Below are 288,358 nucleotides of genomic sequence, written 5' to 3' on the forward strand. Positions count from 1 at the left end.
CATCTTTAATTCCATTTCACTCAGCTAGTGCTATCCAGGTCAGTATTAATTTGGTGTGTGAAATTTCATGGGATATCGTATCTCTTGATGTAAGTAAATGGCAAGGCAGTAAAACTAAGGGAAAGAAGCAGACTGCAACTCAGAAGAGATTTCAGATACTTGACACTGAATAGTTAGTGCCTTCCAAAACAAGCACATCGTATATCACGACCAAATGCTATAGTAAGAACCCCTCTTTGCCAAGATAAGCTGCAAGTTTTTGTCCCAACTTATGTAATTTGTACATTAATAAAGCTTTTGCATACATCAGAAATGATTATGCACCATCTATTCTACCACAACACCTGAGTCACACAGTAAAAATAAATGACGGGAGTTAAATTTTAGCAACAAAATAAAGAGTGGGTTTCCTTTTACTACATCATTTTCTCCTAGTCGCGCAGGCATTTTTCCTAAGCTGAAAATGTTGAATATGTCATTGCATAGCAATCCATAGAAATTACGAGGCATCTAATATTCCTGTTCACTACAGTGAACGCTGATTGTGTAACCATCAGTTTGTCATGAAGTCCTGTGCTTTATTGTTCAAAGTATGATTTAGTTCTCTCAATGATATTTTCTTTATTACTTGATTATTCTTAGTTTTTATTGCTTTAAACATCTATTACATATCCACCTAATACGTCTAAACACATGTAAGAAAATATGATTTTTTAAAGAAATTTCTTCATTACCAACAATAAATAAGGGGTTGTTTGTGGCTTTTGAAAAAGAAATTCTAGGCCAAATTCATATGTATGAACATGATCGAGTTATATGTGCAAACAGATGTAAAGGAATGTGTTGATGTAATTTACTCCATAGGGCTCTGAAGAACATACAGATGAGCACACTGGTTTACTTTATTTCATGTTCTCCTTAACCCTTCCTTTTGTATATTTTCATTCCAGAGGATTCATTCCTGAGTGTTGTGTCATTATAGGCCCCAAGGAGCTTCCTGTAAAACTGTGGTGAAAAGTTGTGGTCACATATCAGCTGAGATAATTTAGCCTACATTTACCTACATTTACCTTGACATTTCCATTGGGAGAGAATTCATTGCATGTTGTTCAAAGCTGTCATAAATAGCGAAATACTTAGTGTTGTATGACAGTGCAATTGCTGATTCTGATACCCAGAATTGACTCTGAGAGTTTGGGGGACAAGTCATTGAGTTGTCACTCTTCTGAGTGACGGGTGACAGGAAAATCTATTTCAGAAAGTATGTAAAATTCAGGCCTCTATTCTGAAAAGCACCTTGGAAAAAATACTATTAATGTAATAGTAATGAAAATTTATTAAAGCAATGGAAAAAATTTGTTATGCTATCATTTTTATGTCTGGGCTCGTATGTATTTGCTCTATGTTTTTATACATCTGGAACGCTTATTTGTCACAAATTGGGATAGTAAATCATTATTTGCCTTTTCATGTCAATGTAATATATCAAATACAAAATAATTTTGTAAAGCTGTTGAACAGCTACTACAGTATCTTACGTATGGGGAAGAAACCAAGTTTCACTTAGAGTATAACTATATATCTCTGTTACATAGTGTCTGAAAAGTAGAACTGAATGAATACCTTCTTTGTAATTTTACTTACCGAGTTTTGCAGACATAATGGTTCACACTTTAAGGAACAGAGCATGATTTGACTATTTGAAAGGTATTTATAATATCCAGGTAAGACTTAGTTACCTGATAAAGCAGGAATTTTTTCAAATGTATTATATTATACGTCACTGGTATAGTAAGTCCTGAGTATCTTGAAAATAATGGGATGTTCTCCTGTGTGTGGAAATGTCACTTACCTTTATCATTCTCCTTTTAAATGACTACAAACAATTTTGTGCTTGCTTGATCCAGTTGATGTCATTGGAGAATATACACTTTTCCCATTTTATCTAGACATTTGGGGGGGGAATTGTCTCAGCTAACCAATTTTAAATCACTGTGTATACTAGGTCATGGTAATTCATTCCTCTTGGTTACTTGTTCTTTTAATCAACTGGAAGCAAATGTTGAGGTCAGCCTTTCTGTGGAAGAGATGTGACTACACATACCCCCCAGTCATATGAGAAAGGTGGTGGAACAAGTGTTCATGATCCCTTTCTTCAGGAATCTCAGGCTAATACCCTCCCAGGTCTTCCACAAAGTGGCAGTAAGGATAATTTCATGACAACTCTACACAAAGCATGAGTAGAGCCTCTGATGTCACTTGCACACCTTTCCCAGGAAGAGCATTTGCACTCACTTTAAGTAAACAGAGCATGTAATTTCTGTATGTAGCAGAAACATCTTGTTACAACATACACAATTGCTGTCCAACACACAATTTTGCAGCTCCACACACACTGATTTGGAAGCTCTGAGGAAAGGATTTTTACTGCTGTACTGAAGGGTAACCAAGGGACCACTTCTTTTAGTGGGAAATTTCAGCAGGAGGCAGGTAACTGCAGATCATTTACCTTTTAGGCAGGTGAGGATTTTATCGTTATGGTTTAATGCCTTAGTCTCTTTGTGCTAAATGCTGCATAAACACAAGAAAAGGATCCATGCCAGGAACAATTTAGTCTAAGCATAAGATTAGATCACTAGAGCCAGCCGAAAGGAGAAGTACAAGGACTAGTAAATGCACTGCCTGTTGTTATAGGCAGCATTCTTGGTACACTGTTAGCACATTTGTTGCTGAGATTTTGGGAGAAAAATAGCAAAAGAAGGTTTTAGAGGAACTTTTGAAAGAAACAGTTTGGTGTGTCTGTAGAGGTCATTGAGGAGTTCTTGCCTGTAGTCAGGGACAGCGTGGAAAAATATGAAGGATGATTGAAAAAAAAGCATGGCAGAAGCTATCTCACAGTCAGGCTGGAGAAAATCAAAAGCAGAAAAAAAAAAAAAGAAAAGCTGGAATGAAGGGACTCAATTAAATCGAAGAAATAGCACTATTTAGGCAGGAGGCAAAAGCAAGTGGGTTGTGGAAGAATTCAGCCTCGTTGGCAGACTGATGGTAATGAGGTGAAGAACAGAGGAAGCCAGCATGAGTAAGCAAGGGCTCAGGATGGCTGGGGAATTGGAGAAGATAGTATGAGGATCCTAACAGCGAGGAACAGAGGAAGGAGTTACTGGGAAGTGATGTTGGAGAGAGAGTGGAGAAGACAAAGTTGGGAGTGACAGAGCATGAGAGTCATGGCTGTTGGGTAAGGCTGGAAAACCAGGTGGTTGGTGAAAAGGTGGAAATCACCCATAGAGATCCTGGGGGTAAGAGTGGGACTCTGAAATAGGAAGAAAAGAGACGAACACACAGGGGGCAGATTGAGGAGGCTGGTAGGCAATAATGTGGGAGAGGAAGAGGAGAGCTGGGTAGGGTCAGTTCAATACATGCCATGAAGCAAGAGGATTAGATCAAGGGTAATGCTGAAAAAGAAAGCATTTTGAATGTGGAAATGGTGATAGTCCAAATCAGCACTAAAATCACACAGGGAAGAAAAGATAGGCAGCTTTTCTCCTTAAGCCTATTTTCAGCTGGTTCCTTTGCTCCAGAGACTAGCTCCAGTTTCACTAGCTGGGATTAAAATGGAAGAGCCAGTATTTGGCTTGTTGACCAAAGGTTTAAAGATATGCAGATACACTCAGTTAATTAAAAGCTCCAGAAGTACTTTATATAATACAGATACAACAGACATAAACTAAGCTCCAGATCTGATGCAAAGCATAGTGAAAATAGTATTTTAAAACTCTCTTCATACAGATAAAATTTTCATATTGAGACACACACTCACTTCATGGGAATATGACTGTCAGAGCTGAGCCCTGATTTTTAAAGTTAGTAGAGATTACTCTCATTTTCCCTATTCTGAACACTATGTAATGAGAATTTCACAGACCCTGTGATTGGTGTGGTATCCTTAAGAAGAGTATTGTCCTACATCTCACAAATGGCCAAAGCATGAAACTGTCTCGACATTCTTGGGAGATAGCTTAAATTAGTACTTTAAATGTTCCAAAGACATTGGCATGTCATAACACAGATTTCATAATGTTCTCCAAATGTGAGTCAAGAGAGACAGCCTGATGACTGAGCTCTTGCAAGTAAAGGGTTCAGCAGACACTAGGCTATGATTACTCTAAGTTTCAGAAAGCCCTTGGTAACTGGGAAAATTACTTTAGAATTAAAAAGACACAGTAGGATAAAATTTCCTTTTCTTCTTATTCAACGTGAACTGAGCATAAATGCAAATCACTTTTTGCTTATTCTGTCAAGATACTTTCACATATTGGCATAAAAATAGGAAAAATGTGTAAAATATTAGAGCATTCTCATTTCTTGGGAAAAAGTAAGCCCCACAGATTGGAAGAAAGATACAGAGAGCGCAGCGGGTGCCATCTGGAATAAGTAAGTAACCCTGGGAAGAATTTGTGATGTTTACAAGGCTCGATACTGATACAGAGAATTCTATCCATCTGGCATAAAGCCTGCAAATAATTTGCCACAGGGGTGCATAATTCAATAGAAACAGGTTTGATAAACTAGAAGTAACATTCCCCATAGTCACCTTGAAAGAGACATTTAATGTATTATGCAGCTGAGCAGCTTTCAGAAGTACAGCACCTTACTTTGTAGGTAGGCAGACCCATATACCATAAAAATAAATTTTATGGGAAATGGAATCCACTGTTCTCTTAAGAGAAATCAAATGTTGCAGGGTACCCACATCATCTCTAGATCATGTGAAATTTCTGAGACAATGCCTTTTCATGAGAACATTGCATTTGTATTTGATACAGATGCAATATACTGAAAACCATTTTAATGAATCCATTCAGATGCAGCTGGGACTCTACAAACGCCTGGAGAAAATGTGTGTAACAGTAGAAGAAAAAGATCTTAGAAGGCTGTAGGCAGAGGAGCCCTGATGACAGTGATGTGAGCCAATGTTATCACCCCACACATGCAAGCAAAAAGATACCAAACAATAGTGTTGCCTAACAAGAGTAAAGAAATTAAGCTTAACATCAGCCACTCTTTGCTTTGGGAATTTCTGCTCAAGTGAGAAGTGGATAGCAGGTATCTGTAACTGCTGACCCACTGTTGCTAATGCACATTCCTCCTGGTTCACATTTATGTTGTTCAGATTCTCAGCTGATAACCTTTGTAGGTGCTTGGGAGCTATGAAATATACATTTCTGAGGAGGAAAAAAAAAAAAAAAAAAGAGGGAAAGAACAAAGGAGAAAAAATAGCCCAGAGAAACATAATAAAAATTTTAAAAACTCAAACCAATATCCAACTACAATTATATTCAACATCATACAGAAAATTTGTAATTTCATCTTTTGTAGTAGAATGTTTCCCAAGGTAGAAGTACATTAATTGCACTTCATATTAATGCATATATTTTTTAAACGGAATACAAAAATAGCATTTATTGTACTTGTCACAAAGCCCCTACTGAATAAAGTAGTATAAAGTGAATAAACACCTGAATCCATATAAAAATGCACTTGGCCTTTTTTAGTGCAGAAATTAGTTGTGACTTATTTCATGATTAGGTTCCTTTTGACTGCACAGTAAGAATGTAAAAGAAAAATAATTTTACCATTTAAAAAAATAAAGTTTGTGTTCACCCATGTGTGTTACTGTTATGTTTGTTTGTCTTCTTGGGTCAGTTGTATTGTTTTGAGTATTCACATAACCTTTTGGTTAAATACTAGTGGTAACGAGTGGAGCTGAAAGGTATATTTATTCCACTTCGACGTCCTATTTTCTTCTATGAATAATAAAGTTATATTTATAATATTTGAGAATTTTGAGTAAGATTATTTCTTGTTTCAGTGGTGCTTTTTTTACCAAAGAAAGAGGCAACATGAAAATACTTATCTTGTTTATTTATACTGTTTCTATCTTTTGCTGTGCTATATAATGGCTTTGGGGAAATAATTCTAAATCTTTTAACATGTGTAGATACACAGATCAGGTATAGCTATTGCATAGTAGTTTTGTCAGATAATACAAAAGGCTTATTAGGTAATGCCTTAGAGTCTTCTGCAGAAAGAGCAACAAAGATCTGGAATTAAGACATCCTATAGGCACATGAGCCTGCAGTATAGGTGAAGTAAGGATATGAAACCTACAGTGTACGACTGGGTGAGAAACATTTTCCCAAGTTTAAGATTGTAAAAAAAAATATCCATCATCAATTGTGCTCAGTGCAGAAATCTCTAAAAACATTATTCTCCAGAACTCTGGGGAAGAAATGGATTAGGGAAATTGTATTGTGCAACCATTTAAACAGCCTGGAAAATTCAGGCATTTTTGGTTTCGTTTTGCAAAAGTCAAAGGGCCTTAAACATTTGAAAATTCTTCCAAAAAGTCTGAGGTTAAACATATGTCAAATATTATCTTTTCCTCAAAATGTTTACTGCTAATTGAACTTTTTTTTTTTTTTTTAATGAACCACACCATTAGAAAAATCACTGCCAGTTCCAGCATAAAGAACTCAAGACACCGTGGTTCTCCCCCAAAATGAAAGTCACTGGTCTTACAGATGTTATAGCATTTCCTTGCACCTTAGTTTCAATGCAGTGGGAATAAATACATGAATTTATTTGTAAAGCACTTTGAGCTATGTCAGTGAGAATTCACTGGAAGAGTTTCAGGTGACAGGTTGTCCCATCCTGTGGAAGGAAAATACATCCCGTGTACTTCTCCGTGGCATCTACAGTGTTCTCACTTCTGGTAACATTTAACTTGTATCCCAAAGCATCAGCTTTTTGAGGTTTTTGACAGAAAGCTTTCTATTATATATGTGTATTATATACACGTTCTTAATATGGATTGTGGTTATCTTTATTAACTGTTCACATATATATTTCTCTTGTAAATGTTACTTCCATTGGATTAAAGGAACATTCTAGGTTGTTATAGTTGTTATCACTTACTGATGTAATTACTATGGATGATTAAGCTTGTTCAGCCTATAAAACTGAATTCTTTTCTTCTGGAGGGTATGTCTTTATGTTTCTGTGTTATTCATCTGCCATGCAAGTTGACAAGCTGTGCAACTGAAAGAAAGGAAAAGGAGACGTCTAGAGTATAGGACACTTTCTTGGCAGACACAGGATGAATTGAAATTGTTTTGATAAAGCATTTTGTTACGTGTTTCTCAGGTAGCATCAAAAGAAGGCAGCCAGCTTGGCTGCACAGCGTTTGGGGTCTGTGCAGGAGGGGAGAATAACTCCAAGTTATTCCTCTCAATCCCTCCGATAGCCATGTACCAATCTCTTTTTCAGAAAAGCTTTTAAAATGCTCTAAATGACATTAATGAATGGCTTGTGGAATTAGTAATGGGATACAGGGGTTTATGCCCTCAGGTCACTCGTTCTTATTCAGTAAAAGACAGTAATTAGAACAAATCCTGCTCTAAGTTATAAAACTTCCACTAGAGTAAATGATTGCTCATTTATCTCTGAATTGTTATCTGGTACCTGTCAGTAAGCAGTGTAAATCAGTCACTGCAGCTTGTCTGTTTTCAGTATGTTTGGTAACACATTCAGCTATGGAAGGGGGAAATAAGAGGAAAGAGGTCAGCATGCCCCATACATCTGTTGAGTCATGCTCCCTCCCATTTACAGCCATTTTCCTCTGGTGTAAAGCTCAAGAAAAAGGGAGAAACTCCACGCTGGGGCATCCTCCAAGTGAGAACAGGCTTAGGCTGGTGTAGGTAACATCTCATTGTCCCTATTCCAGCCCATCTATGGTACTAGTGACAGTACTTAAATGATCACAAGATAGCACTTCTAAAAGCAAAATGTGCTAAGCATTTTCCTGCTGATTTTTGCTCCTCTCTCTGTAGGTAGGAACGAAATGAATCCTACATGATTAATCCTACCTACATGCTTGCAGGAGCTTTAGGCAACCATCACAGTTGGACTAATTTTATCATGTTGCAATTGCCTGTTCATCTATGGCTGCAAGAATACTTTATAAGTGTGATAAATGATTGACTCACATTTTGGTATGTCACATATATATACAGATAGTTATATGTAAAGATGGTGGGTTTATTATTCTATGCCACTCTGTGATTTTTTTCATCAAAATTGCCTTCTTCCATAACAGTTAAAAGATATTAATTGCCTAAAATTAAAGCCATCAGATATGACTGAAATTGAGTTATTACATAAAAATGGATATGAAATATAAATGAAATGTATATAATTTATATAAAAAGTATTGTTCTAATTTCATTTCACACCATATTTATGCTGTTCTTTCTTGAATTATTGCTCTTGCTTGAATTCATCTGTGAGCTGTACATTGTCAGCCTTACTGGGATGTACTGTATAAATTATATAAGTCTATTAACATATATGCATCAGAATAGCTGTTAAAATTAGAAGTACTAGCATAACTGAGGAACAGACCAAAAAAGAAGTTAGGTAAAGGAGTCTGGTAGGCAAGGATGAAACAAAATTAGGTAGTAACAGCATGCTGGTTTCATTCGGACTTCGTAGCAATAGTCACTGCTGTTGTTCTCTTTGTTATTTCCTTCCCAGATACAGCAAAACACTTAATAAAGCAAATATTCAGGAAAGATAATAAAATCTCAAAGTGCCCATTTATTCTGCTACCTCTAAAACATCCTTCTCTGAGCTAATCTTCCTAATTAATCAAACAAAAATACAGCTATGCACAGATTTCCTGCAGTGCTCATCTACCCAGAAAAACTGAGCAGAAATATGAATCTATTTGCATTAGAAACAAGAGTTTATTCCCCACACACATTTTTCATTATAATCAATTATACTGAAAGTTTTGACTAAACGCAGTTTGTGGTAAACACAATCATATACTCAAAATAAAAAAAATTTTTAAAAAATTAAGCCAGTGGAGATGTAATGTCATAATGCAGCAAAGCATGTCACATATGGGTAGAAGAGTTACAACTGCTTCCTGCCTCCCCCAAATTAATCAGTTGGTATACAGTAGCATTTAGGCACATGTCCACAAACCATGTGTACAAACTTGATCTTCCTCTATCTTGAGAGCTTTTTTTTAAAAAAGAAGACCATAAAACTCAAAGGGCCTGGAAAACAAAATCCTCTTTTTGATACAGCTTATTTGTAGGGTTGGATAGAAAAGCCAGACTGTAGTCATACTTGGGGTGGAAGGCAGTGCTGTTTCTTCATCTGTGTCTGAGGAGGTTACGTAGCTGGCAAAGGCACTCACTGCAAGTGGAAGCTCTGCCACCCCTCTTTTACAAAAACAACATCTTCAGCGGCATCTCCTTCAGTTCTGCACGCTACAAACTTGCACGAATTTCTGCAAGTGTGACCCTGCCGTGGCTGATGCTGCTTGGCCATAAATACTCTGTATGCGAAGCCCCAAACAGATCTATTTACCGACCTTGCAGAAAGGGTTGGCTGATGCTGTGTCCGTTCTGAACGGTATTTGCCGAGCCCCCTCAATGAGGACTTGCTATTGCTGTGGCGCTCGCAGGCTGAGTGCATGTTAACGATGTGATGCTGTCTGTGACTAACTGCTAGTCCTGACTTAAAGCATTCAGTTTTCAGTGCTCTCCTTGTCCTCCTCTCTTTGCTATCTTTCAAAAAAACATAAAATTCATTAGCAAAAATAGAGCCTATGGCTCTCACCTCAACCTCTCTGCTTCAAATTCCTGAAGGGGGGTGAAGCTTGTGTTGAAAAGACCCAGGTAGCTGTTAGTTCAGAAGACAGTTTTACCATTTAGGTAATGTTGTAAGAGACAGAAAAGATACACATCATCAAATTCATGTCTTACAAGCATGAACACCCTCTAATCTTTTTGTCCTTAAGCAGTTCCAAAATTTTTTTCATATTGTCACCAAAAAAAAGAAAAAAATCACTTATATTCTCTAGCCTTTGAGGAAGGGTTTTTCAGAAAACCAGTCTTCCCTGATTACTGAAATCATAGTGCTTATAATAATAATTGCATAAACACAGAGATACTAGTAATGATGTAGGAATATATTATTCATTCGTATGCGTATAAAAACCCACATGTACACACTAACTAGGATACCATTAACTCATAGAGCTTGTATGGGCTTAAAAAGATAATCCCCTCCCTTCCCTAGGCAGACTCAGCAAAGCCAGCATCATCCCTAACTGATGTTTATCTCTCCAGCTTCAGAGATCTCCAAGACTTTGGATTTTTTCCCAGATGCTCCACAGCATCTATTCAAGTGTTTAGCTAACCTTACCTTTAGGAGTTTTCCCTTAATGTATAACCTGAATCTTCTTTCCTGCAGTGTTAAGTCTCTGTCCCTCTATACCCCCATGGGACATGGAGAACAGGCTGGTCCTTGCTGCCTTTTACCTTTCAGAAGACTGTTGCAGTGTCTTCCTCTCTCCAGGTTAAACCACTTCACAGTCTTCCCTTGGCCCTCTTTCCAGATAACTCATCGTTGCCACGTCCCTTCCCTGGTCTCACTCCAGTAGGTCCATGTCTCTGTTGATATGCTGCCCACAGCTGGACAAGGCGTTCGCTCTGAGTCCTCACCGGCTCTGAGGAGAGCAGGAGGGTGACGTCACCTGTCTTGCAGGATACACTCCTGCTTCATCTAACGTCTGCCTTTTTCACAACAGCATGGTACTGTTGACTCATATTCAGTTTATGATTGATGACTAGCTCTGGATCTTTTTTCTGCAAACTGCCACCTAAACCAGATTATAGGATAAACTGTTGCTGTAACATTAGAAGAAAAAAAAAAAACTTCCAAACTGTTCAGTTTTAGGAACATGTCCCCAAAATTCAGACAACTATTTGGCCATTGCAAGGGAGGGAACAGGCACAGAGGAGAGTAGGACCAGTTTTCTCAGCAGCACAGATATGTTTCTGGCAAAACGTGCTTGCAGAACTGGAGCCTGAGGTCACCTGGGTTTGCAGACCACTTAAGATGCAATAGTTCATTCAACATAACTTGATACTGCACTGTTTTTTAAAAGACTGGTTTTGCCTTCATTTTAACCCATTTCCTTTTCCCTACCCCAGCTACACATTTTTAATAATTGCTTTATTCAGGTAATAGCAGTCCCATGGTTGTAGGGTAAGTTGGTCCACTTTGCTCATCTCCCTGAAAATTAAACAAGCAATAAAATTACTAGTAGTTCCTGCCTTGCAGTCACTCAGTTGCTAGCCCTGATGCAAAAAAGAGGTAGTCCAGGGCTTGGGGTGGGAGAATGACACCACCTTCTATCAGCAGGAGTCTTAGAGTATTTTAAGCCAACTATGAAACTGCGCCTTTTCTGAAGTGGGACCAGTAGGTTTCTGGAGGGGACACAATTGCATTTAATGAAATGAAACTCTTATCTGCATAAACCACCAATAAAACCTCACTGCCAAATCTAAATTTTAAAAACATTGGAAGACTCAGCACTGTCTGGCTGCAGACCATGTACAGGGCTGAGTGACTTCTCCTGCAGTTCCAGAGCTGACCTTACTGTCTCTCTTCCTTCTTGTCTTAGTGGTGTTTAAACATGATTAGCTCCACCGCCTTAATCTTCAAACATAAGCTTTTGTTCAGAAACCTCAGCAAATTCAGCTCACAAGACACAGACAGGTTGGACGGGGCTTTGAGCAACCTGGTCTAGTGGAAGGTGTCCCTGCCCATGGCAGGGGGGTTGGAACTGGATGGTCTTTAAGGTCCCTTCCAACCTAAACCATTCTGTGATTCTATGATTCTAAGATATGATTAATAATAACTCTTTTCCAGAAGAAAGTTGGTGTAAGTTTCTATTAGTTTTAGTTCTTAATTCCCATGTAGGTCTGAGAGCATGAAGCAAGACAAATTACAGCTGGAATGAGAGTGTTTACATATGACCTTCCTTTGCCAGTAACTTTAAAGGTGACTTTGAACAGCAAGAATAATCTGTATATAGGTGGTTTAGATAATAACTATTGCTTAAGGAACTATATTTATTAACTGATTAAATGCCTTCCTGGAACTACAGGGCAATGGCTAATCAACTAACGCTATATAAAAGTCTGCAGAATCTTTGGTAAATAACTGCAGAAGAAAACATAGCACATATTAATGTTTGTTCCTTGCAGCCCCGCAGCAGTGCCAACACGCTCCTGACACTCCTGTCAGCTGGAAACCTGATGGCAAGAGGGGACAGGCAGAAGCAGCCACCTTCTCCAACAGCTTCTCTTCGTCTTCCTCGTTCCTTGTGGGAAATTCCCTAAACACACCAGCAGGTTTTAAATAACTAATCTAGAAAACTAAACAGTCCCATGTGGCTGGACTCTCTCATATGACTGTAGAGTCATATGCCTCCAACTGACCATCTGACACTTCTGCCTATCGGATGTACATTAGAAATTGTGTTTTATCCAGTCGGTGCAAAACTGTCTGCTTTCTGTTACTCTTGCCGTACTGGCTTAGCCATGTGAGGAGAAAGGAAAATCTGATTACTGATATTCTTTATTCATGAAATAAGAAAAGACTTGTGCTACTGTGCTACTTGGTTTTATATCGGCAAATGCAGAGGAGAGGTCTGCAGAGTCTAGAGTTACTGTCAGCCAGAGTGTCCAGAAAGTGATGCAGCCAGAGAGCACAGTGTTGCTGGTTTATGCTTTATGCTCTTAGTCAAAACAGTCTGATCAAAAGATGTTTTGCATTGTGCAGCTGACACTTATTTCCATGGCTGTTTCTCTGTTGAGGCCCACCCACAAAAAGGGACCACAGTCCTTCATGCTGTTGAAGTGAGCCTAATAGGTGCTCCATCAGGGCTTCGGTGGTCATAGTCCCCCTCTTAGGAGCTCTGCAGCTACGAGACAGCATAGAGATGATTTTGTGTAACCCATGCTATAACTCCTGTGCAGACACCTTGTCTGAAGAACAACAAAGTACCGTGGGTAGCATCACTAAAAACAATGACTGATTTCCTGCAAGACTGGCTCAGGACAAAAGCAAGCAGGGAACATTTGTGGGCTTGGTCTGCTGAGGGCAATTTCACACCCTTTGAGACCCCAGGGAAATGAGCCAGAACTGAATCTCCCATTGCTTCAAGAGCTCAGGGTACACTTTGTCCCCAGGCCACAATCTGCAATTTTAGTTTGGGAAAATCTAAGGGAGGAAGTGTGGTTTGTACAACTTATCTGAACCTATTTCCCGACAATAACTATTGTTCACTCTTGCAACTTGACATAATATAGTTTATTCTGTGAAAAATAAATTTAATTTGCAACCAATAATGTAGTGAGATATACTGTGGTTTTACTAGCAAGAGTAGATGGATTTTTTCATTGTTTCTGAAAGAAATCAACATGAATCTATTTGCAGAATACATTAAAAACTCATCTTGAAACCCTTGAGATGGTATCGCATCAGTTGATTTCAGTTCTTAACAACTTTTACTGACTTAAAAGATGCTGTGGCTTTCATATGCTGAAATAACGTTAATATCCCTTTATTTGTGAGTGAAAACTCCCCCCCATGATTTAGTAATATCAAGAAATCTTGATGTGCCCTGCTTACACTTTGCTAACTGAGGTGGCAAGATTTTGCTTGGAAACCACGAAAAACAGAGTAATTTTTTTCATTTGCGACCTTTACAATGAATCTCTTTATTGTGTCTTTTGTTGAAATAATCCATCTGCAGATCTTCTGAGCAAGTTAAACAAGTCGATTTGTTAATTGGGGGAATGTGGTTTTGGTGTCTGACAATCTGAGAACTAAAGCTGTGCAGAAGGAAAAATCCAGAAAAGTGAAAACCCAAAAATGTCAGCATATATACTTGCAGCAGAGCTTACACTGTATTGTGAAAGTTTATTTTCATCTTTCAATTGCTACAGAAATTTTCTTCCATAAGTGCTGTGGACTATTTAGACTAAACTTAATCTCACCTACTTTTATCCATATGTAGCTTCCAGACCGCCCCTTCTTTATTCATTGTACTTTTCCTTTATTACTGATTTTATCTGTATTTTGAATCACAATTACAGTTCTGCAGAAAAAGCAATGTGCTTTTTTAAAATGTCACAATCCAGAACACTACCTTCAATCAATTTCTCTCTCTTCCACAAAAGCATCCATTCACATGTAAAAAATACCCAGCAGTAGAGAATCCCCCAGGACTTTTAACAACTCCTGTTGCTTCTCATCCTCATTGTTTGGGAAGATGCAGGTGGTATCAGCCCAAATTGCTTAACTTCCAGTGACTGCTTTTACCTTTGTCTCTTATCCAAGCCCAGGCACGGATCGGTGATTTCTGGTCTGCAGCTGGCATTTATAAGCACAATATAAGCAGTACAAGCCTTGAAGAAGACAGCACTGAACAGGGAAGTCAAAACTCCTGAACCTATCAGCAAAGACAATACCTGCTCCTCTAAATGCATGAGAAGAGGAGACAGAGGCATGAAGAAAAGAAATATTGCAAGCTTCCTTTTCAAGCCCTGCTTTGATAAACACAGTTTAGCATTAGTGCTGGGAAGAAGGGGACTGTTCTACCTAGCTCATCCCAGACAAATCCTTCCCATTGTACTCCTTAGTGGTTGTCCTGAGCCTTAAAGAAAGCTGATTGTCCTCTCATGAATGCCGTTTCTTTCCTTGGAAGTTTTGTCACATAGGACTTCCTGAAACAGCTTGTTTAGAAATGGTGTTTTTCACCACAGGCTCAGGCTGGCTCAGCCTGCAGTCATTTCCTCTTCATGATAGCAGCTGTCTGTTTCCTGATTTACACGGCACTTACAACAATTCATGATTGAGAGGTGGGTGTTATTATTAGCTATTGCCTTGAAAAGCTGCTGCTTTATGTCCTGACCACTCCACAAATCCAAAGAAGAATCCATTCCCAAGATGCAAAAATGACGTATTTTTTTAAGGCATGAGAGCAGAGACAGCCTTTTTTTCATTCATACATATAACAGCATAAACAAGAGCAAGGCTCTCAAGATTACTAAGAGAAAAACACATCATACCCCTAATTATGCAAATTAGAAACCTAACAAAGCATCCCTTATTCTTATCTGCAAATAACGTGACTTTTTTTCTCATATAAAGCAATGAGATAATGAGTTTAACTTCTCTCCAGCAGTAGAGAGCTGCTGTACAGCAAACATGGATGTCAGCAGGACCCTTTAAGTAGTACACTGAATTCCTTGTTTCACCATCACGCCATGATTTGAGGCTGCCCTGATCCACCTGCCAGAGCAACCAGGACTTTGCCTTGAGTCCTTCTTAAGCACCAGCTCTCCAGATGTGACAGAAGCAAAGCACTCGCTATGCCACTTAGGTGGTCTTGGATATGAATGATGATGAAATCTGGACTTTCATTGCAAGTAAATAAGCCAGAACAGGCTTAGCAGGAGAGGAAACAAGCTATGCTCAGGTGGACAACATACCAGGTGATACCAGGGATGATGTTTCAGCAGGAATGGTGAGATCAACCAGTCCCACATCATCTTCTCAGTGGGACCAAACCAAGCCCGTGACTGTGTTACAATGGGAGAATTGGTTTCAAGTCTCACTCAGTCCACGTTTTCCTCCTACATTCCTTTGTCTATGTTCACACGTTTCTACCGGCACAAAAATTACTCAGCACAAAATATTACTTGCTGCATAATACCAATTCTTGTCAAAAGCACTGCACCATGGGGAGAATCCTGACCCATCGGCAGAACCAGCCTGAAGGAAGAATCTGGGACTTGTCTGTGCCAGTCATGGCTAGCCACACCCACAAGTGCTCCCCTCCTTTATAGTCCTTGGTGTTCACTTGAAAAAAGTTCAAAAAGAGACAGAAAAGCTAGAACTTAAAGACAGGGGATATGAAGTTTCTTCTAACATGTCACATGTTACATACCTTGCTCCCAAACTGCAACTGGTTTTGGAGAAGAACAATCTTTTGGAGAAAATTATTGGTCCTCTTGGCTGTTAGACTGGGCAGAGCACACTGTGTTGTTGCACTTGCTGGTAGAGAAAAAAAGTTACACTGGAGAAGATAACTTACATGCAGGAAAGAGCAAACCCCAAAGAAGAACGTTTGGACATTTTTTTCTCCCTCATCCTAGATGCAAAGGTGGCCTCTTTGGCCTAAATCCATGCTTTGGAATGGGAATCTTGTCACAGCTTTTTATCATTCAGTACATGAAAAGTGATGTGGAAAAATTAGACAAGAGATAAAGATGCAAAGTATTCTTCAGTATAAGAGGTATATATATGCTTTTATGTAAGCTAGCTCTCAGCTGAAAATAATTACCTGATTAACCTCTATCCATGCACACTGTCTTTAGAAGCTGCTTCTTTCCACTTCACAAGGCATGTCACAAGAAAGCATGTACTAAATATTCATTGCATTGCCACTGTGAATTAGACCTGCACTGTCTCCCTTTTTGTAGATGGAGAAAGTGAAACCAAGATGAATGAGCAGTGAGGAGCAATCCTGAGAAAAGAGTCTTTTCTGATGGCAAACTCCATTTCTGGGCTCTAAACGGTCAGTAATGCTGTTTCTTACATGAATGTTTAAAATACTCATTCTGTGCACCTAGGAGAGGGTTTACCCTGACAAGTTTGCACAAATATGAAACTGCTGCCAATGCTATCCAAACAATATCAACTCTTAAAGTAGATGACTGACAGACTGTTACCTACTATTTATGTGTGAGGTGAAGGCTTCTGCCAACAGTTAACTGCTGCAGTACATAAACAATCCTCAGCTGAAAGTTAGATACATTAGTTTTGTATTTTCTGTGAAGGTCATAATAAAGTGCCCTCTTAAAAGCTTTCAGTTTGAACATAGCAACAGACTGCTTACCATTCAGAATAAAAAAAAAATCCTTGAACTATGTTTTGTTTATAGTGCAATATGAGTTACTGGTGAATGGGGGGGGAGCAGCTTTGGTGACAATCAAAATAGACAAGCCATCTCTGAGTGGGAATTATTGTTGGTCCTGTTCAGGAAGCAGTAGGGATCTTGGGCCTCCAAAGCCAAGGAGTGGATATTGTCCATGACACAGCTTAAAGCAGGCAGCAGTGCTCAAAAATGTTACACGCCAGTGTGCTACGCACTGAAGCTACTTAGCAGCTTAGAGAGGCAAGGACAAACTTAATGCGATAGAAAGTTTGCATATACGGAGGTCTGTTGAGAGTAAAAGGACCCTTCAGCCTTGCGCTCTTCCTGGAATGGACTTGTGAAGCACAGATGACTAAATCATTGCCACCACTGTCTTCTGTGACATGTCACAACACTGAAACAAGACTTGCAGGTCTTGAGGACTGAGTATGAATTTTACTGCATAAATCAATCCATCAGTGCAGTATAGTTCAACGCTTTTTCACGCAAATGATTACTTTTGGAAACACAAGTGAACCATGGTAGTGAAGGTACTAGAAGTTAATCTCAAAAAAACTTTTTTGTGAGCAGTCCTTTGCATGTGAATGGCTGTGATCCAATGTACCAATATTCTGGTTCAGTCCTCTGAGGTGTGTTAGAGATAAACAGTCAAGGGTGAATAAAAGGAGAGTCGGCACATCAACGCTGCAGCAAGGTGCCTATGCAAAGAGTGATCAGCTGCTCAATGAAACAAGCTGCAGGCACAACCCAGGAATGCTTGGGCAGTCTCATATCAGGCAGGAAATTTGCTGCTATCTCTTTGGTCTTGACTTGCCCAAACATGCGCAACCATAGCATTTGCCAACCCCAGGACAAGACCCACACCAGAGTAGCTGGGTCCTCCCTGTGCATTTTGTCACATTTGCCAGCCTCATAAGGATGTCTCAGCTATCCCAGGGCACTTCAAACGGCATTCGTTTTCTGTGGTCAGGTGGCTGACTCACACCCTTTACATCTCCCAATACTGTGGCATGACATTTGTTATTAAAAAAATTAGGACTGGACTCACACAGTAGTGGCAAAACTGGGAAATCCAATGGGCATTTTAAAATGGTTGCCTGTGGAAAGAATATAGCTTAATTAGAACAAAGTATTTTCAAAATAATTGCTTCTAACAGGTGAGAACATGGCTTTTAGAATATATACATGTATGTGTGTGTATGAACAACACACTGAGTTGGCTTACAGAAAATTTTGTTATCTGACAATGTAGTTGTGCATCAAGGAAAGATTTCTAATGTCACCCCATCAACAATGGAAAGATTAGAGCCTTCCTTCCTCCAGCCTTCTGACCCTCTTCCCAAATACCCTTCCCATGGCAGCCAGCTCCCTCTTGCCTGGTGGAGGCATCTGCATGCACACGTAGCCTGGCTGTACATGAGCAACTCCCACACATGCTGGTGAGCTCACTTACTGCGACCTTGCAAGAGGAGAAGGGTTCAATGCCTGCCTGCTCTTCCCCAGCAGGTCATTTGGACTCATTTGAGTCTTCTCTCCTCAACTACCAAGCTTCCTTGTACACTGTTGAGGAGCGTGTGTTTGAGATACAGATTGAAACTGTCCAATAAGTTCAAAAAATACTCAAGGCTTGAAAGAGCAAGGTGTAGGGGAGACATGAGAGGTGATACGACTGTCTCTTGTCCATAGTACATCCAGAGTAAAAGTAGGCTCACACATACTTCTGTAGTGGTGGTCTCCCACCGTTACAGAGGCCATAACTTACAGTAGCTTGTCTACAATGCATGTATGAGTGTCAGAACACTGACCTGGGCTGAAATTGCCCAGCCTCATCTGTAAGGTAAAGACTTACAGAGTCTAACAGAGATGCAACACAAACATTCTGTTTTCATGGCTTTTTGCTGGCACTTGTTGAAAATGTTGTGTCTTCCTTAAAGGCAATGCTATTCTCAGTTCATTTATAATCCCACTTATTTCAGGAGAATCACTTCCAGTCACAGAACTGTAAACTCCAAAGCAGTATGAACTCTTACCCAAGTAATCAGTTTCTTCATAAGTGTAACATGGGCCAAAGTTGAAGTCAGTTACAGTGCTTATCTTGGGACAGTCAAAAAAAGGCACGTACAAAATGCATAGCCCTCAGTTTCTAAGATTCAGGCACCAAAAAGTGCAATTTTCCATGCAGTTTGTCAGTAACTTTCTTCGCAATAGCTTGTAAACCTCTAAGGCAAGTACTCACCAGCACATACACTATTTAGCTCATAACCTGTGACAAGACCACTTTGACACTAGTGCAGGACCAGGATTTGTTCTTGCAAATAATTCATCTCCTCTCCCTGTTTGGAACATTATAAACTATTCTGACACTTCTGCCTCATGTTGCCAGCAAAGAAAAGGTTGCATTGCCTTGGGTCCTTAATAAGCAATCATTTCCTCACTTGCAAACCCAGTCCAAATAAAATGCATAAATCTTTTGTCAGGATACGTGGTCTTAACTGGGGAAAACGTATCTTCTACATGCAATGAATTACACATAAAGCCACTGAAAATCTCCTAAAAGAAAGATGGGGTTTCAGCAACCTCACAAATTACTATTACACGTCGCTATGACAGCCACTTTCTCCTCTCCTCCAAGACCGTGGCTGTGTCCAAGCCTAGTGAAGTGCCCACCTGCTCAGTGCTAAACAGAGAGCTCTGTAGGAGCAGCATTCCCTGTTCGCTAATGCACAACATTGTTGTGCTCAGTCAACTTCAGTTTCTTTGCTCCTTTTTCACTGCAACACTGTGCTTTCCATTGTCTAACCAATTCCTTCTGTAACACCGAGCAGCTACATTTGTATGTTAATAAAGAGCTTCACTGTGAAGTCTGTTATAGGAAGCTAGTGAGGTTTTAAACACAACAACCATTTAAAAAAAAAAATCTATTTTCAGTAAGTGCTTAACGGGAGAGGAAATGAAAGGGAAATTTTTTAAATGCTTAATAGCGATCACAGAGATCCGACAAGCAAGCTAAGGGAAACTGATGTATGGCACTGGGCCACTTGCTATAAACTTGCCTCAAAACTTAGTGGATCTAAAACTGAGAAACCGAGTGAGGTTGAGACTTGAACAATATTTTCAGATATTCCTTTATTCCAATACCATACTTTGCTTAGCATGCAAAGTATTAAAGAATTACTGTATAAAGGTGTCAAGAGAGTCAAAATGCCTCTCCCTATCATTCTCTTACCTACATTTCAAAAATACAGAAGGAAGAAATTATTAAATGTGTAAGTTAAAAACAGTGCTATACAGACAACACCAGCCGAGATTTTGTGAAACACAGGGGAAGTAACGAACCAATTTCTAACCTAGAATCAAACCCGACTCTCGCTGAAGTCCCTGGGAACCTTTTTAAGGGGCCCTAAAGATTAAGCTTTTAGAATTGAGGATCTGCTAAGAAACTGCAGATAGCAGTAAACTCAGCCTGACAAGAGGGAAACACACGCTTGGCCCAGTGTTTCCCAATCTGCAGGGAAGCGATCCTTGCAGCCGAACCGCTTGTTTACTGTGTGACTGGTCTCATCAATCCTACATCTGATTATGAGGCATGTGGACAGGTCTTTACAGAAATTGGAGGAGAGGAGAGAGGCTGCAGAGCATGCTGGCCTAAAGAACAGCACAACAAAGGAAAGTACTGAAACATTTTTACATTAAAGCACTGGCAACATAAAATCCAGAGCACTGTTGTAGCCTCCATGAAAATGCCAACAGTCAGTCACTGGAGGGAGAATGAACTACTTGCAGAGTGCTGCTGCATAGAGGAAAGTTTCAATTTATCATCAAGGCCTTTATTTTTTTGTTGAATACCCTGCACTTTTATGAGGAGAAAACAAAATTATAAGCAATGATAGATGATATGGTTGTAGCACATACTAGCTGAGAAACAAACGGTGGATATGAGGAATAGACTACAAAGCCTGTTAGAACTATTGAAAAGGGGAGTAAAGCTGTGTCCTAAGGACATCACACAGCGATGGGAGAGAGGATGTTATGATGCAAAGGTGCCTTGGAGAGATCCAGAGGAATTAAGACACTCCTGTATGAAACTCTGTGGGAATGGATAAAATCTGAGTGCCATGCACATAGCTGCACACATGCTGTCTGCATACTACACATCACTTGGGAAACAGGTGGAGATTTTTTTCTACTGCTGGGGACAGAGGGGGAAGGAAAGCTACAGCTTCTCAACCTGCTGGCTTGTCAGATGTCACATCACGTCAGACTAGATGTATCACTGGCCAGGGACTTGAGCTTACTTTTGCTTACTTTTAATGGCTTCTCAAAAAAATAAGTGTCAAAGGCTCACACAGCTTTAGTTTGCAAATTTAATTAAAGGATTAGCAGTTTTCCTGTGTGAAAGCTAAGAATAGGAACTTGCATAGAAGATCAGCTCTTTTAATATAGCTACTTATTGCATTAATACAGTCCTTGCTTAAGTAAAGCACTGCAAATAGAGCACAGTATTTCACTTTATACAGAGTATAAATACTTTCACAGTGAGCCACAATGAAATGAAATTAACTCAAAGTGTGCATAAAACATAACCAAGGAGAGTACAAACACCACAGATACCAACCAGCTGGGAAGAGGGCAGTCTCACTGGACACCATGCTGCTTGCAACGTTAACAGTCTAATAGCTAATATTCTTGAACTGCACAGAAAAGCTGGCTCAGTGTATCTTGGTGTTGTGTACTTAGCATTATTAAAACTTACTTACTTTGAGATCAGTTTTGAAAAAAATCCAAATTACAAGTCTTATCACTCCCTGGTGATGCACTTTTTGGGTAGGCTGACTTTAACAAAGACAAACATGCAGTTTCAAGGCCCTCTCCTTAAGTGTCCCCCCACTCCCCTCTGATTGTTCTCACTGAAGCACTTGTTTTTCCAGCAGCTGAGAGTGAGATGTTTCAGGCACACAGGGGGGCTGACAAGCTGCCTAAGTTAGCACATCTAAGTAGAGATCTAAGGAATGATCTTTAGCCTTCTCACTGCAAAACAAATATTTGCCCTCTGTATCCCATCTGCGGTTTTGTCCCCTGTGGTGGATCAACTCGGTCTAACCAGAGAACAGACCTTCCCTCTCTCCCTTCCTCTCCAGCAGTGGGAATCTCAGCTGGCTAAACAACCCAACCCTCTGAGGGCGCATGCCTGGTCCCTCTGCCCCACTGGATCCTGCAGGCTCACCATGCCAAAGTCCAGGGAGGAACAGCATTCCCCCCCTGGCTCTCCTCCTATGAGGGACATGGTCCAGCCAGAGGACCAGGGCCTGGGGGAGGCTGAGGGATGGTCCTGCACAGCCATGTAAAAGCAACCACCAGTCCACCACCCTGACAAACCTTCCAGCCAAAGGAGGTCCCGCTTGGTAAGCTCAGTCATACTTGCCTCTAGTGACTGGCATAACCGTGCTGTGATTTTTGCCTCCCCCCCCGCCGTGAGAACTGTATGTGCTCACATAATACATGAGATATTCTGAAATGATCTAAGATGATAGGCAATTTCTAATGCTTTATGCAGAGAGGGATATGCAAAGAGAAATATTTCAATATGTAGGCAGAAGGAAAAGCTCAGTACTTGACTGAAACTTTTATTTTGCGTTACATAAGAGTGAGATAATTATATCTAGTAATCTTCCTGTATTCAGGACACTCTGAGTTTTAAGTCACCCTAGATATTTGGATTATTGTAAGTAAAAAGCAACATTGATTTCTACTTCCTTATTGCTGAATGGTATTCAACATTTGCTGTGTACTGTGTTTCCTGATCCCTCCTTTCCCAGGAATCACCCTTTTTCTTATAAGCATATTGTAAAGTCATAAACCACTTAAAAGAAGAAAAAATTTAAAAAATTTCATTAAAATCTATTTCATGATTATTACTAGATGCAGCTATCGGTATTTTAAATAAGATCACCTTATAACACCCGAAAAAAATACTTTTACTTACAAGCAACCGTTTGGAAGGAGGGAAGTCAAAACGTTATTACAGATTGCTTGGAAGTTCAAAAGAACATAAATATTTGAATACTGTGTCTCTTAATGAAAACTGTTTTGCAGAAATGCATTTAAAATACTGGCTAACTTCTGTATTTCAGGGCTAAACTTTGTCCTCTGCTGACCCTGTGCAGGTCTGAGGATGGGCCGAGTTCCTTCTCCTTCCCAAGCGATGAAAACACCAGTCCTGCATGTGACCCACAAAGAGGAGAGGGGCCATCAAACTTACCTCCCTGCCCTCCCTCACAGCACAGTGAGCAAGTTAGGTGACAAACTGGAGTCATGTGCTGGCCAGTACGTACCAAGTGATGAAAGGCCACTGTTTGAAATAAGCAGCAGTGTCTCCTGCCCCAGGCTTAGTTCATCCTTCACAAGCTATGGGTGCAACGACATGAATCCCATGAGCGGGCAGGCACCACCTCCATCTCCCTGTGACTTCTTTGGGCAAGATGCTCTTTATACTGTGTGTAGACAGAGTGCTGGACATCCAGGGCAAAAGCGCAAGGGCTCACTGCAGAATCCAGCCTCAGGCAAACTCATATTAATCTTACATGCTGTACCTGCTGGCTAGCAAGACTGTAGCCAAAATATCAATCAAGCTGGTGCCTGCTCGCTCCTTAACAAATCCTGACACCATGTAGGAGGAAACCATCCTGTTTCCTAATGCCATTATTCTTAGAACAGCTAATTATTCTTAGATTTCTATATCTGGCTTTATCTTATTCTCCCTTTATTTCCCCTGAATAGTATCTTAGGCACTGTCATCCTTTTCTCTACAGCTCACTTATGACTTAAACCAGTTTAGTCTCAAGACACCATTTCACAGCATCATGGCCTGCAAGGACTCGCATCTTGCAAAACAAGATGATTGCTTCAGAAATTGTTTTCTAAGATTTTTAAGAAGGCTAGGCAAGAAGAAAAATCTATAATGTAATTAAGGAGGTCATCGAGTTTGTGCATCTGTAGCTGAGGAAGAAGAAACTGATCTACCATTTCAAGCAAAGGGAAGATTTCCACACCAAATGTGCTCAGCCATGTACAATGACAATGGTAGCATCATTAAGGTAAGCAGAGTTCTATAATTCTGGCAAGAGTATTTTTAGTACAGGACTCTACCAAGCTGGGTGAATCCTTGGCTTCCCCTGTACAGAGCTACAAAACAAGAACAGTCAACAGTGCTGGACCGATGCAGGTCAAAGACCCAAACAAGTGGTCTCAGAACTGAATCCCATGTTTACCTACCAGCTGGATTTTCAACCCTGAATTTATCCTTGTTCAGCTGTAAATATCTTCTTGAGCTCTGGCTGTATGCTTTTTTAAAACTTCTGATTCAGATCAGCAGACTGCAAATTTGTCCCCCAGAACTGAATTTGGATTTAACAAATGTTTGATCTGGATTTGATTGCCAGATTTTGCAGTGAAATGGAGGAAAGCTTTGAAAACAGATGGGAAAATTATGCTGAGACGGTAAATTTCAGCTTGCTATGGACTTCATGTTTAGGAACAATTAAAAGGTAATGAGAGCCATCCTCTCCGTTCAGGGGGAAAAGAGACAGGCAGTTCACACTGACCTGCTGTCCAAGACTTGCAGTACTGGTGCCAGGAATTTGGAGGAGATTGCAATGGCCACCCTGGGGTGAGAATGGGGGAGGAAGCCCTCCAACAGGCATTCTGAAGTGGGAACCAGATTCTGGAAGAGTCCTACTTCTCTCAGTGCAACACAATCTACCAAACCTTTATTTCCCTATGAAACAGGCATTTATATCAGAATAAGAAGTTAAAATAAGTGAATTAAATTCTCACTAAATTTTACATGTAGTAGAAATATTTGGATAATTTACTTTCCAGTAGGTTTCAATAAATAAACATTACTTTCATTGCAGTGAACAGACTTACTGCAACACCTGACTCAGCTGACATTTCAGTGATCTTTAAATTCATTTATACATGTTGCAAACTTATGCGGCAGGTAAATTCATGTCATTTCTATAAATACTTCTGGAAAACTTTGCAATACAAAAAAAAAATCCTCTTGAGAATTACTTCAGTGAAAGATGTTGTATGCCAGTAAGAAAGGTAATTGCTACTGGTAATGTATTTTACTGTGCATATTCTATAATAACATTCTTACATAACCAAATACAAAAAGGCAGTGACAGTGTATCCAGCCCTCTTTCTCCTCCTCTTCCATCAAAATGGCCTACCAGTTCTTGCTGCTAACCTGTGGCACTAATTTCTAAAGGCAATTCAAGAGAAGATGCACAAAGGCATAAAAATTTTTATGCTAAGAGCAGGAAAGGGAGAACAATGAGAAAAACTTACAGAAGTGATAAATACCATCTTTTAAAAAATGGATAAAACCCATAAAGCACAAAAGTCTTTCAAGGAGACTGTACCTATGTGTATAGCAAAAAAGTGTATTGTTCACATCAATATTAAATTTTAACAATGTCAATAACATGCTGGCACAGTCAATAGGAGCCAATACTCTGTGCAGGTTTCCAAAACTATTAGTATTTAGACAAAGAGATTTAGACATTCTTTTCCTGAAGGCAAACTAAAGACTAGCATGAATTCCCACTATGACCAAGGACCATCTAAGTATGGGTCATTCTTTAACCTTACAGCTGTCAGTACGCAGGATCCAACTTGCTGACTCAGCACAAAGAAAAAATTTTGTTACTCTGGTTTAAAAAACAGGGCACATCTCCAAGATCATACCACTACCAAAACTGTACTTCAAATTGCCTTTAATATGAAGCTTAGTGTGCAAGAAAAGAACAGCACAGGACAGGACAGAACAGCACGGGACAGAACCACAAGAGCAGCTTCTCATCTTTCTGTCTCCTTGAAGGACTCCTGCTCTGACAGACACAGAAGTCCCAACTTACCACAGCAAAAGAAATGAAAAAAAATACTGCAAAATTAATGCCTTTCCTTGTTTTCCAGCAACACTTTGTTTCTTTATATCCCCCTTGCACTCTGTGCTACCAAAGGCCAAGGAATGTCTGTCTGGTTGCCTGTCTAGACTACGCCTAATCTCATGCTCCACAAACGCACCCAAGTGAGCTCTGAACTCCTCACATCCCAGAGCGATCGCCCTCACATGGTGCTCGCTCTGCTAACAAGCACAGCTGCTCCACATCAGCAGCACAAGGTCTAGATACATCTGCACTGTACTATGTGGTTCGTTACAAGTGCACCCTAAAAACAGCAGTAAACGCATCTAATGACAGTATGCATCTCCTTACAGTGCATTCTCAAATGGTTGTGACTTTTTACATATCTGCTAGGAATTATAATGATCAGCAGCGGATAAAACAGTAGCTTTAATAATTAGGTTGTATATCTAGAAGAAACCTTATTGGGATAGCAAGTTAACCTCCACTGTTGAACTGAGCAGGGCTAAAATCAAAAAGTTATTTCCAACGTGATCACAGACATTAAGAGAAAAGTCTGCTGTAACTGCTTTGAACTTGATCGTATGTGCAGGCCAGTGTCCATTTCCCCATTCTTAATCGTATTTCTACTTTTTTTTTCCCCAGACTGCATCCAGGTGTTTTTTTCTTGTCTGACCATAGTCTGAATCCTCCCTTAAGGGCAAAGGCAGTCTTACTTTTAGTGCTTATGTTTAGCATATATGTGAATTTAGTAATGGCTCATTTATTCTTTTTGAAGACTATGGTCAGAGGTCTTTAGATCTAACGCACTGCATCTGTGTGCGTTAATAATGGAGCATTACACTCATTATGCTTGACAATGTGTGGCATAGATAAACACAGGTGTAACCACACCTTGAAAGACTAGTTTTCTTCTTCAGCTCTTCCAGTTTAGATAAATATACTGCACACTCTGGAAGAAGGTGGTCTCATTGATTGCTGCTATGTGAGCAGCAGGCAAACTATTTGTTTAAATGATGCTTTGTCATCTGAAGAACCTGGAAAAAAAGTCTTAGGTGAAGGTTAGCAATTGTTTATCACAGGTAAAAAAAAAACAACACCCTTTTCTGCGTAAAGTTCTCTATGTTGGAAAGGCTAATTGAATCACCTGCAATGACATTATTTCATATTCATCTGACATGCATTATTTTGAAAAAAATCCCTCATTTACTGAAAAAATTAGAAAGGTTGAGCTGTCTCAGATTGCAAAACCTCATTTTATTCTTTTCTTTATAGAAAAATCAAGATTATATTTATTTCACTTCTTTCCACTTAATATTTATTTTTAAATCCAACAAACTATTTGCCAATGTTTAAGTATGTGAACATCAATGTCCATTTTCATAGCAAGATATTTCACCTGGTTATGGTTATAAAGGAAAATCAGTTTGGATATCACATTCCCATTTGAAATCTGGACTTGAAAACTGCCAATAAAAAACTGAAAAACATCTGTTTTTCTCAACTTTGCTCTGCATCTGACAGAGCACTGGGGATGCCAGTTGCATAGTCTGAATCACCTCTTTCACCTCATCTTACGATACTTCAACATTACTTAGAGGAAGTCTTTCTCCTGTCCATACCAGAGGGCCAAGATCAGGAGAAAAGCTGAAGCTGAAAATGAAGCAGGCATGCATGAGAATGAAGAAGAGGGAAAACAGAACACAGTCAATGAATGTTTTCTGCTGCTGCCTTGAAAAATACCAGTTGCACCAGCATCAATCCCATCAGTAGAAACAAAACTCTCCTGTCCAACCACATAACACACACTTTCTTAAATTCATTGTGCACATAAAATATAGTGGGTGCTCTACAGAACCAGTGAATTTTAAATTCATTACTACTAGAACAACAAAAAAAAAATTTCTCTGTATGGTATTCATTCTTACCAACTGCACAACAGTAAAGCATAGTCAAGACTGAGCTACATTTTCCCAACGCAGAGGAACGTTTTAGAAACTGAAGTACAATAAAGTTAAAAGACATTATTTTATTTATAAAAGATTCACCTAATAATTTACCAACACAATTTTTCATGTTTTCTAAACATATTAGAAATGAAATCCAATGCCAGCAGACATTTTGCAATTAAGGGTGGGAAACACTTCAGGGAAGGAATGTGGAATAAGAACATTACGTGCAATCAGGAAGTGGATGTGGGACATCGTATCACAATGCAGCATCTCTTATCTCTCAAAAGGCAGAGAAGTCAGCTTAATGCACCTAGAACTACACCCTGATAGAAACTATTAGTCTCCAGATGTATGTTTTGTATCTCAAATATTTTCCATCTTTAAGCATGATTTGAGGATTAAAAACTGTCCTTTCTTTCATCTTCAGGTTCATGCATACTTTTCCATTTTTGTAGCTCCTGAGAATCATTTATCTTCCATACTTCAGCAAAGGACTTTAGTTTTTTTCTGTGGAAAAAAAAATTCAATCAAAATAAAGACACATTTTTAAATTAAGTACATCAAACCCTGAAAGCCCTACAGTCATCTACAAAATTTTATACACATTCAAAAATAGCAGTTTGCATAGCTCAAAATGTTATGTGGTCTTTAAACAATCAGTTAACATTTTCAAATGTATGTATTCCAGCTCTAGGACAGTCAACAATTTAATTTTGTAACTAACTTACAGTACCACAAGCACTGACAAGATGAAATAAAACACTGAGCAAGAGTAAATCATTAAAGGAAATGAACAGTATTGTAGTTTGCACCATTTAATTTTCAGCATTCAGTTCCTACAAATTTGCACTTGTAGAATCACAAAGAGGTAATGCATTTTTGAAATAAATTAATATATACATCCTTTCTACTTTCTTTTTACTATTTTTTTATTTAAGAAGGTCTCATAAGAGCCATGAGAAATAACAAGACGACATTTAAAATGGGTTAAACACACATTCCTGATGACAAAGATGTCAAGACTGGATGGAATTACCCAGTGGATTTTCTTAAATAATACAAAAGTGATTTAAAAAAATAAGACAAGGCAGCTGGCCGGTGGGTATTGTGACAGCACAAGTATACTGCTATGAACAGCTCTGAGTTTGATTCCCAAGATCATCGTAATCTTTTACTTCCTACTGCAGATATACCATACCTATTTTTAAACTTGTTACTGTCTCTTTTGGGGAGAAGGTATAGAATAATACATTGACACCTAGATCACATCATGGCAATAGTGAAATAAACAGGAATATACAAAAGAAAATACTTCTGTAATGACCTGCATAGGAGAACTGGAAAAATTAAGGATTACATAGTACAATACTTTATGCACTGTAAAATCATCAGACACATTTGATATTTTTTTCATTTTTGGTGACTTGAGCTCCAGGTTTATATAGATGCATGAAGTTCCCTCCAAACTGCACAATGAGGTCCATAATGAAGGGATAACCTGGTATGGGTCAAACCCGATGAATTAGTAACTGCTGTGTGGTGGGTGTCCCTTGTCCCTGGCCCCCTACATAGCATTGTCTCAGTAAAGGGGGAGGCAAAAGTCTCAAATTTCAGATGGGGTAGGCTGGTCTGGCAGGCAGGGCTGCAGTCCCGAGGTTACCTTTACTCTACCAACTGCTGCCAGAATCAAGGGCTTCCTCCTCTTCTCGCTCCCACCCTTTCCTTCTTCAGGTAGTAATGCCTGTTCACATGTAACATCAGGAAACTGAACTTGCATGATATCAACCGGAGAAAGAATGTCTTTTCAGCTGGCTCAGACCCCTGTTCTGTCGTCATGCCAAAACCAGCCCTGACACCACGGAGAAAGGGCAGGGGAGAAAAGGCTTGGGGAGCCTGCTCCAGCTGGTGTAGCTCAGGGGGCAGCAGTCTGCAGTGAAGTGTGGGGTGCAGGGGCTTTCAGCCTTAGTCATAAGTCAGGATAAAGGACTCATCACAGCTTTAGATTAAGTATTCATTCTTTTTCACTTTAAGAATACAAGCAAATTAAATACTGAGAGATAAAATACAGATGGTAGCTTACCTACTCAAAAGCTGATAAATGGAATACAATTAAATCCCATAATTAAAATTGCCCAGTCAGCCCTCACTCTACCCCTCTATGGGCGCTGTTAATCAGTCTTCTAATGACATCATCGTATACTATTTTTACTACTCATAGGTTTTCTATGCAATTAACTCTCTTTTTAGCGATGGAGACATGCTGGAGCTCTATTTGTGTCCAAGTAATATGCTAGCATGATTTTCATAGAACAAAGGAAGATAAAGCAAAGGGACACAGTATATTATTTCACATCTTAATTTTATTACACAGTAACTCTGCCCTTCCAGCTCATACTCTCACCTTTCTGAACAGTTTTCTCTTGATTTTAGAACCCTACGTATCCTATAACAACAGAGTTAAGATACTGATAGTAATTTGTTGTTTTACTTTTGTCATTGATGGACTATTATTTCCAATTAACATAAGACACCACATTATTTTTGCCATAAACTGCATGTATCTTCAATAGAATATTTTTATTTCACTTTCTTAAAAGGAGATAAAAACCGGTGTTAAGCGCTAAGCACCGTTAAGTTCAAAATAGCTGCTTGCACCTACAAATAATTAGTGCTTAAAATTTTCTCATATCTAATTATTCTGTCAGGAATAGTTATGGCCATCAGACAAGAGTCTTGATTTATTATATTCCTAAAGGGCTATTTGAATTTTGCTGATAGGACTGCCACTGAAAATAATACCAAAAAATTCAGTGAAAATGAATACTATGACATATTTGTATCTAAACTGTATACATAATGTTACAGGTTTTATAAAGATGATGGTATTTGATACACATGGGAATTTTCACAACTACTTTAATACATAAGGTACATATACCCCTAAGTGAAAATTGGTTATCAGAAAAATATTAAAATCCTAAGACTTTCATTAAAATTTTGTGTTTGGGGGGGCAATCAAATGATACTATAAATATTTACTTTAAAGTTAAACCAGAAGAATAATATCAGCAATCCCTTCTACACTACAGTATGCAAATGCAGTTTCAAGTTCCAAAGTGAATAATATACTTTCTAAATCACATCTATTAAAATTTTCACTATTACCGGTGAGAAGAGAAGTAGGTATTAGAAGATAGTTATATTTCAAATTTGTCTTCCTGAAAACAGTGAAAATAAATTTGCTAGTATTTGCCATAATAAAAAATAGTTTATTTCTGATGTTAGCTCAATAAGCATTTATTTTTTTCCATGTTTCAGCGGGCAGCAATTAACCTCTGACATAATAGGTAACTATAAAAGCTAAAGCTTTAATTGAAATGGATAGCACAATTTCCTGAAGACTTTTTTCAAAGTTTTGTTTCACCGTCTCTTCCCTGGAGGGTAGGAGGATATCTGAAGTAGCTTTTACTGTTCTTTTCAATGCACACTGTCTGAAATGCTCTTCGATTCATAGCTGAAGTTTCATTAGGGGGAAAAAAAAAAAATCAAAAAAAGAAAATCACAATTGTTCTTACCTTTTCATATTCACTATTCTCTCCAACTCCTTTGATTTATGAGCTGCCTTCTTCAAGATTTCTTCAGGAATATCTGCCAGTTTGGCAACATTTAGCCCGTAACTCCTTGCAGAGACTCCTTTAGTTATTTGATAAAGAAAAGTGATAAATTCAGGATTCTCTTCATCTTCAGATCCTACAAAAAATAAAACCAAAATCAAAAAATCCTCTGTTATGTTAATAATAATGTAGTAGACCAAAGACCAAAATGGCAAAGACTGTGGTCTCATTCATTCATGCTTCCTGTGTGATTTATTCCATTGCAGAAATAGGAAAGAAAAATGTTTCCTTGAGACTATGCATTTTACTTACCACAATTAATTCCCACAATTAAGAAGTCCATAACTACAGCACAACAAAAAGTTAGCTGCCTGCCAGGAAACTAAGAGCCATAGAAAATGCTTATGAAAAACCAAAGGTTAGGATGGTGGATCTTCTGGTAGGGATTCTTTCTATTCCATGACACTAAGATGAAAACATAATAGCCATCATTATAAGTCTGATTACTCCTTCCTCTTCAGACATCCTTGTTGCATCTCTGCACAACCCAGACCTTGTGTAAAGACCAGAAAAACTATGGGGTCATTCATTGCCATTCATTCATCTGTCTTAAAAATGCATGTTTTTGGAAACAATGAAGATTTCCATATATGCTGATGACTCAAGCTGATTTGATCTGAGTGATCCAAGCCAAAGATTGGAAAAAAATATGCCATAAATCTCACTTTAAATAAAACAATTAAAATGTTAAGACAGAAGGTGCTAAAGATACAGGCAGAGTAAGAAACATAGATGTGTCATTGCTCGCAAGCTGTGGTACTACACCTATCATGCTTTCTGTAGCAAAATAGTAAAGATTACATTGGCCTGAAGGTTCAGGTCAACTAACACTGAAAGTAGAAATGCTGAAGCAGCACACTGAAACACAAAGTATAGTGTTTCATGTACACAATGTTTAAGGAATAGTAAATACTGAATGTTGGCAACATCTCAACTGCCTGAAAGTATCAGAGATCAACAGTTCAGTTAATGAACTCTGTGAGAAAAGGACATGCTGATGCTCAGAGGAGTGATGCTCTTAACTGGGAACATCAGCGTGGCCAGATAGTGCTGACATAAATACAACATTACTTTGACTACCTGTGCTCAAAGTTAACACATTTCAGGGATCCCCGCTTCTAGTACTAGACAGAATACAAAAGCCGAAATCTCCCTCTAGCCAAACCCTAAATTTTTAAAATGACTCTCCAAAAAACATTTTATAAGTGGTAAGATTATATATTTAAACATATTATTTAGTGACAAATGCTAAAGTGCCCTGTCCCAATTAGTTTACAACGTAAGCATAATAATACAATATTAAGAATGAATTAGAGGGAAGGTTAATGGCAAATACCATGCCAATTCTTAAAAAAATTCTAGGAATGATTCAGGGAACAGGCCATTATTAGGCAAAGCAGGAAAACCAGAATAAAAGCGGAATTGTCAAGCACCTGATTAAACCTGATACATCAAGAAAAAAAAAAGCAAAGCAGTTTGTATGAAGGGAAATCCTGTATCACAAATCTGTTGTAAATTTGGAAGACATGTGAGTAAGAGATGCAGTGGATAAACTGCATGCAGATTTTCAAAAGAGTTTTGACAAGAGTCCTGCATTAAATGCTCTTCTGAAAAGCAGCCATAACCTAAAAGGAAGACCTTTGCATTTGTAAATAATTGGTTAAAAGATAAGAAACAGACGTTAACAGTCCGTTCTCACCATGAAGGGTGATCATCACTAGGTTAGACAGAGTTACTCAACATACCCATTGTCATACAAGAAAAAGAGCTAAGCAGTAAGATGACAAACTTTACCGAATCTACTAACTAATTCAGAGCAACCGTGGGAAGAAGGAAAAATGCTGTTGTTCTTCTGCTTGGTAAAACCAGAACTGAATGGGATTATGATAAACAATCTACAAAATTAAGCATGGCACAGAAAGGATGAACAGAGATTATTCTTTTGCCTCTTCTAATTCAAGAACTGGGAGCATCAAGTGAAGCTACATGTTGTTTCAAAAGAGTTTCAAAATAAACAAGAGGAGGTGGTTCTTCACACAATGCAGTGTTAAATTTTGGAGCTCCTTGACACAGTAGGATGAAGATGCTAAAAGTACAGAAGGATACTCAGGGAAACTAGACAACCTTGTTGAAATGAAATCCATTGAAGATACTAAAAAACAGAAAACACATGTAGCTCTTGAAGCCCCCTAAATAGCAAATGTTTGCAGACAGTGAGATCCTTTAGAGAAAGAGTTGCCATATGTTTGATCCTAATCCTTTGAATTAGGCTACTGTGAAAAGTTGGATATTGGGCTGGATGAATATTTTATCTGATCTAGCTCAGTCATCCTTATATTAATAAGATTACAGAGAAATGGTTCTTCAGTTTTCAAGCCCCCCAAAATGTGTGTATAGACTGATACTCTAGTGAGTTTGGATATATCACTTTCATGTGGAGGTTTAAATTACTGTAACAATTTTACAACTTCTGCCTCTACCTATAGTGCCAGAATCTCAGGTGGATTTATACTGTACCTTTTTGTTCAGCACTCTCCTCCTCATTCACCAAGAAAGCCATGTGGTAATTACCAACTTTTTCTGGATACACCTTCTCTAGCTCACAAACTGAGGGATAGTGAGTGACAAACAGAGTCAGTGACTCCACCTACAACAATGAAATAGACACATAAGAAGGTTTGACTTTAATTTTTTTTTTAAACACAGCAATATAGGACTGGTATCCTTTATCCATATCCCTTTGCTCTGAGTTTAAGCATCCACATTTTTACAAGGAAATACTCACCATGTTGAAGTTAGCCTACCATAGTACAGGCTGAAAAAACATTCGCAAGCATGTGTCAGACTGAACACTTACATCTCTAATAAAATGTTCAAGTGTAGCATAAGCGATAGCAATTCCATCGTGTGTGCTAGTTCCTCTTCCCAATTCATCCAAAATTACTAGTGATCTTGAAGTTGCTTTTCTTATTATCTCAGCAGTATCTGTCAGTTCTTCCATAAAGGTACTTCGGCCTTTGTAAATGTTGTCTGCCGCTCCCATTCTGCATTGGGATACAAACTAGATCAATTTATTAAGTTCAAATAAATGCCATATAACGCTGGAAAAAAAATCATGATAATGAAACCATTTTGTTAGAAATCTCTTGCTGCTGCTCTAAGCAGAGCAGAAAAACCCAGGCAGAACATTCACCTCCCAGAAGAAGCTACTGCTTAAGAAAAAAAGCAACAGCACATGGTGGAGATTGAGGGTAGTCTAAAAGACTGAAAGGTCCAGAGGGAACCACTCACATACCATAAAACAAGGGCTTGCATGTATTCCCCAAGACAACATGGTATACTGACCCTATAGGCATCTGGGGGAGGTGAGGCTGTAGGAACAGCAGATAATTTTTCTGGGCCATCAGTAACTAGTCCCAGAGTAAATCCACAGACAGAAATCTCAGCATCCCATTGTCAGCTACAGGAACCAGGGAAAAAAGAGAAGGTAGACAAGGGGGTATTTCTTAGCATGCAATTCTTCCACCTTGACAAACAGTGCAAGGCAGTCTGCTCTTCCCTTAAGAAGAACCCTGGGAATTCAAAACAGTCAGCTCACAAGAAGGTTTCCAGCAAAGGTAGCAATGAAAATGAATTTTACTTTTTTTGTTTAGTTCAACAATCTAATCTGTATGGTTTTTTAAATGCTAACACCTCAAAGTATCAAATATTAGCATTTCTATGTAGAGATAGAATGGACACTCATGTGACCAGGTATTTGTACATCCAGATACAGCATTTAGTTCCTTCAGGCAGTAACAAAATAACAATTATTTCCTATAAATACACCAGTACACAAATCTTACTAGCATGCTTAAACATGATTTTAAGAGAAAGATTTCTCTCCTCATCCTTTTACACAACTGTCCTTGAACTTACTGGCCTCCATGCAGGTGAGCTTCCTCTCTGCTCCGCATGCGAACACATACACACACACATACACAAATTCCTTCATGTTTCATACAAGTCTTGAGGAGTGTTTCACATTCATGCAACCTTCAATCCTCAAATTCTAGCTCAAATTGTGAAATTGCAGTTTTAATCTCAGAAACCTGTGGGCAATTCACCCTGTTTTTCTCTTCTTTTACAGCTTTCCTTACCTATTCAATTAAAATGCTTTCTACTTGGAAGAAAGAACATTTCCTTTTTCCATATATGCTTTTCAATTACATTAATCGCATTACAATATCACTTTTGAGATAGCTTATCACTAGTAAGCCACTGAGTAGCGCTGTAAAAATGGATTTGCTCACTCTCTTCAACCAATAATATAGTTACATAGAAGCCATACTGATTTAAGGAAAACTGACTCATGGGCTTAGCATATTACATTTTCAAATATAACAGCTGGCCACAACAGTATTTAAAGTCACTCAAAACCTTTAAAGAGAATCCCAATATAGCTTTTTTTTTTCTCTCAGTCTTTTGCTGCATCTCTTCTGTTTTGCTGCATACTTCTGTTGCCTTCAGAAGCACTAGCAAGATATTCATCATTTTATAACAATCTTAGGATTGTCAAGAGTTAATTGACTACCAATACAAAAAACCAGCAGGTTGGACCCAGTACAACTATGATTTCTATATATTCTCTAGTTCCTGTCCTGGAAATTTGGTATCGTGACATGCATAACTTCACAATACACAAATCTTCAATTATAGATGAATGAATTTTGGTTGGAGATGGGCATTATGATACAAGGAACAAATTGAGTGTTTTTATTTAATTGAGTACGTGCTTACATACACACACAGGAAGTATATTCCCATATACTCTGGAAGAAGGATGATTTTGCACATAAGCTAATTAAACTTTACATGAATTTCACTGAATTAAACATATAATTCACAATATTGAGGCATTCTGAAATTAACATTTTATTAAGCCACTTACTACTATAATCCTTTTAAATGATGGGTTAAGAACTATGAACATACTACTGAATTTCTCACAGTGCCCACAACATCCCCCAGCCCCTTTTCTAGTTTGGTTCAGCCATCATGTACTACTGTAAAATCAAACAATCCCCCTTTATTGCAGTATTACACAGATCTACAGAGAACAATATAACTTAGATCTATTTTTAACACAATTAACTACAAATAAGTTCACCAGAACAACACATACTTTTTACATCTGAACAATTTCTGGCTCCATAAATGGGCAACTTTAACCTTAGTTTCTGACCCTAGATTATTAGTATTGTTATTTTATAATTTTTATTTGGCTTTTCATTACAGAGACAGCATCTAACAGGCTGTGTGTTCTGCACCTATGATGATTACACTGAGAGTTCTCAGTTCTATTTTTCTCTTGGATTGCATCATTTCCATAGAGCCTTCAAAATCATTTAGTCATTTCGTATCTAATTTGCATTCACGAAAATAATTTTCAGAACTTCCTCACTAAATGATCAAGATACAAACAGAAATTAGAATTATCTTTCTCTTGTTAACAACAGCTGCAAAAGAAGCCTTTCTTTTCAGCATTTTAAAACATTCAAATCTAACTCAGGCTTATCTATAGAGTAAAAAAAAAAGTGTATTTTTAAATGACATAAAAACTCTTAAATGTCATCCTTTGAAAATGGATGAAATTGTTCTTTCTGCCTCTGTCCTTGAGACTAGAAGGATCACACTTGTCTTTTAAACCTATGAGGTAAGCAATATTATCCCAGAAACAAGAATAACTATTTTAATGTGGATGATTGCATTTATAAAACTAACAGTTAATATGCAGCAAGGCACTGCTCCCTAACTGTATGCTGTATTATTCCTGATACAACAAAGTTTGAGTCAAAACACCTATTGCTTAAACAATTCTTTTTTTTCAAGTTTAAAACAGCTGTAATAAATCCCACTGAACTTCTACAAGATTCAGTTGCTTTGAATTTACATTTTAATGTAGCTTGCCTCCTAAATGTTTTTATACATCAAAACATTAAACTTTTTCCTATAATATTCTGCCCACAAGGAGCGTGCAGACATCCAATGTGAAGAGTGCCTCTTTAGTGCTGGCAAGAGATCCATCACTCCTCAGCAAATGCAATTTGGCTGGAAACCACTTGTTATAATGTCTCTTTGACAGCCAACCAAATTTCATAAAATTAAAAGCTCTTCATCTTATAATGTTCAACACATTTATTATGTAAAGAAAAAAAAAAAAGAGGAGGCATTATCTCTTCTCAGTGCTAGGTTTCAAGTGGTAAAGATTCCTGTCTATAGCCTCAGAAAAAACAACAGGGAGGCAATGCTTTCATAAATTAATTTTTGGAATTAGATGATATGCAGCAGTAGCTAGCTTTATGTAAAGCAGACAGCACTATATGCTTGACCTGTATGTGACCCCCCAGAGAAAAAGATACAGATTTTCCTTATTCTGCAGTAGATACAAGCTATGATACCACTCAGAAATTACTTGAATTAAATAGCATAACTTTTTTCCTCACATCTCAAGAATTTTTAGGTAGTCCGCATCCATTTAAACTTGCTCTCAACAGGCACAAACTAATATTGCTAAACTATGTGGCCCTGAAAGTTACTTCGAAGTCTGGTGCTTTTAAGCTTTTGATCAGACATGTCTGACAGCCATCCATGAAAAATTTGTATGGAAGAAGGAAATTTGAGACCACCAAGCTCTTCTTGGAGCTCCTTCTCTCAGCATCCTGTTATTACTGCTCTCAAAAAAAACAGTCTCCTGGAGAAGGGGATAGACTTGCAGACTTGATGACTAACAGTGGCATAAGAACAACAGAATAACCCAAGACATTGTTTTGGAGCAGAGCAGAGAGGCCCCCAGAGAACTGCAGCTGCTCTATGCTAGCAGTCAAGGGGTGAAAGTGACAACATGTAGGTTAAAACAGTAATTGTTCCAGTATGGCAGAAGGCAGTGAAAAAAATTAATTTCTCAAGCAGAAAAATGAATCTGAAGTCCCGAAGCTTCTATTTAAGGTTTTTTCCATTCTACCTTTCAAAAGAACTTTCCCAACATGCTGTTAGTTGGTTTGGTTATAAAATTAAGAGCACTGTGTCGACATCAGGTATTTTATTATTCTTTTATGTTAGTGTGAATCTCTCCCACAGTTTGTGAAAGTGACCAAGCAGCCCAAGAGATTCCAGTGGTAACAAAAAGCAACTATGTAACGCTGAACAAATCCTAGAAAACAAGGCTTCAAAATCATTCTCTAAAGCCTTATTTTCATACAGTTGTCAACATTCTGATGCTATTTATTAGACCCTAGTTTATAAAATACTTCGTGCTGAAAAAAAAACTTAAATGAAATTTAAAATTTTTCAACTTAAGTTTTAGAAACATGCACTTGACTTTAAAAGTTCATCTAAAATACTTACTGGATAAATGAAACCTAGTGCCTGTTACAGAAGAATAAACCTAACCAGTATAGAGTCTCTATACACGGCCTTTGCAGTTTTCAAGAGAAGGCATTCAGCTTCCCAGATATGTTTTGTCTTCCCAGGGATAGAATTGAAGCCAGACTTGATTTCAGAACGTACTCACAGTCAAATTATTTATTCATCAAGAACAATTAACATTAAAAGAAAATGACTCTTTTCTCTGAGAATATCTTAAATGCAAGATGTAGAATACCACACCAACAAAGACATTCCTTCTGTGATTCAAAGAGAACACTGAGAAAAACACAAATAAAATAAATTCATAATGTGACTTTACAATTTCACTCACTCCCTCTCACACAAAACCCTTCAAAATGTCATTTCAAAGATCACTGTATCTGAATAGGAGTTATTTAAATTAAAATAACTAGTTTACAGAAAGAAAGGATTAGATGGGCTCTTGTCTTACAGTTTATCCCTTTTCTTGCATAGGAGCATTCTCTACAACACATTTTCAATAACACTGTATAGTTAATAAAGATGTCATAACAACTGTTTTGTATCCTTTTATTTTTTGCAGAAAACACTCTTCTCAGATGAAGTTTTATGTGGTCTCTGCAGCAAACAAATGGTCACAAAAGTGTGAGTATCAGCCAAAGATGATTACGACAACAGAAAAACTCGATATTGATCCTGACATGAATGGGAGAACACAAGCACAATTTCACTTCCACACTTAGAGAAATCTTCTCCCATTGAACTGGGTTATTGACTGTCTATTAGGCACCTAGCAAACAACACTTACTGAGACTTCACAGTAGTTTGCAAACTGGTCTGCCAAGAAAATGAAAACAGGCATCCTAAATGGAGGATTGGCAAGCTGACTACTGCTTGTCCTCTCCTACTGCGGTCCCAAGAATCCCACCATCTTTAACCAGAACAATCGCTCAGTTTTGCCCACAAAAGCGATTTGAAACCCTGTGTATTTTAGAAACACTCAAGCTGCTAATAAGAATTTCACAGTGGTTCGTATAAAAGTAGCCCAGCTTGTAACTTCTGGCTATTCTCCTCATACAACAAAAATTTACCAAGTAATTCTTTAGAAGATAGCATCTGCAAATTTATAACAGTTCACTGGCAAGAAACTAATGCTTCACACTCCCCCACAGAGTACTGGTAAATCATTGACTTCATTTCCATCAAGCTCTTACTGATTCAAACCAAAACCTGACAATAAGAAAAATAATTTACAGAAACTGCAATTACAGAATTTAAAAAAACAACTCTTATCATAAGTATGATGGAAAGCATTGTTATCAGTATAGTTCTTATTTCTGCATTATTCACGGGCAACTTCCAAGAAGTAAATGTGTGCAAAGTTACGTGGATGACGATGATGGGAAATCAGAAGATGCTCATGATACTAACCTATTTACAGTCAGCATGCACACACATGCTCAACCATTTCTGCAACTGCTTATTTGCAAATTTTAAATGAAGAAATATCAATGGTATGTTATCCAATTTAGAAGAACAGTTGTTGAAAAGCCTGACGGAATGCATTACACAGTTAATGTAAAATACATTTTTATTTTGTACATTATTGTAGACATATGATATTCTCAGTCACTGAGAAATTAATGAAACTAGTAAAACCTAAGACCACTAGGGATACATACTTTGCATTCTCCTGGAAAGAAAAGAAAGTCCAAAGCTATTTACAGTTTCATGGTGTTTTTTACTTTTTTTTCCTCTCCCTTTTCCATATCACTAGGTAATTGAAATAGCCAAAACAAGTATTCACTTAAATCCTCATTACCTTGTAGACCTGGCCAACAGAGGCATGCTGCACACACAAGCACCCCAGTATATTAAAAGAAACATTTCTAACAGGATTAGCTTTCAAGATGTGACTGCATTGATTTTTTGCTGAAAGCTAAAGAAAAACATCCAGAGATTGCAGTGAACATTCAATATTTGAAAAGCTTCACCTTGAGTGGCAGAACAGGTATGACTTAGTGGAGATGAAATAGTGGTTTAGTCAATACAGTCACTGAGTGACAAGAAGTTACCAAACCAATATCCTCTCATTCCTAATGCTTTATAAGGCAACAGAAATTCAGTTGTTCTTCCAAAAGCTTATGTTACTTTACCTGGTGAAGAACACCTGAGAAAGTTCTTTCTGAAATTCAGCAATGATACCCTCAATAACATGAGAACACCTTAAAAATATGTGTTACATCACCTAGGGCAAACACATCACTCACTGTTAAAATAATCCAGCAGATTTCTAGTTAATTCTAAAATTTTCCATTGCATTTTAAAACTGGACTTGCTCGAGTCTTTTCTCCATCACACATTATGCACAGCCCTACAGCAGCTGGCCATCAGGACGCAAGGGCTGAGCTCTCTGAGAAGCAGAGTGGGGTGTCTGTTAGCAGAACAAGGACACAATAGCAATAGCTTAAATTCCACATTCAAACACGCAAAGGATTTTATACATAATGTATCAATGGATTGCTTTCCACAGGTCCATCAGCTTTTACATTTATACACACAGAACTAAGCATTTCTTTTTCTTGCCCTCAATGAGAAAGCTATGATTTGTTCTTGTACATAGGTACCAAACTGAGGTCTTTATTGCAGCTTCTCTCCTTCTGAGAGATCTGGCAGCGCAGGCAGTGCATACCAGCAGGTCAGTACTAGATGGAGTAGTTTTATGAAGGCTCCATTAAGCAACTGAAGCTCCAAATGCATGCTTGGTATTACCCTGATTTCTCCGCAGGAAACCACTAATGCTGTATAAACGTTACTGATGGTCAAGAGAAAGAACAGATTAAGCGTACAATCATTTTGCTGAAGGATAAATTTTAAGCATAGATATTCAAATCAGGGTGTTTATTTGTGAACCATCAATATTAGCTTGAAGAAGCTGAAAAAATGAAGACAAAGAAAAACCCAACCCTAAAATATGCACACTTACTACTCGCAGATTCCAGCGAGGGAACTCAAGGTAATTAAGTTAATGTGCATATGTAGCTGAAGGATTGAGGCCAAGGGGGATTAAAAAGCAGAAACTATAGCAACAGACTAGGGACAACAGCTGAAGCATTCAGCGCAAGTGAACTTTTCCCCTTTAAACCTGTGGACGCTACAGAAAATCCAATTCAAGTTGTGACTAGGTTAAATCATAGCACGGAAGAGTTTTATAATGGCAAATATCACCATTCAATGTAAGAACTTCAACTTTACTGTAAAATAGCTGGTCAGCTTCACAGGCAAATTTTCTTCCCCCCACCACCCCCCCCGGCCATATACCATTATGGGGAAAGCCTTACAATCCCTTTCAGGAATACGCAATATGCAGCAGAAATTGTTTTATGAATCTCACTGTATATATATATGTCTTTTATTCTTTTATTCACTTCAATGAATTTTCAAGCCTGATTTAAACCCCTGCAAACAAAACAGTTGCTTGTATTTACAGATTTTATCAAATGTCATGTATGTAAACCAGGCTGTTTTGTGAAATGTTATTACATGTATATGAGATATAATCCTAATACTGCAGATGCATGTTACTGTGAAAGACATGAAACTAAATTAGCTACAAATACATGCATAGCATCGCTTAATTTATTTCTACAGAGCTATAGAACACTGTCAGAAATAGTTACAGTTCACATGTACTGTGATATGCCCAAGACATAACTTTTCTAGAACAACAGAACAAAATAATTTTCAACTTAACAACACTAACTACAACTTTTATTTATTTTCTTCTTTTTCAAAAAGAATATCTCCACGTGATAAAAAAGTAGGTGCAATGAATTTAATACACCATATTTTTTCCCCTGAAAGCTGGGAATCATTTACCCCAGAGGTGTAATTATATGACTGTAAGCATAAATGAAAGGCTTAAGTATTTTTTGTTATTCTGGCAATAAACACAAATACAATTAAGCAAGAACAAAGTGAAACAAATTACTGTGCCATAAAAAAGTAACATTTCTGAAAACCACTTTTGGGTTCTTGACAACTAACAAATTCCGTTTGTCTGACTGTCATTGCTTTCCGGAGCAATGCAAACAATACCTGTTTAGCATATCAGTATATAAAATTCTCAAGTGGACTTGCCAGTCACTTGGGATTGCTTTGTAAGAACAGTTCCCTACTTTTCTGCACAGTACATAAATTAATGTGTATGGCAAAACCAGTAAACATTACTACGTATGTATTAAATAAACAAAGATGTGAAAAAGTACCTTTGCTTTTAAATTTTCTGACCCTTATCTTTCAGAGTCTGACTGCACAGGCAAATTGAGACAATCTAGGTTTTTTTCAAAGGAAAATCTGAATGACTGAAATGTAAACATTTATTTTCAGGTGTAAATAACAAAAAAAAAAAAACCAAAAAACCACCAAAAACTAAGCATCAATCAAAGTTCTGGCCAAAACCAGCTAATGTACAGACAAGGTGCTCTGCTGAGATAAACTCCTCCACAGTTTCTATTCAGCACTCAATCTCCTGGTGATTTCTGTATTACATAGGACGCCTGCACACTGCCCTGCCAAACACTGCTGTCACCTCAAGACTAGAATTTCATAACCTAGATTTTTATGATAAAGGTATGAAGAAGGTGACTAGATGAATCTTCACACCAGGTTTTGTGATTTAACTGATATTTCTAGGACACTCAGGAAGACTAATCTTCATAATCCTACCCTGTAAGTCTCAAAGAAACCAATAAAGCTTAATAAAGCAATAAATGGAAACAAGGAATTTTTTAGTTTGGTACCTGGTGATACTGCATGTGATACAAAAATGAGAGACTATATGTTATTCTGGCAAAATACTGAAGTTTGTTATAAAGGACAACAACTTATTATTGCTAAGTATGTGAATACACAAAACCTATGTCAGTCCAGACCAATGATCTGACTAATTCTGGAGATTGTGGCCAGTACCAGAATTCCGAAAAAGGCACAGAAACCCTGAAATGGTAATGATGCAGCAATTTCAGGGAAAGATTTTTCAGTAGATTTAAAAACAAAAAAAAAAAGTCATGATTATGTAATCTCTCATGTATAACTCCAAGAATAGTATATTTTGTTTAAGGTTTATTACAAAACAAAATCACTGTAGACCCCCTCAAAGGGTGAAAAGCAACACCATCATGCTCCACTCATAGAATAAAGGACTGACAATAAGATGGGACAGGTCCATTTAAGACATAAAAGCTTTGCAAGTCTTTCCCGCACACTAGTAACCATTTTAAAATATCATCAGCATGCTGTTCCCTCAGCACACAAGGTTAAATACACAAGAGTAGCTTTGGATGGAGGATGTTCATTTCTTTATCATGTTTAGTGAAATCTCTATGTAGGAAGAAACTTCTAATGAATAACACTTCTAAACCATTTTCAAGCAAGCGAGTTCCTGGGCAGTCTCTTTGCAACTACAGCTTATCTGTGAATCAAGCAACGTATAAGTAGCAAAAAATACAACAAGCTGCATTCTGGGCATGAACTGCTCTTTTTCAATGTTTGTTTGTCCATTGCTGTGCAAATAGCACTATTTCTGCAGCAAAGCTCTAAAATAACAGAGCTCATTTATTATTTTAAATACAAAAACTTCTCTACTCTGTCCTGTTCCTGTGCAGCTCCCTTCTACTGATCAACTAGTAAAACTGGAATGAAATTAAGTGCAACATTATTTGCCTAGTTACAAAAAGCTGGGAAGTTAGATCAATGGAACATTCACTTCCATTAATATTTATGAGGACTATTTTGTTTTTACTCTTAAGTGATTTACCTCAGATTTCAATTTATTGTGAAAAGCACTTGGAAAACATCTTCCATTCAATTTCCATTTTGATAGAAACATTCTCTTTTTCCTGCTTCACATACCACTCCATCCTGTGCTTTCTGATTTTCTCAAGACTTCTTATAAAATGTACTGTTAAAAAGCCTTGGAACATTTTAACCTGTTAAAGTAAATCATGTAAGTTTAATTATCTTCCAAATTTCAATGATGATGACATTCCAATGAAGTAAAGAAAAAATAAATACCAATATTCAAAATTGATTGCTCAAATGTTTATAGGTGTTAACATAATATTTGCTTTCCATCATGATTTTTAATTGTACTAAAATTTGTAATGATGACATAAATATGTGCATTTTATCCAGTTAAAAAAAAAGTTTGTCTAGAGAGAAAATAGTGAGGTTTGTCTACTAGTTTCTTTCAGCTCCACACACTCTTGACCAAACAGTAATACGGGTTTGTCAAGTTGTCAGAATTAAATAGCTGTTAAAATATTTAGGGAGGTAACATCCATAATATATCTACTTTAAGACCCCACCTTTTTGAAAGTCAATTCCACCATGTAGAGACAAAGAAACATTTTGAATAAAACATACAGAAGAAAGCATTATGGCATGTTTGATGCACAGCCTTTAAAGAAATGTGGATTAATAAGGGCTGAGTTTTCTTGGGTTTTTTAGTTTACTTTGAAGAAATCCTTCTTCCCTAAACTGTCCTCTAAACTTTAGCAGCATTTCTTTCCAGATTATCATCTCTTATCTTCTAGACCCTGCCAAAACAAGTTAAGCTTTAGGGACCTTAAAACAACTGCAGGTGTTCCTAAAGGTCCCTTGTATCAAATGCAAGAATTTGCTACACCTAGTCACAGTTCTGCCTTTGTAATATACACTTGTAGGTGGAATAAATTTGTACCTCTCCTAAATGGCAGAGCAATATGCCAGCTTTTCCACCGCAGCACAGGAATAGCCATGCTCTGCTGTGCACAGTAAGAGAACTTAACAGAAATACCGTATTATGTACACTCTCCTGAGTCCTCTGCATCTCTACTTTGCGCTCTCAGCTAGTGTTCATGCCATTGACAACACGAGAGCTTCCTGGCATAAGGTAAAAAAAACCAAAACACAACAAAAAAGTTGAACAGATCTCTCACACACACCTTGCAGAAACAGATACCTACAGTCCTTGCAGGTGTTAAGGGAAACAGGCCACGGGCTACATGCATCCTGCATTCTTGCAAGCCTGTACAAACGTTCCCCTATTTTCTGGCCCATAAACTCTCTTTTAGGTGACTACAATCAAGGAAGAGAAATAATATGGGTGAAAGGATCCATGATGGCTGTAGAAACTCATACAAGAAATGTCACTTTGGGATATGCAAATGCCCTTTTCTCTTCCATCTGTGTGTATCCAATTGCAGGTGACTGACGTGGGCTTTTCTGCTCACAAGATGATGGAAATGAGGAGTGTCAGTCACATCAGTCAAGCAGGCATTCAAATACTGCTTTTTTTTGATATAACATCAAGCTCTCTCTCATGTGCGCGTGCAACGTTCACAAATTTAAGTGGAATGCACCACATCTCAGCTTTGGAGATTTCAGGATCAGTTGAAAATACTACCTGAGCAGTAGCAGAGCAAGCATTGACAGTCAACAAGGGAAGTACAGCCACCAGCTGGCAGAACAGCTCGATGCATTGAGTTACCCACTTAGAGGGACTCTGTCATGAAATGTCTTGGCCTTTAAAGCAGCTTCCTACTGACAAAAAGAGACTTAATCTCATCAGTGTCACCATGTTAAGCTACATGCACATATAAATAATGCCATTTCTTCTTTATATTGGAATGCATAATATAAGTTGACTGGCAAATAATAAGTTGTGCAAAGCGTTGAAAACATGCATGGTCACTTTGTCCAAAGAACCGAGAAGACAGGAGCTTGCTTTCCTTGCACTTAATACTGTTTCTTAGAAGAGAAAGAAGGATTATCTGGTGGGCACTACTGAGGTGCCTCTAAGACAGAGTGCCACTCTGTCACTAGAAAGCAGGCCCAACCGGGATAAAAAGCCAGGCTGGAGTGATGTGCTGGTCTGGGACTGATTGGCAGTACCTTGTTCACTGACGCTCCTATAGCAAACTGAGTAATATCTGCATCTGGAATGTCTTTTCAAGGGTTGACACAGCTTGTTCATAGATGTTTTGATAGACTCTAGGAAGACTGGGCAGGTGAGGGGGTGAGTAGAGAGTCCTCTGAACTGTGTTACCACATGTACACATGGGTAGGTCTGCAAATGCAATTTTCAATAGCAGAAGGTGATCTTCAACTGGCAAGTCTCTCAGTAACACTGTTGTCCCTTGCAGCAATCAAAATTCCTTCTCTTTACTGAACCCATTGATCAACTCAGAACTGCCACTCCTTGGCAATGTATGTGGCTGGAACTGGATCTTCGCTGCTGGATTTGAAATAAAATGACCCAACTAAGGCCAGTGACGAGGCGGATGAAACTACCTCATTATTTCAGTGTTGGATGAGGCTGGCAGTTCTCGACCAATGTAGAAAACATCCTTTCCTTTCCTTTGTCTCCTCCCTCTCCTTACAGATCCAAAGATCACAAAAGCTGAAAGCAGTTTCCTATGTATGAAAGGGAATGAAGTAGGTCCCTGCACTGGGGTCTGAAGACTGTCTTCAAAGACACCTTCAAGAAGCATGGCCTGAACCTGATGCTTTCTTTCAGTTTCCACATCTGGGAATGCAGGCAGACCAGACGCATGCCAGGAACACATGCAAGTACCTCAGCAGGACACAGCTTCTGCTGAATCAGAAGCATTAGGTCACTCTATGATGGCAACAACCTAAAGTCAGAGGGCCTAATTTGTATGGCTCTGCAGCTTTGCCATGTCAAACAGACATGTAAGGATCAGCTTCCTGAAGATTTTTGCACTCCAGTTTTAGTTGAATGAGCAACTATTACACATGTTCAAGATCATTATACAAGGAAGAAAGACAAGAAAATACCAAACCAGCTATATAACTTGAACCCTGGAACAGACAGATTCAGTATTCCACTTGTGGCCATGTCTGTCTGAAAGACCCCATATACAGACATGTAATACAAGCTAGAAGAACAAAATTGTCCCTCCCTAGCCAAGGTGAGCAACCACCGTCTGTTTTCACTTTTTCATATATACAGTGGAATTTGAGCTAAGTGAGTATCTCCGAACTATAGACTCTGCAATGAGGAGTGCCCTCCATGTTAAAAATACATTTAAATCATCTGTTACAAGGATAAAATGTAGGACAAATTTCTGTACACCTAAATACAGATCATGTGATGTGCAGAGACTATACCAACTGCCTTGAAGTGCAGGCAACTGCATATCTTATATAAAGCAAAAGTATTAAACTGCTGCTTACCTAGGCAACCTACCACTATCGCCTGTTAACCTGAATTACCAACCTCCTCCATCCCTGTTTTCTTAATATACCTTCTTAGACAATTCAAACTCTATTTCTTTGCCATCATAAGGATTAAAGACATGTTGAGAATCTGTAAACAGTGTAACAACTCTTTTGAGAGAGACGAAGTGCATGAGAGGACAATCTACATGCATCTTACTGATGCTTCTATTTATTCCTTTAACCTTTAAGCATGTGGCACATAACTTGCAAGAGGCAGTTTTCAAATGCAATTGAAGCACAGTGCATCGAATTAGTTCAGACAACTGAAGCTGCACCTTTAATAGTATGCCAAATCTAGCTGATGGTATAAAACTTCACTGGAAGATATATGTCACTATACTGTGACTGTGCATACCTGCATTTTATCTCCAAAATAAATGAAACAGCTTTTATTTCAATACAAGAAGAGAAAGCCAGGCAGGTAAGTGCAATAGGAAGGAAATTCTTCTTTCTCCCTTTACCAGGGTTGGTAGAAGTTGGGTCTCCTTCACAGTATTCTTTCTAATGGCAGCTTGTGATTTCAATAAATTGATTCTCAAAATCCTGAATACAAAGCACTTGGTAGATTTAACTATTAATTAGCTTCTTTATTTGAACATATTTTACCATCAAATTGTTGTAACATTCTCTCTCTCTCTCTCTCAATTTTTAAAATTGACCCTGATGAAGAGCTACTGGTGACCTACAGGAAGTAGGCCGAAGTCTACAGCTGTAAGAAATTATATCAGTAATTGATTGTAAGTGGGACCTATTTAAAGGTCAGCTTTCTTCTTCAGCTAAACCACCTCTTCTGAACACATGATTAGGTCTACAAAATTTCTTTCATTAGTTCCTTGTATGTGCGTGTCCACACTTGCTTTGTCTTTCTACACAGAGAAACATTATATTAATTTCAACGTCTGAATAACTACATTAGAAGAACTAACACAAATTGAAGGTTAATTTAAAGCAAAAATTGGACCCATTTCCTGCAAGGAGAAACTCAGATGGGAATTTTCAAACATCAGAGAATTAAATGCTCAAATCCCATTAAAAGTCAATATAGATTGGGTGCTGACCTTTCCAAAACTCTTTTAAAATTCTTAAATATAATGGCACTGATTAATTTAAATTCTTTAAGCAAAGGTTGCATGATAACATTATCCATTATTAGAGAAGGAAAAAAAAAAAAAGGACTAAGAGATCAACCAGCAAAACATCCTCAAAATATTGTGTACTTCCTCCATATTACATAGATATACCTTAAATAATGGGCATAGCATAAGGGCTGAAAAGCAGTAACTTTTTTGTATGAACATGGTTTACACAGACATTGACTTATGAAAAAAACCCAATATAAGTATGGAATCTCAAGTGAGAAATTTATATAAATGCTTTACTAATAAAATACAGAAATCTGGAGAATGATTTAGTGTCTTTTTAGTCTGATGTTAGGAAGCTGAAGCCACCTAACAATAAAGCAAACTTTTTACTTATTTCACAACCCCTGGCACCCTCTTCCCAGGATTAGACACAAAGCATAGCAATGGGAATAGCAAGGTTGCTTTTACCAATAAGAAATGGTAAGATTTCGGAGAGTCCATAAGAGTACTCAGAGACTTCCTTGAGAAGTCGATAACACAAATAGCATACTGTAGGATATTACTATTCCCACCCACCGCTCCAAGTTTTCAATTTACAGACTTGTAACAGCATATCATCTGGGCTTAGGGGCATTATGCAGTGGAAGATTCTCTCCCTTTCCCCCTCTTTAGGATGACATAAACAGTACTCTGAAATACCTGGACTAGCCTTAGTACTGCATTGTGTCTGTACACTCGGTAATGAAGATAAATCATTCCTATTTTCATGGTACCTGTAAGCAATACAAGTCCTTTTGCATCTTTAAAAATGTTTAATATAATGCAGAACTTAAAGTCAATTTAGAGAAGCTATAATACATAAATACTAAATATATCCAAAGCAATAACCATAGTAGCAACCTTTCAATTTCCATGGAAACCCTACTTAGAACATAAGATACAAATACTAGACGAATGTTAATCTCTTAAACCTATATAAATTCACACTTCAAAGATGCACTCTACAAACAAAAAAGAGACTGCAGTATAAAGCACCAATGTTCAAAAAAACGTAGCAAGCAGCAGAACAGTTGGTGCTTCTGATGCACAGAACTCCTCATAGAGTCAGCCTGTAAAGCATCCCTCAGAGCAGGGGTGCTATGCTAACAGCAGCATCTAGAAAACAACACACCATGGCAGTGATGAAAATAACTTGGAAACTGACATCTTCCCATAGAATGTTTTAAGAAGATTAAAAATATACCAAAGTTATCAGCAAAGAAATCCCATTTTCCAGCAAGACACTTGTAGCCTGGGGTGGCAGTGCAGAAGGGAGGTCTGCATAGCTGTTATACCATGAAAAAAACCCAAACAAAAACAACCCCCAAAACAGAACACAGAAGAAAACTAAACAAAAAAGCAAAACTGGGGGCGAGTGAAGAGAAAATCTCTTCAAACCCATTCCCTACCAGAGGAGAGTTCTTGGCAAAAGCTGAGGCTTTAGAAATCTATGTTCAGCCAGACAGAGCATTAAAGAAACTATGTAGAACATATCATGTGGCAGCTGAATTTACTGTTTCTCTCCTCCAACCAGGCATTAAAAACTATTTACAAGGATAACTTCCCAGGGTTAAGAAATACCCTGAATATAACACCACATTAACCTGACCCAATAGACTTACATACTTTAAGACCTTTCACAGAACCCTAAAAAAAAAAACCAAACCACAACCCAAAACCCACAGATAAACCAAAACAGAGGTGCCTACTTCCTGGACAGTCTCTGTACACCTTGAGCTTCTGAGTTGCAGAATCTGGTGAGTTACTCATTTTCTCGTTGGAGAGGGTGAAGTTCATAATTTGGAGAAGGTGAAAATGGAGTAGGGGTTAGGCAAAGACCAGACTGGGCAGTAAAGACCACTTTGTGCCTACTGACAATCAAATCAGCAGGACAGAAAAGAGCACTGACAACTTACCTACTTGTGGAACATGGATGTCTTTACTTGGGTATGTAGAGCAAGGAAAGCCCCCATACTCTTCAGGCTGAAGCAAAATCATGATGCAAGTATTCTCCTAAACATTTGTATTGAAAAGAAAGCTACAACTGGGTCAAGATCTAGGAACCTGTAAGGACACTGCAGATGGCTAATGCATGCCCCAGCAGTACAATCTATTCCCTCAGATTACACTACACAAAAGACAGAAGTTTAAATAGATGCACAGATGAGCAGTTCCACTGACAATCATTTATACACTGAAGTGACCATCCTGGATTTCTGAAGGAATGCAATAAACTCAGATTTTTTTGCTTCCTGTTAACCATTAAACTAATTCATTCATAATATGTTTTCAATTTCTTCTTGGTTAATATTGAGCCAATTAGTTTACTCGCAATTGCCAGTGCAATGACAATAATTTAAGTAATTCTTTAGTATATTCATCTGGTATTTGACACATTTCACATTAAATGAAGAATGGCATATCCAGCTGAGTTTCCAAAGCTAATTTAGACAAGGGGGGGAAAAAAGTCAATCCTCTGTGTTAGAATCTGTCTGGGCTCCAAATGAAATGGTCTGAAACCTCATGGCCAGTAAGTAACACACTCTAGGTATGCTGGGCCTGAAATCTGAAAGTGTAAGTTTTACCTTCAACCACACTACCTTATCAGAACAGATGTGAAAAATACCTGTAACATAGAGAAAAGCTAAGTGGAATCAGAGAAATACAGTGGGGATCAGCTGGAACTCAGATATATTCATTTCTAGGTTTTCACACTGTAGAGGACAAACCCCAGTTTGTTCACTTTCTAGTGGACCAAAACCAAAATGGCAGTCCCAGTGACTGTGTCACATTTCTTAATTTTTCTGCAGAAATAATCCTGCTGCAATGACAGTCAAATAAAACTAGAGCAAGGTGGATACTAAGCTTAAGAGTAACAGACTTATGCACGTATGATCAGAAATTAAGTCAGTGTGAACACAAGTACTCTAAGCTCATCTACAAAACACAGAGGAAGACAAAAATAATTTTCAAATTGTTAGTAACATTGTAATGTTTTTTCTGTGAAGTAAATCAGATCTTGTGTATCTCCATGTCCCCTTGAGAAATGTTCATCCTATCAACCAGTCAATTACTTTCAACACAGGGTAGGGGAAAAAAGTTAACCATTTTGAATTTTCAGCTCCAATTAATTTTGGAAAGATAATATAAATTGTTTTCTAATTTGTTCAACTGCTTAGCATTGAAGTGCATCAAAGCGTAATTTCATTCATTTTTGTCATGACACAGTGAGGCATAAGAACACATCTTTATATAATAAAGCAATCCCAGATGAGTGGTATTTCAGATTCTCTGTTAAAAGTTAACTCTGAAATGCACACTGCCATCACAGAACTAGAATTTCAGGAAAGATAACACATATACATGACTGTTGTGAAACTTACAACCATAAATAATTATACGTCTCAAATACCATCAATAACACAGAACTTTTGCTGATTAAAAAATAGATTAAAGAAAAAGGGTAAAAAACAGCTGGAAAATACTTGGTAGTATTAGATTATGAAATACAAAAGTTTTGACTGTAGTGATAATCTTTGAAAATTACTCAGCACTATCTTAAAATTGAGACTTAGTGATATGAACTGCTATTATTCATTCTTTAAAAGACATCAAGTAAAATGTGTTCAAGACTGATAGTACAGGAAGGATAGTAAGCAGAGAATATATACAGTCCCAAATTCTCAGTCTCAAATATTGTGAGCATATACAACTGCTCTGCACAGCAGAAACTGTGACATAATTTTTAGAGGTGACAGCATTCATTTTAGGGGAAACATCATTTGGCTATCACCCAACAGAATAAATTTGGCTGAGATGTCCAGTCAGGCAGATAAAGTTAGATATCTGGATCTTAATCAAGACAGACACATTAACATTCTTATACTTTAAAGATTCAAAGATTCCAAAACAAGTACTATAGCTTACCAGAAAACCAGAATCAAAACCTACCAACCAATGCATGTATTTAAAGTGAAAAAGCAAACTTCAAGTATAAATTCTAAAGTTCTGAATGAAAAATGAAATATACTTTGATATACACATACACCCTGCCACAATAACATTTTCATAAACATACAGCAAGTTTTGAAAGGTTACCTGGTAAAAATACCATCCACAATACCAACTGTTGACTCCTCTGCAGGAACGTAAGAACCAATCTGTGCCATGACTGTGATCAATGCAACTTGCTTTATATAGGAGCTCTTTCCTCCCATGTTGGGTCCAGTTATTATCATGACCCTTTCACCATCTCCCTGGAAACATAAAACAGTGGTCAAATATATCGTCCTGCACATGGTGCTCCTGTAAGATAGTCTGGTGTGTGTATGTGCTTAGAGGGACATAGGACAAGTCCTCAGGATTAAACATTCTGCTTCTAGATGAACTGTTTCCTTCATTCTTGAAGTTCACTGTGTTTGCTTGTCAAGATATTGTGAAGTCTCAATGGATAAATCTTCCTAAGATCTCTCCAGTCTGGTGAGAGAGAAGCATCACAATCAACTTTCATTACTCTTGAGCAAAATGGACAGAGTGAGGGGGAGCCTTCCCTTTCTCCATCAAAGAGCCAAGGAAGCACTCCAAGAACTTTCTATGCAATTTTATCTGGAGAAAGGGAGAAACTCATTAGCTTTCAGCATAGCCAGTGCTGTCCTAATTTGGTTTTGATCTGGATTCCTCTCCAGTTAACAGTTTTCATTGCCAAATGGGGAGAAGATCTGGCAGACAAAGACCTCACCTAGATTTTACACCCATTCGTAATTGCTGCCTTGGTACAACATACGCACATTCAAACAGACCGGCTACAACAGGAAATCAAGACATTGCCAAGTTTGGAAATATTTGACTGCAACACAGATATTGTGAGTAGACTGTATCCAATCTCTGATCAATAAGTGTATCTCAACACTGAAATACTATGGAAAATGAAATCAGATGCAAGAGCTTATCTCAGCTGTGAGACTATGGTACTGCTACATGTCTATGGCTGCAGAATTAAACTGTCTTCCTCTAGTGCAAGACAATTGCTGATACAAAATTAAAACTCATCAATGGGTCTATAAAGCTTTCTCATAACCTGAATCAAGACTAGGAAATTAAGTTATGCAAGGATTTCAGACAACTAGACTTCTTCTTTCTACTGGATACATAAAATGAAATCCAACAACTGATGAACTAATCAAAAGCCAGCATATTCCACTGCCCTATGGGAGGGGCATGGAAGAAAGGACAAGCTGTTTATAATGAACATTAGCCATGCTACTTAGGAAAGTTGGAACTGATCAGGTACTTTCACAACAACAACAACAATCTCCACAGAATAAAATTCACAATCTTCACAGATTCATTTTTCAATCAGGCTTTCATTCTGTTAATAGGGAAGCAAATAAAATTCAGGTAGGACTGTCACTTATGTCATAATCCAGATCATAAAGATACGTGCAATCAGTATTACATGTAAAAAGCTGTTTAGCTTTTGTGAAGAAAACCCCATCCATAAGGAAGTCACAATAAAGTCGGAACCCAGAAAATGCCATTATCAGGAATAAAGGATGGATGTAATAAAATGCATATGATTATAAAAGAACAAAATTTGTTACATTCTAGTCTCCAAGGTATAGTTTCAATACTGCTACTAAAACTTTGTCAGGGCCACCATTTGGCTCAACACAACAGAATTTATAGATACTTAAAACCAGAATGAGTTCATCTGGTAAAACCCACAAATTTCTTGCATGTGTTTGGTAGCCCTCCAGGGTCCCTCCAACCATGTTGTGAGACCGGTGGCTGGTTTGCAGAGCCAGCTTTCAGAAAGAACATATGCTGTAACATCAGACGAGAGAACCCATCTGCCCTTACAATTGCATGCAACCGTAAGTTAACATCTTACTGGAATTTATGGCTGAAGTTAAAAGTACTAAAAGAATCCATGAATGTTTGAGGAAGAGAGGGGGAATAGAAGAATAAGACAGGCACTGCAAGAAAGCTTTCCTAAAGTTAGCTATTCGACAACACTTCAGCTGAAAACGTGACAGGAGATGCATTTTCCTGCTGGTTCAAACATCAGTTTAGAACTAGACACACTTTAATAAACTGGGTTCCCACCCACCTCTCTCAAAAAAGAGAGAGCTCAAACCAACAGTAGAGGCAGGAGTGATTCTACCATGATCACTTGATTTTGCAATATTCAGTATTTAGAAAGCCAACATAAGAATGGGACTAATGGGGGAAAGTGCATGATAATTACTGAATGAAATGCTGCATTTTTTGTAAATGCCATCTGTCACTTGTTTGTAGTTGACAAATAACTTTGAAAACATTCCCTGAAGTATTGCACAATATCTGTATCATTTTTCAGTATAGAACAGTATTTAAAAATATTTCCCAAGAAATACATACAAATTTGAATGGTGTTTATGACAGCAATGCTCCACACTGACATCTGTTTCATACCTTTTCTATATTTACTATGAAAAGGCAGTTATGTATTCAGAGTTGAGTTGAAAGCACATCTTTTACATTAAGAACAGACATGTATTTAAAAAAATATACAGACAGTTAAGTATTAACCACAAAATGTCAAAAGGGCATGTAATTTAAAAGACAGATTTTAGTTTTTCAGGAAAAAAAGAAGGAAAAAAACTAAAATGTGCTTATCAGAAACAGATATGTGAAATAAAATACAGTAATGTTTCCTACCTATGGTAATTACAAATTTATAGCAATTTTAGACAATTTAGGTCATATTTATAACAATTTTAGACAAATTTGGTCATAAATTTAGGTAACATTGCATAGAAAATGTTAAGAAGTAGCCCCCTGACTTTCTTTGACCTATTGACAACAATACCAAGCAAGTAGTAGTCTTACTACTTCTCAACACCATTCTCTATTGCACAAAACAACAGCCAGAGGGAGACTTATGAGTAACATAGCCCGCAACCTACACCTCGCAAGGGCGGATCTTTATTATATGTTAATATGAAAGGCTTCTTACAACTAATGTGCAGTATACAGAGTGTGTACTTGACACTATGTAGTGAAGAGTCAGAACTCCAAGTCTGCTTTGTCATGTTAAGAAAGGCTGTATGAAATTAATACTAATACCTAAAAAAACCAAAAAAATCTGAGCTATTTTAGAATTCATTCGGAAAACTAAGCCTATAACATGCTACACAGAAACTTAAGTTGTTGCTATTTTGTATATTAAAAAAATCCAAAAATTTGAGATAAAATTATGACAAAATGCAGACTCCTTCTGATGATGCTGTTAAAAAAACTGTAATTATTAATTTTTCAAAAGTAACCATTTAAAACTTTCATTTTCCTAATTTTGAGATCACCTTTCTTTTCTTTGTGCCACTAAGACTGAACAAGGTTGTAAAGAGAGCATCTGGCTGCAACATACCAGAAAAAGGACAAACAGATGTAGTCACATCTAGCAGTATCATTCTGAAATGCAACCAAGCAGACAGTTGTATGATTATTTATTTTAACTTCCTGGACAAGAAGCAAATCCCAGATTCCTTCTCTTGAATGATTTTGAAGCTCAAACACTATCTCAGTACTTACTGAAAGGTTAGTGGTATTTGGAACATACTGATCCTGTTCTCCCAGAAGTACATCAATCACAGGATGCCTCCCATTTTTTATAATTATTTCTCGACAATTATCTTGCACAGTTGGTCTGCAAAAAGTAAAAGACATTAATTTCGATGTTTATTGTAACCAATTGTTTAGACCTACTGTAACTAAAGCCTGCAGAAGGGTCATCGATGACACTGATTTTTGTGAAAAAATACAAGTTACAAAAATGAATTATTGCTATCAAATATTTCTCAGTAATTCCTTGGTTTCATTCAATTATAAAATAATATTAGCAGATTGGATAAAGAAATTTTAGCGTACTTTCTTCATTTTTTCATTACCTAGGGAATGATTTCTGTTATTTATGTGTATTCTAAAAAATATTAAGAACTATGAATTGAACAAGCAATAGCAAAATCTCCAAACTGGAGGACAGTCTTCTTTCTTCCCAGCACTGCAACACCTTCTGCAATATGCCACTTTTGCAGATACATTTCTTATTCTCAGAATGATCTTGCTGATGAACTGGTTCAGCCCATAACTGCATTCAGTCCTAACTGGAGCATGGGGAGTAAAGGAAATTGTTCAGCTATGTATAGTATGACTGGTAACACATTAAATGATACAATCATAGCATCATAGAATGGTTTGGATTGGAAGGGACCTTAAAGATCAGCTATTTCCAACCCCCTGCCATGGGCAGGGACACCTTCCACTAGACCAGGTGGAAAGTGTCAAATCAAAGACTACAGTATGACAGAGCTGTAACTCTCCTATAAACATTAGCAGCTCTCATAATCTGACAGCAGCTCCCAAACATGTATAAGAGTCATCCAACAATAACTGTCTATAGAAAGAGCTTACTATCCAAGTTGAAACACTGAAATTACAGTACCTTTTTAGAAATGAATATGCAAACCAGATCAATGCTACTAATTTTTCTCTCATCTCCAAACCATGTAAAAAGAAGTTTTGTCTCAAATGCTTCCATCTTAGCTACAAATTTGTCTACATGTCTACTAATATAACATATAATTCTACGTTATGTATCTCCATGTCTGAAAAGCTCCATCTCCAAGAGCTGTGTGCTCTTCACAGAACAAAAAAATGCAAAAGCAGCATGTTCCACTGAATTATGACTACAATTTCTTTTTGTTTTCTGCAACCTAGGTTTACTTTTTCATTGTAAACCGTGCAGCATTCAATGGAGAGGTAAATGTGGTTTCATGTCTCAGCAACATTTTCCTACACTAGAAATACAGTAACTCTGAAATAAGAGTAGTAACTTAAGAAAAGTGGCAGCAGCTGAGAAAAATGGAATACCAGAACAAAGCCTCAAAAATCTCTGACTGGAAATTAACTGACACTTTGGGTAGACTTTAGAGGGAAGACAGTGTGTGGGGAGTGTGATTTTTCTTGGGTTGAAGAATGATGATGCTATTTGAAAGGAAAATGGTGATAAAATAAATGGCAGTTTAGGAGGACAAAGCAGTGGGGAAGGAGATGCAAGCCGATAGTGATGTTGGTTTGTTAGCATTAAGGTATTTCCAGCAGTTGTACAGCTGAGATGAAACCAATACAGACAGAGTCTTAGGCCCTGGGGACAAAGAAAGGAAATTTCACCTTTCACTTCCTGGATGGGTACGTTGTTTGGAGCTGTAATGTGATGGTCTGAAAAGGGAGAAGCATGTACCTAGAAGCACTTCCTCCTGTAACCCTCCACTTTACATTCCAGAGAGCAAGACGACAGCTGAATGATCCATCTGCTATTTTATAATTCTGCCCTTGTCTTCCGAACTAATACCCTTCTTCTAACTGCTCAAGCCTCCTTCCACATAATTGTGAGACAGGATGTGGTTTCAGGATGTCATGAGCCTTGCTGACTGCCTGTTCTGGTTTCAGACAATGGGGCCTGCAGAAGTAGGGTCTCAGCCACTGTCATTCAAAAGGTCTTCCCTGACCTCTGTTCCCACAATCAGACAATTATGTGTCATGCAGTAAGAAAATTAAAAAAAAAAAAATTTGGAATGCAAAACATGTCCTTTAGTCATGTACCACCTTTTCAACAGCATTCCTTAAAGTTAAACAAAGTCAGTCTGCAGAGCAGATACTCAAACATCAGATGATGATATCTGGACTACCTACATCATCATCTTTAGGTATCTAACTTTGTTGCCTGAGAGCCCTGATGCTATACATCATCTGTGTAAAGGATGAGTCTCCCAAAACAGGGGTCTTCAGATGCCTCAAAACTGTAAGAAGTGCTTACTCTCTCCAACAACTGTGCAGAGCAACAGTGCTCCTCCTGACTTCAACTCATTTACATGTTTCAGGCAGGGTGATATGAAACAACCCTCACTTAATCAAAAAACATTCCTCTGAAATGTTTGAATTAGTTAATACAAAAGTCCCATCTTTCCCTCAGTAGCCCTCCAAAATTAATTATTGACACCTTCCCTACAGCTGAAGTTTCACTGAGAAGCCTTCTTCCTGCCAGTTTATAAGCTCTAAGCCACTGTTTAAAATTCAGTGATTTAAACTCTGCGCAGGGAATTAATCAGATTTCAGTTTGTTTTCTCATCTGAGTATACAGAAGTAAGTGCACCATTACTTTCAACGAGGTTTTGATAGAGGCACACAAGATCCCAAGAGTCCAGAAGCGATCAATATTATCTTTAATGCTGTATAAGAGCAGAAACATATGTAAGTTGATTTCCCTTCATCCACATACATTTAATACATGATTTGCTGTATTTGCACAGCTCTCAAATATTACTATTTCATATGGTTATTCCTAAGCATTTGCAGTGCAGCCAATGACAATACTTAAAAAGTTACTCTCTTTTGAAAAGTGCTGTGTGTACGTGGACTGTCTGGCAGAGGGAATGGCTGGGGACTGGAAACAGACAGCCCTTACAGCTGTGTCTACAGTAAACCTCAGAAACAGTTCAGTGTGGGCCTCTAAGACAGCACTCAGCAAGCTGAAGCAGTGACTCAGTGACTGTCCAGTGCCTCTGGCAACAGACACCTCACAGTATGGAAGGCAGCACCCCAGTGAGACTGACTGTCTCTATGTGGGTGCAAGAGATGTAGGCTCAGGAGGTGCAGGAAGACCCGAGTTACAGGGTGTACAGGCTCAGGGGCCAACTCGGGACCAACCTCTGGTGAAGCAGGACTTGAGGGTTCATGTTTCCCCATCACAGAGAGCAGGGAGGACAGCCTTGGCACCACCAGAGTCTCAGGCTGTAGTGCTGAGGTGCACGTGTGGGTCTTGGGCAGAGGGATGTGCACAGCTCATCAGACCTAACACATGATCCTAGGTGAGCCATCATCACTGCTTTGGAAGCTGGCACTAATATTTAACCATTATCTACCTGAAATATATCTTTGAAACACACCTCATACACCTAAGAATCTTAGGTATTAGAAGACATTATAAATTCAGACCTTGCTGAGAAAAAAAAAACACGACAAAAAAATTTCCATGCAAAGTCCAACATATATTTATTTATATGTGAGATATTACCTACTAAACTCAGGTCAAACAACAGACAGACAAGCATAAGATGTCAAATTTGAACTGCAATGTTTACAGATTTGCATTAAACCCAGATGTGTTGCTTTGCAAAAATCAGATTAAGCTGAAACTACTGTAAACAATTTTAATAATGCATTTTATCGTAGTACACATATTAAAATCAAATTTATTTTAAATGCTCTCTTATAGTTCTCTATAAAATCCTAAATAAAAATTAAAAATTGATTACCTGCAGTAGTCTCCTTGTTTAGCCACCTGGGCCAATGAGAAGAGACAGTCAACAGTTGCTAGGTGACCAATCGCTTTAGACACAGGGTGATAATGTTCACTAAAATGGCTATGCCAAAACAGGGAACAGGAGGAAGAAAAGAGAAAAAAATAATTTCATACAGATACAAATGTAGTGTCAAAATATATCCTATGTATACTTCTCACAGGGCTCCTATGGTCTTTCAATTACCCTGAATTCAAATCTCCCAGTAGTGTATTAAGTTACAATAGGAGGACACAATCTTAATCAAGACGGACTTCATGCTCCATTGTAACAGTGAATTATTTTTAAGCACAAAAAAGCAGGCAAAATGAAATTCATTAGATAGCATATAAAGGGTCTGCAGTTGATCCCTGCTGCCTAAATGAGGTCTATAAAAATGCCACTGTTTATCAAAGTGACAACTGAATCCCAACTGCCAATTCACTTCAAACGTAAGTTACAGTCAAAAAAAATAAACTAAAAGTGCCTGAACCCAGGAGTTGTCTACAATTTCAATGAAATATGGTACCTACAACAGAAAATTCAAAAATTCATTTTCCATTCATGGAATTGCCTTCCCCAGTACAATAATGACGTTACCAGGAGAACACAGTTTTCAGTAGAGTCCTCAAGAATTTTGTTTTTTCCTCTCCTAGTCTCAAAGATACAACATGAAATATAAAACCAGTAGAGGAGAAAAATCAATCAATAAATAATGGAGGCGTGGGAAAGAAGAGCACTTTCCTACACACGTCTCTTTCCTTGTTGTATACTGCTATCATACAACACTATTGAAAACAGCAAAGCGGACATGAAAAGTAGCAGATCTAAGGGAAGGAAGGTTAAAATAGGTCTACTCAGACTTACACGGCTAATATAGTGACAACACATCATCTAACGGAATTATTTTTATAGTATTGCAAAGGCAACAAACCTGGAGAAGAATGAATTGGAATGTTGTTCTAGTTTCTACCAAATTTACAGAATTGCTGGGTTCCTACTTGAAGGCAAACCTTGGCATCAGTTATGTCCAGGGAGACAACTTCAGAAGGAACTTGTTAAGTTTTTGCAATGGGGAAAAATGCACAAGTGAAAGCAAGCCAATTATCATTATATGACATGAGGGACAATTTCAGTGAGTCTGTAATTCATGGAAGTAAAAAAGTAGTTGATAGCCAGACATCTGAAAAATCAAAGGTATTCAGAATTTTGAGAAATATTTTTTAAACTCCCATTTTAAAGATCCTTTGGCTAAATAGTCAAATAACTCCATTCAAAACCCTGATCTGAGACAAACAGATCTTCCATGCCAGTTGTGAGGAAGATCTGTTTCTCCCATTACTTTCTAGCAAACAGACTCACATTCAGGCACAGGGTTAGCATACAAAATATAGGGCTATGGAGAATCGCACTCACTCAAAAGACTGCCCTAAACATTCCTAACTCAAAAACTGTAATACTGCAATTGTACTTAATTTATTATTACTTTTTTTTTAGTAATGGCACACTTAACAGCAAAGGTATTGTCTATTTCAATTAATATTAAAAGTGAATTTGGTTAGCTTGTATTATAAATTCTTTTTTCATTTCACTTACATTGCCCTTCAATAATAACAAAACTCCTAGATTCAGTTTCACTCATTTACAGGCAGTCACACTTTCAAGTTCTTAATGTTGTGATACTAGTTATCAAATTTTGAAAGCCAGTTTATGTATTTAATACTGTATTTTCATCAGGATTTTAAAATCTAGAGACATCACTGCTGGTCTCAGGACACAGTCTGCAAAGGTCTTGCTTTCAAATGCTTTAAACTGAAGAACAATATTTTAATTGACTATACTTAAAAGTCGTGGGTAACATAATTGAATTACCAACTCTTTTTTTTAATAAGATAAGCATCCTTCTTTTTCTGTTCTTGTAACAAAAATAAATAAAAGAAAGTAGAATTATAGAAACTGACTCTATTTTGTAAACTCACTCTAAAAAATTTAGCCATTCAGCACTGCAGTCAAGGACTAGCTGCTCCCGGAGCTGATTCAGATGTCTGTAATTTTCTATAATAAAAGGAGAGTGAAAACGGCTGACAGCTTTTGTGCTGGAAGAGAGAAAAAAGCCAAATAGGAAATCAAGGTTACTAAGCAATCAGTTACACCATCTCCATGCAAAATTGGACTAGTGTTCTTACTCACTGTGAGCCTTGAAAATTGATGTTAAAAAAAAAAATAAAATCTTCTTTTATTGTGGTACCAAACTCTATTGATTCCAATGATCTTTATTGTGAATAAAGTGGTTGGTTACTGCACCACTGCCCATTCAGAAGGCTTTTGAAATATTTTTCACAATGTAGCATCTATCACTGAAATTTACATATTTCACAAAATTCTGTTGCACAATACACTGCACAAATGGATGACTTTTCTCTGACTGTATATACAATGAACTCCAAGAAAAAATTTCACTTTAAAGAGGAAAAATTCCTGATAAGCCTGAAATAAACTCAGTAAATATAGACTGTCTTGATAGTTTCCATTTGGGGCACTTGCTATTTATTTATGTATTTTCATTAAGGAGTTACTTTGGCATTCCCAGGCATTCTTTTACAAAATCCAGAGAAACTGTAATATGTTGTTCATCATCCTAATTCTATCTGATCTTTGCACTTTTAATACTGATTTCTAGCATAAGTGATTAAAACATCACTTCAGAGTTCACCTTGATTATGCCTATCTCACGATGTTTGTGCTCACACATACAGCAGGCCTTGTAGACAATTCAGCATTTACATGGATTCTATACCATAAAGCATTAAGGTATTCAACCCATTTAAATAATAAAAGGAATGGCTGAAAATAAAAACAGCCAGCTACATAATTCAGTCCATCTCTGTTTCACCTACTGGAAAAAGTATCCAAAACTATCTAAAATCATGCTTACATAACACTAAGTACTAAAGCAAGCAAAGCTTGTCTGTTTGAGTAAGTAAAATGACATTTTAAATACACCATGTTTATTGAGATGCACAAACTGATATTTGCACAGCTACCATTACCTTTCTGAATACAATAAGAACAATCAAAATTTTATGAAAGATTTGCATCTACAAACTACAGGCACTACTGAATCAAGACCAAATTTTGACACCATACCTTTACTTTAGAAGATTAAGCAAGTAGTATAGTACACTAAGGATCTACCATATAAAAACATGTTTTAAGAAATCCATTTTTCAGTTTGGTTTTGTTTGCTTTTAAGCAAAACTTATTATGGCAATAAATTAACATAACTATTTTGGTTGGTTTTCAGTTTAGAAAAACCAAACACAAACACATGGAGCAATGAGAATGTGTACATAATTAATTGTAATACCAAAATACCACTTTTTTTCTTATACATTTAAATAGAATAAACTTCAAAGACATTTTTCATACCTACTAATCATAACCCAGTCAGATGGCACAGATGATTTATGGGAATTCTTGACTTCTATCATAAACTAAAATAAACAGAAATGTAAGATTACACATCATGGGAAGTGAGAAAGACTACAGAACCATAATCATCATATATCAAGAAATCTGCACAAATCAGAGAAAAAACATATTCAGCCTGAAGACACTGAGCAGACCAGAAGCCAACGTTCTTTTTTCCCCCAGAGTGAGGGTTATGACATACAGATTTTCTGCCAAAAGAGCAACTCCTATACTGAGCTGGCTTTGTGCCCTACCATGTTGCTGCCCCATCTCTGCCCTTCTATTCCTCCACCCACTAACACACCCTTCTCACCTCCCTCTTATCAAGCCAAAACCAGACTAAAGCTAGTAAGTATTGCTTACCCGATCCTGACCAGGCCTTGTAGAGAATTCAGCATTTACATGGACTCTACACTATAATATCACCTGTTCTGAGGTTGCTCCTTATCAGTGAGATGTGCCTTCCTGTCTAGGGATCAGGGATTCATACTGAGCCATAGCTACCTACAACATTTCACAGACAAGATTTCAAAATCTCAGATCACTGCATCTACAGTACCTTGCTTCAAGTTTGGATCAACTCAGAGTCAGAAAGGGAAGGAATAGGGGAAGCCAGCAGTAATGGCAAGAGGCTCAGTGCAATGAAATTTACATTATGTGTTTATTGCAGTATTTTATATGATTCACATCGGTTATCATCGTAACACTAGCCTGAGGTCCTAGGCATCAAAGAATTGAGGCATTCTCAAATAAAAGAATTCAGCTGGAAAATTAATTTCTAGCAGAGATTAGATTAACCCAGAATCTGATCACCTTTACAGAAAACCACGAGACTCTCATCTGACAAAGCTTTTTCATTACATTCAGCATAATTCAGATAAAAAACTTCCACAGCTCACCAGAATAGCCAGCAATCATCTTCAAGTACAAACAAGAATAATAATCCTAACATGAGCACAAGACTCCAGCAAGGACATAGTACACTAGCTCTTAATTCACCTAAGACACTTTAAAAATATTTGGTACTGTAGAAACTTAATACACATGCTTAATATGCATGAGATAACAAGACTGAAAATGGGTAGAAGCAGAAACCTACAAAGATTTGAAAGTAAGCCAACTGCTGCCGCCACTAGTGGTGTTGCTGATGTGCTGGTATTACAGTTTTTTCTGAAATTCATCTCAAAACAATTAAACATGCTGTGTTTACAAAAGGAAGACAGAAAATAGTACCACATTTGTGTCTATGTTGGAGGCCTAACTGAACTCCGAACAGTCTAAATTAACACAGTCAGTTCAATTGCCTGGCTTGTTTGTGTGGCTAGTGAGAAAGAAGCACAGAGGTTGCAATCTTCTTCAAAACAAAAGCATTTATTTTTATCCTTTAATTCTTAGCCCTATTAGATAAATAATTGAAGTATTAAATAAACTGAGATCAAAGCACTACTTATGCAATGAAAGAAGCAAATATTTGCCAAATGTAGCAATTTCTCTCTAAATCCTGCCTGAAACAAATAGCAGTGCTATCACTATCCAGACAGCTTTCTGTCCTGTTTAGTGCATACTAAAAATTACATTAGAGGTCTGGAAACAAAAGACAAGATAGATACGGGTGTAACCTCATATTCTGGAAAAGGTATGTGTCAACTGGATCTTCATCAGAACAGGAACTTAACAAATGTAAGTTAAACTGTGGGCTGACTCTGAAAATCTAACCATGTATTCTTAATCATGGGTTTGGGGGATCACATGAAGGAGTAGATAGTTTGATTTTTTTTTTTCCACCCCTTCAAGAATGTCTGCTCCCTGAACAGATGTTCAGAGTAGGAAGATACATAAAAAAAGTTTCCTGGCAGTCTCTCTTCCAGAACTAGCAAACCATAAACCTGCTTCTGCTCAGGTCTGTTGTGAAGAAGTGTCTGAATACTACATCTATCAGAGTGCTGCAAGAACATAAGAACAATACCCCATACAGATCTGAGGAAGAAAGAGCTCAACTCAAAGAGACTCTTGTTATGCCTATGCTCTGCTCCTCCCATACAATTTCCTTTCCATTACTTCCATTCTTTTAGTATCTTTCCTCTCCTCACTGACCATATTCTTCAACACTTCCTCTACTGCCTCTTTTGATTTCTCTGAAACACCCATACCAGATGTAATTAAATAACAGCTATCCCTAACCTCTGCAGCTCCTTCCGTGAATAAACAAGAGAGATCTCTGTCTGTAATGGTTTCTGAGTCCTCCCCTGCTACAAAGGCCTCCTCTCTTAAACATGTGCATAGTGACTGGCAGTTTCTGAAACTCTCCTGTCCAGTTCACATCTGATTACTTCCTCAGATGCTCTCATTTCTTTGATCAATTCTTCTCTTCTCTGCTCCCTCACACACGTGTCATCATCCACCTCTTAATCCAGCCTCTCTGAGAGTAATCTCTCAACTCCTGGCTCTTTCTTTCCTCAACAACACTCAAAATGCACTCTTCACGTTTCCTCCTGGACTTCACCATCCATGCTGACAGCCTACCCAACTCTTTAGCCATATGTTTCCTCTTCTCAGCTTCACCATCGAAAGAAACATCTACCCAAAATCTTCATCAAATGCTTCTATGTCTAATTCATCCCTTCTCACATGCTCTCTTTACTTCAGCATTGCCTGTCTGCTCCCTGTTGTGTATCTTGGGTCTTTCTCAGCTTCCTAGGTTCTCAATGTGACAGGGGACTGCTTCCAGTTCCTTTCCTCCCTGTCCTCACTGATTCATCTCTTTTACTCCTAACTCTCATTCAGTTTCCTAACTCCTTTCTTTTCCCAATTTTCTGTGGAGTTTTCCCCAACCTTCCTACTCTCAGTTCCCAAAGAACGATGTTGAACAGTGCTACCTCACTGCTCCTTCCAGTTCCCCCACAAGTCTGGCAGGAACTGTCATCTTTTTTTTTTTTTTTGCATGGAACTTCTCAGCTCGCTAGAGCGTGACCTGCCCACACTTGCACAGCATCTAGCAAACAAAGCTCCAGTCCACAACTACCGTTTCTAAGAATTAAAAGTATTAAAGAATGATAAATGTTATTTTACTGTTCCTCTTCTCTCCCATCTTTCAAATTACAGTCTTAATCAGTACTTACAAATCATTTTACCATTCTTCAAATTAACCTAATGCTATGCTTCCTTGTTCTCTGAGAATATTTCAGCACTTAATAGCCATGTAATTAACCCTGGAAGTATGCAAGTGTTTCTACATATACAGAAAAGCAAAGCATTACTGCACCATATTCAACTGCACTAATGTGTCTTTACTATTTAAATCACTAAGTAATTGGCTTAACAAATAAAAAAGTAACATTGTCATAAAACTGTTCTTTAAAGTTGTACAAAAGATTATAGTCAAATGACCTCATCAAATATCATACTAAGTGCAAAGAGTTCTAGTTAAGCCTAACTTTCAAGCTATTTTCTAGACAAGCAAAGATACAGTCATACGTAATAGACACCATATTACCTCTTGACCAGAAACTGTAACATACTCTGCAGAAGGATTCTTAATCTGTTTACGAATGTCTGTCAGATGCAATTGGATTTTAGAAAGCACATCCAGGATCTCCTCCTTTTTCTTTCTGATGACAGGGAAGTCTGCAAGGTCCTTGAACAATTGGGTTTTGTCTCCAGTCCTATCCATAAGAAGCATAATATAAAATAACAGTAAAACCAAGTATACATTCCCTAATTCTACTAGTTGTATCCATATTTTTGTTATTCTCATTTGTTTTAACACTAGCTTTATTCCCCTCTAAATACAGCTTTGCTGTTAGCTGGTCATAGTACATCACATCTACCAAAAGCTGCCATACACACTACATAAATAGAAAAGCCACTGTCTATAGGAACTCTAAGAGGCTACACCAAGATACAGCCCCCCCGTCTATTCAAAATCAACCTATTTCTGTTCGTTTCTACTCTATCATACTATGCTCGTTGTTCTATACCAAATCCTGCTGACTTGGGTTTTTTGTTGTCTCTGAACATGCATCCTGCAGCTTTCTGTTTGTTCTCCCTCAGTCGAGCAGAGCAAGAAACGGAGGCACAAGAAAGATCATTCCCTTATGTCTCAATTCATAATTCTGGAATGCAATTGCTGTCTCAACCTGGAGCATCCGAAGTACTGTTATCATCTTTATCATGATTAAATGTGAAGGTCTAGATAATTTCTGCGTAACATGAACACATGATGTCTCTACGATTTTTCACATATTTAGAATTTGGCCAAATCTGGGTAGATTTAAATGAGGATTGCAAAGAAAAATCGCTCCCACAAGGCCTTCAACAAAGCAGGATGTCATCTGGAGTTTCTTAAGAGTAGCTTCCTTTTCTCAAGAAAAGATCAACCAGAGCATTTTTTAATACATGCAAAACAATGCTCTTTTCTAGTCTCAATGTCAGAAAATGACAGAATTGTTTTGGCTGCACTATCTCACCTCAGGATTGAAACCTGAAACAGACAATGCCATTCAAATGTTTAAAACTGGGAAGCTGAACAAGCTATTAAAGATATGGTTGTCATAAAAAAATAACAAAAATGTAACTTATCCTAATTAGTATCAGGCAAACAATAAAAAGTAGTGCAATCAGCCCTAAGTTAATTGGAATACACATTTGTATTTTAGAGCAAATACAAAACTACCAGTTAATTACATAATTACCCTGAAATCTAATATTTGGAGAGCAAGTAATTAGCAAACTGAAAGCAATAAAACATGAAAGTAATAAAAAGTCTAATATACCACCTACTCCGATACCCCTTTGCTTGAGAATGAAACTACAACTGGAGTCAGTGACCAGACAGGTAACACAAAGCTCTGCTTTGAATTTGCATCACATGGACATAGTTATTATATAAGTGATGGTAAAGATGCCATTTTAAAATACAATTCTAATTTTTAGAAACGATTTTGTGCTAATTAGACCTGTTTCCATGGGAATGCAAGGAAAAAAAGATCACTAGTAGCCAGCAGCTGACTGTGAAGACTGTCACTGCTATATGATGCCTACCAAAAATTTAAAAGTTGACAGTTAAAAAAAAAAACCACAAAACCTGAAATCTCGAACTCTCCTGGAGCAGAGGAATACTTTTGAAAACCCTACAGGATTTCATCCACACCACATAATAAAATTAACACGTGATGCAGTATACATATGTGTGCACAAGTGTGTGTGTGCATGTATGTATAAGTAGTCATCATGATTTCAATGAAAAAAACGTTTTTGAGTACAAATAATATTGCCACACAAGCTTGAGATATGTAAAGGCCAAAAAGTAAGCTATTTTAGTTATCTTGAATAAATGCAAATAAAATCTATGCATTCTGCAGATCAGTAATGATATCTTCTACTTATACTATTGTATCTTCTTTTTGTATACCATTGTAGCCATCATCACAGTGACAGGAAAAAATCCGTATTTTAAACCTATCTACAGTAAATCTGGTATAATTAAGATACAGTCTGTTTTGTCATAACGTGCCACAACTATAATTGGATACCAGGCATTGGTAGAAATCTCATAATCCACCTGTCCAACGGCATAGCAATTATTTCTACCCTTCTCAACTTCTAAATTTATACACCTTGCATCTGTCCCTAATTCAGAAGCAAATAAAGTAAGTGCTAAGTTTTAATTCTTAAATTTCTTTAATTGTAAATCTCAGCTGGAGAAAGACAAAAGACATTTTATAAATTAATTTGATGTTTATTTTTAGTCTGTTTTGAAAATAAAAGATCAAGACTATGTTGCCCCAATATAACTACAAATTAAACTACATACCACATCTTTCATCAAAGGATCTCTAGGTATGTAATATCTCATAATATTATATGAGGAAATGTTCAAAGTTAAATGAAACTTGCTCATAGAGAGGATGTTTAGGATGATCTGGACATAAAGCCGGATGATACTAATTTTGCGTTCAGAATGTCCTTTACTACGCTGAAAGATCAAACACCTGTGAAGTGCTCAGAAAGGTTGGCTGTGTAAGCCAGACAGGCTGCATCTGTGCCTAGCACCACTACAGAAACTTTTTTTAGAAGATTTTATACTCCTTGTTTTCAGAAGGGCAGTGACTTCTACTGGCCACAAGGTATTCCTCCTAAATCCTGTACCCTGAGAGGTATTTACACATCCGTCCCTTTCTGAACTCATGTTCTTTTTTTACTGTTCTGCATCTTAAGCCTCCTGCTTTCTTCTTTCTGTGGTTAAAACTAGGATCTGGGGTAACAAGGGAGGTGGCAGTTCTTCAGAAGAAATAGTCTATAACAAATTATTTAAAGACATTCTCCTTTACAATGAACATTTATTCCAATTCAGCATCCTCTTCGTCTACATTTTTCTTCTTGGACCAACAAGGGCTAGAATTAAGACAAAAAAGGGCAGACAGCTTCCATACTTTCAGCTCACCTTTCCAAGACTACAGGAAGGCAACTTCAGGGAAAAGCCTGATCACACCCAGACACTGAGGTAGGTGCTCCTTTAGTCATTCTCTAGAGGGAGTCCATGAACAGGGCAATAACCCCAGAAATGCTCTAAGGGGGTGCAAATCACACAGGCTACATGGAATCTTCAGAGCTGTTAAACTTCATATTCACTGTCATTAGCGAGCGTGTAAAGATTTAAAAAAAAAAAACAAACAAAAACGGGAGGCACTCAAAGCTTTGATGAATTTTCACAAAAATCCTAAAAGGCATATTCCTGACAACAGAGCAGCCACTCTGCTAAAGGTCAAGTCTCTCTTCAAAAGGAATAGCTTCTCTATTTTAAAAAAATAATTAAAAAGTTGTTAAACAAATTAACATGAGCAAATCATGTTTGCTCTAAACTCATTTCCAAAACCAGCTGAAAAACTTTCAAAAAATTATTCATTCAGCCTGAGGTAGATACCCACTAGGCAAAATACTTGCTCACCTAGTTTAACTTTAAAAAAGAATGTAAGCTGCAGGAAACAACCACCTCTGCTTTTAACTATAAGCAACCTATACATACATAAATACAAAACAAAAAACTAAGGTGCATTAAAACAAGATGCATAATTAGCATAACTGAATACATTTAGTCAGAAAGCCTGCGAGGCACAGAAGATTCATCTATTTACTTACTTGGCTGCTTCTTCATTAAGGATCTCTAAATAATGTTTTACAGGGGAGAGAAGTTCTGGGATTTCCAACAGTGCATTTTGTAATAGGGGAGTTTTCACATGAGAATGGATGACTGGAACAAGAACTTGAATTTCCAAGTCCAGACGAGATAGGGTGCTGACTATCAAGAAGAACTCTTGGGTTGAACACTGAGAAGGGAAGCAATGTCTAAATCATTACAATGTATTATATTGTCATTAAATTCTACAGGGTTTTTTTTTGGTTTTTGAAAAGGAGACAAAATACAATTAAAATGTATGGACTGTAACACAACTGCATAATCTTATCACATTTGCAAGGTTAATAAGGCATACTAATTGTTCTAACCCCTGTTGTTAGGAATCAGTTGGGAGCTGATCTCCATTATTCCTGTTGTTGGACGGAGATGTGCAACACACATGCAGCAGACAAAGAGCAGAAAAATGGGCTAATAATGTGCAAACAGCAAAAAAACAGGTTGAGTAATTTTATGACCACCACAATTTGTCCATACAGGCTTGTGCATATGTGTGCTGTTATGTAAATCTCCAGGTTGCTGTTTTGGCAAAAGTGGATTTGGAAAGACAAGGTCAGGCACAGAGAGGGAGAGTCTTGGAACAAGAACACAGAAAAGAAAAGGGGAAAAAAAAAAACAACCCAGAAAGAGAAAACCAGCAGTCATTGCTTAAAGTGCTTGTAGCTATTGTCAGCTTCAGCCTCTGGCTGGTTACTCTCAGGTCAATGTGATGAGAAGACTAAGGAGAACACACTAACCCTGTCTTTGTCTTTCATTCTCTCCTCACTACAGAGTTATGAAAGAGATTTTTCTATCTCTTTCAGGCAGTTAGCCAGGGCATCATCAGAAGGGAATCTCCCAGATTGGAGCCAACAGCACACAGCACTTTCAGAGTTTGCTTCATGATATCCACAGAGTAGGAGCATATTGGTTCCCTTAAAGCAGCTTCTCACCACAAGCAGTGACTTGTGAAAGAGAAACTCTTCTTTCTTTTTTAACCATTAATATTACTTCTGACGCGGCTCAAATATTTTGCTGTTAGATTCTACACACTCTTCAGCATCAGCACAGTTTGTTACCTTTAGCTCATTTTCAAGAATTAGCAGTCAGGGTCAGGATTTTGCAAGCAGTTAACAACCTAACAAAACAATCCAACTCCTGCCACACTCCTAGTCCCCCCCACTCCTTTGACCCATTCAGCTCTCAGTTACCGTACTCATGCCCACCTATAAATTAGGTAATTCCAGTTCTCTCTGAAATGATCTTAACAGAAGTTTGCATTTGTGCTAAACTGTATTTGCATACCAAATGGAAACCCAGTCTTATGAGACACTTAGTGCCTTCAAACACTGCTGAATCCAGTGGCACTCCAGGACATTTCCATTTCAGAAGGTGTGGTGGCTGGACACCAGGTGCCCACCAAAGCCACTCTACCTCTCCCCTCCTAGCTGGACAGAGGCAGGAAAATATAATAAAAGGCTCATGTGTCAAGATAAGGACAGGAAGAGATCATTCACCAATTACTGTCACTGGCAAAACAGATTCAACTTGGGGAAATTAGCTTAATTTATTACCAATCAAATCAGAGTAGGGTAATGAGAAATAAAAACTAAATCTTAAAACATCTTCCCCCACCCCTTCCTTCTTCCTGGGCTCAACTTCACTCCCAATTTTCTCTACCTCCTCCACACCAGTAGGACAGGGGGATGGCTCCTCACTCTCTTCCCCTGATCCAGCATGGGGTCCCTCCCACAGCAGACAGCCCTCCATGAACTTCTCCAACGTGGGTCCATCCCATGGGCTGCAGCTCTTCATGACCTGCTCCAGCGTGGGTCCCTCCCACGGGGTGCAGTCCTTCAGGCACAGACTGCTCCAGCGTGGGTCCCCCACAGGGTCACAAGTCCTGCCAGCAAACCTGCTCCAGCGTGGGCTCCTCTCTCCACGGGGCCACAGGTCCTACCAGGAGCCTGCTCCAGCATGGGCTTCCCACGGGGTCACAGACCCCTTGGGCATCCCCCTGCTCTGGTGTGGGGTCCTTCCCGGGCTGCAGGTGGGCATCTGCTCCACTGTGGACTACTGTGGGCTGCAGGGCACAGCTGCCTCACCATGGGCTGCACCACAGGTTGCAGGGGAATCTCTGCTCCGGTGCCTGGAGCATCTCCTCATCCTCCTTCTTCACTGATCTGGGTGTCTGCAGAGTTTCTCTCACATGCTCTCACTCCTCTCTACCAGCTGCAACTACTGCTGCGCAGCAACTTTTTCTCCTTATTAAATATGTTATCCAAAGGTGCTACCACTGTCACCAATGGGTTCAGCCTTGGCCAGCAGCAGGTCCATCTTGGAGCTGGTTGGTATTGGCTCTGTTGGATGTAGGGGAAACTTCTACCAGCTTCTCACAGAAGCCATCCCACACCTCCCCGCTACCAAAACCTTGCCATGCAAACGCAATACAGAAGATTTGAAAACAGTTGTCTATAAATAATTAATGTTGGTATTTTTTCATATTTACTGATCTGTAGAAACATTCCTTCTTCAGTCTTCTGAACTTCTCCAAATTGGTCAACTGACAACACTGGAAAAGCCAGTTAATTTTCCTCACACGAGGATTGCAAGGAAGGGGATAGTATATACTGAATGCTTCTACTAGAATATTCATTGTATGCCACTCTTCTCTTCCTATATTTTTTCCATCTGCAGCCCAGGCAATACAGTCTAGAATTTAATTTCTGGTCAGTATTTTGTGGTGATCAGTACAACAATTACAGAACATGTAGGCTTCAGTGAATTACTATTTCATAAAACACATCTACATTTTCAGTTTCTTCCCAGAATCAAAGTTTTGTTTCTCTTTCCTTCCCATACTCTTATGCAAGAACTAAGACAATTCTCTCATCTATTACACTGTAGTTTTTTCTCCCAAACAACTTCTGTACCCAAACATGGAAACTAGTATTAACGAAAATGCTGGGCTGGAAAGGAATATTTTTCTCTCCCTCCCCACATATGTAAACCCTAAAATGTTTGCTCTATAATGCCTATTAGCCCTTCAGAACATGAAGGCCATCTAAATGCAACCTTCTGAAAACAATAAAAAATAAATTAAGGTACACTCCAGATACAGCCTTAGCCCTCTTCACATTAAATACATGTCACTACAGTGACCAGTGATAGAAGAGTGGCCTCCATGTTGTATAAACACAGAATAAAGATACATCTAAACCTGCAGCCTTGGCAATCCAGTATGGAGACTGGAAGTTCTAAGTGACTGACAATAGTAAGGCTAGAAAGAAAATAATTTATAAGGTTAATTGCTGTGTTCACCGATTTTCTCTATCATAAAGGCTATATTAAACAAAAATTTTAAAAAAATCATTCCTGGCCATTTAAAATGCATTCCATCACTGAAGTAAATGTTACTGAACTTATCATAAAGCCAGTATCTATCAGATACTCTCCAACTAACTTGAAGCATGGCTGTGTGCTGGAGAACTGAACTTGTCATACTGAACAGGCAAGGTTGGTAGATATTTGACTGGTATTTCATGACATTCAGGAAGGCCAGGGACATTACATTCTGAATGTTTCTGGAAAACCTAAATTCATCTCTGTTTCAGATCCATGGAAGCTAGGGACAGAAGAGAACCATTAGGTGGTCTTCCTGCAACTGCTCAACTTTTCTGCATGGGTTTTCTTTTTGTCTGGTCTTGGGCCCTTATATTCCAAGAAACTATGTGCTTAACGCTTCCTTTATGAAACTAATCCATAAAGCAATACGTACCATCATGTAAAAGTTTTATCAGATAGGCTAAATTTCCCTTGCATTAAATTAATCCAAATATCTCTAGTTTTACCCTTTTGCATTACACTAACTCAACTCCTTTGCTGTTAACACCCTTCAAATATCTCTAAACCTTCTGTTCTCCTTTAATCATTGATTTAACCAAACTATAATCTTTTAATCTTTCTTCATAAACAATCCATTATTCAGCCTCATGAAAACTTTGGTTCTCCCTGCACTTGCTGCAATTGATCCAATATCTTTCTGATAATCTGGAACTTACTTATTCTATCTGACAACAAAAAACCCCCAAAAATAAAGCAGTAAATCTGTCAATGGCATTTGAAGTCAAAGCACAACGGAAAGGTCTGAAAGACTAAACAAATGATAAATCCTGGACTCAAAGTCAAAGTAAAATACAGTATGACTGGCTGCATCATCATCATCAACCTTGATCCAGATAAAGGACAAAATTCTGCAAGGCTTCCCTTAAATACAAAATGTACTCAAGGAGGCAAAGGCTGAAGTCCTGACACATGAAATTGCAAAGTAAGTCCCTGACAGACAGCAACAAGTGATTCATAGGAGAATAATGTCCAGAAAGGAAGAATGAGCAAATATCGACAGTAAGAAATACAGAAATTGAACAGGTGGTGTTTCTTTAGGTGGTTTTTTAATTGTTCTTTAAAAAAAGGAACTAAATGGGACTTAATTAGTACACTATATGAGGGTGGGAAAAGATTTTAAGAATACATAAGAACACCTGTCTGAGGTGTTCTTCAATAAGGGTGGTGAGGCTGGTGAAGGTGAGGCTTCAGTAAGGGGAGGAAGCTAGATTTCAAGGCACTGTCACCTATAAAGGAATCAGGGGGAAGAAAACCACAAAAAAACCTTTGTCATGTACAAAAGACACCATAAACAACCCTGAAAGTTATCATGAGATTTCTCAAAGGATCTTTAATGAACATCCTGAAGCTTCTCACAGCAACTCTGATAGCCTACATACCATAACAGTCATCTAATGAGTTAAAACCTATTGGATTCTACTGCAAGCTACAGTCACCAGTACCTTTGGAGAACGGGAAATTCAGCATGCTTTACTGCAAACAACTTCGTTAAACATAGCGTTCCCAAGAAAGACAATGAACGTACCCATTTTGTGCTTATTCAGGGTATTACTGTTTCCCCTGGCTTGATTTTAGTAACACTGCAGGACTTTGTATCTAAAATTTAATGGCTCCGCTGCAGAAATTATTTACTAAGCAAAGAGATAACTTGGAACAGATGCGTAAAAATAACTCTGAAAAGCTGGACTCTGTTAAAGTGGGACTGATTCCATTTAAATCCTAAGTAACCTTACAAAAGATATATAACTGTTATAAATTAGAAGCTTTTAAAATACAGTAAAAGTGGTTTACATAAAGCAGGATTAATAGCCTTACATTCACGGAAGATTCTCACAAGCTTATTCAATGCTATTTTTGAAGTCTAATTTTAAAATGCCATCAATGACAGCTACAGCTTCTCTGGCACTAGAAAAATAACCTCAGACTTGACAGTGATGCCAAACAATAGTTTCAGCCAGCAGTTTATCAAACCGTACTGAAAATGGTATGGCTGCCACTGAGAAGAACGCACGAAAGATCCACAGCAGTATGCCAGATCTAACACCCTTTCAAGAACACTGAAAGCAATTTAGCCCTGTTTACATGAGTGAAATTATTTCCAACAGATCTAAAAGGGAGCCACAGAGACCCACAACTGACAGCCATTGACCACTCCTAGTTAAAAGCATTTCAAATAAAAGTGGGAGTTGAAATGCAGCATACATTTATCACTCCTTTCAACATGTAATAGCTACCTTTATGTTTTTAGTATAGTGAGCATACTATTTTTGGTTTAGGAAAAATGAGATATTTAATTTTAAGATTACTATGTCCCCTTGTTGTGACATTATTTGTATTAATCAGCTTAACAGGGAACAATTTGTTCAAATCAGCACTTAGTACTGCAAATCTAAAAATCTCTGTGATGCAAATTCTTTAAAAGATTAAAAGTGTAGTATATGGAAGATGTGCATACTGGTATCATAGAAGAAAAAAGTAAAATAATATGATATGCATTTGCTGTAGTCAATAATATATTATGCTGTGGAGAGAATTTATTTTAAACATTGTATACAAACAGTAACTAAATTCCTAGACATATATAACAGATATTGATTTAATAAGAGAAAAAAATCAGAATTACAACTTTTTTCTCTGAATCTTCTGAGAATCACGCCACCTTCAATGAAGTATCAAATGTACCTTCCAGAATAGGGCATGTTTTCAGTGTCATTCTGTGAAAGACTTTAAGCACTTAGCACCCATCTGAGCAGCACTCCTCTGCAGAGTCTGAGCATGACAGTGAAGTACTGAAGTATTCACTGAAAAACTGAAAGGCAAATCCCACAAGGTGGCTGTAGGCAACCAAGCAGCAAATACTCCCCTTGTAGTAACTGCCTGCTTTATTTTGCACAGGTGAGCAGCCTGTTAAGCGGGCAGCAAAGTTTTGGTGACTGATTCAGAACTGAACCTGTTTTCCCAACTGCAGCAGCTTGTGAGGAACTCTGAACAAGGGCGAGCCTATGGTTGAAGTTAGAACAAACTGAAATGACATTTTACCACATGCCATGGTAAGTTTTGATTATTGACCTCACTCCTTGTGTAGGAGTTCAGTGAGACAGCTTCACTTTAATCTGTTCTGTAAATTCAATGACCATTTGTTATGATGATTCCTGTCCACTTTGGTGACTGAGCTTTAGTCAAAAAATGATGTTTATTGAGCAAAGGGTACAAATAAGATAAACAGTTATGGATCGAGCCTGTATAAATATTTATCTTCTGAAACACACTGCATGAAACCAGGCATGAAAACAGCAAGCAACATCAGGATGGCCCTGTAGGACACATTTCTAAAAGTACTGATGGCATGTTTACTCTGTACTAGTTTTCAGACCTATTAAAGCATAGGTCTCCAACCACTCTCTTCCATTCTGCACACTCCAAGACAAGGCTAAGCAGTCATCACTTTAACTGAAACAAGAATGTAGGGTTCTGTCATTCCTATTTCCCACTGTCCTGAGATGCAGATCCCAAAAGGAAAAGCATGTGGCCTAAATTTTGTTTTATTTGGTGTCTGGTGTCTCTCCCCAGGGGCCAGAGGACATGGCTGAACTGGTTACAGAAACCATTGAGCCACTGTGTCTTCCAGCAAGATCTAATTCTGCATCAGCTCCAGGCACTATTTAGACAAAACTCTTGACAATTCCTTGTCTCAGTTTCCTTTTGAAGTCAACTTCTGAACACTACCAAGAAGCCTTCAAACAGTTCATCTCTAGCCATCCTTCTCTTGCCATAGAATGCTGTTGACAGCGTTTCTGCCTGGTCAGGTGCTGGAGCTGCAGGAACTGAGAAGAACAACCAGTCCTTGTATTAATTCCACTCTCTATTGCAACAGTGACGTTGCTCTTGTCTCCTTAACCATTCCCATAGTTCTTTCTCAGGCTGAGGCAAACTCAGAGCTGGTAATATGACCTCCAATGTAACACCTAAATCGTACTACAAGAATGCTGTTCTCATTCCAGATAGTTCGTACCTGGGGGTAGATCAGCAGTGGTTTTAGGTGGTTTGGGGTGATGGGAATTTGTGGAGGGTCAGAGTAACAATTGTCAACTTGAATGATGCTACCAGATAAGCAACATTAGCAGACTTATTAAAAAATAAAATAAAATTACAGTCAGACCAGGAAAATATACGACGATGTTATTTACCAGAAGAGTTCCCATAAGGACACTTTGCTTTGTAACATAAGTTCCAAAACAGAGCATAATTTTTTTCTGTCTCCTCTAGAGGTTACTGGTACAAAGTGTATTGTACAATAAAAGTTCTGCAGTGGCTAATCTGAATTAAAGATGTTTGCAATGACTGAGAAAATCCAGCCATCTCTGTACACTTCAGAGGTCTCCCTTCATGAAATATACCTCCTCAGATACTAACATCACTGAACTCTAAAGGGCCTGAAGGATGAAATACTTGTCACATTCACCTATTTTTCCTTCAGTTGACTCTGAATTAACAGGTACGTTCCTTTAGTTAAGCCATCAGTGTGCTCCACTCGGAGTTCTGGACTCCTTAATGGGAATGAAATTGCAGGGAACCTCATTTTGAGCATGTGGGAGATGGTCATTTGGAGTTAACACAACCGAAAAGGCTCGGGAAACCGAAAAGCGGGAACTGCAATGGCAGCATTCACTGGATATTCCGAAATAAAATATTAATGAAAGCCAGTTGCTCCATGTTCTTGAATATGTATCAGCTTTGGAGGGACCTTTCTTCAGGCTCCATATTCACTGTCTGTCTAGACAGCAGAATCTGTTTCCCAGAGCCTGCTTTTGATTCTTTATTCAAAACAGAGCCTGTCTTTCAGGAACACTGGCATTTCCTCAAAGACCCAAAGATCTTCAGGGATTACTCAGTGCTTTGGGTACTCTCCACAGACTTCTGCAATGGAAGACAAACTAGATTTTTACCGAAGGAAGGTAATTCATCAAAGGAAAAGTGTACGCTTGGAGCCTTCCCCCCCTCATTTATACTTCTTAAGGATTCTGTTGGAGCATTTCTCCTCTCCTGCAACTTCTTTCCAACATCTGATTCACAAAATACATATCTTTACACTACAGTGGCTGTTGTTACGACAAACTACATTGTCTCCTCATTCCAAAAATCACATGAAAGTTCATGGTCTCTGAATGGTTCCACCTCAATGCCAGCTTTAAAGCTGAGAAGGGTAAGCAGTCCTACAATAGGAAAGGACACCTGAAGAAACAAGATACAGACTAGTACAAAAAAACCCAAAACAAACAAAGAAAAAACACCCCACAACACCAAAGCAGAAGCACTGGATAGCAGTGGAGGATTGCCAGCATGCTGTGAAATACAGATGTATCCCTACAAACTTTATTACATAGCACTCAACCTGAAATGAGTTAAACCATTAAAAAGTGAATTATCTAATTCCTGGACAGTTGTTTTGAAAAAACAATTGTGTTATGTGGATATGGTACATTTTAGAGAATGGGGAGGTTGGTGCACACTCCCTCTTTTCATAAACTTAATTATGGCTGGACCTCTGTATCCATTCATTGAAACATAAAAGTCTTCCTATGTGCCTAACACTGCAACACATTAGGGCTTTAAAAATCATACAAGAACTGAATTTCAGATTTTCAGAGGGAGGCAACCTTTGTGCTGTACCATCCAAAGAAATTACAACTTTGCTCCCCTTTTACCCACTTATTCCTTTATCTAAAACAAACTGTCAAAACCTCTAAATATAACAGTGAAATAAAAGAACATGAAGTACTGCACAGGTGCCATTAGCACATTAATCTGCTTCAACTAAGAATTGTCGGTGCCTCATTACAAGTAATTCTTATTAAAATGTGCAAGTGAGATCCAAATTACAGAATTTATAAACAACATTTGAAAACAGCTAACTACAGCCAAGTGGTTTCACTTGCAAGTGAGTTTTTAGGTAAGCATACAGAATGCAATGCTTTGTTTTAAAGGGAAATAATTCATGGCACAAGGACCTATTGCACCATCCCATCTCACTGAATCCAGCCACTAAATCATGAGTACCATTGATGCTTTTCCTGTTTGCATTAGCAATACAATGTATGTATTCCAGAATCCTACTCAGACATTTCTTCTATCAGCATATCACTGATAAGAAATAAGATTCTACCATAAGGCAAAAAAAAAAAATTATAAACTTGCATTCCTTTATTATTTCAGCCTCAGTCTTGCTAAGAATAATATATTTTTAAACAAACATGCAAAAACTATTAAGATAGAGTGATGTACATTAATGTAGAGTACATTAAGATAGAATGATGCCATTTAGAAAATAATAAATTAGGGTAATTATGGGTATACCTTTTTGTGAAAAACACTGCAGAGGCCTCTCTCTATATCTGGCAGCTTACAAAGAAGATTTCGAATCTGACCAAACACACTGGATTCTGACAGTAGAATTTCAGACACAGCATCAAGTCGGGCATTTATTTCACTGTAAAAGAATAATCATAAGATCAATAAATAAAACTTTTCTGAGTGGAAGGCATATACCTAGTGAACTTTTTCCTTTGGTTTGTTTTGGTTTTGTTGGGTTTTTTTTAAACCTTGACTAAGGCCACACATTGTCATGAGTAAGTAAGTAGAACAATTAAGAAATGCAGAAAATCTTGGGGCTTTCATTCAAGATGCAAGCAAGATCCTGGATATAAGCTCATTATCCTCTCTCTATGCTCAAACCAGCTAAATATACACTTCAGTGCCCATGTATGCATGCTTTTTCAGAGGTACATAACATGAGCAACACTGAATCCTGAATATCCAACCCTAAATTTGCAGACAGGTACCTGGGGAAGGGGCAGGGGGAGTTTACATTTGAACTCTGTAGCATGCTTTATACCAGGGTATAGATATGGGTTACTGTTTTGCCCCTCTACTTTTGATCCAGACCAGCAACTGGTAATTACATGAATCAGAACCAAGTTGAGTTTTTGGCTTCTTTTTTATTTTTCAAAAATGTAACATTAATTTCCATATTGCAGGACTGAAGTCAATCAATAAGGAAACACTTTTTATGTGAAGAAACAATTCTGTAGTTATTTGCACCTTCCTTACAATCATATTCTTATGCCCACTGTCAGAAAAGAGCTTTAAAATGGACAACCGACTGTCAAGGTTCACCTCAGTCTACACTGCTGCTAATGGCACAGCTACAATTTCCAATACATCCATGAACTGGCTGTAGATTGCAGAGCTAAGGCAAACTCCAGTTCTGCTTTTTGTGCAGCCAAATTGCTGCTTTCTAGGAAAAGACTGAGATTAGGGGTACATGGGTATATCCAAAACATACAGGTTAGGACTTCTATCTTCGGGAGCTAGTGAACCAAAGCACCATCAGTGCATGCAGCCTGAAGGAAATGAGTGAAAGGTAGCTAGCTCACTGTAAGACAGCAGTGGAAGAGATGTGTCAAAGCTGAATAGCACAATTCATCTGAATGTAGCTTTTCCATGTTCAGGCTTTATCTCTGAGGTAACTGTGTGCACTACAAAATAGCGTCAACAAGATGAAAGCTGTGCTAAGATTTGCAGAGGTTTCACAACAAAAAACATCTGTTCCAGATCATATGTTTCCTCAGAGTCCCCCAGCACTGTGCCGCTGGGCATGCTCTGCAGGTACCAGCACACTGGAAGGCTTTAGCCAGCATTCGGAAAGTTTCCGGCAAGTAAGACTGAATCTGAAACACGATGTTCCAAGAAACTAAAAATCCTCAAGACATCCCAGCGCTTATTTTAAAATCCTTGTGTTTTCTCCCAGAATGACAACTAAGCCTTATCACAACATTCTCCTCCTGAGTCAAGAAAGTTCAAAAATCCCCATGCTGCTATATATGTGTCCATCCACCCTTGCAGGTTAAGAAGAAAGCGGTCTTTTGATACCGACACTTCATACACTAGCCAAGCGTGTGCAAGGCAAGCACAGCCCAGCCCACATCTGTTCTCATGGACCAGCAAGATGCTTACAGCTCAGCCAGCACAGAGGGATGACAAGTAAGGATGCAATCAAAATGTAAGATTTCAGGGAAGACTGTCTGTCTTGCCCATGGCTTTTATTGCAGAACTGCTGTGCCACTTGTCACTGTAGCTTCTAACAAATACTATCCATGAGGAAATGAACAAAATTAGGCGGCTCCACAGGTTAAAGACATTACAACAGACTGGCAGAGGCCTCTGGCCCTGAAGATAGCTAAATCTAAGAGTCCTTGAAATTTTATTATACTGTATGTGAAAGGGAGAACTTCATGACTGGATGCGCACTCAAATACACATCAATCTAGTGGCATTTAAGCACCCGGAATTTTTCAGTGACATACAGCTTTATACTAAAACAGCAAAACCATCCCCTCATCTGCCACAAACGACATATATTCATTCCCAAATCCTGTTGTACAACACCAGGATTTGCACTGCCCCACCTGCCACCATCTACCTGGTGTGCAGGTAGATGCACTCCTCCACAGCCACTGTACAAACTGGGGACAGAGTTTCTGCTGTCTTGACCCCGGGCACCTTGGGAAATCACTCTTATCTCTGAACTGGACAGCAGACCCTCCAATCACAACCACAGCACACAAAATAGTCCGCTGTCCTGAAAGATTGCTTCTTCCCAGCTCAAGGAAAACAGAAGTGTCAGACTTTGCAGGCTCTGCTTAGCAGCCCTGTTGCAGGTTGCAAGAGTACCTTCTTCTTCCCCACCACTGTTCTACTCCTCCAGCAATGCCAAATGCACAAAATTAAACATTTCTCCCATTCCTCTGGGCAGCCAGGCAACCCGCAAGCAGCAGACAGCAGCTACCATCAGTGCAACTGCTCAGACCTATAGGGGCTGTTTTCAGCACAGAACACATCTGAGCTTTAAATCCGATCCTTAAAAGCCACAATCACATATCTGGTGTAGACTGGCAGGGTTACTAAAAGTTACGCAACCAAATAACCAGAGAGCAAGCTGTTGGCATCCACACAGTATATTCAAGATAGCAGAGATTTAAGCTTTGTACATCAATTAGTGAGGCACTCTGAACTACAGCTGGATAATGGAGAGGAAATTGAGAAGTGTTAATATCAGTGACAAAGTAATAAAATACCCTGAGTACACACCTTTGAAGCTAGCAAACAGTTACACTGAAATTCTGAAAGGTCAGTATCATTAGCCACAATTACATTTTCATGGAGAATTATTAAAATTTGCTGTACTTGAGACCCTGGAACAGTCCTCTGCATGAAGGAGTACTGAACCATTAAATTATAAACAAATGTACCTTAAAGAATAAAATAATCTGCATTTTTACTATAAAAAGCACGTCTAAGCAGCAGAATTCTGTTCCAGAACACTGTCACTTAATTTAAACAGCATGATTGTATCTATGTGGCCAACTGAAAACATACAGTAATATGTAAAATAGAGGCAGATATTCAAAAAACTCCTCCTTTCAAAGATTAATCTGCACTTTAATCATCCTCACATATGGCTATGTTACTGCAGCTCCAGTAATCTAAAACTAAGCATCCATACAGTTTTTCTGCTTTAATCTTACAAATAAGAAAGGGTCAGGAAAATGGCATCGAGTATCAAATGACCCATTTTTCCACCTGTAAACAAAACATAGTAGGATTCCTATTTCAAAAGCCATAAAGTACAGTGAAGAATTATGTAAAACTCCACATCTGTGAGGAACAAAGGACTGGGAAGAGAGATGACAAAACCAGCCAGATGATGAATTTCGAAGTATGCTTTTAAACTTTAAATATTTACACTTAAACTAATAAACATTTTGTTGAGCACCAATACATTATACTGATCAGTTGTTAAACCACCTCAAAAGATTATTTGTTCTGCACTGCTCAGTTATTCAGTATATCAGATGTACAGTTTGAGGTTTCTAATCTCTCCATGATCCCCAAAAAAATTCCACCACTAGAAAATTTGAATCTAATATTACACAAAGAAGCTTATGCTAAGAAACTGTCTCACATTTTATAAACTGGCTACTACTTCATTCTCTATTTAGGTGCAATATTAGCCTATTCTTTCCAATCTGTATGAACCATGTCAGCAATCTGAGCTCTATCCAATTTTCCAAACAATCTTCTATGAAATAATGTAACATAAGTCAGTAGACTAAAAGCAATACACTTATTTCTGCCGTACTCTCCATCTAATAATAGCATCATTAATACAATACTAAAATCACTTTGCAATGTATTTAAACATAACAAATCTAACTGCAGAATTTTTTATTCTAGTCATTTATAAGAACTACTTGAAATTAAATCATAAGATACTCCCCTGTATTATTCTGCTGCCAGATATGTGAACAATACAGAAAATTACCAAATATTAAAATATTTGAATCCTGAACTAAAAATTATTTTGACAAAGCAGAAGGCTGCAGATATGAATGCACTGCACTAACATCTGAACATCTTAACAATCTAAGTAGGATTGTTGGTTGCTAGTGTGCTAACAGATCTGCTTCTCTCTCAAACAGTAAAGCAAACCTAACATTTTTAGATATGATAATAGATCATTATATTTAAAGCAGAGCAAAATTGATAATGTAACTGCTATATAAGAACCACAGAAAATTTTCAGTCATATAGGGTTTTATTTTTATAAGAGATAAATAAATACAAATTTATCAGAAATCTCTTAACTATCTCTTAACTTATGATAAATGCACAAAGTATGAGTTCATTCATCATGGTGAAGACATAGCTCAACTACAATGAATATATAAAATTGAAATTCATTGTATTAAATCTGTTTAGAGACTAGAGTGATATGTAAAAACTAACGGTCACAAGAATTCAACAACTAAAAAAATATAATGAAGGGTATGAAATAACAAAAGTTGCTTTACATGAGCTATATTACCTAGATCAAAGCCTAGCAGCCTCCTGCCTAACTACAGCATTCCAAAGAAAGAAAATGTATTACTTAAACATTGAGAAAACGCAAGATGCATATGGGGATCAGTTGTGCCTCAGGAAATCCCTGAACTGCAAATTGCTGGAAGCTGGGAGAGTGCTCTGGGGAGGTAACATCACCCAGTTGCCCTGTTCTCATACCCTCCTCTGATCCTGGCTACTTTCAAAACACGGGCAAGGTGAAAGTTATTCTGACTTCTGTTGATTTATATTTTGTCTCACACATTTTGCTTTTTTCTTGATCATCCTTTAGAACACTGCTTACAAACAAAGATTTTATATGAGTTGATTAAGGCCATGTTAAACAGTAGAGTGTTTTCTGCTTTAGACCGCTCTCTTTCATAACAATTAACGCCATCAAAACCGAAAGCTGTGGTACAATTAGCACTATGCAATCAATAAACCTTATATGTCTTTTCAAAGAACAAGCAACAAAAAACCATTCTATCTCCGCATTTTTTATTTAAGTGGCTAAGCTAGAATCTGGCTAACTTTATGGGATAAATCCTGAATTGCTAAATTGTGCTGTGACCACTGTAATTTTATGCATTAGCAACAATGGAAAAGTACAAACAAGGGTAATTATAATAACTACGGTGAAATTTAAGTTAAACCTGAAAAAATTAGACATCTTCTGGATCTGTTCACCTGTTTTTCCATATGCAGGAGAAACAGAGTAACTTACTCCCAAAACTCCTAATGTCTCATACCTTTCCAGAGACATCCAATGTTCCCCTAAATAAACACACAGCCATGCAAAGACAATATTCCTGAATGGATCTCAAATACTTCACAGCAGTATACAAGTACTATAAACTTTGCCTTCACATCTGTTAAAAGAATGTATAAAATATGCAAATGGTAATCAAACACTTTTGTTTATGTTCAACACAATATATTTCAGCTATTTGTGACAAAAAAGAGAACCATTAGCTACTTTGGCCAACATGAATGAATGCCTGATTACTACATTTACAAGGAGTTAGACACAGCATTCACTGGTACCAAAACACAGCTATCAAAAATGAATGAATACATGTGATGATGCTGCAATCTTTTTCTTTACTGCAACAATTTTGAGATCTCAGGCATATGCTGTAACCTGTATTTGTGAATTTTATATTGGCACTGATGCTATAAAATCTTTATTCTTAGGAGGAAAATTTAGCCCATGAAATTCTGCTGTAGGATGTATGGATTTTATTCCTAAATCACTGTTGCAAAATAACATTCTAATCCTGCTCTGGATGATGGTGGTATCAAATGGCAACCAGTTTAACTCTGAATTAAGATGGGTTTCTTTAAAGACCTTTAAGTAGTTTGTGTTACTGCCCAGATATCTTAATTATGGAAACAAGGACAAAGTCAAACTTGAAAGTTTCCTTTAGGACTGTACTTTGTGTACAAAAGGATAAGTAAAACAGCACTCAATGTATTCAAAGTGAGAGGATTTAGAACAAGCTGGTTTTATATTAAGACAGACATGTCATTGCCAACATCACTACAGAGGGACCCTCTTCTTTCCAGTTCTACATTACATATCCTCCAAATGAAAGTCATGTTTCATTAGCAACACCAATTTACACTCTTTCTCTTCTTCAGAGGTAGATAAGGAAGAGTCTGCAGTTCTGAATCGCAAAGTTCTGAATTTGCTAAAGCTACAGTCATTCTATGCTCTTGCAGGCAAAACACATTCAGACTAACAGTAATTATTAATACTATTCTACAAGGCTTCGATTCAGCCTCAATAAAAGCATCATCTCATCCAGAACTGGAAGAAATGGGGCACAAAGGCTATTATACTTACAGGAAGAAAAATGGAAAACCTATTTTTGAGGGGTAATTAAAAATTTGGTTTCTCTAGCCTGCAAACCAAAGGTTAAAATGTTTTTGACAACTCTCTAAATACATACCATTTTTCTCCTTCCTTGAGATTTAAACATCAGTTTTAACTAGAAAAAGATCAAATGAGTATAAATTGACTTCAAATAAATGCAGGCAAGAAACGACACATAGTTCCAACTTTTGAAGGCCCATATTCACTTCTGGCAAACAGTGTGCCTCGGAGACAAGAACATGAACCACTTCATAGTAAAGCTGAAATACACTGACAGGTTGGGGTGAATCTGGGGCCAAAAAGGTGAGGTCATCCTAACAAGGCTTTAAGTGTTTGATTTGCTGATACCCTTTTCGGCACCCAGAAAGAAGCTTTGTCACCATGTACTTGATGTGGTCTGGAATACTTTTAAACTAATTAATTCCATGCTTCTGAACTTCTACTAATGGTCTGGAAGAATTAAGACAGAATCCTCTGTCCCCTGCCTTTTTGTACCAGCCTGGCAGCAGAGATACCAGCAGGGTGCTGGTCATGGCAGTGCACTGGGAGGGAGCACTGACAAAACACTGAGCCTTGTGGTGGCTACACCTTGCCACTGGCTCATGGTCCACACAGAAAGCAGAAAGAGGGACCTTGGGAAGTTCTCTGTTATGGCAGAGGTCCAAGACATTGATGAAACCTCTGATCACCACCACTCTCTTCCTGTAGCACACGATGTTGTGTTAGATGCTTTAAATTTTTTGCTTTACATTTACACCAGTACACTAAGCATATTCTGAGGCTTGCAGTACACCAGAACCGACACACGTATCCCCAAAACACCGACATGAGGTTGTGTGCGCGGGTGTTTCCTATTTCAACACAGCCTGACAAGTGCAAAGCCTATTCACCCCAAAGTCTTGAGCAAGCTTTCCATGCTGGAAGTTGCATGACTTCTGAACTCTATGTTTAGGGCATTCTGCTCTCCCTAATCTTATCATTAACCTCATTACATTAGCTTCTGCACATCATACGTAACATACTAAAAAACTAAGGGAGTTAACAGAATACTAAAGACATACAGTTTAGGTACTTGTGTATCACTCAATCCATTTAAGCTACTCAATCATGAACACCCTCAAAACCCAGTAGATATCACCCCAAAGACAGAGCATTGTACAAACTAATATGTTCATGTCACACACACACCCCAAACATTTTATCACTTTCAGTTATTTGCTCCCCACACGTAAGCTTTTAAAATTTTGCACTAGATGCTCTTCTAGCTCATAAACTAAGCACTTCTGCAAAGGCAAACACCAGCATTATCCAGGTTATCTTCCACTTAGATAGGAAAGTCTCTACCTTCTCCCTGGCTACAGTACTAGAAATGACACTTCATGATGTCCACCCACTGATATTAAAAAGATATTCTATCTCTCCAGGAATAGTCTGGGGGGTGAAAAAATAATCTCTCTTATGCAATACTTTCTATACATACGGACCACAGAGTTCTCTGCACAGCAATGGAATTCTACACGTTCCCCTACAGTGGCTATAAATTGCTCAGTATGATACATCCATCATTTATCTCAAGTTCTACTTTAAGCACCTAGTTACAGCTTTATTAGCTTTACAGTCTGATCTAATATGGAAATAATAAACCTCCATACAATTGTGCTACTCATCTGCCTTTTTCAGTTTTGAACTCTTTGTTCAATTCCAGCCAAACTTGACAAGGTCAAGGAAAGTGTTTGATCTCAAGGAAACAAATTTCCTTAAAATTGTGCAAGAATCAACAGCTGAGCAAGGTACAGAGACAGATAATACTTGGTGAGGAAAAGGATGCAATATTTGTTCCACAGTTGTCTATTCTGTTTGGATTCCAGACTGGACAAGCAGCATTGCTGTAGCTTGGAGCCAGTCATAACACTTAGGGAACAGGAAAGGCAGATGCAAAGATGAGGGTGGGAGGGAGTAACCATGGATATAACAGAGACACAAGGAAAGACACATTTTGCAGAGAGGAGGCTTCATATGGTACATGTGCAGGGCAACAACTTCCTTGCACTTTCTTTTATACCACCACCATAGGCCAACACATCCATAATATACAAGAACAAAATAAGAAAGATGCAAATCAGATCCAGGTTTACTTAACCAGGCCTATGTTAAGCTTATCTTTCTCCTCTTCCTGTAGCTATTGAAAAAGCAGTGACTGCTTCATATCAACTGCAGAGGTTCGAAGATTTATTTTGCATTAGGAAAGAAATTATTTTTAAATGTTGCACACATACAAAGACACCAAGATCACATTCTGTTACAACACTGTGTCCCAGGACCAGTCCTTAGCCCTTTTGCTGTTGAGTATGGTAATACACAGCTCTACTCTTTCTGCTGCGGAAACTCCATTGCTTGACATGGAAACAGCACGTTTTCATTCAGTCAAAAATGTTCCAACTGCCTCAGCTTTCTATTTCCTTTTTTTTCCACTCCCCTTACAAAAGTTAGGCAAGAAAGGCACTGGATGGAACTTACATTTCAAAGGCAAGATAGGCAAGGCAAGATAACAGTTCTGTAAGCCATAAAGACGTAACTCCTACAAAAAACAATGACTTTCCTGATTCCTCCTAAAAAGCTCAGTCCTCAATGACTCATACATTCTTATCCCATCAGGTTTGTACACCTAGGTGAATAAGTGAGGACATTACACCTTCCTTGGTTAAGCTGCTTTTTTTTTTTTTCCAAAAATCACACATGTCTAATGCTTAAAACTTTCTTGTAAGTCTCTAAATGTATTACATCACTTATGATCTAATGGGTACCTTCAAGTTTGCCCAAATGAGCTGTCTGTACACATTCTGCCTTTATTCAACCCAGTGTATGGTTTCTCCCCTGGAAATTTAGTCATCATCCCAAGTGATTTTCAACTATAAGGCATAAAGCAGTAATTACACCCTCTCACTTTTTGATACACCAAGGGAAATGCACCTACCCACTGATTGGAAAAGACGCAGTACAGAAATCTTATTTCCTTTGAAAACGTCAACCCAGGAGGCACAGGTGAATTACAGTTACAGAATGTTCTCTAAGTGCATTTGTGTGCATTACTGGAAACAATACTGCCGAATGTCTGATGCACTAAGTATGTGAAATTACAACTTAAGAGTCAGAAAGGGAGAAATACACATAAACAAAATAGCTTGTTTAGCTTCAGCTGTGGGGTACTGTCATCTCCAACCATGGAACTTTCTTCCATACTGAGAAATAAGGCTGAAAAAGGTAAGTAGCAATCTCTAGAAGTAGCAAAGAGCTGAGGAGAAAGAGAAGAAACCAAAATTGCAAATTTGTAAAGCTGGTTCTGCACTGAGACAAGAGAGAACTAAAACTAAGTTTACTGGTTAAGAAAGATGGCCTGCAGTCCCCAAGCAAGCAGTTTTCTATCCTCTCTATTCAGGTAAGAACTCTGTCTATTGTATTGTTGAATGGTATTTCACCTGCTGCATCACACGTGTGACCATTTGGGAGCAAAATGGTTAGAGGCACTCCTTTTCAGGTCCCCATCCTCAGTGCTGCCACCACACCAGACCAGAGCCTGTGCTCTGGCTCCCCCCTCTGACAACTTTACAAGCAATTCCCAAAAGGTACTTGTAAGGTGCCTCAAGGGCCAGAAAAGAAATAAACTAATTTATTTCAACTTATTCCTGTAAAGTGGCCCAGAAATTCTATCTATATGCTTTTAAGGTGAACACTAGGCACATAGTCAACTTCCATAAAGTCTAATACTATTTAGGATGGTTACATCAAAAGCCTTTTTGAAGTGGGTAAGATATATAAAAGCTATTATCAAAAGAATTTTTTTTAAGAAAAAAAAGACATACTGCAATCAACCTCTTAAATCCCTGCCAGAAACTGTGGCATGAAACAGTCTAACCAGTATGGCTCCTACAAATGAAAAATGTCTCAAATATTCTAAATTAACAAAACAGGAAGGAAAAAAGTTATGTGCTTTTCTTACACTACTGAGAAAAGATCCTTACAAAAAGGCTAATAAGAAAACTAAGCAATGATGCTTCAGAAGTATAGTGCTTTAACATATTAAAAATTGGTCGAGGAAAAAAAATGCTTCTGTAGAAACATTTGTAAATTACCAAGAACAGCAAGACACTAAAGCATTGGTATACCTCACTATTTAAAACTGTTAAAAATGAATAAAAATTAAAACTGTTTAACATACTTACAAAAGTAACAGAGGAAATAAACAACCAAACCAAAAGGATTTTCTGTATGCTATAGCTGAAGTGAACAAAGTGACAGTTGAGTAAACTCTACATTGAAAATGCTCAGGGAATGCACATTCAAAGGCACAGATCCAAAACCTTAAGAGGTAGGCAACAAACATTCCATGGACTCAATACTGTTATTTACTACATACTCAAGTACAACACTCCAATAAAGCCTGTGAAGAGAAATCAGAAAAGATGGAGTCCCTTTCAAGACAGAGACAAGTAAAACCAAGCATGACAAATATACAAAATAAAGCATTTCTAAAGCATTAATAAATAAAGTATAGCTCAAAACACAAGTGACCAAACAATCACCACATTTCAGGACTAAAAAAGAAATACTTTCATATGCAATACATTGCACACAGGAATAACAGAAACATCCACAGCTACTTTAGAACAAATTAAATACATTAAGGATACAAATATTTGTGAAGTGAGAAAGACATCAAACACTAATTGGCAAGTTTAAAAATAAATAATCCTCCAATAGCAGGTATTCCTCATCCATTGTTTGAAAAAGGATACTAATTTAGAATGGTACCCAATCTGATTTCTGCATAGGAATTTCTAACTTGCTCCAAATCGGCTACTCCAATTACTTAGATATTCTGTGCTCAAACCACTCTGTGCCCAAAGAGCAGTTTAGCACTTCCAAACCTATATATAATGTCCACATCTTCTACCATATCGTTTCCTATCTAAACTCTACTGTGGCTCTCAGGTCTCCAGGAAAAATGAAGACCTTGGGCATACTCAGCATCATAATTTTATGATACAAATTTAGCCCAAGATAAAGAACTCTCTCACCTGGATTTCATGAGGGGCTGGGTTACCCATTTCTTCAATCTCCGACGTCCAAAGGAAGTTTTAGTATGATCCAAGACCCAGAGTAGGCTTCCTCTTGTTTTCATATCAGTCTAAAATAATAAAAATAGTGTCACTATTTTTAACTGAAACATCAACAATGTAGTGAAAGGATCTTCACCACACTACTTAAACATTCTGTTTAGGCTTTAAGATATGGCAACTACATGTTTGTTTACCTATCTTTTTTGCCTACAATGCCTTACATAAAGTACTTCCAATAGTCATAAGCTACTTAAGTATGTTCTTCCTTTAGCCAGAAAGTATCACTTGCCTGCAGTTGCTCAAGAACTCAAACTTTAGCAAAGTTCTTTGCTAGTCAAAGCGCAATAAGGTTCCTAACTCATACTAAAAACCAGCACAGATTAACTTTCATTTATGCCTCTGAAAATGTAATCCTCCTTCAGCTGATCCCATCTAAAATAATTCAAACCTTCTGAGTGAGATTTGCAAACTTAACTTCATTGGGAACAGTATGTCAAACAGTTGTGAAAATCTCAGCATTTATTAAAAAAAAAAATTACATTTGTCCTTACCTGATTCTGTAAAATTTCGAGATTTTTCATTGTTGTCCCATTAATTGTCATGTATTCAGTTTCATTTGACAACCGTTTGAAATTGCTGGGGAGAGGAATTTCATATGTTATATTTTAAATTTGGGCATGGATGTAATGTGAAACACTGTCAAGTTTCTCATATTACAGAATTCATTAGTTATTCAAAATAAAAAAAAAATCAAGTAAGGAATTAAAAATCTATTCAAATAAATAAAAGAACTGAACACTAATAACTTATTTTATTATATTGCTTGGAAAAACAAGATTTATGACTCGCTTCCCAGTTTTCTACAATGACTCTGACAAAGCTCAGAATAAAATCCAGCTCTCTTGTTATCTAATCCTGATCCACTAAATGGTTAAGGAAGTACCCCTTCTTCAGTCTATGATGAAATTGAAAAAGTATGTGCTTTAGTTAGTGTTTTGTTATGATCACTGTAGGATTAGGGTCAGGGACAGGACTAAGAATTAATAAGAGTGGAACGGACTTTTAACACAACTGATCATCAAACAGCATATCAAAATACATATTCTTATTTTTTACTACTACTACAAATTTAAACAGGCTGTTAGTACAATTATTTAGGAAAATAAAAATAGAGCATAGTTAAACTAAGTTATTTCATTTTTAATATGAAATAACCGTGATCAAAATTACTTGACTTTTTGACACTCCCTAAAAGAACTGGATGAGACCAACCCGAAGGTTGTGTTGGTTTAGAATCAATAAAAAAATTGTATTAGATGTGTAATCATATTAGATATGAAAATTATTTCAGTCTCAGACATACACATCTGGTAGTTGGGACTGTGAAGTTCAAGATCCTCACTAAATGCTTCTGACAAATCAAGTCATGATTGTCTAGGTTAATCATACTGCTGACTGCCCTTTGCACAAAATCTAGGACACTCTTTATTGTCTTAGACAAAACAGAATGACTTGCTGGATAGGACTTACAACTGCTTTCTTGACTTTTCACAAATTTTTTTCAGTGCATTCAATTTTAAGCTTCTGGAGGAGCACTCAAATGCTCAAACTTTTCTGTTAGGCACACACAGCCGCATTATTGCTATATTAAAAACAAAAACAGCACTAAAACTTTCAGAAACATGAAATATTCAGAGACTAATGTTATATATTTATGTTGTATGCAGGTGTTTGGGCCTCCTAGCAAATTTGTTCCTACACAGTAGGTCAAATTAGAAGTATTTTCCACAGAATTTTATTTTTTTTTTTTTAAAAAGTAGATTCAACTAAGTGCCCTCAAGAAGTTCAGGGATAGTTTGGAAGTACAGCTGACTCAGAACTGCACCCACAGTCATAATTATTCTGCTCTGCTGTGCTATCCCAGCAACCAACAAAGTTGACCAGCAAAACAAACCTTGGAGGCAAAAGCAGCAGCACTTTCCAAAGTACACAGTATTATAAGCAACAAAACAATACTTCCTTTATTATCTTCAGTCGCAACTGCTGATGCTGGTCAAAATTAAATAGGAATGATTTCTGCTTGGCTCCTAACACCTATGATCAACAACAAATCCTACCCACTCTTCTGAAAACACCTGTTCTGCATCTAGGGCTTACCTAAACTGCAATTTCCCTATTTGCTGCATCTTAGTTTGCCACTACTCAAGACTGTGATGTCTTAAACCCAGCTGGGTAAGAACCATGCCTTCACACCTCTTCCTGAAAACAGAAAAGGATGTTTTTGGCAGTTTCTATAAACCCTCAGTCACCCATACATGAGTTTCAAGATTGTTGATTTACTAGTTCCAGTGCTTCCCCACTTCACCTGGCTTCAGAGCACTTAACACAGAGCATATTCTGTTCACAGCAAGCTTGATCTCTGGTAGTATTTAAAGACAACTAACTGGTCCACTGCACAGTATATTTACTATTCTTTCAGAATCAGATATGCTAAAGTTGTTTTTACAGCATAAATTATGTGTGTTTTATACTATCCAGGTGTTTGCTTTATCTGAGTTACTCCACCCTGCTATTAACCCTAGTAATTGAGAGCTTAGAGTATATGAATAATAGCCAAGATCAACTGCAGTATATGCCCAACCAACAATTCCAGATGTCACAGCACAGAATATGTTTTGCTTCCACCCCCTCATCTTCCTTCACAGCTTGGGATAAGAACTTGGTAAAAATGTGAACAAAGACAGACTATTTGCAAGGAATTTAGGGACCAAGTGGCATAAGGTGGTTATAAACAAATATTGTTAGTGCTGGTTTTGCAGCAAGGGTGTCAACACATTCCTTGTGAGAAATTCTAACCTGCTGCTATCAGCCACCTCCTGCATCAGTAAAAATGGCTCTTCAAAATCACTTTAAGTGGATCACAATGTCATAATTCCTTCTGTAAGAGACAGTGTGACCTAAGTTTCAAATAACAGATTTGCAACTGTCCCACGTACTCGAACAGCACAAAACACAAGTGACAGAAATAGCTGGCAAGTTCGTTGCTGAGGAGCAAGGCAAGGTAGGATCATCTGGGATCATCAGCCATCTGTGCTGAGAAAAGTGGAAAGAGGGAACAAAAAGAAACACAAGCTTCTAGTAAGCTTTAGGAAACTTTTGGACAATACTCAAGAGAAAGAGGTTCCTACTCATGAAATAACTTTTCAGAGTAGAACCACACCTGATGGTTATTTAAGGTTTACTATGATTGCTTTAGGACAGTAAACTACATCCTCAGATTTCAGTTATGTGCTACCTGTGAAACTGGACCTTCTTGGTCATTCTGTCTCCTTAGAAGCTTGCAGCGAAGGGCATTTTTTATGCTTTATTCATTAGTCTCTCCACGGGAGATATTATATATAATTTCGTACTCAGTAACCAAGCCTAAGTGAATGCATGTTATTCAGATCAGTAGTTTTCAACTACTTTAATTTTGCAAATCTGTAAAACATTTGAGCAAAGCTGCAAGGCACTGTAATGAAAGCCTACCAAGCAGCAGATTTTCTTTGCTCAATTACCTTTTACAGACCTCTAGAGTCCATGTCTTTGAGATTTCTAAGGGTGAATAAACCACAGAACAAACCTGTATATTTAGACAAGAGTTGAAGGAATCCCTGTTCAGCTTTAAGGAATAAAAACAAGTCTCTCCATTTCTCAGAAGCATTAGCCTTCTTTAGGTATGAAAGACGTATACCACACTCTAAGTAGTTAACGACATCAAGCCTAGACTATGTTTTGTATTTAATTAACCAGTTTTAAATCCATTAGCAAATATTGCTACAGGGCTAGAACTTCTGATCTGTATCCCTGATGTGATAGGAGTCCAGAAACTTCCAGTTAAACCAGTAACAAAATAAAACACACACACCCCCCCGCACAGTACAAAACAAAGAACAAGAACAGAAATGAGAGGACCTCGGAACGAATAAGAAAAACAAAAATAACATCCATCATTTTTATCCTGAATTAGTCTTCTTTTTCTCCACTGAACTCACCCCAAGGAGTGGGCCTGCAACCATGTTCTACCTAGATGTCTACACTCTCTTAGTCCGCTTCCCTTTCACACAGTGTCAGCACTGCTACAAGCTCCAAATGTCCAGAGTGCAAGAGGTCCCACCTGCTGTTCTTCTTCTGTGGTCTCAAAAGAGACAGCAAATCCTTTGCTAAGCACCTCTTCTTAGTGTCTGAAAACCATGCCATTCCTTTTTCAGTCCCTCATGCTCCTGAGCTGACTTTGAAATCTCCCAAAATCATTTCAGCACTCCCTTCCTCATAAAGAGTGTGTAAATAAATCTAAGAATTGTCTTGTATACATGATGTTTCTGACATCATCAGCACCCAAGAGATATGAAAGCCTTATGAACACCATTCCCTCAATTTCTATGCCATTTCCCCTGAAAATTCAAGGATGTTCACCATTTTAAGCTGAAGAATTTAATTTGACTTCTCTCAATTTCATCTTGCCAACTCCCTTCCACGCCTACTATAAGGTACAATCAAACATTTATCCTCCTTTTGAATTCTTTATCTCTTTCCCCTCCTCCCTCAAAGTCATTTTAACCCTTCCTTCTCCTCTTACACTTCTGCCTCTGTCTTCTCTCTTCACTGCTGGTAGTTCTCCAATCCCAAAGCTAGTCCTCTCCTTCAGAAAGATACCTGGCTCTTCTATTCTCTGCATTTCCTGAAGTTCATCTATCGCTCTTCAAAATCTAAAAACTACAGTCTCTCTCTTCCATTTCCAATATGCTGCAAAACCTGTAGGTAAAATTAAAATACACTGAGACATTTCCCCAGCAACTGCTATGCAAATGATGATTTTTCAAGCAAAACCGTATTTGAAAACCTGTCCTAGAAGTGTACCAACTTCTTGTCAAAAGCCAATAAAGGTCTCTCAGTATGTAAAGGTATTGGAATACACTGATTAAAAAAAGCTTGTCTCATTCATTGTTAAATCTATTTTTACTTGCTGCTAGAGCTCCAATGAAGCCTAGCCATATCCCAAGGTCCTGCTGTGGGGCAAGAACCTTTTCTTCTTTTCAGTATTTTGCTTTCTTTAGGATCTTAAAAGCAGATTTAAAAGCTTCATCTAAATATTAAAACAAAACTTGTTTTCCCTCAACTAATAAGAATCCCTTACCACTTATGTGATGTTTCATGATTATTATTATTATATTGAGCTGGAATTTTTTTTCAGCTGGGCCCAAAACTCTGTACCAAAGAAGGTACAAAGGTGTAAGGAATTTTTTTGTCATTCTTCCTATCAAATAGGTCTTTTTCATCCAGATCTGTGTCACTTACATTAATAAATTGAAAACTATCTCACAACTCTTATCTTCATGCTCTCTGACTCATCAGTATATGCTCACTGACCTGAATTCTCCTAGGAATTTAAAGTTGCTTGACAGTGCAAGGGAAGTATTTCTTCTCTGTTTCCTGCAGAATCATAGAAGATCCATGACCCTGACACCCTTTGCTTAAAAGGCTTTCCCTTTTCAGTATTTAGATAGTATTTCGCTGGCATTAGGAAAAATACTGAAGTTGAGTTTGTCTCAGTATTTAGCTCACTATTTCAATATATGTGACCTGCTAAAAACAGCGAGTAGAATTCAGTAGCAGGTAGTCAAAGTAGTAAAGGCTTTAGAAATAAATACAGCAGAATCTAAGCTCCTAAACACAGGAGCAAAGTTATCTCAAGTAATATATTTTATTTCTTCATAGTGTATCACCAAGATATCAAATAGTTCATTGCCTTTCCATTCAGATGGTCATACATTCACATAAAGTCCACTAGAGCAACCTTCACAGACAAATGTCAACACTAGGATTTAGTGCTTTTCCTTCCCAGTCTGTAATTACTTGATTTTAAGATGCAGCTATTACAAATGTGACTGGCTGCTACTAGATAAGCCTGAATTACTTCTACATAAAAGATGGATTTTGTACTTCTTCCATCTGAAAGAGCATTTACCTTATGTGCTTGAACATAGGGCACAGTCACAATAGTGATCTACGAGTGTGACCATGAAATGGCATTTCCTTGGAGTTCACTTTCTTCAGAAACTCTTACAACAAGGTATCTCCAACCACCCAAGCAACTAAAAAGCCAACTGAAGTGGATGAGTGGGAACATCATTGTGCCAGAACACCACAGATCAGAACGCTTCTTGATGGACGAGGCAGGGGAGATGGCTTAGAAGATGTCACAGAAATTCTTTCCACATTAGGCCTATAAGCCCAGCAAACTTTTTGTTAACATTTTAATAGTACTCAACGAGGGAAAGGGTAACTTAAGGAAGAAAATCCATTCCAAAAATCTAGAAAACCAAGGTACATATAATTTCCAGATATTTTAATAGATACTGAAAAATGTTTAAAGCTGACATCTGCAGTCAGGTTTTTAAATGCAGCTGCATTTAAAAAAACCTGGTAATGTAGGGAGCCCTTCAAAGTAAGAGTTGAAACTTTAAGATCCTCATACATGTGAATGATCTACAACTGGCATGATGTATTTCTAAGTTTCCAGTCAGACTTACTTTGTTAAATCCTGCCTACTTAGAGGATAGAGGACAACCAAGAGAACATTCTGCACAGGATCCATGGCAGATAAACCTATTTTAATAAAGCATTTAATAAACCTCAGTGATATTTTCAAACGTAAGCCAGGTAGCATAGCAATCTTTTATACTTGTGCAAGACAGGACAAAAATATGCTTGAGTGGCAATATCTTTCCATTTTCATTTGATTCCACCTGCATAATCCTGTTACAAATTTTGAGTACTCATCTGAGCATATCTAATAAACCTAAGTGTTGGGACTACTTAAGGGAAGGCAAGATTATTTCCATGTCTGTGTGTTTTTGTAGTAACATTGTACAAATGGTGATGGTCTATCAACAACTTTTTGCAGGACTGTTCCCCCACTCCCAGTTACTACTGAGCCAACTTGAGGGATTTTTCAGAAAGCTGGGATGTGTTAAACGCCTGTTTTCTTTATAATTGATAACTAGATTCACCAGCTCAAACAGACCTTCTGAGTACTGTCTAAACATTACAACACATTAGTATTTATACCTGCTTCCAGAGCTATAGAAAGAGAAAATTGTTTACACACCTCTCGCAAAAATAAAACAACATCTACAAAGCATTAATTTTTTTTTAAAAGCTCCCAAAAAACCTCCAAATTTTGTTCACAAAATAAAACTGAGGTTGAGGCATGATGGCTGATAGTGATTAACAAACTTCAGAATTTCCACTCTATAATATCTACTAGTTTTTGCACCTTGTTTGTTTTCAGTAACACTTGGCAGCAGTTCATGTTCATTTACATTACTGATAGTAATGTCTAGACAAACATACTTCATAAAGATTTTCATGAAACACCACAAAAAGAAGTCACTTGATTCTTTCAGTTCTGATTAGGAGCTTAAATGTAAGGTATAATTTTTACAAAGACTACGTTTATCAGTCTAGCAGGTGGGTTCATTACATTGAAGTGAATGCCTGCTAAAACTTACAAGATAACAGTGGTACATGTATTGGTGGTTTGAATTGGAAGTTTATATATGGCAACTTACCTTGGATTGTAAAGGATCCTTTCCAAATTAAATTCTTTGAGGTATGCAATTACTGCTGCCAGAGAACAAATAACAGGCTTATCCAAGCTTACTATTACAGATAGTTTTTGAGGATCTAAAAAAAAGTTTTTCTTGTTAAAACACTGTTTACTACTTATGTATTTTAGAAAAAGCATATTTTGTTTTTCAATTTAATAAAATAGAAATCTGTAATATATGTACAGTGTTCTGTGATATCTACAAATCAACATAAAGTGAGGCTCCAAAATAACACTTATGGTTCCAAAGCATGTAGAACATTATAATAATGTAAACATATTATGAAACATAAAGCATTTGACTCCACAGGCTTTTCTTCATAACAATTACTAACTTCTGACATAAGAAATTTCTAAATATCCAAACTAACAACTGAATTCGGAAATCTCCATCGCTGCAGGCAACATCTGTGCAAGTTAAAAGGAATGAACAGGCTTTGGCGCATGTGCTGATGATTTATCTGCCTCAGCCAGTCTGAAGAACATGGTTCCATCTTTGTGAGACAGCTATTCGTATTTGATAATGTTTTTAAACAGTGCACTTCCACAGTCCCTCTTCAAGTTGCAACAATAGGAAAATTCACTCCATGATATCTCAACATAAAATAGCATTTTTTTAAAACCCTATTAAGTTTTTTTAGAGATGTTTTTTAAAGCTGTTCTTCTGGTCTTAGAGTGTTAACACACACAAGGACTTGAAGAAACATTTCAGATGTTGAGTGATTTCCCTCAGTTGCTATATATGTGTGAATTTACATCTGTCTAAACACACATCTTCAAGCTATGAAGAAAAGGGATGCTGTATCCATTCCTATTTAAACAATGTTCACTTTCAAGGTTCGCTTCCTCTAACGTGCAGAAAATTAAGCAAAGGTGGCAGAAGGCCTGCATGGATCAACAAGATGCTCCTGATGAACTCAGACATTAAAAAGGAGCAATATGAGAGGTGGAAGCAGGGACAGGTGACCCAGGAAGAATATAGAGACATTGTTAGAGCTTGCAGGGATGGGGTTAGGAAAACAAAAGCCCACCTGGAGTTGAGACTGGCAAGGTCTGGAAGGACAACAAGAGCTTCTACAAGTACATGAGCAAGACAAGGGAAAATGTGGGCCCACTGCTGAATGGGGCAGCAGATCCTGTGACAAAGGACATGGAAGAGCCTGTGGAACTCAATGCCTTCTTTGTCTTGGTTTTTACTGGTAAATATGCCTTGAGGAATCCAAGGCCTCTCAGACCAGTGGGAAATTCTGGAGCAATGAAGACTTCTCGTTAACAGAGGAGGGTCAAGTTAGGAAACACTTAAACAAAGTGGAAGTAGGCAAGTCCATGAGACCTCATGGGATGCACCCACATGTATTCCTTATCTATCTAAAAGCTAACAGGATGCATGCTTCAAAGACATTCTGAATGAAAGACCTGTAATGTCAGGCACTTCTTTCACATAAAAATCTAAATGACATACCTGTAGTATCAGGCACTTCTTTTGCATAAAAATTTGTGATCAGCTGGAAAGCATGGCTGTATTCAAAATGGAGGTTTTCCATCCTTTCTATCCTAATTCTGTCATCCCGTAACCTGCAAAGAAAAAATAATTGACTTTCAGTATTTATGCTCCTTTCATGAACAACACTTACGCAGGTTATAAAGGTGTACTTTCTTTTGTCTTTCCTTTGTGAAGAATTGAACGGGTAAAGAATGAAAAGATGAGCTACTTGGGTGGGTTGAGAACATTTCTAAGAGGTGGGGATTTTTTCAGACATTTCTTCTTTCCATTGTAAAAGTGCAAACAAATAAAAGACAAACAGCAACAGCAAGCAAGACCAAAAGAGACTTCAAGAGGCTGTCCAGTATACCTGCAAGGTAGATATGTTTTAATCAATCATAATAAGTATTTGCCCTATCAGTTCTTAAAGACTTAAACAATGAAGCAGTTCTCCTATGCTATTACCATATTTAATCATCCTTTATCTTTAAAGGCTTTGTTCTATGCTGTATATCTTGTTGCAACATTAACCTACTGCCTCTTTTACTATATGCAGCTGAAATAAAGTATTCCTGTCCTTTATTTCATAACTATTTGAAGACTTTTCCTTGTGCTAAAGGACTTGATTTCTTTCAGTCTTTTTGCAATCCAGGTTGTCAAGGATGTTATTAATGATAATCCAGTCTTCCCAACATGCCAGCACTTCCTTCCAGTTTAACAGTACCAGCAAACATGGCAAACTTACTCTATTCCACCATTAAGCCAAATGAGATCTCTTCCATGAATCCTTCCCTACTGTCGACAAGTAATTGAGAATTACAGCAGTACAGGATTTCAGCCAGTTTTTCAACCCATGAAAAATTAATCTAGCCTATTTTCTGTGACCCCTGCTTCCACAGCCCACTTACATGAGACAGTGGCAAAAAACCTTTATTCATCACAATGTGCATGAGATCAAAGCTGCTTGGTACCTGGGCTTGAGTGTCAAGCAGTACACCCAAGATGCCAAAATCTGACTCAGAGAAGAGTATGTGTGTGGTGTTTACAAGATACAGCCTTTCTACACTGGTTGCTTTTCCTTAATGCTCACTGAAATTAAAACTGAATGCTGCATTATCAATTCAATTTGTACAGCTGTTAATACAGCATTAAACTGATGTGCTGGTTAAAAAACAAAACAAAACAAAACAATTACACACACTGCCCCTTCAACCTCTGAGCATAATTACACAGCTACAGAACAAGCACTGAAGAAGTGGCCAGTAGAAAGCTGCCAGTAAAAGACATATATCAAACCAACTTGGCTTCAGCATATCCAGTCTCATACTACCATGGGACATGAATTCACCAAATACTTCTAGCACATTGAAATTATGCCAATGAGAGGGATTGTGTAGGTATTATAGGAAGGAAATTAATCGATACCCTTTTTGCAGGGCTTTTTGACTTCACAGGAAAAACCAGACAGGTTTTCTGCACTACATTGTACATATTCCCATCTGAAAGAATCAATATGTCTCTGAGGATCACCTCTTAAAAATGAGAGTTATTTTCCTATAATACGTGTCAAACTAACTAAGTCTTAGAGGTCTGACTTTTCTCAGCACATCCTAGATGATCCCTTGCTTACTTCGACTGCCTTAGTTTTAACTGACTGATCCAATTAAGTTTTCAGTCTTCATACCCTCTGGGATTCCCCTCTGCCCCAACCCTACTCAGAATGAGCAAACATTTTTAAAGTAAATGGATTTCCGTAAAAGACAATTAGTCTGTGTTCCTCAACCTCCGATAGCAATCAGCTATTTTCTTCCTTGTGTTTTTCACTTGCTCCAACCTTCACTAATAATCTGCTCTAACACATCCATCCATTTTGCCAAATTAACATGTATACTCACCACGGTCTTTTGCAAGAATACCACTTCAGCATTAAACTTTTTAAAATGTGTTGTATGATATCTGGAGGTTAGCAGAGTACAAACCTTTGAATCAGTCCTGCAAGACAGCAGGGCTTTTGGGTTGACCATGTGTGAGTAGGGACTTAAGAGAAACCTTTTTAAAACAGGATTTTATTTTTCATTTCTACTTCTTGTGTTTTCATAACACTGACTTCAGAAAAGCAAGGCTTAGCGAGGTCCGCAGAGCTAATTTTTAGAACCAAAGTCAAAACAGAAGGCTTGGGGGGGGGTGTCATTCATTGGATGATTCATGCCATACCTGCCTGTTTTTAAAGTAATGGTTAAAAATTAATTGTGTCACTCTCTTTAATGCATTTAGGATTTTCTTTCATTTCATAACCAAATTTATACAACTCCTTAGAATAAACTTTGGCAAATGACAGTTACAATCAGTATAACTTGAGGGACTTCTTATAGCAGTACATTTGTCCATCAACTACATCGATAGAAAATAGTTCAAATTAGAATTCGACAACTCCGTGATTTGTAAAGATCTTCACATATTTTAATATTTATATTCTAGCTATGGCATCATCAAACAAATATCTGACACTTTATCTGAAAGTATGCATCTGATACTCTAGATAAAGTAAACTGAAAGGTTATAGATATCTATTCAACATATGAAAAAACATGAATTTTTATCAAAATGTATGAAAACAAAATTTGCTACAGAAGGTTTTCACATCTGTCCTTTGTTTAGTCAGATGATCACCCATAGGCCATTTTTCTGATTATAGCCAGAATGATATGTTGATGTTTATGTTGATGATTTATCTCTCCAGCTACCAATGCCTATTTAAATCAGAAGTCAATTTCCCATCAACTTTTGTAAACATCATTCTTGTCAGAACATCTACAATGAACTGCTGCACAACTCACCCAGTACTGATACCCCTTCAGTACCTCTGAAAACAAGCAATCCTCATAGTCCCATGACACTGATAGCGCTAGTCAATGATGAAACTCAACTTTTTAAAGCTTTTTTTACCTTCCTTGTAGAAGTTCTTCTGCTACCACCCTTAACTAGATACTGAGCAGAGATGTTTCAAGGTTTCAAACTGTCAACTGATGGTACAAATGAACCTATAGCACCAGGATTTGATGCAGAACTGTTTTTCCCCCACAAGATGAGTTACAGAAGATGCTTGAAGAGATGAACATCAGCCACAGTTATAGATATGAAATCAGTGTGTCCATAAATAGACACATAAATGATGGGATCTTAAAAATCACATGTTTACACAGACATACACACGCTTTTGTGTATATAATATAATATATTAAGTCCATTCCAATCTATGTTGTTCTATGATTCTACTACTACAGCGACTAATTTATTGTCACCCTACTGGGAAAATGAAAAAAGGTCGTAATTGCTGGGTTTTATCCCTCTATTTATCCAGCAATTCGAAGCATCCACTTAAAGATTCTTTGCTTACCAAGTGCTGCAGAAAAACATTTTAAAGAGATCACTAAATGAGGGGGGCGGGGTGGGGGTGGGGGGGAAGATCTCTTAATAAAAACACTAAAAAAACCTAGAAGCTAGAAGAATGTAAAACAATGTAAAACTAATTTACAGAAATCTTTTATTGTAAGAATGAGCTTGCATATAAGCACAAGAGCTCACTGCAGTGTGCTGAATAAAACAGGAGTCAACTCATTACTGCTCTATAATTCACAATTAAACAGGCATAAAGTGCATAAAGACTTCCTGAAAAATAAACCCATCCAAACTAAGTTTTCTTAAAGCTCAGGACGCCTTCCTAAGGAAAGTAAATAACTCCAGAATTTTACCTTCCAACTACTATCCTGCTCTGCCCATTCTGCTTTAAAATCTTCAAATGCAGGGGTGCAGGCACCAATACTGTACTGTACACCCACATATCACAAGTTCATCCCATATATCAAAGTTCATAAACAAAACAGAATTTGGGAAGGGAGATCTCTGCTCCTAAAATTTAGTAAGACGTTTTTATTTCTGATGCTAAGCACAGATTTATAAAGCACAAATAACTGTTATTTAATTTTTTGTATACACTTTATTCAAGCTGCTATTTTCTCTGCACTCCTCAGAGTGTGCTCTGCTAGGATGACCAGCCTGACACTGTAGAGGAAAAATGCCTACGCTGCCCAGTAGAGCAAGGTAACCTGAATGCATTAATCCTTTCAGAAGTCCAAGTATACCACGTCATCCTCCCTTACCAACATGCTTAGCAGAAACTGCGTTTCCTTTGTCATAATTGTGTTACCTTTGTTACACAATTGCTTCTAGCTCAGGGGCTCTAGGTTTGAACTTGTCTGTGAGAACTGGAGAACAATCGTTCTTCCTTCTTGGTAAATCTTGGCATGGTGCTCAAGTAGCTTCTCTGGCAAAGCCTCAATGACATTTCCAAGCAACTGTTCTTTTGGCACTCACATTTTTATAAGCACAGCTTTTTCTCCTGCCGGAGTAAAGTACTTTCCCACAGTTGCTCTGAACAACGTTCAGATACCAGAGATGGAGACAATGTTGTTGCAAGGAAAATGGCAGCACAGCCACCTTCTCTGACTAGCTGCCACTCTCAGAATAATATAAATCACTGCTGCCTGTAATAACCAAACAATAAACACCACATGTATGCTATCAATATACTACTATAAGAGACTGTGTTGGACTGTGTTTGTCTCAACATTGCTGCTGCACCACTACCACTTCCTGGCCTCAACATCCTGTCGCCGTGGAGGAGTACACTCTGAAGGAGACTAATGTCCCTGAAGAATCCACCGTATCCGCCTGAAACTAGAACAACATCCTTTGTAGCACCTACCAAGCTGCACTTGTGCGCAAGGCTGGGTGGAGAGGAAATCAGAGTGAGGAAGATGAGCGGAGGCTGAAGATGCCACAGGTCAACACCCCCTGGCACAACCACTGTCAACACCTGGGCATGCGTGAATGGAGGAACATGGGGTGGCGTGTATGACAATGAGCTCCGTGGAAATGGGCAGGCTCTTTGAAGAATTCGTGGGGACTGTGACAATAAAAGGACTGCGTACTCCTCTCTCAGGGAATTGGACATTATTTCTCTGCAGAGCTTGGAGCTCGGAGCTTGGAGCAAAGAACTGCGAACTCTTTTCACACACCCCATCACCTGCACTGAGACTGAGCCAACAGGACGTCGCTGGATTCGTGGTGGTGGTAACTAATCTTGCTGCATCTCTTCTGTTCGCTTGCTTAGGTATTCTGACTTTTCCCTTCTTCTTCTCTCTGTCCTATCACTATTATGCCCTGTTACGGGAATAAAGCTTAAAAGGTTGTATGGCATCTGACCTCATTTGTGTCCTAATCTCGCTCTTGCGATCGTATCAAAACCTCCCCCGACATTGGATCGGGACAACTACATACAACACATTACCCCACAAGACCTCCAGCTTTTCAAACATCCCATCCCAAAACCCTCATATATGCTAGAAGCTTCTGAAAAGCCTAGAAGCAACTTTGACACACTTTAATTTATATACATACACACATATTTTTTACATATATATATGTATATACACACACAGAGAAAAAACTTACAGAAAACTCCTTGCTTGCCTTTTACTATCCAAACTATCAACCTTTCTCAACAAGTACATCCTGGTTTCCTTCCAGTCACCTTAGCAAAGCTACAGCTGAAAAGAACTCCAACCATATCTACAAGCCAAGAGTCTGGATTCAGGAAATTAGAAGAAAACATTCTTTTAGCTTTAGGAACTCAAGAGACAGCAGCTGTCAAGGAAGCAGAGCAAAGACACTATCAGAAAAGCAAAGGCCAGAGGGCTGTGTAGGCACTCTCATCTGAAGAATAGGATGAGACACACTACACTTGTTTCACGGAAACCTAGTAGAAAAGATCAAGAACTGTTAGGAAACTATTTCTAAGCCCCTAGAAGAAAGCAAGATGATTAATAGTCAGCATGGATTTGTCAAGAAAAAGAAAATCCCATCAAATCAATTTAGTTTCCTTCAATAGCACAGGAACAGATTCTGTGGACAGAGAGGAAGCAGATGATTTCCTACATGCTTGATTTCAGTGAGGTTATTTTATATCGTTTCACATGTTCTCATAACTGATCTATGGAAGCATGATTTACATGAAAGTACTTATTACAGAATGGGTACAAAACTGGCTGAAGAACAATACTCGGAATGGTATCAGGGGTTCACTGTCAAAATGAAAGAATGTGTTTTTCAAAGTTCCATAAAGCTTAATACTGCATCTGGTAACACTCAATACTTCAGTTATCACTTGGACAATAAAACAGAGGACAATTCCAGTCAACATGCAAAGGGTATGAGGTTGAAGTGACTGCAAAGAATGTTAGAAAACCAGGCTTGAACTGAAAACATGGTGGAGAAATTACCTAAAAAATAGAAGTTCTCTCCATCATGTATGGCTGTGAGTGAACAACACATGCACGAGCAGAACAGGGGATAAATGAGTAGAAGCTCTAACTTCTAATGTAGTAGCTCTGTCCATTAAACATCCAAAACACATATACTTTACTTGCAAAATGACAAAAAGCAATTCATATCCAATGAACAGTACTATTTAAAGTGATCTTCACTGCCTCGTGCAGTTGTGTATCAGCTCATACAACTGCTCTTCAGAGTCAGCACAGTATCTTCTCCATGCTTCCAGCAGTATTTCCCTCTGTGTTTTACAGGTGTTATATAGAACATGACACTGGGAGGATGCAGCTCACCCTGATTTGGTGTCATCAGAAGACTGAGAGCACACTGGACTAATCTGCTATGTGCTTGTTTTACTGCTACCCTCCACCTGCACCCCCGACAGTGATGTGCTAGAGACAGCTTCATAAACCAGCTGTGCAAGTCTGTCCCCAGAATCACCACTGGCACCACAATTCCTCCATTCAAGATTATATCAACCAGCAAAAATCTCTCTTCTTGCATGTCTTCAAACAAGCAAATAAACAAACAAAAAAAACCAAACCAAAGCAACAACACCACCACAAAACAAAATATAGGAACACCTGCCCAATATCTGCCATACTACATTAACAATGTAATAATTGAGTAACAATGAAATAATGCTCCCTCAGTTACATCCCACCATGGAAAATACCTCTTTCAGAATCAAACCGTGAGTGAGGAGAAAGTGAAGCCATAGACCCAATCATTTGCTCGTGATAGGTTGTGATCACACCTGTGGCTTGCCTCTCTTTTCTGCACACCATCAAGTCCCCCACAGCTGGGTGTATTTTGTGGCCTTGTTAAAATGGTCTGTGGCTATTTCTGCCCTGAATTTTCTGACATTAGTTACACAAATTTAAGGTTGGAAGTTTCCAGCAGAATTAGCACATACTTTTCTTTTTTTTTTTTTAGACAGAAGATTTCCCTGTGGTGCCTTTCTGTCAGAGAACAGTTCAACAAATTCCAGATGCACGCTATTCTGCACTCCTTGAAACACTCTGGGTTCAGGCACACAGCAGTATGCCAAAGAGTTTACCAACTAATTGTCACCAGAAGTTTCTCCAAAAGGACACCACTAACATGGCCCTAACATGACCTATAAAGCTTGTAACATCTTCTTCTTACGATACAGAAGAATGTGATGAACTGCTGCATCCTGCCAGAGCAACCCAATGTGCCAGCATTTTAAGGATTCTGAAGGTAGAGTGCTTTGATGCTACTTAGCTTCAAGCCAATGTTAAATCTAGTTGGGGAAGAAAGACAGGCAATGTAACAGGAAATGCAAGTATTTCTAAAACGCCAAACAGACAATACAGTTATGAAGATGAAAAATGCACAGGCAACAGAAATGAATAAAACTCCACATTTATGTCATATGTTCTAAAATCAGATATGGAAGACTCCTTTCCATGTCTCTTCCTCTGCACCTAGCTGAGAGGCCATGAAACACCTAAGCACCACATTGTGCTTTTGGGATCATTTTCAAACTCTGAACTCCTCTCTCCCCCTTTTTTCCTCAAGAATGGATCGCTTCCTCTCCCTGTATTGCCCAAGTTTTTGCTGAGTACTAACTAAAATGTTAATTATCTGTGTTCTTTCCCATCAGACAGGGTGATTTTCTATATTTTCTTCTCACGTCGGGTCTTAAATGTCATACAATAACATATAGCTGGAGAAGCATACTTTATATGAAAGGGATAACTATTCATTTACCTCAACACTAGCTCTTATTATTGTGTCTGGTCTCAGTTACTTCGCAGCTGCAGTTCTGTGCATGTCTACATCAACGTAGCTACTGACTCATAATACCACTCTTCCCACCTCATCCCTGGCTGCTTATTCCCACTGCTTTGTCTTCAATAGCTGTAGAACTTTTCTGAGTCTGCACCAAGCACTTTGAGCAAGCTATGACAGGAAGAATTCATTGTGGAGGGAAGGAAAGAAGAGCTTTTTGCTGGTTTATCATGGTTAAATGGCTCAGCGAAAGTGAAAAGATGGTGATGGTGACAGGACCAGAACAACCAGCTCTGACTGCTGTTTCTAAGGGAGACTTTGGCAAAAGCTTGCCACCAAAAAGCTTTAGGAGCACTGGCTATTGTCTCAGGCTTGTATCACAGTCCTCTTCCAATCCTTCCTAGGGCCAGAAGCTTTACTTCTCTATTTGCAGTTGGTCAGCAGGACGATTCACCCCTTAGAGACTTTCACTGCCTGACCCTTCTGCCTGCCCTCCCCCTCCAAGTTTTCCTATTTTCATTGCTTAACAACTTGATTTTGAATGAAAGCAATTATCACAGTGAGCAGAGTAGAGCCACACAGAGCTGCCTCTAAAACTGCAGGTATCACTGAGGGAGCTCTGGAGTCATGTTGTCCGGCCCTCCACCTGAAGCAGGACCATCACCAACATCAGCTGGATCATTTCACTAAACTGCATAAGTGTCTGTCACTGGTATAACAGAGGAGCTGACAGAAATGTGAAGCAGGTTGTAAGAGCAAGTCTAAGGTCAGACCAAAGTGAATTTTAAAATGCAGCACAAAAGAAAAGACTATGGGATAGAGCAGCCACAGCTGCAGGAGCTACACCCTGAACTCCCACAGAGAACAGCACAGGACAATGGCACATCTATCTGCTAATATGGCCACACACTAAAAGGAAATACTGCAGATGAAAAGCAAAACAGTTGTAACTGCTCCTTACTGAAACCATGACAAGGAACTGAGTGCCAAAATTTTCCAGTACGTGACAAACACTAGAAACACGTAGAGAACTGCTGTTCTCTGGAAAGTACAACACAACTGATGTTTAGGGAAAAGAGATTTAACTTAGACAAGGATTGTCAGGGTCTGAATGAAGAGTCCCAACTATACAACTATTTGGAAAAGAAAGCAGAAATGTAATCCAGGAATTATATCATCATTTTAATCTGCTTTTGATATACTTCCCCCAGAAGCCAGCTACAGTTCATCCTGAAATATTTATTTTTACAAAGATGATGCCCTACTGCAAAACATTGCTGAATCTGCTCATATAAAGAAATACTTTAGATAGTTTCATACTTGACCATAAGACCTACAGCAACCACTTAATACTATTTTAAATCGTCCTCTAACACAGTGATAATTGACTCTCAAAACTCCCCCTAAATTACCATGAGTTTTTACCAAACAGAACTTGTAAAAGAACATCTACACCACCAGACAATAGGGTGGCAGAGAGAAAAATTGAGCTCTGTATTACATATTATATAACTCGAAATATTACAAACTTACCTTGCATCATTAAAAAAAAAAACTTCAAGTGCTTCATAAACATTAGCAACAAAATAACAGGACTACAGCTATAACACACGGAAAAAGTCTGGACAGGAAGAGTGAAGGAAAAGATGATAGAACCTTGAAGTAAAATGAATTTTGAAACTAATACAAATGTGTATGGTGAATTTTGGACTATCACCTTGTTCTAAATGGCAGCTTTTCTGCTACGCCTCTCACAACCCCACACCTCCTTCACTGTTTTATACATTTTTCCAAAATGAGTGTACTGGCTCTTTGCTTCACAGGGTCACGTGTTGTCTGATCATACCTGTCTTGATTGACAGGAACATGAAACTTTCCCATTTTGAATAGCAAAAACTTTCGAGCACAAAGCACTTTTCTTTGTTTCTCTTCTAATCTTTTTGGAAAGGCTTCCCACCTACCAGATCGTGCAGTGAAGTCGCAACCATTGTGCTTCTGTCAAATCACTGCCTACTGTCATTAAAACTCACCATTACAACCCCATTCTAGAATCAAGCTGATGGAGAAAAATTCAGTAGAGTACATTTTATTGAAAGACACATCTTCCCTAGCAGCAGAAGTAACGGCCCAAATTCAGTTTGAACAAAGTCAAGCTCAATGCATAACAATGCTTCCCACCCATTTTAATTATCTCCCTTTCCCCTATGCTGTGCCTGAGCAAAAATCTCAGGCATTCTGACTTCAATATATTTGAAATACCACTGGGCCTCAAAACATTCAGAGTTATCTGGATCCTACACATACATATGCAAAGCATTTAGTGCTCTGTCCAAGAAAGGAAAGTGTTTCCTAGGTGAGGCTGTTTAAGTAAAAATTAGAAGCAAATGGCTACAATACAACGTACTTCTGGAAAGAATCTTGAATTCAAGTTAGTGACTTATTCCACAACTAAAGAGAACCCCAAATCAAAGCTGAATGCTGCAGAACCTATCAGCCACAGAAAATCCACAGTGGCTCTGAGGGGAGCTGCTGAAGCATGAACCAAGCTTTTGCCCAGGTAATGGATAAAAGGATATTTTACTAGCACAAATAGATAGCATAAGTAGGAAGTTGAATGGAAGTCATCATTGGCTTATGAAACATAATTTCCAATGATTATATAAGAAATAATGGAGATGATGACAGAGAGAGTCCATCCATGTATCTATTATAAATCAATTTGAACTAACCTCCCACACTACTACCACAACTCTACCTGCCAAGAACTGTCAAAAACATAAATCCTGTTCTTTAATCAGCACAAGAATTGCTGTGGAAATTTACTAGGAGTGCTGAACATCCAATACAGACCACACTAAGGAAGTATATTGCTTCTGCAAGCAGGAAGGCCATACCTGGATTTTCCACTCACCACTGCACTGAAACCGTTTAAGTTAACAGCTCTGAAGAAGGGATGTAGCTCCTGTTCAGGCTCTTACACACCCTCCTGTGCTCTGTAAAGACGCAGTATGCCCACTGCTTGGTTTTCAACTTCGTGTAAGGGAAGCTCAGAGACTTTTACAATAAACAAACACTTACACATACACTAACAATACAGCAAAAGGAAACTCGTATGAGAAGACAGTCTAGCTGTTTTGTTGGGCTGGACTGCTGTACTAGAGGAAGAGAGAAAATCCAGAGGGCCCCCGGGGACAGCTTGAAGGAGGGAGAAGGCCAGGGAGCAGATGGTTGTACTTTCCACACAGATGTCATGAGGGAATGGAAGAGCTGAAAGGCCTCCAGGAAGAATCTATCTATGCCTTGTCTACATTACAGAAAGTAATATTATGACCCCTGTCTGGAAACTGATCAGCAGTCAAAATTAGCTACATGTAACTAATTCTGCCCTCTGATCCATAGATTTGTGTTCACAGCTGGAGAACACCTGACACACCAAATAAACTAATGGAAACTGGAAATTTTCTTCTTTCAGTTTACTAGGAGTGCAGATCACAGTTCAATGCAGAGACAATGGCATAACCCTTCTCCCATGCATTCTTCAGCCAAATCCTGTCAGAAGAAACTCTCTGGTTCTCAAGTGACAGATGTCAACTAGCAACACATATCTGAAAAAAATCTCCCATAAAAAAAAATAGAAACGCTGAATCCTCTTGATAAATAATTTGCATGACTCTGTAGGATTACAGACTAACTTTAAAAAATTAAGCAGAAAAAAAAATGAAATCAAACTTCAGCCCATAACATCTCACTTTCATTTAAATTTGAAAGGAAAGTATACACATTACTGTGTTTTCAAACTATGCTGACAGGTCATTACACCCAGCACTTAGGCAGAAAACCTGCAATCACTCTTGACTGCTTAAAACACCACATTATTCTAACAAATTATAACAAAAAGGAGAAAAGTTACAAAATATGTCTTCAGGATTTGTATCATTTTATCCAGATATTTTTGCACAAGACTTGATATTCTTAATTTTTTCATTATTCACTATCTGCAAAATAAGTATCTGATCTATATCCAGACCAAAACTTTCAGGCAGACACCCCTCCGAGTATTACCCATCATTAAAAAAAAGGTGGGAAATACATTCATCCAAGCTGCAGAGGAAAAGAAAACCAACAAGCATGGTGTTTATATACCACACAAGGCTCCACTCAGTTACTCAGATAGGTCTACAGGACCCATCTGGAGGAACAATACATTGTATTAGTACATTAGTTACAAAACTAACTGTAATTCAGCTAGCAGAGGTAAAATATAAGCAGGCAGTATAAAGAGGCTGGGGACTCCCCTTCCTTGAGGATTTTCCAAACTGGGCAAAACTGCATGAAACCTAATCTAACATTGAAGACAGCCTGCTGCTTTGAGCAAGAGGTTAAACAAAATAACCTCCAGAAATCCCATCCAAGCCAAACTTTTCCAAGATTCTGAGAAACAAATTATTCTAAGAAACTGTGAAAGTTATTAAATACAATATAAACCAGCTGTAGCTTAATTGCACCAATAAGAACACGAACATACAGACCAGCTGCATAGCCCTTCTTGCCTTACAGCACTGTTCTACCAAGCAGTTTCTTCTGTGCTGTAAAGAGATGAGCATGTAACATTTAATTTACTGTTTACAATGATCTACTAATGAGATCAGAAAAGGATATGACACAGGAATAATTATAGTTCCAGAGTTGGTTTGTGACCACATCATGGTCTCATGTGATCTGCTTCCACAGTGTCTCTCACACATCTTGAACTCAAGATCTGTGGCAGATGCTCTTTGGAAATCCAAGGAATTTTCCATGCAGGAATTCTCTTAATATGTCTTCACACAGACAACGTCAACCATCCAGTAGTTAGATGAAGAGATATGCTCTTCCCTTTCCTATGGGCAAACTTCATATGCAACAGGAAGGACCGGATATACTATTTAAGCTGATTATCTAACCATATTTTTCAGCTGAGACTGTGGCACAAAGTCTCTTATTTTTTTATTTCTGGCATGTATAACTTGCTGTTCACATTTCATTCTCTTCTCACACCACTGACAACATCGCTTGAAATTACTCCAACTGAAAGGATATGATAGATTATGCAACTACTCAGTTAACTAGGGTTTTTCCCATTTTTCCCTCCGTTTGGAAGATCAATGTTTGGGACACCTAACACATTCAAGTCCCCTCTACACTACAGAAATAAAAATATTAAGCCACAACACAATCTTGCAGCTGTCAGCATTTGTACCCACAGATGTAATTAAGAGACCATTAAAAAGCCCAACTATTAAGCATCTCCATCCCCAAAAACAAACATACTCTGTTTTGAAATAGTTTCAGTAATCGAACTGAGTTTGCCATTGTACATGGCCTATACCTTACAAGCCTTTTTATCCTTTTTCAGGAAGATCTAGCTGTGTGTTGCTACACTGCATTTTTCATAATGATTCTACAACGTAATATGGCTGGAAATCTCCCTGATTTTCTTCCAGAAATGACTCCATCTGAGCTCTCCAGCTATGACTAAAATAAAAGAGATTCCAATTCTAAACTCACAAAGATATCCAGCAAGACACTACCTTCAAGTCTAAACACAATAGGCGAAGTTCTGCTCTATCCCCACTCCTTTTTATTTTGCTGTTACTGGAGTTATTCTCCTTTGTTGCTGTCAAGCCATCACAGCACCCTGGTTTCTGCTGCATTCTACCTCTCTCCAGTGTGACTGACATTTGTCCAGCACTCCAGAACAAAATTTTCTAACTTGATCTTTCAGACACCCCATGAAAACAGGATGATATTTAAGATGGCGGGAGGGAGCTGAATATAACAACAAATCCAAGTACAGAGTGAGCAAGAAGTCCCTGAGGAAGTAATCTGAATTAAAGCAAAAAAGGAGCAGGAACTTTTATTGTTACAGGTCTTAATCTGAGAATGAGTATCACATTCATTCTCCACAACAAAAGCAAAAGAGGCTTCAGGCTTTTGGTCATGTGCGCTAATGGCAAATGGGATTTTTATTTTTAACAATTCTAACTCGAACAGAATTTAGCTCTTGTACATTAAAAAAGCCCTGCAAATGGTAGACAGATGCTCAAAGAAGTCTTCAGACCCTGAAAATTCTGTGTTAATCCCCAAGAAGGCCAAACTATGGTTTCTGGAAAGAGAAAGACAGCTGCTGAGTTTGGTCATGATTTGTCTTGCGCTGGCCCAATGGAAAGTGTAGTATCAACACAGGAGGTCAGCTACATCCCCACTGTTAACTGGGCACATCCAAAAGAGCAACAGAGACTCTCCATGATCAAGGGGACCTTTGTACTTCCCAACCATCTCAGAAAAGGAAAACTAAAATATGGAATGGTTCCCTGACAGACACCTTCTACCTGGGGAGAATAATTTCCAAGCTTGGGAATGAACGCTGTAAATCTATGGACAAAACATATTCTACCCATGCAGAAAAGATTTGTATATTTTACGTTGTTCAAGTATGCCAATTCAGCAAGGTAGAGGTCATCTTCAGTATGTGCCCATTTACTGCCCTCAATATATGAGCCTAGCCTGAGAACTGCACTGCTATCAAAGGATTTCTTGTGTGCAGTGAGGAAAATGCAACCACATGTTCAGCTTTAGTCATGCAGTGCTCCCCTCTGGGAACAAAGCATTCTGGCATGCTGGCCATCTATGTCATGTTTTAAAGGGGGTTTCTCTGCCAATTGGTGACATAGCCTGCCTCCATACGAAGTAGTACATGCCTACTTATACTGGTCACCCAACATGCATTGAACTAAGAAACTACCATTTAAATCTCACTGCTTAAGCAGAATTTGTCAGAGGGAACTTCTCATCTCCCTCTGATAAAGAGCTTTACATGATTTGTAATGTTTTTAATAGAGGCTGCTGGACAGAAAACAGGAAACAGCTGGCTAGTCAATTACACTTTTAATTAACACTTCCTTTGATAAGCTGATACAGATTTAAGAACCCATTAATTGTGATGAAATGACCTTGTTCCTTTTTCAACAAGGTATTCCAGGCTTGCCTGTGAGATGGACAAAGATGCTTAAACACAGTGACATTTCTAATATAATAAATACAAAGAGCATTAATAATTATGCCCTCTATATACAAAACTTTCTTTTCACTGCCATGTTCTTGTAACTAAGAGTGGCATATTTTAACCATAAATGGATTTCATATTCTATGAAAAATTAATACAAGTGAAAAAGCAGGGAAGTTATCTTTCCCACGGCTTAATTTAGTACGTAACATAGAGATACTGTACACTATGCGTTTTTCATACTGCTGCTTTGCTAGGATTTATGATCAATGAGCCAACAGCAAAACGCTAGTTAAATTATTTTACAAATGGAAAATACATTTGAAGGAAACAGATGAAGGCAGCGTAGGCTTAATGGTATGTTTTTTAAGAAAAAAATGAAAAAGCAGATCAGGAGTTAAAATTGAAACTCAATTTATCTCTTGTTTACACTTTAGAGGCCGTGATTTGAGTGAATGTTCTCTCTGGCAATGGTCCAGCCCAAAATATGATTTTCAATACCACAAGGCTGCACACCAGCTCTGCAGAACTGAACTGAAAACAGAAGTGACAGAGTTTTGTTTTGTTTTTAAAGTAGACAAAAATTGAAGGAAAAAAATAGCATCTTAATTCTACTGGCAACTGATATTTACCTTATTAGATTTTGTAAGTCAAGACTTCAGGAAACTGAAGAATAAAACTTCTATTACTACCAACAAATGAAATGCTTACAATGTTAGAGGGAGTAGAGGGATAAAGCTACTAAGTGAAACTATTTATTTTTGTCAGATAAAGGATTTTCACACACAAGACGCACTGCCTTCTTTTTTGTTCAGTTATTGTATTTTAAAATACATGAAGTTGCTGGCATAACACACTGAAATCCATCTTTAAAGAATGTTACTAACAAAACCACAAGAATTCCCTTCACCCAGTTTCATGTAAAAGGTACAAGGTACTAGTCTACAGTCTATTTATATTAAATGATGAGAATCTACTTATAGTAAATTATGAGAAAGAAGCATCTGAAAGAACATCCCTATTAATACACATCCATTTCTTAATATGATTTGCATCTGAAATACTACATGTGTATGCACTGTAATAAAGGGACTTCAGTTCCCTGCTAAGTCCTCTCTCAACAGCCAACCTGAATTGTTCAACCATCAACATGACCATGCTTTAAGACAAATTTTCTTTTTTTAAAAAAAGTAATTATGTTAAAAGCAGGGGGGGTTGTTGAGTTGTCTTTTTTCTTTTCATTTATCACATCACAGATCCTGTTCAGAGCACAGCACTCACACAACCAAGAGTACAGCCTGAGCATCCATGCAAACTGACATAGATTAACACAGTCACCAAACACAACAGTCCCGCCATTCCCAACATCTTCATTCTTATCCTTTTCCTGCACTGGCATAAAAGCTTAGACAACCGAGACAAGAATCCTAACTAGTCAAAAATTTACCCAGAAAGAACAAATGACCATAGCAGTTCTTCACCTGTCCCAGTTACCTGCTGCAGTTCACCATGAAGCCACAAAAACTTTTGTGCTGAACATATGAAAGGGGCCATGTGATAGCAGAAACAATTGCTTAACCCCCCAATACCACTGAAAAGTTGTTGATGAAACTCCATTCTGAGGTGCCTTTCCACAGTATATTAAAAATCAAACATATTACTTATTAATTAATAACTTTTGATAATATAGTAATTAAATATCACACATATTATTAAACTGCCATGCAAATTTCAATTCATTTTTGTAACATCAAAAAGCTACACAACAATTATTTGTTAGTTTGGCTGAAGCCCCAGCTTCTCCTTTAAACCCTTTCAGAGACAAATACCAAGAGTCAGATATAACTCCACTGTGATCATACCCCTTTATTTGCCTAGTAGAGTACTAAAAAGGATATATGAAGCTTGATCGGGCAGCCGTGGGATCCTTTTCTTACAATTGCTTTCCCCTCAGTCCTTCCCCTTCATTTTGGGGCATGACTCCACTGGAAATAACTCTGACACACAGACATTATCTTTGAATCTGCAATATGAGCAAGCTAGAACAATTCTAAAAGTACAATATGCAGTGTTATTAGAAATGTAACGATTAGTCCTTTCACACCAGAGCTGAGGCGGTCTGTCTCATCACAGTTCCTACCTATGCTTTTTATAGCGCTTGTGTTTAGGATGATCCATCATATTTCAAAGGACCCACACTCACACTAAGTTACAGAGCTCTTTTCTGCCCGTCTTCCATATTACCAAAGTCACCACTTCAAATCCAGTACCTGTCTAACGGACTGTATGAAATGCAGGGCTGTGACAGAGTGTAGATCCAGATCCCTATGCTATGTGCAGACTCAGGCACAGCCAAGTAAGAGAGATGTATTTATTCTAGCTAATCAAGAAAACGGCACTATAGAAAACAGCATAAAACCAGGGATCTTAACCAACAGCTCTCCCTACTCCTCAGGATTACACTAGTCTTTTTTGACAGCTGGTAGTTTCCACTCTGCCATGGCTCACAAAATTACATTATGATTTTCAGTAATAAACAGCAAACAGATTCCAAAATATGCATTCCAAAAAATAATTTCATGCAAGTTAATCATAACTGCACTCAATTATGACAGCTATGAAAGCATTTCTTTACTTAGGCAACCCAAAGGCATTGGCATTCAAATTTATGCCAGATCAAGTCTGTGGTCTGAATCTGGCCGTGTCTGAAACCTGGGCCACATTTAATTTCTCCCATCCAGATTGGGTAACTAAATGTTTGCTACTATGTTCTCTATTCTCAGTCCTTTTCAGCTTAGCTTCAAGAATATTTTCTACATATATCTTGATGCCTTTGTACAGTTTAAGTCAGCAAGCACTATACATTCCCTAGCAGCTGAGAAGGATCCCTCCTTGAGGCGTTCACTCTACAAACCTGTGTGAGAAATCTAGCAGAAGGGAGTACCATCCTTGGCTTGTGTTGGCTACACAGCTCCCTATGCTACGTTCAATTCCTAATCTTCTAACTTCAAGGCTGGCCTAAACAGACAGTCATTAGGTGAACCTGGTTGTAAAATACCCACTCAAAAGAGAAATAAGTGGTCTATAGCATCTTCTAGGTTGACTGATGATTTTATTTGGCCCAGTTTAAAGGTACATTTTCTCCACAGTCCTGTCCTGATAATGCTGCTGCACACAAAACTAGATCCTGTATGAGCTCTGATGCAGACATTAAACTTTATCAAAAAGTGCATTAAAAAGCTTGTCTAGGAAAATTGATGTTCCTTCAAATTCAGTTAAAAAAAAAGTGAAGTCCAGTCATCAGTTTACAGTTTTCCTTAGAGATTTTTTTTAAGCTGTCTATAAGCCAAAAAATATTGGCTGGACTAGTTTGCTCTTTACAGCTAAGAATCCTTCATGAAACAAAGACTTTCCTTATAGGCAAGGAGTTTACAAAACCCTGCACAGCTCATCCATATATAGAAAACTGCTATATTACACATCTGTACTTTCACCTAGATTAACTCAAAGCACAAATCCTTTAATTAAATTTCAGAGACAAATTAAGTATTTTTTGTCAAGGCCACAAGGAATAAAAAGTACACTGTATTTGCAATATATACAGAATGCTATATGGTGAGGCATAACTTCTCCACTTTGAGATGCAAATCCATGTGCTATCTTTTCAGTTAATTAAAACAGTTTAACACACCAATTAATACTGTAAGTAAGGATTTTTGACAGCTACACAACTGTTCCCTATAAATTAAAGGCTTCTTTTTTCAGCCTTTCGCTCTTCCTACTTCCCTTTCTCTCAGATGCATCAAGAATTTATTTTATTGTAACAGAATAGGCAGACGGGATGGAGGGGCAGTTATCTTCCACCTGACAAGAAGCAAGAAAAACAGGCACAATATAAAATAGGAAGAGGAATAGATTCAAGTATATTTGCTAGAAACTGTTTTTAAGTACGGCCATTCTTTCATGTAAATGGAAAACAAATACACAACACAAAACCTTTTTGCATTAAAAAATACTGTATTACTAAGCTGTGCACTGGAAGAATTAATTACTATAGGAATGATTTCAAATTCTTCATTAAGAACACAGAAAATATCTGTAAATTTAGAAGCAAACTTAAGTATGAACTTCTAACAATCATTTTTATTATTCAAATTCCCAGAGGAAGAGTTCACACTTAAAGTACACTCTTCACAACTCTAGTTTACTGAAAGCCTCTTACCTATACCATACATCAAAAAGAACATCTTAAAAGACACAAATGTTGTAAGCCAGTCAAGCACAAAATTAAACTGTTAAGGATAGCCTGAAAGATAAAGCTTGTTCCCTTTTGCAGTTCAGTAGATTGATGGCACATAAAAAGCCACTTCAGTGTCTTTTTCTTCAAAATTAAGAAAATTAATATATCCTGGTTTTATGAAAAATATATTCATGGCCTTTCTTCCCCAACTCAGGAGGGCTGGGAACAAACACTGCAAGAGCATTATTCTCCTCCTCACTCTAGTATCGTTGCTATCTGCATGTCAAACACACAGATAGTTTCAGTCTTTTTCCCTCCCATACTTGTCTCACATCACTACATTGTTTTGATTAAAATTGTTGAATTTCTAACTCCTAGTGCTAACAATGAGGGCAGGAAATGTGGGAAGAAGTAATGTCTGAGAAATTAACACATTCAAGGTATCCATGATAAAACTGTTTCACAGGGAAAGATTTATATCCCAAGGCAACTTCAAAGAACAATAAATCACAGAAAGGAAGTAGTTGTTTAAAAAAAAAAAAAATGCTAGGACTTTAACAAACGCCAACAAACATTCATAGGCTGTTAAAAAAATTTTAAAATTTGCATGCCAGCTTTAAGAGCTTAGGAGTCCTTCTGCATCTGAATACGTGCACTCTAGCTGCAGATTACTGCAACATTTTCACTGATACCTGGAACAAAGGAAAACACGTAACTGATGTTCTTGTAAGAGCAAGTCGGCATCAGATGTACACATGCTGCATCATAGTATGCTAGCTCCCCCACAATGGATCAAACTGTACACATGCATTTACCCTCACAAAGGTCCAGTTAGATTACCTCTTGATGAAAATAGCCAAGTTACCTTCACATTTAACACACAGAACACGCACACTGGAAGCTACCATGGACCAGTCAAGGTGCAGGACAGCCTTAGAGTATAGAGTTACAACAGCAAAGAAGTGATGTAACTGGATCCCTCAAAAAGGATTTTACTTTCATTCAAAACCACTTTCAGTCCAAACAGAGTTGCCAGTTATGTTTGGGGTGTGGCTATTTTTAAGAAGAAAAGCAGCTTACCTTTTTTGTTCTGGTCACCTCAAAGCACATAAACAAGTGGCTGGTTTATTGTAACGTACCGTAGACCTGAGAACTCCCTAGTATCTGTACAATTAGTTACTGCAACACTTCAACACTTTTGCAAGCCATTTGTATCTGTACTTTAACACAGTTGAGACAACTCCCAGTTTTGTGTGCCTGTGTGTATGCCTTCCCTCCTCTTACCTCAGTACAGTATGCGGTTGCCAGACTGATAACAACTGTACAACCCTCCAATTTACACAAGTCTGTCAGATATAATCACCTGCTCTATCATGAAAATCTTCAATACGTGTGACATCTATACTAGCTTATCAGCAAAGCAAATGTCCATTAGGAAATGTTCATTTCTTTGAATGATAATTGCATTATCTGAAAACTGGAAATTAAATTCCTAATATGAATCACATCAGAATAACAATGCCATTTGGATATTCAGGTTATCTGAAAATTTTTTATCAGAGCAATGACCTCTACCTCAAATTTTAAAAGTTTCAAATGTAAATAAGAATTGTTCCTTCAAATTGGGATTACTGAACTTCAGAATTTATTACCATTCTCTATCAAGTCACCTAATGCACCACAATTATTGTCCTCGTAGATATCAAGGGAAAATGAATTATTACTAACTGGTTGCTTTCATCCCCTCCCTGTCTAGGACCAGGACCAGCAGCGCCCCAGCATGGTGGTGCCACCTCCTGGAGGACAGAGGTGTAGAGCTCCAGTCTCCCATCTGGGTTTGTAATTGTGAGCTTCAGCACCCTTCCCTGGTTGAGAAACTTCAACAGCTGTTGTGAAAAGTCAACGGTGTATAAATATATACTGAGAGAAATAAACAAGTAACATTATAACGACCAAAGAGGTCAACAAAAAGTAGAACTAGTTACATACCACCTCCTGCAGTTTCTGATCTATCCTATAATAATAAATCAAATAAGCACCAAAACATGAAAACAAATGCTTTAAAGTTTTAATTTTCCTGCTTCTTTCAATAAGGTGGTTTTTTCCCTAGATAAAAAGTTAATTTTTTGACAGCACGAAATTGCACAAGCATCAAGATCAATTTAATCATTCTTCATTTAATAATTTCTAGTTCAGATATTAGGGGAAAAAAAAGCCAAAACCATGAATATCACTAATCAGTGCCATAATGCCATGAATACAGCTCCTGAACACAGCACACTTTTCACTCTGCTTGCAATCACATGAAAAATAATGTACCTTTGAAACAGGTAGGAATGGCTGGGGAAGCTTATCAGGACATGTATCTCTGTTTTTTCCTGGAGGAATTTACAAAAACACATGGGCTGGGCAAGACCTGCAAAGGCCACTTGTTACTGTAAGAAGCAATGTTACCATTTTTAATCTAATATATCATCCAGGTTAAGAAAAGTGCTCTGCAATGCATTTAGACATTACTTTGCAACTGCCTTCCCACATTCTTCTGGTGACAACTCTGCATGCACAATGGAACAGTAATTTCATCTAAAGGATGCCAATATGCCTGTGTTGTGTCCTAAACTGTGAAGGGCAGTAAGGCAGGCAATGGTAAAAAAGTAGACTTTACACACAAGCAACTTGTTAAAAAAGCCCCATGCTTCCCTCAACTGCAATGCCATAGAAGACAATAGTGAACTACAATATTGAGAACAGCATATTTCATGACTGCAACAAGATTAAATCACAAAAAAACCTATCCAACAATTCCTTCAGGTCATTTCATGATTTGATAATACTGTTGTGGGGTTCCCCCCCCCCGCCCCATTCAAAGCAAATGAGCTATGACATGACCAATATTCTTCAACCAGTCCTCCATACACCTGAGTTGCCCAGGCCATGAATTGGATTATTAGCAGTGCAAAAAGCCTCTTCAGTTGGTAAACATCTGTTCAGAGATGCATTTGTTTTTTGTATTTACAGAAAATAGCTCACATGCTGTTTTTGTACTTTACTTGCATTTTCCTGCTACAAATTCAACTGCTTGTAGCTTCCACTTATACAAAACATTCTCAAGATGTTTGTCACATCTTGCCTTTCACTTAAAAATCCATGGGAATATTACAAACTATACAAACAATGAAACCACCAGTTTTTATGATTACCAACCCTTTACATACTTTTCACTCCTCTGCTTGGCAATTTCATTTGCAATACTGTTTACTCTCACTGTAACCATTTTGTGTCTTGTTTTTGCCACTAAAAGTCTTCCCGTCCTTGCTCACCTACAAACGTTATGAGCTGAGCTGCATAAATATATGCCCACAACTGCTCCCCATTTTTAAAAAAATCCTCAACATTAACTATATGAAAGCATCCTCTGATTTGAGCAACCACTAGTCACATATTGAGATCCACAAAACTGAAAGCATTTTACAAGACCACCAAATTCATTCCAGCTGAGATTCTAGTCCCTGACTGATGACATAAATGTGTAACTCTATCCATGAGAATATGGATGTATATGCTATGCAATTACCAATGAATAGCACTACTGACCAATGCACGTAATAAATCAGCTATAGCTCACTCCTACACCCTTTACAAGTTAACTTATAAAGACAGTTGTACTTCCCATTTCAAGAAATCCAAAGCACTCCTGCATTCTACTATGGCACCACACATACTGAAACAAAAAAGCCGAAAGATTATCTCTTATTCTTCATTTCTGGTAAACTACAGTCAGGAGGCAGGATGACAAGAAACAACCAACCAGCAAGTATCACCACCAGCTATGCCACAGCTAATGCTTTGGGCTGAGAAGAGATCATGACAGAGCTGAAACTATAAAGTAACACACCTAAGATCAACACAGGTACCCAAGAGACCACAACTGACAGGAAACAGCAGAAGTCACTGCTAAAACAGAGGGGGTTATCAGCACCACACAGTGTAAGCAGAAAGAGCTTAAAATGTTATTTAGAGAGGTCCTTAAACACAAAAAGACCTGTGTTGCATGTAATGATGCCAGATCATCTAATTGAGGGATTTGGCCCAGGAGTAACTTGATCATACCAGTGAGCAGGGAAGATGGTTTTAGTTCTCAATGGATTTGAAAGAAAAGGGAATTCCAGGGAGCAAACTCCAAGCCAAAGACAATATTGCAGTACTGAAGAGAAAACAGAAATCTGAAGGCCATGATCAGAAGGAAAAAAATCTTAGACATATTACAGGGGAACAAGTAGCAGACCTACCTGTGGCCTAAACAAAGTAGTGCATGATGGAGGTTGTGTCAAAACTGTCTGCCAGATTACAGACCCAAGCTAGTAAAAGGAAGACATTATGCTCTGCAAACATAATAAAGTGAAAAATCAGTGGCCATAGACAACAGGTTAGTTATCATATCATCCGATTTTAGGTTGTTGGCCAGACATCAAACAAGACATGTAAAAAAACCAAAACAGTGCAGACTTGGGTGAAATTATGCTTTGGATTGGAAGTGGCATACTTGCGATCAGTGTGTTTTTACATGGTGTCAAAGAATGCTAGAGAATAAAACATAACATAAAAAAGGGCAAACAGAAAAAAATATAAAGAGGAGCACTGGGGCACTCTTAAGATGCACTGAATTTTTCAATTAAACAAGAAAGGGGCACATGAGAAAAGCAAGAACCAAAAGGGAAACGAGCCTTAAAAATGCTATCAGGAAAACCAGTACAGGCAAGACCTCTCAACCAGCCAATATATTAGGAAGTATGGGTACTGACCCTTGATGAGGAAGAGCTGGGACTACAAAACAGAGTGTTCTCTGGGAAAAACATACATTCTTTTAAAGGCGAGAATGTTTTCTTGGTTTTCTAGAGAGAAGGAAATTAAAAAGTATTGAAAGATTTTCCTCCAGCCAGGCCAGCACTTGCAAACAGATGTTACTAATGGTTCGAGAACAGAACAGTACCCACCAGAACAGTCTGTTCTGAACCAGTTTCTGCAACCTACTTTTAACTTACGCCGTGCTTCTGAAGGAAGGCTCTCCACTGAAACTGACCTCCGGTTCAGTATCCTTGAACAGTACTTTCTAGTCATTAAATCTGTCCTTGAATAGTACTTTCTAGTTTTTTTATGGACAATGTCTGTTGTAACATTGGCAACAGGAGCATTTAATTTACCCCTGAACAGCAATACGCTAGAAGCAAACCAATGTGAAACCATACTACACATTTCAATATATACGTTTCCATGAGTTTTAAGTTACCAAAGGGGAAAGTTTGTAACTTGTAACACAAATCTACAGCACAAGTTAAACTATTTTTTAAAGCTTGCTCCAGGTTGGCAAACACCAGATGTAATCCAAATGGTTAAGCAAAATCTTTACAAAAAGATGGATGAGTCTAACTTCATTTAAACCAGTGGTAAAATACCTATTGATTAAGGCTAGGATTCCCCCTGCCCTGTTATGAAATTTACCTAAACTGGCTTCATACTAACTGAATTAAAACTCCATTGTATGAACACATCATATACAAACAGCTAAGTAATCTTGCTACAGTAGCCTTTGGCTTTGCTTACTGCTCATTACATTAATGTCCATGACTAAATCAGACATGAAGCACTTCAAAATCAGGACCAAATCTTCCACTTAAACTGCAAACTGTTTTCTTGGGCACAGCTGAAACTGCTGCTCTTGGACAGTTCTTAAAACAGCTCTGCTGCTGCTTCAGTCATGTATTAACTTAACAATCTTCCAATTGCAAGACCGCGTTTACAGCCACAGATAAACGTGTGAAACTGTTTTCTCCACTGATTTGCAAGGTAAGCAAACTTTTCACTATCGCTGTACTGCATAAAACTTTAAAAGTGATGAGGCCACTTTCCATTCTGTATTTTAGTTATACTTTCATTTCTGACTCAAAACTCTTTACAACTATTCTACAGTAATCCACAGAAAATTTCTACCATAATAAAGTACTCCTTAGGCTTAAGTAGTAGCTCTTGGTGACTGTCAACCAGATTAAAACACTAGAACCTTTCTGGTGAGTTATTTGGCTCTTGTTTCTGATAAAAACAAATTTAGAACAGCAGCACCCTACTGCTCAGCTGTTTTTTCTTCCTGTGACAGGCATTTCTTTGATGAAAATTTGGCTGTGAATATGTACACAGTCCCAAAATAGAAGCACCAATGAATGACATAGCTGAGACTGGACATAGCTGTGGTGGCAACAAGAAGACAACAGGAAGAAGGAAACACAGCATTCCATAAGGAAGAATTTTGTATGTTTTATTTTTGTAGAGTAAAGACAGAGAGACATGTACACCAGTATATAATATTCACATTTGGTCTTTGTATATTTTAAAAAAAAAAAGGACACAGAAATTGAAGGAAAGCACACAGATACTTTCAACTCTGTCAATATAACCAGGCACTGAACCAGATTACAACTGCTCTCATAATGCTCCAGTTGTTTATCTGGACTAGATATTTTAATTTTTGTTAATAACCATCAGCACACTCTTTGTCCTGGAAGAGACCTAGGCCACATCACCTTGGTCACTCAGTGCAAAGTTCTAACATCCAAAATCAAATCATCCCCCAAGTTACTGAGACAACCTCTACTGCGATTCTTACATGACACGGGCATTCAGTGAGCAGAAGAACCTTTCTCTTCCCTGCTCTTAGCCACTCCAAGCTGTATACCTCCTGGGACTATTTTTCTCTCCCATTTGTACCCTGGTTTTATAAATTCAGTGGTTTTCTGCTGCATTATAAATACATAAAAAGACAAGGAGTCTTCTTGAAACACAAGATCTAGCTCCCATGGTTTTAGTCAGAAAGGTCTTAAAATTATAGAAATGAAACCTTTCCCAGCTAATGGATGATTCTCACCAAGAGTTATTAGAAAAGAGCAGACAAAGAATGAAATTACCAGGTAATGGACAATAACGAAAATTGAATACTTTAGACCACTCAATATGCATTAAAATTATTGCCTGTATAAAAGCAATTATATAAAAACTAGAGTCTAGTTAAAAGCACAAGAAAACAGCATATTGGAACCACTTAAATTAATACTAAATACTTCAGGGCCCTCTACTGGTTAAATCTTTGATACAAGAAAATCCATGAAGCATTTGTTTTGAAATAAGGCTACTGAAGCATACTGAAGTAATGTGTTTTATTTTTACCACGCCCATATAATCAAGGACATTTACACCAGAGAGCTGCCTAGTAAATTACCAGAAAGGGGAGAAACCTACAAATTAGTACCTGTTCACAAAAATCAGCTAATGGGTGGTAATTTTTGTTCTTAATAGAAATTAGAAGTTACTGACTAACATTCTCAGCTGTGCACAACCAAAGGAAAAACAAAATACAATCACTCTCAAACCTGCATCTGAATTACTTTAACGCACAACTAAAAATGCACTTGCTTTGTCGGTTTATTACGTCATTTTACCCTCCTATGGCTTCCACAAAATTGTCACAGCACAACACCAGCAACAAAAAAACCAAACCAACTAAACAAAAATAATAATTGTTATTCTTCATCATGGTATATTTAGAAATATTTTGGGCATACTCCTACAGAATTGATTTGCAGGAAAGAAAGTTATCAAAGGACTAACAAGGCAAAAATGCACATCTGTTGGCAGTTGGAAGAGGTTTGTTACTTCCTGATCTGGTATGTCATCTGCCCAAGCCTTAACAAGCCATTTTAAGACTTTAAGAACAAGCAAGAAATACACTGATATTGTTTGCTTAGTACATTTAATTAGAGTTGACCTTTACAACTCGTTATGGCTTTGCAGTCCATACATGAGCTGAGGGAACAGAAGAGCCTTGAATGACAAGAGAACACTTCACTACAAGTGTGTAATAATGCTTATTACAATGCCACTGAATGATGATGAATACGCCGCCTTCACAAGCCACATTTCCTTAAAATGCCTAACACCAAATCAGACATTTTCAGTCCCTCCTCTCAGTCTTGCCTCTCACATGCATGTGCCCTTGAAAGCTTGATAGCTGAGTACAGCAACATCTGTGCAAGTTCCTATAAAGTGCCACAAAATCAGCTTTTCCTGATGAGCTGACTGCCTACCCAACACTTCATGTCAAATTCTACTTTTTTTTTTTTTTTTTTTTTTTTTTTTTTTTTTTAAGTAGAAGGGGACAAAGAAGGATTACAATGGCTGGTGGGAAAAGGAATGCCTGTGGAGCACACTGATTAAGCAGCTCAGCTGTCTGGAGCATTAGAGGAAGCTACAAGACTTGAGCAGAGTTTAAGCGAGGTAGTCAAGGCACAGAGTTAACTGTCTTTCAAGTGGCTACCATCCATGTGACTGTGATACATTTGTCTGTCTTTACAATATGGCAGAGTGATGAAATTTATATCTTCCTTCCAATACAAAACTTCACCTATATAATACATTCACTTTGCTTTGGCATTCTTTAGCTTCAGTTTTGTTAACACATAAAAGAAAAATATGCTTTCTGACTAGTTCATTCAAAATGGAAATGCCAAGTTCTAAGCTAGCTCTCTACAACCCAGAGCTGCACAGTTTAACAAAAAGAAAAAGTGAAAACCTGGTATTTTCTCACAAAAATTGCATCTGCAAGATTTTGCAAGTTCACCACATGTTCACAGGATTGCTTTAACCTTCATCTATCATCCTACAAGTTACATCGTATTCTGTCTTTATACCACAGTAAAACTGATATAGAAAACACACAACAAATTTACTCCTGAAATACACAAAGAGAATGCAAAATTTAAACAAATGATCAGTCACAATACTTCCAGTGTGTATGCAAGTTCAAGGCAGTGTAATAGGACAAACAATGACATACCAGTTGCAAAGGTTTTCTATACTATCTACATTATTAGAAGTTTCAAGCCTTTTAGAGAACTTAAGACTATGACAAACAAGAAAAAAAGCCACATAACAACACTTTCAGATCCCAAAGAGAAGTATATGAGCTCTAAAATAAATCCAACAGATCAGATGATCAGGAGTGTGGGAGCAAGACGATCTAAATGAAAACAACAAATGTTTAGGCGCACAAATCTTTCAAAGGCCTGAAACAGAACCCATGAATTTCAGCCTAAATACAACTTAAGAAGGAGTGTCCAGAACTCAGTGGGAACTGAGGAATTTTCAATCCAGCAGCAAAATTACAGCCATTCTGAAATGGGCCTTGACAGAACCACACATCCATGCTTGCTTCTGTATCTAAACTCTTATCAATAGCTATACTGTAATTAAAGAAAAAGGCAAAAAAACCCCAAACAGTAAAATCCCCATAGAACATACCTCATGGAGGTTATACTGTTGATGAGCTTTTCAGACTGATCTGACAAGCTAGATGGAAGTATTATTTCAACTGGCTGCAGGCGCAACACCCGACTCTCTAATTCTAAGCGAGATGCACAGTCCCGAAAACTGTCAAAAATTACTTCTCCAGTAGTTGGTTGGACTGCCTGTCAAATAAAAAAAAAAAAAAAAAAAATGCACGGAGTATTTATATTTTCAGGGAGTGTTTCGATGACTCAAATTGTTAAGTCAGAAAGAAAATTTAGGATGTACAGCACAAAATTATATAGCACCCACACACTTAGTGAAAGTGGCAGATCAAAAAAATATAATCGGGGTTTTCAAATCTATGATACTGTAGTAATTCCAAAAGACTTACCACAATTTTGTCCTGATAAATGATAACAACACCTTAAAAATGTAAATGTGCTCTTGTTATCATCAGCCCATCACTGCTCAACTTTTATCACAAGGCAGATCTACATAATTGAAAGTCTATGGAAGGTACATGCAATTCAGCCTTGAAACTGTTACACCAGCACTTGCTTTTGTTGTTCTCTCCCAGCTGCAGTGTGACATTCAAATACAAGCACAATCAAGACACTTTTAAATTAATGAATTACCAGCAGACTGGGCTTCAGTTATCACTGTGTTTTGCCAGTTAAACAATCCTGGATTTAATTTTCAGCATAAAAGAGAATACAAATCTGAAGCGTAAACAGTAAAAAAAACACCTCTTCCTCTAAAGAACAGTATTTTGTAGAGGAAAAAAGTGCTCAGAAGCTTTAAAATATTGACCCTAAAAACATTTAAACTTTAAAGTTAGTAAAGCATCTGAACTAACGATTTCCTTGTATTTGGTTAAAACACAGCTATGTTTTGAAGTGACATGGCAGCAAAAACAGTACCAGGAATATTCAACTATCAACTCCAGACCTTTTCTGCAGTTTTCAAATATAAAGACATCACAAGTCACACACAGATGATCTTAGCTAAACTGCACCTTGTTACAAAAAAACCAAAACCCCAAAAAATCTGAAAGACAGAACAATCATGAATTTAAGAAGATAACCACCCACCTCTCAAAACCCCCCAAAAACCCCACAAGAACCCTAAAATACTGATTCCCCTGTGAAACTAACTTACCATAATGCCTATAATGATGTCACCTTTCTTCCAGTTTTTTAAGTTTTCTCCATTTTCACAGATACAGAGGAGGTAGTTATCAGGGACGTCTGTTGTAACCTCTTCAACATCTACAGAATCATCTAGCTTCAGCAAAGGGTTCACATGTAACAAATGTTAAAAAAAAATAGTACAGGTTTTGGTGGATTATTCGGATATCCTTCTAGATCTAAGTCCTCAACTAGACTTTTGTGCTAGGCCTGTCAGAGTAGAGGTCTATTTGACTTTTATTAGTTTGACTCCTACTGTAATTTTAGTGAACTTCACATGACTGTTAGCATGAGAACTGAAGTCAGCGCTTGTCTTCACAGGACAGGCACTTACACAATGTACAGATTTCATCAGCTCAGGCAAAGACCACCTTTGACTATGTCTGTGGGTCTCCCCATTTAAGTAAGAGCAGCTGTGTCAAAAGTTAAACCAGCAGCTGATTCTCCACGTGGGCTACTCCACCTTGTCCTTTTCACTTCATATCCACAAACCGCATGCACCTGACAGAAAATACTAAAGGCACTAAGTATGGAGCAACTGAAAAGCAGACAGTACCCCGAGTTAAACAAAAGTCTACATCTTAGCAGAAGCATTAGGTTAGTTGCATTGAAAACTTCCCATGTATCTATCCACCAGGCTGGGTCATACTGCTGAGCCTGCTTTCATCAAGTTTGCCAACCATTACAAGAGAGTCTGTAAATATACCAGAAGTTTTCCAACAAAATCTCAGGACTTCGTTATCTGCTTCCCTGATCTACCCTGTAAGCGCAACCTCACAGGCATTGATCTAACAATCTTTTCAGCTCTTGGTATCTAGTAAGTACTAGTTTGAGAAATTAAAGAAAAAAAAACATGAGGTAGATAAGGCAGGAGATAGGAAAACAAAATCTGGAGGGAAAGAAATTAAGAAAATAATTTAAATGGTTAAAAAATGTTTCAATCTCATTTTTGCATTTTCTTTACTACAACAATCAGGAGTTAACTACCTAGCCAGATTATTAACAGCCAGTTGATTTTATCACCTTCTTGTCACTTAAAGCAAATCGTTGACACCAAACAGTCAATTTTTCTTCCTTCACACTTTCCTGAATCACTAATGCTATGCATTGTCAATCTGGTGAAACACCCAGTTGAAGATAAAACCTACAGAACACTGTAGATGAGGAAGTCCACTCTCCGACTTCAGAAAGCAACTACAGTAAACACAAACTCTGACATTTCACAACACACCTAAAGCCCTGAAGAGATTAAATTCTTTATAAAGCCAGCACGATGTTTTACCACCACATAAAATTAAAGGAATTTTATTTCCTGCTGCCACTCTTATGTCACTAGTTACTCATTTTCCATCTAGGTGATAATACTAGAATTACGGCCTCTCATGCACTGAAGATTAGAGTGTGAAACCAAATTTCTTTGAAAAGGATATCTTCTCCAATAAGCGTAGACTTTGTGTAAAGAGCAGTCAGTTTCCGGCTGAAGAGAGAGCTTTTATTTTCTCCAGCAGCCTTCAGTGCTGCAGTTTCCATTTGTTTTATTACTCCAACCTACAGGCACGCAGACAAGAAACAAAGTTAGCTCTTTGATAACAAATGATTTTTTTTTTTTTATTTTATAAATTTAGTGATCTTTTAAGATGTGCAAACAGCAAGTGCATCATTAAAGCTGAGCAGGAAGGGCAGAGGCTAGCATCAATCCTACTAATGAGACGATAAGGCACTGCTTTTCCTTACACTCTATCCACTTCTAACTGCCCTCTCAACTCCTGCCCCTGTGCTTCTTGTCCTATTTTGAAACAATTTAGCTAATTTAGCTAGAGTTCACCAGTTGCCAGAGAATGGTTGCTGCAATCAATTTAAATTCAACCAGTCCTTTTCTCATAAGCAGGGGAAAAAAAAAAAAAAAAAAAAAAAGAGGTATCAACAGAAAGCCACAGAATGACAGGGATCAACAATAGGAAGGAAAAGAGGAAAAAATATGGGCTAGGATAAGAAAAGGATGTGAGGAAAAATAAGAGAGAGCGGATATATAAATTTCTCTTTATCAAATACAAAGGCTTGATAAAAAAACTGAGAGAAAAAAATTGTTCTAGAACTGCTCTAGAAAACATGAAGATACTTTTCTGTAAAACAGAGGAAGCTTGAATCTACTTAAATTTCGTGACACTCACCAGAATAGAGAAATTGAAACAAAGGAAAGTTAGCCATTTTAATCACAAAACCAGGTTATAATGAGCTTCCCACTTCACAGTTGAAGTAAGACTTTGGTACAATAAGTGCAAGTTATTTCAGTGCTATTCTGTACTTATTGTCATTTAATAAAAGCCATGGATAACCTTATATCCTTTTGCTACAAGTCGCCGTACGTGGACAAACAGTCTGTGACTTGGTATACTGGCAGTCATAAAGTTATGATCCTGATGACAATAAATGTTTAATTCTTTAGCTGCAATCTGTAAAGTACAAGAAGAAGTGTCAGCCAATAGTTCAAAATGCAATACAAGAGCTCATCTCTATGACAACACTGATGTACAACTACAACTAAAAGCCCAGTGTCAAAAGGAAAATGCCCAGAGAGCTGGGCCCCTCCACCGTCCTGTCCCAGCGTGTTGTCACAAACAGGGGCTTCAGTATCACAGACCTCACATGTCAGATTATTAGGCTGCACCTTGATCTTTACCACCGTGAGATAAACTACCTACACCGCACACAAGGATTCTGCAACACACCTCAACAAAGGGTCAAATAATTTCCACAACACTAAAAACGCAGAAAGAATGGAGTTATCTTAATTGTGGTTATAAAGATGGTATTAAGCTACCTAATCAATTAAAATACTGAAAAATCAGTATCAAACAGCAGTGGAAACTAAATACTTCATAGAAGAAGAGTAACAACGCTTGTTAAAATGTGACATTATAATGTATGATTTGTATTTGCCTTTTTGCCCCTTGGCAAAAAGGTAGGTGTTCACCGACTAGGGAAACTGGTTTTAAGCAGAAACTGCAGTCAAACACTGAATTGTGTCCCTGGATAGCATATTTCTATTTCTGGACTGTGAGTGCACCAGCAAACGAGTAGGCAAATTACACAGTACAAATCTGATCAGGAAAATTAATTCCCAGTAACTAAGCAAAGTTTCTTGCTCGTCTTGAGTGTGGAAACAGCACAGATCAGAGGTTTTAGGAGTGATTTTGGGACGGATCATGAAAAAACTCATTATGAACCATTTATGAACTGTCACTTTAAAACCACGCTTGTTACAAAGTACTTTCCAATTCCTACAGATCTGGCATGTGTATGTGCCACATCTGAACATGCATCCAAGATGCTCTTCTGCACCCAGGCTATACCAGGTATACTCATCTACTTTTACACCACTTGTTCCACTGTCATCCAAACTGAAATACTGCCAGTAGAATTTTGGGCCATGATACAGAATTCACCTCTGAAAGTTTTTCAACTTCAACACAGACAAGTAATTACTCTAGGAACTCATCTTAAGTTCTCAATATGCAGGACAGCAAGCACTACTGTATGATTACAAAGTAATAAATGCTATTTTGGTAAAAACTGTATGCGTAGTGGATTGTCTTCAGTTTAAGCATGCAGAGATTCTCCATCTTGATTTCGAGTATTAAAAAAACCCCATGAAGTTTATGCCCTCCAAACACCTTCATTCTGGAGGTCATAGACCTAGTATAACACTAACATAATGCAAGTATCTTTCCATAACCCAGGCAAAAATTACCTCTGCATCTTCTCCAAAGAAGCGGTATTTGTATCCACATTCCACACACAAAACAGCATCTTTATACTGTTTCTTCATTTCTATGAATTGAAGTTCTAGTGGAGTGTAAATACTTTTGGTTCTCTTATTAAGATTTGTATCTGAAGTATTTTGAGTACTGTCGTAAGACTTAAAAGATGCAGAAAACTGACTAAGATCACAGCGTAACTCCTCCTGTAAATAAAATAGAGAAAAGTATAGTTAGAAATCATCTAATAAATCATTGTCCCTGCAGATCTTGACTCACTTTGACCATAGAGCTGTTCCTGCAGCAAACAGCCCCAAGAACTGCAGCAAAACTATTAAAGTAGGACATACAGAATACAGTTTATTTGGAATTAAAAGGAATTAAAGCCATGAAAGGCAAAGGTTTTTCATCAATTAGTCAGCTTGCTTTACAACAGTTCTCGGACATCTCAGCTGAAATCAGATCCCTACTGTATCACGAGCTTTGAAAACACAGATCCAGAGACATGCAGGCTGCAAAGACTGGGCAGTCTAAACTGGCAGGATATAAAAATAAGGATGAATTACCACTCCAATTTACAGATGAGAAACTGCAGCGCAGAGAGATTAACGATGTTCCAAAAATCCACAGTAAATCAAGAAACAAAACAATTCAATACAAGTCTCAGTTCACTGTCTCAAGCCCCAAAACCATATTTCTTCTCCAGTCTGCCCTTCCTACATAAGCTCAGCAAACCTCCCAGAATAATTTATTCTTAAACACAGAAAATCTATATTATAGTTTCTAAAACTCGTAAGAGTTAAGGCTTTGAGCCCACTCTCTGAGGTTTATCATTTGCAACAACATTATGTTGCCTATCCTAGCCAAGCAACTTCAGCTCTACAACTTTGTTCTGTTCCATATTGTAAGCAGGGTGATGGATTCAGTCTTTTAGAAGTGCAGTGAACAACACTGGTAAGGTGCGCTTCAGTTACAGCGAAGTTCCTCCTCACTTATATCACAATATCAAGTACTCAAAAAATTGGTTAAAAAAAAAAATACCCTCCAACAACACCCTCCACAAGTTTTTAAAGCCTATGACTATACAAAACACAATTGATGAGTTTGTGCTCTGAGTTTCTGTATCTGCAAATAACCCTGGTAAACTTCACTTTCTAACTGTCCCATCTAGATTACAAGGAACAACGTCAGCAGACTGTTTAGAAGCAATGGTAATTCGGAGAAAAGAAAGAGATAGCACAAATCATACACTCTGGGTCATCAGAATGTACAAGGAATGCAGTCAGAAAACAACAGAGAGAAAAAGAACACTTAGCTGTATTGTTGACTCTGAATTGCAAAATTCCCAGAATTGCACACAGTCAAGGGATGAACCATTTAACAAGCAGACAACATAGCCCAGCACAAACAAAGCTGTACCACTCCTAGAACTCAGATGGCCCCAGGAGCTTAATGTCTCTACTGCAAAATCCTCAGTCCAAGGACTCAGCAGTCTTTGATCCAAGGTCTCCACCAGACCAGCACTATGATCTCATCTCATTTCACAGAAAAAAATATTGTCAGAAGGCATGTGAAATAAGGTCATGAAAGAAAGTAAAAGAAGTAAAAACATACATGGAAGTTGAATTGTTGAGATGGCAGCAAGTAAGCAGCTCAAGAAATTTAGAAGAAAAGTACATAAAAAAAGTTATAAGTCTAAGAAAAAAGCAAGACATAAACATCTAAGATGAGCCATTCCAAGGAAGGCAGGCTAGCCCTTCCCCACCTGACTGCCTGGCCAGCACATACTCAGTAGGTGTCTTATAGAGAAAGATGACAGTCATGCTTTGTCAAGTGTGTCATGTGTCCTCACTATCTACTAAGTATAGTGAGAAAGAAATAATTGCTCTTTACTTTTAGTTTGCATAAATCTTGCTTACAGAGCCTCTCTGCACATGGTTAAAACTGACCTTCCTCGTGATCTAGGAAGGGAGAGTTAACAATCTTACAATCTGTGATCAACTGGACCCAGGTGCTGATTGGCAACAAGCATCGAAGTACATGAATATGCAGTGGCAATACTGCTATGAAAAGCACACCAGTGTTAACGCACTGGAAATCAGCTTTGGAATAGGAAGGCAGAAATACTGCACCTGTTGATACCTGAAAGATTAACAAACACATCTGTTGAAAGATAAAGAGAAACCTGAATTCTGCAGAAACAACCATCTTAGGCCCAGAGCTAGGTGGAAAGAGAATTGCACATGCCTTTGCTCAAAAAGCACCTACTTCTACTGTGGTTAGTGTAACACACATTTTTAACTGACAACTTGTGTCAGGCATATGCTTTTTCCAGTGTTACCAAAAAGAGGTCACTAAATACTCCTTATGCATGCTTCACATGTATGCATGTGTAAAACACATATATTTTATAATTTCAGCGTCTAGAATTGGTTCTCAAACATCTGTGAGACATGCTAAAGTATGATTTACAGATTAAACTGGGAGGGGCAGCATCTGGTGTCAATGTAACTGGATGGACTAAGGTTCAGAAATTAAGAAGTTCCAGACAGACAAGGGTTTGAAAAAAGAGGGACAAAGAAGGAATCAGTTTTCTGTGTTCTCCAACTGACCACACCTATATAATCTCAATCGCTCATCACAACAGAAACCTCTCGCCACAAACTGTTCACTTTACTATTCTTATTTTGATCTCCTGTTCACACAACCCAGACACCCCAGTTTAAGGTCATGGTCTTCACACAGGGAAGGTCAAATCAATTATACAACCTTTCATAAAACCTCCTTCCCTCAAAAAGCCACATGTAAAGCTTTGCTAAACAGCAGTTGAGTCCCTGTCCTGGTTTTGGCTGGGATAGAGATCATTTTTCTTCTTAGTAGCTAGAATAGTACTGTGCTTTGGGTTCAGCGTGGGATTTGGTATGAGAAGAATGTTGATAATACACTGATGTTTATGGTTGTTGCCAGGAGATCAAGGACTCTCCAACTCCGCATGTCCTGCCTGTGCACAGGTGTACAAGAAGATGGGAGGGAGCACAGCCAGAGCACCAGACCCAAATCGGCCCATGGAATATTCCATATCAGTATATAGAGGAGAGTTGGCCGGGAAGGAGGGGATTCTCTCTTGCTTCCAGGATTGTGGTTTTGGGATTTTGGTTTTCTTCGTGAGTGCTAGCCAGGAACAGACTGGGTATCAGTCGGTGGGTGGTGAGCCATCGCATTGTGCATTACCTGATTGTACTTTCTATTATTGTTACTGTTTTATTTTATTTCAATTATTAAACTGTTTTTATCTCAAACTAAACATCTCCCTTTCCCCTCCAATTCTCTCTCCCCATCCCCCAGGAAGGGGAGGGGGAGTGAGCAGCTGTGTGGTGTTTGGCTGCTGGTTGGGTTTAAACCGTAACAGTCCCAATGCGACACCACCACAGTAAGCCATGAGATGCCTTTTAGGACCTGAATACTTCAACCTGAGCAAGCTGACCCCAAAACCCAACCCATCAACTAATGTTACTTAGCCACATAATTAAAGGAGGTGCAAAATACTATTACACTCTTATCAACTTGTATCATAGGTATACTAATGATAATTTTTCATGGGAGCTATCCACACCTTCTGCAGATGAAAAAAGCCCAGTGATACATTTAGTAGTTAAGATTTATTAGCAACTGAATTAAGCTACATCTTACTAACAATACTCAATCATGTTTTTGCAAAGAAAGCCTGTTAGGCATTTTACAGTCTGTATCAAATCTGACAGAACTGAAAGAAAGCTGAGCAAAGGGACACACTGAACATTTGTTACTATGCTGTTATAGGTTCTTCACAATAAGGTACACTGCCAGTGTTTCTGCCCTCTCATTACTGCTTTTTTCAATGATACCACCGAAGAGCTATGAGAGGCATTCTGCTCACCATGCTAAGAGTTCCAGGAAAGCATCCGTACATAAACACTGGTCTACTGGGTACTGCTGCACTGTTTCATGACAGAATGCACAAACACAAAAGGACTTTTGTGGAAAAGATTGCCTTTTGAAACCATAAAAAGTAATCTATGCAGCACTGGACCAAATCTCTACTTACCTTCTGAGCAACCTTTGGGCTAGTGTCCCGAGACTGAAGAGGGTTTTTCAATTCTGAACTTGTTCCAGTAATACCAGGACATTTTTCCGAAGTCAGAGATTCTTTCTTCTGAAAACTATCCTCCCGGACTCTGCTACACTGCTGGTCTGAATCACTGCAGAATTCCCTCAGTCTGTCTAGAGTTTGCAAACATATACGAGGCTTTTCACACTTCTGAGGTTCTTCAGTAAAAACACACAACAAAAACATATTAGCAACTTTTTCTACAACAGAATGTCTACTAGAATAACATCAGTAAGCAGAGAACACAAACATTTTGCTCTGTCTCTCTCTCCCCTACATTCCTTCTTCTTTCCCACCGCAGTATTTCTGCCAGCCTGACAGAATCATGCATGCAATCAGCTCAGTTAACTTCCCTGGAAAATCAGTACTCCTCACTGGTATGCTTCTTCATACATGGGAAAATAAGTACAATTATTTTCTGGACTGCTAACTGCAAAGACACAAAATTAGCCAAGAATATTGGAAGATGAGTAGTATTTTTTCAGTACGGATTTGAAGCAGACAGTATTGCTAGCTGATGGTGTCTAAATGATACTTCAAATCGTCACACCCACAAAACTGAATATAATTCCCTCCCTAAAAAAAACTATAGAGGCTAATTCCTTTCAATGAAGTGTAGGTGTAATGAACTTTATATTCACTGCTTGTTTTTCTACTAGCATCAGTAATTTGTTAAATTCTCAGTTCAAAGCCAGATGGAGCACAGGCATTTTCAATGTCATTAAGTGGCTGTCATTTCACAGTCAAGATCACTGCATTATAACTATTTACTTTGAAGTAGACTTTGGGTATCCCAGTCACAGGCCAGATTTCACAGCGCTGCGAGGTGTCAGTCACACCTCAACCTGAGTCTAAAAGACAGACTGTTAAACCAACACAGAAAGGTAAGCTGCAGCATTTCTGTCTGGGCATCTGGACTTCACTGACTGAACAAACTGTTAAAGCTGAGCCTACTGAAGGGGATTTGCAGAGTAATTCTGAAGCAAGACTCAAATACCTGGTTTCTGAGACACAGAAAGGTGCTTTAACAGTACAGCTAGTATGCTCACAATGGCTCTTCAGAGATGTATCGTACACTCAAGATACAGTTACTAAAGTATCCACTGACAAATTTTTTTACATTGGACAATGAAGAACTATTTATTGGGTATAAATGCTTGAAGGCTCATTTACAGTAAACTCACTTTTATCCTGAGTCTTCAGTGGATTACAGATGTCTTCTAGAGTAACTTGTCGTGCCTTGGTCTTCTTTTCACAGGGTTCATTGCTTTCAGTTGATGTTCTCCTTTTTGCGCCAAATTCAGAAGCCTGAAACATAAATTAAACGAAGAAGTTCAGTTCATTTTTCTCTTTGGCATCCCCTATAAAAGACAATAATGCACCCAAGGATTTCATAAAGAGATAATGCAAAATGCAAAGTTCATTGACAATATATAAAATCCCTAACTATTTTACCTATCTACATATTTTGTTTATAAAATAGTTCTTGTAACGTTCAAGGCTACAAAAGGAAGAAAAATAGTGCATCCTGGGAACAAGTTGGCTGTTGTGCCAGAAAAGAAACACCTGCAGCTACCATGGCTTCCAAAGGCAGCTTAGAGGTACCTCTCTAGCAGAGAACTAAACCAGCACTTAACAGACTTTCCCATCATACTACACGCTACCACCATGTGCCTGAATCGGATTGCTTCTGCAAATCCTCATTTCCACAGTTCAGAGCCCTCTTCTTGACAGATACTGGATATTTGCCTTGGAGAGGCACTACTTCCTATGGCCTACATCCTGATGGTGAAAGAGTATCTTTTCCACACCATCCTAGAAGTGTCAACCCAGACTTAAAAAATTTTGCTAAACTATCCATAAACACCTAGCTAGCACCATACTGGGTTTGTATAGAATACAGTACTTTCAAGCATTGCTCCTTACATGGCTTTTGACACGTGCACTTTTAGCACTTTGTAAACAGAAAATCCGTCCATTTATGTTGTTTCATCAGTGATGCACTCTTTGACAGAATGCAAGAACTATGACTAAATATAAAGAGGTAACTCGAAACTGCAACAATGTATAAACACACTACCATTTCACTTTGCAGATAAACACACAACAGCTTGTATCCCCGTTTCATATGGTCATCTTAGATGGTTTAAAGTGTACTACTGAGGAAATTCAATCTCCTTATAACTAAGCAGGAACTTCACCCTCAGCAACTAAGTCCGTAACATCTATCACAGAATCACAGAATTGTCTAGGCTGGAAAAGACCTTGAAGATCATCCAGTCCAACCATCAACCCAACATTAACAGTTCCCAACTACACCAGATCCCTCAGCGCTATGTCGACCCAACTCTTAAACACCTCCAGGGATGGGGATTCCACCACCTCCCTGGGCAGCCCATTCCAATGCCTAACAACCCCTTCTGGAAAGAAATACTTCCTAGTATCTAGTCTAAACCTTCCCTGGCGCATCTACATAATGTATCCACATGCACAGCCCACATGAGCAGCAAAGAGCTTCCCTTCTGAGTCCACTATTATATACCACCAGATTAACACTAATTAGGAAGCAGTTTTTCTGATGAACAGAAAGCGTTAATCACACTTTTCAAAATATATTTGGACCAAAGATAACCAAAAAAGGTGAACTTGAGACACAGGTGAAAAAAAGCATACACCTTTCCAGGGCTGGAAGCATTAACTACAGGGAGAGTGGAAAATACAAACTCAGAATGAAATCCCATTGCTTAAGAGACTGCATTTTTTTTCCAGTGGGGACATGGAGAGACTGCTGGATCACTGCAGGCCCTCTTGGCCCTGCAGCTGACAGCAGACTAAGGGTCACCCGAGTTCCATGACCTGGGCCACCAGCTTGACCCGCTGCATGCCAAGAGACAGAACCTGTGCCAGAAGGTCCAACACTACTGGGAGGGAGAGAAGCCGCTGTGGCACAAACTGGCACGCTGGCTTTGCCAAGCTCACCGTACCCACGTCAAGCTTCAGCTCCTACAAAATGGGCATATCCCGACTGTTTCCTGAAAGACGAGGTATCGCTGCCCTGTGTTACACAAGGCAAAGCTGCTACCGCCAGCTCCGGTAACTGGAAGGCCCTGCCCGCAGGCGGGGAGCCGCAGGGCATCCCTTGGTGCAGCAGGGCCGCGGCCAGCTCTGCCCATCCCTTCTGACATAACTTTCTGACACGGGGTAACCAGACAGGCCCGAGGACCCTCCGACACCACCAAGAGAGGTCCCGCGGGCCCTCTGCGGCCCGGCCCGCGCCCTCCGGGCGCTCTGAGCGAGCCCCAACCGCCGCCACCGCCCCGGGCGCACCGTCTGCTGGGCGGCACCCTGCTCCCCGCCGCTCCCCGCCGCTCCGAAGAACCTGCTCAGCACCAGCTGCTGCCCCCCGCCGCCGCGTTCCCGCCGCCGCCCCCGCAGCATGGCGATGGCAGCCCCCAGGCCGAGGTCGCGGCCGCCGGCACCACCTTCCTCGCCGGATGCGAGGGGCGGGCGCGGGGCGGGGCCGCAGGGGAAGCGCCTCTGCCCGCTGGTGCGCTACGCTCCCGCCAACCTCCCGCCCACGGCCGGGAGAGCCCCGCTGCTGCTGCCGCCGCCGCCGCTACCGCCACCCCCCCCTCACACCGCCCCGCCCCGCTGCTGCGCGCTCGCTCGTACCGAAGCCCGGTGCGGCGGTGGGCGTCATGGTGCGCTCGCTCAACTCCATCGTGGCCGTGTGCCAGAACATGGGCATCGGGAAGGACGGCAGCCTGCCCTGGCCGCCGCTGAGGTACCGCGGGTCTAGCGGGGGTCTGCCCGCTGGGGCGGGCGGGCGGGTGGACGAACTACAGCTCCCGGCGTGCAGCGCGGCGCGCTCCCGCAGGCGGGCGCTGCCGAGCCGCGCGTTGCACGCTGGGAGCTGTAGTCGGGAGAGGCGATGCGCGACAGGGCGGGAAAAAGTGCCCGGCTTGGCGGTTGGCGGGACCGCGGCCGGGGCAATGGCTGCCGGGCCGTGCTGGCGAGCCCCGAGGGGCTCGGGGAGGCCCGTCGGCAGCTCCCGGCTGCGGGTTCTCTCGCATGGAGGAAAAGCCGAGGCCAAAGGTCTCACTTCAGGCATGGCAGCAGGCCGGGCCCCGACCAGCCTCTCCTCTCCGGACACTGGCACTTGCGTTTTATGTTTCTTTTTCCAATTAGAGAAATGTACCTTATTCTTGAACAACGTTGTAATGCTCTTCTTGTTCTCTTGCCAGGAATGAGTACAAGTACTTCCAAAGAATGACTAGTACATCCCGTGTGGAAGGTAACAATGTACTCGTTCCCGAGGTGTGCCTCTACTTAGTAACATTTGTCTGTGTGGTATAAGTCATGGAAAAGACTGGTAAATTTACTTTTCCCTGACTTAAAAGTCCTGCTTCTGCAAACAGCCTGCCCTTCCCCCTCTTCCACTGCCTCACAAGTATTTTAGCCCTTTGTAAATATGTCATCTGCAGATAGTTTTGGATAGATGGTGAAACTGGAGATGAATCAGATGTTTTAGGGCTGCAGGTGATTTGTAAATAAAAAGAATTTCAAAGTCCTGTTTCCCCAGCAGGGTAGAAACTTCACCTACCTGTCTTTACCTACAATTCCAACCCTGAATAAGTTAAAAATGGAAAGGTTTTTATATGCTGATAAATTAGCAGAGGGTTTTTTCAGGCTGTATTAGCTTATCTAACTTGTTTGCTGTAGCTCAGCCTTGGCCATTTGTTCCGCCCCTCTGACCCTTGTGACAGTAATTTTGCTTGATTTTCTGAGTGCTGAGCCATCCCAATACGCCAGACAACCCTCACCATACTGACACAGCAACAGTACTGCAAACGTATGCACTATATCTGTACACAGCGATATGCAGCCGTACTGGTAATAGGCAGCAGTAATGTTCAGGCCCAGTGAGATCTTTGCAGCAAAGTAATATAGACTATCGATTAGGTGAGATAAAACCAGTTATTGTGGGGTGAAAATCAGCACAAAGAGATAGGAATGCAAAAGATGAAAACAGCTAATTTGTTCTGACTGGGTGCTTATCGCTCCCAGAAGAGACAAGTCTTGCCGCATTGCACCCATTCCTCTTTCACACTGACCTTAGTGCTGGTTTGACATTTCCTTACAGTTTTAATTCTCTAACCCAGTAGACTAGGCTACTGGGTGTCTGTGGGGACTGCTAGTACGAGGTGCATGGAGGCATTGGGAAAGGAGGAATAGGACCTCACTGTGTCTGGTGGAATCAGAGCCATGAGAGACAACAGGTTTATCCTCACATTTCTGCTGCTTCTCTGTTTGCTAACATGGACACTCTCTTTCCTGTGGGGTTTTTTTCATGCTTCTGTTAAAACTGCTGTCTAGCAAAACTGACTTGTTTGCTAAAACTTCAGGGCATCCTAACGTGTGCCTTTGTTTTAATGAAGTGACCTGTTACATACTCTGATTTGGAGGTCTGTTCCATATTCCATGAGGAATGCCTAATCTCATTTTGCAGCAGTCTTAAATGAAGGATTTTACTTATGTTTTGGAGATCTGATTCAGCCCATAGCAACCTTAGGTACAAAAAAGGCAGAACACAATTGTAAATCTTTTTTTATGTCTGCAAGTTGCATCCTACCTGGCACAAAAAACCCGTAATCAAAAAAATGTTTTAAATACAGTTTAAAGGAAAAATTTTGCTCCATCCTGCCTGCACATCTTTTGATAAGCTATGACCTTAAACGCTAGGCAGTTAAGTTGCTTCTTAATTGGCTATGTTGCCATAAATCTTCACAGCAGGGATATCACCATTGGCTCAAAAAAGTCATGAGATTTTTCAAAGTAGGAAGAATACAGTGGAGAAGCCTCACCTGATCTTGCTTTTAGTCTGGTTGCATACCTGCACTGACCACTGCTGTAAATTAGCTATTGCTCTAGACAAATCTTTGTTCTGACCGTGTAGGTATCCCAGTGTGAATCTTTAGTAAGAAAATACATAGATTTTTCAGAACACGTGCATTTCCTACAGCAGTGGTCCCAGTGGTCTGTGCTAACATATCTAAACAGACACTGCAGGATGCCTCTTGGAAAATTGCTGATGAAGCTTATCGGCAGGAGAAGGGTCTTTAAACACTGCTAACAAAGAACTGGAGCATCAGTTCTCTGGTGTGATCTAGTAGATCCAGCCTCTCTCAGATCAAGAAGCAGGGAGGATAGCTGTGAACAAATATTGTTTTCTTTTCTCTAAAATCTCTCCCACTGTGCAGCACTTTAAAAAACTTCCTGTTACCTTTTGTGAGTCTCAACCTCTGTTTATTTCTCTGACAACTCCATTTGCTCATAAAGAGAAGCCCTCTTCTTAGCAGGGTATGTATAAGAGATAATCAAGTTATGAATGTTCGAGTTTGGTCAGAAATTATACTTATGGGTGAATCCTAGAATATGACAGAACACCTGTTGCACTTCTGCTTTGGATTTAATTTGTGTGGTTCTTCTGCTAAAAGTTATCCTTTTACCTGGCTTTTTTTTTTCTTAAATAACACTCAGAGCTGGCAATTATTCTTGATTGTATAACTGGAATGATAAAACATGCAAACACAGAAGTTGATTACTGTATACTGCTCGGATTTATACAGAGAACAATTATGTTATTTTGACACTAAGAGGACTCTTGAGGGTGTGAGCTGGTCTCACACACAGAGATTAATTTGGCTGCATAATTATAGCAGAGCCAATGTATGTATAATGCATGTAATGGGCAGTGACATGTCTTTTTTGATCTTCTTTCAATTATAAGTTTATAGGTGTCCAAAAGACTACTTTGGTGTCAACTGCTTGACAAGTTGTTGAGGCCACGAGCTTGTTCTTCTCTGCATGTGACTAATTTGAGAATCGGGGCCTAAGCTTGTATTCTGTTAACTGCTGAAATGGAGTTTGGGAGGGAAAGTCCAGCAGTGTCACTAAACAAGCAAAACAAATTTGTGACAGAGCAAAAATACCCTTTAAATAAGTGTTTTCTCTCTTACCCAGGTAAACAGAATGCACTGATAATGGGTAAAAAAACCTGGTTCTCCATTCCTGAGAAGAATCGTCCTCTAAAAGGCAGAATTAATATAGTGCTCAGCAGGGAGCTCAAGTATGTATGATGAATAATAGGCCTGTAAAAGAAACAAAAAGTCTGCACCTAAAAATGTGTGTAGCAATACATCATAAAGTGTTCTAAATGTAACATTTTTGATATCTGGTTAGGAAGCATCTCTCCTATTGGTTCTGAGTGATATCACTACTTTAATTTTTTAATTATTATTTTTATTTCTTTTATTTTTTAATTAATTCACAAGATGATTGTCATTACTTTGCATAATAAATACTACTCCTAGCTCTACACACAAACCATCTGACAGTTGTCAGCAGTCTTTCTGACTCATGTATTAAACTATATTTCTCTAGTTCCTGGTTTGATTGGTGGCTCTTCATCCATTTTTTGAAGTTTATTTTTATTAGCATTTAAGGGAAAATAACAGTCCTTTTTCAGAGCTCTCCTCTTGAGAAGTCATCCAAATATTCTTAAACAAAAATGTCCACTTATGGTGGTTTATCGCTTTGGAGGATGGTGGTAGCTTTGGGGCTGAATATGTAGGGGAGTGGGGGATAGGGGTTTTCTGACCAGTTTTATTGAATGAAATACTAATGTTCTAGAATTCAAGTAAAAGTCTATATTTAATTTTATAGGTATCTAAAATTCTCAGTTACGCTTTTTAAAAAACATGATATAAAATTTCAGATCTGTAATTTATAATGCCTCTTAAGTCACAGTTATGATTAAACTGTGATTTGTTAGACAATCCTGGAGTCAGATGAGAATTCTAACATAGTTTAGTAATTACAGATATTTCAAAATAATTAACTTATGTGAAACATTTAGTTATTTGTGAATTCAGCAAAACACATTGTATGTCTAGATTGTATTGGTTATCATGTTGAATGGTTCTTTAACTATTTAATAATAAAACTTTGCTTTTTCTAGGGAAACCCCACAAGGAGCACATTATCTTTCCAGAAGTCTGGATGATGCTTTAGCTCTTTTGGATTCACCAGAGTTAAAAAGTAAAGTAGACATGGTTTGGGTCGTCGGAGGCACTTCAGTTTACAAGGTACATTTAGAGTACTCCTAAATTACTCATACTCTGTGATGGGATGAGGGTGGCTCGAGTTCCTATTACTTCCATGTTAAGAAGTCCTGTTCTCTTCACATGACCCAGCAAATTCCAGTGATTCCAACAGAACAAGTCTTGGAGAGAGTAAGATTTCAACTCAAAAGTTTAAAATACCTGTCCATGTAACCAGATGTTGCTCTTGCTAATGATCCAGTGTCATACAGTCATTGTGCTTTTGAGATCTTTTCTTAAATACACAAATTGCTAGGTTTTTCAACCAAAACCCATATTGTTATGTTTATTTTACTGAGGTAGTACTGATTCTGCAGAGGATGTGGTAAAAAAAGGAAAAATGGTCCAGAATTTTTAGCCAGAGTATGACACTTTATACAGGTAAAGGAAGAGGATTTAGAGCAAGCTGGCAGGTGATGGTGTCAGCAATAAAGGGAGATAAATCAAACAGCAAAAAGTAGCACTCACTCTGTTTTCCCGTCCAGCAACCAAACGTCTTTACTGTTCCCACTCCCTGGGTTTCTCTTAGTGTCTAGGGTGTTTCAGTATTCAGGTGCTTGTTTAGGTTCCAAGAGAACAGCATGTGTGACTTTATTTTCAGGACCATCTTTGCACAGACAGCCCTGTATAAACTGTCCTGTTTCCCACAAGTGCAATATTCTTCCTGTCCTTAACTAAGATAATAGCTATGCAGTGTGAAGGTCTAGAGTAAAACCTGTCTTGTCACCCTGTATTTCCTCAGCCATCTTTCTCTCTTGCCCCAAACCCTTCCTCTCATTTTCCATTTACACACACGTAAAGTTTAGTCAACTCTCCGTGCCTCCACCCACATCCCTAGAGTCATCCTTTCAGCCCCTACAGTCAGGGTTCTGGCTTTGAACTCTCAGTTGATTTTGTCTTCTTTTTTAAGTTCTCATATAATTTGTATTTATTGTCAGACAGTACCACACAAAAGATTATGGTCATCAACCCTAGTTTTGTTCATATCAGATCAGGAGAATATGGAATAAAAACAGCAGTAAGCATTCTTCTGATAAAAAAAATCTTAATTAAGAATTGGAAAGCAATTTTTTTTTATAGTGAAGGAAACAGTTCTGCTGACCTTTAGTCATTACAGGTATGCTGGGAAATACACTCCACTTCTTGTTTGGCTCTTGGACTTCAGGTGTGTGATGAAAATGTGATCATGCTCCTGGTAGCACATTAGGGATGATAATATGCTTTGTATATTTCTTGCCTTTGCAGTTTGTGCCTTTCATGAAGCTCTTCCCTGTGTCTTAGGGAATGCATCTTTTACAGTAAAAGAAGTAAAGTAGTTAGATATTGCTAAGGTTGTAAGAAAAATAAGAGGCATATGCAAATACCCTGTAAAACACTTCTATTCCTCTTTTTTTTTTAATGTTTTATAAACACTTTTGTGTGTGGTGAAGTCCAGCACATATTTGATGTCCAAATACATTCAGTCTATAATCAGCTATTATCATACAGGAGTAACCTGTCCTTCACTCTCAGCCTCTAAAATCACAGAATCACAGAATGACAGAATTGTCTAGGTTGGAAAAGACCTTGAAGATCATCTAGTCCAACCATTAACCTAACATTGACAGTTCTCAACTCCACCATATCCCTCAGCGCTATGTCAACCTGACTCTTAAATACCTCCAGGGATGGGGATTCCATCACCTCCCTGGGCAGCCCATTCCAACGCCTAACAACCCCTTCTGGAAAGAAATACTTGCTAATATCTACTCTAAACCTTCCCTGGTGCAACTTGAGGCCATTCCCTCTTGTCTTATCGCTCATTACTTGGTTAAAGAGGCTCATCCCCAGCTCTTTGCAACCTCCTTTCAGGTAGTTGTAGAGGGCGATGAGGTCTCCCCTCAGCTTCCTCTTCTCCAGACTAAACAGCCCCAGTTCCCTCAGCCGCCCCTCGTATGACATGTGCTCCAGACCCTTCACCAGCTTCGTTGCCCTTCTCTGGACACGCTCGAGTCATTCAATGGCCTTTTTGTAGTGAGGGGCCCAAAACTCAACACAGTAATTGAGGTGCAGCCTCACCAGTGCCGAGTACAGGGGTAAGATCACTTCCCTGTCCCTGCTGGCCACGTTATTTCTGATACAAGCCAGGATGCCATTGGCCTTCTTGGCCACCTGGGCACACTGCTGGCTCATGTTCAGCCGGCTGTCAATCAACACCCCCAGGTCCCTCTGACAGCTCTCCAGCCACTCCTCCCCAAGCCTGTAGCACTGCAGGGGGTTGTTGTGGCCGAACTGCAGCACCCAGCATTTGGCCTTATTGAAGCTCATCCAGTTGGCCTTAGCCCATCACTCCAGCCTGTCCAGGTCTCTCTGCAGAGCCTCCCTACCCTCGAGCAGATCAACACTCCCACCCAACTTGGTGTCATCTGCAAACTTACTGAGGGTGCACTCGATCCCCTCGTCTAGATCATCAATAAAGATGTTAAACAGGAGTGGCCCCAAAACCGAGCCCTGGGGGGCACCACTCGTGACCGGCTGCCAACTGGATTTAACTCCATTCACCACAACTCTTTGGGCCCGGCCATCCAGACAGTTTTTTACCCAGCAAAGCGTGTGCCCATCCAAGCAGCCAGTTTTGCCAGGAGAATGCTGTAGGAAACGGTGTCAAAGGCCTTAATGAAGTCAAGGTAAACTACATGCCTGCTTCCAGGCAGTAAGTAACAAGTTTATTTCTGGAGACGTATTCTCTTCAGATTGCGTGTAATTGCCCAGCATGAGCAAGAGACTGGATTTGGCTTCTGCCTGTAATCTTGCAGGATGCTTGGTGTGATCAGAAGCATTCAACCTTTCTGTGCAATGGCAACATACTGATCTAGTGCTGCAGAGAGTGATTATTTTTGCATGTTCTTCCAGGAGCATCGGTGTTGTAGACTTCTAACTTAACTATTTTTCCACTGTCTGCTGATATTTGGTAGAAGACAATGCCATTTTTTAGACTATTACTTGCCAATACTTAGATTATAAATAGGCAGTTATGATCAAGAGTACTTTTGCAATATATTTGTGCTGATCAGCATAAGGGAGTATGACTTGAAATTTCAACTGTTTTCCCCCTTTCAGGCATCTACTCAGGATGTTTCAAAGGAATATTTAATTCATTAGGGAGAAATCCAACAGTTTCATACAGATTCCTGAATTCAAACTAGCTTTGTGGTCTTAATTAAAAGGGTTTGATGGAAACCATACACCTCTACCAAAACTGCAGGTAGTATTTCTAGTGCCTGTATTAAAGATTCACAAAGGATTACAGGAATATCTCCATTATACCATGTAGAAATGTGTGGGAAGTAAAATAGCAATTGGTAATTGAAGTGAATAATTTTATTCAGTAGTTGTAGGTATTTGCTTTTAAAGCATTATTTTGATCTTACTAATTTGTATGGCGCAAAGGTTTAGAACTGATTGTGTATTAGTACAAGCCTGTGATGGAGGAAGTGTCTGTAACTACTTCAGCAGGTAGGTGCATTAGGTAGTGCTGAGGACGTGATGTTTCCACTTTTAGCGCTTTGGGGAGTTTAACCCAAAGTTTGGATCTTTCAAACCAGGTAGAGCTTTATGAGGGCAGACATTGATGAGGAGAGCAGCCCACTCTGGAAAGCACCATACTTTTCATCTGCTTCCTGCAGATGATCCCAACCACCATCAACCCTTTTCTATTCCTGATCTTGTACCTGTCTCCTCCTGCTCATTTACAAGTTAACACTACCACGCCTGCTGTGAGTAAACCTCTTCTGCATCTGAGCGTGGCCACGCAGCAGTGCACTAGAGAGCTGTTTTGCACCAGGAGGAGCTAGTCCATTATGCTCCAAGTAAGAAGAGCACCCAGACTCTGTACAATGTCATTTAAAATGCTGCTTACTAGACCTAACACTTTAAAGAAGGACAGACTAGTATAAGTAATCTTACATCCCTGTAAATGTTGGGATCTTCAAGTTGTGTGGCACTGAACGAGCCTCCAAGCCATGTGCAACATACTGCGTGGGCTCTGTCTGTAGAAAGCACTACCCTATTTTTGTCATTCAAGCTGTTACAGGACTTTCTTACAAGAAAACAAGTCTATTCATCATTTCTGCTGTCAAACAGAAAGGATGTTCACATGAGAACTTCCTGCTGCTCTTCCAGATAAGGACACGCAGGTGGTATAGTTGTCTGTACCAAGTGGGAGCTGCCTGCAGGCTCCTCTGTTACAGTTCTCTGGCTAGGCTTATCCTGTGGCCAAGGAATATGCACAGCACAGTACAGGCCTGGGTCTATTCAGGTTAATTGTTATGTGGATCACTAACTCCTTAATGTAGAGTGATCTTTCAGTCAGGATCACTACAAAAGGGAACAACAAGCTCACGCATGCACCCATTGCACTTACTTTGGGCGGGCTGCTTTGACAGCCTGTCACGGGCTGGTGTGGATGTCTTGAAGGATGAGTAGGAAGATGGGGGATAATGGCATTCTTGGAATCTTCACTGTAGCTGCTCTGCCCTAGCTGATCTGCAGTCCTTGGCACAGGGGTTAAGTCCAGGCTGGTGACATCCTGGAAATTTAGAAGAAAATGCAGAATGTATTGAATGTGAGGGTGCACAGCTGAGGCCATCTGTCAAGAGCTACTTCAAATAGCTACTGCTATTGCCAGACACTTCCAGAGTCCATATCATTATTCAAGAGGGTGACTTGTCCTGTGGAGCCTTTTAACACAGCTCCTAACCTTAACAACTTCTGATCAATGAATCAGTTTGGGATAGGGGGGTCCACTGTGATCAGGGTTGTCACTGAGCAATGAGGAGGGATCATGTGCACAGTCTTCCAGGCCTTTGCTTTGGTTTCCAACACCCTTAGTAGGTGCTCTGGGCAGCACCCACATCCCAGCTGGGTTCTAGATCCAGGGCAGCAAGCCTGAAGGGTTACCAAGGGTGGCCCATGAACTCAGACAGATTCATACATGTTTCAGGAGGTTTCCAAAGAACCTCCGACTGAAAAGGGATGCTGGCACCTTCTTTCAGCACAGGGTCATTCAAGGTGTTTGAACGCCCACCTTATCTGAAATACTGCATCCTGTCTGTCTCATGCTGCCCTGCCCAGATACCATGTTGAAACACAAGCCTGGCTTATCCGGAGACTTGTGCCAAGGTGGAGCATCCAGCTGCCTGAGTGCAGAAGGGTCCTCTTCAGGACATGGGTGTCCAGCTTGTCTCTCAATCTCAAGTACAGATGGCTGCTGTGCCCTGCCCAGCCTCTTAAGAACTGAGGCAAACAAAGGTGCCAGACCATGCACTCCAGGATGGTATTTCAGAACAGGGTGCTACCCTCAGCAACAGAGAGGAAAGGAATGGGATGGAGGCAAGGGACTGCTGCTGTTTACAGCCTCTTCCTCATAGGACTGCAGAGGACCGAGGAGCAAGCCTGACAGTCTCTGAACATTTATAAGGACACAGTGCAGCTGTGTATTGCTTATGGCCATCTTGCCCACTGCCTCTAGGTTCTCAAGGACGCAGTTTCTCCAGGGTGGTGGGAGTATTGGCATAAGCTGCCTCAAGTCCTGTGAAGAACGGAGAAAGGTGAGCTCTGAATAGGGTGGCCATCCAAGTCCTCCTGTAGGTTTTCATTCACGCGTGTTCAGCAGCATACTCTGGGAAACTGTCTCTTCTGGGCCTTGACCTCTACAATAGGAAAAGGCAGAGCAGCTAGAAATTGTAGGCGTTTTGGTGGGGATAGGGAGAGCTGAGTAGAGTATTGGTATTAGGAAGTGAGAGCAGAAAAGATGAAAACAGCTCCCACAGTCTGCTGAGGGTTCAAAAACCTCATGTAGCCTTCATGTTCTTGAATTGACTTGACACTGGTCATCTCATCAGGTTTGTAATCTCCTGATAATAGCCACAAGGTATTACTGTTGCCTCCAGGGAAGCTTTTGGACTTCTCACAGCACAGGTTTGCAAGCACAAATACAGGCTGGACAGAGAATATATTGAGAGCAGCCCTGAGGAGAAGGAATTGGGAGTGTTGGTTGACGAGAAGTGCAACACAAGCCAGCAGTGTGTGCTCGCAGCCCAGAAGGGCTGCATCAAGAGAAGTGTGGCCAGCGCGTTGAGGGAGGGGATTCTCCCCCTCTATTCCACTCTTTTGAGACCCCCCTGCAGTGCTGTGTCCAGCTCTGGGGGCACCAACATCAGAAGGACACGGACCTGCTCAAGTAGGTCCAGAGGAGGCCACAAAGGTGATCAGGGGACTGGAGCACCTCCCCTGTGAGGACAGGCTGAGAGAGTTGGGGGTGTTCAGCCTGGAGAAGAGAAGGCTTAGAGTGGCCTTTCAGTACTTTAAAGGGGCTACAGGAAAGATGGGGAGGGACTCTTGATCAGGGAATGTAGGGATAGGATGAGGGGTAACGGTTTTAAACTGCAAGAGGGTAGGTTTACATTAAATATAAGGAAGAAAATCTTTCCTGTGAGGGTGGTGAGGCCCTGGCACAGGTTGCCCAAAGAAGCTGTGGCTGCCCCCTCCCTGGAAGGGTTCAAGGCCAGGTTGGACGGGGCTTTGAGCAACCTGGAAAGTGTCTCTGCCCATGGCAGGGGGTTTGGAGCTAGATGATCTTTAAGGCCCCTTCCAACCCAAACCATTCTGTGATTCTATGATTTCTTTGGATCTCAGTGTGACACCATACCAGATCTTCTGGACTGTTCTGGATCTCCTGAGTTCCAGAAGAAACTGATGTTGCTATTGATTGTATGGATGAGGAAGGAGGAATGTAGCAGCCCAGCAATGGCCAGTAGGTCACAGCAATTATGAAGCTGTTATGCGTCATGAGAGGCACTCCATGATTTTGCGTGAGCACTTGATGTTTTGAGAGCCGTCTGCTGGCTCATGAGTGCTTGTTGTGTGCTGGAAGACTTGTGGTGGTGAATCACTCACTGGTTCTGGCCCTTCAGTCCCTATTAGTGGTTAAAACTTATCAGACATGTTCCTGGAGCAGATTATCTGGCTTGGTTTAATCCGATTGCTCCCCAGTACAACTAAGTCACGGTGAATGGGGACAATTGGAAGATTCATTTCAAAACCACATTTCTGTTCTGAGTGAAGACACTAATGTAGATTTACTCTATGGAGGTATTGTCTCTTAATTGAGAGATTCAGGTCTTGGCTTTGACTGAAAAATAGCACTACCTAGAGATCCTAAGGGATCTGCTCAGTATAAATTATATCAGTCTCTTTTAACTGGATTTAAATTGTGTGTTTTAAACTGGTTAAAAACAACATTCAGATTTTACTAGGAATAGGAACTGTAAGTCCAGCACATCCCCAAATATTAAACAGGGACTTTAAAACAAACAAACAAACAAAAAACCCAACCAGGTGTAGATTTACTTATGTGGATGGTATGGCCTTATGATATGTTGTTTGTAGAGCATTTAATATAAATCTTGCTTTGTAAAAATAACCAAGCACAAATCCCCACCAGTGAACCTACCAGTGGAGAGGGAAAAAAAATAGCAACAAAACTTTTAAAAAAAAAAAAAAAATTTATGACTCAGGTCCTCATAACCAAGGCCTCTTTAGTAGCACCAAAACAGGCTATATGTCAAACAGGTTTTTGCCTTGATAAAACAGTTTTTCCTACAGTATTTCCAACATTTAAAATTGTCTTTTCTAATTTATACGTTCCTACTCAGCTTGTTGCTTTCTCAATGCTACAGAAGCAAACAATGACACTCAAGGTCACATTGCTGAAGTACAGAATTGTATTCATGTATTAAATTTGGAGAAGAAACTTGTAATTTCATAACAGAACAAAAACTTCTTTCATAAGAAGTTTTGTTGGTTTTGCTGTTTAGTTAATATCTAGGCTGGCCATAACAGAGAATAGATGCTGGTGATAAATAGTGTTTGGGGAAATTCTTCAACAAAGAAGCTTGAGCTGGAAAATTAAATTTCCAGTAATCTCCAAGGGAAAATTTTATCTAATATTCATGCTCAGGTGTCTTCCTATGTATTAGTATTTGACATATTGTGTTTGGTAATCTACCCCCTTTCATTCTTCAAAATTATTGAATTATGAAGTTGCTATTCATATTTAGTGCAGCAGGTCTCTAGCAGATGATTAATTACCCTCTTAAACAGTTTCTTGACTAAGCATATAAGCTTCACTGGGTTCTGAATGCCCTGAGTGGGTTGTGAATGCCACATTTGCTAAGCTTCGAATCTTTGCTGTACCATAAGGATCACTTCACTATTAACAATTTGAGTCATTAGTTTTATTGTGATTTTTTTCAAGCCTGCCAAAATTTTACTAGCTAATACTAATATACTAAAATATACATTTTGAAGATTACATTTTACTATGTCTGAACTTCTTGTAAACTATAAAAGGTATTAGTAATTTTGCTACCTTGCCTGCATATAAGATAAAGTGGATTTGAGCTTCGTACCTATTGGAATGATTTTAAGCTGCGTACCTATTGGAAGAGAGACTAACACCTATGTTACCATGTTTCTGAAGTGTTGCATTCAGTCTGAGATGTGACCGAGGACTGAAATCCACTTACAAGGGAGCTGTACCAGCAGCTCATTTTCCCATGCTGGGTGCTCCCCTCTTGCAGGTTGTGGTGCTGCTGCTCCCTTCGAACGGCGCTCACAAAGAGTGGGCTCCTCTGAGCTGCGTGATGCTGTTGACTTGGAGGACGTCACACTGCAGGCCCACAGCTCTATTCTGCTCTGGGAGCAACCAGTGCAAAAAGCTGAGCACTGCATTGGCTTCTCCACTAGTTCTGTTTTAGAGTGAACTAATTAGTATGGCTTAATCCTATTAACATATTTGGAAGCTGTTAACATTACCTTGTGTAAAGTGAAGACTGAAGGTTGTCGTGGTTGCACTGACCATGTGTTTTTTTCCCTGTTCCACCAAGCTCATGATAATGTTACTCGATTATGCATGTTTATGGTCCCCAGCAGTTGTTTCCAAGGAAGGTTACTGTCTTCCTGGTGTATATGCAAATGTAACTGTCTTACTTCATTACTGTAAAGTTGCAGAATCCTTCTTTACGGGAGAATTTTCCTGTGTCTAGTTGTGTAGCTTTGTGTAGTTGTCTGAACAAAAAGATGAGAACAGGAAGACAATTTTCCTGTATTCCTATGACCTCTAGGGTTTTTTTGAGAAATGGTTTGAGCATTTTTAGTGCAATTCCCTAATATCCAGTGGCAGGGTCACAGCATTACAGGTGACAGCACTGACATCCCATAGAGATTTATGTTTTGTAAAAATAAATCCATTACTATTGTAGTCATGCCTGCAGTGGCCAATACTTCTTGCTCTTACCTAGTTATGAGTAAAATTAGAGGAAACAAAACTATGGTATTAGCAATGGACTAGTGGATTAACTAATAATTTCTTTTAAAAGTTTAAGAATTTTCTGAAATTTAGCATCTTAATACTTTCACAGACTTCAGAGGGACATATCCAGCTTTTCCAGTATAGTCTTCAAATTAAAGTCAGAGGATTTTTGTGTGGAAGGAAAGTGGTAATATTGCTATTACTCCTAAACAAGCTTTTTGTGTGCTCATTCTTGTGAACAAATGTATTGATTTGACATTCCTCTGGGAAAAAATAATGACTAAAAAAGGTTAATATATGAGTCAGTTGCAGACACAAATCATGTGTCTGTGAAAGGTTGTTGCTTTTCAAGTTCTTTTTCAAAGATGCTTGCAGAGATCATAGACGAAAAGATTTAAAAGACCCTCCTTTAAGACTAACACACAGAAAAGTGTAGTGACTAAAGTGTATCTGTTTCTACAAGGGCAAAATGGGTAGGCTTTTCGGTAAAGGTTGTAGAAGAATTCTGTTGAACTTGCTTTTGTCCCTGGCAGAGAACTCATGGTGGGAGCTACCACAGTGTCTCCTTCACTAGGCTTAGCCTTAGTGTCTTGGGAAGGAAGGGCTGTTACCTACCTCACTAAGCTGAGCCCTAGCAGAGTGGGAAGAAAGGATTTTTGAAAGTATTGAGTCTCCTGTTTATCACCGCAACTCTCCTAATAGCCGAAGTTTAACTTAGGCAAGTCCGTTTACTTAGGTAAGATCTAGAACTTTGTGAGATCTCCAGCTGTTAGATTTTTTTTAATGTATAAAATATATTTTTTAATACTCTGTGGCTTCAAAATGCAGTTTGCCTATATGATCCAATACAATTAAAGGGTTGAAAAACAGAATGCAAATAAACCCACTGTTTATTTTGAGATTTTCTCTTTCATAGTGTTCTCCTATTTTGTTTGGATTGTCAATGTGGTCTAGAAAGACACTTGAAAAATAAGTGCCTCACATAGTTACTTAGGCTGTTTTACTTATGTAATTAGTAGAAGATGAGAAAGCAGGAGGAGTGTGTGTGTGTATACTAAAACTTGTGAATTTTTAAATGACTAGAAATAATTGGTTCCTTCTACAGCAGCTGGTTGCTATGCCCACTAGTTTACAGTGGTTTGGTGATTAGATCTATAAAACATTAGGTTTCCATATAATGCTTCTGAAAATACTTGTAATACACAGCTATTCTTTGTTGCAGAGCTTCAGGGCTGTTTTAACTCGTGTTCTACAAAGAGAAACTAATTCAAGGTAATGGTCCTGCACGTGCAGACATAATCTAATCTTCTATGGCTGTCAGTCCAGTGCAGCTGGAAATTATGGGGAAGATGATCCTTAGGTCATCTCCTTTTTGCTGTATGCTTCAGAGGCAGGACTGTCAAGGATTTCTTGGAAGTGAGCAAAAAGATGAGGGTATGCTAAAATCTTCACAGGGTTATGAAGGTACCTGTGAATAATAAAGGACTGTTGTTCACATACTGAACCACATATGGAGGTACATGGGACAACAGGAGGGATCCTGACACCTCAGCTCTCCTGTCCTCCCTCTTGTGGAAAGTCATCTCTGCTTGAGGAGTGATTCTGGTGTTTCTGAGAGCTCAACAGCCACAGTTTTCATAGGCTGTGCTTTAATGTGAACCAAAAATCAGCATTGCTTTTCCCTATTGCATCAGGCAGTAATATCTTAAAGGGTTCAGTAGCTGCTACACAAGGAGGTGAGCCTGTGTGGAGAGCAAACACATATGCACCTCCTGAGGGAAACCAGTGCAGCTACAAATACAGTTCAAGGATAACTGAGTGGAGTAAGAGGGAAAAACATAATAAATTAAAATTGTACCAAGAATGACTTTGAGACCCAGCGTGGCAATGGAGTGAGAGGAATGTAATGACCATGGAGTGAGGAGGCAGATTTTTCAAATTTACAGAAGCATGAGCTCAGAGACATCATCATTTTGTTTTAAAATCTTTTCCTCTTGCTGTGATACAATTATTTCCAACAAGTCCTCTCCTACTATCTATCTTTTCCATCACGTGTGTTATCCTCACATTTACAAAATATGCAAACCTAAAAAAGGCAGCACTGATCTCCTACTTATTGGAAATTATTTGTCTATTGAATATTGTGCTAACTATTGTGCTGGTCACTAGAAATATATTTAGTTATTGCACATTCTGTTTAAATATTCAAGACGATTTACAGCTATACTTTCGTATTATGTATATGTTACATTAAAACAAAGTCATATACACCCTATTCTGTTCCTTAGAGTAAATATACATAATGCGTATTTCCATGATTAAATTCAGAGTATGTCAACATTCTATCAAATCAGCACTATACATCCCCTAACTTGTTTTCTGTACCAAAAAAGGTGGTGAAACTGATGGATTGGGCTGAACAGTGCAAGAGTGAATTGAATGTCAGTGAGGAACTACTTTAATCCTCATGAAAATGTCAGAGTTGTGATAAAGCTCCTTCCCTGTCCTGCCAGTTCCATAGCAGTAGTTTGCAGAGGCGGTGTCAGAGTACAGTTCTTTCTGAACAGGTTCCTTTAGAGACGTCACAGGTGGAAGGTTTCATGTTTGATACAAAATTTACTTATCTGACATTTTCTGAATTTACTGTCAGGGAACATGGAGAACCAGGTGCTCCCAAAGGGATGGGAGCTGGGACCCATGGGCAGTAACCTGGCTGGCCTGACAGGGCCCTCACCAGCCAGGGCTTGTGGTGCTGAGGCAGGTTCATGTGGCAGGATCGGGCCCCGTGAAGGTAACCAGAGTCAGACGTAGCCCTGGGATGACTAGACAGGGCCATGGGGACAGGCCAAAGCCAGGTCAGGATGTCAGCTTATGATGCGCTTCAACTATGCACTTAAATGCCAATACAGGTGAAAATTACACGTAGCAGGGTAGAGCAACCAAAATATAAATTCAAACCACTTTAACAAATGTGTTTCTCCTTGCCCGTTGCTGTAATATGCTCACTGTCATGACACGGGGCATTCTCAGCTGCTAAAAAGAAGTATGTGGGTTGAAACCAACTCAAGCCTGTTGCTCTTCTCCAAGTTGTTTTTGTTTGTTGTTTAGTATTCATGGGCCATGTAGACAGGCAGACCCCAGAGCTGGTCTGGCTAACTCAGGAAGCATTTGCACTTTTTTTACTAACTTGAGGACAAACATTTATACAGCTGGTTGGTTTACTCAAGTAATGCAACCATTTATCGAGAATGGAGGTCACCCTCTGGTCCCCTTCATGCTAAGTTCAGCTTTCTTTGCAGTATCTCCGTATGCTCTTCCCTGACCTGTCCTGCGGGTACAGCATTCTTGCTGAAGCTGAGTTCCCATAGAGCTGGACAGGAAGTTGATTTATTCTTCTACTACAAAACAAAAGTATCTGTTTAGAGGACACTGTATGTTTTTATTTGTGAAGCAGATTATTCTTCTGTCATTCTGCAGGTATATGTTTCTCCTTTTACCTCCCACCCTTATTTAAAGAAAGAAAAAGTGTCTTATATACAAACTGGATGAACACTAGCTCGGTGCTTTTGGATGCTGGTGTGCTGTGACTTACCCCTTCCATTTCAGGTCATTCTCTAGTAATAGAGCAGCTTTTCTAGAAACTAACTTTTCAGCAGCGATACCAATTAATTTTATTGGGTTACATTTGCTATTACTTGGTTCCTGTACTTGTCAAAGTAGTACCTAATAGCATGCTGCATGGTGAATCACCTTTAACAAAGAGCATTGCTCATTGCCAATTTAAGGGAAGGAGAGAAACAGCTGTAAGCTTTTCAAAAATATGTTGTAACCAGGCACCAGTATAGCTTTTAATGGGTTATTTTAATGCCAAGAAAGTCTGGAAGAGGTGACTTTTCAGTCTGATCAGAGACAAAACATCTTTTTTTAACTCCTGAGTTTGTATGAATTTGTTAGTGAGGAACTCACCGAACAGGCGTCTTCAAAACTTTTTCATCCAAGAAGCCTGGAAACTTCATTGCTGTTGTTAAAGTTATGTAACTTTAAATGCATATTATCACTTTGCCATAATCCAGAGATCAAACTATGAAGTTAAACTGACAGCTAATTTGATCACTGGAATTGCAAACTAATGCAGACTAAAAATACAATATACATCCTTAGCAGTGATATTCATTAAACATTGGAACAAATTACCTTGAGGTGTGGGCCTCCCCCACCACTTCAAGCTTCCTGTCTTTCAAAGAGGTATGATTCAGAAATTACTCGTTGAGACTAAGCCATACTACTCTTTTCTCACAGGACTACTCATAATTTTTTCTTAATTTCAGTCAGAAGCCCCAAGTTTTGAGAGTAGGTATAGCTGCCACTTAACAGGGGAACTGGCACAAGATGAAATTATCTCTTTAGGAAGTGCTCTTGGGACGAGTCCAAAAGAGGAGATTTAGATTTCAATTTTCACTGCTTTGCTTAAATCCTGTAATATATAAATATAGTAACTGAGTTTGAGTTTTAGATAACATATTTGGTGTGCAATGTACAAGTAGGAAGTAAGACTCTTATCTCTTGGTTCTTTTGGAATGCTGCCATGGTGATGGCTGGTGCAGGCAGAACAAGAATTTGGAGAGTTGGTGGAGAAAGCTAGTGGTCCTAATAAGAACTTATACTTGATATTATCTTATCGACTTCAAATAGTGTTGTAAAATAAGAATACTAAAAATTTTAATAAACAACACTAATTCATGCATGATTGAGCTGTTTTACAGGTAACATCTCAATTTTAATTGTTTTTAAAGGCAGCGATGGAGAAGCCAATGAATCATCGATTGTTTGTGACAAGAATTCTGCAGGAATTTGAAAGTGACACATTTTTTCCGGAAATTGACAACAAAGACTACAAACTTCTCACGGAGTAAGTATCAAGCTACATACTAGTCTTATGTTCAGATGGAAGATTTAATAATCTAGTTTGAATGTGTAAGGGTCAAAGTCATGTTTGGTTTTGAGTTAGAGGTGCTTTTCACTCTATTTTTCCCCAGAGACATATTTTACTTAGAACCTGGAATTGCACCGCACTCGGCACAGAGGGGTTGTTGGAACTTGCTGTGTTCTTCAACCTTCCCATAATCTTTACAGTAAAGAATTGTATTTGTTGGTTTGCTTGAAAAATAATTTTCTTACTGTTTCTCATTTTAGAATTACTCAAATATTTACTAAGCTCTATAACTCTCAATATGTTGTTAGTCAATGGTATTTAGCCTCTGAATGTCTTTGATAAATTGCCAAAGACAAATTAAATGGGTTTGAGCGGGGAGGGTTGAGCCTTTATAGATTTCTAAGGTTATTCCTTTCTCTTGAGAAAATTACTTCTTCCTAACAAACTTAGTAGGAACAAGTATTGAACTGTAAGTTTCTGCCATTCACTGTGGTATCTTCTATGTTATCCTTGTCCTATCCCAGTCATACTTTTATGTCCTCTCCAATGAGATTACATCCAACAGACAGTAGGGAGGTGGCAAAAATTCAAACGTCTGCCTCAAGAACCAGCAAGGAAAGGACCCCTTCCTCTTCCTACTACTCTCGTTTTGGTTCCCAGCTGGTTATGGACCAGCAGTGGAGGAATTAGAAATTACAGCAAGTCAAGCTCTCTGCATGGGGCACAGGAATGGATTAGCACTGAAGTGGGGAGGAGAGGTAGGGGCAGGAAAGAAGTATGCGGGAGAGACAAACAAGGTCAGTGGGGACAATGAATCACCCTTGTCAGCTCTAACATGTTCTGAACCGTGCTGTGCCATGTCATCAGCTCACTTCAGTATCCTGATGTCTGACCCAAAGCTTCTCTCTCTCCCTCTTGACTGTTTCTCAGGTATACATTGGCTTTGGCCAGTGTACTGAAATCAGAATTTGGCCTTAAAACATGAGTTTATAAAATAGCATATAATTCCCTCACTAAGTGGAAACCTGAGAGTGTCAAATGTAGTGGATAAAATTTAAAATTTCTCCCTCAAAATCAATGTTACTCATACAAAATCCTTATTCTGTCACAGGGAGCTGAACAGGTTTTTGAAAGTCTCCATTGACAAAAACAGTTTTAGTAAATCTGGAATATAGAGTGATGGTTTAGCCCCTGCTGGGGTCTGAGACCACACGGCCGCTGCCCCTCCCCCACAAAGGGAATGAAATACAAAGCCCCGAGACTGAGATAAGGAAAGGTTTAATACAACAGAGCAACAGCAACACAACAAACAGCAACAATAACAGTGATAACAATGAACAGAGCAAAATATCTACCAATACAGCAGTGAGAGGACCAGATGTATAAAACCACGCGCCCCGCGCTCCTGTGCCAGGATGTGCCACAGGCACACAGGCATGGTAACTGAATAACCCGGCTAGAGCTCCCCCCCCACTGCTGGGGAAACTTAACCCTATCCTGGTTAAACCAGGACATAGAGCAACACTTTGCATGGTGGCAATCAGTTACTTTAAGAAGCTGTTGTAGACTTGTGAGAAACCTTCACCTTAGCATTTCCTCTAAATCATCTGAGGAAAAGCAAAGCAAAAAACCCCTTTGCAGACATTTTAAATAACATGTTAGAGGCTTTCATAAAAATGTTGGGGTTTTTTGATTAAGCCAGAAAGGTGGGGATTTTTTTGCATCAGAGTATGCTTTCTTAATTTAAAAAGATGTGTGTACAGGTTGCTGATAGTAGTTGATATGATTCCTAAAAATAGTTTATATTTAGTACACCTGTTGTAAGGATGTTATTTTCATCTCTTTTTTCAAACAGCTCTCTAATTGATTGGATAAATTACAGGTAGCTTATAATGATATTTTTATCTTCTTGTTGACTTTTGCTTTTTGTTCTACCCTCTCTCCAGGTACCCAGGTGTCCCTGCTGATGTCCAAGAAGAGAATGGCATCCAGTACAAATTTGAAGTGTATGAAAAAGCTGTCTTGGCACAATAAATGAGGCTTTCTGTACTTCTGTGTAAGGGCAGGCATTTTAAAACACGAAGTTTTACTGAGTGCAAATGTATATTAAATTATTGCAGGAAAATCCTGCTTGATAGTAACAATGCCTCAGTAGTGAATGATTCCAAATAACACACCCCATATTCTGAATATATACGCTGCAGTGGAAATGTGAGGGTGGTCAGCAGCATGAAAGAGGCAGCTCTAAGAAATATTGCGACTAAGGTTGCATGAGACCTTGCATTGATCTTTACAATCGATGGTGGCATCCCTAACAATTCCATGAGTAATGAAAGGCATCACAACCTTTCTACCTAAACAAAGGTTTCAGGTATCTCCTGATTCAAAACGTCCAACACTGAGAAAGCATCAAAACTCCTGAGTTTGACCAGAATGGTATATACATTTGTAACAATCTTTAAAACATACTGATGTAGAGGAAAAGGTAAGCAAGCATAAGAAGAGAAACGGAGACTGGAAGCCTCAGGCAGCTATTGAGGGGTACATTGATCCTTCATGGAAGTCTTCTCATCATCTTGACCATCCTGGGTACGCAGCCTTCTTCAAGCCTTTTGGCTGAAAACACTGACTTACAAATTAATCTGAATGATAAAGAAGTTTTAACATTTCCAATAACTTCACACCTGTGTAAGGGCGTGCTGCTCTTATAAAAATTTGCTGTGTCAGTTTAACCATGGCTATTTTCCAGTATAGGAACATAAGCATTGCTTTCTTAACAGAATCTGGGTTCTTATGTCCCTTCTAAATGTTATCAGTGCAGATGCAGAGTGTTAATTTTGGTGTGATTTTGAATATTCTGTGCCACATACAGATACGGATTATAAGCAGATAGTGGGGTCCTGTTTCCTCTTTCATTAAGCATAGCTAGTATAATAATGTTTTGCATTGCTATTCCCTAAAAGTAGTGAGCAATATATTGATACTACAGTAACACTGATTCTAATGGAATACAATGCCACGTGTTGACTGAAGGTTGTTATGGCCAGTATGATCACAACATGACCAGTAATACTAGTCTGTTGGTATGTTCTGGCTGTGGGCAGTTGGTCAGACAGCAGAGGGCTCCATATACGAAGTGTCATGGAGAGGAGCTGGGTCGTACTGTCCCCATCAGTGCTTCCTCGTGCTGCAGCTGCCACCCTGAGAGTGGTGGCCTACAAGGAGGGAGCTCTGCCTCCCTTTCTTTGCAGATCAGCCTGAGACCAAACGAGTTAAAAAAAGAAGAAAAAAAATAAATAACCTTACCCTCAAAACTTTGCTGACTGTTTACCCAAAGCATTTTAAAAGCATCATCTTGTGAAGCAGTATTGTGGGAGATTCAGGTAATAATGCTCGTCCTTTCGTGTCACACTGGGGCCCAGTCCTAACGTCGGGGAGGGCAGCACTGGCCATCGGCAGGCTTTACACAGGTTATAACTGTGGAGAGGAGTGTAACAGCCCCCAGTTTTCTAAGAGAAGATTAAACCTTGATTTTGCTTGCTTTTGAAAAAGCAAACCTCTTTGATAAGAGGAAAACACTGAGAGTATCTGCTATGAACACCTCTTGAATTTTCCATGGCAATTTACAACATTTAACTGATAAAAAGGTAATTTTTGCAGCATCTGTTCTGGGTTGTCTCAGTTTTCTCTGTGCTCTTTCTGCATTCTTAAAAATGTAAGTACTTTCCTTAGTTGATCTTCTTGGCCCATGTGTGCTGAGTTTACATCAGTCAATAAAGATTAAAACAACAAAGTTAAATGCTTGCATAATACAGCAAGAAGTCTCCTGAGTTTTCATTTGCCAACATCTTGTGAAAGGAAAGGAAAAAGTGTTACCAGGGGGATGATACTTTTTTTCAAAATATAAGTCACAGTGACCCTGACAAGAGAAAATAAGCTCCCAAAAGCGTTTAATATGTACCAGGTAGTATCAAAAAACAGGTCACTGTTGAAAGCTCTTCACAGCTAGTCTGCAGAGTACTGCGGTTTATGGCAACTGGCTTTTGTTAAAAGTAGAAGCGAAGACTTCATGCGATGTTGGATTACACTGTGATAGTGATGTGGACGTAGGTTAGAAAATTTCTACCTAAGCATACATTGCAGGAGGTACTGTTCACAGAGGCCAAAATGTTTTGTAGAACCAGTGGTTGCAAAGGACTCGGATGTAAGCAAGCCTACTGGGAACATAGATAGTTACTTTGACTCTTCGGGGACTGACATGGTCCTCTCCAGACTTAAATGTTCCATTTGTCAAATTTTACAACAAATTAAATCAATTTATGTTTCGTGGAAATAAGAACTTCTGAAATAACAACAGTTTCCTACTTAAAACTTCTCAGAACATATTAATGATGCAGTTCCTTCAGTATGCCTCTCTGCCAAAAAGATGCATTTGTGTTTGTTTGAGGTTTTGTTTTAATAAAAGCACTGTATTTGGACAGCATCTTTTGTGCCAGAGCTTTCCAATATGCCATACACTTTCCAATCAAGAAACTAGGAAAATGCATTTGATTGCAGTGAAGCTGGGTCCAAAAGAAGTGTGTTCATCCTAATGACAGACCTACCAGCCCCACAAGGTTAGATGCTTACTGTTTCACGACGGATAGGCAGAAGGGTGTAAGTTTGTGTGTTCAGGGAGCACATACAAAGACTCTGCTGACAGGTGTGTTATTTCCAGAAGATGGTTACTTTGCATGGTTTTTAAGTCTCCACCCTTTTAAAGATGCCTCAGATTGTTCATCCAAAAACTGCAACAAGAAAAATGGTTGCTCTCTTGTTCTAAAGGCCAGAGATAGTAGATGGAGTTTGTATGGGGCCTTTTTCAAAAGCAGTGCTTCGCTGGGTGACAGGTTCATTGAAAAAGCAACAGATACAAAATAAGTGTTTGCTGTTCACCTGAATTGGCCATTGCACCTTTTACCTCCCCATTTATATTTCCCAAGGGAAATATAAATATTTTATACTATGGCTTGAAAAAAACCACCCCTTTGCTCCAAATACAACTTTCCCACGTTTTGTTTACTCCCGTACCTCACTGATGTATGATTCTGTGAAAAGCCATAGATTCTCATTATGTCTAGTACAGGGGGAAATGTCATGTTTTTCCCCAGTTCCATGCAGCTAAGTGCAATGAATAGCATCATGAGTGACAACATAATTACCAATCACCAAGAAAAGTATAGTACAGATATAATTTAATCCCCCTCATTCATGCTTTCCCAGGAACAAAGTGTTCTAAACAGATTAAAAATTTAATTTTTAAGGATAATACTAGTTTTAACAAGATAGCTAAAACCAGAGGATCTGCATAAGGGGTGAAAAACAAACCATTAATGTCTCTGTTGCTTGTCTATTACTCATTATCTCTCTTAACTGACAGTGGACAGCAATATCCATTTGGCAGTGGAAAGCTGATGTTTGCAGTAGCTCACCAGTAGCGTTACAGCCACGGTGTATTCAAGGACAGAATTGGGAACATTCCAACAACAAATCTCTGCCATGGAGAGTAATCCATGGGGAAGAAAGGTACACTCTAAATAATACAAGTTTCCTAATTTAGCAAACAGGGTATTATTAGTATATATACAGAACACCAGGGGGAAAACAGGAAGGGGGAAATGACAGTGATTAGCTTATGCATGTTATCTAAGGAGACCATCAGGAGCGTTTGACAAGAGATCTTAATTGGGACCAGACAACCATGTTGCCTTCATCAGACTACAGCTAATTTGCCAAAGGCTTATACCGAAACCCAAACTAATTCTGAGTAGTTTGAAAGCTATGCTGACAGAAGAGGAAGATATGAGCAGGCAGCAGCTGATTTGGAGAGGGGAGAAGCTGTGGGAAGGGTTGCTTGTTAATCAGTGCAGAAAATGAGGTGACTAGAGGTGACAAATGTGGTGACAAAGCTTGGTTAAGTATGAAACTAGGGGATACTTCCCTCATTATTCAGTAGTGCATTAACTGTCTCTGCTTGCCCAGGAGGGCATTGTAGGAATGAAGCCTACCAAGTCAGGGTAAGCTGACCAGAAAATCACAAAAATCTTCTGAAGAGGCAGGTCCTGGAACAAAAGAGTGAAAGTGGGGAAAGAGAGGTGAGAAGAGGAAATTGATGTTTCCTAGAAGGATTACATGGTTTCTTGTGTTAGTTTGCCCTGTGGCTGTAATTACTAAGGAAACACTTTCAAACTGCTGCAGGGTTTAGCACTTGTAAGATGCTGTGATGAAGAATTTCATTAGTGAAGGATTTTCAGGATTTGGATGTCTGTGTGACTGCCTTTGTCAGCTACGCAGAAATCCTCAGCTACAATTCCTGTCCTGCACTACATCTGAAAGCATCTGAAAGCAAGCATCCCAGAGCATCCAGTGGCCCAAGAATTAGCATTGTGCCTAGGCTGACAAGCTCCTCCTTCCGTTGGCGGACAGCGTATGCTTCTGGGACTGCATATGGGAAAACTGCCGATTTTCCTGGTCTTCAATTATAAAGACTTGTTTTCTGCTGGCTCTGGGGTGATCCTGGGTTATTCTCTCCTGTTTTCTGTCTGCAGATCATTCCATCTCCTTTTGCATAACATCAAAGCAAAATTTGTACAAGAAGTCTTTTATTAGATTAATTGACATGGTTGGAAAAGAACAGACAAGCTTTCAGGCAGAGTCCTATTCTGGTTACATTCTCAAGACTTTTTTCAGATTACTTGAACAAGGGCTTACATGCCAAAACTTTCTTGTTTATCTGCCATTAAATTGGGTGGTTTAATAAAGTGAATTATCTCACCAATCTTGTGCTCATATCTTTTAATGGTCTTGCCTACAGCATTTGTGTATCACCTTCAGTCCTCAAGCTATGGTCCTCTCAATTCTGTCCCTTACCTCTTCGACTGTCCTGTTGTATTGGAAATTTACAGAAATTCAGAGAATTTTTCAGATCAAGAAAAGTAGGTATGTTGAATAGAGTACTCTTAAGTATGTGCTTATGTCTGTTTAAGTGGTACTAAGTGTTTTTCCTGAAATTGGGCCATATATTTGCCTGATTAAGGAAAGCTTTAAGTATGAAATTAAATATTTTGCTAAAAGATGTCTGCTATGAAAAAACAGACCAAAGAAAGTACATACAGAACTTGAGAGGACAGGAAATGGATGGTACACCATTACTCAAGGAAGCCTAAATCAATGTCTTTTCCTTCAGCAGTTCAGTTTAATGAGCTCCTAATACCAAGCAGAATCTTTTTCAATAAACAAGCCATTATATAGAAGTCACTTTGGCTATAAATTGCGTCATTGATTTAATTGAGAAGGACACTTGCACAAAACCAGAGTGTTTGCTCCTTAGAAGTAACATGCTTTTAATGTTCATCCTTCCTCCGAACTCACAGTTTTCCACACAAAACCCTGCTGGGAACACTCATGCTCACTTCAGACAGCTGTACTAGTCCTTTTCTGGAGATCCCTGCTCCACCTCTCAGCTGGCTGGAGGGATTATGCCTAATGCACTTCCAGCAGAGCCAGATAGGTTCATTTAAATATCCAGTGAATACTGATTTCAGCTGAACAAAGTGGGTTTGCCTGAAAGGAAAAGGAAAAACTCAAAGAATCCTTCCCACTGATACAGTTGTGGGGATAGTAACTCCTAGTGACAGACAGTGGTGAGCAAGCAGGTGCAGTAACGTCACTCGCTTCAGCTGGATCTAGGTGAGCAGCTTTAAAACCTGGAATAATTTGACGTGAACTGCCTGTGGACATGCTCCACAGGGGAGCACAGCTCACAGACCCCAGAACACATGCTTGGAGGATGCTTACTCTAAACTATGAGCAGAACAGCTCACTGGGTTACTACTTCCCATTCTTGCAGTAATTAAAAACAGAAAAGAGAAATATTAAAAATACCTCTCATGTAAGAGTAAATAAGATAGATTGGACCACTGAATTCCACTGAAGCTGGTGCAGTTGTACTAAGGAGCACAGTACAATCATCTAAACTTTTCAATGGTGTATCAGCAGTTCATTAAACACAGAAAAAAAATCTCCTGAAAACTATTTCTTATGAAATCAACTTGAAAGACAGCTTCATTTTCACAAGTGCAAGAAGGGAGTTTTAATCACTTATACCTCATCTTGTTAGGTTTTGTTCAGAAAGATCAAAATTTAGATCTGTTCCCATCAAGAGTCCTAGGTGGAAAACCTCATCAATTTAACACACCTAACTTTAGAAAGAATTAATTTTCCTAATTAATTTTAAATTAATTTTTTCTCATGTTTGTTCAGTCATTAATCATATAAAAAGGCAATCCGTTCTTCTGGAGTTCTTCTTTACTCACTAACTACTTTTGTGTATATTGCTATTTCAGTCAGCCAAAATTGATTTTTTCGGAGTATTGAGTCTCAGTGTCCTTCATCAAATTACAGTTCTCTTTCAGATGGAATCATGCAGATTCTCTTCCTTTTGTCACACAGCAACTACACCATTGTTTACTGCATAATTCCAGATTTCTTTAGAAACCACTACAGTGCACAAAGGGTACAGACAACTTTCTGCTGTAATCTTCTAAATAATGATTGCTTTAATTCAGCATATTGTTTATCCTTATATGAAGGAAGTCCATATATCCTTCACGTTACAGCAGAGTAACAGCTTGACCTGCTCAAAAAAATTTTAAAAATCTGTCAGGGGAAAAAAAAGCTTTGTTACAAAACTGTGAGTGTATGTTTTTCTTCTCAGTAGCATGAAAGATTTATCTGGTATTGACCATCACTAGTACATGAATTTCAAACAAGCCTGTGAGCAGAGAAAGTAGCAGTTGATGTCTTGAACTATTATGTGATTTTTCATCCTAATTAGAAAAAAAGTGCTGTGATTAGGAATCACTTTATTGACAGAAGTCCTTGTTATATGGCAGAGAGGAGGCTTTGCTACCCTCTTACTTTACCAATATGCCTAACACTATAATGTCAAATAATTTTGAAATAACTTCTTTCACAATCTATTTTCAATTTTTCTGAACACATTTATGAGAAAGAATTGACTCTATGGATGTTCATATACTGTATTAGTAATACCTGATTCACACCAGAGGAAATAAAAACACTGGCAAAAGACAGTTATCCCATGAGCCTGCTGATTTACAACACTTAGGAAACTAACACTTGTGTTTTGCAGCACTGCAAATGGTTGTGTCCGTGGAACAAGACATTTTAGTGCAGTATATTCTGTAAAATTGTTTGAAGAACTCCTGTTCCCTCACCAATCGTAATTATTCCTGCAAGTATCACAAGAGCAATTCCCACGCACAGTCAATTTTTTAATTGAAGTAATTAGCAAAAATACACCAAATACTTCAGAGAGCATATTGTTCCAGAAAGAAGACTCCACGTCATAACTACATAATTAAAACATGCCTGACAGAAATCAGGAGAAAACTCGGCTTTGGCATTACCTCACTGAAGCCAGAGGGGTAATACCAGACTAAATGTCAAACGAACCTGTCTCAGCGCTCTTACCTGATGGGATTGACCCAACAGAGTGTGTTAGCAAAGACAGTACAATGTCAGGTGTACCTCAAAATAAAAACTATCTAAGTAAACAAACCAATAAAGTAATAAAGTGTTATTCTAGATTTTATGCTGCATGCAGAGTTGCTGCTTTTAGTGAGACTCTTAATGGAGTCCTTATTTCTTCTGTTTGGTTTTGCTTATTATTTTTGAAACAAAACATAGTGCTTCTCTGTACTCTGCTTACTGTGTCTTTCTCCTCTCTTCTCTTTTAGACCTCTCCAGTGATGTCCCTAGATCACTAGCATAATCTCACTTCATTATTTTAAACAAGCAAGCAGCTGTACCTGTTACATTTAATAAAAGATTTTTTAAGAAACACCGTTGTTTACAATGTGTTATTACATTCCTTTCAGCAAACAGTTCTAGCACAGTAAACATCTGCCTCTTTACATAATGTTTTAAAGAGTATTTTTAAGGTATCAAATTAGTATATAATAATATTAATTTCAGGTTGGTTTTTTTTCAGTCACCACAACGAACCCAAGTTAATTATGCTTTTGTGTTTTTCCATTTATTCCCAGCTTTGAAAAAAAATCTATGCACCAATAAATAATAAAGTAATAGAATGACTAGAATGACTTATATTACATTATGACTATGAGCCAGCAACATGCTTTCGCAGCCCAGGCAGGCAACTGTGTCCTGGGCTGCATCCAGAGAAGTGTGGCCAGCAGGGCGAGGGAGGGGATTGTCCCCCTCTACTCCACTTTCGTGAGACCCCCCCCTGCAGTGCTGTGTCCAGCTCTGGGGGCACCAACATCAGAAGGACACGGACCTGCTCAGGTCCAGGGGAGGCCCCAAAGATGCTCAGGGGGCTGGAGCACCTCCCCTGTGAGGACAGGCTGAGAGAGTTGGGGGTGTTCATCTGGAGAAGAGAAGGCTCTGGGGAGACCTTAGAGCGGCCTCCCAGGACTTAAAGGATCTACAGGAAAGCTGGGGAGGGGGTGTAGGGATAGGCTGAGGAGTAATGGTTTTAAACTGAAAGAGGGTAGATTTAGATTATATATAAGGAAGAAATTCTTTATTGTGAGGGTGGCGAGACACTGGCACAGGTTGCCCAGAGAGATTGTGGCTGCCCCCTCCCTGGAAGGGTTCAAGGCCAGGTTGGATGGGGCTTTGGGCAACCCGGGCTAGTGGAAGGTGTCCCTGCCCATGGCAGGGAGGTGGGACTGGATGGTCTTTAAGGTCCCTTCCAACCCAAACCATTCTATGGTTCTAGCATGTTCAACAATTTACACACTAATGGATGAATATATAAACAGTTATAAGCAATCACGGCTCCTTCTTTGAATCAGTTTTTGCTAGTGTAGGCTAAGACTGATCAGCACAAAACAGACATGACAACCAAAGTGTTTACAATTTCCTATGGAAAGCAAAATCCAAAACCAGTTTTGTTTCAGGTTAAATCAGAATATTTCATTCTTTTTCTTCCATAAACAAAACAGAGCGGCTAACTTAGTCAATTCCCAGGGTCCTCAAGGACCCAGAAAGCCCTCTGCTGTGGTCTATAGCACTCGGAAGCCCCAGCAGTGCCAGGAGAGGCAGGGCTCTCAGGTGTGCCCAGGCTCTCAGCTGCAAAGCCTGGGGTTTAAGCTCTGGGCTTCCAGCAGTTTGTTGAGCTGGCTACCAGAAAACTATGTTTCTTTAGTTTTACTGTCTGCCTGCCCATATTTGGACAAAAGTTTATCAAGAAACAGTGCAGTGGAACATTTTAGTCAATTAAAATGAATATCAGTATTCTGTGACTGTAAAACTTTCCCCTGGTAGATATCTGGCTAGCCCAACTGTCAGTGAAATACAGGAAAGGGCTGGGTAGATAGAGATCCTGAGAGGGATACAAAGAAGTATGATAAACTAATATGCTATGTGCATATGCAAACATCTTCTGTATTTTAGAATAAACTTTGCACTGCATTGATGTAGTCCCTACTCTGGTTTTCCACGCTTCTTCACTGTTAACATAAAAATTAACTTCTTGATACCAACAGTTGTTTTTATATCCAATTAAAAGTAGCCAAAAGGGAGGATATTGTGACATTTATAAAAAAATCTAATTATCTTCCTAAAAGCGCTCTTCTAAGAACTGGTGCAATACACTTTTTTTTTGTATAAGATTTATGTTGGCTATCATAAATACAACAGTACAATGCAGGCAAGGACGGAAGGCGGAATAAGAAAGTGTACATGAGAGCTGCAGAAACCGCAGAAATGAAGATGCTCCAAGCAGCAGAATTGATGAACCATACACAAGTGTACACCGCCTCCATATCTTATATAATTCAGACACCAACAGGTCTGAGAAGAGCAGTAACCTTCCTGAAGAGTGGGTGTTCAATATACATGCCTTTCCGAGGCTGTTTGGCAAAGACCGAGTATTAACAATGTGGGTGAGGTGCAGAGAGTAAAAGAAAACAAAGATAATTAGAATCACGCCGCAGGAAAAAAAAAAAGTCTGCGGACATTCTCCCAACTTAGTTTTTGAAAGACAAGGTTAAAGAGTAACTGAAGAACCTGCCCTTGGGATGTTGTTTGTCTTAGTGGCTTATTCATACGATTCATCCAGCTCTTAGTCATGCTGGTATCTAACTGATCCTGTCATGCACTTTTAAAAAGTAGAACGGCACAAATCTCCTTCACATTCCTCCTGGAAACTTCTCTCCTGTGATGCCTAAAAAAGCCCTTCACAGCATCAAGGATGCTGGTACCCTGTGACTGCTACTTATTATACTGAGCATGATGGATTGTTTTGCTGTCACTTCGCCCTCACCTCCCCTATTTGTTTGCTGCATTCACCTGTTGTCTTTTATTATATGCCGAGACAACATCTTTGAGGCAGCAGGTGCCTTTTTAAATAGATGAGTACAGGACCTTGCACAATAACAGCACTACAGCCACCACAACTAACAGTGTTTGTGAGGGAGACAAGACAGTTTCTGCAGGTCCCACTGTATCGTCCATGCGTTGCCACCACAAAAAGTTAGCATGACAAAAGGCAGTCAGAACGTCTGCAAAATGTTGTGTAGACCTGTTACAGTGTGCTTTTGTGGGCACCAGCATTCCAAGGAAATATCCTTGGAATATCGGGGATATCAGCGGGTGTGCTTAAGCATATTTCATAAGCATCACCAGAGGCACCAAGCAGCTAAACAAGACTGCAGCACTGTAAGGTGATCAGAAGTAGTCAGCTTGGCTTCACCAAGGGAAGTCATGCTTGAGCAACCTGATGACCTTCTACAATGAAATGACTGGCCTGTTAGATGAGGGAAGAGCAGCGAACACTGTCTATATGGACTTCAGTCTCTTTAGGCCTTTGACACGGCCTCACAGAAGATCCTCATAGAGAAGCTGTTGATGTATGGGCTGGATAAGCAGGCTGTGAGGTGGCTTGAAAACTGGCTGAACAACCAGGTCCAGAGTGTGGTGATCAGTGACACAAAGTCTAGTTGGAGATCAGTAAGGAGTGGTGTACCCAGGGGCTGATACTGGGTCCAGTCCTGCTTAATATCTTCATTAATGATTTGGATGATGGGGCAGAGTGTACCCTCAGGAAGTCAGCAGATGCCACAAAACTGGAAGGACTGGCTGATACAACAGAGGGTCTTTGCGCCCATCCAGAGGGACATGGACAGGCTGGAGAATGGGCTGACAGAAACCCCAACAGTTCAACAAGGGGAAGAGCCAAGTCCTGCACTTGAGAAAGAACAATCCCAGGTGCCAGGGCATGTTGGGGCCACCCAGCTGGAAAGCAGCTTTGTGGAAAAGCACCTGGGTGTCCTGGTGGATACCAAGATGAACATGGGCCAGAAATGTGCCCTTGCCACGAAGCAGGCTAACAATAGCCTGGGCTGCATTAGGCAAAATACTGCCAGTGGGTTGAGGGAGGTGATCTTCCCTTCTGCTCAGCACTGGTGAGGCCACATCTGGAGTGCTGTGTCCAGTGCTGGGCTCCCTGGTACTAGAGAGATATGGACAGACTGGAGAGAGTCCAGCAAAGGGCCACAAGGATGATTAAGGGACTGGAGCATCTCTCCTATACAGAGAGGCTGAGAGAGCTGGGACTGATTAGACTGAAGAAGAGAAGGCTCAGGGGGATCTTGTTATGTATACAAATATCTGAAAGGAGGGTGCAAAGAAGACAGAGCCAGGCTCTTTCTGGTAGTGCTCAGTGACAGGACAAGAGGCAATGGGCACAGACTGAAAGAAGAGATTCCCTCTGAACATCAGGAAACACTTTTTCATTGTGAGGGTGATTAAATGCTGGTACAGGTTGCCCAGAGAGGTGGTGGAGTCTCCATCCTTGGAGACATTAAAAAAATGGACATGGTCCTGGGCAAGTGGCTCTAGGTGACCCTGGTTGATCAAGGAGGGTTAGATCAGATGACCTCCAGAGGTCACTTTCAACCTCAACCATTCTGTGATTCCGTGAAGGTGTCCTAAACTTGCACGAAAATAAAGAAGCTTCTTTCATCATGCTTCAAAAATTCATAGGATATTAGTAGTAACCTGAAAGGCCGCAGTAGGAACAGAAGTTCTATGAGACAACAAGCTTAAAACAGTGGAACCCAAGGAGAGAACCTCAGGGAAATACTACGTGGCAGCTGTGAGAAGAGATTGATTCTAGTATTTTACAGGAATTTTTTATTTTGCAAATTTTTTCTGATTTCACGGTCAAGAGCCTACACTTTGGTTTTGTTGGAATAGATTTTTCTTATTAAAGCTTGTTGGGTGCTGAGGGTGATTCCAAGCCACTCTGGAAAACATAATCTACTTCTCAGGAAACAAATCCATATAAAGTGATGTTACATTAAAGCGGTGTTACAGATAAACTTTTCGGGTGCCTGCCACGCAAGAAAATCCCAAGAACTGGGACTTATTTGCTGCCAGGTTCGTTTGGTGGTGGATGGGCAATATCTAGTGACAAGAAAGAAGAAAATGTCTTTCCTGACAGGCTTTGACCAGATTGCTGGTGACGCAGAGCAAGCAGCAGAAAGACAATCCATGATATCAGGTAATCTCACGTTGACATGGGGGCCTTTATCCCCAACAGGGTCCGTGAGTACTCCTGCAGAAGAAAAAAACTCATAATAAAAAATTTAACCAGCTGGATGGATTTAGGATTGTTTAATAATGAAGAAGCCTTGTGAGAGCACTGGAACCTCTTAGTCCTCCTACAAGCAGATAGGACCCAAATCCCTCTTTTTTGCCTTTTGGCAGTTTTGACAGTCCAAAGCAGCTGTGGGTTATTGCAGAGTAAAACTTGAGTACACCCGAAGGAAGCATCTCTTTGGCCTCCTCTAATTCCTATTAATGCCGTTAAATTCATGTCCCTGGGCGGTAGGAAGCAATGAGGTGGTGAAGAAGGGTCTTAAGTGGGTTGTTTGTACCACTCACTACACGTAAAATCCAGTAAGCTCAGCCTAACACATCTCCGTGTTGTCTCTGTCATGAGGGGTGATGGCCACCAGGAGGGAAATGGCTGGAGGTGCTGTGGGTGTATATAGGTGTGAGGGTATGGGGGTGTGTGAGAGGGGAGAGGGTGTGAGTGTGGGGATGTGTGAGGGTGTAGGGGTGGGGGGATCGAGGGGGTGTGAAGCTGTGGAAGGATGTGAGGGAGTGCGAGGGGTGTGAGTGAATGTGGGTGTGGGGGTGTGATGGTGGGTGTGAGGGTGTGTGTGGTGGTGAAGAGATGTCAGGGTGTGGGAGAGAGTGAGGCGGTGGGTGGGGGTGTATGGACGTGAGGGGGTGTGGGTCTGAGGGGGCGTGAGTGTGGATTTGGGGGCGGGGAGTAGGTGTGGGCATAAGGGGGGTGCGGGAGTGGGCTTGAGGGGCTGCGAGGCAGCGGCTGGGGGGATGGGAGGGGGGTGGGGGGGTGGTTGTGAGGGGCTTAAGGGGTGTGGGGGGGGTGAGGGGGATGAAGCGGTTGGCGAGAGGGGTGGGGGTGAGGGGGAGCGGGTGTGGCGGCCGCCCCGCTCCGCTCCCTTCCCGCCGCCGCTCCCCGGGCCCCGCCGGCCGCAGGCGCTGGGGGGCGCCGCCGCGCTGCCCGCTCCGCCCCCGCGGGCCGGCCGGAGCCCGGGAGGGGCCGGCGGCGCCGTCTGCGCTCAGCCCCGGCGGGAGGAGGCCCCGCCCCGCCCCGCAGGTGAGCCCCGGGCGGCGGCCGCCCCTCGCCTGCCCTCAGTGTCGCTTGGGGCGGGACAGAGGCGGCCGAGGAGCCCGCTCCTCCTGGTCGTCTCCCTCAGGGTGTGCGCTCCCGCGGCCGCGCCGGCGCCTCCCGGGCGGATCGGCCGGGGCTGTCGCCGGGAGCGGGTCAGGGGACGGCACCAGCTGAACTTGGGCGAGCTGCCGGCCTCGGCGCGGGAAGCCGGAGCTCCCCTGTCCCGGAGCTGTCCCGGAGCTGCGGGTGCGTCCCAGCCCGCCCGGCGGGCCGTCAGGCGGGAGGAGGAGGCGCTGCCGACGGCGACAGGTAAAAACGCTCCCCTCGCCCTCCCCCTGACACTTCTGCCCGGTGCGGTTGTCGCCTGGTCTTCGCCCTTCCCCACACGAAGGGGATGGAGAGTTGTTCAAACTTTTTTTTTTTTTTTTTTTAATAGCAGGTTAGGGTGGACAGAGTGCTGAGGAAGGGTTCAGGTCGGTGACTGAAGGTCTGTCCGTGGGGTGTTTGTCTTGCAGAGCGGTTCTCTCAGGCTCTTCTCAGTTCAAACACCAGTCCCTCCCTTCTTGGTGAATTTTTAAGGGGAAAGCCTTTAACATACTTACTCTTCTAGCCTGCGTTTATGTTTTTCAGGTGTGTTCTTTGTAACTTCTTTGTAGAGAAGTTGCCTGTCCCTGTTTTTTCCATATTTCCCTCAGTAAAAACTTTAGAGCTGTTAGCTTACAAGTCAGGATGCTGTGAAACAGGAGTGAGCAGCAACACTGACAGTGTAGAGCCCCAGTGAAAACTTTCCTCTCTTAGTGCTCTCCACCTTGCTCCAACTACTCGCTGGCAGTAATTATTACCATAGGAAACACCTCCAAATGAGAAGGAGTACTCGAAAAGATGATAAATGCTGTCACAGGAAAAAGGTACTTAATGAGCTGGCTGGACCTCTCCGAACTTTCTTTAGAAGTACAAACACAGGAGATTCTAAGTGAGAAGACAGGTGAGAAACGTCCTGCAATTAACCTTGGAAAACAACAAGGCTAAAGAGATAGATGCTTCGTTATGAAAAGTTGCACTTTACAGGCTAGGTTTCCAAAACTGGACTTGATTCTGGCAACTTTGGCAGGATGGGGTAGTCGTGGTAGTTTTGGCTGTGTTAGAATGGTAATGTTTTAATCAAAAGTTACTCTTGTATGTGGTGGATTTCATTGTGTTTATGACAGTGTAGGAAGTCAGAGTTCTTGTTATACTGACAGAGAATTTACAGGGTTAACATGGATATGAAGAATCACAAATATTTAAAGGCTTATGCTCTTTAAGTGTGTAAGCACATCTTTTTTCAGAGATGAGAATCGATGACTTAATTTTATTGGAATGATTCTAGACTCTAGACACTACTGTGAAAGCTTGTTTGCGTAACTCAGAGTGCTGAGGCACAGAGGGCAGAAAATTTGGCTTTCACATTGAAAGAGTGAGGAATACCTTGCAAGAACATTTATTCATAGCACTCCTTTACTTAGTGAAAATGTTGGTTATGTCTATATTTGTTTATACATTATAACATCGATATGCTTTTTTCCCCCCTCAATTTTGTGATTATTTGCACAGTTAGATGTAACAAAACACTGAGAGTTTTTCCTAGTAATTAAATACTGTTTACAAATCAGGAAGCAAGGGTTGGAGGAAGAAGTGCTAAAACTTCTACTTTTTAGTGGCTTTTTCCACTGTGATGGTAGCAGGACCTGTATCAGAATAGGACTCTGGGTTATCACTTTTGCATTTGCCAGCCTGACCTTAGGATAGGACCCAGCATAAATCCACAACAGCAGCTATCTACTTCTTGGAAACAAATCATCATTGGCTTCAAAAATTGAGTGTCATACTATGAGGTGCTTTGTGCTACTTATCTCGAAGCACTTTCCAGGACAGTATTGCTTTTTGAAAATAAAATTTAGCTCTTCTTAGACAGAAAGAGTGTTCCAGGAATATTATTTGTAGAAGAACACCACTAATTTGTGGATGATCTGAAAGTCCAATTCATGATTGAGTGTCACCCGCTAGGTTGCGTAGTTCCTCATTTAAACTGTTACCTTGGCACAAGTTTATCTCCACAGCTGAAAAGCAGCCATGTCAGTCCTGACATCTCAGTAACACATGTAGTGGTTCTGACATCACAGCTGATTACATTTAGGAATGTTTTATAATCCCAATCCGTTCAGCATCAGTTGGAGAGGATTTATCAAATATATTACTCCTTTAGGGAATCTGCTTGAACTGTGGTCTTTCACTTCAAAATAGCTAGCTGTGGGTTTTTTGGAGCAGATCGTACCCAGTCCAGGTGTGGCATGTGTATTTCCACTGAGCCATTGTGAGTGTGGGTCTTACAAAAGTCCAGCTGCACTTTGTTCCCACAGTGGCAGTTTTAGGACAACGCAGCCCCAGTAATGTTCTCCTGTAGTTAATAGATTCTCCAGATGAAATCGTGGTTCTCTTCATCCAGCATGCAGGAGTCTATTCTGCATTATACTATTCCAGTTGCAAATCTGTAACACTTTTTTTTTAATCATATAGTATCTGATTCTGAAGTATTTGTGGATTTTTATGCCCCATTTTATATTTCTTTCCCCACTTTGCCCCCACGCTGCCCCCTTTTCGTTTGCAGTGCAAAGTGTAGATCAACCTATAAATAACATGGCTGGATCTTAGCAGCACTGGTGCCTGTGCTCCTTTTTTCAGGGGTTAGCCAGTCTGCTTTCCAGACCTGACAGTCCCAGCCTGCGTATATAATAATTAGCTGGGTTTCTGAAGTGAAATTTAGTAGTAGTAGCTACAAGCCCCGGTGAGATCCCAAGCACACTGGAACTGCTGACCTGCCTGCATCTTGGGCTTTCTCCAGACTAGGTTCATATGACATCTTGGCAACACAATCCACTCCAAACTTTCAAACTTTAACTATTGACTTAGACTAGCCTTCCTCTGCCCTCACTCGCATTAACAGTCCTAGAAAAGTCTACAGAGACAGTGAATTTAAGCAGTTGGAGGCATTAGATTGGAGGTCAGAAAAACAGTCTCATTTTTAGCGTTGACCTGCTGCATGACTTCAAGTAGCATTATTCTCTTCATGTGTCTGTTTAATATTTAATGTTCTTTTGGCCATAAAGGGTATTTCTACAGATGACTTGTGTAAGAAGTGCTACATGACACCACTTCAGTAAAGCAAGCAGTTAAGTATCAGAAGACCTTTAGATAAATATGAAAGAAATATAGAATCACCGAGGACTTCCAGGTAGGTCAAAACCAAGGGAGAACACAATCAGGGTTCCAGCATGTGTGCTATCTAAAAGATACTTCTCTTTTGTTTGTTTCTGGAAACCTAAATGCACAAATTAATTGGATACTTTTATAAAAGGCTTGATAATAATCTTGACTATATTACTTGTCAAAAATGTGCATTTAATAATGATTTGCACATCAGTGAAAGCTGAGATAGATAGACACTGCTGAATCATGTACTTTTGGTATAATGGAATGCATCCTTAAAGTAATTTCAATGCAATTACTTTTAAAAAATGTTTTATCAAGACAGAAGGGGAAAAAAACCAACAGCCAGTGAAAAGAAGATGATAGTACCACAGTGGTGCCCCTGTTCTCAGCTGTGACCAGAAGTGGGGTGTTTACTCTTGTAAGGATGGACAGAGAAGTTCTGGCTCTCTTTCATCCTCCTTAATTGCTCAGAACAAGACTGCAGTCATACGTACACAATGAACAGTCTTTGTGAGGGCCATAAGCCCAGAAATAAATGCTACCAAAGGTGAATGGGTTCATCTCACATGTTTGTCTCCTCTTGTTTTTTTTCCTGACGTACCAAATACTGTGAGTTATTTTATGCAAACACATGTTATGTGTGACCATTATTACACCATGTCACCAAACGATGACTACACTGAATTAAGACATTGCAAGTATGAAGCCCCCGAGCTAACTGTTCTCATTGTAAGACTGATAAGCCACTGAATGTCACTGCTTAGCAAAAGCAGCTGTAGCTGCAGAGCATGATGTTATGGAGTGAAATAAATGGGGGGTGGTAGAAATCTGTGATTAAAATGTCATGTGTATTTCAACTGACTTTTTGTTGTTGTTGTTTGTTGGACTTTTGGAGCAAACTACATTGATACACTTTGATTATGGAATTCAAAATAAACTCCAATACCAAAGAAAAACAGGACAAAATTACTGCTCCTGAGTTATTCACCAGAATAGTGCTTTCAATGGTAAATAAAAATGAGTCTCTGTTAATTTCCTTTGTAGTTAAACTAATTAAACATTTTTATTTCTCTGGAAATACACTGTAAATAAACAAATGTAATTTTCATATCCATGTCTAATCTGGTCTTGGAATTATATTGCTCTGCAATCTGTTAAATATTGATTATTTTTTTTTCCCTCCAAAGATTTTCCCTACACATGGGTAAGCAAGCACATAAAAGACATAAATAAAAGTAATTTAGTTGTATTTGTTGCATGTATGCAGGTATACGTTCACACAAGACCTTTTGTTATTTATACCACATTAATCTCTTCATTTTTCTGTGTGAAACCTCCAGATTTTCTTTGATGCATGTTTCTTTTGTTGTAGAGCTGATAACTGTCTGCCCTGTACAGGACTCCTCTCATGCCACTATGAGTGTGACAAGCTGTGCATCACTTCATTTATTCTGTTTCACTCAGACTGATAGATTGTCAAAGGAGCATAAGGAAGGTAGTGTACTTCCACAAATGTAATTACTTTTATAAATACATTAATATTTATTTTCCAGCCATTTAACAGTTTCTTCTTAGATAAAAAATACTTTGCTATGCTTGCTTTTCTTACTTATTAAGACCCATGAACTTTCTTTAGCATTGTCACAAGAAAGCGTCACATTCACTTATTCTTTCTCACATCAGTGAAAAAAAATGCTGCAGGATTCATTCAGTTCTTGCTTCTTGCAGTGGTGAAAATCAGGAGTGGTACAACTGTACCACAGCACTTGGGTGTGGTCAGTATAAGGCCATTAGAGTGTGCAGAATTAAACTTTTTTGCAGTTTATTTGCCAGAGTGTGACAAAAGGGAGGTCACAAAAATGTGACAGCCATGCTTTAAGCATCTATAAATGTTATATCCAAATATTTTAAGTTTTTAATGCATTTCTTGAAGTCCGGGAGGTGGGAATACACACACACACATCCCCCTCCCTTATCTTCATACTCTTTTTCACAAAGTACAGGGGTGTTTACAGGAGCAATTTGTACAGTTAAATCCTCTTTTTTTTCTTTTTTCTGGGGGGCCTCTGTTTTCTCTGAACAGCAGGTGTTCTTTCCAGCCAATAGGAGGGTGTGAGTGAGACAAGTGCAATGACCGAAATGGTGGAGTTGCCATCGGAGGCGACTTCCCTGCTAAGAGCTGTCTATCAAAGCCGCCTCCGCCTCACCAGGCTGTTACTAGAGGGTGGTGCCTACGTCAACGAGAGCAATGACAGAGGTGAAACCCCTTTAATGATTGCTTGTAGGACCAAACATGTGGATGCCCAGAGTGTCAGCAAGGCAAGGATGGTTAAATACCTACTGGAAAACAAGGCTGATCCGAACATACAGGACAAATCTGGAAAGACAGCCCTGATGCATGCTTGTTTGGAAAAAGCAGGCCCTGAAGTGGTATCTCTGCTACTGAAAAGTGGAGCTGACCCAAGCCTGCAAGATCACTCTGATTGCTCTGCGCTTGTGTATGCAATAAACGCTGAGGACAAAGAGACCCTGAAAGTTCTTCTTAATGCTTGCAGGGCACGGGGAAAAGAAGTCATCATCATCACGATGGACAAGTCCTCATCTGGAAGGCAGAAAACAAAGCAGTACTTAAACATGCCTCCTGCAGACCTCGGGGAATGCCATTCCCCAATTGCCTGCACTTCACCATCAGAAATAGAACTGACTACGTCTCCACCCCCACTTTCGAGTTCAAATGAATCTAAAAAAGCAGTCTTCAGCTTTAAAGAGCTGGATCATCCACGACGCGTGGACAACTCATCTCAGACAGTTTCACTGACAAGAAAATCCAGCTCAACAAAAGTAGGGTCCAGGCGGGCACATGTGCAGCGGCTACGGTCTGAGCCTTGGATAAAGAGCTCTCCCTCACTGTATCACCAGAATAAAATTGCTTCTTTACAAGAACTTCAGGGTATTACTCCAGAAGAAGTGTGTTTTGAAATCCATGGCCTTGCCTATTCAAAGAGATTCATCACCAGGCACCAAAGTATTGACATAAAAGACACTGCTCATTTATTTAAAACCTTTGATCAAACTGGACCAGGGAAATTATCACATGATGAGATAAAATCTCAGATTCCTTATGTTGAAGAGAAATGGCACTCCAGTGGGATTCCAATGGGTAAAGATGCCAGTTTGGGGCAAAATAGCTTTGTTTCAAACCTTAGCAGTATTATCCAGAAAAGAAATTTAGGAGCTCATCACTACAGCTCTGATTCTCAGTTAACTACTACTCTAAGTCCTGCTGCTGCAGAAGACAGTAAGTCAGTGATAGGAAAGAAAAAGATTATTTCTCCATCTCATGCTTTGTTACCAAGTTCTAGAGCAGTACTGGAGAACATGCCTCCTGTTACTCTGAGCAGGAGGAATCAAGCTTTTCTAGACAGACAGGGTTCAGGAGCCTTATTGTTGGATCATACTGCTCAGTTAAGACCAGGTTTTCTTCCACCACTGAATGTGAATCCTCACCCCCCAATTTCAGATATTACTTTCATAAATAGGGTTTCTGGGATGGTTTCTTGTGGACAGAAACACTTAGTACCAGCAGCACCCTCCGTCCCTAAGGAGACCAAAAATAGGAAAATGCTACAAAGGAGGCAGTCATTACAGACGGAGCAGATTAAGCAATTAGTGAATTTTTAACAGGCAATTGTAACAAGAGTTACAAAATCTGTACAATGTGTATATATTCACTGTGCTACCTGATTGTAATGATACATACCCCAAAAGATAGCAGGTTTGTGTTGTAAAGCTCTCTGCCTTGGAATGGGTTAAACAGTTTAGAGACTACATCAAAAGATACACTCAACTAATCATGCTGCTTTCTGCAAACTGAGGAATATTTATTACACTGTTTTCAAAATGTTTTCAACTTCAGCAGTGACATCTTACTGGTGACAGGCTGAACTCACAACAGCTTTTAGGCACTGCAGTTCTCATTTTAGGTTGGAAATGTATCCCTCCCGAATGCATACTCTCTCTGTACCCAGAAAGGCGGTACACGTGGCATTTGGGATCTTGAAACATTTGACTGTGATGCTGGACGCCAGACTCACTGTCCCAGTTGTGCAATATCCAGAAATTCAACACAACCAGCATGGGCAAGGGCTGGGCAGTGGCAAGTGTACAGAGGCAGTGGCTTATGGCTTCAGTGGCTTTACTGCGTGTAGACAGACAATACCCAGAGTCAGTAAAATTCGTGTTGCAGAGCTGTGTTGCATGCATAGCTACGCCCAGGGAATTCCAGCTGAAGACTGGGAGCCTGCGTCAGACGCCTTGCTGGCCGCTGGAAGTCACTGTGATACAGAGAGCCCTGGAGAGCTCAAGTTCAGCACGTGACACCTGGGAGCTGAATCAGGAAGCCAGCACAGCGAGCAAGAGGCCTTGAATAATTTCATGTAAAATGGCCAAACCCTGCCTGCACTGTCAGTTAGGCATGTCAATCAACTCGGGCTTCTCAAGCTATTGGATTGCTGGAATCTGTTAAAAAGAGGAAGAGCTGGGGGAGGTGTTACTTTCTGTAGTTCCAGACCCTCCCCTCAAAAAAATAAGAGATCTTCATATCATGCAGGAGCTCTCTCTCCCCAGTCACAGGCCTGGGTTTCTTTTCACAAGACCAGATACAGATGGTGAGACACATCATGTGTCTTGATGAGCGAGGACACTTCACACACACCTGGGAGCAAGGAGGAGCTCTGTCCTCCTGCCCAGACACACCTGAAAAAAAAAAATCCAACAGCTACGCTACTCACCTGGGAGATGGAATTCCTCATTTTTCCCAATTTGAAGCAGACGACTGAATTTCTTATGGATGAGAAACAGTCCTTTGCATCCAAGCTCTTGCATATTTTCAAGTATCTCCATCTAAAATCTGTTTTTCCTTCCCATTTAGCAATTCCAAACATCTACCTTGTCTTTGTGCATATTCCATAGATGCTTTATTTCTGGTATTGCATTTAGCATTTTACAGCTCATCTTCTAAAGATTGAGAAATACTGAATGTGTTCTGTTTTGTCATAACTTACAGAAATTAATTGTATTGAAATTGTGTCTGTATAATGTGAATTTCTGCATACTGAAATGAGGTACCTTTTTTTCTGAAAACACACAGTGGCTACTATCTGTCTTCTTACAGCTTCTGTCAAAATGCACCCAACCTGACATTGCCTAACGAACTACTGTAATGGTATTTAGCTTTGTCCTTAGTATAAGACAATTTCAAGTGGATGATAAACACACAGTCTCTGTAAATACCTATGTAAAAATATAAAAATGTCCAAAAGTTCATAGTATGTCTATTTTGAAGAAGGGAACATTTGACATCTGGAAATTAAATGAGTTATGGTTCACATCTCTACACAACAGAGTTATATATGTCAAGTGCTGATCTGAAACTATGAATTTAAATCTTGAAATCAATTTTGCCATAAAATCTCTCCTCTCTAATGATGGCAGATCATTAGAAGGCAGATAATCTTACTGTTGATTCTCTGACCAAGCTCTCAGAAGTAGCTAGAACAAGTGAAGATGCAAATCAGTATCACAATTGTCAAAATTAGTTCTTCCCCACAAAATCTGGGTCTTGGAAGCCGTGGCGTCCTCTGTCACAGCTCTGCTAACGTGGGACACTTAGCATTCTGGTGGCAGCAGGGAAGGCCCACAGGGACCTGCTCTGCGCTATCGCATCTGACTTACTCGGATGTGACTGTCACACTTGTTTAGTTCCTCACCCCTCAAGAGCAATCAGTCCCCGTCACAAAAATGTTGTGGGTTTTTTTGGTTTTGTTTTTATTAGAGATAGACTATTCATCCACTGAAAGACTCTTGGTCATTTATAGACTGGCTCTAGTCTCTGCACACACGCGAAAAAGAAGCGTTCACTATGTTAAAAAAACTCCACCACCAAAATGAGAAGATTCCAAAAGTGGAATTACATACACTTAAGAGCTATTAAATACTGGTGGAAACATGGTGAAGGTGATGGAGCCAAATATGTTCCATTCAGGATCTGCCTCTTACCTCAGATGTTGCTGGATCAGCATCTGCGTATACCAGGTAGAAACAAGGACTACATGGAAATCTTTTTATGGCACAGAAATTACGTGAAACAACCTATGTCAGTATTATTAACTGGGTACAAATTGGTCCCTACAAACACCACATACAGACACTATATACTCTTCAAATGTTTTTATTATAAATGGAAATGCCAATTTATAGTCTGTTCATCTCATAATGAAATATCTGCAGCTAAAAATATATCTTTAAAAAACATGAATTCTTTTTTACAAAAAAATAACATCAGAAGTTCTAACTGGTATTCTTTGCTGAAGGTATAAAGGCTGATTTCTGCTGTATTGATTTTAAAATTAATTAAAATATGGGATTACTGGCCCCTCAACTGAAACTGTAATTTTTTTACAAAATGGTCAGAAAAATGGCAGATGTCTTGAGAAGTGAAGTTATTCTGTGGTGTTGCCAGTATTTTGTGCTTAATTTTGATGCAGAAGTAATGTGAAAGGTTAACATTTAATGTTTATTGTTGCATCGATGTTACAAGTGACCTTCAAAGAAAAAATAGTTCAGCGTTGTTCTCTTGATGTTGTTATGATGATGCATAAATAAAAGTAATTTTTTCCCCCATGCAGGGAATACGGAAATAGACGTCCTTTTATTCACCACTTAGGAGACGCTGAGTCACTACCAAAGGTACTCGCTCATAAGTGTTTCTCAGGCCGTCTCTATACAGGAAAATTGGAACAGTTAATTAGATTTAATCCAACATAGCTAGATTTGTACAAAGTATTGTGTGAGAGAGGCTCTTTCCGTCTGTTGGTAGCTTACTGTGGTTCCACTTCAGTGGTGATACACTTCTGCCATCTTTGAAGTCTTAATCCTCATCATTTTCCAGCCATCCATAATGTCTTCTAAGCAAAGAATGGGAAGCAATTTCTAACCTTAAATCCCTCCCCCCCCCCCCCCCCCCTGTAAAGTTTACAAACAGCAAAATACCTTTCAGGTGTTCTTTATGCATCTTGATATAGGAAACATAGAAAACACCACACGCTGAAACTTCTTCCTTGCTAGTTTTCTTTTAAGAGCTGTGGGGTCCCCACCCAGAGAAAACCATCTGGACTAGTTTTCACACAGTGAAAAATTAGTAAAGCTCATCCACTATAACTTACAGAAATGTTGATGGCATAAAATCCTTAAACATTTAAACCATATAAAATGGAAGTGACATTTTTGTGAGCAAGCATTCCTGTCAACACAAGTTACAGCTTACAGTAAAACACACTACCTATGAGATTATTGATTTTGAATCTAGGTGGTAACTTTAGAAAGGTGAAAACGAGTTTTTCTACTTTTGGTTTTCATTTTCTCTGCAAAATGCTGTGAAACCATACAATGAAAGTAACTTCTAGACAAACAGTGGTGGCCTCAAAAACTTCATATTTTGGTTTAAGAAATTTAAGAACAGCAAGTCACTACACAAGAATGCTGTAAAAAAGCAGTTTTCAAGGTTGTGTTTAAGACGTGGTGTTCAAAGTACAGTTTTCAGAATGTCCTTTCCTGCACTTTTCGTGTTTGCTTTAAGGGGAAAGGCATTTGGGAGTTGCCTTGTTTTGATTTTTGTCTTTTACAATTACACAGCACTTCCAAAAGAATATTGACATTATTTGATGCAGCTACACAAGAAAAATAGTGAACTAAAACAGTCATTAAATTCCTTTTTTTCCTTATCAATCCTTAATAAGACCTTCATCTTTCTGCATCTGTTATGCAGTACAACTAATTAGTTTTCCAACTAAAATAAAGTATTTATAAATAAATGGATTCTTTCATTAGTAAACCATTATTCTGTTAGCTGGCTATTTTGTTCATGTAACGAGCTTGGCTTGTTACAGAAAGGGTAACGTTCGTCACAAATAACAGTCCTACTAAAAACATTCACACTGTATTCATAAAAGGGACAAGCTTTTTTTTTTTTTTTAAATTAATGTTGAAATCCAGAATTAGAGGGAGGAATGCCTATTTTAAGATATTTCCCAGCCACACATTTTCACCTTTAAGTATTACTGGCACTGTAATACCTTCAAGGAGATCAAGTTTGATAAGGATACATCTTAAGAAAACTTAGGGTTTTTTCAGAGTGAAAGGGATAAAACTCCAATTTTGATGACTATTTGCTCTAATAAAATACCAGCTATTAATCCATTTAAAAAGACAATAGGTCTTATACTCCTTTACACAAGTTTATCTCATTTTAAAATATGTATGCATATACAAAATTCCTGTTCTTCGAAGAAGATATCTGTTAAAGCTCAACAAAGATGAAAGTAAGTTTGTAATAACAAAACTATAGGAAACAGAATTACTTAAAACTCCTTCTGCATCTATACTGATCCTTTACAGCAGTATGTACTATGTGGCTGGTAAAACGTGTCATTAAATCATAAAAAAATCCAGGCTGAAAGGAACCTCTGGAGGTCTCGTGCAGCCGCCAGCTCAAAGCAGGGCTTGCCTCAGCCACATTGCTCATCTGGAGTGGGATTCAGGAAGCCAAGGCATCAACACTTCAACACTTACGGAAGCACCAGAGAACTCAGTTATCAAGATGAAGTCAAACCCACTGTTTTAAATTTAACCATACGACACTGTAGATCTAATGTTGATTCAGAGGTTTTGTCCCAAGCAGGAAAAAAAAGTGAATTTATATTCAGCCATTTAAAAAACATGCCAACATCTTAAATTGAACAGTGAAGATTTTTTTTTTAGCACTATATACAGTCCAGTTTATTCCCAAATTTCTGAAATCCAGATGCGTGCTGATGAACTGTAATTAATCTCTGTATTTTTTTCCCTGAAGGCATTAGCTAGCAATTTTGAACACTTTCATGAGCTGCCACAGATGGCATGAGTTACAGCCTTCTCTCTCAAAAGCTAGTCCATTTTCAAATATAAACTTAACCTGTACATACATTTTTAAAAACACAACAATGAGAACACCTTTTTAAAACACATTTTAATTCTGCTTGGACAAATTCCCATTGAGATTATGAATTTGCATATGCTTTTTTTTTTTTCCCCTGCTACAGCAATAAGAGGAATCACAATTAGGCAGTGAAAGCAACAGTTATAGTGACAGAAGGATCACTGAAAAATCCAAGGGAACCAAGCCAAAGTATATTAAAAAACAACACACAATTGCCCCCAAAATTCAGATGTTCAAAATTCCGAAGATGATAGAGTACAATACTTTGAATTTTACTGGAAGCACAATAAAAAATAATGCTTCTTTATTATGGGTTTTAATGAATAAGCTCTGCTGTGGCAGTCTGAGATGTTATTGACAGCTGTTTATTGCACCCATCGGCCAGAAGTTACTGCTCCTCTCTAAGGGAACACAGACCTTAATGCCCCTGTGCAATCTGGAGTAACTGCGGTGTGGAGTGAGTATCTTCTTCAGCTGTGCTACTAAAAGGGTAATGATACAATAATTACAGTAATTTGCAGTAAAGACATATCAGAAGTAGTTGTAGCTGGAAGAAGCTAGTAACATCTTCACTGCAGAGACATACACCAAATCTCATCCAGCAAAGCCCTAGAAGAGGCAAAGAACTAATGACTAATACAACACCCTGGCTTGGATGTTACCTAGCAGCCCTTACTTTTGCCTGTAGGTTGGTACAAGGTTTATAGATAAAACTCTCGGTAAAACTGACAGTAAATATAACAAGGTAATATACAGAAGATATGCCTAGGCATCAGGGAATCACATGGCATAGGCAAACAGATACTCCTGAATAAATGTCTGTGGGCATCAAAACACAGCAGTAACAAAAAATTGGTTTCCAATTGAAATTTTAAGAAATAGTTTTGTGGTAAAAATGGTTTCTAATTAACATAAACCTCATGGAAGAAATCTTTCTTTGAAATATTGTCCAAACACTTCCTAATCTTTCCTTTTATTAGTAGTTTTACCCTTAGTAAAACAAATACTCTCTGAAAATTGAAATAAATTTTAAATCAATTAAAAGAAATTTTAGAACACTGAAACCTATGGTAAAGCTCCCCTGACTCTGGGATATACTGCAGGATGCAATTCATAATACTCTAATAGGCTCTCTCTAACCCTTAAAAAACAAACCATCCCAAACATTTTTAATACTCCAACACTGCAATTTATTTTTTTCTTGACGAAAAGAAAGGATAGGGCCATTTCATCACCAAGTTATTAAATGAGTTATAAAGACGTCTTGTGTAAGTCCTTAGCTCTCTCTTCTTAATCACCAATAATGAGTTCCTGATGGTGGGCTGCTGGAGGTTTATGTAAACCTGATTCTGCACAAGGGGACTTGGAAGGTTCAAATACAGCTTCCTGGAGCTGCTGCACAAAAGGCAGTATTGCGCCAGGTGCTGGAATCAAATTCTTCAGTATCCAAACAAAGCACAATAAAAATCACAAGTGAAAGCTTTACAATGCTTGGACTCAAACATTAAATAGAGTTTAATGGATAGTGCAGAAATAAGTCTGTAGTAACAATAGCAAAGAGCCTGATCACAGCCAGCTGGCTAATAAATAGAACATAAAAGGCTTTAATTTGAAGGTTTTAACTGAAGAGAGAGAGTGGGGGTTTTTTTTCAGAGTAAGCCAAACCTGAGTAATTCTTCAAATGAATGCTGAAGATGAATATGGGGACAACAGCTTTTGAAAAAATGTGTCTTTGAGGGCATTTTCCTCGATTCCACAGCACATTTAAACAATACAAACCTCAGAAAATCAGCTTCTGTTTTGCTTTCATCAGTATACTGACATGTTACTGCAGGATATTATTGAGTAGTTGTGCAGGACTAATGATGTCAATTCTCTTCTACAACATGTTATTTTATCTGTTTAGTAAGTTCTATCACATTCACAGACAGATACAAAGCTTGAGCTAAACTTGCAGTAAATTAGAAATGTTTTATTAATCAATTAACTCACCTGGACATCCTGAACAATACCTAATTCCATTAAAGAAAACCAAATTTTTCATGTAACAAGGACAAGTCTAAAAACCTGGCTGAAAGGTATCAGCAGAGATGAAGCAACTGATAAGAGAAAATGATTCCACAAAGAATTATTAGAATTTATAGCTCCTAAAAAAAGTTTTAAGTACAATAAATAGATCCCTGACAGAAGGTAAAAATAAAAAAGACAGCAACAGTTAAAGTAAAATAGAGCTGCCACAGATCCCTGTTTCCAACAGAATAAATAACTGGCTTTCATCTCACCTTTACTATCTTATTGCCAGCGCCACAGTTAACACATCTTATTTTAGAAGGAGAGCATTTGTATGAAGACTGGCATGAAAACAGAGAAACAAATTCAAATGATTTTATTTACCTGCAAGTCAGACCAGACCGACCTAAACAACATAAACAACTTCATGGGAAACTAACAGAGATCCATGGGTAAAAAATACATACAGAAATTCAGATATATAGGATAATCCATACAGAATAATCAAATTCACCATATACTCAAACCCTTCTGTCACTGCAAGAATGCTTCATCGAATTAATTTTTAGCATTTTGTTTAATCTAGTTTTACATGTCTTGTTACCTTAATTAATTTTTCTGGTAATCCTGATCATGTCTTCTTTTAGTTTTATCTGAATATTCTTGTTTATTCATATCCACATATATTACTCAGTAATATTTCTTGCACAATGCCTGCACCCTTAAAAATACTTCTGGCAATTGCTGATTCTTTTTACTTAATAGTTCAACCAGTTTTAACAAATCCTAATTCTTCAGGTGGGAACTGGTAAGTGGGAAAAAGGTTGCTCATAACAGAAAAGTTTGCCAGTGTGGACACAAAAGGTGTAACCAACTGAAAGACAAAATCCCTTAAGTCAATAAATGTAACCACCAGCAACAAGGAGCTGAAACAAGATCTAGGAGTCCATTCCAGTCCTACACATTTATATAAATTGTGGAACAAAAAGACAACGATATGTACTTGTCTTTAAATCTATCAGAAATAAATGTATGGCTAGAAAGTATGGCTGCTTCTGAATGACCAGCAGTATTTTGAAAAGAAATCCAGACTAAGCCTAAAACTAGTCAAGTGTTCAATAAAAATACAAAAAACTCAGTGCTTTTTAATGGCACTTTTCATTCAATAAATGAACATGGCTACAGCAATGTGTCCCCGAGCTATTTTATGTCCCTCAAAAGCAAATTCTGTTATTCAGACACCTGCCTGACTCATTCTGGCTAATGCAGCTACATTGCATTTGATTCCAAAAGCTGGCTGATGTCCCCTAAGTGCTTCTTCTTCAAGGTATATCCCAGAAAATAAAAATCTCTGAACTGCATTACTTCCTATTAGTTTATTGTGTGTACTATAGAGTCAAAGCAAGTCTGTAACTTCAGTTTAACTGGACCTTTGGTCATTCATAGATCCTGTTCTCCCTGACGGGGAATTATGTAAAAGGGTCATTATCCAGAAAAAGACACATGATCAGATCTGCTAGCATGCCTGTTCACACAATAGCTCCTAAACCTGTTTTAGTGAAAATGATCTGGGTTAGAAAAAGGTCCTTGAAGTATTTAAAATATTTTCCATAGTTATGATCAGTTAGGGAACACTTAATCTCTCTTCCTCCCATGGTATAGCAAAGTGTGCATGCAAAACTCAAAGAGATGCTATAAAGAACTGAGAGCTTAAATCTGTTCAAATCACATCACGTTGTCACAGTGAACTAAAACCAAGTAATTTGTCCCAATTCATTAAAAAGAATCACACTGCCAAACGTGACCTTTTGGTGGTTACTGCCATTCATGCTGACTGTGTAAATTAAATTAAGTAACTATTCCAAGTACAACTAGATAGTTTTCTTCCTTATTTATCCAAGTATATTGTATCTTAGTAGTAGACAAAAATGATGAAAGCTCTACTCCTCAAGAACATGAAACAATTATTAGCTAAACCTGGTGAACGAGCATAGGTAACAACCCGGAATCTTGAATTTTAATGACTGCATGAAATCACCATATTTCAAGACTCAGGATTAATAAATACCACTAACTTTTCTATCACAGTTGTACTAATGCTGTATAAGAACCAAAATTGCTGTAATTAACTCTTCAGTACTAATAGCCTGTCCAGTGTTGTGTAAAACATCAAAGTTAACACAATACCTGCGGGAAGCATGTGAGAGGAATGGGAAAAAGAGGACAAGAAAATGACAGGGTAATAATGTCTCTTCACAGAATCAGCTTTCATTTAGGAATCAAAATCTCCTCTTGACATTGTGAAAAAAGCCTCTGTAATGTTTGGCAGAAGGCAACACCACACAGCTTGTGTCTTCATCTGCACAGATTTCAGTATCTGTATTAATTTTAAGAGATGCAGAAGCAAAAGAGGCAAAAATGCTTAAAATTAAATAGGCTGGACTCTTCCTGCAAGTGATAAGCATGGTTGCAATGATTTTAGTTTTTCTCAAAGAGAAGTTCAACTTTTGAAAATTTGTGAATTTTTATTCTGAGTGTTAAAAAGATGCACAAACCAGGAGAATGTAGAAAAAAACTGTGTTATCACGCAGATGTACAATTTTTGCTGTAAGCACTAATCACTGTACAGTTACTTCATTCTTAGAGCGTCTGGCTTTCAGAAAGTCTGCAGAACGTTTTACATTCCTCCTGCTATACTTAAAATTTAGTTTCAAACTCTTGAAAGAACCACCAGTACTTCTCTCTTACAAAACACTACAGCTCTTTTGATGCTCTCTGATGTGTACCTCACTGTAATCCATCTTTGTGCTCTATGTACAGGACAGGACTGTTCTTCATTTTGGGGGTTCTGTTTGCCCCAGCAGCTCCTGCAGCACAGCTGCAACTCCAGCTCAGCCTTCTCACAATCCAAGGACTACGCTGCTGATGGCTCAGAAAGCACGGAAGCAAGCCATGGTGTGGCATGCATAGTCACCACATTGCAGAGAACCTGATTCATTTTAATTCAGTAAAAATAACCATTCTTTCTCCCTGGAATGTCTAGCATCGCAGATCCCACTCTCCACATCTAGCAAACAGAATCTTCTGTTGATGAGGAGTGAGAGCATTATCAGATGCAATGGCATTAAAAATGTAGTGTATCAAGATAAGCTACAAAATAACCCCTTTGGGAACTGCAAGTTCTGTACTTAATACAGTCTAGATTCTCGTCCTCCCCGGCAAAACCAGGCTTTGGTAGAGATTGACTGTCCCATAGACTTTGCCTTACACAAAAGCAGTTAGGAGTAAACTACTGTGGTCCACAACTATCAGTTGGGGTCATTCTCCTCTTTACATACTTGCAGGGAAGAAGTACTAGTATATTTAGGTAACGTGAGTAGCCTTTACTACACGCCACTGGGTGAATGAGAGGGAATGTGCATATGATGAGTAAGTAACAATTCTGACCTATTAAAGAGGGTATTAAATTTCTATTTGAGAAGCCTTTCAGTAAAGTGTTATGCAAAAACTCCTCCAATAACCACAGCTGTGTTCTATACAATTCTTTTGGGAAGGAAAATATATTTCCCTGAGCAAGAAATCTTCATGTTTAAAGACACTAAGTGCTATAAGGTCAGAGATTGCCTGCTCTGTATCTACTATTCTACTCCTATGGCTTTTTTGAATTCAGAATTTTGTGGCTCTAAGATGTCATAATACACCCTACTTTTATCAAAGTTTTCTCGGATGTAAAGCAAATCTTCTATAGAATACACATCTTCCTTTCCTGTCCAAACAGTGAGGCTGTATCTATATCCAAAAAAAGGAAAAAAACAAAAAAAAGAGAAAAAAAAGAGTATGTTATTATCTTAAGAAAGCATGTAAGGCAGAAAGACACTGCACTAATAAGCTCCTAAAAATATTTAGGACTGTGGTATCTTAATTCTAGGAATGTAGTTACATACCAAAAACTTAACCTCCTTTACATTTCAAAGTTAAGCAACCACAATTTATGCACTTTCAGAATTAACAGTTCTGTATGTCCCTGCCCTCCTCACCCCTCTACACCCATGTAAGAAGTCATCACTCTCTACCCTGCATTTGTGCTACAACCGACAGCACTGAGAGTCTCTCCAATCTTCTTATTACCACAGTGACTTCAAGTTACTGGGAAAAGCACTTGCTGGATCAAAACACTACCCCCAGATACAGACATGATCAAACACATCCTAGGCTGCACTCAGGGCACTCGTAATGCTTGGTACAGACAGACTAGCTGAAGAATACAACTGATAGTCTTGAAATAAACCTCTAGTTGACACACACAAAATAAAATTTGCAGAGGTCTCTATTCCCCTGACACTTTTCTTTTTCCTCATTACAGAGGTTAAGTCACACAATTTGGCTCCAGTCAAACTTCAAGTTTTTGCTCCTAAAGCTAAACTTGCTAGAACTTCCCGAGGAGGACTGCAAAATTTTAAGATGGACAATCCTACACCACCCAGAACAATTTATCCGTAGCCTGGTCCTTCTATGAACTGTTCTGCCAAACCTAGCAAGGAATAAAATAAAAAATCTTAAGCAGACATCCAGCAAAGACATTTACCAGGCTGAGCATTTAAAGTCTGACAAAGTAATAAACAGTTACAAGCAGAGTATTACAACAGAAAATAATGAGGCAACCTCAGTTATAGGTAATTTTCATACTCTCTGTTTTGTCACGTATGTGATGTGCAGCAATGCCATCTGATAACTGAATGTATCTTCTGTACTTTATCACATTTTTCTCATTAATTGCACAGACTTCATTATAACTCTTAAAAAAACCTGAAGAACTTTGAAGCATCAATTGAAGTTAAAAGCATTACCTTCCACAATCTCCACATGACAAACACTTAGTTCTTCCCTTTTGTTTATTAAAACTATACTAATCTAAAATACAGGTAAATCAGAGTTTAGTTGTACATCAGCAAAATTGGCTCAGGAATTTCTGTCTTCTAACCAAGCCACTAAGGAAAATCAGGATTTTTATGATGAGGTAAAGGAAAAAATCCTAGTATTTAAGTGGGAATAATGCTTGTATCCAATGAGGACTTATTTGAGAATGGCACAATTCACAATGTCTTAACACAACAATGTTTTGAAATTAATTTCCCAGTTACAAATGTTTAATTCTCATTTCTCTCTCTGTATTTCAAGTACTTAAGCAAAATCAGCTTCGTAGAACATTCATTAACTTTCAATCTAAAAATCACCTTTAATGTTTTTACGTCGCATTATTACAGAAAATATAAATACTGAATCCAATAAAAAGTATCTATAAAATGTAAATATTTAAATTTAATTAATTCCAAATTGCAACATCCAACTACTTGGTCTATTTAACTACATTCTTCTTGTGAAATGTTTATAGTGCAACTGCATTACAAACCTACATAAGATTCACTACATATATTAAGTAATTTTAAAAGAGGCTTTTGGAATTTTATTATTTCAAAGAAATGAATAGTGACCACTTCTGTATGACAACACAATGTAAGAACTGAAGGAATTAATCTAGAAGAAAAAATATTTTCAATGTAAGGAATAAGTATGTATACATAACTGTGCTATACTTAATATAAACAAGTATGTGTCTTTGTAATAAAGACAGCTAAAAATACAGGCCCTCAAACTTACCTATCTGACTGCTGCATTAACCAGCAGAGCTCAGATATTGACTGTCGTACTAATGCTGCTCTTACAGGGAAAGTTACACGCTGGGGAAGTGCACTGCATATCTGAGCCATTTCTTTCACCATCATCCAATCATATCCTACAATAAAGACCATTTGATTAAAAAGAATTCTTCACAAATACAACCTCTATAAAGACACAATAAATTCTAGAACAGCTAGGTTGCAAAGTAATACAAGAGCAAACATGGGTTTTGTGAAAATAACTCTAAAATGAAATCATTATAAACAAAAAAAGTCATTGTCCCAGAGTAGAAAAGCAATACCAATACAGAAAAATAAACTTATGTTGAAAATATTTATTTCTATTAATTGCAGTGTTATTTTACATAAAGCTATAGAATGTGGTATTTTCTAATGCCCAGGAAATTGTATCTTTGCTCTCGCTCTAAAAACCAGTGTTGCCATTGACTTCAACATGGACTAGTTTTAAATTGACAGTGACCCTTAAAAACCAGAAACATTTTGAAAAATTTAGAAAAAACCTGAATGAATGCAGGAAAAGACTTTAAATTATAAAGAATGAAGCGTGTAAAATTTTGTACTTAAAAAATGCTAAACTCAAGCAAACTAAAATGCTTCACATGCCTGCTGTTGAGATTTCTACAAGCACTGGAGCTAGTTTAAATGGTATTTAATATTCTCTTATTTCTACAGGCTATGAAAATCTTAACCTCAATAACAGTTAATATTTTTTTCTCAAGTACTCATATGCAATGTGGTGACTGAAAAGATTTAAAAGCACCAAATCCTAAAAAAACAGATTTTGTTGGGCAAACAGCAACTTGTCGTTGAAATCAGTCAAATAAGCTGCTTTTCTCATGTCTTACACACGCTTAATTAGCATCACCATAAACTGAAATTTAGAATGGAGATAAAAGTTACAGTTATTAAAAAAGATTACTCAGTACAGTACATCCAGTACATTCTTTCCAGCAACTTCTTACCGCACTGAAAATACTTTGGACAAAGTCCTATACAGTTTAATAAAATTGCTGTGTAACATACAGCAAAATCCTCATAACACAATATTAAATCTTGCTGATGAACAATGAGCTATTTGAAAAGGTGTGTAAATTTGCCCTTGTAGTCACAGACGGTATTGGTGAGGACTACACTACTGCACACAAATGTATGTGCATGGGAGTAAAACACCCTAAGAAAGCAGCTATGAGAATTATGGGAGGAAGCCTGTAAAAAGCACCCTAGGATAAAGGTTACATGTTCAGCATCTAAATTGAACTTAGGGATTAACCATAAGAAACTTCAATTAGACTGTAAACCTGAGATTTAAAAAAGTTACTAACAGCAATGAATTGGAAAATTTACTGCAAAAATTCAATTATTCAACAGAAATGAAATGTTAAAAACAATGTTGGCCTACAATTTGATTTCAGTTATCTACTGCAAAAGCACAATGATAGGGTTTTAAATTTCCAGCTAATCTATTTTTCTTCAGGAAACATGCCAGAATTCCAGTTATCCAACCAATCCTCCTCCTAGGATTCAGGGAGCAGACTACCTGGAACAGGGCATAAGCAATTTGTCCCCAGAAATTCCTCAATATGTGCGAATGAGGAACAAAAATACTGTTTAACAACAACAATACCAGGATTTTTATACAGTTCTGCTGCAACTCAAATATTGAACTAATTGCTATAAAACACTGGAATATACACCAATAAACAAAATAATTCTTCTCACATTCACTATTAGTGTATATGCAGTGTAAGCATTAAATTTTCCATCTTTACCTTTATTGTGTTTGTCAGGGTGCCAGCCAGTTGTCCATCCCAGCGATAAGGTTACATCTGGGAAAAATGAAGTGACAGTGTCGAGGAACCCTTCTGCATCCACTACAGAATTCCTTCCGTTAGGTCCCGGTAGGATGTCTGCATTGATCCACACAGGTCGCCTCAAATGCTGCTTCACATGCTCAAGAAGCTGCAGGGAAGGCTGTACGGCTTCTAGGCTGTACACATGGGTGAGACGAGACACCTCTGACTGAAGACAGGAAATGTGCAGTACATATCTAGATGGGTACGTTAATGAAACTCTCTGTGAGCCAGAGCAAATGCTGAGGGCATTTTCTGCCATAAGATGACTATTACTGCTGGTGTAAAGCAGCGTAAGCCTCTGGTCTCCCTGCTGCCCAATATGATCTACTTCATGGTGCTTATCTCATGGCTCTTCCAACTCCTGACCTGTTAAGACTTGGATGTTTTTTTGAACTCTTAGGAAGGATTTTAATTAAGTAAGCCACCGCAGGCTCTAACACTTCCGCAGTGGTTGTTCCCACAGATCAAAAGTGTGGCATAGTAGTGGCAGCATGAAGAATTCTGCCCATCAGATGTTCATCCTACAGCTAGTTATTAAGTATGAGATGTAGTCGCTTGAGCAACCAGTGTAGCACCACTTCTAAGCATTTAACAAAATATTTTAAGTCACATATTCTCACCGTTCTCTCAAATCAAAAGAAAAAGCATAACTAGACAGCAAACAATAGCCTTTCTCTATCCTACCAAAACTTTCAAAATAGCAGTACGGTGGAAGGAAAGGAAACATGCGAGTAATGGGGAAAAGGAATGAATGCCAAGGAAATACATATTTTTTCTTTCACAGCAAATTAATCAATATTCTATGTAACATTCAGGAATTTAGAATCATTATGGTCAGAGCTGTGGTTTCCTTACTAATAGTAAGGACCTGTGTTTTCTCCTGTGAGTTGTAAAAAGCTCTGAATAAGCCACCTTCTAGGTTTTCCGCAAAATCTTGCCATGACCTGATACAGAACCGAGCTAATAGAAAATTCTTCATGTTGTGTGGGAAAGAAGCAATATGCCACAATGTTGTTCTGCAGGGTTAGTTTCCCGGTTCAACATCCTAAACTGGTCCCTCTGGGTGCCACTGGAGCACCAGGAAAAGGAAGGGCACCATGAAGAGCAAGGAGAGGATCACAACTGCTCCAGCTTACATGGATATAAGCCACAGGCTACACACTCCAGGTGCTTGTTTGAACAACAGAGATGATGGTTAACTGCTACCACGTCTTCCCAATTCCAAGGCCATTGTATCTCCAGCCTCTTACACCAGTGCTGATGCTTGCCTCCGCAGCAGTGAGTTCGGAGACATAAAGTGGTAAACAACTATTCTCATTGTTTTGCAGGGATGGTTCTGTACCAACTTATTCCCTAACCTGGGTCATGATGAGGTCAGATGAATCATGTCAAGATCTGCAGCCAAAAATGGGAACGGCAGCCAGCTGTTACAGGAGGCGAGCTCTAAAGCTAAAAATTGTCCCCTCAACTGCCTGTGTTGTTTCCTGTGAAAAGACATTTTGTACATTTTAACTTTTGTATTGCTGAGAGAACTGCAGAGCAGCAGGAATTCCACTCAATGCTTTCAGTCGTTATTAGCTAAAGTCTTAGGGAAAAGCTAGTAATGGCTTGGGTTAACATTATTGGCTCAAGTATTTCTCCCATTGTCTGAGGCTGGAGCAGGTCACATTTTTCCATATATAGAGGATGTCAAAGCCAGTACAAAGCCTTCCTACGACACAGTACAAAATAATGTAAAAAGAAAAAAGCCCAAAGCAGAATCTCTTGAAATAAATAAAAAAAGCCCCCAGACAGCACTGTTTTTATTGCAAAGCATCTGGAAAATTCTAATGTATTGCTGGCTCCCTTTGGAATGACTTTGGCATTTTTGATGCAGGACCCTCAAGTCCTTTTGCAGAACATATTCATTCCCGTAGATAAAGCCAGCAGGAAACGTGCTTATGTGGTCAATCAAACTGACAGATTAGAAATATACAAAATATTTCCTATAAATGCTGTTGAAATAATCTTCAAAACTTCAGCAATGGTATCCAAAGAAACATTATCCAAAAGAACACCAAATTCTGTTATCACTCATTTGACTGTATCTGTACTGTGTGCTTGTATTTTTTAAATGCTTTTATACAATTAGACTTTTATAATGCAACATAATTTTAAAAGCTTTTCTAAATCACTGCACTTGGCTGAAAATTCCCTGTGGAAAAATAAGAGGTAGATGTTTTAAAATTAATTTAACCAGTAATTAAAATGAAAAAAAACCCCAAACCCCAACAACTAAACCCAAACAAACACCTACTTCTCTTGTCCTTTCCCTTCTCTGTCCAGGCAGACAGACTCTGTAACAATAAAAGCATTTAGCCTGCTCACATCTTTTGTATTTTTATGAACTTTCACATGAAAACTGTGATTGCATTACACAGAACAACAGGTACGAACCACATTTTAGAACTATTTAGCTGGGGTTTTTTGCATTTCTATAGCATACTTAGACATTAATGAAGCTCTTTTTAATGTGGAGGTGGATTCTCCATCTGCTGCAAAAACAGACATTGTACATGCAAATTCAGACAAAGCTGAAGTTGGGAGTTGCAGAGGTATGTCTGAAAATCACAGCTCATATTTGAATCCCATTTCAAATTTTTCAAGGCAATCTCATGGGGTTTTCAGGTGCATTTTTCATTAAAGACAATGAAAGAACTAATGGTTAAAATTCTAAATGAACCTCTGAAATTTATTAAGTTAGACTGAGCTGAATTCACTTCACTATACATGCACCTCATCACACAAAAAGCAGGACAATTTTCTTGTATTACAAACCATGCTGAAGAAATCTACCACCACCTCGTATGTCGTATGAGATCAGATATTTAAAGGAGTATACCTAATTCTTGAATTGAGACATCCCCCATAGATTGCTAGTACTGGAGCTGATCAGGATAGAGAATTCCTCTTCTTTGGGGGGAAAAATAAAAAGCTCTGGGAAAATAGAGGTATCATGCTGGTATGGGATGATGTTTCTAAATTATTATGAACTTCAGCAGACCTGGGAGTTGGCTTTTCAACTAGCTTTTCAGAAGGTCCTTGAAAAATCTTGACAGTTTTATTCCCCTTCCATGGTAGAGAATGACACCAAGAAAGCTGGGTGACAGCAGGAGAGACCTGTGTGCTGCCAGGCAGAGAGACCCAAGGACTCTGCCCCTTTTGCAGCCTTGGAGCCACTGTCTGATTTCCCCAATGGAAGGTTGTCTTTCCCAATTCCTTTGCACAAGCAGAAAACTGATAGGAGCTTTCCAGACAGGCACTATCATTTCAACAGCAACACAGTAACTAATTCACTGAATATGAAATAATTGTTTTCAGTTCAAAACACTTTTAAAGCTTTTATTCTTGTAATGCATTTAGTAATACTGCTTATATTTCCTCATTTTCTGTTCAGGAAGGAATACACTAAATTGCACAGTAAGAAAAAGTTTGGTCTAACATCGCCAAAAGATAGCTAGCACTACCTGTAGAATTGTTAATTAGTAAGAACACAAACAATGTAAAAATCTTTTTGTCTTGAGATACCTCTTAAAATCCAGCTTGATGCCTTTATTTGTGCTGACAATCTCTTTTAGCCATTCCTGCAATGTGTTGTCACTGTCTGTTTCAGGTGGATGAGCCATGATAGGCTCTCCATTTCCTCCCTTGCCACCACGAAGAAGAACATCTGCTTCTATCATGTGAACGTCACCTGTTGATTTAAAAAACAAATGCTCTAACAGAAGCGAATCCAATTGTTCCAGTATCTGCTTCAGAGTAACAATTACAGGGCAAGTCTTTCTACTTTCCACTGGACTGTCCACACTTACTCCATAAAGATCAACCAGTGTGACCAACAGAGATGCATCGCTTTGGGTATTTTAGTCATTGAACTCTTTAGAAACCTATAAGCATGTGAAAACTGACCTTTGTTGATACATTTGGCCAAGTAACCACATTTTTTTCAGACAAACAGCAAAATGAACATCCAACATGTGAATCCACCCTTGAGAAATTTCAAGTATTTTCCTCTTAAAACAGGGTTCCAGACAGAGCCTTTTAGAAAAAAGGTGACCAGAAGATTTTAACACTGCCAGAGACTGAGTACTCCCCTTGTCTCATTCTCAAAACTGACCAACCTACCTCAGCCAAAACTTTAAAAAAAGTCAGCCAGTCAGAAACATCTGCCAGGAAAAGTAGCTGAAACACAAGACAAGTGAGTGGAAATCTTAGGAATGCTGCAAGCTCTTGAAAACAGCTTTCTATAATGCGAAGCATCTGAGAGTCTGGGCAGTGCTACCAGCTTTACAGAGAATTCAATATTTACAGTTAAACTGAAATAATAAAAAATACAATAATAATTACACAGCCAATAGAAAGCAAATTACATGTAAAATTACATAAGTAAATTACACATTTTCCTAGTATTCACATAAATGAAATTAAAATTTACTGAAATAAACTGCTCACAAATAACCTGAAGTACTTTAATCATTTTGAACAAAATAGGGGAGGAAAGAAGTAATAAAACTGTCCTGTAGAATCCAAGAAATAACACCCAGTGTGTTACAACATTACGCAACTTCAAATCAGCCTAAGACCTAGAAGATCCATCCACACAGGGTGAAAACTACCCAGGAATCCTTAACTGTTTCAGGAAGACAGGACAAGTTTTGCAATATAGCCCCGACAAAGCCTCACAAGCACCCATCCTCACAGGCACTGCAGCTGCTGCTCAGCAGGCACCCGGGGCAAAGCCAGCTCGAAAATTTCCCCATGAGGTTTTGCTCCACCGACTGCTGCCTTTTTAACAGCACTGTTACTCCACGGATGGAGGGATGGATGGACTTCTAATCAGGTCACTTCCATTTTGTCTTCCTGAGCAGCTGCACAAACAGAAGTGTCAGCACAGGGGGAAGGGTGACCCACCATCAGAACAGAGAGGAATGGACAGGGACAACTGGACCACTGCTGCCCAGGCTGGCGTGCCCCTGAGCTGTGGTCTAACCTCAGTATGACATCAGAGAAACCAGTTTTAGCTGCAACAGCTTTTGCGTTCCCCTACACAAACATATAAACTGAACAACACTCCGGAGAAGCTTGAGTGCCTGAAACCAGAAGACTCCTTAACCTTGGCACCGGTGTGCTGGGGGGCGGGGGGCTGAAGGGCTTTATGAATCTGAAGGTCTGACCTGAGACGGGGCCTGCACGCCTGGAAGCGGGCTGTCTTTCCGGCAACCAAGCGAGTTTGTCTAATAGAAGGGCACCACCTCCAAACCCGGCCCTTCGCGATGCCGGACCGGTGCTTCGCGGGGACAGACAGCCGTCCTGGGATGCGCAGGCGCCGGGAGCCTCGCCTGGAAGACAAACCGGGAGCGCCCGACGGGCACGACCAGGCCCCTCTCTCTACCGACCCTCAACCTTAGCGCCGGGGCGGCCGCCCGAAGGCAGGGCCGGCGGCGGCGGCTCACACTTACTGCTGGCGGCCTCCCCGGCCCGGGCCTTGCTGTTGGCGGCGTGGAACCACCTGATGGCGGCCGCGTCTCTCGCTCTGATGCATTGCGCCCTCAGAAAGTGATCCACCGCCTCCTGGCTCCAGGCGCCTGCGGCGGCGCGAAGGGAGACCCCCGCTCAGCCCCGCCGCTCGCCGGGCCGCGCTCCCCGCGGGGCCGGGGCGGGAGGGGGGAAGAGAGGGAGCACGGCCGGCCCGCCGCCGCGCAGCTCTTACCCTGCGCCTCGTCCGCCATCGCCTCGCCGGGGCCCGCCCCGCCGCTGCGGCGGGACGGAGGGGGTGGAGGGTGCGCGCCTCCGCCTGCTGAGGCGGGCGGCTGCCGGGCTGGGCCCCGCGGGGCCGCCGCCGCCGTGCTGGGGCCCGCGGCGGAGCAGCGAGGGGCCGCGCTCGGCGGCGCTGAGGGGGGAGGAGGAGGGTGTCCCCGCAGGAAGCGGAACCGGCGGCGCGCAGCCAGGGCGGCCGCCCCCTCAGGGGCTGCGGCGGGAAAGGGACCCCCAAAAATCTAAGTTGTTTTTTGGTTTTTTTGTTTGTTTGTTTGTTTTAAAAAACCAGAAGTAAACCATTAAGCATTTTAGTTAACTTTCTTTACTGATCATTACTTAGTACAGGACAAGTGGCAAGAGTCAGCCGTTCCTCCGGTTCCCCCTACGCGCAGAGATGGGCAGCGCTGGTTCACCCTCACTGTTCCGAGGAGCAGGGCTACAGCCACCCCAGCCACAGCCCCTCACTGCTGTTCGACCTGCCCCGCTCGCTTCCTCGAGGGTCCTGTTGCAGCTCATCCCCAAGCAAGAACACAACTGGTTCATACCACAAGTGGTGTGATCTTCAGCTCTTCTCCAGAACGGCAGTTTCTCACATTAATTAGCTCAAATGCTGCCTGAGTTTCCTCCAGGGTAAGATCTCGACGCTTGAACACTTCTAGAACCAGTATTTTGAAGCACAGGTGATAGCAAAGCAGATTATGTTAAGTTACAAATTGTTTTTGATACAAAAACATAAGATATCCCCTATTAGCATCAAGAAGGCATCAAAGTTTCAATAGTCTCATAAAATTCTACCAGCATTTTTACTGAAAACAAAACAGATCTTGTATATACTTAGTTTTGGTTCTATTCTTGATAAACAGTTGTGTGACAGTTAACCAAACCGCAATTATGGTTTGCTGAATCTCAGTACAAATCACATGCATCACAAAAAATCATAAATAGATCTTAATGACCCAATATCAAAAATACGTACTATACAAGAACCTCAGTTATACTAAAAGTCAACCTGTTCCTGAAAATTCACACTTAATACATCAATTCTCCCTGAAAGTACAGGTGGCTACTAAGAGGTGGCAAAAGCAGTAGACAGGAAGCAGAAAAAGATTGCAGAATTCTTGTCTGACTTATTGCTAAGTGTAGATTACATCAAGGGTAATCTGTTTTTTTTTATTCATCCTTGAAAGGTCAAATTGTATCAGGACTCCCAAGCACAGAGTAAAGAAAAAAATCAGCAGTATTTATAAAAATAGCATCCTTTTGAGTTTGATAAATCCTTATAAACACAAGAAAGAAATCAGTTACTCTGTAAAAAAACTAATTCAGACCCTATGTTCCCAAAGCACCTGCGTAACATCCTGATATTAAGAACTTCAACAACAAAGTCTTCATAAACATACTTGCAGAATTCTTCCTTGTGCTGACCATAAACAAGTGTCAGACGATGTGCACTTGTATTTTGGACAGACACATTAAGTTTGCAGTCAGCTACAGAAGATCTCGTATTTGAATCTCAAATGGCAAGAAAACAGTTTTGTGCCAGCTTCTACTTCAGTGTTTAGCTCATTGCACACAGAAAGCACATGCTGGAGAGATCAGATCTAACCATAGCAATTTTCAGTAACACATTTATCTGAGGTTAAGAGGCAAGATAGTATGGCTTAAATTTACACTACATATAGTAAATGCTACAACTGTGTAAAGAGGTAACAAAACCTGCCCTCTCCTGCATCTGTATTAAGTGTAAACTTTCAGAACTTTAGGAAACATTACAAACTACAATTCTTTTGTGGTAAAGTAACCAGAGGGGATTTGAGGGTTTTAAAAAACAGTTTAAAAAATCTATTAAAACATAACAGGTTTAAAAACTTTAACATTTTTAGTGTTTGTAGCATTGTAACTTTGGTGTTCAGATCTAGCAAATCAGTATATTGCTTGTAATCAGCCTCATCAAAACAGATGTTCTATAATAAAAAATATTAATTCCATTTTCAATGGTAGACTTGTGGGATCTGACATCCCACCATGAATCACAGGAATCAGAGCATTGTCCAGTTCATTCAGATAGTTCTGTGAAAGAAGGCAACCTCCAGATCCAGCTAAGTACTCAACCTAGAAGGAAAAAATATTCATGTTGTATTAACACTTTTTGTATTAACAAGACAACACAGAAGCATAGTATCTTGGTAAAAGAATATTTCAGCTAGCATGAAATGACAAAATAACATTCAAACACTGGCAACTGGATGGGTTTTGAAGTCAATCATGATATTAAGCTTGCCATTGAGAAGCATGCAACAGTCCCCCTGGGTTTACAGGGCCACCCATCCTCTTCCTCTGTTTCAGTCCCATGTCCAAGAGTGATCTGACTATATATGGTAGTAACACAGTTACTGTTAGGTTAATTTCAAAATATACTACTGGAAACTGGATTTTCAGGACTGTATTTTCAGCTTCTCTCAAAAAGGTAAGGAAGTATAACACAGAACACCTTCAGAGGCAAGGAACTAAACTGTTTGATAGCTTTGTCATCTTTTGCGGGGCATCACATGCTAGATAGTCTTGCCTTCCCACTCTTCCATCCTCAGCTGGGCAGACCTGTCCTTCTCTGCTGTACAGACTTTGGTGCAAATATCCCTTACTGAACTACATTAGGGAGCAAAACCAGTGCAAAACTACATACTTCAAGAAAAGTATCAGAAAATTAGCTCTACAGTTCTCTAAACTGACTCACCTTGGAGGCAGATGAGTGCCAGAGAGAGTTAGAGCTAGGGAAGGACTGACAGCTTACTGCAAGCAGCTATTAGGGAACTGGGCAGAATAAGGAAACAGGACTATTCCTTTCAAGAAAAACTAGTCATTAAGACAGCTTCCTCATGAAATTTCATCCTCAGACTGGATCTGGGGTAGGGCAAAAAACTAAAAACGTTCAGAAAGAGATCCAAGGTCTTTACAAGAACGAGGTTTCAGTTGAAATGGAGTGTCTGCAATAAAAGCTGAAAGATTACCATATCTGAGTCAATAGAAACTCTTAGGCCTATCTTATTCATCCCATTATTTTTCAAGGTTTTAAGGTGTGGACAAAGAGCAGTACTGCAGGCAATAGCAATCTCTTTAGCAAACTGGTGAGGAACAGGACTGGATAGTTCATGGTCCTTCAGAAAATAGTATACCTGAAATTACAAAAAGGATAAGTACAGTCAGCAGCCTGGTTATATTACAAAGTAGGGAAAAGAGTAAGTCAGTTACATATAAATGCAGAACAGAGCAAGCTATAATGCTTGTTTGCAGGCGAAGTATTCTAATGTTTTGTCTATTCAATCAAAATACGTAAGTGACTGGGAATATCTGAATTATCTATTTATAGATTTATCAATGCTAACAGACTTTTTCAGAGAATAAAACCAGAAACGTATGTAGACTTACCTAAGAGCTATGGAGAACATTCTGTCTATCAATAGGGCTACACATCAAATAAGTTAGTTTCTTTACTAGTATCATTTAGTATGATCACTTTACCACTTAACTATTCTAAAACACAGCAAAAAGGCTCAAGAACAATGTAATTTACTAACTTCGGTACACTTCATAACTTTTGCCTCTCTTTCGAAGTCTCTGCCTTGTAGTACTTTTTCACTCTGAGTTCCTTCCATTGATTTTCCATCAACTGGGCTTAAAATTCTATGGATGATAATAGTATAGTTAATAATTAAAACAACATTTAATGATTTAGATTGAATAAACTTGTATGAAATAATGTTTAGCCATCCTTAAAGTCTATTTAAACAGGTTTACAACAAAATGTAATACAGGACTTGCATTGTGAAAATACAGATGTTACAAAAAGAAATATCCTAAATAAGGAACAGACAACACTTAATAAAAACCTGATCTTACAGGTTTAAGAAGCTATAAACCATCTCAGGTAAACCACTGTTTGTTCTAATTGGTCAGAGAAGCCACAGGAAAAGGCATACCAAGTCAAACCCATGGCCTGAGAAACAACTTAAGATGAGACAAAGTTTGAGTTGGTGATGTATAATTAAAATTTGAAGCTACATAAACAAGAATTCAAATCACATCCAATAAATATGTCCTGCATCTCATTCTGCTTTGCTGAATGCTGGCATTCCTGCAGGGAATGGCCAAGGGCAGTACTATGTACTTCCAAGCCCACCCGAACAAGGGAGCTTAAAGTGGTTAATTGCATCCTCCCACAAACTGATTACTGATTTGATAGAGGACTTTCGAATGAACTGAGGGTTCACACACTTTTCCTGTCAACTTCCTGAACAGAAAAAACAGTATTAAATTTTGGTGAACTACAAGCAAAATTGTTCTGTTAGTGACATCTAGAGGACTGCAGGCAGTTTACCATTCTATCCCATTTCAAATTTTAGTATCAAGTACTTTCTTTCAATAAAAATACCTTAGATTAATTTCAAGAAATTAAAGATGGATATTTGAAAACTGTGAACAAGAACTCTAAGATATTTTGCTTTGGTAATACATTTACCCTTTGTTTGTTTTTTCTTCATTTTCTACCCAGCAGATATCTACATATTCTTTTATGTCTCCTGTATCCGTTTTGCCACAAGTTATTTTAAAGTCCTTCTTGTCTCTTAACGCCTGTCGTAGGCTTTCCATAGTTTCTGGTGTTATTTGTACCATTAGTCCATCTAGAAGAAAACCAGTTAAAATTCCAACTTATCTACAGAAAGAGTAGCACAGCTTTTTAGTAGAATCTTGGCTTAAATTCTAGTGGGACCAACCCTCTCCTACAGCTCATTAATAAATGCACATCAAACTGACTCCGTCCCCCAACTACAGCATTAAATGTTACATGAAAGAGGAAGTAATGAAAAGCTTTCTTGTCAACAGAACTAAGACTAAAAGATCAATCTTAGACTAATCTTAAAATTTTTTTGCATTTATGTGTCTATATATGTATTCATCAATACAGCAATGAAAATAGTTTGATACAGGCAGCCGTAAAGGACAGATTTGTGTTGAATAAAGCAAAAACTTAGTATTACTATTTTAGAACAACTAGGTGAACTAGCATGTGTTTTTTTATACAGCACTTCTTTGCAGTAGGTTTTCTACAAAGTTAAAAAAACCTGAAGTTTAGCTTAATGAGAAATAAAGATCTTGCCTTTTTTTTTTTTAAAGTTGTCTTAAGAAGAAATCACATAGGAAAATTCTTACCTTCAACTATACTGGATTTAGCTAAAAATCCTGAAGAAGTTTTTAAGGCTCCATTAAACACCACAAAACTTGCACCTGTAACTAGAAAAAGTAGGAATAAAGTGAGTAGTACCACTTCATACCACTCGAGTTTGTCATCACTAACATTTAACTTGAACTCCTTTTTAAAAACGCAGGCAAAAAAGGTACTACTATACTGAAAGAGCTAGTAGAAATCTCTTACTGACAGGATGATACAGAGCATAGCTCTCTAAACAGAGAATAATTTTTTCCAATTGGTCCTTGGCAAAAAAAGATCAGCTTTGTTAAGTTCCTTTTTGAGAGCATACAGTATCCTTTTAAGATACTGGCGGCAAGCCACACAGGCAAGCCAGAAAAGTTCCATATACAAAGAGGAGACATAGCTGAAGAAACAGCGGTGAGAGGTTTTCTTTTTGAGGTTTTTTTTGTCCTTTAATTAAAACAGTAATGCCATTCAACTTTTAAATTTATTTACAGAAGATATTCCTGAAGTTTAGAACATTTTCAGTGGTGCTAGAAGCAACTGAAAGAAAATTACGTAAGTGAATCTCCATTCATAGATTTGTTAGTTACACACAGTGCTTTGCTTAATAAAACACAGAACAACTTTTCAAGCCGGCAGCAGAGATGGTAAGAGTACAGTCCTGTCAATCTGGAGTTCTCCCCCAACTAATGGGACTTGTTAAAAAGCACAACTCATCAGCCCAGATGCACTGATATGCTGCACAGCTGTATTACTTTCAGACCTTAAGAGGTACCTCTGCACTATTCTCTGTACAGGTCGTTGTAGCAGTTTGCTAGGTGTTGTACAGAGGTACTCACTGTTACCGTATTTTCATACACTCAGTTATTTAGACTATTTGTTTACATATGTAAATATATTTCCCAATTCACACTAATATTAAATTTAATTTTGAAATATGTAAAGAATCTGATTATGTCTGAAAATGTAACCTGTATTAGTACCCTTCTTGAAACAAGGAAAAGTATTAGCCTTCATTTAATATAACATTTGTAAAAGGTAGCGAAGTGTTGATATAAACCAGCAACATTTTATTTTGCATTTAAATTACTTGGTTGCTTGAATGCTAACTTTTTATCTCAACAATTTACTGGGAACACATATTTTCCTTGCAGCCTAAAAGTGAACTTACATTTCTCCTCTAGAAATGTAATTTTTCTCCACAAGCCAAACTGCACAGCTTACCTTTCCTAGGATGTCCAGTAGCACTGACTGCTTGTGTGTGATAGAGGCCATGATTATTCTGCACACACACTAAGTGAGAATCTGCTTCAGTATTAAAACTTGCTCCAATGCTAATCACATGTTCATTAGAAGAGTTTATCACCTTCATTACCTGTCAATACAAAATTTGTCATTAAACTGACAAATCTCACTTCGCAGTACTCATTTTAAATACAAGACATTAGAAAAATCCAGCTCTCAAAACAAATGCCAAGAATTATTCACTTAGTTAATGCCAGAGATTTTGAACAACAGTTTGCCATGACTAGCTGGAAGAACATTAAGCATGATGAAAAATACTACTTGAGTTGAAAGGAATGAGTAAGCCTGAGTACCGCTAGACAATGCAGAACATATCAGTTGTAGGGATTTTGTTGGCCTTAAGGCTAAAATATGCATTAAGCCTCATGCAATTTACTATTCAGGGTTGGTGTTGTTTTTTTTTTTTGGGGGGGGGGTTTTTTGTTTTGGTTTTTTTTTTTTTTTTTAAGTTGAAGTAAGCAAATTATAATAAAAACTACACTGGCAAGAAAGATTTTAAGTTTTAAACAAAACACCATCATCAGGAAATGTGTAAGAGATAATCCTCAAAAATATGTGCTAAAAGATTTTGAAGAAACTGCTGATTTTTCAGCATTTAACAGTTATCCTAAAGCTCAACTTTTCACTCATCATTATCCACTTTTCAACACGTCCAAGAAGAAGAAAATTGTGCTCCCCCTCACCCCATCACGTGCTTACATTAGTTTAAAGTTCAGAGAGTCTACTGCACAGCAAATGGCAAAGTAATCTAGAAAGATGCTGTCAAGTGGGGAATTCATTTGCAGAACTGCCTGAAAACTGACTACAGAATAAAAACATTACAACCTTTAAGAACCACACCGCCCCTTTTTTTTTTCCCCTTAAAAAGAGCTCATGTTAAAAGATGTGACTGGTATTATATGAAAAATAAAGACTAAAGCAGTTTGGATTAGAAAGCTAAACAGCGTGGTTTTTTACTCACCTCGTTATACTTCCTTAGGGGTATTTTAATACAGCTTCTACCCATTTCCACATGAACAAACAGGTTGTCTATGGTATGCAAAGTATACTGATAATTTCTAAGGTCCTGTAACAGACAAAGCTTTCATGTTAGCAGACAATTAAACGTACTCTACATACATCTCTAAGACTTCTAAAGAGTAATGACATCAAGGGTGGTGAAAGACTTGGTGATCACTTTTTTCCGACTGATCTATGTGAAGGGTACTTTAGTGAATATATCAACAAATTTATAGCACCAACAAGGTAGCTCTATTTACCAGTGGGTTATGTAGAATGTGGCTACTTTATGCACATTAGGATCTTATAGTGTTTTAGATAACAAAAATGCCTCTCTGATAGAAAAGCAAAGCATGGAAGCCACTATCTACATTTGTTCAGGTATGAAAACCAGAAATATTAGCCCTTTATCTCTGTCCAAAAAACCTCTGCTCTCAAGAATGAGAGTTCTGAGGATATTTTACATAATCTAAATTATGTAAATACAGCAAAGGAAGAGAATAAAACATTTACTCACAACAAGTAGATTCATAATTGTGTGCCCAATCTCTCCAAAGAGTGGCTTCCGATGCCTGAAACTTACTACAGGAGTTGGATATGCTAGGGTTAAGGAAGAAGAAAGAAAAGGTCATGTTTTCCTATCAACAACTATAAAACTTGCTGATCCAAGTTTTATTTTCAATATCCGATCAGCCAAAGGAACCGATTCTCTGTCACAGACTGTCCTTCAGCCCACTGTATGGTTTCGCCACCCACAGTTAAATCCTAGTGCAATGTCACTGCATGGAGTCACTCTCCTAGTGGCAGTAATTTTGTGGCAGAGACTCATTGCTGCTTTCATATGCTTTGTCAGATATATTTCGTGCAATAGGTGATCTGAGTGGAAACATCCTAGGTTCAGTCCCTGGGTCACCAGCTGTGTGATGGGTTGCAAGGCTTCATAGTTGCTTGAATAAGAATACCACACGGGTTAACATCTGCTTCTACGTTAATGTTATAATACAAAGTGAAGTACCACTTAGTATTGATAAGCAAGAATAGAGTGAGTGAGGACGTTCATACAAAGTAATGTGTTTTCAAGTCCCATGGCTGCAATGGGAAGCACATGCAGATGGGAACTAGGGAAGGCAATGAGATGCAGGAGATGACAGTAAGAAGCCATTTGAAAACAAAACAGGTAGCATAGCAAACTCTGGATTGTGAGGTCAAAGATGCAAAATTGGTTAAAAAAACCAGAACCAGACAAGTAGTTTGGTAAGACAAAGAAGAATGGCAAAAACTACCACCCTTGTCAACACACAGACAGAAGCCTGGACAGTAGAAATCTGCTATTGACTCACGAATTCCATAAACAAGCAAGTGATACCTATTTATGGACTTGCAGCTTCTAGAATGGTGGGCTTATTTATCAAAAATGCATTCAGGTCAACGAAGTTGCATATGACACGTTTTTGAAATCCATGCCACTTAAGCAACTGCTGCATGCTGCACCTTATCTAAACACCTGCTCTCTAGATCACAGAATCATAGAACGGTTCGCGTTGGAAGGGACCTTAAAGACCATCTAGTCCCAACCCCCCTGCCATGGGCAGGGACACCTTCCACTAGACCAGGTTGCCCAAAGCCCCGTCCAACCTGGCCTTGAACCCTTCCAGGGAGGGGGCAGCCACAGCTTCTCTGGGCAACCTGTGCCAGTGTCTCCCCACCCTCATAGTAAACAATTTCTTCCTTACATCTAATGTAAATCTACCCTCTTTCAGCTTAAAACTGTTACCCCTCATCCCATCCCTACACCCCCTGATCAAGAGTCCTTCCCCAGCTTTCCTGTAGCCCCTTTAAGTCCTGGGAGGCCACTCTAAGGTCTCCCCGGAGCCTTCTCTTCTCCAGCTGAACACCCCCAACTCTCTCAGCCTGTCCTCACAGGGGAGGTGCTCCAGCTCCCTGAGCATCTTTGTGGCCTCCTCTGGACCTGCTCAAGCAGGTCCGTGTCCTTCTGATGTTGGTGCCCTCAGAGCTGGACACAGGGTGGGGTCTCATGAGAGCAGAGTAGAGGAGAATCCCCTCCCTCGCCCTGCTGGCCACAGTGCTCTGGATGCAGCCCAGGACACGGTTGGCTTTCTGGGCTGTGAGTGCACATTGCTGGGTCACAGTCAGTTTTCCATCCACTAATACCCCCAAGGCCTTCTCAGGGCAGCTCTCAATCCACTCATCGCCCAGCCTGGATTTGTGCTTGGGATTGCCCTGACCCATGTGCAGGCCCTTGCACTTGGCCTTGTTGAACTTTATGAGGTTTGCACGGGGCCCACCTCTCCAGTGTGTCCAGGTCCCTCTGGATGGCATAAGCAGCAGTTAAACAGGAAACAAACCAGCACCTATATTGCTACATGAAGTATCTGTGTTATTCAAGCAAGTACACAACCCACTCTAGAAGGCATTTAGGACAGTATCTACTTCCAGGTCTTGCTCAAGCAAGCTTATCTGTTCTTCAAGGCAACAGGAATCTGCGTAAACACCTTTTGGTGAGCCTGGAGCAGAGTCAATGCAAATCTCTCAGGAGAGCAGAAAATACTCACATCAGCCTGCAACAGACTGTGGAAAGTAATTCACACATGGAGGTTGTGTCACTGCACTGTGTGGTGGTGCATATTTACAGGCTCTCCATCCACCTCACTTTGAAAAAATGTCTCCTGCATTTTTACAGGCCTAGAGATTTCAAATGTTTTAGTAAGTTATCCTTAGAAGTAATGAATACCTTTATCCATTTTATGAAGCAGTAATATTTTGCCAATACAGTAAATTTCAGTAATTTAGTTAAGAAGCCCAATTGGTCAGAGTTGTAAATTGAGCTTGTGAACTTCCCTTCAAACCTTTCTCCTATGACAACAGAAGTCAGAAAAAAGAAAAATAATCAAGGCAGTCTAGCAGCGCAATGTAAATTCCTAAGTGTCTCAATAGGTGGCTTCCCACGTATGAAACTTCAGTCTTACACAAGTGTAATAAAAAATACTGCAAAGATTATTTTAAATATTTTGCTTGTCTAAAAATCTTGTATCTTCCAAAGGGAATTTTACATTTATACAGCTATTTAACTCACCCCCATATTCTGCTCCCAATCTCAACAATAAACGGATTGGAAAAACTTTCGCCCAGGGTATTTCCAGCTTATGGATGAGAATGCCACAAAGAAAGGGATTTTCTGGTAGAATCTGATCATCAAGTTTCTGAAGAGTTGGTGAAACAAACAGGAATCCTCCATGCTCTTTGTTACTGAGAAAGTTTTCAGTAAAAGTAATGTTTTCCATGTTTCTTATTAACCTTCCTGTAGAAAGAGTGACAGAGGCTTTATACATCTGGAGAAGTAATACATTAGTGTCAAGAAAACTACCCTAACCAGTGGTGTCCCACAGATTTGTAAGCCATATGGTGTATTTCACATCTTCCTGAAAGTCTGACAGACGTCGAAACCAACAGACTAAGCACTCTATATCTATTAACTAAATGAACTTGAACATTAAACAAGGTTCTTCCAAACAAATACCAAAAACCCTAAAGTGGCACAATGTTCTGGCACACACCAATCGATGAACTTCAATTAACAGGCCTCAAATATTTATAAACATGGGTATTGTACTTCTCAAATGAAGTTCCAGATGTCCTAAACCATAGACTCAAGGACTTACACACAGAATCTCCAACACAACGTGACTGAAGAACAACAAAAAAACTACAAACAGGATGTTTACAGAAGTACATGAAACCAATTTTTTTCTTCCTGTTGTTTATTTAGAATCCAAGGCTAACACTGCAAGGTTTTTGAACAGAATCATTAGATACCTACAAATACTTCAAGAAAAATTATGTATTAACTTCCAGCTTTAAAGATCAGCAAGAAGATATTATGAAGTAAGAAGTTAGACATTACATACCTTTCGTTGCATCCTTATAGATGTCAATAAATAATCTGAATATTTCATTAGGAAAAATCTCTTCACCTGGCAAACACTGCAATAGAATGATAATTTCTGCCTGACCCAAACCATGTAGTCCATTTGTTGAGAAGTACCAACACTTTTCTGAAGAATCTTTAATTAAAAAGATAGATACCACAATAATGTTGTTTTACAGTCAAAAAAGAAAGCTGGATTTAATGGAAAAGAAAATGTGCACTACTTACAAGTTATTAGCTTGACATTTACAAGCAAGTTTGCATTCAGGATAAAAGTTAATGGATTATGACCTCCTTCCACAAGAAGCAAGGTGACCTGTTGGTGTGATGGATGTTCTTCCACTAGAGGATCTAAATAAATTAACATCCAATTTAGTTCAACATGTCAGCCAACTATCTAACACAAATATTACAGATCATAGCATATGAAAGACTGTCCCATCCTCCTAAGAGAGTGGTAATCATTCTCAAGCTTAGAATAGCTACAGATCAATCAATGAATAGCTTACCCTAAGATTCAAGGAACATAGAAAAATAAAGCAGTAACTTGTAACAAAGATTCAAACTAGGGCTACCATTCATTTGGTAATTACTGACTAATTGCGTATGCTGTCTCCTCATCCATATACTGGTACTCTTAATTACCATCAATAAGCACAGTCCCTACTACAATGCATTTAAGTGATGAAGTATTCTCTTCGTAATATATTGATCTTGTTAGTAATGCATGTTCAACTATCCAACGATCTATTGTGCAGCAAATAAATGAGATTAGAATTGTATTAAAATGCAAGTTATATACACACAAGTTCGTATTTAGAAATCTTGGATCAGGTAATTAAATATTAAAATCTTCTCAAATTTTACCTTTTCCTTTTCCACCCACTGTAAGCAAAAGCGGTGGCAGTTTATCACCATCAGGAACAAGGCTGATCTCTTTACGAACACAGTTTTCAACACCACATAGTGCTCTGTAACTTGAAGGACTAACAGGCATATCACTTTTAGTCTGATCAACTGAACTGGAACTAGTCTTCTCAGCTTCTGCAGAAGGAGAACACTCTTTAGTTTCTAGAGTTACAGATGTATAACTATGTACCACCTCACTCTGGCCTGGAACAGCCTGCTGTGCATCATCTGAAGAAACAGAAGGATGTAATTCTTCCATTGCTGCAGTAGTATCAGTTTCTTCCTTTGGTTTTGGATTTACATCAGTTAATAAGTCATCTTTCTCTGCAGCCTATGAAGACAAAGAAAAAAAGTCTACAGTCTTGTCTCACAACAAGCTAAACTTGCATTACTAGCATTCTAGAAGCAAAAAGAGAAAGAAATCTACCACAAATACTGAGAATGCATTTCCTCTAAACAAGAGGAAAGCCATCAAATCTCTCCTGGATCTTCCTTCTTTTTTTTTCATCTTTAGGGGTTACATTAGGTGAAAATGCATCATTAACTTATTTGTTCAGTAACAACTCATATCAGAGCGCCGCAGATCAGTCGTTTTAGCATACGACAATCAGATGTAACACAATCACAACAAATCAAGTATCCCTCCAGGAATCTGTTTAGTATTACTGTTTCCTCATTCATAGCTACTGAACATTATCATCACTGTAATTTGCCATCACCGGGATCAGCAGTTCAGTACTGCAAGTGTATTTCTATTTCTATGCTATGTACTAATAGCTGAATCTAGCATTTTACAGTCTGATTAATTTCTAGTTTGGAGTCAAACCTATGCTGCTCCCCCAGAAAAATGGGTATGACAAACTATGAGCATAGTCACATTAGGATATGAGCCGTCATTAAAACAAAGAGGTGTGTTAGTCTTTCAAGTATGTCAGGTTTGAATCCTGTCTCAGTAGGGAACTCTGCATTGCAACAAGAAAAAAGCATAACAACTCTATGCTTGCCCTGTAACAGTTCTCCTGGTATGCCACCAGCTTCCACCAAATCCCCTGTTTAGAGAATGCACGTGTCAGAAAAAAGAAAAAAAATACACTACACCAACCCCCAAAGTAACATCCCACATAGACAAAAAGAGGACTCAATTGGTCTCTTACTGACTTCTTCCCCATGAATTTGCTTGCTGGTGTTTCATATCACTTTATACTTTTGACCTTCATAGCATCCTGTGGCAGCACGTTCAGGATTATGTGTTACCTAGTGGTACATCCTTTGCATTAGAGCTGCAGTATAGTGGTTTTTTGAGCTTCTAAAGTTACATACAAGAACTAATCAACGAATTGTTTCCTGTTCACTTTGTCTATGCTGCTTTTAGTTTTAGACACTGCTCATCTTTTGCAAGTGCAAATATCCTATTTTTTCCCCAAAATGGAACACAAGCTATACCTTTTGATGACTGCAGCTTATTAGAGTCCTTCCTTGTCCGAATGAGGTCACATTTACTATTATCCAATCTTCATAAATTAAGGCCGATTTACAGGCTATAGACCTGGTAACTGTTCAGATCCTCCATACACAAATAATAATGATCTGGTCTGGTTGTTAGCTTTACTAAATTTGTTTTAAAAACTCTTGAATGCTGTTAGAATCATAGAATTTATTTTATCACTTGAGACAGCACTTCAGAGCTATGTTTTATTTTGAAAAGCTGAAGAACCTCTCCACAACAAACTTATACCAACCACACTTCTTTGGACTTTTCTTGTCAAGTGTAGCTAGTTCAACACCCATGAACGTGATCTATTATAAAAAAGCCAATCCCCCTCTCAGTTCAGTATTAGTTTACATTAGAAGCAACACATAGATTTTGCTACACCCTATAATGTAGTATTCTAGGGCATTAAGCAACTTCTGGTTAGTCTAATCCAACAGGCAAACTACAGGAAGCCACTGGAAACAAGCCCACATACTTCTACTATAAGCATGTTGTTTAATGACAGGTTTCAGAACTATGGCTGAGGTTACCTTCATAGAAGTAGTTTATCAAAGGCTGCGTAGAAAAAACAAACTTCTTTTGGAAGGTTTTCTGCCCTACGATTTTTAAAGTTCACATACACCCCCCCAAAAGAAGCATGTCTTCCTTTTAAGTATGATCTACCAAATATTTCAATCCAAGGACTTCACAGCCACCCCCCAAAAAATAATCAAATATTGGCTCAGATTCCAAAAGCTGTGAAGCAAAAGTCATATTATGGTATGTAAGGTGGCCTCATCAGTAACAACCAAAGGTGTTTCAAGAGGTAACTCATACACCTACACACACTTCTCAATTCATACCATATGCATCTCCGGTGAGTCAGGGTTTACTGGACTTAAGTCCTGTGATGACCTCTTTGCTCCAGATGAAAGTTTTGCTGTATCTGCCACTTCACCATTCGGCAAAATACCATCTGCAAACCAAACTCTCCTTTGTTCTTTGGGGCACAGCCCTAGGACAGGTTAAGAAAACAACACTGACTTCATATTACTGTACTGTTCTAATAGCTGAAAGGGATAAACATTAAGCCCCTTCTCCCTCCAAATATATAGAGAATCTGTTTACTGGAACCAAGCACAAATAGACAGTTTGACATCAGCCAGTCTCCAGACTGGCAAATACATGCAAAAACAATCTCATACTTGCAGAGGAAGCTGCCATGCTATAGTTAAACCTATCAATTCCTGTATAAGGAAGGGTACTTTCTCAATCATCCCTCTGTAGTAAGGTAAAAATGAAGTGCGTATCACAGCTAAAAGATGAAATACACTCTAAAAAAGTTAGCTTATAACATTGTTTAAAGATTTGTTTTCATTGAAGGTCAGATGTTTAATAAAAGTGGAACAAAGACACTACTTAGCCACTAATCATTCGTATTTACACAGAGAATGGACCCCTACTGCTCCCTAGCAACTCGTCTCTAAACAACTACTTTCTGTTTTTACTGTAAGACTGGCAGACACAATGCAAGCCAGAGATCTCCTAAAGTATATAAAAATGATTAATTTCTACACCAAAGAAATTTACAATATTCCAAAGAGATCCTGAAAGTGTATACTATATATTATATATATATTATACTATATTTTGCATACCTTCAATACTAGGTTGTTTAAGTACTGAGATAGGTAACAGTGCAGAAGGTGAAGGAGAGCGAGCTCTACCAGATATCTGGGCTTCCTCCAAAGGTGGAACAGCAGAAGAACCCTCAGAGGATATACTGGAATTTGGGACAGGACCAGTTGGATTCATCATCCTTTCAAATGCCTGTGCTAAAAAATATAGTTAGTTTTTAAGATCTCACAAATGACTAAATTTCATTTGCAGTGCAGTATTATGGATGGTTTTTGTTTTTTTTTTTTTACAAAAGCAGTGCACCATTTGTGAGCTACTTATGAAAAATGAACACTCAAGCTGTTGTACAGAAGAAAATTTTAGATTTCTTAACTTTTTACCTGGATATTTGCCTAATCTGTTCCTAAGACAGAAACAGACCTCCTTGTACATCTTGCTACCGTTACAGTGACTACATTGAACCATATGATCCCTCTACCTTGGTGCAAATACATGTATCACATTTATCAAATCAAATTCCATTCAGGTGGCATATTAAAAATCTGGTATGTTTTCACTTCAACTTGTTACTTAAGTATTAATAATTAGGACCTCTTTTTTCTCCTGATGTTTCCATAAGCATCCATGCTTAGCTTTCACTTAAGAAAAGGTTATCTTATTATTCAATTACTGTAGTACTGTTAAGCAACTTGTAAAAATATCAGAACAGAAAGCTACATAGAATGGGCAAGTAACATGTGAGAGCAAGCAGGAGTATGGCCTTTAAACATACAGAAGGCCAACTGTGGAGGGAGGATCACTTTTGCTAGACTCCTGCTATGGATGACCCAACAGCATAACTTTATATTTAGTCCTACAGAGTTCAAGCCTACTTTTATTTTTTATATAAAAAATAACCAGTTTGCTACTCAAAAGTTTAAAATAAGAACTGAAATCCAGCTATTCTCTTCCTCCCTCCATCTCAGAAATAGGAAAACATACACCAATTACAGTAGTGAAGCTCCCCAGAAAGAGCAAAGATTAAAGAGATGCTGGGTGTCCCTACTTTTTTTAATGATTACTGCAATTACTAAAATAAACTTTTTACCTTTATTAATGTCATCATAACAGCTATTACAGACTCTTGCTTCCTTCTCCATGTATTGTAGTTTGGATTTTCGTTTGCAGCAGCCACCACAAAAAACCTGAACCAGAAAAAGATTGAGTTAAATATTATAGACAAAATCCCAGTATTTCCTGAATTAAATTTGTATTATTATTTACTCCTTTTACTAAAATAGATTGCATTATATAAAGCATGCATACACATATTTGGAAGAAGGGAAGGAGAAAAGGAGCTTTGGCAAATGTATGTTACAATACATTTGTTTGTGGAGAAGTGGAAGTACTAGACTAAAAAGGCTTTTATTAAAAAGGGTTTAACTGCATTCAGCTCTGGGTCCCCAGCAGAGGAAAGACATGGACCTATTGGAGCGGGTCCAGAGGAGGGGTACGAAAATGGTCAGAGGGCTGGAGCACCCCTCCTATGAAGAAACACTGAGACTTGAGGTTGTTCAGCCTGGAGAAGAGAAGGCTCCAGGTAGACCTTTTTGCAGCTTTTCAATATATAAAGCACACTTTTAAGACACACAGAGAGAGACTTTCTACCAGGGCCTGTAGTGACAGGACAAGGAGCAACAGTTTTAAACTGAAAGATTGTAGATTTCAATTGCACAGAAGGAAGAAACTTTTTACAGTGAGGGTGGTGAGACACAGGAACAGGTTGCCCAAAGAATCTGTGGATACCCCATCACTGGAAGTGTTCAAGGTCAGGTTGACAGGGCTCTGAGCAACCTGACCTAATGGGAGATGTCCCTGCCCGCAGCAGGAAGGTTGGAACAGGTGGTTTTTAAAGTTCTCTTCCAACCCAAACCATTCTATGATGCTAATGATTAAGAATTTCAAAAGCTCCACAATTTGAGCCAAACTATGAAGTCTGCTAAATCTGCTTCTGATTAGGGGTTCTTCCTATTCCGTTCCCCAGAACTGCATCACAACCTATCCACACCATAAGCTTCTGAAATCTGACAGGTATTTCTGTTGGACCAAGCCTTAGATGCCTACAAACCAACCTTCCACACAGGGCTAGGAGTGTCCACATTACACAGCCAGGCACTCAGCTCTTGGCAATACTCTCTCAGATTCAGCTATGAAATAGAGCAGCACCTAAAATTTCCTGATGTGAGCAGATCTAATCACATAAGGCCAGGTGCCCACAAAATAGCTAAAATTGGATTTTTTTACAATTTTTTTTTAAGATCATAGCTGGAAGCAGCTGGTATACAATTGCACAGCAATCAGAACTCTTCCAAGAAATACACTTGTTTGATTCTAAACCCTCTGCAGCTTAATATTCAAGCCTGTATCTTATCTCTCATGACAAAACCTTCACGGAAAAAAAAACAATAACCACAATGCATACACAAAGAGAAGCAACAAGTGATATTAGAATTATTATCTGGAGTGATGAAAATAATTTCAGGTCGCACCACCTATTCTCAAATTCATTCCTAGTTCTGTTAATCCCATACCTATTTTACATTAAAGGACAGTGACAGGAACAAGGACTGAACCCCAGAATTGGGTCACATTTCCTTTACTGCTTTAGTATTATCTCTGAAGATAACTGTTGCAATCTCCCATTAGGATTCAGGTAATGGTTAAAATGATCTAGTCTCACACCAGCTAAGAGTCATTCCTTATCCACTGATCTTGCAGCACTGTGCACTGCACCAAGTCTCTCCATAACAACTGTTACCAGTTTGTCATGAAATTCCAAGTTGCCTCTTCTAACTCAGACAACTATCTAAGCTGGAGCTCACTCCTTCCCAAGCTATTTACTAATGCTGGCTCAGGAACTATGTTGGGTAAGCAGGCTCCCCAACTCTGTCAGAAAGAATAAGCATAGTTGCTGTTATGTTACTAGTTCCCTTCAGCGAAGTATTTTAAAAGCTTGCTGAAGACTGCTTTGAAAGAACAGAATATGCTCTTCTACTTCAACAGGATATGTATCCTGTCTATTTTTAAGCACATATAGGGAAAAAAGTACATCCCTAGCCTGGACTACACCTGCACAATCCCGTTCAAAGAATTATGTCTCCAGTAAAACTGTTTTCTGAAAGAGTTCCCACAAATATCTGGTGCTTTTCGCACTTTTCCCTTATGTTCTTTCAATAGTGACTTGCAAATTTTCAGAGTCCCACCACTTTTGGCTATATACAGACTCTGGAGTCAGTATTGGCCTGTCATGTTTTAAACCCAGCCAACAGCTCACTCATCCTCCCCTGCCCCAGGAGGTGGGGGAGAGAATTGGAGGAGTAAAGGTAAGGAGACTCGTAGGTTCAGATAAAAACAATTTAATAATTGTAATAAAATGAAATTAAAATAATAATGATACTAGAATATACAAATGAGTAATGGACAATGCAATTCCTCACCACCAACCTACCGATGCCCAGCCCATTCCTGGCTAGTGATCCTGGAGGAGAGATGATTCTCAAACTGCAATCCTGGAAGAGAGCCCCTCAACTTCTCAGCCAACCCTCACATATATACTGAGCATGACGTTATATGATATGGACTATTCCACTGGCTGATTTGGGTCTGGTGCTCTGGCTGTGCTCCCACCCATCTTCTTGTGCACCTGCGCACAGGCAGGACACGGGAAGTTGAAAAGTCCTTGAGCTCTTAGCAACAACTAAAAACATCAGTGTCTTATCAACATTGTTCTTATAGCAAATCCCACATTGAATCTGAAACACAGCACTAATTCTAGCTACTAAGAAAAAAAATTATCTCTATCCCAGTTGACACCAGGATATGGCCTTTAGAAGAGGTTTCTTTTGAAACCTTGGTCTGACAGCAACCTTCTACCACTGACCTGGGTTAAGTAAGCAAAAAGAACACAAAGTCTTCTGTTATTCCTAATTATCTCCAGGAAAACAAAGTGGATTAAGAGGAAAATAAAACCCCAAACAGTAGCGACAGAGAAAAAAAAAATTAAGCTATTAGAAGTGATCTCCTTTAAGTAGGAAAAGTCACCGTAAAAACAGTAATACTTGATTGGTGCAATACAAGCTCAAAAAAAGAAACTATTCCAATTGCCTCTGCATTAGTGTCACAGGTAATTTACCTCAACTGAAAGTGCACATGCTCAGTAAAGATGTTAAGAATGTAACTGGTGAAGATTGATTGCTAATCAGTTACAATCCACCTTAGGGCTTCAAATGCTAAGCAGTAGAATCCTTTGCAATTGGCATTCTCTTCACAGAATCACAGAATCATCTAGGTTGGAAAGGACCTTGAAGACCATCTAGTCCAACCGTTAACCTAGCACTGACAGTTCCAAACTACACCATATCCCGAAGTGCTGTGTCAACCTGCCTCCTGAACACCTCCAGGGATGGGGACGCCACCACCTCCCTGGGCAGCCCATTCCAACGCCCAACAACCCCTTCTGGAAAGAAATGCTTCCTAATATCTAGTCTAAACCTTCCCTGGCGCAGCTTGAGGCCATTACCTCTTGTCTTATCGCTCATTACTTGGTTAAAGAGGCTCATCCCCAGCTCTCTGCAACCTCCTTTCAGGTAGTTGTAGAGGGCGATGAGGTCTCCCCTCAGCCTCCTCTTCTCCAGACTAAACAACCCCAGTTCCCTCAGCCACTCCTCATACAACATGTGCTCCAGACCCTTCACCAGCTTTGTTGCCCTTCTCTGGACACGGTCTTCTTACAGTTGGTACCACTGGGACCCACAACAGAGGAGGCAGCTTAATCTTAATGCACAGGAGACAAGAGGTGAACACAAGCTAAGGGACAGGTAATGTAACAGGGGAAAGGAGATGAAAATGAGGCTGCTGAGCAAATAAATTGATTCTGGTTGAGCTAGACAGAGGAAGGGTACTGCAACAACAGACAAACACCTAAATAAAGAAACTGCAAAGTTGTTTGGCCTTACAAGTGCTGCAGATGGGAGAGAAAGCAGGGACCACTAACTTCACACTTCCTTCCAGCACAAAAGCCAGAATTCACAAGTGTTGCCACTTTCATTAATAAAAAGCTGTAGGACTACATGAAAACTATACAATTGTCTTTCAGTATAGTCCACAGAGGACAACTGTGAATTCCTACCAGTTTATCCTTATGTCCACATGGTTGAAAACACAACCCACAACAAGTTCACAAGGAAAGTTTCATTTGTTTTTAAGACAAAGTTTTACAAGGCAGAAAGTTAAGCTATTGCACATTCAGAAAAGTTATAACACTTAACTGCAGCGCACTCCAGTATCTGTAAGTTTAGATAACCTATACTGCCTTCACTTGTTCTTCTAATGAAGATGCATTGTGTTGTGATACTCCCTCTAATTACACCCTTCTGCCAAAAAACCCTCTGTTAACACACAAGATTAGCCACACTAACAGCTGATGGCTGTAAACAGAACTGTGTAGTGAAGGGTGATTTATCCTCACTTCTAGACAAGGTGCAAGAAATTTCACAGTGAATGTAAACAGGAACTTGAAGTCAGTCAGGCTTACAACTAAAATGAAACCCACTCAGAAGAACTGTGTACAACACTTCAACAGAATATTCTGCCAAATGATTAAGTTCAATGACTTCTAGGTTGTCACAGTGAGTTCTTCACTTTCTTGGCACCAAATTTAGACCCACATTCTAGTTCATGCTTAGTGCAGTTGAAGTAAAAGAGTGCTATGCTTTGAATACACAGTGCCAGGGTGCTCACCCTGGGAGATTACCAACCCTCTCCAGATGCCTCTCTACACTGGGGATGCAAAAAGTTAGTAAGTGGTCTTCACTGTAGGTTCATTAGTATTGTCAGTATTTCCATTTACACACTAGTAGAAGTGTAAGCCACAGCACCTCACAAGGGAATTCTGGATTAAGAATAAACTTTTGACTATTTACTCACTGCAGAAGACCACACGCTGAAAAAAATTCTACAGATTACTTGCTCAGTTGGTGAGTACCATTTGCCCCACAAAAGTAGCATAGTTTTCCCCTGAGATGACTCCCCTGAAAAATTATACATCTAAACACACAGAAGGACAGATTTAGGCTATAAATCCTTTGCATTGGTACTGCTCTTACAGCTCCTGAAAGAATGCAATCCTTACAGATTCATGGACAGTGTTTTACAGCTAGTATAACCACTTACCTGAACTCCAACAATCATCATCACCTCAATTTTTTTAAGTTTAAATACTTAAGCTTAACTTAAAAGCTGAGTAAAGAGCTGATTCACTATGACTACTATGAAGTAATCCACTGTCTCATCTTTCTAGTTCTATGCAAAATACAGTAGTCTAGACAGTATTGGAAAATAAAGTACGAACATTCTCCGTACTTCCCTTTAATTATTTTCACAAAAAAGACCATACATTTCTTAATTAGTATCAGTCTTTTCCAACAGTCTGTTTCTATGAAGGAAAAATAAAATTAATTTTTTAAAAAATAAAATACTTTGAGACTAGAAAAATTCTTTCAATATTCTTTCCCTTTTGTATTTTGGTTATCCTTGAATCAGAATGCATTTGCTTTTAATAACACAGGACTCCTCTCCAATAACTTACCTTTCCGCATGCACGACAATGGTGTCGTCTTTTTGTAAATGTGAACTTGACTTGGCAGTTCATGCAGTTCGGTGCCTCTGAATCAGGAACCCACAACGGTTGTTTCCACGACAGAGTTGCAGGTATTTTAAGTGATTCTATGTTTTCAGATGTCTGGTTTCTTCCAGCTTCAGAGCTGCTTTCCCCAGAGTGCACAGGGTCAAAAGTTTTACCAACACTTATGCTGGTGCCTGAGGGGGGAGCTTCTGGGGTAACTGAACTGGCCTTCTGGATTTCTTTCTCAAGTCCATCTGTTCTATTCAGTTGTCTCTGACAAACAGCTCCTTGGGAAGGGCCAAGCAACTGCTTTGGTCTTGCGCCTTCAGTACAAACATTAGAAACTAGTGCTTCACTACCACTCCCAGTCATGTCCTCAATACGAGACATACTCTCTTCTGTTGAAGATTCCGATTCATTGGCAGTAAGAGATGCTTTAAGATTACTATTAATGCTCATTATCTCCACCAGTTTTGCTTGCATATGTTCTTCAGTAACCCCTGTGAAATCTAGGTTGTTCACATTTGTTAAATTCCCTTCATCTGTATCAGCTTCCATTAAGTTACTATCATTGTCTGAAGACTTCAAGACATTGGACTGAAGACTTTGTCCATATAAGAAATCATCAAGTTCAGCATCACTTATTAGAGTATCACTTTTAAAAACATTCTCCTCAACAGTAAAGTCAGCCATAACTGGGCTCATACTTTCATTGTAATAAGAATCTATACCAACACCATATGGCTCAGCTTCATATTCTAGAAAAGCAGAAGCAAAAGATTTGACTTGCTGAGAATCACTGTCATCAGTTACATTCTCAGTATCACACTTCTCTCCATCTGTGCTTTTTTCCACAATACTTTCGCTGATTTTAGCTATATATCCTTCCTGTGCATGCAAGCCAGTGTTTTCCCAGGATTCCTTATCGGAGAGATCAGTTTTAGACTTTTCAGCATGAACAGTTAAAATATCACTAATAACCTCTGCCATTTCATTTTGAGGTAGAGGATTAACTTTCTCTTCCGTTACAACTAATGAACCACATATAGATACAGGAAGTGAAAGACATGACAGTGAAGTCTGGACATCCTCAACAGAAATACACGAAGTTGAAACACTGTTTAGTATTTCATTGCTATTAAGTTCTTCACTAACTACATTCTCTTCTGTGACTTTCTTTTCCAATTCCACTTTAGCTCCTGTTTGACATGAGGAGTCTGGGTAAACACCATTTCCAGATAATGCTGCATGGCTTTTGTGCAACTGAGGCTTCTGTGGCAGATCTGAAGGCATGGATTCAACATCATACTCATCTTCTGAGTCTACCTTTTCTGTGGCATTTCTTCCATACATCTCTTCGCTTACTGCAGAGCATGCACTTTCATCTTGTGGTACACAAGGCAATTTTTCGTATGCTTTCTCATCTTTGGGACTGTTTGCATTCAAATTCTGTGATGTTACAGGGACATGTGCAGTATTAAGGCAAGCAGTTTGTTCAAGCTGACCAAATACTTCACTGCACTTTACAGATTCTGTCCTGTGTTGATCATCACATGAATGTGAGATCTTTGCTGTAGCATAACTGTCTGATTTTAAAGCTAAGTAATTAATCTCCTCTGTTTTAACATGTCCTGAATCTTGGGGCATCAATTTCCCATCACTCTGCTCTGTACCTGAAACATCACTACAACCAGCTGATGACATACAAGTAGGAACAGGTACGCAAGATATGCCATAGTCAGTCAAACCTTCACTGTACTGGAAGTCATCTGGCTGCAATTTTTGGGTATCTTCATGAGCAGCCACTGAATGGATTAAGTTACCTGTGTCATTAACAAGATCACACACAGGTATACTACACCTTCCTGGGTTTGAAGTCTGAATTTCATTTAAGGAACCACTATCCACAGTGGACAAAAGATCAGGTCCAGCAACGCTCTTCTCATTTGGTGGTGAATAACTTGGAAGCGCTTCACTTGTTCCAATGTGGCTAGCTAGAGAGATCTCTTCTGATGAAGTACAACTGTTAGCACCCTCTTGCAGTTTTGGTGTTGGGTATACATGTTGTAAGCAGTCCAGAACTGAAGAAAGTGAATGGTGTTTGGGGTCATATGGATTTTGAGGTGTTCTGTAGCAGTCACATTCATCTGTTTTAAGCAGAAAGAGATCAAAAGCAAAGTTTGTAAAACTCCTCACTTTCCACAGTGCGCTCCATCTAAATTCCATCTATTCATCAACACAAGCTTTTATTTAGCACATTACTTTCAAATCCCACAGTAGCAGTCATTTGACCAATATTATTATGTTGCAGAACAAGGCAGTGCAGAAACTAACCTGTATTCTGTTCAAATTCATCAAGTAGCTTGTCCAAGTCACAGACTGCAGCTTTAAAGTAACTGTCCATTCTAGTTAGTTCTTGTGAAGCTTTAGCCTCCTTAAACCTAAAAAGAAAAATACAGTGTTTCATTCACAGCATTTTGCTATTTACAAATTCAAAATATTATTATTAGAAGACAACTTCTGTGAAGTATTTTTTTCTTTTTAATAACACTTTCTTCTCTCTCCATGTAAACAAAATTTAAGCTCAAACAGGACTGCAGACTGCCAACCTCTACATGCTCTGAATACACTCTGCAGTATACTCAGTATACTATGTACAGTATGCTCAAAAATTCACCTTAAATCAGCAAATTGAAGTTGCCTTATTGAAGCCAAATGCATCTGAAAGCACATACTATGGCACATATTATAGATATATTTATTAAAACCAGAAGGGATACTAACATCTTCTAGTCTGACCCCCTATACATTCTACACCATGGAGCTCACAGACAAAAAACCAAAATGGGCTGTCATCACCCTTGCAACACAAGTGAACTGTTTAAATAAATAATGCCTACATAATTCCAGACATTTCGTGCTTTAAACTGCAGTAGGAAGCACAAAAAGTGTCCTTCTGTTGGAGAAAGTACCAGCAAGAAAAAAAGCCTCCTTTAGGAGTTCAAACTCCACAACCAGTTCAACACTGAGCATGTGAATGACACTTAGAAGAAACAGATTCTCTTAGTTCCCAAGCTATCCAACCAGTTAACCTCAATTTAATTTCAGCTATGACCAAATGTTTCAGATAAGACTAAATATGGGCTAAAACCTAAAATATATCAGGACTGTAAAGCAGATAACCAGCTGAAGCACTGAAGTACAACACAGTCATCTTAACACAGATCTGCAATGTGTTTAAGCAGGTTGAGGTCAGTACTCCTCCCTCACGATGACTAATGAGTTGCCTTTAAATTCTCCTCTTAGACCTTCCTCGAAGGCCAGGAGAAAAAGCAGCATGGTAATTCAGCTCAACATCTGCTGTGGTTTAACCACAGCCAGAAGCTAAGCACCATGCAGCCACTCGCTCACTCCCCACTCACAGTGGAATGGGAAGGAGAGATGAAAAAAAAAAAAGTAAAATTCACAGGTTGTGACAAGAACAGTTTAATAACTAAAATAAAATAATAACAATAGTAGTAAAATACAATAATCGCAGCAATGAAAGGAAGATAACAAAAAGAAGAGAAATAAAATCCAAGAAAAGACAAGCAATGCACAGTGCAACTGCTCACTACCTGCTGATCAATGCCTGAGCAACGACACACTCCCCCTCAGCCAACTCCCCCCAGTTTCTATACTGGGCATGACATCCTATGGTATGGAATATCCCTTTTGCTAGTTTGGGCCAGCTGTCCTGGCCACGCTCCCTGCCAGTTTTCTTGTGTACCCCCTCACTGGCAGAGCACGGGAAACTGAGAAACCCTTAACCTAGGAGAAGCACTATTTAGCAACAACTAAAACATCTGTCTTATCAACACTATTCTCACACTAAATCCAAAGCACAGCACTGTACCAGCTACTAGGAAGAAAATTAACTTTATCCCAGCCAAAACCAGGACAATCTCTGTTCTACTCAGAACACAAAAACCATTAACTCATTAACTTTCTCTAAGACCCAAACAATTTTTTTTTAAAATCTTTTTGGAGACTTACCGACTCAGAGAGCTATTTATTAATCACATTCCCTACTGCAAAACATCCCATTTGATTTGTTTAATGACGATTTCCAGCCACTCAATGTTATGCCTTCTTGGTTACTCTGAGTGCTTTCTAATTCCACATCTTTTTCATGTCTGAACACCCATGTTGTGCAATTACCTGTAACATATAACCAAGACATTATTTACACTTCCCTTAAGTAAACTGAAGGGACTTAGATCCCTTTAGTCTAATGTCTAGAAACTACACCTGTGGAGGCCCGTCTAGTTTTTCTTCCACTGTTACCAGTTCATTTAGTCTCTGCACTGTCTGACTTAACACTCTACCCAATTTAATGTGCTTTGACCATCTAGTACTGTCTCTTCTCAAAGCTTAGCCCAAAGAAATACTTAAATCCTCTCTTATCACTTACACCACACTTGCAGCTACAGATCTGGATTCTATGCCTTATTTACTCCACTGAGGTGTAAGGTTTCCTCTCACTGAATTGTTCAGATCAGATGCATTCACTTACTACCACATTAATATGCATGTGACAAGAAAACTTTAAGCTAATATATATAGTTTAAATAGAGACTTGCAAAGCACAAAAAGGGTGAAACAAATAGTATGCATCATAACTTAATGCAGCATGTTGTGCCCATATAAAAAATAAACAATCTGAATATACCACTGTATTGATATCCATGGCCATGAACTGGTCACTCCAATGGTCTTCAGCATGCTGCGCTAAGTCAAGTCTCACACAGCTACCTCATGAGCTAACAGCAGCAAGTACATACTTAACACCATTTCTCTTACACTCATTTGAATACAGTTCTTTCTTGTAACGATCAACTCACTTCCCAATCTCCTGGCAAGTGGGAGATTACAACTTGAAATGGAAGTTACTTCAGTTAAGAGCCTTACAAGGTCAACAGCTTGTGACGATTCACTAAGAGACATTAAAAGTACAGATCCCACCCTTAAAGCATATTTATGGGCAGCAACAAAACTGTCAAAAATTAGTCTATCAGATGATATAAACTAGAAATATTGACGGATTATGAGAAAACTGGGGATCAAGAAATACTTAATGCTGATTTTTACTCTCTGTAGGAATAGATTATACAACCTTACCACTCAGAAACAACTTCCAAGTTACAACTAACATGCAGACTAATGGCTGTGACCAAAAGGAGCTGTGGTCACAGGCCCCTCACCACTCTCCAGCCACACATTCCTCAACACTTTGTTTGTACTGGCACCTGAAGTGCTAAGGCTTGGACAACCAGCCCAAGCCAGAGTTGACCTATAGATGAATCCTGTATATTTTATAACTGATAACCATTGTGCTAATAGGTATTATACTAAATTATAACAAACCACCTATTCTGGTGTAAGAAGTGGAAGTATTGAAGCCTGAACAACAGGCTCCGACCTAAAGATGCTAACTTGGTATGTAGTCATTAGTGAAATATGTATGCTCGTTAATGGAAGATGTAGCTTAAACATCATAAAACATGTCTATTCTGAATACATCTTTATCTTTCTTTGTGTGTGGGCAAGATAACAGGGCCATGGAGACAGTTGTCTGGCCTTGTGACCTCATGTGAGACCTTGCTCATAAATCAATTAGCTAAACAGAGGAACTCCCTTAGCTTCTCCCTTGAGCCCTGGCCAGGCTCTGAGGGAATCTAATGTGAGAGTAAAACCAGATGTTTCGCTTAAAACAAAGGTGCCAGCTATTCTGGCTTACTGATTTTTAGTATATAAGGCTGGACCCACTCACAGCGACTTTGGAAGCCTCACCTATGGGTGGACGCACCGCGCAGGATTTCCCACTTGCTGGGACAGGCTCTCCAAATCCTCGCTGTAACCGGGGCTGCCCAGCGACTGCGGGTCTGGATGATGGTAACGTATGCAAGTGGTGATGGATCTTTCTTAATCACTGTTCTCTCTCTCATGAAATAATGATTTGATGCATTACCCTGTATTTTCCTGTTTGTTTACTTTAAGTGCACTATTCTGTCTTTTCTTACTGTATGTTTTCTGTATTACTCCGTTACGTTGTTTAGTTATCCCCAGTAAAATACACCTATTCTTTTCACTCTGGTGTCTGAGTTTAACTGGTATCCTTCATCAGCAAAACAGCACCCACTCTCAATCTCATCCCACAGGAAGTCAGGCCAAAGAGCTACAAAGAGAGTGAGTCATGTACTTTAAAGGGAAAACAAAGTCATTTTTTTTGCTTGTTTCTCCACCAAAACAGGTCTCCAAAGTGAAACAAACACTAACCTAGCAGTAGGTCCTGGCACAGAATTGTAAATACGGCTGCTTCACTCTTAATTATCTACCAAAAACACTGTTTGCAGTTACAGTCCTCCATGTTAAGCTCCCAATTTACCACAATCAGAATTGTATTTTTTAAATCACCATAAATGTTTTTTTAAAAAACTTAATAATCAAGGAAGTAAATGTCTATCACCAATAAATTAGTCTTAAAGATGTCCTCTGAAATCAATTTTGTTCAGGTATCCCAATGACACCAGAAGCTGTTATAAAAAATTCTTTCATATTTAGTTTTAGAGATTTACTTTAACAGATTACTGTGCTGAATTGAGCTAATCAGGTCTGTCATTTCCTTAAGACATCTGTCAACTGTACAAGTAAACTACAAGGCCTGACATCTAGAGAAGTGCTGGGGTGCTCACTTTATTTTTCAGCCAGAAATACACCAAAGATGACGTATTAATGGACAGACACGGGTCACAGTGAACATATTACACTGTTACAGGTCAAAGTGTCATAACTCCATTCTTCCTATGTACATCTCATTTCCTTAAACAGCAGCTAATCCCACTTGAAAAACAGAACACGCTGATGACAAGGGCTTCCAAGTACATGCACTGGCAAAGATCCATTTCTTTTTCCTCTGTTAACAGTCAGCTCTTCATTTTGTTGACTGAGTGTTCTTCAGCTTCAAACCAGAATAATACTTTTTGCTGATGTATTATAAAAAAAGCACACCAAGAGTTTACCTAGAGAAGTGGCAAGTACATTTGGTACATTTCTAAACAAGCTCACCTTAAGTCTGTTACTTTTCAAGTTGTTTTTTTTTTTTTTAACTGGGCCCTGATTTCAAGACCAGCATTCTTTATTATCTTACCCAAGTTTATTTAGCAGAAAACTAACAATCAATTGCTATGTCAGGCAGCAGTCACCACGGTGAAGCCAGGAAGCCTGTACCTGGAACAGCGGAGGTAAACAGCACTGAAGTGAGCTCTTCTGTGTCAATCTCAGGAAGGATTCTGAACAGTTAATATTCAGGTCACATTGACACCTGGTCAAACGCTCTTCCCCACATTCTGAGGCCTCCAAGAGGCAAGCTTAAATGGAATGAAAGAGAATAGCACAGGTTTGCTTACGTTCCTGTCTAATCAGACAAGGCTTGGGCTCCAGCTAACTCCTGATACTGCACTTTAAATTGCATAAAGACAGTATCTTAAGAAACAGAGGCAGTAATTCTACTACATAAAAACTTCATCCAAGGGAAGCAAATCAGAAGTGATCTGGATGACTGTGCAACGACTGCAACTATGTCAGTGCATTTAAAAACACTTTATAAGCCACTTCTTTTATACACTTTATAAATCACTTCTAAAAACAGGCACATATTCCAGAGTTCAAAGCCAGCATTCCACTAAGGGACTTCTCAACACATTCTTATTTAAAGGAGAAGATAACACAAGTCTACTAGAATAGAGAATGGCCAAGTTACAGGATAGATTGTCAATTTTTGTTTCAAATACAGTCTCTCTCAATGGAGGTAGTCATAGTTTTCAGTGGTGATAACTTGTAAAATAAAATGGATAAGTTAATTATTACCAGCTAGCCAGTTTAATGCCTGATGACAAGCTGCCTTTTGATGTTTAAGAATCCCTGAAAAACAGTGTTAATATATGCAGGCATTACCAGATCCCCATCTAGTCACAGCTGATTATCACACCCTGCAAAATCCAGGCCTGCTTTTATATAGAGCATGTTAAAACAACAAAAGATCAGGTTCAGAGATAAAGAAACACACACACACTTATGCATACAGGTCTTCACTCCAGAAAGCCAACCACAGTAGCATCTTAATTTTAGGTTATGAGCAAAGTATCTTTGGTGGAGTTGAAATAATGTAATACTACAGTGAGCATTGTGTTTAATTGTTACATTTAGTCTGAGCAGAAAGCTATATTGAAGCTTTTATCATCACAACAGGATTTAAGTAGTTTTTTCCAGTTTACCATCCAGCAGCTACCGTAACTAGAACAAAAGTTCTGATAGAAACACAATCATTAAGAACAAAGTTCACGGTGTCACAGAAGTGCTGCATCAAGCACAGTATGCCTCTTCTTCCACCGTAAAGGTCTTAAATTACTGGCTTTCTGCTTCTCTCCCCCCTCCAGTACCCCTACACCATATATCTACCCATAGGTTTGAGGCCCTACAGACAAAAAAATTAAAGGGTACAACTGCACATGGAGTTCACCAGCAATCAACAGGGAAGTTCACGAAAACTGGGCAAATACTTTGTGAAAAACTTAAATGTTGTCAAATAAAAACTAAAATTATTTTTGCTCAGCAAGACAACATATTATCTAACCCCAAAACTGCAGTGGCTGCTGCTACTGCAAATTTACGAGGTGAATCAAGGGTTGAAGATACAAGTTACAGAAGTTTTCAGACACATAAAGAAAAGTTTACATGGCACACTGCAAAAAAATAAACTGCCTTGCTTAAAGAGCTACATACATCCTGTTAGTTCAACACAATTTCTTCAGAAGAACAGGACTATCAACAGCGTTATGGTATTATCACCAACAACAGCCAGGCAACTCTACCCCAACATCATCTTCCATACATCCGCAGTAATTTGTTACTACTCATCTGAACAGAAAATAGTATCATTCCCATCACACAGAAAAAATTGTCTGACAACAATTACTGATTTTCATCAGTGCTTCAACACATCAGTGGTATCAGCAGCAGCCAGGCCCACAGCTGAAGAATTCACTTGCTCAGCTGAACAAACACATCTCTCACACACTGCCCACTGTACCATCATCATTAGTTGTATCAGCATTTATTACTCAGCATTAGAAAATGAGTAATGAGAATATGATTATTACATCAGGTCTGAAAAACCATTCCTCAGTGGAAACCAGTGTTCCCTCAATACTCTCATCTTCTCTGATTTGCATTATTAATAACCAGGTATTCATATTAGATAACCTCATGCTAACAGCATCCAGTACTGGCAGTCCACTGGGTCCTTTTCTGTGCTCTAGTCATTTCTTCAGAATGCACTAATAATCAGTTCTCTGTCATTATAGCTTATATTTAAATACAGACTGAGAACGTTTCCCAGTTTATCCTGAAGCATGTTTTCAAACATTTAACGCCTAAGTGTATGGTGTAAGCATGTCCATTATTCTCTGTACCTTGCTATCAATGAATAGAACAGAAGCAAAAACATCATTAATATCTCTAAACTTTCTGGGGCAATTAATCTACCTAAGCAGTCTAACATGCAGTACACAGCATGAACTGCTGTGAAAGTTCTACGCAGTTACCTCCTACAGTGTGCCAACAGCAAACTGTAGGCTAAAATACGTCAAGGGTTTTTGTTTCATTACCATCTTCCATTTCCAAAGAGTGCATTCGCTGATGAGAGTGTAAAATCCTTACTGCACTAAGTTTCTCTGACTAATGACTGTCTTATCAGTCCTGAAGCACACAAGACCTTCTCCAGGCCTGGAATAAGCTTCAGAGCAGAATGCCTGCTTAGGATGCTTTCCTCCATCGAGACAGGCATCTGTGCCAGGGCAGGAGAGACAAAGGCAGTTAGCGCCGACACAACGGAGCTGACCGCGGCAAGGGCAGCGCTAAGGCGAGGCCGGGACGCTGGGGTCGGGAGGCACACCGGCGGGTCGGAGCCGCGCCGAGCGCCCCGGGCCCACAGCAGCTCTCGTCTCCCCGCCGACCCCGCCGCGCAGCCCCGGCCGGAAACCTCGGGAAGCGCCGGCACACGCCCCGCCGCTCGGCGGGCAGCTCCGGGCTCCCCGCCAGGGAGGGCGGCCCGGGAGGCCGCGGCTGCCGGCGGGAGGAGGCGGTCCGGCGGCAGGACACCCGCGACCGCCGTCGGGCCCCGCGTCCCGCCTCCGCACCTCCCTCGGCGCCCCGGCCCCACCGCGGCTCCCGCCGGGCCCGTACCCACCTCCTCACCCCCCGGCTGCGGGCCGCCGGGCGAGGGGGGACGCGCTGCTGCTGCGGGGCGGGCAGCCACACCCCTCCCGCCGCCGGCGGTTCGCCTCAGAGGCCGCCCCTCCCCCGCCAGCGGCTCCGGGACGGCGACGGCCGCCCCCCTTGTTTGCGCGCCCGGCCGCCGCTCGGCGCACGCGCAGCCCCGCCCATCCCGGACCCGCGCCTGCGCTGGAACCGCGCTCCGGGCCCCCTCCGCCGGCCGCCGCGCCCTTCCCACCCCCCCGCTCGCGGCTCCTGCCCGCCGCCACCGCCTCTTTTCTGGACCCTGTCACCCCGCGCCGTGACGTGACTCTGACTCCGTCAGCCTCGTCACCCAGACAATGTGGAGTCAGGGAAGCGGTCGGCGAAAGCCAGGGCTCAGGGAACTGACAGCTGCCGCATCCTGGGTGGAAATTACTGTTAAATTAATGAAATCTGGGTTTCCTTTCACCAAAGGAATAGACACCGCACTACGATTCTACCATTACAGACGGTATCAGCTAAGGCACTTGCCCTAGTTTGGACCCCGTTATTGTAATCATAGGACACTTTTAGGCATTTCCACAAGACCTTTTTTTTAAAAATGTATTTCAGCAGATGGTTATATAGAGATCACTACAGTTTCATCTGCTCTTCCATGTGGATTCGTTTCTTCACAGCACGTAGTCTCAGACGGCCAGGAGTGTGACTTTCGAAGCATTTTTACAGGATTTTCAAATGTTTTTGCGCTTGGAACTGAAGAAATACTGTTCTGAGAACGGAGCTTTTGGCAGCAGGCGTGTACGAGCCGCGATGACCCCTGGGCTTCATGCTGATGACACCCCAGAGTGCCATTTCCTCTATCCTGTTCTAAAACATCCTCTTTCATCTCCATTGCTCGAGCTAGCATGTAACTAACTTTTCTTTGATGAGCCAGAGCCTCCTCTTTGTCATTTACCTGAGTATTTAAAAGAGAAAGAAAATAAAGTTTATAAGCTAAGAACAAGTGTATGTAAATCGACACTTAGATTTGTTCCCGTAAGGAGTCACAATGAATAGCTTAACAAAATACTAACCAAATCTATTAACATCTTCAGGATTTCATGAGGATTGTCTAGTTCTTCAACCTTTCTGCAGTCCACATCTGATGACAGCAGGCCAGACAGTTTTTGCCCCAGACTGTTCTTGTTCCCTTGTAACTTGACATGTCCTAAGGAAAACAGAAGTACAAGAACTGGAATTGCTTAGGAGAAGAAAAACTACTTCGGAATAATACTTCTGGATTCTGAACCATCTCCTCTAAAAGGGCACGACAAGCTACAGCTTCTCCTATTGTACATAACACAGCAGATTACTTGCATGCAGCTCCACCCTTACTGTCACTTAAAGCCTAAATAGATCTTTCATCATATACATGGGCAAATTCAAAATAAAGTTCTATTTCCTGTACAGAAAATACACTTTGACACTCCAGTGAAACCATAATTTGGGGTAATTGGTTTTTAAACAGTACGTAGCCCTGAAAAAAAAGATACTTTGAAATAAGCAGTTCAAAAGTTTCTAAGATTTCTAAACAGATTAAAATACATTACAATTATTAAATGTATGTATGAGTATACAGAGCTTGGAAACGATGTTGGTATAGGGGAAAGAGATATTCAAGATGTATGCTGTTTTCTTGAGGGGACTCAAGGAATCTGGAAGACCCACCAAACTTCTAAGCCTGGCACCTCCAGGTCAATGGCTAACACAAATATATCTTGAAATGCCATTCCTAAATTCTGCTATGGTTTTCACTATAAGCATTTAAATACCTCTCCTTATTATTTTTCTTAAAAAAGAAAAGGATAATAACAATACTTCCTCTTTTATACTGTGCTTTGTAACTCACAGATGACCACGTGAAGAAGAGTAATAAATACTGATATAGATACACATACATAATAAAAAACTACTGTATTCAGTCTTTCAGTGAAAGATCAGTATATATATTTTTGCATTTCTCCTCCTTCCTTAACTCTATTTATATAGAGATCATTTGAAAAAAACCCCTGTACATTAAATTGCTGATAATGGCCAGGCTAACCTTGCCAGATGTTAGCTTTTTTGTGCTGTTTTCATAATAAATATCCTTAATAGCCAGAATGTTATTGTCACCCTGGATAACAGTTTATTTAGTCAAGCATGTTTTTACTCAGATAACACAGTTCACGAATGTGTAATAAAAAAGGGCTACATGAAAAGCCTAGACTGGTAGCTCCAATGTCCTACAGTAGTATTTATATATTCCACTTATACAGAGACCCTGCCCTATACATGTGAAACTTACAATAGAAATTCTTCAACTACATGACACACCATTTAACGTATTTACAGTTTTGACATAACTTTGTTCCTCTTTTCTTGACTTTTCAGAAGTCTCAGTCAGCAATTACACCACAACGATACATTGAATACAGTAAGAAAGTCTGCCTGTGACACTTGTCAGCTAACTTTCTTTCAACCATTACAGATGTATAGCACGTCCACTTACCATCGTTCTTCAGACGTCTCCAGTTTATAAATTTTGTTTCCTTCTTAATCTTTATCACTTCTGCAAGCCTCAGGGCTTGGTCCTTCCTCTGCATTAGCTGCTGCTCAAATGCAATTCTGAAGGCATCTGCCATTATATAAGCTTCATCTTTACTCTTCTTCAGATTTTCCATCTGGTTTTAATTGAGAGAAAATTTAAAGTATATTAAGCTGTTTGGAAGCTGCAGTGGATTTAAAATGTATATTGAGAGACAGACGGAAGCCATTAACACGGAGAACTTTTAAATAAATATTATCAGGGGAGTAGTAGAAACCAAACAAAGAGCTGTCTTGCCATGTTAAGAAATGCATTTTGAAATGTGTATTGAAGTCCTTACCCTTCCTCTTCTATGCGTGCACACACCAACACCCACCTACACCACAGATGAGCTGCCAGCACTGCCTGTTTGTCTCTGCACATGCAGAAGAGCTTGAGGAGGACATAATGCTGGTTGGGCCAGAAACAAAAGGAGCCAAAGAATGGTATCTATGTCAGGGATAATAACTTTGGTACAAAAAGGACATGACTGTACTTATTTTCAAAACCAGCAAGTCAAGTGGAACTTCTGCAGTGGGACCATGAGGAAGGATGGTTACCACATTTGCAGAGTCAAATACAAGTTAGAATAAAAATTCTAAAACTATAGAACTTCACTACATTAAAAACCTTAAGAGCTTGAAGATCACGTTATCAATTTAAGTCTGATGTAAATACAGTTTTCAGCAAGATCAGCTTCCTGACCTAGCTGGGTGATCAGGCTTGTGAGTACTGATGTCAGCACAAGGGAGAGATGGAATACACTGCCAGGAAGGAAGGGAAAGGGTCAGTGGTAGTCCACACTCACACCAGGTATACATTTTTAGAGTGCATACACTTGAGTGTTTTTTCCTTTTTTAGATTAAAAAATATGGGAAGGAAAAAAAATGAGAAAGATAATTTTTTTTATTAGTAAAGCTTCTTGATATCATAATTACAGTTTTATATCAGCAAATGTTAGGACATTACAAGCATTACAAACAAACATTACATTATTTCTGAGAATGATTCTTATTTTAAAGACACATAGTTTGTGTAAGTTGCAGTAGAATGTTTCTGGCTTTATTTGATTTTGAGCACAAGCACCCCTCTGCTTATTCATACCTAAACCAAGCAGTGTTACCTCTTGCTTGAGATGAAGAAGTTGCTTTCGAGTCACAGCTGCCATTTTAGCGCAGGGACAAGGCTGCCCTCCAGAAGTATTGCAGGTGCAGGCTCCAAGAACTGCCAGCTTAAAATCCAAACCAAACCACCAGATAAGTATCTATCTACATACACAACACAATCCAAGAGATGCCACATGACTAGCAAAGCAACATCCTGAAACTACAAAGGAGTGTAAAGGTCAGGAGAAGCAAGCTACAAGAGATTTGGGCAAGGTTTCGTTTTGACTCAGCCACACAAGTGAAACGTGTTTTTCTGCCAGATAACCTAAGGCAAAAATTGTCGGCCTGTGTATGCTACTCTCTGCAGACCTCATTGGAATTTTTTTTCACTCAATAAAGTAAAACAGTAGGCATAGGAGCTAAGAATTAAGATATTAGGAAGACAAAAATAAGCATGCTGCCTTGTGAAAGATAGCCTGATGCTGCTTCTGTCTACACTTTCTTTGCAAGATAGGAATCATGACGCACCACAGATTAGAAAACTGATTAACAGGCATGCAAGGGCATATCATCATTAGCTAAAAATGGGTCCAAAGAAACTGTTAAATAATCAGTAAGCAAAATTTATCTGTATGTTTTGAATACAAATACAGCCTTGAAACAGCCATTTTGAAAAACATGTGAAGTCATACTTACTTCAAGACCTGTAAAATCTGTAATGTCACTTTTATTCAAGGACATGTTTTCCTGAACAACCTTCTGTTGTTTCACATCTAGCATTGCAAGAAATTCCAAGCACTGCTGATTCAGGACTATGAAATAAAACAAGGGAAGTGTTTAAAAGGTCTGGTGATCTGATTTCTTAATTTCTGTGTTTAACTACACCCAAATTAATTGGTTCTGCAATTTAAGCATGAGTTTGGGAATGCAATGAGACTATGTAGATCTAGAAACTCAGATCCCAGTTGTCTTTTCTTCCATGTTTTTCTAGAAGTAATGACCCACTTACAGAGATACCTTCTGATATATTGCTCTGCCTCAGTACTAAGGGCTCATCTCTTTGTACACTTAAAAGTAAGGCAGCTGCTCTTTTAGAATAGCACAGTATTGGGAAAACAATGACGTACGTCAGCTATTTTAAAGGTTTTTGGAAACCAAAAACAAGGGAAAGGGGCTGGAGCCATCTGACACAGCCAGACGCCAGCACAACCTGCAGTTTGAAAAGCTCTACTATAAAGCCATCAGGCTGAATACTTCAGAGTTTGTGCTACAGGAATCTTTATGTGGGTATGTTATAAGTGAATGTCTCTGGTGCAGATTGTCACTGTAGCAAGACTACTTGCTGGCTCCCCTGGCTGCTGTTGCGTCTTTCCAGGACATGACCAGGAACCTGGACCAGTTGTGTCCCTCCACACCAAGGGTGTCACCAAACCGCTGAGATAAAATAGGTGTACTTCTTTCACACCTAATCTACTAAGCTATGCATACCTGACTTTTCCTATCATTTCATGGGTTTTTTTCAGTTCAAGTGACAATGTGAGAAGGAAAACAAACACTTGTCTGGTTAAAGAGGGTTTCTGAATATCCACTAATATCAGCTGCCAGTATGCCAACAGAAAGCTTCCCTCGTAGCTAAATGCTGAATTATTCCCGAGAAACACCATGTAAAGAGGAATAGCTGTTGGTGGCTTACTTGCATTTTCAGCCTTAAGAGTTTTAACTTCTTCTGTTCTCAGTTTCAGTGCTTCCTTAAGAGCTGCATTTTCACAATATATCCTGCAGAAGTTTGAAAAAGGCTGTGTTATCTTTTAAAAAAATATTTTAAAATGGGCAAACTAAAAAAAAAAGATTAGCCTGTTAAAACATTGTATGTAATATTTCTGCAAATTAAAATTAGGATTACTGAAAGGGTCGAAGGGAAGAATCAAAACTGAAAAGAGCTGAGTATTGTTTGACAAGATATTATCCATGCAGCACTATACAAGCAGTTTCCTCACTTGTAAAATTTTTTATGGAAAGAATTGTAAAATTCTTCCATAACAATATCTGTGCCAATAATACGTAGTATGTTGTTAGATCCAAATCTGCTACCCAGGGGCCAATAAGCAACCTAAAACTGCTCCTAATTAACTCTCTGAAGAAAGTTCTATGTGTAGACTTGGTCTGACTGGCACTGAACCAAGGCTAAGAAAGCAGGCTACATGAGGCTGGCTTCTGTGGAGTCAATCCTCATTATCCAGGCTGCAGGTAGCTCTGCAGGCAGCAAACCCAGGAATCTCTGCACTCGTACAGAGGTTTCTCTGCAACCCAGATAGCATGTGCTGTTCAAACAGGCTCACCTTGTTCATTAAACCACACCCTCACACAACCAATTTTAACACGTCCAAGTATGTTCAAGTGAATGTTAAAAAAATAAAATTAAAAAAAATCATTCACATGTAAGTAGACAGTGCCAACAATTTCAAAGTTTAACAAGAGGTGAGTTTAAGTACTACATTACCATTAGAAACTCAAAGAAAGTTATAATTATGAACCTCTGAAACACTTGCTAGAAATCTCTTACTTCCTTGAAAGAACAAAATTGTTATTGGACATGTGACAACAATGACTCTGGTCTGAATTGTAGAAAGTAAACTTCCTGTAGTCTTAATACTGTTCTCAAGAACAGCTGTACTTTCAAGCACTGCGACCTGAGACCATACAATATGCATTTATAAGTATTTAAGTATTTAAGTATTTCCTTCTTGAACAGACAAGTGGCAATCTAAAGTCCTAAATGTTAAAGCAGTACTATTTATTTGGTGCATCTTTCAGCTGTCAGTAAACGCAGCATACTATAAATTCATGGGTTTGTTTAAAACTAAATAGTACCCTGAATTATTTAATTTGAATAAACACATTCTTCTCATCCTGCTGTCAGAGATATCAGAAAACCTTTTTGCAAAGCAGACTGAGCTCCTGGCTTGCAGTTTTCTGAAGCCACATTTCTAGCTTTCAACAGTTAACAATAGTTTTGTTGCTCCAAACTACATTTCCAATCTCCTAAGTCAGGAAAGCCAAAGGGGTTGTCAAGAGGTATCCCTTGACAAGTGTAACTAAGTTAACAGGTGAACAAGACACAATATCTTAACAAACCTCTTCTTACAAATGAATAGTTGGTAAACTTTTGGGTTATTCTTTGATTCAAAGTTTGAAAATTTTAAACAAAAGATCTCTGCTGAAATAATTGTATAACTCTGATGAGCAGACTTCAGAGATATCATTTCTACATTTAAATAAATGAGCCTACTGGTCGCATTTTTCATGGTCTGTTATTGCATTATTAGTTCAGTGCCTCTGGAATCTTCTGCTCGCCTAACCACATCTGCTGTCCATCCAGAGTAACTCTTATTTAAACAAAGAACCAGCTGATCAGCCTCTCTCAAAAGCATTCCATTTTACCTGTATGTATGCTCATACCTACAATGCAAGAAAATAAAGCAATGATTAACCAGCAAATGATATTTCCACATGCGTGCACATACCATTATTTTCTATGCCTCATTTACATTTAAAGTAAATAAGGACAGTCTGGCTCTAGCTGGCTAACAGAATAAGGAAAACTCAGCCTAGCAAAGTTAGCCTATATACACACTAAATAATTGAGACTTAATAATTTCAGTAGTTTTAATTGAAAAATACAAATGTGACTAGCATGAAAATTAAATAAATCTTCCCAAATCTGGAAGGAAATTAGGAAGACACAAAACCCCCAGAAAACCGTCTGAAGCAAACTTGGAACACAAGAAAGATGACATATAGCATTCGACGCAATTAAAAAAAATCCCAAAGATACACAGTGTAAGTCAAATACCTGTCATATTTTTCTGTCCATGTGTCTTCTATGTTTTTAAATCTATCCTGATCAAATTCGATTTCCCATTGCAAGATGTTTATTTCCTGTGTAAACAAAACAAACCTGCAGCATCTCATTACAAGCCTCCCATTGAAAGGAAGAAGAACTGCTGGTGCTGAGCTTGGCACTGGCAGAGATCTAGGTGACCAACAATAATGACAATCTATGATACTATTAAAAATACATTTGGTGCCAGACACCAAAAGGTTTCTGCATCACCAATCTATGGATTCCAGACTATGTTGCACAAACTAATTCTTGTAGTGGCTTATGACAAAAACAAATCCACACTGTCACACTTCCCTGTCCCCTTATTGTTCTGTAGAAAGGTCACACAGGAAGAGAAGGCATAAAACTCAGTTTAACAAGGTAGCTCAGTGCCACCTTCTTCCTTCTCCCCATCTTCCCTATGAAAATTGGGCACCCATTTCTTAGATTTGTTGGGAAGTTCCAGCTTAATAACTAAGAAAGTGCAGCTCGCTATGAATGACTCTGAAACTCACAACAAAGACCAAGTGAAAGTACAGAAAGAACTCCAGTAACTTTCAAAACATCTAGATCAAAAGAGTGATACATTAACATTTTCCCTTTCTACTAAAAAGGAGTAAGAATACTTTCCAAAAAACCTAGAACTAGTGGCAGATTTGTACTGATTTAAATAGACAGCCTGATAACCCCTTGTTAACAGCAACGGACTTCTATGTTTTTGCACAGGTGTGAAGGAAACATGCACTTACCTTTTCTAAAGTTCTCTTTTCTTCCTCAGTTTTTTGAAGCATTGCTTTTGTATGACTAGTGGCTTTATTAAATACTGCCTGCAAAAAAAAGCACAACTCTGTCAAATACTATAATTAAGTTTACTTAATTTTGCTTTAGCCAAATTTTCAGTTTTACATCAAGAGAAGTTCATAGTCTTAAAACAGGGGTGTGCAGAATTACAAACACTAGCAACTTGCTTGTAAGTTCCAGTGGATTCTAATGTCAAGTCACTAAATAGTTGTGTTGCATAAGAAACTTGTGTTTCAATCCCATAATCTTTTCTATTGAAAAATGTAGCGTCATTTAAAATGAGAACATGTTTTCTTTAGGGCTTGTACACAAAACGAGCTCTTAAAAATCTTGGTTACAACATACTTATACTTTGATCCAGGTTTAACTTACTATGTCTGAGGGTAGAAACTGCAGAACTATAAATGGATTATGCAAGTAGGCTAAAAAAACAGAAACTGATTTCAACATAATTCACTGTGTTAGCAAATAAAAATATTACAAACTGTGAACAAAAGACTGACCTAACTTTTAATGCATGCTGTCCTCTAAGGTGACAGATGGCTTAGTCAATGGAAAATATCTGTGCTTTGCAGCAGAATTTCAAGGACTGGCAAAATCTTTAATTTAAAGGGTTGGAAAGAAGGCCGTATTCTTTTAAGTTAAATAGATAAATCCTCAAGAATCCTCAAAGATAAAATTATGAGAATTTCCTACAACAGTAAAGTCTGCTTAAATAACCACAATAGTTCCATGCAGAAAGAATAGTGAATCATAGAAGCCAAGTCTGTAGACACTTGCAGACTCAATGCTTTAAATTATAGCCCTAGGAAGAACTTAAGGTTTGGGAGGTTTTGATGAGGAGTGGCAGGAAGATTTCTTCTGTCTTCCTTCCTTTACTGTCAGGTACCTAAATGATTTCTGAACAACTCGTACCATGCTCTGTAGAATTCTTAGGGCTTCATCTTTTCCTTCAAGCTGTCTTTGAGACGCTTCCAGCTCAACTTTCAAATTTTCAACTTCCTGAAGCAAAATAAAGTAGGTACACTGAGTAAAAGCCAAGGTAATCCTGTTAAAACTTAACTGTAACAGCCATGTAAATTTGCCCTCTTCAGAAAACAATCTTCTCCTGTTTTTACCCTATATGATTCTTTTCTGACTAATAGCTTACTTGTGATGAAGAAATGTTAACAGTGCATGCTGGCACAAAATCCTTAAAGAAGAATACTTGCAATTATTATTCTTTCTGTTCTTTTCCAGTGTATTTGGAAAATAAACCACTGCAGTTCTGCCTTGCTAAAGAAGTTGTATATATCAGCGTAGGTCTGAAGCTTTAAAATAAATAAGCAAAACAGAATACAGTTTTCTTATATATGCAGTGGTAAATATTACAAGTATATACAAAAATATAAATGTTATATTAATATGCCATAGTATAAATATATTATACAAAATATCCATACTCTATAGCACAAATACCATGCTAGGACTGTTAGATCAAAACCACTACTTGTCCAGAGCAAACCAACAAAACAACAGATTCCTGCTCCAGGTAACCTACCAATCATGTCGTTATGCAACATTCCCCCCTTCAGAAGAAAGCAGTTTTTCAATTTCCAAGAGTTAAAAGAAAATTTACTGCTTTGTATATTTAATTTTCCTTAACCTCTATGTAGGTCACTCAGTCATTCACTTATGGTCATACAAAACTTTTTTCCCCTTGTTCTTCCAGTTCTATTACTTCAGCAATTGATACTGAAATTGTACCTGGGAGCAGCAGCAATTTATCAGTTGTGTCTAGCTGAAAATGAGTAAGGTTCCTTGACATTTTAACTTGCTGTGCACTGAACGTTCTGCATGCAAGGTTAAAGAACACAGTGCAGATGAAGTGTCTATTTTTACAGCTGAGATCACCCTGCTCCTTCTGCCTGGACTGATGACAACATATCAACATATTTAACCACAATAAAATTAAAAAATAGGAGTTAACTACGTTTCAACAAAAATGCAGATTAAAAACCCAAAGACTGTTCCATTTACACTGCAAATTTTCCAGCCCCAAAGCTTAATAAAAGAAAACCTTCTAGAAAAGGAAAACAATCCTTTTAATGTTCTGTACATCTTTAAAAATACTTCTTCCCTGCCCCCAGTGCCCCCCCCCCCCCTCAATAATCCAGAGTATAAACTGCACCTCACACTGATTTCCTGGCATAAAATTTAATAAGGTTTCCAACTACGACTCTAATTTCAAGAACGTGAATCCATCCAAGACTGGACATGCCCAGATCTTCAGCTAAACTAACACTGTGCTTTACTTTGCTACATTAAAAGGAAATGCAGATTTCAAGAACAGCACAGCTGGCAGTTACTAACCTCTAGAGCTTCCCAAAGTTGTTGCTTTAGTTCTTCATTTGATGCTTCAGTATTAGATTCTGTAGGATTGATAGGAGACACTAAACAATGAGACGCTATAATATTTACAAAAGAAAATGTGAGAATTTGCTTTACCCTCAAAACAGGTAACATGCAGAGGTGAATTTTCATCTTTGTGGGTTTTTTTCTTCTGGAGATAATAAACAGATTTAAGAAATACATAAATACTAAGCTCAAACACATTGCTTCACAGTTAAATAAGTGAAATGGGAAAAAAAGGTCAGTTGTAAAGAGACCTAAAATAAGGGAAATTAGTTTAGAATTTCCTTTTAAAAAACCCCACAACTGCCATCTTGATCAAAAAATAATTTCATTTTTTAGATTATTTTCAGATTGTAACTTTTCAACAACCAAACTCCACACGACAGTAGCTAGCACTGTTTAGAAGTGGGGACAATTTTCAAGAGATGAAGGACAGTGGCAGGAGTATCCCACAAGATCCAATATTCCCCTAAACAAATGGTTACTGCTGGTACCATTTTTCTTAAGGCAGAGACATGTTAAGATGCAGCCTGCTACTAAATCGAAGTCAGCTTCATGTGGACTTTAGTCACACTTTCATGGATATTGCTGCCTGAAAGACCTAGATCTAAGACAACTATCACACAGAGACCAGCAGAAGGACAGTGAAACCAATAGGAATTACGCTGCTCTTGTAAGATGCTGAAACCAACAAAGAATAATTACAAGGCTTAGCTTGCTGAGGGGTGTGGAGAGGATGGTGGGAACTTGTTCTAAAAGAGAGAAAAAGGCGAGTTATATGGAAATACATCAGTCAAAATATAAAAATGGCTAAAAATGTAAGGGAAGGCAGCTAAAGTGAACACACAGCCCATATTTGGTTTTACTTACAGCAGTGTTGTCTTCACAAAAAAATTAATGCCAACACTGGGAGAACAGAGATGTGCAGGTTCTAAAAACAACCTCAAAAGTACGTCAATTCACAGGTTTCAACTAAATAGCCAACAGGATTTTGAATATTTAGCCATAATCTTTAGATACAATCCCTAGGAAGACACACTTAAACCATGAATCCAAGCAATTCCATCGAATTTCATGTATGTATTCAGAGAAAAACAATGCTGTCCTCTCCCCCCTCCCTGCATGCTCTTCACTAAATGTCACTTTCAAATTGCAAAACTAAACACTTTAAAACCTGCCATTTAACGCTAAGAAGGGCCACAGCCTCGTTCGCTGAAAAGCAATTCGGCTGTTAATGTTTTGGGAGGAAGCTCTGCTGCCCGAGTGGCACTGAGCACCTCCTTTTGCCAGACATCTGACTGACAGGCTGCACCGACTAACCCGCGCGGGTGCGCTGGGTGCCAGCAGCCGTGCGTGACCACGCGCTTCTGGGACCCCTTCAGAGTATTTTGGAAAATGGTCTGAATTAAACTTGACGATACTTCCTGAAGCAGCTCAACTGCTCAGTTTTGCTAACAGAGATTTCTCTCATAGTGAGTAATTAGCTTCTAAATTACTCTTACCAGAGCTATTTTGTTGTGTGGAACTAGTAACAGGCTTTTTGGATGATCCATTGTGAGAACTGTTTCGTTGTGTACGGGGAAAAGCTGTGGCATGGCTTTCTTCCACTCTCTTTGCTGACAGGAGAGAATTGCCAATTTTCCCAGATCCCTTCCTAGATCTAAATGAACAGTAATTTTGTAAATTTTCCCCTTCATAAAGACCTCCAGGTCTTCTCCCAAGTCCGTTTCCCAGGTCTCCACATGTCATGTCATCCTCTTCTGCTTCCTCCATCTTTTTTTTTTTTTTTTTTTTTTCTGATTGAGGGCACTTCGCTCACTGGCAATGCGAACTCTGCCTTCCGCAAAACAAGTATTTTATCTAGGAAAACAGAAAAACTCCACCATTAAAGCAGCCGAACAACATTAAAGCGAAAAAGCCGAAGCTGTCGGTGCGTGGCCGCTCTCAGTACGGGTTCGGGCTGCCAGAAAACATCGTTTTGCACGGCAAAACGTCAAATCGGTGAAACCTCCGGCGGGGGCCGGGCGCGGGTGGATGCGCCTCGGTGACCCCCCCGCGCTCCCACCGCCCGCGGACCCGCAGCCTCCCGGTCCCGTCCCGGCCCCGTCCCCCCTCCCGGAGACCCAGACCCACCTGCCCGGACAGCCCGGGCGCTGCCGGTCCCGCCCCGGGGCGGGCTGGAGCCTCGGCAGCACCACGTCCCGCTCCCGGCACCCGGAAACTGAGCTCGGAGCGCGGGGACCGAGCGACAACGGCAGCCAGTGGGTTTATGTATTTTTTTATTTGGTGTTATTTTTTTTTTTTTTTTAAATTTTACTAGAGGTCTGTGTTCTGCCTACAGCCCCCGCCCCCCAACCGCAACAGCATGTACAAAAATCCCAAGCAATTTTTAGAAACATGGTTTTACAAGACGTGGTCATTCAAAGTGTTCTCCAGAACTGGTGCTGTCCAGATGCTTCCACCCCCGAGATGACGCTCCACCTGGTTTCCAGGTTTATTCAAGCAGTTTATTCAAGCAATAACCCTCACAGCAGCTGTTCCAATATACATACGTGTGCGTTTCCACAGCGTTTGGTCCCGATTCTGCAAAGAAACTCCAGATTTTTCACCATTTCGGTTTATACAAGGGGCAAATTGCTGATGCAGTATTCCTCTGTGAGTCTCACAAAAAAATCGATACCAAATTTGGAATAAAAAATAGAATCTTAAATATGTAACCATAGTACTCTACAGTAGAAATTTTCGAGCAAATAGTTTCACTATTCAAACTCGTGTATATGAAAAGTTTATTAGCAAGCACTTTCTACAGAATCTTTCTCAAGGCTTTACCTTTTAGGTGAAGAAAGGTTATTTCTACTTTGCATTTCCCTGCTCTGCTGGGACCCAGGCTTTACTAGAAATTAGAACAGATGGCTGCCAGTATTTTAAGTGTAACCATGTTCTGAATTGTTGCCAGTTTGTTACCCTGCCAAATTATATATTTCCTTGATAAACTTACAGTGATAAATATCTTCCATGATTGGGATGGGTGATGGAGAATACAGAGAGAAAAAGGAGAAAGAAAACTTACTAATATTTCATACCAGTGCAGAAAGAGCCAGTGTTACCTTACACCGTAATTCTTGAAGTTCTGCGTAATCATTTTAAAATATCTTACCAAGTCTCTTCCCTCCAAAATAAAGCACCCTGCTTAAACTATATCATACACCCCTCACTCTACATTAGCCTCCACACATTCAAGAATACAGTGGAGTATAGCAGGTTTTAGCCTAACAATTCAGAAAGACTAACTCCTCAGAATGCTGTCTTAGCCTTTAGAAATCTAAAGCTCCTTAACTGCCATCAGTTATCAGGATTTTACAGGTTTCTTGGGGAGAGGGCAAAGGTTTGGTTATAATGGTAAGCTCCAAAAAATTCTCAATTATTGAATGTAGTCCCTGCTGCTAAGGGCAACATTTTCATGCTTTCATTCACTGTTGAATTTTCATGTGTGTCAGTTCTCCTGTGTGCCTCTCCCAGAGCACTTCAGAGGCTGTTCCAAAGCCTTACAACCTGGTTATTCTGAACCTTCAGTCCCCAACCACATCAAATTACAATAAAATTAATTTAATTTATCATACAAGAATTTCAAATGTAATTTACTAAACCCTCCCAGGAAGAGATCCAACAAAGTTACTTTTTCACCAAATGTCAATTGTTGTCTTTCATCCACTGCTCAATCCATTGCATAATCTGATCCAAATTTCTCTCTAGGTCTTCTGGAGTGTTGCTGGGCAACTGGTGTACAATTTCCTCTCTATATGACAACATAGCTTCCTCATAAAGTGTCTGAAAAATTTCACACTGAATGTTGTCTTGCAGCTTTTTCCCTTTGTAGCCTCTAGAAAACAAGAACAATACTGAGAGACAGTCTTAATATGCAGACAACTATGAAGTATTCTATAGAGAATCAGCAATTTATACCCTAGAAAAATCTCCAATAAAGTCGCACAACAGTACTTTACTCCTTGTTTACTCCACTGACGTACCTGCTTTCAAGTCTGTCATACAGAAAGGAATTTTCTGTACGAAGTACAAATACTATATGAAACCACCGTTCAGGGAAAAAATCACAGCCATGATAATCGACAATAACTCCACCCTCACTCATTTTATCTTCTAGTTCATCAATTACCTACAGAAAAAAAACCAAAAAACCAAACCAGAAACAGGCAAGTTATTTGAGATTACAGAAAGTCAAAATACAAAAATGGCAGGTTTTGAAGTTGGACTTACCCTGTCTTCATCCAGAATTGGACAATCATATTCCTCATCAAAACCTTCATACAGTTCTCCTGCAGCAAAAATAATTTGTGGAAGTTTGTGAAGTAACATCAGTTATGTTTATTTCAGCAGGATGCAAACCAAAGATAGTGTTCAGAACAAGGAACACTTTATTACAAATCCATATAAGTTTGTTATTTATTACTTAATACAGAGTATACTACTGTTACATAAATGTGTTTTAGATTCATAGTAGCAAAAATACTTCTATTAAAGCAAATTTACTGCCTTTTCATTTAATATATAATATATGCACTACAAGCACATAGTTATACATATATATACTACTTTGTTAATATGGCCTACCTTCCTTTGCCATGTCACCCACATTAATATAGGTCATCCCCGTTCTTGACGCAAGTTCTTTTCCAAGTGTGGTTTTCCCAACGCCTGGAGTACCTACAGACAAAACCCCATATGAAATGGTAAGAAAAAAGCATGCAAGTCATCTTCAAATAACCTTCTAAGCAATCAAAAAGGGAACTTTTGCCAGTCAACACTGTCAAGTTTGTGTAAGAAAAAGGGAGTAAAAAGCTGCATGATGAGGAAAAATAAATAAATGCCATGTCTAGGTATTAAAAAAGAACCCCTACTTAGAAAACGTTCATTTTGTGCAGAAGTGTTATTCTAATCGGGATGACGCAAAAGTAAACCTTATTTCGATTAACAGCCCTAACTAATATGGAAAAGCCTCAAGTTTTCACGCAGAGCAGGCCGGTGCTGCCTCCGCAAGGCCTCACACCCCAAGTCCTCTCAGGCTGTGAACAGGGCTGAGGCCTCCCCCCGCAGGCCCAGCCCGGGCGCCGCCGCGCTCCCCGCCCGCACCCCCGGCAGCCCCGCCGCGGTCGAACGGCCCAGACACCACCAGCATCCTCCCACTCCGAGCCGGCCCTGGGCCCAATCCGCCACTACCACCGCCCCGCACCAGTGAGCAAGATGTTGGGCCGCTTCATGCTGCCGCTCCGCGCCGCCGGCGGCGGCCGCTGGTCGCCTAGGAGACACGTGCGCGGGGGCCTCCACCTCCACCGTCGCACGCCGATGGCGTCACCCGCTTGCCCGCTGGGCCGGCGGGAGGGCAGACAGTCAGGCGTACCGCGGGCAGCTAAGAGCCGCTGTAGGAGAAGGGCCTCTCGGAGTTGGGCAGTCCTGTGTGAGGGGGCTCGGCCCGGCGGGGCTTGGCTTACGGGGTCCCGTGGCCGCCTCAGCCCCTCCGGGTGCTGTCTCGTCACCGGCCGCTCCGGGATCGGGGTTCTTCCCTCAAGCCCGGCGGTCGCAGCGGGGCCGCACGGCGCATGGGACCCGCCCGGGCTGAGGATGTCTGGAAGCTCCTCGGGAAGGCAGGCGGCGCCGGCGGAGGTAGGCCGCGGAGCCGGCGGGGAAAGGGGGCTCGGGGGCTGCTCTGCCAGCCGGGGCGAGCTGCGGCCGAAAGTCTGCCTTGAGGAAGGTTTCTGCAGTTTCCGGGAAGAGTCCGGCGACTCCGATTAGCGGTATTTTCAGGCCCGACAATTACTCCTTGGTCTCCTTGTTGGCAGTTCCTCTTCAGTGCGGTTTTTTTTTTTTTTTTTTTTTTAATATGTGTAAGATGTTTCTTTTCTTACTGGGGCAATGTGTAAAAAGGAAACCCCCTCACACGGTCGTATTAGGGCCGCTGCTAAATATGCAAATTCAACTAAAAATAGCTATTGTCAGAATAACGTTAAAACCAAACCATACAGAGACAAATCATCTTTCCCAATCGCTAATGCCGCTTACTCTCAGGTAATGTTTTGTCTGGTAATGGCCTGTTGCATTAATTTATAAGACATGTAAACTGTAGAGTATTCACGGACCTTTTTGGAGATGACGCGTCTATTCTGTTACTCCCATTTTAACAGAAGTGTCTTTCAGCGTATAGCCTGTCATGGTTTCTATGCTAAAAGTTTATTGTGTGGTTGTTAGCAGAGAAGAGTGTGTGGCCACTGTGATATTATTTTGGGACCACAGGTAGGCTGAAAAGTGGCTCTGGGGTGTGAGTTTGTACACCTGACCTAGCAAGGTATTTCTCAAATCCAAAATTAAATATTGATACTATTAGCACTGTCATTGTCAGACAGACTTCTGATACATGTGACAGTTTGATTCTAGATCAGTCCAAGCTTTCTTACACGACAGGCAAATACTTGATTTTATTGTGCTGCCTAAATAATTTCTCTCTGTTGCCTGTTTCTAACTTTTAAACACAAATGGCTGCACTGTAAATGTTGAAAAAAGAAAAGAAAAAGCTACATACTGAAACCTATACAGAGACAACATGAACTTGACCTTAATATAAAAATGCTATAAATAAGCTTATGGTATTTTTTCATTCTTGTATCTATTTTAATTTTACTTCTTTAGTTTGAATGTGTGTGTGTGTGTGTTCAAGTTTTCAACTTGTTCTGATTTGCCAATTTGCTGCAAAATATCACAACGTGTAAGGTGTAGCTTATTTTTAATGCTGAAGAAACTTGTGACTGACACATTCAAAAAGTGCCCATGTTTGTTGCTATCTAGTAGTATGACTTTCAGCGATAATTAAATTCTTTACATCTGTGAGAGATTCTTATATACACTTCATAAAAATCTCCAATTTACTAGACACAACTGTACCCAATTAAGGGGAGGAGAGTGCTATATTAATAGCAAAATGTTTGTATTTTACCAGGTAACAGATTGGTTGGCACATTCATTTGATGACTTCTTTGGAAACACAAATATTTCTCCTAGTGCCATTCCTGTGAAGACACTAGAAGGCAACTCTGGAAGAAACCAGCAGCAGAAGAAGAAAGACCTGTCTTCTGTGCCAGAAAGTAGCAAAACCAAAGTGCTGCCCAGAAAAAGAGCAAAGTCGACTTCAGTAGATCTGCCTTGTAACAAGTCCAGACAAAACTGGAGCCAGTCTCAAGATGAGCCATGGGTAGATAGATATAGACCTGAAACTCAGGTGTGAGAGTTATTCTAAGTGCTAATGTAGTAGTGACATTATAGTGTAACACTGTTGTGCTTCTGTTCATAATCTGTATCGGTCAGGTTCTAAGTATGTCTTATTGTATTAGGGCAGTGAACTACTAGTTTGATTTATTTACTGCCTGTAGGTAAGATTTTAATGAGCTATTTATTTGTATGAGATGTAATTTTTCCCCAAGCTTCCTGAGGAGATAAAGCTACTGATGAGATGTTATTTCCTGTCCATCCACTCCTAAACTGAATTTCAGCCATATCTGACAGCTCCAAGTACTAGTAAAATCCACAGCTAAAAAGAGAGACTGAGTTAGTGCACTCATTATGGAAAAGATAACAGAAATTATTTTGCATGTTACCAGAGAGCAATTAGCTGATCTATTAGCATGTTCAGAGTACTTGACTAATTGCAGTTTGCGCTCTCTCTTGCTTGCTTGACGCATCTTAGGCGTGACTTTGTGAGGGGTGTGGTATTGTGGTACCCTAGCGCTTCTAGGAGAAAGGACTCAAATCTGTAGTAAACCTGTCTTCACTGGTTCTGCTCATGGAGCAGCCTTTTCGCAGTGTGTTTTAAAGGTATCAGCATGTATGTTAACTATCTGTTAGCTTTGAGTGCTGGTTGATGTACGTAAGTTAGTGTAATACTTGTATTTTATATTTAAATATTTAATAGCTCCTCTCTGGAGAGGAATTGAGTTACAAGGCTGCAAGATGAGTGAGATGCATGAGATCTGCAGAAGTTCCAAAAACCTATGTAGTATTAGAGTTGGTAGAACCTAAAAGGTACCAGCTCCAGCAATAGCTATAAAGCATACTGACACAAACAGGCAAGATGATAATGTTGTTACTTTAGGAATAATAAATAATTCATTATTTCACAGCTGCAAGCAATAGAAAATTGGTTGTTGGAGGAAATGGGCTGAAATTATTATCCTTAACTGTTGCACTTACTTCTACTTAGCATAAACGTAGGTAACTGGAATATACACATATATGTCTGTTAATATTTTAGTCAGCATATATTCTGTTCTTAAATCTCATCATTACGGTCTTAGAAACTAAGAGGTGTATATATACATTTCATATATTTTCATCTTGTTTTAGAATGACCTTGCTGTGCAAAAGAAGAAAATTGAAGAAGTTGAAACCTGGTTAAAAATGCACATATTTCAGAGACAGCCAAAGCAGGTAATCTTGCTAAAATTAGCAGCTAGTGATACAAAACTGTACAAACGAGCTGGATTCAATTTTATTTTAATTTCAGAGAAAAACTGTACTTAGAGGTAGTGATTATGTACCTATTGCATTATAAGAAATCTGTTAAGAACACAGATTAGAGCTTGTACATTTGTTTTGGGCTAATGCTGCTAAGAGATAGATTATGGTTTTGCTCAGAAACATTATTTTTTAGCATCCAGTCAGTTTATACCTCTTCAGTGTGTGCTTGTAGCTGCATTTTATCTCCCACAGATTAATTTTAAATATCTTGGAAAATTTCCAGTTGCACCGAGTTGATGTAACAGGATGTTTTTAACTTCTTGATTGATAAGAGGGATTCTTAGACACATGCATAATTTACCAGTGTTGCCTAGTGTTCTTCAGACCCAATTCTCCAGTATCTATTATGCTGGTAGGCTACATGCTGTGCAGTTAACTAAATGGATACATTAAAAACTGAGAGCAGGGCTTCCCGAGTTCTGGTTTAGCTCTTTCTATCTGAATACTCAACAGGTAAATTAATAACACAAAGTACTTAACTCAGTTTTTATTGCAAAATCAGAATCATTACCAGAGCAACTAGAAGAAATCCAACCAGTATTAATTTTCAGCCAACTTTCAGATTTTTTTTCTTTTCCCTTGTGACAGGCTGGCTCTGTTTTACTGCTGACTGGTCCTGCTGGTTGTGGAAAGACTGTGACTGTACAAATATTAGCAAAAGATCTTGGTGTTCAGGTGCAAGAATGGACCAATCCAACATCTTTAGACTTCACAAAAGAAGAATTAAGGAATATATTTGGCCATGGTAAATTTTTTTTCCCTTTTTTGATTTATGTATTCTGTATTTTTTATTCTTTTGTGTTTGTCACATATGAAGTCAGATCCACATCCATGTAAGTCAGATCCTTAGTGTTTAATAAGAATCTTTCTTTTGCTTATATCTGAGAAGGGACTTAGTTTTTTTTACAGCGTTTACTCCAAAATAATTTACAATTCAAGTCAATATAGAGAGCTATGTAATAGCCTGGATATCATTTGAGCCAATTAAATAAAAATAGGTTAGTCTCTCTTCATCTGGGTCCTCAACTGAATTCTACCCTTTGAAAGTTCTCTTGTATTTGTCATGTGTTTGCCAAAGGGTTTAGCTGCTGGTGTTCAATGGCTACTGTCAGAAAATAGCATGGGTGGGTATTAGTTTTTGTGGGTATTTATATTCTACTTGGTATAATATAGGATACATATTTTTAATTAGTTTTCTTTTTCAGACTCAAATTTTCATACGTTTCCGAGTCAGGCCCAAGCAGCTCTCTTTCAAGATTTTCTATTAAGAGCAAATAAGTATAACAAACTTCAGATGCTTGGGGAGTCCTCAGCAAATGATAAAAAGATTATTCTTATTGAAGTAAGTGAAAACTTGTGAAATCTTGTTTTGAAAACAATACCTTTTATTATAATATTGACGTGCTAGCTTCAGCTGGTGGATTGGTGTTGCCAAAAGTTAGTCTGCTTTACTGCGGATGAATTCTTTATTACTTTTTGAGTCTATACAACAGTCTAGACCCAAGTTCTACCTGTAGTTAAACTATATAAGCTAATAGGCAGAAATTGGAGACTAATTTGTGTACAGAAATAAGTAATAGAGTATCGAAAAGTAGATCAAAACAATATTGAAAAGTCATACTTATGTTTCTGTGTGATTAGCTTTCCAGAAACATGTATGTGTATAAATAGGAAGAGAGGGGGAAATCCCCCCCACTATTCCTGTTACTTACGGATGCAGGAGAGTGTAGAAGGTATGTGAGAATTACACAGTCAGAAAGCATTTGAAATTCAGCATTCCTGGTCTTAAGCAGGGGGCGTTATTTGGGGCAGAGATGTGAACTCTGAAGGTTTGTGAGCCGTACTGGAAGGTACAGGAGAAGACATATTCAGGAGTGTGTTTTGATAGCATTTTCTTTATGAGGTTTTCCTTTTTTCTTTATGAGGTTTTCATTTTTTCTGAGAAGAATTTTATGAGTTACTAGTTATGATAGTCAAGTTGTCTGTAAACTTTCAAGAAAAAGAATGGATGAGACAAAAATTCTAGCTGAATAATGTGATGTACTGTAGAATTTAGGAAGCACAGTCTACTGTGACTTTTCTTCATAATGAAGTCACTTTCTTGTGTAGGTCCTCTGATATCTCAAGTAGTGTATCCTGCCATCTTCCTCAATGGAGCTGCTACCTTGAGTGTTTATCCTCTGAGTAAAACTCTGTCTAGCAGGCAATGTAATCACCCAAGGCTGTTTCTTAGGAAACAAGGACAGAAAGGAAATGTTTCTTTTTAGGTGATTGTTTTCCATAATGGAAGAAATAAATTCTGTGCATTGGGTTTTTTTTAATCTTTGTCTTTTTTTATCTTTGTTGTCTTCAGTGTTAGATGCATTCAAATTTAGTTGAAAGCAAGCTAACTAGAAAGAAAAATGTGTGTCAGCATAGTGTGCCATAATAGTCAGTCTGTGGGGAAGAATATTTACATCTGAATGTAATGACGGCCGTTCATTTGTTTTGAACAGGACATACCTAACCAATTCTATCGAGACCCTAGCAGTCTACATGAAATTCTCAGGTCAGTTGCAGCTAAGTTTTTAATGATTAGTTTTAGCCACTTGCAGTAAACTGCAGTTTGATTCTTACCATACTTGCTTATTTTTCAATTTAGGAGATTTGTTCGTAGAAGCAGATGTCCCCTTATATTTATAATTTCTGATAACTTCAGTGGAGACAGCAACCAGAGGTTGCTATTCCCAACGGAAATTCTAGAGGAGTTGTGTATATCCAATATTAGGTAAGATCTTTTATCTCATTAAAACTTGATTGAAATAAATGAGAAGTCAGAAACTAATTAATTTTTTTTAAATGAAATTCAACAGTTTCAAGCCTGTTGCACCAACAAATATGATGAAAGTTCTTAATCGAATAGCTGCAACAGAAGCTATTACGGTAAGTTGTCAAAACTGATAACTTCTGTGCAGTGCTAGGACCAAAAGATTTCAGACTTTCATACCTGAAATATGTTATTTATATTTGTTACTGTATTTGTTTGATCTTTGACAGCAGAGCCCCACACCCCCCCAAAAAAAGCACCAATTCCCCCAACAGAAAACAAGGGACAGATGGAAAGGGATCTTGTTTTTAAGTTTAATTCCACTTGATCGTTGGTCTAAGTCTTCGAAGTTACTTCTGAAAATTCTTCTACCTCTTGCAGAAACTATATATATATGAAACAAGTGATAGGAATAAAAGTAATTTTCATTGTATCCAGGAAGGCCAGAAGAGGTCATGAACCTAAATCCTCTATTATTCCTAAACTGTTTTGATTACAACCAGGTCTAATACTGAGTGACACCTTGCAAAGAATTACATGCAGTATTCTCTTTAATATTGCTATTTAAAATGTGGCAAAGTGTTTAAATGTTTTAAAGTTAGCAGTATTACATGGTTTTGAGCAAATGGTGGATGGTCATGCAGTGTATTTCAGAGGTGGGTCCCCACAGCCAGAATAATATTCAAATATTCCTTTTCCTAGTTTTTCTTATTACATTGAATGTTGCTTTTCCTTGTAGAACAGAGAAAAGAATTATGCTCTTGATAGAACTTCTCTGGAGTTGCTTTGCAGAGGTTGTTCAGGTGATATAAGAAGTGCAATAAACAGTCTTCAGTTTTCTTCTATGAAAGGTAAATACATATGGTTTTAAGTGAATGACATTTTGACCATTTCTGCTGTAAAGGTATTCTGTTTACTGTTGCAGCACAGCTGGGTGAGCTGTGCAAAACATTTTTGACATGCTGCTCTGGAGCAGAAATAAAAGGCATAAAGGTGTGGGTTTGGTTTTTTGATGCTGAAAATGTTTTAATTCAAGAGTGTTGTAGTCTTAAAAATGACTAATATCTGCTATCTATGTGTTGATGTAATTTAATGGACTGCTCTCTCTTCTTCTTGATATCTTTGCTATTGGTCAGTATTTACTGTTCAAAGCTTTTATGATGCAACCTTAATTTGAAAGGGATGTCTTCATTGTTCTTATACTTCTCCATGTCCTTATCTCTACCCTTAAAGCATTTCTGAAATAGTCCATTAACTCTGTATACAGAATTTATGTAATGATTGATTTTTGCTTTGGAGTTCCTATGTCTGTTGGTAAATTGAAAAGCTGTGAGGTGGCATGACCTACTATGAAGTTACTGAGTGTATTATAGAATAACTTTGAAGTTCAGTGTTTTAGTAGTCGTCAAAAGTACTTGGTTGGACAACGCTCAAATCAGACTTAGTTCAGGATTATTTTAAATGTTTCAACATTGAAAGAAAACGGGAGACTTATGTCATAGCTTTTATAAGGACTGGAAGTCAGTAATTGTTAACTTGCATATATACAAGTTACATAATATATGATTTTTAAAAGCAGTACTCTGGTATGGTAGTTCATTCTAAGAACCGTTAGATGGTGCCAGCATTTATAATCAACCTAGAAATAAGGAACTGAATTCAACAGTTGTCTTCTGCTGTATGTTGTAAAGCTAGCAATGATGTTGCTGCTTTTACTCATTTTCTCTTCCATCCACCTTGCAAATAGAAAATGTGCTCATGAGTACAGGATTAAATGCAGTTTAAGTCCTTGTTGTAAGGAGTTTTAGAATATATTGACATTAACTTAGCTGTGTTAAATTACATGAGGGAAAGAGTAAAGTTTCTAGGTTTAACTTGCAAACGTGGAAAGTAAATTCTTCTGATGTTGTCTTCTAGTATACTAAGTTTGTATTGTTCTGTATTAATGAGAAAAATATAAAATTCTTCTCGGTAAAATCATTTTGATGATAATGCCATTAAGTTAATAAATAGTACGTTAGTGATACCGGAGGTTTGCAGTAGCTCACTAAGTAGCTTCTACATACTCTAGAAAATCTAAATAGTATTAAAATGACCAGTTTGTGTAATTTTTAATAAATTACCTTGGAACAGTAAGAACATGAAAGTTATAAAGAGGACTTGCGAGAACACAAAGCCATATGGCATGACAGCTTCTGTACATGACATCTCAGAATCATGTACTCAAGTCATACTACACTGAACATTCTCTTGCATTTTCTTTAACAGATTGCGAAGAGCCTCCGTCATGTTGAATAGAAATTTTTTAGTTGTTCAGGTATTTCAGTTAGGTAAATGATTGTCAGCCAGTGATATTTTGTAAATTTTGGAGACACCTCACCTCCTTGTTGATCTCCTGAGAATGCAGTATTGGTTTTTACATGTATATTTTCTTTCTTCACTTGTGTATATGTGTAACCACAAGTGATACATTCACTTTGTAGGAGTATTAATGGGTAAAATGGATCCATGGTAATTGTGGGAGAAAAGAAAGATAAATATTTAAAGGATGAGTTCTCCTAGCTCAGCAAGGAAATGTTCACCTGTCACTAAATCAAATTGTGGGTGAAAATTTTTGAGTTCTAAATTGGAGTAGAAGAAGGGTTTTATTCCTTGGAGCTCAAAACATCATGGAAATTTGTAGGCTGTTGGAAGAATCACCTAAATGAAAGGTTTTCTTTGCTGCCTCATATTTCAATGAGGGTATTATACAGATAATGCAAATAGAAGATGAATTGATAAGTGAACAGAATGTAACTGAAATATAATTTAAATATATTTGCACTTGTACTTTATAAACAAGAAATTTTTAAGAAAAGCAAGTTGAGGATGCATCAGAACTAGAACGAATAAGCAAGAATGCTAGCTTTTTTAATGACAGATATTTATTATTCCAAAAAGTACTTTGCACCTCAGCTGTAGCTTCAGGTAGAGAAGTGGAATGAAGCATGCTAGTTTAGGTGACTGGCTTGTCTTCCTAATAAATGAGTTTTCTCTTAGTGCCCCTATTTATTTAATCTTTTCTGTTAGTTTTTTTTAAATTATTATTTGTTTATTTAGAACATTAGCAGTAGCAATGTAATGGAAAACTTTCTTGGAATCATGTACTGTATCCTGATTGTAGTTTTGCTTTTATTGGTAGACTGCTCATTGGAGAAAGCATTTTGGTCAAGGAAGAAAAGGATCTCCAGACTAAAACATGAAGCAGCAGCAGTATCAAAAGTAGGAAAGAAAAGTAAATCTGATACTTCAGAAGACCAGGAGATACAAGCTATTGGTGGCAAAGATGCTTCCATCTTTCTTTTCCATGCTCTGGGGAAAATAATTTACTGCAAAAGTAAGAAAACTTTGATTTATTCTTCCTTTCAACGGGCAAAGCATGTCAGCTGCTGATAGCTAGATTTGCTAAAGTAAGGCTTAGAGTGACCTCTAGTTTGCATGTTTGGTCATCAATAACAGTATTAAAACAGGAATAAAAGTTTGTTGTAACTGAGATTGCAGCTGTCTGTATCTATTAGGTAAATAAATGTTTCATTAAGATGTACTGCATGTATGTATTAAAATTACATAGCTCTAGTTGCATTAGATCCACGTGCTGTCATGCACACAAAGCTCGATAGATATCCAGCACATTTGTTGTTTTGTACAAAAGCAATATTGCTTTTCTGCAGAATAATACATTGTTGTATGGTTATATTCTATATTCATCTCTATTCCTAAAGGTTACAAAACATCTCCACAGCCTCATAGCTACTGCCTCCCTTATTTGTGTATCTGCTGTCTTTTCCTCCCTACTTGCTATCTCAACTCTGTGTTTCTCTTTAACAGACATATGTGCTCTCTCCTGACTTGAAAACCTGTTCCATTTCTGTTGTACCCTGTCTCCCCTTCCAGCTCTCCAAATAACTTCCACCTTACTACTACTGAAAGTTCTACTTTTTATATGCTTAGATTCTGTAAATATACAGAAGCCATCTGCTCCCTGTGTGTGGATACAGTACTGGTTTTTTAACATTTAAAACATGTAATTCATAAGCATTTGGTACTTATTAAACTCGTACCATCTGCACTCAGCTAAATCAGGAGCCATAATGCCATTGGCTGTACATGTTTTGGTAATAATTCACAATATCGGTTCCAAAATGATCTGAGGAGAAATGGTGAGATGAGGGAATATGAAAATAATTAAATGAAATTTGTTACATGAAGTGTAATGTAATTTATTACATGTTATTGACTATGCAGTATTGACTATATAATTAAGTACTCATGCTTGCATCAAGAGTTTTCTGGGAACTGGAAATGGTATAATCCAGTTGCTGGTAGAGTTGACAGTTGCTAAAAGAATGCTCATATATACAGAAACTACTATTCATGCAGTTACCTGTCTTTGTTCTTGCTCCTGGCTAATTTTTATTCTAATTTTGAATATTTAATCTGAAATGCATGTCTTCTGGCTTTTTTGATTATGTGCAGAAATGTAACAACACTTCCGATACTAAAAGACTAAAAATTGTAAAATCCTTTGTAGGAGAACCAGTGTCAGAATCAGAATTTCCTCAGCTGCCTGCTCACTTATCAGAATACCGTCGAGACACCTTGCTTATTCAGCCTGAGGTACATCTCCAATAACTATTAGATTCCAGTTTGGTTTGAAAAAAACAAACCCAAACTCTTAAGTGATTGATGCAAATTCTCAAGCACAGTGGTTTTGTCACTGCTCTTAATATATGTGTATTCAGTCTGTCTAAGTTACAGAACAATCTGGAAAGGACCTTGGAGGCTAACTTCAACAGTAGATTAGGTTCCCAGGCTCTTGATCTGTCAAGTTTTGAACATCTCCAGGGGTAGAAATTCTCTCACCTTGCTGATGGACTTGTAGTGGAAGGTAGACTTTCCCTTGCTGCAGTCTGTGATTGTTACCTCTGATCCTTTTGCTGTGCATTGCCAAGAGAAGTCAAGAGTTCACCTTTCTGTTACCACTCATTAAGAGAGTTAAGACAGCAATGGCTTCTGCCCCCTCCATCCCCACCACTAGCCTTCTCTGGGAGCAAACCAACCTCCCTTTTGTATATAAGCATCACTTTGTGGATTATGTGTGCCAGCTCCCTAACCATCTAAATGTACCATAACTTTTATAGGATGCTTTTCCTTATACACTGTGTAAAACTGGAGCTTTTTTTTCCCTAATAGGCTATTGTGGAAAAATCCCATATGTCTGGAAGCATGTTTAATTTATACCTTCACCAGAACTACGTAGACTTTTTTTCTGATATAGATGATGTAGTGAGAGCCAGTGAATATTTGAGCACTGCGGATGTCCTTTGTAGTAATTGGAGTGTAAGTGTCATCTTTTTATGCACACATACTTTTTTTTAATACTCTGACATTGAGCTTCTAGACTTTTCTCTAACTGTTCATGAATGTTTACTTCAAGCTTAGAGTGTAGGTGACAGTGAATTGTTAATGAATGCTAAAATGCATCACCTGTAGAAGAGATGCAGGTGCAACTTTTTGTCCAGCTTCTGTCAGTATTTTATTATAGTGGGTTATAGTGTTTGTAAAATTTTCTACAAAGTATTTTTAAATAGGACATATTTACGCTAAAAATGTATTTGAGTCTGTATGCTATGTCCCTGAAGTAATTGAGCTAGCTTTTTCATTCAGCCACTTTGAGTAAAAGTTTCACAGTAATCTGAATATATTCTGGGCATGTCATGTCACTGCAATTACAGAGTGTGCTCTACTTGAAATGAGACACACTGTACAGAGACCTTGAGTTCACATAATCACCAATTTCTCTATTAGACGCGGCTTGTGATGGAAAAATACAGTGCATCTGTGGCTACCCGAGGAGTGATACATTCAAATAGGTCCAGAGCCTTTGCCCACCACCAAGGAGGGATGGGGTTCCGGCCTTTACATAAACCCCAGTGGTTCTTTATCAATAAAAAGGTAAATGCTTGATTTTGAATTTTTTGTTTGTTTTTTTTGTTGTTGTAAGGTATGACAGTTGAGTAGTATAGATGACACCAAGCTGTGTGGTGCAGTTGATTTGCTGGAGGGAAGGGATGTGCCATCCGGAGGGACCTGGACAGGCTGGAGAGGTGGGCCTGTGCAAACCTCATGGAGTTCAACAAGGCCAAGTGCAAGGTCCTGCACATGGGTCGGGGCAATCCCAAGCACAAATCCAGGCTGGGCGATGAGTGGATTGAGAGCAGCCCTGCAGAGAAGGACTTGGGGGTGTTGGTTGATGAGAAGCTCAACATGAGCCAGCAGTGTGTGCTCACAGCCCAGAAAGCCAACTGTGTCCTGGGCTGTATCCAGAGCAGTGTGGCCAGCAGGGCAACGGTGGGGATTCTCCCCAACTGCTCTGCTCTCATGAGACCCCCCTGCAGTGCTGTGTCCAGCTCTGGGGGCACCAACATCAGAAGGGCATGAACCTGCTTGAGCAGGTCCAGAGGAGGCCACAAAGATGCTCAGGGAGCTGGAGTACCTCCCATGTGAGGACAGGCTGAGAGAGTTGGGGGTGTTCATCTGGAGAAGAGAAGGCTCTGGGGAGACCTTAGAGTGGCCTCCCAGGACTTAAAGGGGCTACAGGGAAGATGGGGAGGGATTCTTTATCAGGGAGTGAAGGGATGGGACAAGGGGCAACAGTTTTAAGCTGAAAGAGGGCAGATTTAGGTTAGATGTAAGGAAGAAATTCTCCCCTGGGATGGTGGTGAGACCCTGGCATAGGTTGCCCAGAGAAGCTGTGGCTGCCCCCTCCCTGGAAGGGTTCAAGGCCAGGTTGGACGGGGCTTTGGGCAACCTGGGCTAGTGGAAGGTGTCCCTGCCCATGGCAGGGGGGTTGGAACTGGTTGATCTTTAAGGTCCCTTCTAAGACAAACCCTTCTATGATTCTGTGATTTTGTCACAGTGCTAAATTTGTCAAATATCCTATTTTGATACTTCTAAAAGCACTTCTAAAAAGCATTTTCTTGAATAGTTACATTTGTATTATTCCTTTAATGGAAAAATAAATTGGAGGCCTCTGACAAAATCTGATTCCTGTGTCTAAATTAGCATACCGCTGGGAGAGTCTTAAATTAATGGAGACACAATTAGTGTTAGAATATTATAAAGTGTTCCTAAAAGTAAGTTTAAGTTTTTGTGCAGTTTAAATCACATTAAACTGTTGTGTAAGTTGAACAAATTACTGGAATTATGTTTTATATGTGTATCAGAAATAGGTTGTTCATGAGATGCCAAAGCTCTTGGCAATTTTTAGTGTTTGAACTAACACTTCTCTTGATGTATCTGTCAAAAAGTATTGGTCTGGATGGGTGGGGAATTCTATAATCAAGGGATAAACATTTTCTGGAAATTTTAATGCCCAGCAAAAGGCAAAAATGAAGGAATGGACCATTTTTATGATCTGTATATGTTAACTCTAACTGATTATCTTTTTTTCTGGTCTCATTTTTCAGTAACTTGTGTATAGTCATCCAGCAGGCAAAAAGGAAGTCTTGTCTTTTATGGTACAGAATATCTACATTAATAATGATTTACCCAGTTTTTTACTTATGTTTCTCTTTCCCCCAACTCTTACAGTATCAAGAAAATTGCCTTGCTGCAAAATCTCTCTTTTCAAGCTTCTGTTTACCACCCGAGTGTCTTCAGACAGAGCTATTGCCTTATCTTGCTATGTTAGCAAATCCAATGAGAAACCAAGGTAAGATGGGTGTAACTCTTGATCGTGGACTCTTTTTTTGTAATTGAAGCATACTGAAAAATTTTGTAACCCAACATGTCAATACTACCTGTGGTTTTGCCTCAGTAAGAAAAATACTTTTGATAAATGCATATAGCTGATATCCAAAAATATTTCTAGTAACATAGCCAAAATTAAAGCTGTCCTGTTAGGTTTGAAGCAACATCAAGAACTTTTTTAAAACTTATGTAACTGAAAGAATTAAAACAATTTAAAAATATTTCCAATACAGTTGGAACTAGGTGATCTTTAAGGTCTCTCCCAACCCAAACCATTCTAAGATTCTGTGAAGTATCTCTCTTGGCTGAAGTGGGGCGTATGTGATGCTTTACAAATGTGTAAGATGGCTCCTCATGTTGGAGTATTAGAAATAATTTTTCCCTTTTTTTACTGCATGGATTTCTGGTATCTGTGTACTGAATTCATCATGATGCTCTCTCACTCACTCTCTTAAGATCCTTGCATAGTCTTTCTGCCTGCCCACGTCTTTACTAGCTTGTCTACCTGGGTGGCATTGGCAAACTTGCTCATTTCACTCTTCACCCCCTTTTATGACAGGGTTATGTTAAAGAGTGTACTGCATAGGCCAGGTCCTAGCACAGATTGCTGCAGAACTTATTGGCAACTTACTTCCATTGCAAGAGTTAACTATTACCTCGTACCCCTCTCCCCACTTCCTATTCATTAATTATTTACCAAAATTTACTAGTAAAGTTGTTCTCTTAGGCTTAGGGCTTCTCTTAAATTTACTAGAGGATTTGGTGAGAAGACTTTTGGAAACCTAGTAGTCAATATTAACTAGACATTTGTTGCTTATTGATTCCTTTCCAGTAATATCAACAGACTTAAAAGGCTTTAAAAAGCCTTTCCCAGATAAAGTAAACAAAATCCAAGTTTGCAGTGCATTAAAAAAATGTGTAACCTGAGGTAATCCAATAGCACACAGGTCATGCTGAAAAATTTACTTTGTGTAGTACATAATCCAAAAATTATTGTTTAGACAGCTGGGTCACATGCTATGTTAATTACTTCTAATAAAAGGTTTCATGTCTTAACTAAGGCCTTGACATCAGGATGAATTAATTTTGAAGGCTATGGCATAATAACTACATCATAAATACACAGTTGATGAGCGTCAAAATTTTTTTATGTGTAGGCAATCTGTAAATATGGTGAAGTGGTAAGCAGTTTGAAAAAACAAACATAGACACTAGTGCAGTGTTTTGGTATCTAAAATAATTGCAAATATATATAGGAACTTTTCACAGAATCACAGAATCATCTAGGTTGGAAAGGACCTTGAAGATCATCTAGTCCAACCATCAACCCAATATTAACAGTTCCCAACTACACCATATCCCTCAGCGCTATGTCGACCCAACTCTTAAGCACCTCCAGGGATGGGGACTCCCACCACCTCCCTGGGCAGCCCATTCCAATGCCTAACAACCCCTTCTGGAAAGAAATGCTTCCTAATATCTAGTCTAAACCTTCCCTGGCACAACTTGAGGCCATTACCTCTTGTCTTATCGCTCATTACTTGGTTAAAGAGGCTCATCCCCAGCTCTCTGCACCCTCCTTTCAGGTAGTTGTAGAGGGTGATGAGGTCTCCCCTCAGCCTCCTCTTCTCCAGACTAAACAACCCCAGTTCCCTCAGCCACTCCTCATACGACATGTGCTCCAGACCCTTCACCAGCTTTGTTGCCCTTCTCTGGACACGCTCGAGTAATTCAATGTCCTTTTTGCAGTGAGGGGCCCAAAACTGAACACGGTATTTGAGGTGTGGCCTCACCAGTGCTGAGTATTATGAATTATTTATTTTCCAGTATGTTTAATTGTATGTGCATTATGATCTACATAGTATGATACTGGTGATTCTTTGTTCTTAGCTCAGATTGCTTTTATCCAAGACATTGGGAGGCTGCCACTGAAAAGACATTTTGGAAGGTAAACTTGACTTCTGTATTTTCTTAAAGTACGACTTTCTTTCTTAATATACTGAGGAAAGAACCCTTTCATAGAGAAACATCTTCAGTGTACATCTATGATGTGACATTTTCCCTCATTTGCAGCATGATAATTTTGTATTTTGCCTTTTAAAACTTTTTCCAGTTCAAATCTATTTTTCATTACAATGTTAGTAGCAACATTTTTCTACAGTCTTGCTTTTAATCCTGGTTTAGCTTTCTTTTCCATTGTATCAAATATTAGCTCTGTCCTAGACACATTTATATTTCTCCAGTGCATGATCTGAATAAAATATTTTTTTTACAGTCAAAAAGATTTATGTGAGAATAAAACTGAATTGATGCAAAGAGTATAGTGCAGTTTGCCTATTGTTTGTCAAGACAAAACATTAATCTGGAAGGTTGATAAAACATTCTGTGTTCACATGCATGTTAGTTAGAGGTGTAAGAAAGTATAATGGGAAATCATTCTTATTTCCGTTGAAGCAGTTGTATATCTATGAAACTACAAAGTATTTTAATGAGTGCTTCCTCTGAAATTAGCTAGCAGCACTGGGTTTTATTTTGTGGAATTTTTGCCTGTTGGACTACTTACAGTAAACCTTTGTTTAGAATCCATGTTTTTAATAAAACTATAGCTACTGAACTTCCTCTGTCTTAGACATTAAATATTGAAAAAATACTTATTTCAACTGTGAGACTCTAGTGCTCTACTTACCTACAGATTGTGTAGTGCTCATGGGGTGATGTGGCATGACGTTATATTGTGACTCTAGTGAGCCCTCTGAATTAGAGGCATCACTTATACTAGTAGATTCTCAGTTACATGTCTATAACTTTGATAGCTCTGAAATTTAGAAAAAGTTTTAATTGTGGTGGTCTGTTTCTAATAAAGGATCAAGATCACAGCTGGAATGAGACTAACTCTTTAGAGAGAGAGTTTGTTAGGGCATCTGACAAAGCTTCTCATTTATTCCTGTGGTTTTTGCTGTCTGACTTTAACTATGAAATACTGGCCTGTAAGGTAAAGACTGTATTACCCAAGAACCACCCTGTTCCCCAACTTTTGTATTAAAAGCCATTTTGGTTGCTAGTCAGGAAGTAAGGGAAGTGTCGCTAATGTCTTTGCAGTCTCCCTTGTCTAAATGCTTGTAACTTTATAAATTAATTGCAGACTTTCTTATGCCATTAATTTTGTCTGCAGCATACCTTTAAATATTGAGAAAATTTTTGTATCTACACTAGTAAGTTTGGTGTGTGTCACTTAGTTTTATCTGAGAGGTAACTTTTCTTCTGAAAACACTGTAATCCTTTTTCATTTGTTCACTATTTTGGAAAGGAAGCATAGAGAAACATAGGTATTTTAGTAAGCATTTGCTTCCTTCAGGAATCCTAATTGAATATTAATTTGTGTTCTTAATCAGTCCTTAAAATAACTTACGTGCAGATGTTTTAATGGAAATAAGAATATTTTATTTACTTTCCAGTATATTTATTAATGGAATGAGAATAGTACTATAGTAAGAAAACTGGTATCAAGGAGAGTGCATAGTATTTGATCAGCTGGAATTGGTGTCAGGATGAGTTTTTGTCAGTAACTAAGTTTTTATTATTCCCAGGCCAAGTGGGAAAATAATAAAGGAACACTGGTAACATGCTGATATAGAGATGCCTGAAAGATTGAGAAGTCCAAATAATAAATTATAAAATATAGAAAGATTTCCTTTCCACTTTTTTTTTTTTTTAATTTGCCTGTTTCCAGTTAAATTGCTTCCTGTCCTAAAGGATTTTGGCTTTGCTTGGAAAGGGTCTGATGTACCATGGGCTGTTGTCAGTAACTAGACTGTTTGCAGTTCCTGTGCGTGAGGAAAGCTCAGCAAAACCACTGTTACCATAAGGAAGACACTTGAAGCAACAGTGGGTACTGGGACAGCGACAGAGCACAAACATGATTTGGTATTTTGCTGTTGCTGTAGTTTGAGGCTGGGTAGGGTAGCCCTCTCTCTGAGAGGAGCTCCTGTGTCTTCTGTAGGCTGTCATGTAAGCAGTGCGGTGTTGAGTTCTGGGCACAATACCTGGAAGACATGTGCAGAGCTGTAAAAACATAATACCAAAGATAGTGATGTAAGCCAGAATGTGTATAGTGTGAATTAACTGCGATTGATGGAGGGTTTACTGCCAGAAAAGGAGAGAGCTGTTAAGTACCAGTGAAGAGGGGTGACAGATGTGGTTCATGGGCAGTCTTTTCTGTTGCAGCTTCTGTGTGAGAGAGCAGACGTTTTCTCATGGTAACTTACTGTCGCAATGGTAATTTTACAGGTTAAAGCTTGAAACACTTACTGATAAAGATCCTGGGATACCAGACTTATTTGTTAGCTCTGAGGGGGACTGTACCGATGTGCATGCTATGGAGATGGCTCCACAGATGGAGAAAAATGGAACGAATGAGAATGAATCGGATGGATTCCCTCTCTCTTCTAGCCAGTGCAGTGGAAGTGAACTACCTGGCAGCCAGCCTCAGCCTGTTGCAGCTCAAGCAATCATGGAGGAAGATGAATTAAAAATAGAGGAATATGATAGTGACTAGTACAACAAAATATCAACCACTGACTTGCCTGAATAGATTAATATGTTACAAAGGTGTTTGCTAAAGAGAGTATGGTCTGCACAAAAGGACTGTGTTAGCTACTTAAGTGGGCTAGGAGGCCAAATCTGAACATGCTGTGTCAGCTTCCTCTTAACTTTGCAGCATCACGCCTGAGCTGAATACTAAATTACAAGCTATTCCCTGCCTCTCCTGAGCCATGAAATAATCTATATTGATAAAAAGAGAATAATAAATGATGACTGAAACTAGTTTGAAAGAGACTGTAGATCAGCAGTGTCACTCTTAAGTTATTTTTATTTTTTACACATTTTAATTTAGTTTGTAATTGTACAGTGTGTTTCCTGAGTACACACTTGATAAGTTGAAGGTTTTATTAAATTTAATACCTTCAAAAAAATTGCTGTTTGCAAGCTTGGCCCTTTTGAAAGAAGAGACTGAAGTGTACATGTAAAATATTCCATACTCATGATGTAAATAAAACTCCTACTGTATTAATACTGTTTTGTACTCTGCTACAGATTTGTATGTGTTTATAAATTGAACATATGTTGTACAACAGATTATTTTGGATTCCTTTTTGAAAGATATTTTCATAACTTATGGAGGGGAAGATACAACAATCAATCATAAGTCCTTCTTAATGCTTCTTACCCAAATCCAGGCTGGGCGATGAGTGGATGGAGAGCAGCCCTGCGGAGAAGGACTTGGGGGTTCTAGTGGATGGAAAACTGACTGTGACCCAGCAATGTGCACTCACAGCCCAGAAAGCCAACCGTGTCCTGGGCTGCATCCAGAGCACTGTGGCCAGCAGGGCGAGGGAGGGGATTCTCCTCTACTCTGCTCTCGTGAGACCCCCCTGCAGTGCTGTGTCCAGCTCTGGGGCACCAACATCAGAAGGGCATGAACCTGCTTGAGCAGGTCCAGAGGAGGCCACAAAGATGCTCAGGGGGCTGGAGCACCTCCCCTGTGAGGACAGGCTGAGACAGTTGGGGGTGTTCATCTGGAGAAGAGAAGGCTCCGGGGAGACCTTAGAGTGGCCTTTCAGGAGGGAAGGTGGGGGGACACTCTTTAATAGGGGGTGTAGGTAGGGATAGGATGAGGGGTAATGGTTTTAAGCTGAAAGAGGGCAGATTTAGATGAGATATAAGGAAGAAATTCTTCCCTGTGAGGGTAGTGAGGCCCTGGCACAGGTTGCCCAGAGAAGTTGTGGCTGCCCCCTCCCTGGAAGGGTTCAAGGCCAGGTTGGACGGGGCTTTGGGCAACCTGGGCTAGTGGAAGGTGGCCCTGCCCATGGCAGGGGGGTTGGGACTAGATGGTCTTTAAGGTCCCTTCCAACCCAAACTGTTCTATGATTCTCATCCTTTGTATTCTGTAGGCAGTTAACGGTGTAGTGTGCAGTTTTTCTCCCTGAATTGCAGTTGCGCTGAGGGAAAGAATAATGCTGTGTTTGGGAACTGATGCGTGAGAAGTGTGTTGTGGTTGCCTATGCTTCTCTGTAACTGGGATTGGTCCATGCAAATCAATCTAACATACTGCTGTGGTTAGTGATACCATGGGAGTAACAAAAAAATCAAACCAAACAACTTTGAATGTGTAATGTGCGTTTGCATTTCTGTATTGCTTACATCCGGAGTTTAGTGGAAGAAAATAAGTGTTTATCTACAATAACCTTGCTATTAATGCTATTAAAAAATCCAGATTTGTCCTTTCTCAAGGGACAGATGTAGTCTGTCCATATTTAATTTTGAAGAGGGAAATTTCTCCCTTAATTCTTAAATCCTGTTACAGCTGTACTCATTACAGCAAAGTCTAAACTTTTTTGGTTGTTGATGCCCCTTAACACCTTTTGCCCTCTCCAGGGTGTTTTGGATGGGATGAGCCCTGCTCAGCTTAGGTGGTAGCTCATTTCTCTTGGGCCTCCTGCAGTTGTGTGTCACTGAAACACCACCTGACCCCTCTTGTGCTTCCAGGGGGGCCTCCAGTGCAAATGACAATAAGGCATGAAATACTCATTTTTACTTTGCAAGCAAAACTCCGTGAAACTTCTTTATATCTTTTCAGCTTTCCTTACAGTAGTATCAGGTAATCAGTAGTAGTAATAGAGTTACTTTCACATCAACTACTTTGCTTTACTGCGGGCCTTGCCCTTACTAGGGCAGTATTCAATACTCACCTGGTTAATTACAAATTGTAATAGTAGAGACTTATCACTATCAACTACAGTGTTCATATAATTGGTGTAAAACCTCTTTCACATGAAAACACACAAAAAAAAGCATTCTCTTTAATAATTTCTTCTGCTCGAATGTCTATGCTATTGCCTCTGAATTGCAGTGGTGTGCAAAATGTGTGAACAGGATGGAAGCCCCAAATTGTTGAAGTGCTAGTGAGCACCCTATTAGAGCCAGTGCCAAATTAACATTAAATCAATCCCCAGGTAAGCCAAAGGGAAGTGCTGACAGCTGTTAAGCTTGTGTAGCTGCAAGCAGGCACAAGAACGAGTGTCAGTGCTCCAGCCCACCCTCCTAGCTATCTCTAGGGAGTAGAAGAGTCTGTTTTGGCTCCCTCAGCAATGTTATCATAATAACAAGGTGGGGGAAGGAAAAGAACCACCCTAGGAGTGATTTAGGAGCATCCCAAGAAGGAGAGATACATGGGGGTTTTTTGTGTGGTCAAAGAATTTCAACAGTTATGACAGCCTTTGGGAAACCACCATGACTCAGGTCCTCGGTCAAAAGTAATCCCATGCATGGGGTTACCGTTATTTACCCAAGGGAGGAATAACCCAGACTGTCTTCTCCAGCATTATTTTTAATGCACACTACAGGGACTTTATCCCCATCCATGGTATGTAGGAGATTTGATTGAGTTGGGCCAGCCTAGTTGGCAGATCCTCTGGTATTGACTAACCAGGTGACTTTTGCTAAATGCACATCCCAGTGTTTGAAAGTTCCACCACCCATTGCTCAGTGTAGTTTTCAGCAATCCATTGTATCACTCCATTTTCCCAGAGGCTGGTGCATGGTAGGGAATGTGATATATCCACGCAATACCATGCTCTTTGGCCCAGGTGTCTATGAGGTTGTTTCGGAAATGTGTCCCATTATCTGACTCAATTCTTTCTGGCATGTCATGCCCCCCTAAGACTTTCTCCTCAAGGCCTAAAACGGTGTTCCGGGCAGTGGCATGGGACATGGCATGAGCTTCCAACCAACCAGTGGCTGCTTCCACCATTACAAGCACATAGTGTTTGCCTTGCCGAGTTTGTGGGAGCGCGATACAATCAATCTGCCAGGCCTCCCCATATTTATATTTTGACCATTGTCCTCCATACCAAATGGGCTTTAACCATTTGGCTCGCTTGATCGTAGCACATGTCTCACATTCATGGATTACCTGTGCAATAGCATCCATGGTTATGTCCACCCCTTGGTCACGAGCCCATCTATATGTTGCATCTCTTCCCTGATGGCCTGAGGAGTCATGGACCCAGGGAGCCATAAATTGTTCACCCTTATGTTGCCAGTCCAGATCTGCTTGAGACACCTTGTTCTAGACAGCCTGATCCGCCTGTTGGCTGTTCTGATGTTCTTCAGTGGCCCGGCTCTTGGGTACATGAGCATCTACATGGCGTACTTTCACAACCAGATTCTCTACCAGAGCAGCAATATCTTGCCATAATTCAGCAGCCCAGACGGGTTTGCCTCTGCGCTGCCAGTTGCTCTGTTTCCACTGCTGTAACCACCCCCACAGCACATTTGCCACCATCCATGAGTCAGTACAGAGGTAGAGCACTGGCCACTTTTCTCTCTCAGCGATACCCAAGGCCAGCTGGACAGCTTTCACCTCTGCGAACTGACTCGATTCACCTTCTCCTTCAGCAGCTTCAGCAACCCATCATGTGGGGCTCCATACAGCTGCTTTCCACCTTCGATGTTTTCCCACAATGCGACAGGACCCGTCGCTAAACAGGGCACATCGCTTCTCATTATCCGGTAGTTTATTATATGGTGGGGCCTCTTCAGCACATGTTACCTCTTCATCCGGTGCCATTCCAAAATCTTTGCCTTCTGGTCAATTTGTAATCACTTCCAATATTCCCGGATGGCTGGGGCTCCCTATTCGAGCCCATTGTGTGATTAATGCGACCCATTTACTCCATGTGGCATCAGTTGCATGGTGTGTAGAGGGGACTCTCCCTTTGAACATCCAGCCCAGCACTGGCAGTCGGGGAGCCAGGAGGAGCTGTGCTTCAGCCCCGATCACCTCTGAAGCAGCTCGGACCCCTTCATACGCTGCCAGTATCTCCTTTTCAGTTGGAGTATAGCTGGCTTCTGATCCTCTGTATCCCCGACTCCAAAACCCCAGAGATCGACCCCGAGTCTCCCCTGGTGCTCTCTGCCAGAGATTCCAGGTAGGGCCATTCTTTCCGGCTGCCATGTAGAGCAAATATTTAACGTCTTGTTCTGTCTGAACCAGCCCAAGGGCTACTGCATGACCTATTTCCTGTTTCATTTCACAGAATCATCACAGAATCACAGAATCATCTAGGTTCTGAGATGGTTCTGCCCCCGCCTGCTGTTCTCGTTATGGCTCTGGTTCATCATCACCCTGTACACTGTGAGGGGATTTTCTTGTATTTTTCATTTTATGTGTGGGAGCAGCCGACACCGTCATGGGCTGGTCCTCTGGTTCATCTGCTGCACCGGTTGCCAGGGTCAGATTAGCTGCAATACCTGTTGCTGCAGTTGGAGTGGCTGCAGCACTTGTTGTGTGGCTGAAGTGTCTGTCATTTTGTTATCAGATCCAGAGCCCTTCTCTTCCCTTTGAGGGTACTGAACAGTGTTGAACAGGGCTCAGTAAGCATGGGCCAAGCCCCAGCATGTTGCAGTGATTTGTGTCTCTCTGGAATCGCCAGGATGACAACATACTTTTTGCAAATGTTTTATTAATTTTTCAGGATTCTACACCTGTTCATGAGTGAAGTTGCAAAACACTGAAGGTGCCCAGTGTCCTAGGTACTTGCCCATGCTATCCCACACCCCCTGCCACTCATAATTCTCCAACCTTTGGGTAGATCTCTGGGTGATACTCTTAAATGTTTCTTAACCCTGAACGAAGCCTGAACCACGTGCAGGAACATGCTGGCTCCTAGCAATATGACAATCACATTAGTGTCAACATTCAATTCCCAAACTTCTCAAACACAATTGTAAGTAGACTGGAGGAGAAGGGGAAGGTGAGGGAAGGTGTCTCCCATGGATTGGCTCTCCAAGGAGAAAAGGTAAAGGGTGTAATTGTTAACCGATTCCACTAGATGACCCCTGAAGTACAGAGGTAATGACCATGCTGAGTACAAATACCGGACTAATCTCAGGACTGACAACTTCATCATGCCATAAATCAGAGTCACATAGTACAGCAAAGCAAAAATCTAATCCAGCTCCCACAGATGGTAAGCGGCAGCATGGGGACTATATACAGCAAGTGAGGTGATGCATAGCACAACTCTAAGAACAAAAGCCATGATTCTAGGAGCCAAGTGATCAATATTATGATCAGCAACTGATAAGCAATGAATGCTTATAACAAATTTATTATGACAGACTGATCAGATCTGTCGTTATCTCAATCCTTCAAGCTCCATGTTTGGTGCCAAAAAGGACTGTTGTGGTTTGAATTCGGTCGGCAGCCAAACACCACACAGTCACTTGCTCACCGTCCCCGTGCCTAGGGGATAGGGAGACAGAATTGGAGGGGTAAAGGGAGACTCATAGGTTGAGATCAAAACAGTTTAATAGTTGAAATAAAATAAAACTATAACAATAATAGAAAGTACCAATGGGTAATGCACAATGCAATTGCTCACCACCCACTGACCAATACCCAGCCTGCTCCCAGCTAGCGATCCTGAAATACCAAGATCCTGCAATCGCAGGAGAGGGAACCTCCTCCTTTTCAGCTGACACCCGTCTATATACTGACCATGACGTGACATGATATGGAATATTCCATTGGGCAGTTTGGGTCTGGTGCTCTGGCTGTGCCCCCTCCCAGCTTCTTGTACACCTGTGCATGGGCAGGACGTGGGGAGTTGGAGAGTCTCTGATCTCTTGGCAACAACCATAAACATCAGTGTATTAACATTTTTCTGATGCCAAATCTCATACTGAATCCAAAACATAACACTATTCTAGCTACTAAGAAGAAAAATGATCTCTTACCCCAACCGAAATCGGGACAGTTAGAAACGGCTGAGGTTTCTTTGGAGCCAGAGTTGATAAACATGACAGCGCTACACTAAGATTGAAGAGTGCCAGATTCATTAAAAAGCTGCTTGAACAATTTTGCGTATTTTACACAGCAAGGTTAGGCATAACTTTGTTCTCTGCTTCATGACTCATTAGTCTTTGTTCACAAAGCATAAGTAAATATTTTTCACATATACAATCCTAAGGAGGTGCAGCTCCAGGTAGATCTTGCAGCAAGGATCAAGTATTTCTTCTGCTCCTGACGTGACTTTCTTCTCTGAAGGAAAGTAGTGGCAAAACAGTGGTAAATGTCCATAAACTAATGTGGGTTTGCAGCTAAATGCTGAGATGTGATGTTTTAGGAGGGAAGTTCCAATCTTCACTCACAATTCTACTCATTCTGACACTGATAACAAACCAACAAAAATTGGACTGACGATGAGTGCTTCTAAAAAAATTTGTTCAACAAACCAGTTTAATGTTATGATTTCACTTTCTGATAGGAATTCTGCACTGGAAGGAACATGAAAAAATAACAGTCTTATGACTTGAATGAAATCAATCATATATTTAAGTGCAGCAGAAGACCCCCTTTTCACTACCAATAAAAGGATTTCTCTGAGTAAACAGGGAAAGCAGCAAAGTATATGCTTTCTGATTTCCAGTTAAAAATTAGTTTATTCCCCAAACCATGTAGTTGTAAATGTATTAGAAAGCAAAATATAGTGTTCTTTTCTTTTTATGGAATACAAATTTGTACATTTGTATTCCTGCAGAGAAGTCTAAACTGTGATTAATTCAACAGGGTATACTAAACAAATCACTCTCTGTGCAAAAAGAAAGTAAATAAAATGAATAGCAGTTTCCAAATAAATGCACATGTACAAAGGCCATGGATGCCAGACTAATGCCTGGGACTTTACACACCGGCATGACAACAATTCAATATGCGTACATTGCTACCGCTTGCCCCACAGCTGCCAATGTCCTGGATGTGATGGGCAGTGCAGCATTTCTGGACATCTGTCTCCATCCTCTGAGGTCTCCTCCAGCACCCAGTAGTGGTGGAGCGGGCAGCAGCCCTGGGGCACTGGGGACAGGGCTGCGTCACAGCAGCACCCTCTGCACTTGGCCTCTGGCTGGGGACACGGTGCCCACGGCAGTTCTGGGCACTTTGAAATTGCTTGTGGTTTTGAGATGGCTGCTTGCCTACGTTTCAGGTTAATCTTCAGAGAGTGGCTTCTGCCAGCACTGGCTCTGGGCTCAGTTGGGCTCCTCACTGTGTAACCCAGCTCTGCTCAGACCCCTGGCTCCTCCAGGGGTGGGGAAGGGTTAGTTTTGTTCACAAAGTTATAGACCTGTGAAAACTGAGAGCTAAAAGACAAATGGTAGTCAAACGCAATAATGTCGTCTTCTAAACCAGATGAGGACTTGCAGAAGGACAAAACTCCTGGTGTTTTCTGATGTGTTATATATTTTTCTGATTCAACAGAGTAAAAAATCTGCAACAGCAGGATGGTATTTATTCATTGTGCATTTCACATCCCTACAATTCTGAAATTAAAACTTGTCTCACGGGTCAGTAAGTGCAAATACCACTAGCAGATTTATTTCTCCTGCCTTTTCCTTTCTTCTCTGCTACAGAGATACTTTTATATCTAGTCGTATCTGCTATTACAATCAGCTTTACATTGACCAAGGGATAACTGGCTGCAGTGGTATTATGGGCAAAGCTGGAGTTTGCCTTCAAACTCAGAGAAAAATCTCAGATAGGCCTAAGATTGGATCACTTAGTTTTGATAACTAATTGTTTACTAATACTGCTTATAATTAGGTGTAGGGCTTAGTTCTGATGCCAGTGTGGAATTTTACAGGAAATCATATAGACCAGTGAAAGATAAGCACAATAAGCACATCTGCAAATGCAGGCAAGCTGGGGGAGAAATGCTCTTGAATGTAGAAACAGTCTGGGCACATTTCATATCCATTATATGCTTACTTTATTACAGCATAAATTACATGAAAAATAAAAGGGATAAATAGGAACAATCATCAAAACACCCACATACCTGCTTAACTGGAATCACCATTAGGAATCAGAAGTGGGTTAGACCTTTTTTCCTGAGTTTTGATACTCAAAGCGTGCTTCCATGGGGGACTGAAAGCAAAGATACTCCTGGAAGGATGACTATAGCAGTGGCCTCCAAAGTATTTTGATGATGCACCCTTTTAAAATTTTTGAGCACTCCCATGCAACACATGTATACTTATTTATTTACAAATTTTAAACATGTACTGGGATTTCTGGTGTTTTCTTCCCAGAGCCCAAGGGATTGTCTTGCACACCCCCATCTTTGAAGACCATGGGTACACAAACACTCCCAGAGAAGAGGCAGCTGTAGCACTAGGGCTGTGTCACATACCTGTGCAGTCAATCCACCCCTGTGCGTCTGTGCAAGAACAAGATCCTGTCAAGACAACCCAAGTTCTCAGCTGGGATCCGTTTTTGTCATTCTTCTCACTCTGACTTCTGTTGACTTGCAGTTTTGAAACTCACCACTCCTATAAGAAAATGCCAACATTTGTAAAATGTTCCAGACTTTCATTAAACAGCTGAACAGCGCTACTGATACCAGAAGAACTTTTGCCTTAAATGACTGAGCCAGGCTAAAACCTGAGTGAGGATTTTAACCCCCCAAGTCCCAGCTGGCCCTTCAGTAGGGTGGAAGGAAAATAGCTAACAACTTGTGGCCCTTCACAAGCCCCACAAGCTAGAAAATACTTGAAGCATGACCCAATGGCCTTGCTGAGCCAGCATCATCCCGTTATGGAAGGGGTGAGTTATTTGTAAAAGAACAACATGCCCAGAGCTTCCTTATCTGACTGTCTGGAGCGCCTTCCTCTGATGTTACCCATAAGGAACCACTCTGTTGTAATTTGCTGTGTCCTGCTCATCTGGCACTTAGTGCAGTTCCGTGAAAAACGTGCTATCACCCAAAGGCATATAAGCTCTGTAACTGCCTGGTTTGGGCAGTCTGTCTGGCTGCTCGCTGTCCCCTGGGAGCAGCAGGCAGGCACAGCTCCTTGCTCTGACCCCACCTACACCGTCTGCAGGCTCCCACGGCGTGGGGGCTGCCGGCTCCCAGCTGCTAAATGCAGGTCAGTCCCGGACCTTCCTCTGTGAGTTTTTAACAGACGGTCTGGCACAGATGATGTCTTTACACAGACACTGGCATGGAGGACAGGCTGCTGAAAACGCTCAGGGGCTGTGGCAGCTGCCTTTTTGTTCAGGGCTTGCAACTGAAAATTCAAGCACACTTACGGTCTGTTGCCACCGGATGGCAGACGAAGCCGCCTGCTGAATTAGCTACCATGGCTCATCACGGCAGTGCCCGTCACGAGAGGAAAAAGAGGGCGAAGCTGGACTCACAGCAGTGCCAATTCAACATCGTGCTCCTGGAAATACTAAAATGCTCCTGACAACTCTTACCGTTATTGCAAACAAAAAGGGCATTGGAAGTTAAGAGTGTCCTTACAGACCTGACCATAAGCCCTCCTGCCCAGCAGGATTCATGAAGCCTAACTTTTCACCCAACATTTCCTTCACGCCACAGTCTCAGAAATGTCATTAAGACATCCCAAAGGACATAGACATAGGCATCATTGATCCTTTACTTTCTTTAGACCAGACTATCCTCATTTATCTATTAATGTTAACACTGTTTCTTACCTAGTTGATGTTATAGAGGAATTGTAATTTAATGGGAAATAATCACTTCTCAATTTTTAGTGGTCAATAAAATTTTTATTAGCAAGCGGCGAGTGAGCAAAACAGCGCTGGGTGTGCCGGGAGTCTCTGCTCTACCAGGACACACACCTTACGCGACAGAACTGAGTCCCTTTATAGTGTAGCCTTCATCCATATTCATGATGGCCGTACCCTGAGGGGTCTGCAAAGTTGTAAACAAGTTTTCCCCGGCTTTTCTTGGGTTCTTCCATTTATGGGGGATGACTCAGCACAGGTGTTTTTGCAGTCATAACAGTCTGGCTACACCATAGTCTAGTCATAGCATTGTCTGGACACAACACTGTCTGGCTTGAAGGTGGGGACCATTTTAGCTCCCCTCTAACAACTGGTTTTAACAACAGGAACTATGTACATACATCTTATTTCTTATTTCTTTTTAAACCTGAGGTTGCATAGAAAGTGCAAAAACATTTAGAAATTCTATACATAAGAGAATTACAAAACTGTTCGGCCACAACATAGTTTAGTTACAACACAATCTGGTATTAACAGAGTCTCTCTTTATGCTTAGTTTACTTAACAAGATGTCCTGACCACAACTTCTTTTTTCCCTTGAGATTTGAATAACAAATACCATATATGTTTTATTACAGTTGATACTGGCACTTTTCAATATACTTCATACGCCTCTGGTTTTCCTGCAATTCCCTTGTCTTCAAAAACAGTAAATGCCATTGGTATTTCAGGAGAACACATATTTCGTCTGGTAACACCTACTTCACCTGTGACTATCAACCCCATTCCTGAACACCATGCTTTCCTTTTAAGTCCTACTGCCCCTGTTAACCCTCCATGTAAAAGAACTCTTACATAAATTAGGTTATACTGTATATTACACCCCAAATGTGCCTGCACCCTGAGAGGTTGAATTTATGGCTCTACAGCTATTGCCAAAGGTCAGGACCATCTCTTCAAGGTGATGTCTTGTGAGGAAATGCCTTAGCTGATGTAGTAGTGGCAAGGGATGTGGCTCCTGTATCCTTCATCTGTCTGTCTGCTCCCTTTCCCAGTTTTTGCTCCATTGCAGAACTGCAGAAGATTCAACACTGGAAGAGGAAAAGGCAGCATGGCCTCAGTGGGGATGCCAGCTATATCCTCACTCCCTTTTGCGTTCCCACAGCAGCCACCTGGTAGTGCCTCTGATCCTGTTACCTGCCCTTGCTCCTATGCCCCATCCAGTGGCTCAGCCAGCAAAAGGGGGGTGGCTGCAGATGATGACAAGATTGCTTTGCTCTAAATTTTTCAACTATAGCTCAACAGCAGTGTAGCAGCTGCCCAGTTTGTTTAGCATGTAATACAGGACAGCAGCAAAAGACAGGTATAGCTGCACACCCTAAAGCGTGGAGACTGTTTGTAAATTTGCAGTTTGACTTTATTCAAATGCCTCAGTGCTGTAATTTTGAGTATGTCCTTTTCATTTTAGATATGTTGTCAGGATGGGTAGAGGGCTATCTTTGTAAACATGCAGATGCAACACCTGTTGCAAGAAAGTTGCTGAGAGAACTAATGCCTTAATTTGGTATTCCTCTAACACGAAATAACAACAGAAGGACCCACTCTACAGGATGAGCAATAAATAAAATTTGTGCAGCCCTGCAAACACAACCAAAGTGTCAATGGGGTTGTAGAAAGGGAAAAGTCCAATTTGAAAAACAATTTGGCAAAGATTTTCTCAGAGACTGGCCTGAAATGGCTGGATGCATTACTTCTTGCATTGATCTATACAAGAAGCATTAGGAATTAAAAACATGGGGTGTCACCTCCTGAGATTTTAATGGGCAGACCTATGCAATTGCATTACACAGCACCTGTAACTCCCTGTAAGGGAGAGAAGTTTCCCTTGCTAGTGAAAAAATAAATGCTGCAGCATCGTCTTGTAGCAACCGTGCCATGTGAGTGCTCAGGGGACACCTTTTGTCAACAGAGCTGGTGCTGGGGGATGAAACCAATGCTGGGCTAAGGTGCACATAAAGTAACGTGCATAAACAGTTGCAGCTAAATGCTGAGCTGTGAAGTTTTAGGGGGAAAGTTCCAACTTTCACTGTGGGTCTAATTCTATTCACTGATGATGAGTGCTTCTGAAAAAAAATATTCAACAGATCATTTTAATGTTATTATTTGATTCTCTAATTGATATGGATCCTGCACCAGAAGGTGCAAAGTATATAAAATATTTTTTCTATTTCCATAATGGAAACCATAGAGACCAGGGGAAGAGAAAATCCTAGTAAACACATCCTCAAATGCAGGAAAGCTGGAGGAGAAATTCTCCTGAATGTAGAAACAGTCTGGACACATTTAATATCCATTATATGCTAAATTTGATCTCAACATAAATGACATGAAAAATTAAAGGAGTAAATAGGAACAATACTTGAAACACTCACATACCTGCCTAACTGGAATAACCATTGGGAAGCAGAAGTGGGTTACCTCAGTTTTCCTGAGTTTCAGTACTCAAGGGATGCTTCCATGGAGGACTGTAGGCAAAGATACTCCTCGAATGATGTCTATAACAGTGGCCTCCAAAGTATTTTGATCATGCACCCTACTGAGTAAAAAAAATTCTGAGTACTCCCCTCCTAATATACATATATTTATTTATTTATAAATTGTATATGTGAACTACTGAAGTTCTAATATCTTCTTCCTGCACCCCACTTTGGACACCACTGGACTGTAGGTCCAGGTATTTGTATGGAAAGCTACACAGATGTCAAGCTCTGAAACACAGCACTCCTCTAAGACAATGCCAAAATTTGTAAAATGTTCTAAACATTTATAAAACATTTGTGAAGTGCTACTAATATCAAAAGATTTTTTGCACCTTAAATGATTGCATCAGGTTAAAACCTGAATGAGGATCCCACAAATCCTAGCAGTATCTGTATATACATATATATACATATAGCACATGCGTATGTGTTTATAAATGGGATCCACATTTTCAGAGTCAACTGATACTACATTTGCATAACTCCTTTGTCTTCCTCCATAAATAGACAGTGAAATGAATTGTGGTTTGTTCAATTTAAGTTTTTATGGTACTAAGGGTTCCCTAGAAGATTCAGATTCCTCTGCTACCAGAAGAAAAATGTCTTGCCTGCTGCATAGTGACACAAAGGTTAGTTTTTAACTCTGATTTTACCAAAATATACCTATGAAAACTGGAGGGTTTTTTAACAGTTCTGGGCAGTTCACAACTTTTTGGTCTAAAAAAAAAAAGCTGTATTTTAAACAAATTCCTGAAACAATTTATTCCCCTAATTATGCTAGAGAAATTCTCAGCAGCTTTTCACACCTTCTTTTACTAGAGACCTTTGCTGGAAAACCTGAGCCAACTGGCAGCTAACCCCATCATCAACAAAACATCTCCAGAGTAAATTTCATTTTTGACTGTACTTCTCTGAAACAAGCTATTAAGATTATGCTTGCTTGATTTCCATGTCATCTGAGAAGGTGAAAGTGCTACAACTTTATTGGTGTCTAACTTTACTCTTTTCTTCCAGCACATTTCAAACCCGTGCATTTAACACAGTTTGCTAGCTACAGTGCAACTCAGAGTTGCAGGCAGTGACAAAGTCAGGGAATAATTGTCGATCCCACAAAACATCTGGCATGCAAGTAGTTTAATGAATCAAAAAGACTACATGGCTGCCTGGTGTAACCACTGAGTCCCTGCGCTGCCCTCAGGCTGGTGAGTCCTAGAAAGGCCCTAGTGTTACATCTTTGCTGTTCCTGCTGTCAGTGACAAGTGTCCCTACCACTGTCCTGAAGTAGTACTGAGGAAGGCAGCTGCACAGCCAGGCAGCTGTTGTTTTCCTTTGCAAAGCTTAAATTTCCCTTCCCTTTTAACAACATGGTTGAGGAACTTGGCACCTTAATTGGGCACTGAGGCACCACAACATAGTCCTTCCTCCTTCACATGCCTTCCTAGCACTGCACTCTGGTCCTTCACTTCAGCTTCTGTTACCCTGTTTTAATTTTCTTTTAATTAACCATATATACAGAGAAATAGTTGTACTGTAACACATTACTAAAATGTGTTTAGTAACAGCTTGAGGTTTGCTGTGAGAGTTACTTATAGATGCAGGAGAATACAGTTGAAACTGGGGAGGTTCTGTCTGTAGAAATACATAGTTTTTGCTCTATTTTAATAGCCAGCATGGGATGAATACTGAAAAAGGCATAGGCAGTAAATTCCACAGAGGAAGAATGTGCAAAACCCATTTGTTGTTAAGTGGCAGTACAACAAAATGGGTGTTGTATCACATTACAGCTGGTAATTTAGTCTTCACAACAGATATCGCAGCCTTGCTGCTTCCAAACAGCCACAACAGATGCAGATGCTGCAGTTACTGTAAAATCTAGCATCTGACATATTAGATAGGACATTTACGGAGAAGGTGCGTAGTAATTCTGTAGCGAATCTACCGGCTGAAAAGGAGGAGACTCTTCTACCTCTCTCCCCCTCCTTCTGTCACACACACACACACCTTGCATTGATTTTGGTAGCCTTCAGATCCCTTGCTGATCTGTGTCAACTCAGAAAACTCCCTCTAAATCAACCTAACAAAAGCAAAAATTAGGGGACAAGCAGCCAATTCACCTCAGTAAAAAATTAAATGAGAAGCAAGAAGGAGGGATAGAAAGAGAAGGAACCATGAGATTGGATCAGGGATGGGGACAAGAGGGGGAAAAAGGAATGGGACATTTCAGAAGTTGTAACCTGTCAGATGTGCTCAGGCATAATATCTTCAATCTAAATTAGGTCTGTAAATTGCTGCCAAAGGTGACAAGCTCATTTTAAGGAGAAGCAGCACACATTCTTTGAGTTATGCCTTCTTCAGTGAAGAAGCCTGGGAGGCTCCTTTGAGGACAATATCTGCTATAGAAGGAAGACATTAATCTATCTGTTTATCTGTACACTAACATGTTTCTAGCGCCAACTGGCTGCAGCAACGACCACAGGGGTCAGGTGTTCAAATCCAGGGCGGACTGGCACTGGCTGAAATTGTTCATGCCTCTTGGTTGGTAGCTGTGGTAATAAAATGTGAAGCTCAAGGACAAAGTTAAAATCCAGAGAAGACAAATGGGCTCAACACACAGTCAGTGTCAACCTTAGCCAGGAAGGCAGACGAGGTAGATGGGTAGAGCTGTCTCCTCAGCATGCTGCAGGAAAGGAGTGGGCAAGTCTTGTATATTGTTCATTGCTCTTAGCAGAGAACTCCAGAGAACTGTGTTTGCTCCTCAGTATTTGCAATAAAAAACCACTTTCTTTGTGGTGCACAGGTGCAGGCTGATCGGCTTCAGTTGTTAGACCCAGCTCTGAGGACTGAACATCCACAGGCAGTTTTAGCAGTTAAATCTAGATGCTTCAGAATCTATATGTGAAGAGTTTTCTTGGCTGCTCTCAGCCAGAAAGAAATCTTGAAAACAGGAAAATAAGATTAAAAAGCCTTCAAAAACCTTACTTCTAGTGCAAAGAGTGTAATTTTAAGTGATCCTTGGTTTCTGTCAGCTTCCAGTAATTCCTGAAAGGGTATGAAGGAAGGGTATGTGGGCAGAAGAGCAAATGCAGAAAAATGAATGGGCTTCAGATACTCAATGATTCTTTGTGCAAGAATGTAGCCACTTCCATTTAAGCCATTGAATTAAAAACAAATTAAATGATTTATCTCCACTCAGCAGATTATTCAGCTATGAGTTTCTTTGCCAGGCGATGCTATGGTGCAGATGTTAAAGTGATTCAAAAGATAACTAGAAAAATACACAGGAAAAATTGCCTCAGGTATTATTCCTCGCTCAGGACGACTGTGAGACTAAAACTCCTGGCAGATGGGAGAATGCAGTGCAGGGGGTGGGGAGTATATTACTATATGTTCTCTTTATTCAGTTCTTCTTCCCTGGGGACCTCCAACTGGCCG

The 288,358-nt window shown here is 39.3% G+C and overlaps 8 protein-coding genes across 20 annotated transcripts; 3 read left to right on the top strand and 5 right to left on the bottom strand.

The window, feature by feature from the left end:
- Nucleotides 1-27,814: 27,814 nt before the first annotated feature.
- On the bottom strand, nt 27,815-143,114 carry MSH3 (mutS homolog 3). The gene is made up of 24 exons (XM_074857301.1): nt 142,894-143,114; nt 140,751-140,874; nt 139,504-139,724; nt 135,413-135,625; nt 133,998-134,114; nt 133,090-133,209; nt 131,633-131,776; nt 130,487-130,653; nt 101,688-101,800; nt 100,188-100,302; nt 93,126-93,210; nt 92,533-92,642; nt 80,998-81,130; nt 71,205-71,392; nt 67,561-67,729; nt 64,026-64,090; nt 62,576-62,692; nt 60,573-60,680; nt 56,791-56,905; nt 53,317-53,474; nt 34,284-34,470; nt 33,944-34,073; nt 31,328-31,502; nt 27,815-28,259 (listed from the first exon to the last, which is right to left on the bottom strand). Exons 1-24 carry the CDS (start codon nt 143,002-143,004, stop codon nt 28,151-28,153), a joined length of 3,294 nt encoding a protein of 1,097 aa, XP_074713402.1. The 5' UTR covers nt 143,005-143,114; the 3' UTR covers nt 27,815-28,150.
- Nucleotides 143,115-143,132: 18 nt separating this feature from the next.
- On the top strand, nt 143,133-165,834 carry DHFR (dihydrofolate reductase). Its single transcript, XM_074857302.1, has 6 exons — nt 143,133-143,350; nt 143,811-143,860; nt 146,590-146,695; nt 147,587-147,713; nt 161,874-161,989; nt 163,960-165,834. The coding sequence occupies exons 1-6, from the start codon at nt 143,265-143,267 to the stop codon at nt 164,045-164,047; spliced, it is 573 nt and encodes a 190-aa protein (XP_074713403.1). The 5' UTR covers nt 143,133-143,264; the 3' UTR covers nt 164,048-165,834.
- Nucleotides 165,835-182,938: 17,104 nt separating this feature from the next.
- Nucleotides 182,939-184,682, top strand: ANKRD34B (ankyrin repeat domain 34B). The gene has a single exon (XM_074856339.1). The coding sequence runs from the start codon at nt 183,132-183,134 to the stop codon at nt 184,680-184,682; it is 1,551 nt and encodes a 516-aa protein (XP_074712440.1). The 5' UTR covers nt 182,939-183,131.
- Nucleotides 184,683-192,406: 7,724 nt separating this feature from the next.
- FAM151B (family with sequence similarity 151 member B) lies at nt 192,407-205,509 on the bottom strand. 5 transcript variants are annotated; one of them, XM_074855210.1, is made up of 7 exons: nt 205,347-205,509; nt 205,096-205,221; nt 203,762-203,818; nt 203,165-203,330; nt 199,514-199,791; nt 197,704-197,839; nt 192,407-195,834 (listed from the first exon to the last, which is right to left on the bottom strand). In XM_074855210.1, exons 4-7 carry the CDS (start codon nt 203,317-203,319, stop codon nt 195,684-195,686), a joined length of 720 nt encoding a protein of 239 aa, XP_074711311.1. In that variant the 5' UTR covers nt 203,320-203,330; nt 203,762-203,818; nt 205,096-205,221; nt 205,347-205,509; the 3' UTR covers nt 192,407-195,683. The 5 variants fall into 5 exon arrangements, with proteins under 5 accessions (XP_074711311.1, XP_074711309.1, XP_074711310.1 ...); XM_074855208.1 differs by lacking the exon at nt 203,762-203,818 and adding an exon at nt 204,811-204,975 and having other exon boundaries at nt 199,514-199,731; XM_074855209.1 differs by lacking the exon at nt 203,762-203,818 and having other exon boundaries at nt 199,514-199,731.
- A 190-nt stretch (nt 205,510-205,699) lies between these two features.
- On the bottom strand, nt 205,700-237,984 carry ZFYVE16 (zinc finger FYVE-type containing 16). Of its 2 annotated transcripts, none has more exons than XM_074856577.1 (18): nt 237,823-237,984; nt 229,869-229,975; nt 227,499-229,681; nt 221,961-222,057; nt 220,894-221,070; nt 220,099-220,250; nt 217,723-218,095; nt 217,084-217,206; nt 216,836-216,991; nt 216,004-216,228; nt 213,427-213,509; nt 212,872-212,976; nt 211,830-211,980; nt 210,602-210,682; nt 209,910-210,072; nt 208,969-209,074; nt 208,402-208,566; nt 205,700-207,505 (listed from the first exon to the last, which is right to left on the bottom strand). In XM_074856577.1, exons 2-18 carry the CDS (start codon nt 229,936-229,938, stop codon nt 207,344-207,346), a joined length of 4,572 nt encoding a protein of 1,523 aa, XP_074712678.1. In that variant the 5' UTR covers nt 229,939-229,975; nt 237,823-237,984; the 3' UTR covers nt 205,700-207,343. The 2 variants fall into 2 exon arrangements, with proteins under 2 accessions (XP_074712678.1, XP_074712679.1); XM_074856578.1 differs by lacking the exon at nt 237,823-237,984 and adding an exon at nt 237,242-237,713.
- A 419-nt stretch (nt 237,985-238,403) lies between these two features.
- CCDC125 (coiled-coil domain containing 125) lies at nt 238,404-250,781 on the bottom strand. 3 transcript variants are annotated; one of them, XM_074856580.1, is made up of 12 exons: nt 250,122-250,781; nt 248,578-248,636; nt 247,141-247,227; nt 246,174-246,251; nt 245,395-245,480; nt 244,983-245,000; nt 243,235-243,317; nt 242,238-242,353; nt 241,559-241,666; nt 240,361-240,532; nt 238,904-239,037; nt 238,404-238,785 (listed from the first exon to the last, which is right to left on the bottom strand). In XM_074856580.1, the coding sequence occupies exons 1-12, from the start codon at nt 250,390-250,392 to the stop codon at nt 238,450-238,452; spliced, it is 1,548 nt and encodes a 515-aa protein (XP_074712681.1). In that variant the 5' UTR covers nt 250,393-250,781; the 3' UTR covers nt 238,404-238,449. The 3 variants fall into 3 exon arrangements, with proteins under 3 accessions (XP_074712681.1, XP_074712683.1, XP_074712680.1); XM_074856582.1 differs by lacking the exon at nt 244,983-245,000; XM_074856579.1 differs by lacking the exon at nt 244,983-245,000 and having other exon boundaries at nt 248,578-248,672.
- A 100-nt stretch (nt 250,782-250,881) lies between these two features.
- Nucleotides 250,882-253,943, bottom strand: AK6 (adenylate kinase 6). Of its 2 annotated transcripts, XM_074856584.1 has the most exons (6): nt 253,868-253,943; nt 253,249-253,341; nt 252,895-252,953; nt 252,648-252,793; nt 252,296-252,499; nt 250,882-251,202 (listed from the first exon to the last, which is right to left on the bottom strand). In XM_074856584.1, the coding sequence occupies exons 1-5, from the start codon at nt 253,893-253,895 to the stop codon at nt 252,310-252,312; spliced, it is 516 nt and encodes a 171-aa protein (XP_074712685.1). In that variant the 5' UTR covers nt 253,896-253,943; the 3' UTR covers nt 250,882-251,202; nt 252,296-252,309. The 2 variants fall into 2 exon arrangements, with proteins under 2 accessions (XP_074712685.1, XP_074712684.1); XM_074856583.1 differs by lacking the exon at nt 250,882-251,202 and having other exon boundaries at nt 251,389-252,499.
- An 81-nt stretch (nt 253,944-254,024) lies between these two features.
- Nucleotides 254,025-272,925, top strand: RAD17 (RAD17 checkpoint clamp loader component). 5 transcript variants are annotated; one of them, XM_074856016.1, is made up of 16 exons: nt 254,025-254,298; nt 255,626-255,904; nt 257,026-257,109; nt 257,788-257,944; nt 258,405-258,541; nt 259,695-259,747; nt 259,841-259,966; nt 260,052-260,121; nt 260,745-260,856; nt 263,187-263,381; nt 264,576-264,661; nt 265,238-265,384; nt 265,853-265,999; nt 267,638-267,758; nt 269,687-269,744; nt 272,084-272,925. In XM_074856016.1, the coding sequence occupies exons 1-16, from the start codon at nt 254,257-254,259 to the stop codon at nt 272,349-272,351; spliced, it is 2,082 nt and encodes a 693-aa protein (XP_074712117.1). In that variant the 5' UTR covers nt 254,025-254,256; the 3' UTR covers nt 272,352-272,925. The 5 variants fall into 5 exon arrangements, with proteins under 5 accessions (XP_074712117.1, XP_074712118.1, XP_074712116.1 ...); XM_074856017.1 differs by lacking the exons at nt 254,025-254,298; nt 272,084-272,925 and adding exons at nt 254,328-254,700; nt 271,527-271,717; XM_074856015.1 differs by lacking the exon at nt 254,025-254,298 and adding an exon at nt 254,329-254,700.
- Nucleotides 272,926-288,358: the final 15,433 nt, after the last annotated feature.

Source organism: Strix uralensis, chromosome Z, assembly GCF_047716275.1.
Source record: "Strix uralensis isolate ZFMK-TIS-50842 chromosome Z, bStrUra1, whole genome shotgun sequence".
Taxonomy (NCBI): Eukaryota; Metazoa; Chordata; class Aves; order Strigiformes; family Strigidae; genus Strix; species Strix uralensis.

Bases quoted from the DNA above. Each gene is read 5' to 3' on its own strand.
- MSH3 (XM_074857301.1), bottom strand. From the start codon at position 143,004: ATGCTGCGGGGGCGGCGGCGGGAACGCGGCGGCGGGGGGCAGCAGCTG. The intron at 140,875-142,893 runs GTGCGCCCGGGG...TTTATGTTTCAG, and splicing joins AGGGTGCCGCCCAGCAGACG to GCTTCTGAATTTGGCGCAAA. The intron at 101,801-130,486 runs GTATGTTCTATG...TTTTCTTTGCAG, and splicing joins AACAGTATAACCTCCATGAG to GTTACGGGATGACAGAATTA.
- DHFR (XM_074857302.1), top strand. From the start codon at position 143,265: ATGGTGCGCTCGCTCAACTCCATCGTGGCCGTGTGCCAGAACATGGGC. The intron at 143,861-146,589 runs GTAACAATGTAC...TCTCTTACCCAG, and splicing joins TAGTACATCCCGTGTGGAAG to GTAAACAGAATGCACTGATA. The intron at 147,714-161,873 runs GTACATTTAGAG...TTGTTTTTAAAG, and splicing joins GAGGCACTTCAGTTTACAAG to GCAGCGATGGAGAAGCCAAT.
- ANKRD34B (XM_074856339.1), top strand. From the start codon at position 183,132: ATGACCGAAATGGTGGAGTTGCCATCGGAGGCGACTTCCCTGCTAAGA.
- FAM151B (XM_074855208.1), bottom strand. The intron at 204,976-205,095 runs GTAAGTGTGAGC...TTTGTCTTCCAG, and splicing joins GGCCGGGGAGGCCGCCAGCA to GCGAGGCTCCCGGCGCCTGC. The intron at 199,732-203,164 runs GTATCTCAAGAC...CCATGTGTACAG, and splicing joins ATCAAGCTGGATTTTAAGAG to CCTAGAAGCCGTACAGCCTT.
- ZFYVE16 (XM_074856577.1), bottom strand. From the start codon at position 229,938: ATGGACAGTTACTTTAAAGCTGCAGTCTGTGACTTGGACAAGCTACTT. The intron at 222,058-227,498 runs GTAAGTTATTGG...TTTCTGGTTCAG, and splicing joins ATTGTCGTGCATGCGGAAAG to GTTTTTTGTGGTGGCTGCTG. The intron at 208,567-208,968 runs GTTAGTAAATTA...TTGTAATTTCAG, and splicing joins AAGTTATGAAGTGTACCGAA to GTATACTATTTTCTGAAGGA.
- CCDC125 (XM_074856579.1), bottom strand. From the start codon at position 250,392: ATGGAGGAAGCAGAAGAGGATGACATGACATGTGGAGACCTGGGAAAC. The intron at 242,354-243,234 runs GTAAGCCACCAA...TTTATTTCATAG, and splicing joins TCTTAAGGCTGAAAATGCAA to TCCTGAATCAGCAGTGCTTG. The intron at 241,667-242,237 runs GTAAGTATGACT...TTGGATTTTAAG, and splicing joins CAGATTTTACAGGTCTTGAA to CTGGCAGTTCTTGGAGCCTG.
- AK6 (XM_074856584.1), bottom strand. From the start codon at position 253,895: ATGAAGCGGCCCAACATCTTGCTCACTG. The intron at 253,342-253,867 runs GTGCGGGGCGGT...TTTTGTCTGTAG, and splicing joins GCCCAACATCTTGCTCACTG to GTACTCCAGGCGTTGGGAAA. The intron at 252,794-252,894 runs GTAAGTCCAACT...TTTTTTCTGTAG, and splicing joins CAATTCTGGATGAAGACAGG to GTAATTGATGAACTAGAAGA.
- RAD17 (XM_074856015.1), top strand. From the start codon at position 254,548: ATGTGTAAAAAGGAAACCCCCTCACACGGTCGTATTAGGGCCGCTGCT. The intron at 255,905-257,025 runs GTGTGAGAGTTA...ATCTTGTTTTAG, and splicing joins GATATAGACCTGAAACTCAG to AATGACCTTGCTGTGCAAAA. The intron at 265,385-265,852 runs GTAAGTGTCATC...TTTCTCTATTAG, and splicing joins TCCTTTGTAGTAATTGGAGT to ACGCGGCTTGTGATGGAAAA.